Source organism: Pseudoliparis swirei, chromosome 8, assembly GCF_029220125.1.
Source record: "Pseudoliparis swirei isolate HS2019 ecotype Mariana Trench chromosome 8, NWPU_hadal_v1, whole genome shotgun sequence".
Lineage (NCBI taxonomy): Eukaryota > Metazoa > Chordata > Actinopteri > Perciformes > Liparidae > Pseudoliparis > Pseudoliparis swirei.
Genome location: NC_079395.1, coordinates 13,987,733 through 14,202,837, shown reverse-complemented (window position 1 = coordinate 14,202,837; position 215,105 = coordinate 13,987,733). Strand labels below are relative to the sequence as shown.

The 215,105-nt window shown below is 44.1% G+C and overlaps 10 protein-coding genes and 2 long non-coding RNA genes across 22 annotated transcripts; 9 read left to right on the top strand and 3 right to left on the bottom strand.

The window, feature by feature from the left end:
- Positions 1-6,377: 6,377 nt before the first annotated feature.
- On the top strand, positions 6,378-41,477 carry kcnab1b (potassium voltage-gated channel subfamily A regulatory beta subunit 1b). Its single transcript, XM_056421730.1, is given in 17 exon segments — positions 6,378-6,474; positions 10,564-10,835; positions 11,617-12,084; positions 12,086-12,115; positions 21,733-21,776; positions 24,051-24,088; positions 24,759-24,838; positions 29,433-29,477; positions 30,727-30,771; positions 32,186-32,229; positions 34,965-35,051; positions 39,220-39,305; positions 39,890-40,010; positions 40,100-40,194; positions 40,356-40,476; positions 40,590-40,678; positions 40,782-41,477. Coding segments are annotated over 15 exon segments (1,170 nt in total). The 5' UTR covers positions 6,378-6,474; positions 10,564-10,835; positions 11,617-11,929; the 3' UTR covers positions 40,872-41,477.
- A 1,445-nt stretch (positions 41,478-42,922) lies between these two features.
- Positions 42,923-54,898, top strand: pask (PAS domain containing serine/threonine kinase). Of its 2 annotated transcripts, none has more exons than XM_056421815.1 (21): positions 42,923-43,208; positions 43,395-43,616; positions 43,925-44,154; positions 45,084-45,254; positions 45,341-45,475; positions 45,574-45,708; positions 45,912-46,146; positions 46,506-46,687; positions 46,778-46,907; positions 47,232-47,403; positions 48,274-48,494; positions 48,749-48,878; positions 49,483-50,051; positions 50,141-50,283; positions 50,381-50,548; positions 50,677-50,802; positions 50,897-51,031; positions 51,128-51,327; positions 51,698-51,831; positions 52,566-52,715; positions 54,241-54,898. In XM_056421815.1, the coding sequence occupies exons 2-21, from the start codon at positions 43,415-43,417 to the stop codon at positions 54,402-54,404; spliced, it is 3,732 nt and encodes a 1,243-aa protein (XP_056277790.1). In that variant the 5' UTR covers positions 42,923-43,208; positions 43,395-43,414; the 3' UTR covers positions 54,405-54,898. The 2 variants fall into 2 exon arrangements, with proteins under 2 accessions (XP_056277790.1, XP_056277791.1); XM_056421816.1 differs by having other exon boundaries at positions 43,189-43,208; positions 43,391-43,616.
- Positions 54,899-55,284: 386 nt separating this feature from the next.
- mterf4 (mitochondrial transcription termination factor 4) lies at positions 55,285-57,649 on the top strand. Its single transcript, XM_056421193.1, has 4 exons — positions 55,285-55,345; positions 55,611-56,022; positions 56,143-56,327; positions 57,142-57,649. Exons 1-4 carry the CDS (start codon positions 55,319-55,321, stop codon positions 57,538-57,540), a joined length of 1,023 nt encoding a protein of 340 aa, XP_056277168.1. The 5' UTR covers positions 55,285-55,318; the 3' UTR covers positions 57,541-57,649.
- Positions 57,650-58,228: 579 nt separating this feature from the next.
- LOC130198186 (probable G-protein coupled receptor 148) lies at positions 58,229-60,965 on the top strand. Of its 3 annotated transcripts, none has more exons than XM_056421322.1 (2): positions 58,229-58,250; positions 58,917-60,965. In XM_056421322.1, exon 2 carries the CDS (start codon positions 58,988-58,990, stop codon positions 59,936-59,938), a length of 951 nt encoding a protein of 316 aa, XP_056277297.1. In that variant the 5' UTR covers positions 58,229-58,250; positions 58,917-58,987; the 3' UTR covers positions 59,939-60,965. The 3 variants fall into 3 exon arrangements, with proteins under 3 accessions (XP_056277297.1, XP_056277295.1, XP_056277296.1); XM_056421320.1 differs by lacking the exon at positions 58,229-58,250 and adding an exon at positions 58,686-58,760; XM_056421321.1 differs by lacking the exon at positions 58,229-58,250 and adding an exon at positions 58,706-58,764.
- A 2,675-nt stretch (positions 60,966-63,640) lies between these two features.
- klhl24a (kelch-like family member 24a) lies at positions 63,641-78,416 on the top strand. 2 transcript variants are annotated; one of them, XM_056421114.1, is made up of 9 exons: positions 63,641-63,843; positions 65,108-65,226; positions 65,306-66,150; positions 67,745-67,929; positions 70,482-70,600; positions 74,084-74,272; positions 74,663-74,737; positions 74,984-75,172; positions 75,271-78,416. In XM_056421114.1, exons 2-9 carry the CDS (start codon positions 65,152-65,154, stop codon positions 75,469-75,471), a joined length of 1,878 nt encoding a protein of 625 aa, XP_056277089.1. In that variant the 5' UTR covers positions 63,641-63,843; positions 65,108-65,151; the 3' UTR covers positions 75,472-78,416. The 2 variants fall into 2 exon arrangements, with proteins under 2 accessions (XP_056277089.1, XP_056277090.1); XM_056421115.1 differs by lacking the exon at positions 74,663-74,737.
- A 1,343-nt stretch (positions 78,417-79,759) lies between these two features.
- On the top strand, positions 79,760-106,448 carry yeats2 (YEATS domain containing 2). 4 transcript variants are annotated; one of them, XM_056421037.1, is made up of 30 exons: positions 79,760-80,098; positions 80,370-80,475; positions 80,575-80,672; positions 80,829-80,921; positions 81,012-81,245; positions 81,357-81,475; positions 87,312-87,473; positions 89,280-89,391; positions 89,873-89,917; positions 90,007-90,160; positions 91,022-91,264; positions 91,704-91,868; positions 92,880-92,971; positions 93,460-93,645; positions 93,766-93,994; positions 94,441-94,599; positions 95,645-95,766; positions 96,488-96,634; positions 96,825-97,007; positions 99,258-99,633; positions 99,726-99,863; positions 100,353-100,475; positions 100,770-100,920; positions 101,956-102,032; positions 102,111-102,190; positions 102,945-103,149; positions 103,706-103,941; positions 104,087-104,161; positions 104,258-104,331; positions 104,985-106,448. In XM_056421037.1, the coding sequence occupies exons 2-30, from the start codon at positions 80,376-80,378 to the stop codon at positions 105,091-105,093; spliced, it is 4,287 nt and encodes a 1,428-aa protein (XP_056277012.1). In that variant the 5' UTR covers positions 79,760-80,098; positions 80,370-80,375; the 3' UTR covers positions 105,094-106,448. The 4 variants fall into 4 exon arrangements, with proteins under 4 accessions (XP_056277012.1, XP_056277015.1, XP_056277011.1 ...); XM_056421040.1 differs by having other exon boundaries at positions 79,760-80,295; positions 93,871-93,994; XM_056421036.1 differs by having other exon boundaries at positions 79,760-80,295.
- A 1,397-nt stretch (positions 106,449-107,845) lies between these two features.
- On the bottom strand, positions 107,846-114,331 carry map6d1 (MAP6 domain containing 1). The gene is made up of 4 exons (XM_056421828.1): positions 113,276-114,331; positions 112,625-113,151; positions 111,722-112,046; positions 107,846-108,506 (listed from the first exon to the last, which is right to left on the bottom strand). Exons 2-4 carry the CDS (start codon positions 113,128-113,130, stop codon positions 108,429-108,431), a joined length of 909 nt encoding a protein of 302 aa, XP_056277803.1. The 5' UTR covers positions 113,131-113,151; positions 113,276-114,331; the 3' UTR covers positions 107,846-108,428.
- A 4,303-nt stretch (positions 114,332-118,634) lies between these two features.
- Positions 118,635-151,185, top strand: LOC130198588 (EEF1A lysine methyltransferase 4-like). 2 transcript variants are annotated; one of them, XM_056421811.1, is made up of 3 exons: positions 118,635-118,878; positions 121,327-121,491; positions 150,435-151,185. In XM_056421811.1, the coding sequence occupies exons 2-3, from the start codon at positions 121,332-121,334 to the stop codon at positions 150,725-150,727; spliced, it is 453 nt and encodes a 150-aa protein (XP_056277786.1). In that variant the 5' UTR covers positions 118,635-118,878; positions 121,327-121,331; the 3' UTR covers positions 150,728-151,185. The 2 variants fall into 2 exon arrangements, with proteins under 2 accessions (XP_056277786.1, XP_056277787.1); XM_056421812.1 differs by lacking the exon at positions 118,635-118,878 and adding an exon at positions 121,204-121,255.
- LOC130198592 (uncharacterized) lies at positions 125,477-131,686 on the bottom strand. Its single transcript, XR_008832645.1, has 4 exons — positions 131,220-131,686; positions 126,061-126,141; positions 125,796-125,938; positions 125,477-125,709 (listed from the first exon to the last, which is right to left on the bottom strand). It is a non-coding gene; the product is annotated as an uncharacterized LOC130198592 (long non-coding RNA).
- A 1,007-nt stretch (positions 151,186-152,192) lies between the features above and the next one.
- Positions 152,193-195,113, top strand: ece2a (endothelin converting enzyme 2a). Its single transcript, XM_056421810.1, has 2 exons — positions 152,193-152,529; positions 193,574-195,113. Exons 1-2 carry the CDS (start codon positions 152,263-152,265, stop codon positions 193,862-193,864), a joined length of 558 nt encoding a protein of 185 aa, XP_056277785.1. The 5' UTR covers positions 152,193-152,262; the 3' UTR covers positions 193,865-195,113.
- LOC130198591 (uncharacterized) lies at positions 156,808-162,610 on the top strand. 3 transcript variants are annotated; one of them, XR_008832643.1, is made up of 8 exons: positions 156,808-157,293; positions 158,144-158,276; positions 158,543-158,575; positions 158,678-158,807; positions 160,712-160,959; positions 161,809-161,941; positions 162,209-162,241; positions 162,345-162,610. It is a non-coding gene; the product is annotated as an uncharacterized LOC130198591 (long non-coding RNA). The 3 variants fall into 3 exon arrangements; XR_008832642.1 differs by having other exon boundaries at positions 156,809-157,293; positions 160,738-160,959; XR_008832644.1 differs by lacking the exon at positions 156,808-157,293 and adding an exon at positions 157,321-157,567 and having other exon boundaries at positions 160,738-160,959.
- Positions 195,114-201,086: 5,973 nt separating the features above from the next.
- On the bottom strand, positions 201,087-204,021 carry camk2n1a (calcium/calmodulin-dependent protein kinase II inhibitor 1a). The gene is made up of 2 exons (XM_056421813.1): positions 203,570-204,021; positions 201,087-202,919 (listed from the first exon to the last, which is right to left on the bottom strand). Exons 1-2 carry the CDS (start codon positions 203,742-203,744, stop codon positions 202,849-202,851), a joined length of 246 nt encoding a protein of 81 aa, XP_056277788.1. The 5' UTR covers positions 203,745-204,021; the 3' UTR covers positions 201,087-202,848.
- Between the last annotated feature and the right edge of the window lie 11,084 nt (positions 204,022-215,105).

Below are 215,105 nucleotides of genomic sequence, written 5' to 3'. Positions count from 1 at the left end.
AAGGAGAGGGACACGATGGAGAAAGGATGAATAGATTCCACTTGTGTGCGTGGCATGCAATGGCTGCATGTGATTGGAGTTGAGAAAAAAAGCCAACGGGATCATATGACACTAATTTACAGTAGGCCTAGTTCTCACGGCGGGATGTCTTTGAGCTTTTTGGACTCGCAGCCTGAGAAAGAAATTGTGACATAGTCGCAAAGACGTCATCCTCATCCTAAAACCCTTCTCACTTACGGGTGGATATGAAAAGCTTTCACGCCTTGATTGTTGTGAAACTTCAGAACCACATGAACTCAAACTAACTCTGTGACCCCAGCAGGAGGAATGGGTTCACCATGGGAGGAAAAGAAGTGGAAGTAGGAAAGACTTCTTTCCTCATATGTCTGTAAAGCTTGACTTGGGTTTTGCAATAGAAGCCACGCACGCAACTGAGGAGGAGGGTCCACAGTAAGACGGCTAAAAAGTAAAGACTGAAAACGTGCCGCTCGACCAAGACGGCATATTGTGGTCTTCTTGTCGATAGTTCCTGGTAGTTTATACTCATAGTGACGCAGACACACAGCTGGTGAACACATAGAAGGTCAAGTGAGGTCAGGTGTGGGCCCATACTCCTCCACTCTATGTTTTCCCCAACTTTTTTTTAAAGAGGTTAGCATCTGTCTGCTACATATAAAGCTATAGCCAGCATTAGGTTACCTTAGCTTAGCTTAGCACAAAGACTGTAAACAGGGGGAACAGCTAGCCTGGCTCTGTGAGAAGACCACGCAGTCTGCCTCCACCTCTAAAGCGCAATAACTAACAGGTTGTGTCTCTTTTGTTTCATTTGGACTTGTGAACATTACGTTGTCGCTTTAGAAAAAGTTAAGTGCGATAAATATTTATTGTTGGCGAGCTGGTTTTTAATTTTTTTTGTAAAGAGTCAAGCTAATTGTTTCCCCTAAACTTTTAATGCAGATATAGAGCCATGCTTTCAGAGACTAACATTTCACATTGACTACATGTTCAGAGCTGCCAGTTATTAGTTATTATTAGTTAGAAATAACCATTTGTGTGATTAGCATGGATGTATTACAATGTGTGCTCAATAAAAATCAGTTTAATCTGAAGTACAGTATGGTTTCAAATTCGTAGGTAATAATGTCAATGTTTGAATTGAAAAAGAAATGTCAGTGTGCTTTTTTGTTCTACATTAAAAGATGATTAAAAGCATTTTATTTACACTCACTTTTTTAATAAAAAACACCATAAAAAGGCAAAGATAATATCAACGAATGTACCGTTTTCAATGTACACACTTATTACAGGGAGTGAACTGATTATTTTCTTGAATTGTAGGAATTAAAATGAAAGAGAATATTGGGGTTACTTTCATCAGGTTAGATGGCAACCACTACACTCCCCTTTTCAATTACAGAGGGAACAACAAATGACCAATGAAGGTGCTTTGGTTATTGTCGTTATCATAAATCCAGGTCATATCTGGAGTCTCATGTACACCTGGTCTCCCACTTCAAGCTGTAGACGTATGCCTTTGGTTGTTGTCTCGTAGTGGTTTCCAGCTGCATGATTGAACAAAGTAACCGTCTGCTCTCCGTTCTTCATCAGCCCCGTTGGTCTGGATGAGAAGTTATGGCCCGAGAAGCTGAAGTAGTAGACGCCTCTCACTGGAGCAGTGAACATACCTGGGGATGAGCAACAGAGGCTTACAGCTGTTGTGCTTTCCATCTCAGCCAGAGTCAAAGACAGTATGTATTAACCAAATCAACATTTACATCTATGAATACACATTTTTTGGTATTTGTTGTATGAGCCGGTGTTTGAGTGGACGTTCTTAGAGGTCATGGTGATCTCACTGTTAAAAGGTCCAATATGTCCACGGTTGCCGATAGATGCTCCAAACGCCACACGTTTACCTTGAGAGGGTACAGGAAGTTATTTTAATGGTTATTTTATTTGAAGAAAATTAAACCTGAACCAACCTGAAAACAATCAAAACAATACATACAGTAAAACAAATGTTCTTACGTTGGACCTCTGCCCTCAGATCCTCTAATTGTCTCTCAATGTTTTTCAGTTTGGACTCGAGGTCCCTTAAGATGAGCAGTTGTCCTTGGCTGGCTCCCGGTTATGTCACATGAACAAGGACCAGATGGCTCGATGTTGGTTATCTCTGTGTCATTGCTCTCTCCTGCTCCGGGATCCAGCTGCTGCACCGCAGCTACACTAAGGTAGAGGAGGGATACAGTCAACACAGCTATGGAGGTCTTCATCTTTCTTCATCAGCTCTAACCACTATGCTTTAGACACACAAGGAAGGAAATACCCTTGAATTTTCCAGAACAAACTCTTATCAAGCGTATGATACTGCAATTAAGAAGCTGGCCATAGGTATCTTTGATTGTTGTTGTATCACCCTTGGTCAAAACAAATATATATTTGTATTGATAGTCTTCTTTTTACTTCCCTTTAAAGATTAGGCTTCAAGTGATTCACCTCTGGCTCTAGATTTGTACTGAACTCATAGTTTATTCACCAAATTAACCCATATCAATATGGTGATTCAGCCTGTTGCAGGGATGTATATGCCTGTGTTTGAGTAGGCGTTCTTGCAGGTCCGTGTGATTTAAAAGGTCCAATATCTTCCAACATGGCCAAACGCTACCTGTTTACCTTGAGAGGTTACATGAAAATTGGGAGTTAGAATTCAATTACTTCTCTTTGTCTTGATCACCTATATATACGAGAAATAAATGTTTCCTCTGAACTTTGGCAATTACCCTTTATAGCTGTAATAATGGCACTTTATAGTAGCCCTTAGATAAGGTAGAACACAACAAAACAACAAATATATAAAACAATATAAGAGGGTACAAGACATATACAACAGTAAATGATCCAGTGGGGTATGTGCTACTAACAAACAGTAAATGTGATGATCTTTGAGAGGAAGGGAAGGCATTTGCTCGTGATGGATCACAGTGGCTTCCACTTGGAAGGCCTGAGTTTTTCGAGCACTGTTGCCTCGCTGCCTGCAGGAGTCAGATTGTGTAAGTGTGAGTGAGTCATATGGTCTTGGAGGGAACAGTGAAGAAAAGACCTCACATATCCAGGCACTGAAATAGACTAAACGCTCTGCGTCTGCCTCTGCCACTGAGTGGGAGGACACCGCAGACACACAGAGGTGCTCTCAGCTCCCCCACATTCATCCAACATGTTCTTTTTCAGCGCGCTTACCTGGACACGCAGGCCTGTGAATGAATGATGTGTGTGCATCCACTTCCAGCCTCGGGATTATTTTCTGAAAGGCTGTGTGTTTTTTCTTTCTTTTCTTCGGCCTAAAAGGCTGACGGGAAACCGAATGTTTTCTCGGATACCGCTGCTGTATCGTCTATGTCCACAAGAGGGCGACTCAGAAAGAAAAAAGCCGGGATGGAACCTGTACCATTATGCTAACACATCGATCAGGGTTGTTCCAAAGTGTAGATCTAAAGAGATGACATGTGCATCACAGTAAATTAACCTCCTTAATTTTAAATCAAAGGGATAAATGATTCATTATTTTAGTCATCAAACAATAGAGTTAAGTGTAAGCTCAATGTATGTTTTTGATTGTTGTATTATATGACTGATAAAAACCGGATGACCTAGTTCTAGGCTGGTTACAAGGTTATTTGTAAAGTTATTAACAAAGTAAGTATTTTGTGGCAGGACTTTGAAAAGAATCCAACTAAAATATGAATAAAATAAATCAACAATGTGGTTGGTTATTATCCATAAATAACACGATTCCTCCTAGTCAGTATACTTTAACGATATGCAAATGATCCTATTTTCTAATTGTCAGGCTTAACCAAGAATCAGATTCAGTTTCAGTCGGCCTATGATGCTTTCTAATTATAACATCTTAATCATAGACTTGTTTGAAATGCAAACAAGACCAAGTGCATGGCGTTGTCCTCTATAGTGTTTCAGATGATCCTGCCTTTCAACAAATGGTCCCAATATTACTCTTGCTGAGCAATACTTGAAGCAAGTTACATTATTCAAGATTCATACTGTTACGTGTCAGTGTTGTGTGTTCTCCCCTCCCCCCCTTGTGTTCTCTTCAGGTGGCATCAATCACCACCTCAACAGGCCAATCCGACTGCACCTGGGTGCAAGAAGGCGAGCTGGCCAATCGGCTGAGAGGGCCCTGTTTAAAGGAGAGAAGACGGAAGACTTTGGGGGTGGTGGTTTTTTTGAGAGTGTTAATGTGGACACTGCCACTGAGAGAGGTGAAGGTTTGTGGTGAGAGGTTGTGGACAGTAGGTAAGTTTGGGGTACCCTGTACATTTACAGGTACTGTGTGTCTAGAAACACGAGGCTAATGGTTGTTGCTGCCTCTGTTTTGTTTTGACGCAAACTTTGTTAGAGAAGCTAGTGGAGTCTTTTTGTTTGTTTCCTTTCAGAGAGGTAGATAGCCAGGCCTAGTTCTGTTATCTTGAGTTCATTTGTTTGGCACAACCGCAACTGTCCCGATCTCTCCCACGTTATTGAACCTTTGTCTTTTGTGTTATAAATAAATATTATTTGACCACGTTACTCCTACTTTTGAGTGCTTTCACTTATTCTTTGACTGTCCTGTGTTCGTTCCCCCCGCTTATCCCTTAGACCAAAAGGGGAAGTAACACATACTTAACATTATACTCAAAAAGGTCAAATCAAACGTGGCTGTACTGAAAGTGTCTGGCTTTGTGTTGGTTTTGTAAGATGTGTGTGTGGATGTCTGCAACATGTATTGCATAAATAAGCAGTTGATGACAACACTGTGTTTAAACCTGAAATGAGGTGAAAAAAGTCAGTGTTCTTACCTGCGGTCTCTTGCTTCAAATGCTCCAACAGTTTTTGTATTTCTCTCACTCTCTGGTCTCAGGGCGAACACTGACGGCATCGATTACGGGCAGACGAGGCATGAAGCCAACGCAACCACCGAGGTCGTCATCTTCTCTCCTGTCCTATACTTTCTCAGCTTTGCTTTGTAAACCATCCTGAAATAACCTTGAACTTGTTTCTCCGGGTCTTGTCGGCCGTGTGTTTTTGGTGGATTTATTTGTGTGACAACTGTTATTTTAATAACCCTTATGGAAACAATGTGACGATATCATTTAAAGGTCTAAGCCTTTACATTTTAACCAATTTACTCGTGATTTATATGAAAGCTTCAAGACAAGATTGAGCCAAAAAAACAAAAAGCAGAACGAGAAAAAAAGTCAAATTAGAGATGGACACAGGGACGTAGACCAAAGGTCAAACGGTGACAATCCCCATTTTTGAGGCATTTGCACGCGATGGACTGCAGTGGCTCCCAGCACGAGGGCCCGTCGAGCAACGTTGCCTGCAGGAGTCAGATTGCGTAAGTGTGAGTGAGTCATGTGATCTTGGAGGGAACAGTGAAGAAAAGACCTCACATATCCAGGCGCTCAAATAGACTAAACGCTGTGTGTCTGCCTCTCATACTGAGTGGGAGGACACAGACACACAGAGGTGCTCTCAGCTCCCCACATTCATCCAACATATGCAGCCGATAAACCTGTACGCCTGAGAATGAGTGTGCGTGTGTTTATTCCCTTACATGTTCATGATTGTTTTTGCATCGCTGTCTTTTATGTTTTCTGAGCCAAGAACAAAATGAAACTGTGAGAGAATAGAGCAGGTTGTTCCTGGGCTGCTGTCTGCTCTCTGTTCACAAGGGGGCAGGCGGGTACAACCGACGATGAGACCAGAAGGCACTCACATGAAGCTTCAAATGTAAGGTGGACTATGTGTGCATGCTCTTTATGCATGTGATCCCTCTAGATGACCTCTACTACTCCCTCACCCCCCAAATCATGCATACAAATAATGCATTCACAGTACAAATAAGTCATTTTATTTAGTGAACTGATCAAGTAATGTCAGTTACTCAGCAATATGTATCCAAAGTGGCTCACATTCGCCACCTTACACAACCAGACCAAACAAAACCCTTGAGCTTATTGAACTATTGACTACTTGTATTTAACTATTGAGCATTGATAAGAAAGGAATGTGTCATTTCTTTATCAAAAAGAGACACAGTCTTAATTTAATGTCTATACCTTGAAAAGTACAGATACAATTATTTAACTAGGGATATTTACAACTCCCAACAAGATATGTTACATTAACACATGGAACATAAATGTGGTTGCATTTCTGTTTATGTCCTCATTTAAATGTTTGCCAGGAGGAGAGTAGACTCGTTGGACCGGAGTTGGCTGTAGGCCACACACAACAGATATGTCAAGAACACATTTCTGACAAGTGCAAGTTGACAGAAATATCCCCGTGGCTTTGTACGGCTTGGCTAACAGAGAAGCAGGCTTCTCTCGCTGGAACCATCGGGAGGAAAAACAACGACCGGCTATTGTCTTTTAATCTGTCAATCATCTAAGAATAAAGTTGACATCACAGGTAAGGAGAGACGTCTCTGCCCTTCTCTCTGCTATCTCCTCAGAAACTATTAGCATACTTATTTTCTTTGTGTACGTATTGTCTGGCTGTCTTTGCTTTGTGTGTACTTTGTTTATAATACTTAATATTTGTTTTATATATATACTTTATTGATAATGCACACTATGATATTCAGGGATCAAATAAGTATTTAAATTGGTTTGTGTATGTTTCAATCAGATTACAATTGTAAAGAAGAACACAGGAACGCAATTTAAAAAATAACAAAGGCAAAATAAAATAACAAATAATTATAATAATGAATAATAAAACACCCACCCATAGACAATTAATCATACATCTGTGGAAATTGTGGCACGTTATTGCTCTAAATCACTCTAAAAACTCTGATATTAGTGGTCCCCTGTGAACAGCATTGCGTACTAATATATTGAGATGTTTTTAGGTCACATTCTCTCCACAGGATGACTAAATATATTGTAAAAGAGTTGCTAACTAAAGAAAGTGTCTCATCTGTCTGTGGAAGACAAGATTGATCCCAACATGTATGTGGAGGCAGCCTGCAGTGAGCTCCCCGTGGCTGCCACGCTTCCGTCAGTCTGCCCCAGGGCAGCTGTGGCTACTGATGTAGCTTACCACCACCGGGATGACTGTGTGTGTGTGACTACTGGACTCTGCACTCTGTAAAGCGACTTCGGGTGCCTTGAGAAGCGCTATATAAAATAAATGATTATTATTATTATTATTATTATAAATGACATTTTAGAAGGTTTTCTTTTGACATTCAGCCCAATTTATCTTGGCCAGAGTTTACGGCCTCAGTGGAGAGAGGCTGTGGCTGCATTATCCATTTCAAGAAAAAAAGGCCTGTGTGGTGCTAGAAGCTATGCAACAATGCATCCTGGTACATATAAGCACTGCCGGCATGGCATGAGAACTCACCTTTCTCTTTTCAAAATACCAGACTTTGGAACTTTTTCAAAAAAGCTTATTCCCTTTAAGTGTGATTCCCCTGATGTATTTTATGAAGTGTTTTATTGTTAAATCAATAATCTCCCCATTGCATTTAGGATGCTGGAGACAACAACAAATAGATAGAAAAATAGTTTATGTTATTGGGAAAGTGGGTAAAGTAATATTCTCCAATCCTACGGTGTCTCTGAACGATCTCTTTAACTAAATCACACACTTTAAGGCGGTTCTATGTGATCTTCTTTTGATAAGGTAATGTAATATTTCTTCCCTTCACTGAGCCTCCCCGGAAACAGTTAGGAGTCCCCATGAGGAGGCTCGCCACTTTGAAATATTCTGCCCCTTGCCAAATTTTGTTTCAATAACACCCGATGCATAAAAGCTAAAACTCAAAAGTGACCTTGAGAGCCATTGGTCCTGAGGTTGAAACTGTGCATGAACAGCCTTTCATCAACACTATGAACCAATGAAGTGCCTCACCATTATATATTAAATAACTCTGCATCCACTTCCCTCTATCATTCAACATATCCCAGTATGAGGCCCTATATGCCTGCTGGGCAGACGCATAAGGTCACTGGGCTTCTGTCTGGGCTGTTTCAATAAAGATGTCAGCAGTCATCAGGCTCATCGAATGCAGTGGTTTCAAACTGAGATGAGATCGCGGCAAAAGTTGATGATGAGAATGGGAAATGTCATAATGGTGTTGGTGGAAATGATAATAATCATAATGGAAATACTAATTATGGGGGTGATGATAAATATGACATGATTATTAAAAATAGATGACAGAATTGATGCTTTCGGTGCTGTTGGTGAAGGATGGCGATAATGATGATGATCAAGATGACGATGACCTTGCATTTTCAATCAAATCCTTCACATACTTTCAAGCTTCATCGTCAATATTTCATGCATGTTTGCTGGCCCAGAAAGAAATTTGCAGCGCTTAATAAATGTGACCATTGTGTCGGCACCCTTCTCTGAAGGCAGATTAAACGGACAATTCTTCCCCAGAGGTTTTGTACGCGCAGTGAAACCCAATCACAAGCGCCGACATGTAATCTGCAGCGTAGGGCAAAGACTATGGACTCGGAGTGAGGGAGCCGGACTGCGTTTGATTGGTATTTGGAGGGGAGAGATGGAAGAGGGGGATGAGAAAAAAAAGAGGTAAGAAGATGTGAGTGAAAAAAGGGGGAATGCGGAGGAAAAGTAGCGAGAGGTTGTGACTGCTGCAGCCGTGACGTCACAGACAGCATGGGAAGGTTCTCCCCCTTACTCATCTCGCACCCACGCAACAGGAGGCTGCTGCCTGGAAAGGACAATCTATCAGTTATTGAAGAGCAATTTGAGCACGAGGGTGAAATGTGCAACACAAAAATCTTTCATCTGTCCACCAACAGAGCGTTGAGAGAGCAGTCATTGTGTGACGTGGAGTGTGGTGTTGCAGAGAGTGGCTGTTGTCGGTCAAGAAAATCACCTTTTCTCTCTGCATAGATAGATGCAGCGTTTTGGGATGATATCAAGTTGACAGATGTTCAGTGCAGTGTCATGGCTCGTCTCTTTCAACATGTGTACGCGGTTAGGTTTGTGTCTTAGCAACAGAGTTTTCTAACTTTATTAGACGTTCTTACTGGAGAAATTCAAGTTTAAAGTTTAAAGGCGCGCTCCATGGACTTTACACATCAAGATCAGTTTATTCGTCAAAGCGTGAGCTTCTGGTTCTGTGAAAACTGCTATTTAGTTGTATAATGACAGGTTGGGCTTTAAAAACCTTGCCTGTTATTCAAGACGTGAGTTTAAAAGATAATTCACAGGCGGGTCTTACAAATTACTCAATTAAGTTGCCATTTGGGAAGATCTATGATTTTATTCTATCCAGGATTTTTGGATCTTGACCATACACCTCCGGTTGCGTAAACACATCTCGAGTACTTTTCTCTTCCGGCAACTCACAGGGATTTAATATTTTCTAGTCATCATTTACCAATTCACACCCATTCGTACACTGATGACAAGGGATACCATGCAAGGAGCCACCTGAGTAACATTCATACAATATCCATTACATGTCATTGAGCTGACACTTTTATCCAAAGCATCGTACACAGCTAGAGGGAGCAATTCAGGGTTAAGAGTCTTGCTCAAGGACACATCGACGGGGATTGAACCGCCAACCCCCTGATTGAAAGACAGACCTGCAAACCACTGACCCACAGTCGCTCCTATTCACACACCGCAGGCACACATCGACATGGGCTAGTGGAGGCGTGAATCGAACCGCTGATCAAAGGACGACCCCGCTCTACCGCTGAGCCACAGTCGTAAAAATCTTCCCCCAACGGATTTTTCGCTGTTATCAAATGCAATCAACAAGGATATAAATAAAACTGTGCTGGCCTGGAGGTTTGTGGATGTTCAATGAACCATGACATCCTGCATTGTCACATTACTGCTCAGTGGCGGAGGAAAGTAAGACGCATGCTGCCTTAACACAGATCCTGTTTTATTTCCGTGTGCCCCTCAACATCTGCTCGGAGACGTCCGTGTCGGTCTCCCTGTGTTCTTCTTTGAGAAAATAATGAACTACAGCCTCTAATTTCCCCCGGTACAAATCATGGATGGATGTTATGCTCTTTGTACAGGGGTCTTAAATTGGTTTGTACTTGGCACCTGAGTGTGAATGTTACTGCACGTGTAACTGCTGTAATGGCAGTCAACAAAAAGAGGGTGTCGCTAGTAAAATGCCACAAAAACCGTCACCAGCAAAAGGAAACGAAGTTGTGACATTCACACGTAGGTAACTGCTATCAACCTCCATGCCACTTCGACATTCTGCCTGAAGTAAACGAACTCGCACATAAACTCTCTCTCTCTCTCTGTGAGTGTGTGGCGCCATGGTGAATAAACACTGCAGTTCTTTCAGCCAGTCAGTCTGAGCCACTGTTTCTCCCTCATTCAGCGCATGGCTCACTCTCTCTACACCCAGCACGCTGCTACTCGCCTCCTCACTGCATCTGTCCTCTCCTCCCTGAAGTGAGGTACCATGCGTCCTGCTTCCTCCTCCTCCTCCTCCTTCTCCTCCTCCTCATCTCCGCTTGTCTGTTTCCATTCCAGGGTCCCTTAATCAAACAGAGCATTCTTGCTGCCAAGCCGGGGACCTTAAAGCCTGTGTGACTTGCTCGGGGACTTTGGAGACGGGACGAGGCTGTTCTCCGGATCTGAGGAGCTGCTGGAAACGCGGCTGCTGTTGCCGCTGTGTGTGTTGGGACGCAGATCTTTACGTGGTCTCTGCCCGCCGTGTAACACCGCTCGATTCCTCTCAAAGTTGCAGGAGGGCACACGTCAATCAAGATTCTCTTCTGTTTCTCGGAGTCAACTCACTGTGTGTAAGAGCAGAAACGATTTGATTGTGTGTGTGTGTCGTAAGTGGAATCATATGCGGTTGTTTGCCAGAGAAGATTTGCAAGTGGTAATTAGCTGGCATTTGCTTTGTCTGTGAAAGCATGACATTATTTCTGAGATGTATGACAGGAGTTTGAGGGTGTCTGTAATGATGCCTGATTTTCTGCATATGTGTACAGCGTCGAAGGGCCAGTGTGGTGGTCCAGCGTTGCCCTCCTCACTTCAGGTGTTTGACTAAAAGGCTGAGCCAGGGTTGGAGGCTGAGAAACTCTCCCCAGACACCAACAACTCCTGGCTGCATGACAAATCCTCCCAGACACCCAGAAGAGAAACGCATTAAAAGAGGAATGAGAGGCAGCTTCTGTAAACAAATGGACTGATCCATAATAGGCAATAAATCAAATTTGAGTTGGAAAGGAAAAGTGCCGTTTAAATGGTGAGGGAAATAAAACGGGACGGACGCAGAAAAACAAACGAGACAGAAAGCCAAGGATAAACTCGGGCAGGATTGCTCTCATTCTTCATATTCTCTCATCAAAGCAGATTAGGTGTGGGAAGAAAACACTACAGAGGAGAAAACAGCCTACAGAGAGGTTTCACAGGTTTTTCTCTTCTTTCATGGTTTAGCAGATCGTTTTCCTCGTCTCCTCACACCTTTCACCCTCACGCCTCTCAAGAGCTCTTCTGAATTGGGTGACTCTCAGCGACTCATTCAGTGCCTCTTCTCCTTCACCCCTCTCCCTCCATCCTCTCTCATATATTCAGGTGGAGTCAGACCGGCACAGGATTCCCGTCTCAACTGACCAGGACTGCACTGCCGCCAAATCGGACAGCTTGAGATTCTTATCCCGAAAGAAACTGGACAATCTCATGCTCCCATCATTCCTGCCTGTGACTTCCATGAGATTCAGCAGCGCCAGGCAGAACTGGCCTGGACCGCTGACTTTCAACTTCACATAAGAACAACAAGGACACGATCCAAGTTCCACGGACAGAAACAAAGACTGTCACCTCCTTCAAGGACCCAGACGAAGCCTTGTTGGTCTTGGAGTAGCGGTCGTGGCCCTCGCCAACAGCCATGCAGGTGTCCTTTGCGTGTACGGACCACGGGCTGAAGGCGCCGCGTAATGGCGAGCACAGCAAGCAGAACGCCACCAGCCCCAACACAGCCAGCAAGGCCCACGCACGCTTCCGCACCGTGGCCCTGATCGCTCGCAGCCTGGGCTCCTTCACCCACCGCCAAGCTCACCGGCATGAAGTACCGGTACGTAGACTGATGTCCCTGGTTTTAGTTTGTTTCGTTTTCTTTCACCTGCCCAGCATGGAAAATCTACATAATGTCAGATCCTTGTGACAGGGTGAGGCTCAGGCGCAGAGAGACAGGCTGGACGCAATATAAATAACAAAAAGCACTCTTTAATGAGGCAAAACAGTTGCAAAATAAACAAGGTCCAAAAGGGGCAGGCAGAGGATCGTCGGTCAGGGCAGGCAGGCAGGCAGGGTCGAAGCAGGCAGGATCAGGAACACGGACAGGACGACAGGAAAAGGACACGGAACCATAGACGACAATCCGACAGCAGACAAGGGAAAGACTGACAATATATAGGGGGGGAAACACAGGTGTACGACATCAGACAGTAACGAGACAAGAGTGGCTGAGGGCAGGTGCAGGGAATTAAACAATTAAGACAGAGAAGACACAGGAGACAGGAGACATGAAACACAGGAGAAACGGAACAGGGTGTTACACATAATAATCTATTGAATATGGATGACAACACAATATAATATGCTAGAAATGGTAGAAAAACAAGATACCTGAAATGAGTGAGGCTAGATGAATGAAAAGAGCCCCGATGGAGACAATGAAGATGTATGAGCAATGACAGGTGCTCTGTGGGATGGTGTGTGTTCGTGTGTGTCAAGATAAAATACATGTAATAAGATGCAGATTTATTGGCAACTCTTAATGATTATACCATAAATAACAGTGCTACAGCAAACTAGGATCTGGGACCTGAGAGGTTGTTTGGAGTTTTACTGAATGGCTTTAATTGTAGTTTGAGTAGGGACGACTTATTTTGGTGTGTCAAAGACAGAACATTTGTTTTTCAAAGACATAAAAAGTTGGTTTAAAAACTTTTTTAGAAGGGCATATTACACAAATTAAACATTTTACAGCATGTAGATATACTGGAAATAAATCTCATTACATTACATGAAAGGACCAACAAATATATACCATGCTTATATCATGAAAACCATTTATGAACCATAAGAATCATACAGTGTGGTGCAGTCACATCGACATGGACATTTAAGAGAAAAATAAAAAGGTTAAATTCTCACAATGAAGCTGACATATTGGTGCTGAGCTGTTTGCTAAAACAATCTGTCGATAGCGGGTTTGAGGGGATTTGTGGCGAACGTGGGAGTAAAGCTGCTGCTGCGGTACAGAATGGATACCATAAGGTTCAGGATGAGAAGATGTGACTAAATGGTGATGCTTTACAGACATGATATTATTGGCAGGAGCAGCAGGAGTAAAACAATCTGAATGTGTCGGAGAAATAGAGATAATAAAATAATAATAATAATAGTAATACATTACATTTCTATCGCGCTTTTCAGAATACTCAAAGACGCTTTGATATTACCAATAAAACTGATTAAAAATCAAACAGCACACCACCAAACTGAGTTTGATGTTGAATGTTTCTCGTGATATAATTAAATATCACCAGCATCAGTACAAGACTCCGACCATGCCGCAAATAGCTCATTATAACCACACAGTTAATGTGTTTGTGTGAGTAGTAACACAGGTGGACATTGTTCTCCCATCTCAATGCGTGGGCTCTTAACCCAGACCTCAGGAGCAAGATGGAAGTGTCCAGAGAGACTGAGGGGGGATGATGGGAAGGGATTGAGTTAGAAAGAAGAAATGGACCACCGAAAGAAGAGAAAAGGCAAAATTAGAGAGTGAATGGAAGAGAAAATTGGGGCACACGGGTCAGTTCACAGAGAAGAGGCAATTAGCAGAAAAGCAGCAGATTGAATGCGGAGCAGCTAAATGTGTAAGTGTCTGCTTGTCACACACTCTCATCTCGTTTCCATAACAACATTGAAATAGTCAACTTCAATCTGTTCCCCAGCACCAAACAAGCTGGATGACTCTATTGTGCTAACTGTTTCAGCATTTACATCTATCTTTCTAATATCCAAGAAGATTCATTTTGAAATTGTATTTTTTTGTATCCATCATTTAAACCTTTTTTTGGGATTTAAAGTCACAGATGAAACCAAAGCAGGAACCACATTTCCCCATGCGTGTTTCACTATTGCTTCTATTTTCCTAAGAGAGGACTAGACACAACAATGTTGCCGTACTGACTAAAGTCCACGGCCTCTAAAATGTGTTTGTTTTGGTTAAACAGGAGGATTTGCTACTTCTAAAACCAGGTGGAGGATGTTAGCTGTGAAGCTTCCTGTAAGCCTTCAGCAAATTCCCTATTTTCACCACAGAGAAGCAAATGTTGGATGAAATATCTCATTCATCATATTCTTTGTCTGCTCCCTGCATGCATGCTTGTCTTATAAACGCTCGGCCTCGCTCTTCCAGTACGGTATCGCTGTCTCCCTTTCTTTTCAAACCACTGACTCAGAGCTGGTTGAAGTATAGATGCTTTTATTGTATCGGACGCCATATCTTTCTCTAGAGTTGAAACCGGGTGTGCAACTAGATTTGTGTTGAACACACACTTTCAATTTCTCTCTGCATGTTAACGAAATGAAAACACATTTTTGCAAGACGCGCGTGTGTGTGTGTGTGTGCGCGCGCATTTGCATTCGGCACATTGCATTACATGCACGAGTACATCTGAAGGCGTTCAGGAAGTTGAAGCAGGAGATGCCGTGTGCGGAGCCAGCGAGCGTCAACTAATAATACCACCATCCGCAGCATTTTAGTTGTCATGGCAATATATAGTGTGATTGTAATTGCTCTATGAAACCTCACAATGCCGTTGGACGTCTTTCCCGCTCTTAAAATAACGTAGAAACCCACAAACGAGGATGTGTGAAGTAACAAAACATGCGCGTGAGAATTAGGGCATGGCAAGATACTGTAGTGCTGTTCGGCAATTGTTTTTTTCATTATTGTAATCAAGATTTTATAATTTCATTATACGATACCCTCCATAATCATCTAAAACCCTTGACATTGAGCCAGAACACACTTCAGTTTGGTTTCTTCATTTTGATGCAACACAAACATAAAAAGATGTAACTGCTGAGCAGAGACATACGTGGGTCCTGCCGGTCTTTACAAGGTATGTGTGCTGTGCCTTTAAGAGCTTGATCCTTTAAAGTCAACATCTCCATGGAATAAACCAATGCAATTTCAAACTTCAAAGTAAAAATACTGGGGCAAGTGACTTTGGTATGCCACTATCATTTTGCATCAGTCACTAAAACCATTGATAGCGGAGAACAGATTCCTTCTGCTCAGATCTTGTCAAGTTCTTTGTTGCAGTTCGACGTCGAGGCCTTTCACTCGTTTGGCGGGAACACCCTGCAGGTTCTTTTTTTAGCATGAAGTCTGCAAAAAATCTGCGTTTCTCTTTGTACCACAGACCTTTCAGTGGGTTTAGACAGGATGTGTGAAGATTACACCGAGGGCTGACATTGATTAATAGCTGTGTTTTGAGGTCTGATGCAACCCGTCTGTCTGTCCACAGAACGATATCAGATATTCTGCAGCTGTGGCTCTTTTCCGGCTACACCGCGAAATCATGAATGGCTTTGTCGTTGCACTCCGCGTGCTGATGTTTGTTGTTGGAGTGAACTGTGGGCACGTGTGTGCATGTGCAGATGTCTGTGTGCGTACATGCGTGAGCGTTTGCATGACTTCATGCGCGTCTGCGCTCACGGAGCCCATCATGCTGCTGTTGCTCAGAGACACACTGTTTTGGTGTGTGTGTGTGTGGGGGGGGTGGTCTTCAATACATTAGATGTATTTTAGGTTCTAACATCATTCACTTCAGCTCATGTCACGGCCGTTCCTCTGTGACGTGTAGTTCTAATGATGTGAGCCAGCTGTTCAAACAGGAGCCCTCAGAGCGGAGCTGCCAGCTAAACAGACAGGATGTTTTGCATAGATTTTGCATTTTAATTAAAGGTCACAATTTAAATGGTTTTCTGTGAGCATAATAGTTTTATAAAAGCAAATAAAGTGTTTGCTTTTTTTTTTTTTACTTAAGTGGCCTCTATAAACCGTCTGTTATCACAGAGTTAATTGGAAGTGATGAAAGTGAAAGAAAACACTGCTGCATGTGTATAAGTTGTAAACCATGCTTGTTGGCAAAGGTACATTATTAAATAATCTGATAAACGTGAACCCGCGAAATCTATTTGATGCATTTACATCTCTCTTTATTATATTATTAGGGCTGTGAAACGATTAAAAATTTTAATCGGGTTAATCACAGGTGTTTGTGGATTAATCATGATTAATCACATATTACCGATATTCTCGGTATATTTTGTGAGAACATAGAGATTTATGACAAAAGACGGATATATACATTTATACATTATTCTATACAATGGTGCTGCAACTCAGCAGTTATTTAGCAGTTTTCTTCCATATGGAACATTAATACATCTTCATCCTAAACAGAATGTTTAACCCTCCTGTTACCTTTCGGGTCAATTTGACCCCATTCAATGTTTAATGTCGGTGTTCTTTGGGGTCAATTTGACCCCAGGCTGTTTTTCACTGTGCCAAACATATAAGAAATATCAACTTTTTTATTTATTTAAAGGGCTATTTAGGTAGTCAACAAACAAACATAAGGTACCTCACACTTAAACTTGGGAAGCAATTTTAATTCTAATAATTTTCTGGAGGTTTTAATTGCTGGGGTCAAATTGACCCCGAGGGTAAAATATGTTAGTAAATGTAAAGGTAACAGGAGGGTTAAACAGAACATTTTTCTCTTGTTTGTCAACCATTAACTCCACCATGATACAATCTAAAGGCCTCTAGTCTTCCTCTAGCAGCTGCTGAGGCAAACTGACTGTGTGGGTTTTCTTCATGAACTGGGCCGTGATGAAAGGGACGGCGGGGACACCGCTGCAAAGCTGAAACCTCACCGGCCCGGACACGGACAGGTGGACAGATTGACAAGTGGCTTTTTTTTTGCTCGGTCCCGATGCGCGCGCACGGAGCTCTGTGGCGCGCGAGACGGAGATCGATAAGTGTTAACGCAACGCGAAGAGACAGAAATGACATGCTGCTGTGGAGATACGATCAACAACAGACGTTTAGTTTAATCAAAGAACAAAGACGTGCTGTAGAGAACATGTCAGGGGGCGGGCCAATCTCTTTAATGTCATGCGATCTACCAACACTACGCCGCGATCGACTGGCAGGTCGCGATCGACGTGTTGAGACCCTGATCTACAGGAAGTAAAAGTCGTAACAAGGTTTCCGGAGGTGAACCTGCGGAAGGATCATTACCGATGAACAGGCCGTCTGCATGAGAGCGGACAGAGTTCAGATTGAAGTGGTGTATTGGAAGCTCATTTTGCAAGTGACTTTTTTTTCGTCCCGACGACCAACAACAGACGGATTGGAAGCTCATTCTGCGCATGCGTTAAATGCGTTTTTTTAAAAAAACTAGTTAAACCTGGAATTGAATTAACTGAGTTAACGCGTTATTTTTCACAGCACTATATATTATATATTGTGAGTTTGTCAAATTTCAAAGAAAACACCCAATATATTTTATAATATCATAATTGCTGGTAGGATAGCACTACTAAGCATGGATTTCATCTAATTTTCTCACAATGCAGATAAACAAAAAGTTTCAGTTTAGCTTTTTTCATTTTCTCTCTCTTTAGGTGTTTTTAAAAATAGATTAAAAGAGTTGGAGGTTCATCTGCTTGTAGATGTTTTCTTTGACTGAGGTATGTGCACCTGTGTGAACTTGGTTATGATGACTTGAGTCTTAGTTTTGGTTTTGTTCATGCTGTGATCTAAAACAATATATTTATTTTTGTTATATTGTCTGTCACTGTTTTATGTTGTATTGTCTGAAACTTTGGTTAATGTCCTACTGCTGCTGTCTTGGCCAGGACTCTTTTAAAGGAGATTTTTAATCTCAATTAGGCTTTTCCTGGTTAAATAAATGTAAAATCAAGATGTTTTTTGTTTTCCGATGATGCACGGTGAACAGACACCAAACCTACAAAGATACCGTGACATACCTTCTATCAGTACTGTATGCAAGTTTTCCAGTTACCATGACATGATCGCTTCCCCACATTGGTAAGCTCTCCACAATGTTCTGAATCAACCACTTCGGATCTGTCCACATGTTTTTTAAAACAGTATCAGCCCACTGGCCCGTAGCTTCAATCATGCGTGTCTGTTAAAACTGTTATTCTGTGAGAGATTCTTTGACCATTGAGCATTTTGAATAGCTGTGTGTGTGTGTGTGTGTGTGTGTGTGTGTGTGTGTGTGTGTGTGTGTGTGTGTGTGTGTGTGTGTGTGTGTGTGTGTGTGTGTGTGTGTGTGTGTGTGTGTGTGTGTGTGCATATGATGTTCTGTGGAATGCATAAGAATGAAAAAGTTAAAACAATGTTGACTTTGGCCCTGTGGAAAAAACAAGCAGAAAGTCATGTCCAGCACACACACACATATATATATAAACACACACACACACACACACTATTCAAACATGCACATTGTGCAAGGCCCTGTACGGAGCTGGCTGTCATTTCCTATTTCCCACTCTGTGTCATATAGGATGTTTTATCTGTGGAGGGCGTTTGATCGGCTTAGACTTGGGGCTTGGGTCTTGCAACAATGCATCCGTAGTATGTTTCTAGTGTCTCTTGTTTAACTGTCTCTCAGTATAGCAATGTTTCTCCTTCTCTTCCCCATTCATTTCCTGTCTTCATTGGTGAGAATTCAGCCATGAGGCCTGGAGGCTTCATTGGTGATTTCATTTCCCAGCAATTCTGCTGGAGCTTTTCTCTTCAGTCATTTTTCCCCCTTAAAGTGCTTGATTTATTTTCCCTTCTTTCATCAAACCCACATAGACCCCCGGCTTTGATATATTTAGAATATGACCCGCCTTTCTTTCCTGCAAAGAATTATGTTTGATAAGAACATTATGGTGTCCGTCAGGAGAGCGGTGGGAACCGAGAAGGCGGGCGCTGGCTAATCCCTCCACCCATCAAGGTTGGCCAGAGGGTTTTTTCTCAGTCTGCAATAATGCCTATAGCGAGTGAGGAGTTTGATCTGTTTACTCACAACCTTGAAGAAAGTGTCAGCTTACAAATATTGATGTAAAGAAATCCAACACCAGGAAACAAAACATCCAGGGTGTGACTTGAAATATGTTATTTCTTTCTAAGAAGAGAAGAAAAAAACACCTCCGACAATATGAGGTCATACCTCCAAAGATTTAAGCAGAATAAATAAAGCCAGATGTTGCCATTTGTTTTAATTTTATTTCAACTGTGCATCCACTAAGAATAGAACGTACTGTATACTGTGTCAGCTCACAGGATGTTCATACGCTGTGATAGGTTTGTGTGAGGGGGCGTCTTTAAAACACACAGTTGTCATTTATTTGTTCTCATTATTTTACTTCAAGGCTTCTTTGTAGCCCCGTCCAAGCATGAGGAACCAAGACACACTCACTGACTTGCAAAAGTATTGATGTGCAGTTTAGTATCATCCTTTTATCATTAACAATATAATAGACAAAGAACGTGTGCTTCTACAGCCCTTTATTTCTCTCCCACGTGCACACAAGAACCCATCTCCTCTTGAACACAAAGTTATTCTTTGTCTTTCCTTTGTTGCTCATGACATGCCATAACCCCCTGAATCATTAGCTTCTGTAGCAACCTGCCTCTGCTGGCACCCACTTACCCGACCTGGACGCATCTATTAATGTGCTGCAGCCGGCTGTGTGGTTAATGATCAGGTACGGCCGATGCTGTTGCTCCACCGGGGACAAGAATACAGCAGCGAGGCCGCTTCTCCGCCAGTTGAACGTCAGCTCTGTTCTTCTGCTATCATTAAGGCATCTTAAATGCATTTAAAACATCACACACACACACTGTAAACACAGCTTATCTCCGAAAACAAAGTGAGCTATTTTCCGTGGACAACCACCTATCTGGAGATGAAACATTCTTGCAAGCGTGTTCATCGTGTGGATACTGTGCATCAACTTGTCAGTGCATGTAAAACATGGAAACACTATCAATGAAGAATGTATTTACAGTTTGCAAACTATTGCACACGCGTTAACCTGAGCGACTTGCAATAAATACAGCCGCAAACATCCCGCATCGTCCGCGCGGTTTGCCCTCAAAAACACCCCGACAACACACACATAGACTCAGTCTAACCTGCTGTACAGCCCCTCCCCCACACGTTCATCTGAGCTCCCACTCGATAATACATCAGGAGGACGGGGGACACCATATCCAAACTCCTCCGCCGCATCAGAGACAAGAACGCATCTAACGATGTGTGAGATACGCACAGTGCATCCAAGAGGCCATGCATGTATCAAGAATGTGCTGATGTGTAAACACCTCACCTTGTGTCTGTCATCCTTTTCATCTTGGCGCTCGTCTGAACTATTGACAAGGTGCTTCCCCATGTTGAACATTTAATTTAATTGTATGAGGGCACGGTTAAATACGGCTCGGATTAGTCCGCCTTCAGCTGGCCGTGCACAGGCCATTAGGTGCCAGGAAGAACCAAGCGGAAGGTGCAATCCTCTAAACTGGGAGGTCTTGTTTGTGTCAGGAAAATAAGCATTTGGACAAATTCTCCTCTCGAGATGAAGCGTGCGCGCTTGTGGCGGCGTCTCAGCGTGTGGCTCCGCTGAATGTGTCCCAATGTCACCGCGTTTGGCTTCATGTCACCTTCCTCTTTCAGACGTTTTCCTTCCCCGGGATGTGAATCCTCTTCACATACATCCCTCTGTGGGAAGACGCATGCGTTGGCTCTCGCTGTTATCGCTGTTGTTAAGTCATCAAACACACGCGTGCCACGTGAGTTCCCCTCTCCGTTGGACATGATGTGGCACAGAAATGGAGCGCTGAGACTTTGAGTGGATGGTGGCAAGAACCCTGCCTTAGTTTATCTTTCTTTGTGCTGTGTACCGTGGCACAGTAAGGTTGATGGGAATATGTAGAGGAAGAAAGAGCGGGAAGAGCTCTCTTAAGAAATGCTGATATAAAACAACCTCAGTGCGTGAGAGCGAGCACGGTCGTCTGCATTTTGTGGGTTCGACAAAAACAATAGAGGCTGAAGTGCTTCCTGCAGCAGGAGGAGGTGAACGGTCCTGAGTGGAAGAAGAGGCGATTGAATAAGGGATTAGAAACAAAGAGAAACACACTCTCAAGTGCAGTTTTGGGAATTCTTTTAATTATGAGGATAGTTTTCAGGGTCTTTAGAGGACCACAATCTTCTTCCAGAGAAAGTGGTAGCATTCAATCAACTGTCCTCCCTCCTGTAATCTCCCAATTCTGATTAATCATTGCAGGTGTGATAAAGGTGACCGTCACATTCAGGGATTCTCCTCTCGATCACCCATGACAAGCTAGATCGTTATAATTAATGCACTACATACTGCAAGTACAGGGATGTTTTGCATGTATTGTAAGCTCCACAATAATGCTGTCGTCTCATTTCAGTCTCTTGAGTTATGATTTGGAAACAAGATATATTTGGTCTTTGTTTCAGCAGAAAATGTGCGCTCAGAGCAAAATACAGCAGCACAGTAATTGCAATCACATTTATATGATAACACTTTTTTTTATCATGTGTTTCTTCATAGGAACCTGGGGAAATCTGGGTTGCGCGTCTCCTGTCTGGGGCTTGGTGAGTACATAAGCATTCAAGTGAAAACTCAACTTATCTGTGTGTGTGTGTGTGTTTGTAGATATAATATAGCGCCATTGAAAGTGACGCGCAGAAGTGGATAGTGTTTTAAATCTCATTATAATATTTTACCCTGTTCTAAACTTCATGCGTTTTTCATTCGTATGCAGAGTCGTGAGAAACGACACAAAGCTGTGTTCATATTTTTCTTGTCAATTGTGGCAGCTGTCTCCAATTTGGCCTCGGCTGCTGGTGATTGGCAATCAGTCAGCAGCCGAGGCCACCCTCATAAAAGCTCTCAGGTGAGAGTGGAGCAGGAGAGTTTGCAGAGGCGCAGGTTTGCGGTCTGCTGTGTGTGGGTTGGTAATAAATATGTTCGCGAACAGAACCTTGATCTCGTCATTCATGGCTGATCCTTGGAGTTTTTGGGGGAAACCCACGGGTAGCCGCATGAGAGTTGCTACATCAATATTTAATCAATAGCTGGTGTTAGCAATGTACACTAGAGGGTAAACACATTCATCTTGATAGGGCTGATTCATTGAGTAATTGTGTGTGTGTGTGTGTGGTCACATGACCTGAGACTAAATCGGAACCGTTATTGAGGGGATTTTGTTGAATGCTTGAATACTGCTCTTACCTATAAAGCCTCTTGTAGCTTCAGGTTTTGTCTGTAAGTCCGTACCAACCCTTTTGAGCCCAAGAGCGAAGAATGAGGAAGAGAAAAGTTAAGCCAAATAATATGACAAGTTCCCTTGAGGGGTATTTCTGAAGCTGTCCTTTGAGAAATGATGAGAAGAAAATTAGTAAGAAAAGTATTTGAAAAAAGAAATAAAATTCAAGAACTGTGAACTGCAAAGAGAACAAAGTCTTATTTGGTTACTCCAGTATTACGATGTTTTCCTCCCCACCCGTCTTCTCCATATAATCGTGTGGAGCAAGGAAACACAATTTCACATAAAAAATTTACATTTTTAATAAAAGTTTTTTTTTATGTGACCATTACCGGAGCCTCCACCGATCTGCTGCTACCCTTCTGGTGCAGCTGTCTACAGATTTAAGACCAGCCTCTGCGTTATTTCGTATCAATGGGGGATGAAATAAAGCCGCTTGTGACAGGATCAGAACAGAAGGTGAACATGAAAATTCTCACAAGAACTTGAGCCTATGATGGTTGAAGAGAGGCCTCACATATCTATATACTGTACATCTATGCTTATATCTATAAGGAAGGACAGCCTGAAGTCGGTCAGAGCAGTCTGTTTCTTTATTTTATTTACCACGGACAGTAGTCATTCTATAACAGAAACAAACATGTAAAGGAGCCAGAGTTCACCTAAAAGGTTATTACCTTCGCATTGAAAATGCGGAAAGTTATGTTTTGATCGCCGTGTATTTATTTATTTATTTGTATGCGTGTTACTCGCATAACAAAAAAAGTTTTAAACCGAATCGCATGAAATTTGGTGGTATGATTGGTTATTATCCGGGGACCATTTGATTAGATTTTGGGATCGATCGGGTGAAAGGTCAAGGTCAAGGTCATGAAAAGGTCAACATCTTCTGGAATCACATGTAATTTGGTGGGATGATTGGTTATTATCCGGGGACCATTTGATTAGATTTTGGGATCAATCGGGTCAAAGGTCAAGGTCAAGGTCATGGATAGGTCACAATCTTCTTTTTACCATAGCACGGTCAATTGTTATCCAATTGGCATGCAACTAATGCCAACATGTTCATAATGCAATGCCCAATCTTCAGATATGCGAAGGTATGCTTTCATTTGTTTTCATCACTTGCAGTGATCAGCACTTTACTACAACCCTTCGTGTTTGTGACTTCTCTTGAATGTATAGCTTTATCTGTTTAAAATCTACAATGTGCTGAAAAAGTGTAAAACATGAAAAATATCAACAACATCTTGAATTAATCTACCGGCGTCCCATAGGGATCTATACTGGGAACCCTTTTTTTTCTCATATTAATGAGAAATATGTTGACTTTAGATCCAGGAATCTTTAATTAGCTTCACACATTGTGCTCACTCACAATAAACTCATACGGCAGTGAACATTTCTTTCTTTCAACTTATCAAGACTGAACATTTGGCTGTGATGGTTTCAGGGCGAGGCCATGTTGTCATGTATCCACGCCAAAATGTCAAAATGATAATTAATGCATGACTAAAATGACTGTGACTGTGGTTTTACACAAGGTCTCGCATGCTTTCAGTTCGTTCCATAACTTTGACTGTGATGTTTCCTTCAACAGGCACATGGGTAACATTTGGAGGTCAAATCTCCGATGAGGTAAGACGTTTTGTCAAATCCATCAGTCAGCTGTTTCATTATTTTAGACCCTGCAAATACAACTAGTGAGCACTTGCGACAGTCTACAACCACCAGTTGTTTTCGCCCTCGAGGGAGAGATTTAGTTAGTCATCATTCCATTACGAATTCCCTGCTACAGTATCACAGCAGGCTGTTAAGTCCCTGTTAGCTCTTCCAAACCCAAGTGGTGAAGTCTTACTGCTCCCTGTCACAAGTTACGAAGCAGAAGACCACTTCCAGTGCCTTGATCCGGCCTTGAAGCGGGGACGCCACTGAATTGAAGGCAGCTCACCACTGCCTGATGACCACTGGGGCTGACACACAGAGAAACAAACAAACTGACGAAAAACAAAACCTGGGTACGGAAAGATAACGTCATCATGACAAAGTTGGCCTTCCCATGTATGGCTCTGAATAAACTGCAGGCACAGAAACTAGGTCAGAATAGTCTGGGAAATATATTGAACAGTAAACAACTTTAATCAACAAGCAGTTTTCCTGGTTATGTGTATCTCACTGGGAAAGAGATTCACTCTCCTTGGAATGTTCCCAGCCCACCCTTTGCGAAGAGTCATTTTGGGTCATATTTATAGTTTTACATTATACCACACTGAAGCTCGTGAGGGGTATTTCTTCTTGTCTGTATCAGGTGGCAGAGCAGCTGATGACGATTGCCTATGAGAGCGGCGTCAACCTGTTCGACACGGCTGAAGTCTACTCTGGTGGGAAGTGAGTCGTCTCAGAATATTAACAAGGTTCAGCCCCAGACCAGGAATTATACACATGAGACCTACAAGGATGAAACGTAGCTTGACTCTAAAGGGATCTATATAATCTCGTTCATCACTGGAGTCTCACCATTATGTTCTCAGCTCAATCTAACGTTGTCGGCCTGGACATTGTCTCACCGAAAGCCTGTAGGTCAGGGGTGGCCAACCAGTCAGAGACTAAGAGCCACATTTTTTACTGTGTCACCGCAAAGAGCCACATCATACACATATGTGTGCGCGCGCACACGCACACACACACCTCTGATCAGCCAGATTTGTTGTAAATGTCACACACCAACATGATAATGACAGAAATGGACTCCTACAGTACTAAGACAACAGGTCTGTCATGTTCAACAATGAACATTGTGTACACTGTCTCACACACACACACACACACAAACACACATTATCTCAGTTCAACCAAGTCCACAAACAAAAATAGAATAATTTACAATAGCGTTTTTCTTTTACTATGCATGTTGCTTAGTGGGACTTATGGGATTCCTTGCCTTGAACAATCCTCTTCAAATCTGGCTTAATTCCGTTGTTGCCACTCGATGCAATTCCTTCACATGGTGTCAATCAGAACAGGTGTCCGAAAATCGAACGGTGCACTTGCGCCATGAATGCCGCATTATGGGGGGCTGGAGTAATCAAACGCCCACCAATAAACCACTTTAGCCGAAGAGAGTGTTCGACATTCGGATGCGGTTCTCCCGCAACGCTGCTCTTACACCGTGTCCGCTGAATTGAGGGCGGCTGGAGAAAGCATCACCGTAAACTACTTTAGCCATAGTCATGGACGGATTAAGAAACCACGGGCCCCTGGGCCTGGACGTGTCAAGGGCCCCCCCCACCCGCAAAAAAAAAAAAAAGTCAAAAAAAAATATTTAAATATAATTGTTTTTTTTTACATCGCTAACAAAACAGTCCGTATGGAACACCGATACCGGAGCTGAGCAGACAACATAACGCGAATTATATGACCATGACATGAATGACTTAAGCCTAGCATATACCGGCTATGGCGCATCGTGTCATATCATCATATCAATACAAAGTTAATAACAGCTACTTCACGCAGAGGCTCTGGATTAGGGGCCCCCTGAGCTCATGGGCCCCTGGTGCCGGTAGGCTCGTTCGGTAATCCATCCCTCAGTAGGACTATTGGGGCCCTGTTACTGACATGAATGACTTAAGCCCAGCATATACCAGCTACGGCGCATCGTGTCATATCATCATATTCATATCAATACAATGTTAATCACAGCGACGTCACGCGAGGAGGCTCAGGCCCAGGGGCCCCCTGAGCTCATGGGCCCCTGAGCTCACGGGCCCCCTGAGCTCACGGGCCCCTGTCACGGGCCCCTGAGCCCAGGGGCCCCTGAGCTCACGGGCCCCTGGTGCCGTAGGGCTCTCGGTAATCCATCCCTCAGTAGGACTATTGGGGCCTTGTTACTGACATGAATGACTTAAGCCCAGCATATACCGGCATACGGCGCATCGTGTCATATCATCATATTCATATCAATACAATGTTAATCACAGCGACGTCACGCGGAGGCTCAGGCCCAGGGGCCCCTGAGCTCATGGGCCCCTGGGCCTGGGCCCGGTAGGCCCGTTGGTTAATCCATCCCTGCTCACACCCCTCCCCTGGGAAGGGAGGTTTGGCCGATTCACAGAATGGCTTAATTCTAAAATGAAAAAAAGAAATAATATAAAACAAATGAAATGAATAAAAAAGGAATTAAATACAGTATATATATATATATATATATATATATATATATACATATGGGGGGGGGGCAGCGAGACGCCGGCCGGGGACGCCGGCGAGACGCGATGCCGGCGAGACGCGACGTCGGCGAGACGCCCCCGGCCGGCGCAGATGAGCGAGGACCGAACCAGCGGACAAAAAATTCAACCCGCGGCAACACTTCAAAAGTAGCCCAATTCCGCGGGGAAACCGCGGACCTGGCAACACTGGTCGTCTCTCACTCAAAGGGGAACATACGGGTCTCTTTGCCTCGTGTCCAGGGGGGAAACAGCGCCCCCAAAGACTTGTGGCCAAAGATATATCGCATCGGAACTACCATAGAGACGTCTTTGAAGCGAGCATTGTGACATCACTCAACCCACCAGTTCTAACTGGTTCTGTGCTTTGAAGTCGCCTGTGACGTCACGGAGCAGCGAATCAGACTATGTAATACTAGTGATTTCTAGCAGGCGGCACGGATCTGTGAGTCCGTAGGAGGCAGTAGGAGAAAGTTCTAGGGATTTGCCTGCCCTCCCCTGAGTGTCGGCCATTGCCCACACACGTGGGGGGGTTTGTAGGCAAATTTCCTAAACTTTCCCGGGTGTAGAATCGCCTACACCTTCTGCAGGTGTGGGGGGGGTTCGGTTTGATTCACCTCGTGTGTCTCTGCCATAAGAATCCCTCACACCCCCCCCTGGGAAGGGAGGTTTGGCCGATTCACAGAATGGCTTAATTCTAAAATGAAAAAAAGAAATAATATAAAACAAATGAAATGAATAAAAAAGGAATTAAATACAGTATATATATATATATATATATACATATGGGGGGGGCAGCGAGACGCCGGCGAGACGCGATGCCGGCGAGACGCGACGTCGGCGAGACGCCCGGCCGGCGCAGATGAGCGAGGACCGAACCAGCGGACAAAAAATTCAACCCGCGGCAACACTTCAAAAGTAGCCCAATTCCGCGGGAAAACCGCGGACCTGGCAACACTGGTCGTCTCTCACTCAAAGGGAACATACGGGTCTCTTTGCCTCGTGTCCAGGGAAACAGCGCCCCAAAGACTTGTGGCCAAAGATATATCGCATCGGAACTACCATAGAGACGTCTTTGAAGCGAGCATTGTGACGTCACTCAACCCACCAGTTCTAACTGGTTCTGTGCTTTGAAGTCGCCTGTGACGTCACGGAGCAGCGAATCAGACTATGTAATACTAGTGATTTCTAGCAGACGGCACGGATCTGTGAGTCCGTAGGAGGCAGTAGGAGAAAGTTCTAGGATTTGCCTGCCCTCCCTGAGTGTCGGCCATTGCCCACACACGTGGGGGGGTTTGTAGGCAAATTTCCTAAACTTTCCCGGGTGTAGAATCGCCTACACCTTCTGCAAGTGTGGGGGGGGGGGGGTCGGTTTGATTCACCTCGTGTGTCTCTGCCATAAGAATCCCTCACACCCCCCCCTGGGAAGGGAGGTTTGGCCGATTCATAGAATGGCTTAATTCTAAAGTGAAAAAAAGAAATAATATAAAACAAATGAAATGAATAAAAAAGGAATTAAATACAGTATATATATATACACATGGGGGGCAGCGAGACGCGATGCCGGCGAGACGCGATGCCGGCGAGACGCGATGCCGGCGAGACGCGACGCCGGCGAGATGCCCCCGGCCGGACTTGACTCGGGCCGTGACTTGTGACGTGTCAAGCCCCCCCCCCGCAACAAAACAAAAAAAGACCAACAAATGTAAAAAAGAAAAAAATATTTTTTAAACATCGCTAACAAAACAGTCCGTATGGAACAACGATACCGGAGCTGAGCAGACAACATAACGCGAATTATATGACCATGACATGAATGACTTAAGCCTAGCATATAGGCCTACCGGCTATGGCGCATCGTGTCATATCATCATATCAATAGTAATACAAAGTTAATAAAAGCGACTTCATGCAGAGGCTCTGGCTTAGGGGCCCCCTGAGCTCATGGGCCCCTGGTGCCGGTAGGCTCGTTCGGTAATCCATCCCTGAGTAGGACTATTGGGGCCCTGTTACTGACATGAATGACTTAAGCCTAGCATATACCGGCTACGGCGCATCGTGTCATATCATCATATTCATATCAATACAATGTTAATCACAGCGACGTCACGCGCGGAGGCTCAGGCCCAGGGGCCCCCTGAGCTCATGGGCCCCTGGGCCTGGGCCCGGTAGGCCTGTTGGTTAATCCATCCCTGGCCATAGTGCGGGACATCCAGCTGCCCATAATGCGGCGTTCATGGCGTAAGTGCAGTGTTTGATTTTCGGACACTTTCGGACACCCATCGTAGAACGGCCCGCTCGACATTCGGATGTGGTCTTTCCGTGTTTGGCCCACGAGTTTGAGACCCGTGCCCTACTGGGAAACTTTGCGTTTTTTTCATCTCACGCATGCGCGTTTGACGAAAAATACCGTATTGAACTCAAGCGAAGCGAACACGCACATACAAAAAAACACAAACTTAGATATGAACGTAAGAGCCGCATGACACCAGGCAAAGAGCCGCATGCTGCTCGCGAGCCGCGGGTTGGCCACCCCTGCTGTAGGTGTATGGGGATGAATATTCATTTCAAGGTTGCGGATGAAATCCAGGCATACAATACAGGCGTTTATCCTTTATCTGGTACTCCTGCAGATTTTTGATAAACTATTCATGCTGTAGATGTGTGGCTGATACCAGTCACGCTTACAGGCTCTTAGAGAACTGGCAGCCTGAGATATAATCTCATCATCTTCTTGTGTATTTTTTTCTTTGCAGAGCGGAGATAATCGTGGGAAACATCATCAAGAAAAAGTGCTGGAGGTAAAAACATTCTCTTAAGATTCTAAATATGTTCCATGAGGAGGTTTTACGATTATGTAAGTGTGTACACACTACTTGGCCAAAAGTGTGTGGACAAACCAACAACATCCATATCTAAATGTTTGATCTATGGCTGACTTTGTGATGACATCAGTGGTGGAATGAGCTCCTCACTGACATCAGGACAGCAGAAAGTCTCTACATCTTCCGCCGGAGACTGAAAACACACCTTTTCTGACTATATCTGGATTAAAACACAGATTTGCACTTCAGTGGCACTTAAATAGCTCTTACTTATGGTACTTTAGTAGTTCGACTATGTTGAGGAAATGTTACTTCCTGTATTCTTGTTGTTCTTAGTTTGTACTCTAGGTTGAAATGCACTTATTGTAAGTCGCTTTGGATAAAAGCGTCTGCTAAATGACATGTAATGTAATGTAATGGTGATGTCATGTGAGCGAAGGCCCTTCAGGAAACAATGACCACAAAGGTTGAGACATTATTTTGTCTATAACAGTTGTCCCTATTCTTTTAGGGGAGTCATTTCAAATGATGTAATCTCTGTGAAGCTTTGGACGATGCTGACATGTTGATGTTTAGCAGGTATTATTGTTTAATGAGGAAAATTAGCATGACTGTGAAACATATATTTCTCATTACCTCGATTATCTTGTAATCCAGAATTTTAGATTCATGTTAGACATCTGTATTTGCAGCACAGAAAATATCAGTTTCTTTTTTTAACTTACTTTTTTTATTTAGTTTTCAACAACATAACCATATGTATTTTCATGCAGTCATTTTCAGTTGGATGTCTTGGTACACATGGTATTCAGGTACAGTGTACAACACACAAAGAACAACAAACATCAAATATCACAGACACAAACATCAAATATCAGTTTCATAATCTACACTGCATGCACTGCCACACTGCAGTGACATAACTTGGTTGTGTCTATCTTCCTTCTCAACAACTCTTGGCAACACTCTGCCTTAACTCTGGATATGTTTCAATTATTGATCATTTAAACATGAGGGATTTTATGGTACGGCCGCTATCCTGGTGTAGTTAAGAGAAAAAAGGGTCCTTCTGTAATTTTTCAAACAAGATTGCAGGATTAAAGGTCACTGGAGAACACTTGGATGTCCATGCACACATGCAGCATGGGACATGCATCTTTTCCCCAACATCTTTCAAGTCCTTTTCAAGCACTTTCGATGTGTCTGTCTGTCTGTCTTCCCTCAGGAGATCCAGCTTGGTGATCACCACGAAGCTTTACTGGGGTGGAAAGTAAGTGTGTGTATGGCGTCCAGCATGTGTGTCTTTCTCCTCAGATGTTGGGGCTATCTCACCAACAACAGGCTGCACATTACAACATTAGCCACGCAGCGTCACATGGCATCGACCATTTTGGAAAACCCACAGGTGCACGTGGAGGACACGCTCGGAATATGAGTGACACATACGCACATTCCAACACGGCCATGTTCTCACCCCCTCTTCAGAGAAGAGAAAGTGTGAAATGAAGTGAGAACAAGAGAAACTGAGCAAAGAGAGAAACACTGGAACAGAAAGAAAAATGAATGAATCAAATGGAAAAGGAAAAAGCAGACGGACATGTGCAAATGATGACTGACAAACGTACAGTTTTGAAGATTTGCAGGTGTTTCAGTTTTATAGCTTCACATTGTCAATGTTTTGACACCTATACAGATTTATAAGGAGAGTGAGCATTGGATCATAGTTAGCATCAGCATTGGATCACATTTAGCATCCAAACGGTTGCTAATTTAGCTTCTTATTGTCTGGATGTGTAAACAGGCGGTCGCATGCTAACATATTCGCCTTAACAACTTCATACGGTGCTGTTTTTGTGTTTATGACATGTTACACATTCTCAAAGTGGCCACAAAATGAATAAAGCATGAAAACAGATGCGCAAAAACAGTCAAGTTAAAGTCTTTTAACTCTTTAAAGACTTTAAGCTAAATATCCAATCTGTATATATGAATCAAAAGTACTGGATGGCTTCTGCCAGAGAGCTAGACGTCATCAACCTGTAAGAGGCAGTTTTATGTCGTCACACAAAGTCACTCGGTCTCTATGCGGTGCTACATACTATAGCACCGCTATACAAACTATATGTCAGTGAAGTCATCACTAGATCACTTTCTTAGAACAGAAGCATGTACTTTACTCAGTACTTACTTTGTTTTCCCCCTGTATATTTAGGATTAGTATTAGTATTTAGTTTTTTGTATTTAGTTTTGTGTTTTATATTTATTTTCATTGATGCTCTGATGTGCACCACTGCTGTGATTTTTTAAATTTCCCCACTGTGGGACGAATAAAGGAATATCATATCATATCATATAAAGTTGACATTGTAATGAACCTGTAATATATTTTATATTATACTTTCAACCAAGTGATTGTCCAGTCCTTTGCCCCTGCGTATGTTGACCTGCGTCTCACCGAAGCCGGGACTGGCGACCACAAGCCTTGTGTGCACAGACACACTGCACACTTTGTGCTCTAGCCGTGGGCTCCCTGCTGAGCGTTGAGTCTGTGTAGTTCTCCTCAGTGGTGTGTTTCAGGCTCTTGTTTGGCTTGATGATCTGCTTACATTCGTGAGAGTTGTGTCTTTGTGCATGAATGTGTGGATGCATGCGTGGGAGCTGACATTGTTTCCCTCCTGTTGCAGAGCAGAGACAGAAAGAGGCCTCAACAGAAAACACATCATTGAAGGTAACAAGTCGATTTCCTCTCCCCTGCGTTGTCCTTCCCGTCACCCCATCACGAGGAGTCCCGCTGCACTCCTGTAGTCTCACGCCATCCATTAGAGAAGGGTGCAGTGCCCCTCCACTACTTGTGTGGCACATTTCACCACAGGGTAATACATTAAAACATCTGCCGCCACCATCATCCTCACTCCTGGTTGTGCATCCCACCACAGGCCAGTCAATGACATTTACTGGGAATGATGGGGTGCCACTCTGTAATGATCAATATCAAAGATCAGCACTGATGAACTGTGGGGTGCAGGGAAAAGTCAAATTCTCTCTAGCCACCAGCTTGTGTGTTTAACATTTTACTCTCAGGACAAAGACATTCTTTGATCGTTTCAAAGAGACTTTCGCAAAACACAAAATGTAATGCATTCATTGCAGATGCAAGTAGAATAGCTTTGTGGTTCATTATCTCCAAAAAAAACATCAGCTCCAATAATAGACTTTCTCAGCCAATAAATTCCAGCTAATCCAGTCGACAGCAGACACTGCTCGTGATGGCGTTGCAGACTCCGATTAGGACCCATGTATCGGCTAATGGGCGTTTCTGGGAATGCAGGAGTGCAGTTGACAGAGGAAGGAAGACGTGGTTGGAACGTCGGTAAGGAGAGCAAAACTCTCAGCTGGGATTAGCAGGCGATGATGAAGCCTCTGGCACTAATCTGCCATGCACGCTCACACATGTTCAAAAGAGCAAGAGTGTCTTTTTCCTTGGCTCTCTACCACTCTGCTTTCCTCCTTTGTGGCGGTCTCCCGTGTTCACTTTTCATCTTTCATCTAGTCTTCTCTGTGTGCGACTGGCGGCTGATCTGCTCACAATACTTTGGTGCCATCTCTTCTCCTCTCCTCGGCGTACAGCGTTTCCCTTCAAACGCTGAGCGAGAGAGAAAGAAACGAGCACAACCTTTTCTCTGATCCCTCGTCTTTTTTATCATCCTCTCAGCTTTGAGTTTGTTGTTTCCTCCACCACCTGTGAAATCTGAATTCATTTACACTGATCTTCTTGCCGGGAGATAGTGGTGTGAACTCTGCTTTACACCGATTCATCTTCTAAAACTCTAATTGTCATTCAGACGTGTCGTCCCATAACCATGACCACAGTAAACCAGATGGACAGTGGCCAGTAAGATTCATGTGCGAGCTGGAATCAAAAGATGTGCGAGGCCAGATGCAGCTGGCAGGCCTTAAGGTCAACTGTCCCTTTGCCATGTTTATGAACATGTTGACTTTAAATCCCCCAGGGTCTCACCCTGTTTTTACTTGTACCTGTTGCTTTGGTTGGAATGAAAACATGCAGGCACGTGCACAGATAGAGCCCTAGTGGTGCTCAAGCACCGGCCCTTTTGCCCTGGATGAGAAAAGTGCCCTTTTTGCTGGAGCCCACTTTTTTTTCATTCATCAGGATTTAAGAGTAAAAGCTTCTCTCTCTGTCATCAATTCCCCCCAAATGTGTTTTGATATCCAACGGGGCATTTATTTGAGTTATTGTGAGAATTTCTCTGGATACACACACCCGTCATCTTCTTTGTGTTGTATAAATGCCGTTTAGACAATTTCGAAAGTATGTTGAAAGTGTGTGTATAAATGTCACGAGAATTCACAGCTAGAAAGTAGCAGCTAGACTATGCTAACAATGCGAGCTCTCGGTGTCACGCTATCCTTGTGCCTCATTGTTTTATGTGTTATGTATCTCTTTGTTATGTCTGGTCCAGTCTTACAACGACCAATCTTGTAGAAAACGGACAACACGGCTTAGCTAAAATACATTTTAATTAACAGTAAAGTAACAACACAAGTGATCCAAACTATAGTTTTTAGTCTTTATTACTTTCAATAACACATTTTCGCTGCTTCTGAATTTCCTCTTGGCTGTTGATGACGATCAATATCGTTCATTTTGAAAATGACGTCAGAGGGCAATACGGATCTGTATCAGACCGGCGAGGAGGGCGATCCTGGCTGGCATGACGACCCATCAGCCAATCAGAACGCTTGTACTGTTGTTGCCATATAATAATTCATCTTTATTCATAAAGAAAATGTAAGCTAGCGGTCTAATCCTGCCCAGAGGAAATGCAGGTCGAGGACAGCTTCATCGGTGTATTGCTGCTTATGCTTCAACTCTTTTTTTGGCAATGGATGCCCTTTTTGGGGGTTTGAGCACCTGCCCCGCAAAATGTCTGTGCACGTGCCTGAAAACATGTAACTTTCACTCTTGTTTTTTGGGGGGGTATATTGTTGCTCTGCACTAGAAACCATCACAATTACTTAAAAACAGCAATAATCAGTTATTATATGAACATAATAATATAACATGGTGACTTTATTCCTATTTCTTATCTACATAAGGAGAATTGGAGGGTGAAACATGCACAAATGTGATTATCACTCTTCATCTGGAGGTCAAGGACAAAGTGTCCCTGTCCAAAGGTGTCAAGGAACAAATTCTACAGTAATAAGTCGGCTTGGTCCACGGGTAGGGGGAGTATTAATTCAAGGCTTTTTTGGGCTGTGTTGTAGCCTTATTTCTAAGGGTTTCAAATCCCCATTTCTAAATATGTGTTGATGTGTCAACGCTGTGGTTGGTAACACATGTATTGTATATAGGCTCATGCACATGACTCCTTTTGACTGTGTTCTTCTTTCTTTGACTCGCTTACATCTTTCTAAACATCTTCTTCCCTCTCATTTCAGGTTTAAAGGGTTCCCTCCAGAGGATGCAACTGGAGTATGTGGATGTGGTTTTTGCCAACCGGCCAGACAGCAACACTCCCATGGAGGGTGAGTGAAGGCTGTCCAGCCCCCGTGGGCTGGTTGGGACAATGCATGTTGTTCTGTAACATGAGAAGGTGAGACATACAGACAAAGTCCCCAGCCTCACCGGACCGGTGACCTTTGACTTTGACCAATAGGGTTTGTCTTTGTTGTTGTGTGTGTGTCTACCACTGACACACACACATTTAAAGTAATGTGACAATCTTGCCTGATCTCTCATCCTCTATTTTGGTCGGGCCTCTCCCTCTCTTTCTCTTTCCGTCTCTGTGGGATCACTAGTTTCCACAGGGCCTCTGAGCTACACCCACTCCCAGCCCTCCCTGTTCTTCAGAAGCAGGATTATCTGCCCCCCTAGGGGGAAGCTGGTGTATTTTTGTGCCGGTCTCACTAGATACAAGCTCTACTGTGCACTCCAACATGCTAATGATGCCTTTCCCACACATCCACATTATGTGGCCATTTTTTTTCTTTGACACACTTCCAGCTTCTTCTTCATTACTTGTCCATTATTTGTGGCCATCACAGATACTTGGGCCCTTCTTCGATCCAGTCCTAACCCTCGTCCCCAGGTTGTATGTGGCTGAAAGGATGTAGTCCCACTGGGCTCACAAACATATTTCCCTGTGATCCAGCTGACCGTGGGAGGTCAATCTGTCATACTTATTGTTCCCGGGGCCTTGCTGTCGCTGGTCGTTCTGTGGACAGGCAGGCAGACCCTGCAGCCTGCTCCATCAAACCTTCTAGTAACCTGTCTCTGCAGATAATGTCAATTCACCATTGACAACTGATGTAGAAAAGTCTAATAGGATGGATGGATTGATTGAGAGTCTGTCGGAATGATCAAAACTGCACAGGAAGGGATGATGGATGAAAACGCTCCGACAAATATAAAGATAAATAGGCTGTTTTGCTTTCAGCAGCTGTGCCACACAGTCGCTCCATGAATCAATACAAAACATTGTGCACCTTTTCTTCATCCTTCATTACAGGCAAGGTCACTGTCATACATCACTGTGTAGAGGGTCAGACACTTTTAACGAGAGGCAGCGGGAGAGAGGCATTGCATGAACAAACGCACAAAGAAAAGATTTTCTCAATAGCTTCTCTTGGAAACTACTTGAAGTTATCGTGCTCACATGCAAAGACACGGGACATTTGCAGTTCAGAGGACTTGTTATGTACATGTCTGAGATATTGATTCACACGCCCAAATGTTCCTGAAACTTAATAAAGGATTAATAGATTAGATCATTAATAAAAATCACTTGCTCCAAATGTAGTATTAAGATAGGAGTAGGAACAGGTGTGTGTGTGTGTATTTGTGTGGAAGCAGTATTTGTATGTTGTTCTTGTGACTTTAACTGCTTTCGACTCTGTGAGACAATGTGTGTCCCCTTGGGGACAAAAAACGTGATGTCATGGCTGCAGAGTCTCACTTTGTTCCCATCACCGCTTCCTTGTGCCGTCCACTTATCCTTCTTGTTGTGTTTCTCTTTCTCTTCCCCCTATTTGTTCTTGACTTTGTCTTTTGGATTACATCCAGTCTAACAAGCCCAACCTGTGTCACAAATATCCAACGTCCATCTTCCGTTCCTGGATTGAAGCCCCCTCTTATTTCCTCTCCGGCTGTTGCAGCTGTCCCTTAAAGTGATGAAACGGTATAGAAGTTTTTCCCCAAGTGGTTAAAGGCCTCGCTGGAATTTCATGTCACATGTCATAGCTCTCATGCTATAGCCCATATGAAGAGAATGTTCCTCAAGGAGAAGCATCTGTACCTTTGTCAGCTCGTTGTTTTACTCTGCATATCGTAGACTGCAGAGTGAATTGTCCAAATCTCAGCACAATATTGCTTTCAGCATTTTTTTTTGACAGAGCAATATGTAGGGAATGTTATATATTCAATCAACTTCATATGAAAATCCTGTGGACAGAGTAAATAAAGAATGGTAAACACAGGCGGAGGAAAAGACCAGACACGGCATCAATAAATATGCTTTGTACCGAGCCCTCCAGCCAAAAGCAAATGAAATGCTCCGGCCACAGCATACTAAACACAAACCCAAAGTCACCCGGTCATCCGGACCGGAAGGCTTTGGGTTTCCTTCAAGGGCCAGGATGTTTCAGCAATAAAGAGCAGCATGCAGAATCATTCACCCACTCAGTACCTCAATAATTATCTTCATTTTGGATCCATATTTAAAACCTTATTTTCCATGTTTATAGTACTAAGCTGGGCTCTTATTGATCACCACCCTGTAAACATTTGCTTCAAAATGGTAAAGCATCTCATAGACTCATAAACATCCACTACTAAGACACCAGTCCAGACAAACACGGACATCTGATTGTGTTGCTGAATTATGTATTCCACACTCCTCGCTTCACTAGAAGATCACTGTGATACTGCTGGCTGAAGTTAGGAGGAGTCAGGAACATGTGACTCAGTGAGAATCCTAGAGGACGAGCAGATTAATGGCAGTTTGTACATTTGTATTTAAAACACAAACAGAATGCATGTCATGCGTGTGCTCACACAGAAATTGAACACCTAACCTATTGAGTACATTATACCAATACCAAACATTAAGTAATTAGTCTCAAATATTTAAAAAAATGTGGTTGCGTTACAACACAAGTTGTACATTGTTGTGCCAGTAAATTGAGAATTAAAGGAATCGTTGGCTATTTAGAAAAATAAGTTCATTCATATTATTGCCAAGAGTTACCTTTATATCGGTTGGTAAATAAATAAAACAATAGTTATCTTACCTTACCTTAGTTTAATATAAAGACTGGAGACAGGGGAAATAGCTCCCTGTTTTATCTAAAGATCACAAATTGGCTTTACAGCACCAGCAAAGTTCACTAATAAACATGTCATGTCTTGTTTGTTTAATCCGTATAAATATCACCGTCTATTTCTTAGTCAGGGCAGTAATTTATCGGAGTCCTGTCTGACTCCAGGGGATATGGCATTTTGATTTGTGAGCTCTAGAGGTTCTGGCAGGCAGCTGTAAGACATACCTGGCCGCGGGCTGTGTCTGCTTATTGGCCGTACAGGTGTGGGAGTGGTAGTTCATATTCATAATAATACAGTGCATGTTTTTCATACCCACAACTTGCCCCACTTCATCCTCCTTGAACCTACACGTGGGTGAGGTGTTGTTGTTGATGGTGTACGCTGGATATCTCACTTGAGCACTTTGCTCAGTGTGTGAGCGTCTGGTGCTGGAGTCGATGACGCGGACTCGTGAATATAAAATGTATCTTCAGAATGGCCAGTAGGTATGTGCACAGATGTTGTCACTGAGGTGGATTAGTGAGTACTCACAAACTCTTGTGAACTGTATGCGCCGCTGAGGTTTCTAATTTGGTTCCCTAATCTGCCCTCTGTCCTTAGATTACTCAAATTCCCTCCCTTCCCCGCTTCTTCTTTTGCATTCACAATTGATATTGATTTAATGTTGCAGTTGTTTCATTAATGCATTTTAAGTATAACTGCAGACCAAAACCAGCAATTATAAACTAATCATTACAAACTAAAGTAATCACATTATACTGTATCTCCTTGTGGTTCTCTTCAGTTATTGGAGAGTGTGTGCACACATCAACAGGCACACTTTCAAAATAATAGCAGCATTTCTTCCTGAGATGGGAGATACCCCTGGTTAAAGACTCCTTTGAGATATAAATATCACAGCAGCTTTTATTAAATATGATTTTGGTTATTCACTTTTCCACCCACCATTCCTTACCCGGGCACACACAGCCTACACAATCCACTAAAGGGCTCTGGAGCTGATTTCAGCCCGTACAGCTGTAGCTATGATTTGTTTAACTGCACAAGCAACATTCTGCCAAGGTTGGCTGAGTCTCTCCCTGCAGCGTTTGGCCATATGAAGTCCCAGCATGATCCCAGCAAAGAAGATATCGGTTTATACATGAGATCACAAGAGGCTGAATACATTTCAAGGAGCATCTTTGTTGTTGCAGTTCTGGAGGTGCCCGTTTTCCATAAAAGCTTTTCTGGATGTCGTGCAGTCTTCTTTAAACCTTGTCCAAGTCTTCTGGGCACGGTATTAAAACGGTTTTCCTGTAGGTTGTATAAAGGTTGTGATTGTGTCGCCACCCACTGTTTGATTATTGACATTGTTCATATCTGCTCTTTCTACAGAGATAGTGAGATCGATGACACATGTGATCAACCAGGGGATGTCCATGTACTGGGGGACATCCCGGTGGTCTGCACTGGAGATTATGGTGAGCGATAAAAAAAGAAGGTATTTGTGTATCTCCTTGCAAGCAACACGATCTAAAGAAATAAAATAGCCTGTAAAAAACAAAGAGCCCAGGTTCTATTTAAGGCAATATATTGATACTATTGCTTTTTGTGTATCCCTGCAATCATACCTTTTTCTTATTATGAAAACACTTTGAAATGTTCTGTCTAAATTACCACGACATGTAATTACAAAGGCAGATATCTTCCAGAATGTTTTTTAGAAAATGGCGTTAAAGATGACATCATCTCTATACAGCCTATATGTGATTTATGATTGCTCAACAACACAGAGAATACATCTGTAATGATACAGAGCACCGTGGATATCTGCTATTGTATCTAGATATCTATTTTGTTCACACTAATGAAGCAATCAGCACTTCTGTGTACTTTAGAAGGGGGCAAGGAAGTAAAATCATCTGATATGTTGAAGCACATGCCAAACAAAGAGTAGCAGGAGAACCACAACCAAAATAATAGTCTTCAAACACAACAGATGCACATGTTCTTTAACTCATTAAAGTTTCCCCTTTGCTTTTTATTCCCTTTTCATTTCAATTAGGAAGCATATTCTGTGGCCAGACAGTTTAATCTCATTCCACCAGTGTGTGAGCAGGCAGAGTATCACTTCTTCCAGAGGGACAAAGTGGAAACTCAGCTGCCAGAGCTCTACCATAAGATAGGTAGGTCTCTCGTAAGTTTCTGAAGTTAAGCTTTGGTGAACAGATTTAGTGCTGTATAGTGTTGCTCAGTGGCTCTGCTTCTGTCTTAGGTGTGGGTGTGGTATCCTGGTCCCCTTTGGCCTGTGGAATCATCACTGGGAAGTACGAGAATGGTGTCCCAGAATGCTCCAGGGCCTCAATGAAGGTACAGCTTCAATTTATTTCGACCACCTGCCTCGTTGTCTACATGTTGTATAATATATTCTTTTGACATATATACAAAACAGAAGTTAAACTGGTTTTGCGTGATTTCTTCCTCATTTTGAGAAAATAATTCAAAATCTCATTCTGGTTCTGCTCCTCCAGCCATACCAGTGGTTGAGAGAGAAAATAATGAGTGAAGATGGGAGGAAACAACAAGCCAAGCTAAAGGAACTGACTCATATCGCGAAGAAGCTCGGGTGTACTTTGCCGCAGATAGCCATCGGTAAGAACATCCTCGGACCCTCGACTAAACAATCCTGTGTTTCTCTTCGTACAGTCTGAAATCATGACACTATATTAACAGCTGTACAATCTCCTCCTATCCCCGATCGTTAGCCTGGTGCCTGAGGAACGAGGGAGTGAGCTCAGTGTTGCTTGGATCCTCCAATCCAAGCCAGCTAACAGAGAACCTGGGAGCCATGCAGGTATAACGATGTTTCCTGAGCCTGAATAATACTGAATTACTGTACTGTTATTTGGTCCAATCCAACAGCATTGATCGTGTGCTGCGTGTTGTGCACCGTGCAGGTGATTCCAAAGATGACAGCAGGCATTGCCTCAGAAGTGGACCATATACTGGGAAATCGTCCTCACAGCAAAAAGGACTACCAACATTAGGATGGACACTGTTTTCGTGAACTATGCTCCAAAAGCTTATCCGAGCTCACTTCTCACAGCCATGGCACCAGAAGTGTGTGCCCAACTTGTGCTTGTGTACGCCGTATGACTGTATGTGTGACTGCATAAGGTGTTCTGCTTGGCTCCTTGTCTGTATGAGGATCAGTACTCATTGTTGTAAAGTGAGCTACTTGACGACACATGCATGCTACAGCGACAGCAGCCGGCCACTGGACTGAACAACAGTTAGAAGATCCAAGGAGATTATTTCAGCAGAGGAAATTATCTTCTGCTCCAACAAACTGCTGAACCACAAATTCAAAGGATCATAAGATTAGATTAATGGTGAAATAGATTACTGCTAATGCTCAAGCTGATTGAGAGCTTGCATGTGCCAGTTACCGAGCAGTCATGATATTCTGAATGAGGGTGTTGTTAAACCAAGAAAAGAAAATGTAAAAGGCATTTATTGTCCACAGAGTATCACACAAACTCATGGTCGTGCAGTAAATACATGAAAAATAGATGGTGTATCAAAATGTACCCAATGTTACAGAAATCTACTTAACTAGATGTTTGTGATGTGAAGTAAAAAACAAAATCAATGATGAGTGTGTAAATGGGTCCCAGCAGATTGGATTACATGCTTACATTTCCCATGGCAGCTAGAGTTGACCTGTCAACAAGTTACATTATTTTAGTAATGGATTAACTATAATTCTGCTCACAATGTCGCTAAAACAAAGAGAGCTAAGTTAAACTAAAATATGTTTCAATGCATCTGTAGGGACTGTTATGTAAATTTTTTATTATTCAGCACCTATGTCAGAATGAGCTTTTCAACTCATGTTGTAATTATCTTCTTTTTCACTTATGCAAAAGTACAGCACAGTGTACTTCTCCATGGTGCCCCTTTGACCAGTTTTTCATTTGGACTACGCCAGACTTTCTGTCAGGAAGGATAGTCAATGTCTGATTCATCAAATTCCAGTCTGTATTGTGGCACAAACTTGGATCTAGTCGAAGTTGGTGAGATCCTCATTAGGGAGAGCGTGTGAATTTAAGAAGTAAAGCCATGTAGCTAATTAAGAGACTAAAAACTAAAACTAAAAAAAGCATATGGACCCCTGCAATCATTGCACCTGGAATTCTTGCCCAACTTGTCTCAGATGCCAGTTTAAGCCTACGTAATGGGAGGATCTTTGTAATGCCTGTTCAAACATGTATTGTAACGTCTCGGACGTTAAGGCACTGATGACACGGAGACGGGTCGACGTTATTAATCCTCACTTTATTAGGCATCCACCAACACAGACAGCGTGCTCCTCTCAGCTCAGCAGCTCGAACGTCAACAACAACAGTTCCCGTCAACCACCCTTAACTCCCGTTTTCCGACAGGTTAACCCCGCCTCCCCTCTGCTCCGCCAATCACAGGCACGCCCCTCGACCAGCATGCACGGTGCCACACTGTGATCGACAGCCACTTCACAGGGTCGCTACAGTATTTTGGTGTCCTTAATCAGATGTGTACATACAAATAAAGAAGATATAATTATCATATAGTATGTTTTAGAATATCTATAGTCATTTTCTTATGGATGCCTTCCAATTTGCCCCTTACGAATAAAAAAACCCAACTAAACTAGATGTATTGTTTGATTAAATGCAGTAAAAAAATAGAAGAGACTTGAAGCAGTCATTGTTACTGCTGTTGGGGTTTGTCTGTATCCAGTTGTTTTATAATAACAAATAGTATTTGAATTATTTATTTGACTTTTTAATTCACGTTTTATGGCTATCTTATATATTTATTAATTGTGTGTGGAGGGGGCGGGGCTGTTTTGTGACATGGTTCCCATGGAAACAATGCCGGGCGTTTTCGGTGAATCGTCCAATGAGGTGTGGTTGTTTAGTAACGTGGTCTTTGATTGGCTCCAAAAGAGCTGAGAGGCCTTCCTTGAATCTCCTCGGCTGCCGCTAGAAGCCCGCGGTTTACAAAAGCTTCTGCTGGACGAAGTGAAAACAGTTTACATACAATCGCATTAGTTTCTTCACTAACCTGCTGGAATGGTGTAAAAGTTCTGCTCACGCCACAGGGACGTAATCTCGGACTAAAGTAGTTGAAATTGCAACACTGCAAATTTACCAACCAAACGCCGCGCGACTTGGTTGTGTTTGTTGTGGCAGTCGCGTTTACGATAACAGATGGCTAGTTAGCCGGAAGGCGCAGTGGAGGTGACGTTACCTTGCTACCTTGCTACCTTGTCAACGAGCGTCAACAGAAACTGCTGTTCCCTCGTAGGAAACACGCCTCGCAGTTTCTTTCTACGGCTCGGGGTGAGTGTCGATTCGCGCTTAATCTTCACATCGGAGGCTAATAACCGAGCATCTAAATATGTTTTTAATGCAAAATGTTATCTGTCAGCTGAACCTGCCGTAATCTGGCAACCTGTAAACACACACTATTGTTCAACGTTGCAACCATTAATTATCTCTATATGGGTCAATAATTGTCAAAGCCAGCTGGATAATCAACAACAACAATGTCGCTGTCGACTGAGGCTTTTCTGCGGGGCAGCCAAAGCAACAGAGGTAAAGGAGACACTATCTGCGTGGTGCCTGACCTCAGCTCCGACCTGGAGGATGACTTTGCCCTGAGTCAGTCCTACCCGTGTACTCGCAGAACGTTGTACAAGAAAGGCCTCAGGGCCGTGCCGCGTCGGTATTATGCTGGTTCCTTGAGCGGTGAGTGTGACATAATTAGTTGTAATTGAGAGAAGAGGTGACAGATTAAACAGTCGACACACAAATAATCTGCAACAGTTTTGACAATCGATTAACATTAAACAATTGACCAACATTTTATATTTGCTCCTTTTCTTTGATGCAATTAAGTTGACTAATGGCCATATTTGAGTTTGGACAAAAAAGTCAAATTGAGCTAATATGAAAATACATTTTAGTTTTCTAATTGTGAGAATAAGAGTGCGAGAAATAGTTTGTTATTGATGATAATATTACAAAAGTGATGTCCCTGTTTTTTTTTCTTCCAGATGAAAGTTTAGATATTTGCACTTCTGTCGCAGCAAGAAACCTTCAAATCTCAAGCTTACATCGTGGCTCCAAAGTCCCCGTTGTTTCCCTGCCACATCCATCCACTAAGTCAGAGATGGAGGAAAGCTTGTTCAATCAGCTAATCTCTGAAGATTTTGGCCTGTCCGGATCTCCGTCTACCCTCAACCCAAACAAAGTTATTCTTACGGTCGACCATAAAACTAGAGAGGTACTGTGTCCACTTTCGGGTTTTCTATGGTTTTGAGTCTTAAGTGACGAATGGGACATAATGTTGTCACCGCTGTAAAACTAGATGCAAGAGCAATCGTGCAGCACCAATGTAATGTTATGTTCCCTAAAAGTGCTTGTTTTGCCACCGACCGGCTCGGATTGTTATTATAAGTGTCTAACAACATGATGGAAAGCACCCTACAGATCCACTCCCGTTGGTATGGTGTCCGAGTCCCGCTCAAGGAGATCTCCAGTTCTGAAATCCAAATATCGGGCAGCAGCAGCGCTCACTTCTTGCAGCATTCTTCCTCCTGCAGCAGCTGGGTCTCCATGCTCCGCTCCCACTCTCTCTCTTTGTCCACCCTTACATTGGTAGTAGCTATTCATCCTCAAACCCTGGCTCAAATAAATATGGCTAGTAATTGAATTCAAAGACCTCATCCACACGTCAAAGTCGTCTAAATATTCAGCCGTGACATTGAAAGTCTTACAGATAACACCAAGCCCCTCTTTCTGGACTCTAACTCAACAAACTCTGCCTGCCATTGCCACGGTTGTCTTTACGCAACACGTCACCTTAGGAAAAGGCCACTCCCAGAGCGAAACTCTTTTCATTATGTCAGACACTGGCAAAAACAAGGACTTTTAGTGGACGTAAATTGACGGTGCCAAATTGCCCCGACTATAATCGCATTGCAGGCTGTGAGCCGCTGCCGTCTGCTCTTTCTCAATAATGGACCAATTTGAGAAATTGCTGTCCGTATTCGTCAGTTAGACACAAATAATTGGAAAATAGGTTTAATATCCAAGTTGGGGGAAAAAAACATTGTCCTTTAATTACAGCTGTGACGACTGAACAAAAATTGGTCAACCAGTATTGCAACTAGAGCATGTGCTGTAAATGTCTTTCTTATCTTAATCTTTCAGATTGTGTCAGCTAATGAACAGGCCGGCCAACTGCTCGAGTGCACCACTAATGAGCTGATTGGAAAAAAGCTGCTCTCTATCTTGAAGAAAACCAGTCAGGTCCTGGAAGAAGCATTGGAAGAAGATTTTCCCATGATGGATGGAGCTGTTGTGTCTGTGTCTGGAAAAGTGGTAAACACATGCGAGTTAATCTTGACCAAACCTTTTTCTTTGTTAAAGTGTTTTTTTGGATGTTTAACGTGCCATTTATTCCGTAGGTGGATGTTGTGACATTATCTGGAGAGATGCCAGTGTCGGTGTGTACCCACAGACAGTCACCAAAGGAAGATCACTGGCTCGTCATGATGGAAAGTGTGCAACGGGTTTCAGCCTTTCTGTCCTTTACACAAGACGTGAGTATGTGAGCCGTGTGGTTTTTCTTTTCTTTTTTGCATTTTTCTTAAGAATTCCTGCATTCATTTACATTCTTCTGGCTACATTTCCTTTCTAGGGGAGTATCCTAACCTGTGACTTGGCATTTGCCCATCTTCATGGATACCAACATCCCGACGAGTTGAAAGGGCTGTCTGTGAAGGAGCTAATCCCCTCTTTACAAATCCCCCTGCACAGTAATGCGTTGCCCAAAGTAAGCACACTTTACAGCGCAAACTTTACCACTCAGCGAAGGAAAGCTCCCTTCCTTAAGCTTTGCTTCAAGTTTCTGTTCATCAATATGCTTCTTAGACAGTTCAGGAACACACAGAAAAGAATATAATCCCACACGGTTTTAAGCTCAGGTATTTCTGTAAATCCGTCATCCTTGACTTTGCATTTCTTTCCTTCTTTCAGATGCTGAGGATTCAGAAAGTGTGTGGTAAAAGCAGAGGGGGTGCATCCGTCCCACTGTGTGTCAAACTTCAGGGGGCAGTGGTATGTGGGAAGCCCCAACATCAAAGCAATGGGACCGGTTGCACCTGCCCAGCCGAGTACCTTGAAAGATCAGGTGCAGAGGAAAACCGGCCATGTTGTCCACTCACCTCTGTGTGCAAGTCAAATGGCTTAAACCCTGAAAAGCCATCCTCTGGTAAGGTGTTTTATTTTTTTATAATGCTAGGTCAGAGAGGGATTAAAAACACTCAATATTGATAAATTGGTGCAGTATCCACAGCAGATGTAATGCTGCTGAAGCCCTGAACGTCCTGCAGTGTATATACTCCTCAGCCTTTTATAATAGGAAACGTATACACACACGAGAGGTTTTCACAGCGCTGGCTGATACTGACTCAATTAGCTGGATCCAATATTGGTGACAATGTTTAACCAATCAATTATGCAAAATAGTCACTATTGTGTAAAACTATGCACCCCAATAGACGCCACTCATCTTGTCCCGTAATGTAACGACGAATTGTGCTTTTTCAATGCGTGTCTGGACTCTTCCAGAAGTGACCGTGGACAGAATCGTCCTCTCCCCCAGCCCTGCACTGGAGTTCTCCGGAACAGTTTGGGTGTTTGCTCCTCTGAGCGGTCTCCTCCTGCTCCGCTCCGATGGCTCGATCTGCAGCATCCACGACCACCTGGCTCTCAGTCTGTTTGGCTATGATAAAGACGAGTTGCTGAGCAAGGTGAGCCGACATGAGCCGCCGGACAAGGTTGCTTCTGATTGACTGCCTCGCCAACTCTCACTTCTGTCTCTGCCGCTTGTCCACCAACAGAACGTCACTTTTCTGATGCCCGGTTTCTTCGGCTGGACGTCTGACGCAGACAAAAAGACCAGCTCCTTCTTTGCTTCTCAAGCAGAGGTTAATAAAAGTAGAGCCTCGTCCAAAATGTCAGGGAAACATGGTGAGCATGTGTGAAGTGTACAAGATGACGGCTCTTTCCCAACCCACATGTAGTGATTAGTCTAAACTTGTAATTAAGGTGGGCACAGTGTCAGACTTTCAAAACCTCCAGGTCTAACGACATGCTCAGGCTTCTGTGATGTAAACAGTAGATGTGTCATATACGACCAAACAGGCATGTTGGCCATATGCACCTCACAAAGGGGTCCCTTAATGTCAGTGCTGCCACTCCGTTCTTTCACTCTCTTGATTTTTTCCTGTTCTTTTTGTACTAGTGATACAGTCCTATTTGTTTCTATGGTGTTCTATAATGTTTGCTCCTTAGACCCTTCCTCACTGGTGGCTGGTGATATGGCCATGGTGCATCAGGCTGTCCTGGGAAGAACCTCCACAGGGAGAGGCCGAATCTTCACTGGAACCGACACCAGGCTGGAGAAACCAGGCAGCGTGTTGTCCACCCTTTCTCCTCCTGCTGTCACCTCCACAAGAGAGTTTACGTAAGTATGGCCAGCAATTGAATTTTAAAGACAAAACTTTTCTCCCAAGGTTCTGAGTCCTGAGAAAGAATATGAGCCCTCGTTCCACTGTGCAGATTATCTAAAAATAGGTAGTATTCATCAATCCCATCCTTCACACGATACACATGCGGTATGATTATAGTAGGACAATATTATTCATAATAGCCAAGCGGGTATTGTGACATTTTGGGAGCGAAGAGTACAACTTACCAAAATGATGCAAATGGGAGATATTATTGACGTATAAAAAAATGGTGTATATATAGATATGTCCTCTTCATTAACTACCTAAATGTGTTTAATCAAAAACTCAACTACTTCGTACAACCAACGAGTTACAAACGTCATGACTGTGACCGTGTTAAACCTGTTCACAAAGTTATGTGCCAGCAGACATTAATATTAAACCGAATCCTTGTCTGTTCTTATATTTTCTTTGACTAATCGACTTCACACAAGCTGCTGTACCAACATCCGCAAATCTAAAAGCAGCCGACTGCATAAATATTTAATGTGCCTGTCAGTAAATATGAAAACACAACTTAAAGCCAATATTCAATAAGATTAAATTCATTGTGAATATAAGAAGTGATGATTAAATGTTACATTTACAATAGATTATCTTTGTCATATATGGAAAAATAAATCTTGAGGGATTTATGGATGAGTCTGAAATCTATGAACGCACTGAATATAAGCAACATCTAGCAGAGATTTAAATTGCTCTTTATGTGCACACGTCTGACAAAATATATTTTCAAAACATATCTAAGACTAGATACCGCTTATAATATGATCATTACATTGTTTTTTACCCCGACTGGCATTACAATGCTTCTTTTCCCTCAGGACTGATGACACTACAGAGCTGATGGAGGAAGCAGCCCGGGCGGCTCTCGGCACCAACCAGCTGGACGGTGCTGATAGCACTCAGGCACTCCTCCAGACATTTGCCTTGGTGGAACCTCCAGAAGACGAGACCTACTGCCTGGTAACCACCGGACCACCACACCATAATAAAGACCGGAGGCATGGCGGTGAAGTTCAACCTGCCATCGGGATCATCTCGGGTATGATGTGACTTGTAGTTTTAGTTCACAGTAATTTACTTGTAGTTCTTCCTTCAAACCACAAAACTAAACTGAGCTTTATATTGGCATGGGTACAGAAACTCTCACCTCAGAAACCCAACACAACATTCTGTATACATGTTATGTGTAATTATTTCATGTTGTGTGAAGTCATTTCATATTTACAGCGAGCAATGATATTAAAATAGCACTCTTTGAACATTGTTCGGTGTTTTTTGTAATTTCTATTTCAGACACTCCTGTTCAGAATGGCCATGCTGTTGTCAGGGTGGGTGGCACCTCTCCTGACAGAGGCAAAGCCCGTCACTTATGTAGCTCCGTCCTCCAGGACTCCAGCTTTGAGGTCATCTCACTGGAGAGCAGGTGGGGTTTGTTACAAGTTTCTCTTCCGTGTCTCAAGAGACCATTCTTTCCAATTTTAACACCAAAATATGTACCTTGCTTTAATTTTATTTGCATGTAATCACTAAATCTCAAATTATATTGTTAAGACAGCCCATTAGTTATTTCCATTACTACGGCTAAAGATATTGATAAATCAGCATTGACTTGCATTCTACATCACGAAAGAAATGGATCTTTTTTTAAATTTTTCAGCGCCTTCAAATTGGTTAGATGACTGCATATGTGTGGAATTCTTCTCAATCTCAATTTAGTCAATAGAAATAGGGAATTGTATCTATCCGGCCATGGCAACCTAAAAATAATTAAATAGCTTCTATTTGGAGTGAATAACTGTTCACTTGCGTCACAGACAAGTAGCTAGTAGCCACTAAAATATGCCAGAGTTTTCAGTGACACGGCAGCTTGAGATTGGAAAGAAAACCGTTAACATTCGTCAGAATGTTCTTTTGATCAAATCGCGCCATCTGGATTTGTTTTTGTTCTTGAAAGATTTGCCATTTGATGTTTTGCCATCAGTTGTTGCTGTTCTTCGTCATCAGTTTATTGAAACTCAATTTCCCAGGTCGTCCTCTGGCTTCTGTGAAAAGTTTGCTGGCCATGGTGGTTCTGAGCCAGGCCCGGCAGAGGAGTCTCGCTCAGCACACATAGTGGACTCAGCCAGCTGTTTTCTGGACATCAACAGCAATGGAGATGTGGTGACCCGGGCCCTAGCCGACCTAGATCTGAGCAGTAGTATAGAGCTGCTCAGTTGCGGAGGGTACAATGATGATAAGGAACACTCCATGACATCCTGTGATACAGATGAGCTGCTGCGTACCCCCTCCCCCTGCGTGGTCGGGTCCGACCTGGAAGCTGAGATTGGTGTCGAGGCCAAAAGCTCAAGTGAAGAGCGAGTCGAAAACAACCAGGGCGAGAAGGATCAGTGGGCAGCTCTTTCTACAATTCACAAAGAAAAGAGTCAAGAGTTCCGCATGACAGTGAACGACGGTAATCAGTCACTGGCGGACATTCCTGCCACATCGACTCCGAAGAAACAGAAGGGGAATGGACACAACGGCGCCTCAGACACCTCACGGATACTAGAGGGCCGATACGAAGGAACCGCGTACCACAGAGATGGCACCAGAGTAGGTCGGTACGACTGCCACTGTTAATCTTCCCTCAAACATTCTACACATGGTGTGAAAAAGCCTTGAACCAGTACCCTATGTTCTCTCCAGATGTGACGTGTGACGTGTGCAGGACTAACCTCCCTGACGGAAGCTCCATGTTCTGTGTGTGGATGAGTCGGCCCGGCCAGCAGGGGGCACTACTGCATTCAGATCGACCGCTGGACAACCAGTCCGGAGCCAGTCTAGGAGAGGTCAGTGTCCACATGGCACAAACTATCTCCTCTATCCAAATGTGAAATATGTTGTTCTGCTTTCAAGTCATGTATCTGTACTCTTCTCCTCCTGTAGAGGATTGGTGATGCCAGTCATGGGGAGGTGTTACGCTCCACCATGGATCTCGAGCAGTCCCAAGCCTGTGACGGGCAGTTTGAAGAAGAGTACGAGCCTCTCAGAGCTGTGGGGAAAGGAGCCTTTGGGTTTGTCTGGAAAGCAAATCGTCGCTCTGATGGAACAGAAGTAAGGAACTATTTTCATTAATGCCAAAACATAACCCTTTCTTCATGTATATACAACATGTGTACTTAGAAATATGTGTTAAATATATCTCAAGATTTGCATAAGTGTCTGTGTGTGTGTGTGTGCAGGTGGTAGTGAAGTTCATTAGCAAGGCGAGGATTGTAAGTGACTGCTGGGTAGAAGATCCCATGCTGGGACCAGTCAGCCAGGAGATTGCCATACTGACGCGAGTACAGCACCACAACATCGTCAGGGTAACTGGACTTTAAGGCTTCAAGGCTATCATTTTGTTATGCTAAATTATTTAGCTCATCCTGTGTGTGTGTGTGTGTGCTTGTGTGCCACTAGGTGCTGGAGGTGTTTGAGAATGGGAGTTACTTCCAGATGGTGATGGAGAAACATGGAGACGGCTTAGACCTGTTTGAGTTCATAGACATGCAGCCCAGGCTGGATGAGCCCCTGGCCAGCTACCTCTTTCGACAGGTATGTCCATGGGCAATGAAGTGGACACGGCGGGAGCATCGGCTCCGACGCGAGACGCGTTCATCAGTCTGAACTGGGTGTTCTGTCTCTCCCCAGCTGGTGGCCGCTGTCTTCTATTTGCGGTCGAAAAACATCCTTCACCGGGACATAAAAGACGAGAACATCATCATTGACAAATGTTTCCACATTCGACTGATAGACTTTGGCTCTGCTGTCATGATGGCTCCCAGGAAGCTCTTCTACAATTTCTGTGGCACGCTGGAATACTGCTCCCCGGAGGTGCTTCAGGGACATCCGTATGTACATAAGACCTGGGAGCGACAAGTGATATTTGTTCCAACAAATAAGGACATTTCATATTGGTTTGCTCCTTTTTTATAGCGTGTTTAGTTTAATGGTGTCCTTGTGATTACACAGTTCTCCCAAAGCCGCCTTAAAGCAGAATCTAGGTCAAGGCACTGTTTTCCAGTCCTGTATGACTTGCATGACTCATTAACCTTTACGATGTACAATGAAACTATATGGAGCTTTAAGGATATACCGACTGTAAAGTAACAAAGCCGTACACAGACACTAAATTAACTGGGGAATACAATGTTGCTATGTTTTCCATATTGCTTAATATCTGCTTATTTAAATGTTTTTGTTTTCCTTGTTTGGTTGTAGCTATGAGGGTCCGGAGCTGGAGATGTGGTCTCTTGGTGTGTTGCTCTACACTCTGCTATTCAGTGAGAACCCTTTCTGTGGCGTTGGGGAGATCCTGGACGCCAAACTAAAGCCCCCGTTCCCCGTCTCTCCAGGTATGCTGCTCTGCTCGTGGCGTGGTTTTCAATAACTGTCACGTAGTAAACTTTACAACAGTTGGTTAGGACCCCTGAAGGCAAATAAATATGGAGGTGTGAAAAATATACATACTAAACTAATTTAATTTCTGAGATTAAGTATACATTTATGAAGAAAAACAAGAAAAAAATTGTTCTTTCTGTGTTCGTTTAGAAACATAAATAAATACTAATATTGTACAAGTCCCAGGAAAGTGGAGACAAACAACTTTTGGCATATTTAACGACACAAGAGTGTCTTAATTCAGCAGAGCAGAATGACACGTTACTACAAACGCACTGCGTTTCCGTAGTTACACACGGATGCTCTCACGGGGCCGTGCCCAGCTGCCACCGTCGGTGTGAAGGGGAAAAGCCACAGGACATGACCGCTTGTGCTGAAGCACAGATCCTGATGAACTATGTCCTGACAGTTTGTGGGGAGAGGGATGTCTGGAAGAGGATGGATGGAGAATCTGATGCAATATCATATGTGTTGCACTCGCGGCTCGCCTTCAACGGTGGCATCTGTGGTGTGATGAGGTTGATACGACATTGAGAAATGAAACAATGAGACGACATTAACAAACTCAACTTTTATTGTGACCAGGGTTTTGCACTCTGACAGCCCTAATACGTTGTCATACAAATGACCCGTTCCAATCTCCAAACATGTTTCTTCTGCGCTGACATTTCTCTCTGTTCCCTCTCAGACCTGCATGGTGTGTTACGTGGGCTGCTGCACCCTGATCCCCCTCAGAGAATGACTCTGGACCAGCTGCTGCTGCAGTTCTGGGTCAGTCAGCCCATTTCACTGGTAGAGTACAGCTGGACAGAGGTGGTCGCTGCAACTCAGAGCTACTGTAAGTACTCTAACACAAGAGCTAGCTTTTTCACTTCAGATACTATTGGACTCAACCTCTATTTAAATATCACCTTCTTTGGACATTTTTGAAATATTTGTAAATTAATCTCTTTGCATCCTAATTGGTATAGAATGATATATTAATCCTTAATTTCCCCCCCTTGCTTTAACAAGCTCCTAACTCCCCTGAAATGATTGAGTAAACTCTCTCTGGACAACTGCTCGTGGCTTTCTTAATGTTCTTGAACTGGACTTCAAATACCTATAGAGCGTATTCACGTGACGTCAGAATCTCAATCGCGCCATCTTGGGGTCCCACTTATTAAATGTCAGAAGAAGTTGACCTGGCTATCGTGTCCGCTGTTTGATTATGCGAGAGCCCAGCAACCTCATGTCCTTCTGCATTACCAAAGAAAGATTTCAGCGGTTGGAATTGAATATTCGCAACGCTTTTTTACCTGATTTTACTCGCTCAACACTTTGTGGTTAATTCGCTAGTTACCCCTAGTTACCAGCACATAGCCCGGTCACATTCCTGTAAAACAGTTTTCATTTCCGCTATCGACCATGGGACATTAACAACTATTTCTGCGTTATACTTGTTGTGGAAATACCACAAATGTCGGAACATCAAGCGCCCCGTGTCTGGGTTCATATATGATCCGTAGTCGCAGCTCCGCCTCCAGGACGAGTGTCTGGATGAAGCCGCTTCCAGCTCCTTCAGGACCAGCAGTGACTGTTTGGTGGCCGTGCTGAGTGCTGTTCCCATGGAGCCAGTGTTTTATTTTACCTTGAAATGAATCACAAAGTAAAGGCAGACATCGCCCGACGGAGTTGCCATGTTCATGGCTTCCTCCCAAGTTTCCATCCACAGTTCCTTTTGCGCAAGTGAAAGACATTGATTTTCGCTCGGCGAAAAAAGCAAAAAGAGATTATTGACGAGTGTGTCAATGGAAACGTGCCCACAACCCGATGCATCAACAGAAACACATGAGAACAGTCCTAACGCTCATACGCCGAGTGAAGCCCAAGTAGATGCATGACAAGTTGAAGTAATAGCCTGTATTGTTGCGCTGATAAACCCATATTCTGAATCATTAGTCCCACATCCAACAATGAGGCACAGAACTATAATCACAAGGCACACCGCTTTGAACTGACATCGTGTCTCCTTCAGGATATAATGGTCATTTCTAAGGGAAGAGCGGCATACAAACAAGCAAAACAATGCCGTGGTGGGACCCCAACATAGCCGCCAGAGTTTGTTGTGGTCACGTGAGTGAATACGCTCTATACCACCAAATGTTTTAAAGTAGTAGGAAATAGCACCTGGCCTGGCTTGTTGATTTTTTTGTTTCATTTTAAAGGTTTGTGAATGCACACGTCATTGGTGGATGTTTTGTGATGCCACACCGTTTGTTTGCACCGACGTCGCCATCCAGAATCGTACATCTGTTGTCTCCGTTGTTCAAGTTGAAGTCAGTCTCAGCTCATGTACTCTGGACCCTCTCTTCTTTTCACAGATTCACCAAACCCCCTGGAGCCCATTTCGAAAGTGTTTATCGGGCATCACTTGTTCCCAGATGAACATGACGAGACTCTTCCTGATGATGAGGTGGAAGATGACGATCACATGTTGTCAATGGCCCTGGAAACAGAGCTTCAGAAGTACCTCCATTCAGACTAAAGACTGAATGTGTGTTCAACCATCCGTCCGACATTTAGTATGAAGTGCAAAGTAAGAAAAGGGAAGCTTGTCTTAGTCCAAGCCCATAATCAAACACTACCGAATCGAGAGTAGTCTTTCAGAGACAAATTGAGTTTATACAGCTGGATACCAATGAATGAATATAATTTTCACGCTGTTGTTCAAAATGTTTGTAATTAGTGGTTTTATTCTTATATTATCCATTAATTTATTCTTTTAAATTAAATATAAATTACAATCATAGTAATTGTTAGAGGGACCCAGAAGTGACCACAACCTTGAGTTGTTCACCTCAGAAAGCTGACCGAGAATGTAGTTTAATTGAATTTAAAGGAACTGTTTTATTATATTAATCCATCTTTTCTGTTTTGTGTTCATGATTTTAATTTTGAGGGTTTTAAATAAAAATTTTAAGTATATTTACAATATTTCATCTATTTATTTGTATACGTGAATAAATATTTGACCACAAATTTCTTGCTCTTTGTTTTATTAAGGAACTGTCTTGATCAAAACTGCAGAAAGTTTGTCACGTAAACATTGTAAATGTACTATATAATGGCCGTCAGCACCCAGGCCCCCAGCAGTGTGTGCATAATGTAATTATATATATATATATATATATTCTAATGGCAGCACAGTAAAAGTCACATTGCAGATTCTACCATGGGGATGAATCAGCTGAGTGACACCTGCAGATACACAAAATATAAGCTCTAAATTGGATTTAGTATTTAATATAATTGCAAATATGTTATGTTAGCTGAAGCTACGGTTAAAACAATTAATAAGCCCACCTTGCTTGTGCATAAAGTCGTCACTCGAAACAAAGCGGAACCCTTGTTCTCAGCCTCTGAGGCTGAACGACGGAAGTATATGTGCGACGGACAAGCATGGGTACCCGAGTTGCTGCACGTCAGGTGATTACATTTTAAAAGACATGACCCTGTTAATATTTCTCCAACTTAAAGTTATTACATAGTCAAACGGATGACCCGCGTAATTTAAGAGATGTCGAAGAAACGACTGACAGCCCTCATACTTCCGCTGTAACCTTCATGTACGCTAACTTATGCTAACAACATCACAGCGTACCTTCTACACAACAGCGGCCATTGTCCCGTCCTGACTGTGTACCAAAATCCATGGTCCCCCTAATAAAGCGATGACTTGTTGTCCCACCAGGTTCTTCGGTGGGCCGAGATAAATGCCACCTCCTCTGTGTTCAGTCCCCTGCAGCCTCTGTGCACCGGGTGCAGATTGCTCTGCACCTCCAGCAGCCAGAATACTCTGCAGCAACTCAGCCATGAAGTCGCTCCTCAACCCAGGAAGCCAGTCGCGGATCTGTCCCTCCGCTCTCTGGTTGATATGGGGTTCACAGACTCCCAGGCAGAGCGGCTCTGCCAAGCCACGTCCGATCTCAGAGGAGGAAGTGTGGCCCGACATGCTCTGTCAACCCTCACGGCTCTGTTTGTCCTGGGCCTCAACCCTTCCAGTGTGCTGAAAGTGCTGGAGAAATGTCCTGAACTTTACACAATCAATGAGTCGCAGCTCCAGCAGCGCATAGGCAACCTGCGAAAATTAGGTTTGGTTGAAGGTGAGCTGATGATCTTTGTGCGGCGCAGTTTATCATAACGTTCTGGAAAGCATTGCTGTCGGTGCTGTCGTCCTGATTAAACCTGTATGTTTACTTCTATCCCCCCCCCCCCCCCCGTAGGTAGTCTGCAGAGAGTGGTGTGCTATCACCCCCAGATCCTGAGTGTGCCTGTGAAGACCATAAAGAGTGTGGTGTTGTTCCTCAGAGAGAAGTGCCAGTTTACCGTCCAGCAGGTCACCGACATCCTCAGAGATAGTCCAGCCGTGTTCCAGGAAGAGAGGGTTCAGCTGGAGTACAAATTTCAGGTTGGCATGTTTGGTCATTCCCTGATTCCAGCTTCTCAGCTGTAGATTTTTGGATTGGACAAAACAAGAAAGGCATAACAATTGACAGATGTGCCTTTTATTCAAAACATATTGAACAAATGATCGTACACTGAAGCGAAATCTGAAATAATTATTGGTTGCAGGCCTAAAAAAGGTTGACTGAAGATGTTTTGACTTCCTCAAAACCCACCCAAACATCACATAAGGGGTCACAGTCGTGAAAGACAAGACTCTTGTTGTTCACGTAGCTTTTGTTAAAATACAAACGAGACACAAATAAAAGATGCAACACGCACTATCTACTTTTCCACCATACAAGAAATCAACATACTTTATTGTTTTGCTCTACAAACCCTGTAGCATTGTCATTGCCATCCACAGTTTGATTAGCTTTTTTGCCCCAGGTGTGAGCAGCACATCCATTCCCTTTCAATGTGGGACGATGGTGCACACTCAAAGCCAAGACTTTTTTTCAGTTTGGACACTACATTTGCTAAACCTGCTTAGATTGTAATGTGGGCGCTGGTATCGTACCCCCTCTGGTGGCCATAAATGAACTCATCTGTCTGGCTGAAGTGGCTCTGAATAGATCACACTGTTGTTATTACGTAACATATGACTTGGCTGTCTACAGAATGGAGAATGCTTTATTTCAGTTTTTGTTCTGCTTTAAACCCGAGAACAGAACATTAGGCCTCTAATAATCTGACGTATCCCATGTAGCCTTGATTTTTTTTGAGATTCCAAAGTGATGGTTGTTTGTAACGGCATGCACTGACTCATCTCTCCACAGTACGCCTACTTCCGGATGGGTGTCAAACAGGCGTGGATGGTGAAGTCCCGGTATTTTCGTTTCCCTCTGGACGAGGTGCGCGGTCGACACGGTTTTCTGGAGCGCAGGGGCCTGTATCAAACCCCGGACAAGAAGGGCCAGACGCTCATCATCAACCCCAAACTGGACGACATCTTCAACGTCGACGAGGACGGCTTCCTCACACATGTTGCCAACGCGTCGGCAGAGGAGTACCAAGTATTTTGTAAAATGCTGGCAAGAGAGTGGCAGGAAGAACAGCGTCAGCATGGCAGCGTTGAAGCCGATGGCGACGATGATGAGATCGAGGAGGATGAAGAGGACGAAGAGGATGAGGAGACTTCAGGGAGAGGTGGCTACATGAAGAGGAGAAAGAAATGACAGCGCGTTGTGGGAAGGGCTGAGAGAACTTGTTCAAAGAGGAAGTTGCTTGATTTAGAAAATGACATATATGATGGTGATGAATGAACTAATAAAACATTTTAATGTATTTGCTGGTTGAACCCAAGTGTGTCATTAGGTGCTATAGAACATTCTTATCTATAATACACATGGAAACAATGTCCATGTTATTGGTACCACAGCGCGTTCTCTTTTGTACCCGAGCCACTCACAGATGGGACTGAGTGAAGCCTCCAGTGCTCAGGATGTGATGATGTCAGCGTGGAGCTGATAGAGGAAGGACTCCACATGGATGACATGCAACTGAGGCGTGAACATTTCTCCCATGTATTCTTTCACGGCCAAAATAGGTTTGATTCTTTGGTTAAATGACCCCCACAAGTTAAAGCAATATCACAGAACATGTGAATCTTAATAATTTAATCTCGATGGTTTTCAATGACTTAAAACCCCAATAAGCTAGTGGGTAGGAGTGGCACCATGAGCTAAGTGGATGATGCCCCACCCCGTTACTATGTGACTGCCAAGTGGCCGTAGCTTTCTCCATCCTAATACTATCTATGTGAGTCAACAAAGAGTGGATCAGATAAGGCCAGCGGGGGTAACGAGTCAAACGAGACATCCATTGATTTTTAGAAGCACAAAGCCGAATGGAAGTGCAACACAGGTTTTTTTGTTCTGGACGTGAGGTAAGAAAACGTACCTTTAGTCAATCAATAGTTTGTCAATAAGTATGTCAACAAAAAGTTTGAACAGAACAAACCGATTTACTGTTTTTGTCTCAAGTGTTAAGATTATTTGTAAGCATTTAATTGGTAAGCAGGGGCATTACTATCAGGTTTTTATTAAATATATATATAAACCATACAGAAGTCTAGAGAAATTTATGTTTTAATAGAGTTCACCAAAAGATTGTTTCATCTAAACTTCAGTCTAACTGTGGTCAATTGTAATTATATTTTATATATTATATTAAATTGAATACGTTAAATGTACATATTGTAATGTTACATTGAGTAATTCTTAACAACTTTGCTTTCTTCTTTTGCATTATTTTTGTATTTCCAACATAATCCACATAATCAATATCTGTGTATTTGCATCGTTGGCCTCTCATTTCCCACGATGCCTCGACCTTTAGACCATAAATAACCAACAGGAGCACTACACAAGTTTCACCAGCGTATGAGTCAGCCAAGGCAGGTGAAAAGAGTGATACATTACATGATGAAATTGCCCAGCCTGCAATCCTGAGGTCTAGAATCTAAAATATGTGTATGAAAAAGTCTCTATACACCTTACTGCTTATTTGTATATACTCTGTTGATATAAATTGATGGTCTCTTCATTAACAGAAAGCTGCTGGAGGAAGTAGTCAACGCATCATAGAACACCCCTCATCTGCCTCCACAGCTCAAAAGACAAAATGCCGTCATCAACGCTCATTTCAAACCTCACGCAGGAATGGGTCGAGAGCCTTCTGAGGTGGAAACTCCATTATTTTGTCATCCCGACCACCGTCGTCACTCTGGCCACCTTGGTAGCCAACCCCGTTCTCCTGTCGTGCATTTTCCTGTCCCGTTCCCTGCGCCAGGAAACGCGTTACCTGCTGGTGGCCAACACCCTGGCGGCTGACATACTCTTCCTCGTCTTCAACCTGGCCGTAGTGATCTGTAACGCCGTGAGAGCTCAAATACCCTGGCTGCTCTGCGAGCTGATCACGGCCGTGATAGTGACCGCCTACACCTGTGCCATATTCACCATCACCCTCATGGTGGTCGACACCTATGCTGCGGTCCGCTGGCCTCTCCGTTACCATGAGGTTCTTCCCCCGGAACGCACACACTGCATACTGCTGGGGGCCTGGGTGCTGGCGGCCATGTACCCTCTCGTCCTGGTGATCATAAGGGTGGTGAAGGGAGAACATTCGCAGAACAATGGGGCTGTGTGTCTGGCCCTCATCTCCCTAGGCTTTTTCCAGGTCAAGAACATCCGGGGTGTCCGCAGCCACTTCATCGTGTGGGCACTCATCTGTGCTGCGCTCATCTTTTTCTGCTACATTCGGCTCTACATGGTGACAAGGACCCAGGGCATCTGGCATAGCCGCTTCTCGAGGGCCCGGGTCACACTGCTGGCTCACGGGGTTCTCCTCCTGCTCTACTTCACCCCCGGCTTGGTTTTCATCCTGGAGCTCTTCCTGTTCCAGGCTGAAGAAATTAGTCAGGACCTGCGAGTGTGGATCAACACGGTCAACATGTGTGTCTTCATGTTGCTGCCCAGGGCGGTTGCTCCATACCTGTATGGGCTGAGGTACAGGGAGATCTCTGTCACACTGATGATGCTGCTGCACCAGCACAGTAGACACACAGTTTCATGAAGACACTCACAAACCGTCTGTTATTCAGATTTCGGTTGTGGAATTGATTGATTGTGATATACACTACCGTTCAAAAGTTTGGGCTCACTTTGAAAACAACAAAAAAACTTAGAAATGTCCTTATTTTTCAAAGAAAACCCATTTTTTCAATAAAGATAACATAAAAATAATCAGAAATACACTCTATACATTGTTAATGTGGTAAATGATTAGTCTAGGTGGAAACGTCTGGTTTTTAATGAAATATCCATTTCCAGTGTTCTAATGGTAAATTGTGTTATCACCTTAGAAGACTAATGGAGGGATAGAAACCCCTTTTTTATGTTAGCACAGCTGAAAACAGTTATGCTGGTGAGAGAAGCTACAACACTGGCCTTCTTTTGAGCTAGAAGTTTGAAGAACAACATTTATATTTCAAATACAAATCATTACTTCTAACCTTATCGATGTCTTGACTATATTTCCTATTCATTTTGAAATTCATTTGATAGATAAAAGTTTGAGTTTTAAATAAAATGTAAAATTAAATATACACTTTTATTAATCCCCAAGGGGAAATTAGTTCTCTGCATTTAACCCATCCTTAGTTATTAAGGAGCAGTGGGCTGCAGTGATGCGCCCGGGAAGCAACTGGGGGTTCAGTGCCTTGCTCAAGGACACTTCGACTTGCAACTAATGGGGAGAGCGGGGATCAAACCCACAACCTTGCGGTTGCAGGACGGCCCTCTTACCCCACTGAGCAACAGCCGCCCCAAAATGAAAAACACGAAATTTACTGGGTGACCCCCAAACTTTTGAACGGAAGTGTAGATCATATAATTCAGTTTTCTCAGTTGCCCTCCAAAAATACAAAAATGTAAATGAAAATGTATATTTAAAATGTAGTGTTTGTGGGTGTATATTGTCTAAATCATACGTGTCAAACTCAAGGCCTGCGGGCCAAATGTGGCCCGCCAGGTCATTTTATGTGGCCCGCAACTGCATGAAATAAATATGATGCCTTTTCTTAAAAAAGGGAGGAAAAAAATATTGTGCTTTTATTTTGAAGGTCTTTTTTTCTTCTTCAGCGGACTGCGGTCTGTTCACTCTCCTTCATGCTGCGTTCACGCCAGAGGAGAGGCGAACCCTTGCGTTGCTTTACTAAATGTACTCGCGTGAGTTCAGTCGCCGGACTGTTTGTGATCGTTTTCTTCACTCGCGCCATACTATTTAGACATATTTTATCATACTATACTATGACTTTTATTTTGACATATTTTGGCATACTATACTATGACTTTTATTTTGACATATTTTGGCATACTATACTATGACTTTTATTTTGACATATTTTGGCATACTATACTATGACCTTTATTTTGACATACTATTTAGACATATTTTGGCATACTATACTATGACTTTTATTTTTGACATATTTTGGCATACTATACTATGACTTTTATGTTTACATATTTTGGCATACTATACTATGACCTTTATTTTGACATATTTTGGCATACTATACTATGACTTTTATTTTTACATATTTTGGCATACTAAACTATGACTTTTATTTTTACATATTTTGGCATACTATACTATGACCTTTATTTTGACATATTTTGGCATACTATACTATGACCTTTATTTTGACATATTTTGTATAGTATAGTTTTCCAAAATATCTCAAAATAAAAGTCATAGTTTAGTTTGACAAAATCTGTCAAATATGTCAAAAATAAAAGTCATAGTTTGTAATGAAGTAAAGTAATGGAAAAAGTACAAAAGTAATAAAAAGTACAAAAGTAATAAATAAATAAAAGTACAAAAGTAATAAAAAGTACAAAAGTAAAATTTGAAAAGATAAAAAATATTTGAACATATACAGTAATAGGTGAAGGCTATCTGAACATTAAACAAATTAAATTGCTGAATTTGCTGAAAATATGAAGATACTGTAAGCTTTTAAAAGTTGACGATTTTCTGCATAGGTGCTGATGAATTAAAAATAACATAAAAGTATTTAAAAAATACAAACATTTAAAATATGAAAAGTCCTTCCCCTCTATTCCTGAAGAAGTTGCATTTTTTTAAATATTTGAATGGTTTAAATAGCTGAATATATGAAGGACTAGAAGAGGGACAACAAAGGTACGGAAAAAATAGAATAATACATTTATTAAAGATTACAAGAACAATAGTTGGACTGCTGAAGCATTCCATCTCATAATAATAACAAGTTTATTTAAGAAGACAAGAACAACAGTTGGACTGCTGAAGCATTCCAACTAAATATGAACGTTATCATCATTATATAATATAAAGGCCACTCAGCCTCAGTTGTATAACGCCACTGTGATAACAAAGCACTTCCCTCCATTTGCCTTCTAAGCCGTGTTTGTCTAAAACTGGATGTCCATTAACCAATGGCTGACTGACTTAGTAATTTAAGGCACCAGACAAAAGAAAAGAGCACCTTCCCTGAGTGTGATGAGTCAGACACCTGGCTCTGGGGACTTTTCTCTCTCTGCTGTCTAACCGGTACAACACATTAACCGCAGAGGGACACGTGTGTCTGTCCACTGAGCTGCGTCACAGCTCTCAGTGTTGCCTGGCACATCTGCTATATCACATTTTCTAATCTGTGCCCTTTACTGTGTAATGTTGTGTTAAACACAGCTCTACACATACACCATGCCTGATTTTTTATTTATTGGCAGATACATCGTGCTTTCCCTGGACATGATAGCACTTGGCAGTACTTGCCCTGCTTATCTTCCTCGTGGTCTTCTCTGATTACATGTTTTTGTTCTGTGGAGCATGTGCAGCAGCATCTCCTCGGGGGCCATAATAACCTGGCTGATGCAGTATTTTCTCCTGTGCTCGGCTGTGGCCACCCATTTCCTGAAGTGGGTCATTGAGTTGACCTTTGACTGTCGCCTACCTGTGTGACTTCAGGGACAGAGTGGTCTTGCTCCACATGTATGGTCTGAAGAGGCCCCTACGATGGCGGTCACCCAGTGAGGGAAAGGATGTGTGTACATCACGAACAGTAACTTTCATTGACATACAGTATGATGTGTAGCGGGTACAGCCCCCCACCCACAAATATGTTGCAACAGGGTGAAGAAGTTGTGACATATCCTTCGAACTAAATTCCTCCTCCCCCCTGAGATAAACGTTGCGTGCCTCCTTTCATCCTGTGTTTTCACCGGGATCACATGACAGCTGTTTTTTATTTGGCACATATAACTTGTGTTTTTGTCGTTTTTCCTTTTGCTGTTGTGTCGATGTAAAATACGCATATAAATCTTGGCGAGACTTTTGTACATCTATATGTTACTACTGTGTATTTAATGTTGTGTATCTATACAACGCGTGGTTATTATTCTCGCACTATCTGTCGTCGATATCTGAGTTACGCCATAACGCTGGTATTGTTTTGGAGTCTATTGCTCAACACGCTGGTACTTCTTGTTATGAACTTTTCCTCCACCAGAAGTTTGTTTGCAAACAAAGAACAGCCACGTGGAGGACCGGTGGCGCTCGGGAAGGGGAGTTCCTCATCGGTTGCGAACCGTATGCGACAACGGCCATCTCAACTCCATTACCCATGATGCACTAGCAGCTCCAGCTGAGTGGGTGCAGTGGGATGTTTTGTTTTTTTCCTCCTGACTGGTATAAAGTGCTTCTGTGTTTACTGTTAGCTAGTTCGTTTTTTGCCTTCACCTAACAGTCACAATGTCCCGGCTGTGTCGCAGCCTTCTTTGCTTTCCATAACTAAATGAGAGCAGACATCATCAAAAATATCGATAAACTTCAGGATACTGATTTATTTCCACCCATACTTTTTTTTCTTCTTCTTCTTTGTTTTGTCCACTGTCCGTGAAGAGGAAGCTTTTGTCTGGAGACGTCTGCGTCAGGTAACCGTTCTATTTATAGCTAACGGTGTTGTTATTGGGTTTATGAGGTCTGAATTTACATTTATTTCTAGTTTCCCTGTTGAATTTGTCTAAATATGATGAGTTAAGCAACGACTGATCTGGTGTGTGTGTGCAGTGGAGGGCTAACGGTCGAGACCGTCTCCTTTGTCTAGTGAACCGAGATGACGGTGTTTTCTGTCGGTTAGTGACCTGGTAACACACACACACACACACACACACACACACAGACACACAGATGCTTCACGTCGGTGTATGTCATTAATACTAAAAAGTGGGATATTATACCATTTAATTTTGTTCATATAGCAACAACAACAAAACTATGTACATTACTTATAAGTCTCTGGTCATTTCAAAGTCACTGTATTTTTTTTTACAGTGATAACAGAAAACAAGTACAATAATTGAAACATAAACCAACAAAATCTGCTTTTGTTCATTTATCGTTTTTGTTTTTCGAGTTTTTATTTTTTCTATATTGTTTTTATTTTGCTCCTAGTCAGCGCGTATTTGTCATAAAGTAAATCCATCTGTGTCCGATATCTCCGGCTAAACCTGTCTTTCGGTCTATATGTCTCCAAAGAAGTGCTGCTGCAGGCAAATAACACTCGGGAATAGTTTTTGTCTGTGGCTGAGCCACAGTTAACAAAACATGATCTCACAGGAGGAAACGAATGTAGGAAAACCAGAGATACAAAAGTGTTATATTATATATCTTCAAGAACTCCTTAATACACGCACAGTCTTTGTGGACGTGAACACAGAATACCTCAATGGGAGAACCAGAGTTGTTTACCTTAAATACCTAAATGTTGTCAGACTACAGGTTCAAAGACAACATAACATGACTCAAGATTATTAGCACAACTAACTTTGCACTTGCTGTTCAAACAATGATCATGTGACGTCACTTTTCCTCATTCTCGTTGTCATCTTCCACCTCGTGTGTTCCAGTGTGCTGCAGGGCACGGCGAGGGAGATAAACTGCCACGCAGGTTTCATTCCTTCTAGCTACTTTTCTTAAGCTGTGAAACAATACATTTTAGCTCTAACACACACACACACACACTTCTGCACACATGCTTTGGGGCTTTGTGTGTGTTGTTGTTCTCAATTTGTGCAACAGTGATCTAATTAGGTCTCTGGCTTTCTCATAAGATGCCATGATAATGTGGTCTATAATGAAAAAGTTAAAAACACTTTTTATTGTAATGATACTGAACTGCCTGTCCTCCAACCTCAGGTCACCTTGAGGTTTAGAGAAGGCCTACGTTGAAGGTCGCAGCCATGGTGTTGATTCTGGGCAGACGGATGAACAGGGAGGAATCTACGATCAGAAACTCGCCGGCCGTCAAGCGCAAGGTGCTCTCAAAGCTTTCTGTCTCTCTGCTGATTTAAATCTAAAAAGAAAAAAACGTCATACAAGTTGTCGTCTCCTCAGGTGTTGGAGGTGGACTCCAAAACGTCAGCCGGCCAGGATGTCTTGGACTTCTGCTCCGGGGCATCCCACTCAGAGGGCATCCTGCAGGTGTTCAACGAGTTCCGCGACTGTCGCCTGTTCACCGACGTTGTCATCAGCGTGCAGGGCCGCGAGTTCCCCTGCCACCGCGCTGTGCTTTCTGCCTGCTCCTCCTACTTCAGAGCCATGTTCTGCAACGACCACCGGGAGAGCCGCGAGATGCTGGTCGAGATCAACGGCATCCTGGCCGAGGCCATGGACTCTTTCCTCAGCTATGTGTACACCGGCCGCGCCAAGATCACCACAGAGAATGTCCAGTTCCTCATCGAGACCTCCAGCCTCTTCCAGATCTACACACTGCGTGACGCCTGCGCCAAGTTCCTGGAGGACCAGCTGGACCCTTGCAACTGCCTGGGCATCCAGCACTTCGCAGAATCCCACGCCCTGAAGCAGCTCGCCAGCCGCTGCCGCAGCTACACCCTGGCCACCTTCTCAGAGGTGGCTCAGCATGAGGAGTTCCTCTGCCTGCGCAAAGAGGAGCTGGAAGAGTACACCGGCAGCGATGAGCTGGCCATCAGTAAGGAGGAGGTGGTGTTTGAGGCGGTGATGAGATGGGTGTACCACAGTGTGGAGCACAGAAAGCCCATGCTCAAGGCCCTGCTGCACAATGTGCGCCTGCCCCTTCTGCACCCCAACTACTTCGTCCAGACGGTGGAGGGAGACCAGCTCATCCAGAACGCCCCGGAGTGCTACCAGCTCCTCCACGAGGCCAGGCGCTACCACGTGCTCGGAAATGAGATGATGTCCCCCAGAACTCGTCCACGCAGGTAAGTACAACGATGACTGATAGTTGTGAGGACGGCGGCAGACAATAATAGATGTTATCTACAAAAGGAGAACGGACACTGATTATTAGACGACATTTTTGGGGCTTTTTTTGAAGTACTACGACTTATAATTCCGATTTTATTTCAGCCGATTGGTCTTGTTGCGTTCACAACACCTTTTAACCGAGATGTGAGTGAGATACAAAAATTAACAAACGTGTCTTTCAAGCATGTTATTAATCTTAATCCGACATTATACAGCTAAAGGTTACAGCTCACGCATGTGCCTGGTGTAGTGTTGTTGTTGTGTAAGAGGGAGACAGGGAGTGTTATGTACTGTACAGTGTGTGTCATTATGTGGCCTATTTTAAAATGTAGTTGATAATGACGGCCACAGGGCATGTTTCTACACAGACCGGTTGGCCGTAAAAAAAACCAACCGTCTGCACCTGTTCACCTTTTTTTACCTGCTTTCCAAATGTTTTTTTATTTCCCGTGTTATTTTAGTTTGAAGAGTGTCATCTTGGATAGGACGATGTCGTGTTTGATTAAGGACAAAAGTTGGCTCCGACTGAAAGCGTAAAAATTAGATTAAAAAACGAACCATATGGCAGCCCGCTGTACATCAAACAGCCGTGCAGCTGCCTTTGTGTGTCAGACAACAGTGCCAACGTCAGTTATTCAGGCTGTGCGGCGCGTTTTTCAGATGTATTGTGTCAGTATCCAGGCAGATCTCTCAGCAAGTCAATCAGGCTGTTCCTGCAAAGTCAGCTTTGTTTGCCAGATGCCTGGTTCTTCTCTCACCCCATATGCCCTTTTTTTCTATCTTGGTTAACCTCTAGAATGTAATTAATCACACACACACACACACACACACATATAAAGCTAGAATGCTCCTGGGCTTGAATGTATCGTGTACACAAAGACATGAAAGAGCTTGAATCTCCCACCTGCATCTGACCTATATCACATATTTGGTAAACAGAAACCTGGGGGAGGGGGGGGGGGGTGCAAAGTGCAAAAAGGCAAATTTGTTTTTACATTGGAATTCAGAATGTCCTGTATTTACAGATAAACCACTCGCAGTGTTTATGCTGCGTCAGTATTTTTAGAGTGTCACAATAAGAAGAGAAGCTGTAGTTTATTAGCTTCCCCATGGAAATGCAGTCATACCCACGGCATGTGTTGAACGGCCAAGTAGGAAAAGCTTTGCGATCATGTAACTTCAGCTTTGGCTGTGTGTTTTGGTTGTATTGATTAATAGTTTCATTGTGAAGGGAACTTTGCCTTTAAGATAACTGATGCAATTCCTGTGGAAACCACCTCTCTGTTCCAGCCCTGGCACACATGTCGGCCATCTGCAATTAGAAATCCCTCAACGTGTTGACATATATGTTTATATGTCTCCATAACCCATTTGTTTAGGCCTGTAGACATATTGTGTTTTAATAAGACACCATGCCTGTAATCGTGTTAATGTGTTCTTTTAATAGCTTCAGCTGTGTAGTTATTTCCACTCCGTCTCTACGTTCTTTTAATGTCTTTCCCTCCGCCTTATTTTGTCTGCCCCCCCCCCCCCCCTTTTTTTTTCCAGGTCGACTGGATATTCTGAGGTGATTGTGGTGGTGGGGGGCTGTGAGAGAGTGGGGGGCTTCAACCTGCCCTACACTGAATGCTATGAACCGGTCACAGGAGAGTGGAAGTCCCTGGCCAAGCTACCTGAGTTCACCAAGTCCGAGTACGCAGTCTGCGCCCTCCGCAATGACATCCTGGTGTCAGGTAAGACCCCGCAAAATATTATTTTCCCGAACATGTCCTTTTTTATTTTTTTACTTTTTTTAATGAATCAATGTAATTGGCACACATTCTATGACACTAAATTGTTATATGGTTTTACTTTGTGTGATCTTGGTTGTTATAACATTCTGTTTCTCTTAATAACGGAAAGATTGTGCCATACCCTGAAATATATATTCACAAGTACACTCAGGGACATGGTCAGTGTTTTTCTTGGCCTGGCTTGCCATCTAATCCCCTAAAGGAGGGGCAGGAAAAGGCCATCATGGCGATTTGCCCATTATTATTTTTACAGCGACAGCCTGTTTGAGTTGAGCAACATCTGGATGGACCCTCCAGCCTCAGTGCTGAGTAAGGCTTTCATTGGAAAGCTCAGTCCTTCTCTATTGACCAATCACCACCTTTTACAATGGTAGCTTTCTAGAATGTTCTGTATGCAACAATCTAACCTCCCATTTAGATTAGAATCCAACAATATGCTGTGATGTGATTAACTTGGACTCGACCTAAATCTGAGATATCATTATGCTCATACGCCTTCTTTGGTGTCAACAAAGATCCAGATAAAACAGGACATTAGTATTACATCTTTCATCCTAATTGATGAGGTCAGGGTGAAGGTAAACATTGATATAAACATGTCTGTTGCAGTTCTTATATGGCTGTCATATGGAGAGGTGAAGAGTTTTCATATTTCTTTTAGGAAATTCTTTTCAATAATATGAATTGACAGAAGTCTAAAAGTGCCCGCGGGAGACTGCTTGTGCTAACACACATTGTTGAGCTGCAAAACGGCAGTTGAAAGATATAGAGAAGAAAAAAGGAAGAAGGAGATTGAGAGAAACGTTCCCCTGCTTCAGTAAAGAGTGTGCAGTGTTTTGTGTTCTCACTGTGCCAAGTCCTCACATGTTCTCTATCATTCTCCCCTCACACGCTGCCTGGAAAAGTCAACATACCCCCCCCCCCCCTCCTAGCATATTCATAGCATGTTATGATCTTCATTGCCCTACTTGGTCTTTTTGTCTCCCCACCTGACTTGATACATTTAATCCCCTGTCAGCCTGCCTGTCTGTCTGGGTCTCTTTGCTATTCGTGTTGTCACAATACTAAAATATCTAACTTCGAAAATATGGATATTCAATTTAGGGCATACAAATAAATAAAAAAGTCAGAGGGAAGAGAGAGCAGAGAGCTCAGCTGGTACCCGTCGATCAATACTGCGGAACATTTTTTTTATTGATAAAATATTAATTATCGTTCGATTGCTATTTTTGACAGCGTGATTTGCGACACATTTGGATAATGTCGTGTCAGTGAGTAAGCAGAGAACACATGAGGTTGCCTCACACATTACGGAGGCGTACACGTCATCCTTTAACAAGTAGGCCGACTCCTCTCGCTGCCTCCTCAGACAATAGGAATGTTGTAACACACTGAGCTAGATAGTTTGCATATAACTTCAGGCAATGCATAACTGTCATAAAGCTGTCATATCAGGACGTCCCAAACACACCGTTTGTTCCTTCGAGCCCTGATTAGCTCCTCCCCCTCTGAGACAGTTTGGCTGTTTGGCTGTTTGAAGACTTTCAAGTGGTTTGTCCTCCGTTGACGTGTTTCGTGCAGACTCTCCGGCTCGTTCGCTCTCCAGAGGATTATCGAGTAGACACCAGTCTATGTGCTACGCTACAATTAAAAAACGACTAAACATGAATTACATTATTATATGACCCATGTATTGACACTGTTTAAAAAAAAATAGATGGCCTTCCAAGGAGGTGATTAATTTTTTTATAAGGATGAAACTCGAGCTTTATAGCTCTCTCCAGTACCACCTGTCTCGTCTGGGTTTTGGCGAGCTAACAATAGTCCTGCTTTGTTTGCATGTGAATAAAGAGGAGGCCTGTAGACCTTGGTTTACACTAGCACGTTTTCTTTCTAGATTTATCATTCATGCTTCATATAACCACCCACAAAGATAGCAGCCAACAGCTAACTGCGGTCACCACCACGGCACATTGTAATGTAATAAGAAATGTACTTCAGGTTGTCTGAAGACACCTGCTTCTGAAGGCAGGAGTGTTCTTATTAGTTTTCATGGTTTTGGTAGTGAGGTTATTGAGAGCGGGGTGGAGACATGTCAGGGCTTGTTAAACATGTGCCTGGACCACACGCTAACCTGGTCAGGTTACTGTTATTATTATTCCCTCCAACTTTGTACAGTGCCATGTTTGCTCAGAGACGACAGCGTAGACACTTTTTTAGTAGTATACTGCAGGAGGAGGAGTCATGCTGTCTGCTGCTAAATATACTTGATTATGGTGTGTTTGCCATAGAAATAATTAGAATGTGTGTGTGTGTGTGTGCAGAAGGTAAAGCATTACTTTGACATAAACACACAAAGTTGGCTGTACATTTTAACTTTTCTTCTGTAACGGATCAACTCAATGACAGCAAACACAATCTGAGTTTCCCAAAACACCTTTTGTCTTGAATGTGAACCGTTGTCCGTCATGTTTGTCCCTTGGCGCCTTCAGGTGGCCGTATCAACAGCAGGGACGTGTGGATGTATAACTCCCAGCTCAACCTGTGGATCAGAGTGGCTTCTCTCAACAAAGGCCGCTGGAGACACAAGATGGGCATCCTTCTAGGCAAGGTAAGGAGGGAGCATCAAGCCACATGTATGTCTTTGAATTCATATCTGCGTTAGGGTGCATGGTTACCGCTGCCTGATCGCACCCTCACAACTCCAGATCCATATCGTACATTATCAAGCCCTCTCGTATGCCCCAAAGTCATCATGTTAACGTTTTTCAATATGGAGCTGGAGCTCCAATTGATTTTCCTAGATCACTAAATATGAGAATGAAACCATGTGACAAGGAGCAATATCATATGAACACATGGAAAATACTTCACTCCCCGATCACTGCCAACACCTGAGCTGTTGCTATTGACAGTCTCCAGTGCGGCCAGGTGGACGTTCTTGTGTGAGGGCAATAGGAGTTAATGGAGCACCTGACACACAAGGACTAGCTGAGTCCACTTGCCCATCATGTCACATGAGCCTGGAGTGGCCCTACATAGTGAGAACCCCTGATAAGCCTGTACACACACACACACACACACACACACACACACACACACACACACACACACACACACACACACACACACACACACACACACACACACACACACACACACACACACACACACACACACACACACACACACACACACAGGGTTTGCAAACGTAGGCAACATTATAAACACTCACTCTGTAAATATATACAGTACATTAAAAAAAACATTGGATTGAGTAATTAAAGTCTAACTTTTTCTAAGTTTTTTTTACCACAAAGTTTGCTTGGAAATGTTCCTAAACTAGATAGTGTAGTCTGTCTTCATTGCAGAGCATTTACTTGTTTTGCATTTGTGGTTGTAAAAGTCGTTGATCGCTTGTGTGCCGATGACGTGTGGCTCACCGAAAGGTTCCTGAACGGTAATGATCTGTTAAGAGAGGCGTGTGAAGAAAAGCGACCACAAAATTGTCTTTGCTGAAGCAGGCCGAGCTTGTGCGTGTGCTTTCGACATCGTGTGTATAAATACCCACGTGTGTTTGCACACATAAAGAACATGGAGCAAGGACATGTTTTCTTTGGAAAGCTTTGAGCTAGAACAGTGCTTTATTTACTTAGTCAGGGAGGTGGTGACTCATTCTGATTGTAGCCGCAATGTGTATTGGATTCTCTCTGACTTTCAAACATCAACCGAAACGCTTGGTTGCCTTGCCACAGAAACAACAAACACACATGCATTCAGTCAAACTACACATGGGTCCTCCACAACAGTGAGGTAATCAGCTGGAGAGTCTCATGCTGAGCTGTAATTAACTCCAGTGACTCATGTATCAAGTTCTGGTGAAAACAAGATGGTCATTTAATTCGACTCGAGAGGTTTTGGAACAATACAACTACATATGCATCCAAGACCTGCTAACTTGGACGTTTAAATGGTCAGGCATCACACCAACACCATATATAGAGCTACGTGGTATTCGCAGAAACACAGGTGTAGTCCTTTCTTAAAAAAACACTTTCCTCTGAGATATTAAATACCAGGAGAGGCTATTGTCTGCAACCACCTTCTCATATGTTCTTCTTTCTGTCTTTGTTTGTTTTACAGAGATGTTATCTTACTTTATGTTGTGTCTCTTATCTCTGGTGCTTCTTTGTCTTATCATTTCTTCTCAGAACTGTGCTCTTTTAAAATCCATCTCTCTGTGTTGTTGTTTTTAACTTGACCTCAGTTGCCCCTCCTCCTCAGCCATTTCCTCATTCTGCCTTCCCTCTGATGAGCGGCCCGGCTGAGTTTAGGAAGCAGGCCTGAGTATTAGGCATGCACGTTCTAGCTTACATGCAAATAACACTGACTTCCACTAACTCACTATTTCAACAATTTACATATTCAGTTGAAAAGAATCAAATATCTTTTCACTTGCACGCCCACATTTGTGTTATTTAACTTCTGCAGGCCTTCAATTAACTGACACTCAAGTGATGCAACAACGTAAAGTTTGAACTTCTCAAGCTGGATCTCGCAGGGTCAGAAGTTCAAGAACACACACACACACACACACTTCTCTTTGTCCTGGCTGCTGTGATGTCCTGTTGGACTGGTTGCGTTTCCTCAGATTAGAATACGTCACCAGTTGTTATCCTCTGTGTTATGGCTGCACTTGGTGAAAGCTGTTCTCATCTATCACAATGTTTCTCACTCTCTTTCTCTCTCTCTATTTCTATTCTCCTGTGCTTGTATATTATATTTTCCCCTAAAAGTCTTCTGTGTTTCTCTCATGCTCAATGCTTCTCACCTATGTGCATGTAGAGGACAGATAATCATTCAGCCTGTTGCCAGCGGTCCTCAGATAGTCATGAATCATGTTTGACTTCTGGTTTATGTGATTGCCACATACCCTGAGTGGGTATAGAGCACGCGCTAACATCATCGACCTCGTGTGGAATGCTCCTATATTGATGCACTTCCACCGCGTATCCACACCGCGTGGGGGGTTTAGTGAGTGCCTCCAGAGGGCGATTATATTCTGTGCGCCACAATGTTTTTCAGATATATCTTTTGTTTTATGCAACAAACATCAAACATCTTGCATTTAACATTTGTTATCAGCTGAATCAACATTATAGTGTGAAAATAAACACATTTCAGTTAGTCTATGTGCCCATCGTCTTATTCTAGGCTCCTTTTGCCTGTTGTTGTCATTAAAAACCAAGATATTAAATAACAATATTTTTAAACCGCCACTTGAGATGTTCGAGACAGAGTGGACTGTTTCAACTTGTCAGTTAAAAATATGGTAGTGCTATCAATTAGCCCAGGTGTTCAATGCAAATACATGCTTCCACTTCCATCTTTATGTTCCCCATTTTCCTGCCAGCTTTCTTTGTGTCTCTCTTTTCTCTCTCTAGCTCTCTCTCTCTTCCTCACTCCCTCTCTCTCTCCTCTGTGCTTTGTTTATGCTTCACGTTTTGTGGAGAGACAGGAACAGCCTGAAGGTTTTTGTTGCATAAGCCTGTAGATGAAACATGCTGTGTTCCCGTACCAGTAAAGCATTCTTGACACGCGATCGCCTGATTGAGGAAATAGAAGTTTACCATAAATCTGTACCAGCTTTTTAACACTTCATCTCTCACATTCCCATTCTGTTTCCTTATTATTTTGACATGCATTGCGCTGTAGGAGGGTAGTATGAGTAACGAGAGTGGATATCTTATGTCAACAACATTATACAGTTGGTAATGCTTTAGCTTCCAGTAAGGTTTGTGCGATTTAATTATCAAGAACTTTGTGTAGGACAGCATGTAATCCACCAACTAGGAAAGCAAATGTATTAACTGATAATAGTATTTAGAATTGTAAATGTAAACAGATTTTAATCAACTATTAATCCCCAATAAGGAAATTTATTTTTCCGCCAAACCAACTCCTACAGTCAACATACACCAGGTTTGCTGGAAGCATCTCTCATAGTGATTGTGTTTCTGTGTAAAACGTGTGCTCCAAGGTGCTAATCCCAACTCCTCCTCTCATCCAAATATGTGTGTGTGTCTTCCTTAAGGTCTACGCTGTTGGTGGCTATGATGGTCAGAGCCGCCTGAGCAGCGCGGAGTGCTACGACTCCTTCTCCAACCGCTGGACAGAGGTGGCTCCCATGAAAGAGGCCGTCAGCTCTCCGGCCGTGGCCAGCTGTGCCGGCAAGCTCTTTGTCATCGGAGGAGGGCCTGACGACGACAGCTGTTCAGACAAGGTGTGCACCCCGAACCACACACCTAGCACCTAGTGATGAAAGCTGAGGGGCGTTTCTTCACGAGTCTTCAGTAATTATACCTTTTTCAAAGCAGACTTTACAGTAGGATGTCTGAACAATAGCTCGACATATCAGTTTCAACAGAGGTAGATATTTCAATTAATCTGTGCTTAGATAGGCTTATAAATGTCTAAAAGATTAAATGTTCCTTTATAAAATGCTAAAAAGCGTCCTGGGTCACCAAGAATAGAGGACTAGACATATTATCTTGGCGATCAGGACATGACAGGCTACCCTGTAACTTGTGTTGTAACTGGTTATTGCTGCTAGTAAACAAGGAAACACGGTCTGTCGCTGGAACTCAAACTTCAAAAGCAGTTTTGGTCTTAGAGCTACTTGGAGTCTCCTAGAAGCAGAATCCACACAGATCCTCCAGGTCCTTGTCTGACGGAGCGTGTTGTTCATGTAAGCTGTGTGCAGTCGAGAGGAAACACTGTTTGGAAGGAGGCTATTTTAAATAGATGTGGGTGAGAGAATGCTTGGATTGTATGCAGCACCACAGAGTGAAGCTGAAGTCAGCCCACAGAGCATTCATTCAAGAGAGCTTCATAGTTATTCTATTCAACAACTATCTTCCCACAACATGGTGTCTATTATCTTCTTTCCTCCACCACAATAACACAGAACTAACTACGTGCAACTGTATGTCAGGTCCAGTGCTATGATCCGGAGACGGACACCTGGTTGCTGCGGGCCAACATCCCCATCGCCAAGCGCTGCATCACAGCAGTGTCCCTCAACAACATGATCTATGTGTGCGGCGGTCTCACCAAGTCCATCTTCTGCTACGACCCCACAGAGGACTACTGGATACACGTGGTTCACACCTTCAACAAGCAGGTATGGGGTTACATGCAGATCCCTTGAGGAGAAGGCCGTTTGAATACACCTGCAGGAATCTTCTGAAGCAGCAATCTCTGGTGTCTCTCTCCCTGCAGGAGAGCTCTGGCATGTCGGTGTGCAACGGCAAGATTTTCATTCTTGGCGGCAGAGGGGAAAACGGAGAAGCAACCGACACCATCCTGTGCTACGACCCGTCGACCGGCATCATCACAGGAGTGGCAGCCATGCCGCGGCCGATCTCCTACCATGGCTGTGTAACCATCCACCGCTTCAATGACAAATACCACAAGCCCTGAACAGAAACGAGCTCACACACACACACGCACTAAATAACTTCAGCTTTCTTTGAAACGCCAGCGCTTCAAGTTCACCTCATGCACAACACCAACACAATCACACGCGTCTTTATAACACGCACATTATCTGAGCTAATTTATTTCCTCACAGCATCGTGTAGCGATACTCGCCGCGGTGCCGTGAATCATTTGCTGTTGTGCACCGTTCTGTGGGAATGTGGTGGATCATGCTTCATGAGTGTCTCAAATCAGATTAAAGGGGCAGATGTGCCTTGTTGGAAAGTTAGAGATCACGTATGACAGACGTAAACAAAACTGATCATGATGATGGTCAAATAAATGAACGATAGAAATATACTCCATATTTTATTGAAACGATTGTGGGAGTAAAAATAGTAATTGAAGGTGTATTCCTTATATTAGGATCACATAATCTTGGAAACAATATTATAAACTCATGGTTCACTTCAACTTCAACCATATGCCATTAAGTTAACTGAAAGAAACCAAGGTATATGGTCAATGAAAAGCTAATTACGCAAACACTTTGAATATTTTTCCACATAAACTTTCTAAACAGTTAGTTCATTGTTTGTATCCCTAACTGCATATTAAATAGAGTTAATACAACAGAGAAGGTCTAAAACTCTTAACATTATTGAGTTTTAATAATAAAGTACGATAGTGGTAATCAGTTGTTAAGTGAACTTGTGCTTTTATTGCTGTGAAAGTAACCTCATCTCGCTCGGTTGCTGAGGAGCTTAATCCTCCTGTTACTTTAGGGTCAATTTGACCCCATTCAATGTTTAATGTCGGTGTTCTTTCGGGTCAATTTGACCCCAGGCTGTTTTTCACTTTGTCAAACAAATAAGAAATATCAACTTTTTTAAATATTTAAAGGGCTATTTAGATAGTCAACAAACAAACATAAAGTACCTCACACTTAAACTTGGAAAACAATATTAATTCTAATAATTTTCTGGAGGTTTTAATTGCTGGGGTCAAATTGACCCCAAGGGTAAAATATGTCAGTAAATATAAACGGTAACAGGAGAGTTAAACATTGAATGGGGTCAAATTGACCCTAAGGCAACAGGAGGGTTAAATGAACTCAGAATGCCATAAGACCAGCGCATGTTTAAACCACAGGTACAACAATGAGCCAGGAAGGAGGTGATAATATAACCTTAAACCCAAAGCACTCCATGCTGATACATGCATGCCACATTGGTAAAGAACATTACTAAAGTACTGTCCTCCGTTTTTTAAACTCTTTTCCTTCAGACTATAAATGACCTGAAAAAATGTGGTAAACAGTCAGCCAGCTGTTCTTCCACAGTATCAGTGGTTCTCAGTTGCTTTGTTGACCTTGTGCCGGGTTAAAGAGATAAAAAGCGGAGGCTGTGCCACAATATTAGAATATAGCCTTTTTGCTCTGCCCTTGTTTTCTTTTTTTCCACATCTCTCCTCAAATCACCTAGTTCCACTTCCTCTGTGCGTTTCCCTTTTCCATCCTCCAGCTGCACCTCACATTACCATGTCTCCTTTTAAGCTTTGTTTTTGCTCCATTTAATTATAATTATTAAGATCATTTTCCATTACTGTCATATTTTTTTTAAAGTTATATTTTTCCCCTTTTTTTCAAACCTATGTTTACTGTATTATAAGTAGCTTCAGTTTGTGTCTTTCATATCGATGTCAGATCCTTGGTGTATCAGATGTGTATGTGAATATAACTTTTATTATGTGTTCTTTGTTTAACTTGTATTTAAATATATCTCTTCCTTGGTTGAATATTGATTTTCTATGTAACTGAGCGCTCCAATTGAGCACTTAGACCGAATCCTGTTAAATGTAAAATGATGTGTTGAGATCTTCTTCTTTTGTTTTTTTACTGTATCAGTAAATGTTCTTTGCTTTCATGTGACGTATGAAAGAGACAGCTCCTCCTGTTGGCCACCACATGCTATGGCTTTGATATTATAACAAAAACAACCAAAACTGCAGGAAGGGAACAATGTCCAAAATGAACATTATCTGCTTTCCTTTTTCGGCAAAAAGAAAAGAAAAAAGGTGGGGGTTGGTGCATGTGTATGTTTGTTTCTGGCTAACAATGTGTACCTTCATAATACACAGCATAAAAACATCAGGTGGGGGTGTTTTGGCTTAAACCAACCCCCAGGCGTTTTCTCAGAAGGATGAGTTCTTAGTACAGGCTGAAGAGAACCACTTCCTAAGGGCCACTTCGGGGTTACTCAGGAGGCCAACAAGAGGAGGCTGAGGCCCAAGAATGTGCTCAAGCAAAAGAATTGGAGAGAGTTAGATAAATACAGAGAGAGAGAGAAGAGAGTTAGATAAATAGAGAGAGAGAGAGAGAATTTGAGTGTGTGTGCGTCTGTGATTTCACTGAGTATTTACACATAACACATTATGTTGATTTAAAGATTTTTATAATTAGCTATGATGTTTTGTTTTGATACGATTTATTCATGATTTTGGCTTTATTTTTTATTTTGACAGGTGCCGTGAGTTGTGGGACCCTTTGCAATTTCACCTGGCAGGCTCTGAATTAAACCCTGAAGAGTTGAGCATTAAAAAATGGATTTGTATGTGAATGCAGATATAATCCAAAATGGATTGGATTGAATCTCAAAGGGGACTGTGTTAAATGCCGATGGGTATTTTGCAGTTGCATGCAAGAATGGGGGGGGGGGGGGCTTTAATGTTAAGGAAGGCTGCCCGATGTGCCTAAGTAAAAGAATGATGAGTGGGGAATTAAATCGTACCATTTTTATATACACTTTTCTTATCGTCTGTATGATGTGATATGTTAACACCACTTTCTCCTCAGGTGCGAGAAAACTTTGGATGTTTGTAAACTGCAGGATGTTGACATGTGGTTGACTTTTGTAAGAGAAACATCAATAAAGTTTTCTTTCCATTCACACATGTGTAGCCTGTCAATAAAAAATGGTTAAAGAATAAAGCAATATGAAATATATTATAGGATATTTGGTGAACATAGTTCAGAGATTGTACATACAATCTTTATTTTGACACAAGTTATACAGTATATATCTAATAATAATACAACTAGGCTTTAAATCTAGATTATATACAAACAAAATCTGATAAGAAAAGCAGTTCTTAAACGTATACTTCACTGACTGATAGAAATATGAAAGATAGAAGAAAAGTGATTATATTAAATGAGTGAATCTACAGCACCACCCACCTCACTGCACATTTTGATCGGACATATTGATAACCACCAAATACAGTAAAAACAAAAGTAGGTCTTATCAAACTTTCTGCAATCTGCTACGTATGGCTGGTGATACTTTGATTTGTTTAGGGGATGAACCAGTCATATCGGTGATGTTTTAATGAGCCGTTCTGCAATACACATTCAAAAGGCTTTTTGGCTTTGTCTTAAATGGTGATTTATAGACTCCATATTATGAACAGGCTTAATTAAAACCACAAATAGTCTTCTCACAGATTATATGTGTCTCTTTAGTTTGTGTCAGTTCATTAATCTTTTTTAGAACACATTTGGCATTAAGATGTCAACTCCACCCATGCATCCCAAGGCTAATAACAGGCACAAAGTAATGAGTGGGGTACAGTAGAAGGCGTCATTGTTTTGGTCTCAATAAAAAGGGTAGATTCACTAAACATGACAAACTAACCTACTTTTGAAAGCTATAGAACTCCCATGCTACCATACAGTACATCAGGATGTACATTGACAGTCATCAGACATGAACACTATGTGTGGTTAGGTATCTCTTGGAATTTTTTAATATAAATTTGGCCAAATAACAAAAACATTGTGTACTTCATTGAAGCAACGGTTGAGAGGACTGAGGCAACTGAGATTCCCATTCCTGACCATCTAAAATGTGCTCATCAGAAACGTGTTTCACTTGTTGATTTACTAGTTCATGGCATATGAACATTAAACATGTAATAATAATAATAATAATAATAATAATAATTCAGACTTCTATAGCGCTTTTCTAAATACCCAAAGACGCTTTACAGGGAACAAGAGACAAACAGAACAAAACAAAAAGAAAGCAGACAAGACGAACAAACAGGAACAGGAACATAAAGAAAGGGAAACAAACTGGGGAAGCTGTATGAGTCGTATCGGGGTCAGGGATTAGCAGGTGAAAGCGAGTTGGAAGAGGTGTGTTTGAGGGCTTGCTTAAATAATGGTAGGGTGGTGTAATGAAAACAATGATAATAGCATTACTGCCTATCGGTCTCCAGCTACGATTCTGGCTCAGTCGGGATGAGTTCTCCTGCGTTGTGACATCTTTGTAAAACAGCGCTCCCTGGTGGCGACTCGGGTGAATTGCAACGCTAGCTGTCCCACTTCTTAGCTTACTTGTCCACCTCGAGATTTAGCATTTTACTACACACACAAGTGTATGAGGTGAACGCAGCGTAACGCAAAGGACATGCTGCCGCTGAATTAAAACACACGCCTCCCAGAGAGACGCTGCTCCCCAGCACACGACGCTGCAGGGAGTTCACATTTCAGACGGATTGAGTCGGTGGATACAACTGTGTGCTAACGTTAGCCACACTCGCAAACAAGGATAGCAGTTGGCTAACGGTACGACTGCCGGCTACACGACCGCTGGACACCGTCCGGTGGCGTAACGTGTCATGCGTTTGTTATAAGCTGCTTCGTTGGAGGCTCTGGTTCCTCCTGTGTCCGTATAATTAACCACCCACTCCGTGCTCGTTGTCTGTGGGTAGTAGCTTCCTTGCTAGCTGGCTAACTCGCTGCTAAGTGGGGACCATAACAAGGTTAGCGAGGTGTGAGGAGCTACCCTTTCGAGCTGTTTTCACATGCATTTATCTTCATCTGCTCTTCTTCGCAGGCGGTCATGTCAGGAATTAAAAGGAAAATAGAAGGCAATGATCCCGACTATGATGACATTTCGCTGTTTCAGAATAGTAAGAGAAACAAAGCGGCTGAACATAATGGTAAGTGTGTGTTTAGAAGCCTGAGACGGTATATCTGCTTTAGTTACATTATCGTGATTCGGGATTTTTTTTTAACGTGTCTTCCTCCTGTTTTGTCAGCCCGAGAAGCAGCAGTACAGAAGATTGAGACCATCATCAGGGAGCAGTTTTCTCTGGAGATGAAGAACAAAGAGCACGAGATCGATGTGATCAGTCAGGTAACGTCCTCTCAGGATGACACGCATGTCTTTTCTTTGTTTCATCTTGTATCAGTCGTGCAGAGATTCAAAAAGTAACTTGCATGACTTGTTTTTGTATTTTTGCAGCATAATAAAGCAGAGCCTTAATTGTGTGTCCCCCATTATTTTTTGCAGAGACTCAATGAAGCCAGGAGGATGATGGACAAGCTCAGGGCATGCATAGTGGCTAATTACTATGCCAATGCAGGAATAATAAAGCTCCCAGAGGTAGAGTCCCACGCACTCCTACTCAGACTGTCGGCGGCTCTAAAGTTGTGGGGCGTTACAGTAACAGCAACCGTCATTTCATCTGTTCAGCATGTTTCCAAGAGTGACCCTGCCGCGCTGAACCATCCAGCCATCCGGCGGTTCCTGGAGTCCCCATCCCGGTCCTCTTCCCCTCTCAACCAGGGCTCTGAGACTCCCTCTCTGGCCCACTCAGAGTCCGAGTCCCTCTCCCAGCAAGGAGAGGGAGCTGAGAGGGATGGAGAGGGGGCGTGGAGAGACGACGGCGGCGGGCCGGAGCGCAGACCAGGGCGCAATACGGGCACGGTGAGTTCAAGTGACGAAGACGACAGGGTCATTTGATGAATGCAATGTGGTATCAGCATTAAGCTTGCATCTTTTCTTTCTTTCATTACTGTTCTCCTTTATTTGTTGTAGGACACATTTGGTGTGCCATTGTCCTTAGGAGCAGAGCAGAGGGTGACTTATCAAACCTCTGGAAATGAATCCTCTCGACTCTATGCAAAGAAGACCATTGTAGTGGGGAACGTGTCCAGGTATGTAACCAAAGGAGTCTAAGAGCATTTAAGCAAGTCATGAGACTGATAACATGTTCGAGGAGAAGAGAAAAAAAAAGACATTTGTCTATTTTCTTTGCTTCATTTATATGAACTGTTGAATAGTTTTCACCAACCACAAACAAAACATCAACGTTTGGATTTTCAGCAATCTCTTTGAAAACCGTCGACATGGTATTTGGCAAATATGTAGAAATTTAAAATGTACTCTTGTTGAGAAGAATAACATTTCATAACAACGAGGGGCTGTTAGTCATAGATACAAATAATTACTTCGAGCTTCAGTTGGAAACTTTTTTTAAACTATTTTCTATCATATTCTTCTCAAACTGTCACTATATTCTGACAGAAGTGCGGTAACAGAATCTTGATTCATATTTTAATCAGTGCTGCCTAGTTTGATCAGAGTTCATTGACAGCCGTGTTGGAGACTCTTTGGCTCTGATTTTTTGTTTTTTCCACGATGCTGGTGGAATCTTACAAATGCCTTTAGGAATACAAAGAAGAGGGAGAGGAAGCAGATCTTTGCACACATTATGTCTCATGCACTACTACAGGATATAGTGACAGGTTGAGCTAAATAATACCATTTTATTTGTTATACACATTTCCTACTGAACCTTTTCAAGTAGAGAGAAGCCAGATGTTGAGTTTGAAGCCACACATTGGCTTTGGGGCAGGTAGTTAGTTACCCGAGAGATGTTGGAAAAAAGAGAGGCAACTCACTCACCCAAATTAATTTAAACATCACCACCAAATAGTTTGTAGTATCAAATTAAGTTTAAAGTTGACCAAACAACAAGGAAAAAGTAACGGAAAAATGTGATTGTGACACGCGTGTTGCCGTCACCAGTAGGTTCCCCCCCCCTAAGCACCAAGAAGGACTGAGCAGCCAGAGGGATAGTTGGTAATCATGTTTATTTCCATGGCAGACTGTGTTTCTGCTCTCCCCCCTGACTCTCGATCTGCTGTCCAGCCAGCTCCTTTATGGAGACAGCCTCAGATACACCAACACACGTCATCAGCTGGACTGATTACCACTCTGATTAGCAATTAGTCCAGCTGATGACAATCAGACACCGTTCCCTGAACCACACCCCGCTCCACCCACTCAGCAGCCGAGCCTACACCCCCACTGCCACATACCTCCACCGCCCGACTTAGGCGGGGCAACATCCGGCCTAACCTACTCCCCTCCCCCATGAGGCGGGAGAAAGTCGGCCACGACCATCTGTGTACCCGGCCTATGGATCACCTTGAAATTAAAGGCTGTAAAGCCAGATACCACCAGTGATTCGGGCGTTGGTATCTTTCATGCGGTGGAGCCATTGGGCGGGCGTGGTCCGACCAGAGGGTGAATGAGCGTCCCAGGAGGTAGTAGCGCGGGAGTCGACCGCCCACCGGATGGCGAGGCACTCCTTCTCCACCGTGCTGTACCTGCCCTCCCTCTCCGACAGCTTGCGGCTGATGTACAGCACGGGGCGGTCAAACCCCTCTACCTGCTGGGACAAAACGGCCCCCAGCCCTCTGTTCGACGCATCGGTCTGCAGAGTAAAAGGGAGAGAGAAGTTAGGTGTGTGAAGGAGTGGTTCCCCACAGAGAGCTTGCTTTACCTCCTCAAACGCCAACTGGCACCGCTCCGTCCACTGGACCGGATCTGAGGCACCTTTCCGGGTCAGGTCAGTCATGGGGCTGGTCAGCTCCACAAAGTTCGGGATGAACCGCCTGTAATAGCCCGCCAGCCCCAAAAACTGCCTCACCTCTTTTTTAGTCTTGGGCCGCGGACAGGCTGCGATGGCGGCGGTCTTGTCCACCTGAGGGCGCACCTGCCCGGCGCCCAAGTGGTACCCCAGATACCGTACCTCCCTCCGTCCAACTGCACACTTCCCCGGGTTGGCCGTAAGCCCCGCCTGCCTCAGGGACTCCAGCACCGCGCCGACCCGCTGCACATGCTCCGCCCAGGTGGTGCTGTGTATGATCACATCATCCAGGTAGGCGGCAGCATATGCAGCGTGCGGACGCAGCACCCGGTCCATGAGGCGCTGAAAGGTGGCTGGGGCCCCGAACAACCCAAAGGCGTGGTGAATTGGTACAACCCAAACGGAGTGGAGAAGGCCGTTTTTCCTTAGACTCTGGCGACAGAGGAATCTGCCAGTAGCCCTTGGTTAAATCCAGTGTCGTAAAGAAACACGCGGTGCCCAGTGGGTCCAGGAGCTCGTCGACCGGGGCATTGGGTAAGCATCGAACCGTGACACCTCGTTCACCCTGCGATAGTCCACGCAGAACCGAATAGACCCATCCTTCTTGACCACAAGAACAATGGGACTACACCAGGCACTGTGGGACTATTCTATTACCCCCATCTCCAGCATTGCAGCCAATTCCCGCTGAACCACCTTTCTCTTGTGTTCAGGTAACCTGTAGGGTCGTAACCGCACTGTCACGCCCGGAGGAGTCTCGATCTCGTGCTCTATGAGGTTGGTGCGTCCTGGAAGGAGAGAGAACACATCAGCAAACTGCTTTTGCAACCGGGCAATGTCTGTTTTCTGGGTCCCGGAGAGACGGTCTTCACAAAGGAGCGAGGGCGGATTGGTGGATTTTGGGACCTCAGGCCCCAGCTCCTCTCTCTCAGATACCGAGGACACCAGAGAAACAGACTCCGCCTCCTCCATGCCTTTAGGAGGTTGAGGTGGTAAATCTGTGTAGCTCCGCCCCTATCAGAACGCACCACCTCATAGTCGACATCCCCCACTCGCCGTGTGACCACAAAGGGCCCTTGCCACTTGGCGAGGAGTTTAGAGCTGGAAGAAGGAAGCAATACAAGTACCTTCTCTCCCGGTGTGAATTGTCTCAGCCTGGCACCTCTGTTGTACAGCCGCTGCTGACGCTCCTGGGCCTGGAGCAAATGCTCACGTGACAGCTGACCCAGGGTGTGGAGCTTTGCTCGCAGGTCCAGGACGTGTTGGATCTCGTTTTTACTGGTGCTCGGCCCCTCCTCCCAGTTTTCTTTAATGAGGTCGAGCACCCCAGTCCTGCCGAACAAAAGTTCAAAGGAGAAAATCCAGTGGAGGCCTGGGGAACCTCCCGTACTGCAAACAACAGAGCGTCAAGCCATTTATCCCAATTACGTTCATCGTCATTAATAAATTTACGGATCATGGACTTCAAAGTCTTATTCAGACGCTCCACCAGACCGTCGGTCTGTGGGTGGTACACGCTGGTCCGAATAGACTTGATGCCCAGTAACCGTAAAGTTCTCTCAGTGTTCTTGACATGAACTGGGTGCCTGGTCAGTCAGAATCTCTTTCGGGATTCCGACTCGGGAGATGACCTGAAACAGCGCCTGTGCGACACTCTTTGCAGAAATGCTGCGCAAGGGCACCGCCTCCGGGTATCGTGTTGCGTAATCCACGAAGACTAACACAAAGCGATATCCGCGTGCACTCCGGTGAAATGGCCCGATGAGGTCCATAGCGATTCGCTCAAATGGAACCTCCATTAATGGCAGAGGGCGCAAAGGTGCCCTCGGAATGGCCAAGGGTTTACCAATTGACAGTCCGGGCAGGACGCGCACCAACGGCGCACATCCGCCCGGATGCCCGCCAATAGAATCGGGTCATTATCCGGTCCAGAGTTTTATCATATCCCATGTGACCAGCCATCGGGTTATAATGAGCCGCCTGGAAAACCATTTCCCGGCGGCTCTTGCACCAACAACTGGGTGCTTTCCTGCCCTGTGTGAGTGTCACGGCTCACTCTGTACAGCCTGTCCCTGATCAATGTGAAGTGCGGATAGGTCTGCGCTGCGTCAGGCGCACCAGCTGACCATCAATTCGTATCACTTGGTCAAAGGCTGAGCGTAGAGTATCATCCCGAGACTGCTCGAGTGGAAAATCTTCCATGGAGTGGAACTCGGGAGCCGGAGGAGTCGCCATAGAGGCTCCCGGTTCCCCTCCCGTCTGCAGAGTCGGACAACCTCGCGACACCGCTGAGCACGGCGCACACACCGCATGACCCTGTCTGCCGTGAACGCCCCCCCGCAGCCTTCCCCATTAACTTGTCAAAGCCCGGCCAATCGATTCCCAAGATTAAGGTGCGTAAGGCGAGCTAACCGCAACCTTCACGTTATGCTTTTCCCCGTATCTAATCTCCGCTGACACTATGGGATACTCGTGAATGTCCCCATGCACACACCTTATCTTCACCCACAATGCCTCCACCAATGCCCGGGTGAACCAGGCTCTGGTGGATCATAGACTGTGTACAGCGGAATCCACCATTGCCTGATGTATACCCCTGGATTCTTACTGCACGTCGCTCCCGGACCTGGGAGGGTGTTGGAGAGCCGGCAACCCGGATCACCTGGCCCACCTCCATCAGCGGACACTCCCGTCGGATGTGTCCGGGCTGTCTGCACCTCAACACGCCTGCCCTGGTGTTTGAGGACTACCTGTGGGTTGGGAAGGGTGCCGGTGTTTACTGGGGCGGTATGGGTTGCGTCAGGGCCCGCATCGGCCTGGCGGAGCCGTGCGCTGTCCCCCTGGCCGCCGGGGTGCACCGCCAGGTGGTCCTCCGCCCGTGTGATGGCGGCCTCCAGCGACGTGGGGCCGTGACATCGGACCCACTCTGCTGTTCTGGTCGGTAGCCCCTCCATGAACCGCTCCACGACGGCCTTCTCCACCACCGCCTGCGCCCCTTCCGTGCTCCCGGGCTGCAGCCACCTCGTCATGGCGTCCCTCAGCCGCTGCGTCACGCAAGCGGCCGATCGTCGGGCCCCATCGTGGCCTCGCGAAACCTCCGCCGGTGATCCTCGAGTCAGACCCAGCCGATCCATCACCGCCTTCCGCATGTCCACGTAACTTTGGCGTGTTGCTGGGGGAAGCCCCAGGGCCGCAGTCTGCGCCTCCCCGGTGAGCAGGGGCAGGAGGCGAATCGCCCACTCCCCCGCTGGCCAGCCGCATGCCTCCGCCACCGTCTCAAAAGTCTCCAGGAACGACTGCGGGTCGTCCCCTGCCGTCATTGTTTGGAGTTCCACCTCCACCAAGGGGGAAGCTACAGGTGTGGCCGTCGCTGTCTGGGCGGCGAGCCCTTCCACGGCCCCCGTCTGCTCCTCTGCCTGGGCCAGGAGCTTCCCCAGTGTCTGCCGGCCTGCCTCCGCCTGGTCCTGCACCATCGCTGCTATCCTCCCCAGCATCTGCCCCAGCTGAATCCATGGCTGTTCTGGGTGCTGCTGGATGCTCTCCATGTTCTTTGTTGTTGTTGCTTTTTATTTTTTTGTGTGCTCTGCTCTCCCCTGACCTCGATCGTGTGCTGCACAGCTCCTTTATGGAGACAGCCTCAGATGCATGACACCTGAACCACCCACCCCCACCCACTCAGCAGCCGAGCCTACACACCCCCCACTGCCACAGTGATTAAATGCAAACTGTTGATGAACTGTGCACTCGAGTGGTTGCTTTTGATTGAAGTTAGGGGTGAGAAACATACCTGTAGAGGGACACTAACAGTTATTTAATGACTATGGATTGAAGAGCTCTTGTTAAAAGCACAGTCTCGATGCAGTTACATCAAGAAAAATGCATTTTTACGATTACCTATTTATTTCCCCCATGGCATGAGTTGATCGAGATAACTTGCAGTTCCTCAAGACCACTTGTTTCACTGTAATACGGACCACATGCTATTTCTAGGAAGCTTGAATAACCAGTCCCATATTTCTTGTGCACTCTTAACTGTCTTGAAGGGCTAAATGTGAATACGTGTGCATATTAAGAAAGCCCCCTGGTTAGATTTGCTTTTTATCTGTCACCCTCAGGTACATTCCCCCAGATAAGCGTGAAGAAAATGACCAATCTACCCACAAGTGGATGGTGTACGTCAGGGGCTCCAGGAGGGAACCCAGTATCGACCACTTTGTGAAGAAAGTCTGGTTCTTCTTGCATCCCAGCTACAAACCCAACGACCTCGTGGAAGTCAGGTTTGTGTGTCTGTTTTTCTGGTTGTTCGAGACAAAGTGTCTTGGCACTCTTCAGTCGTGCACACACAATGTGCTGATCGAGGCAAAGCTCCTTTCTCGTTGCATAAATTAGCACTTGGGTGCAAATTGAAGAGGAGAAGTCTCTGAGATTGGGACAAATGACAACTCCAATTACATTTTCCGTCACGTGTTTTGCGTTGCCCATAGACACAATGTTTACTTCCAAACTGACATTGTTATTCTAGGTTTGGAGTTAGCCCTGCCTCTTTCCACGTGCCACTTGCCAAACTGAAGGAAGTAAGGAACATTTGTAATAATAGCACCTGGATGCGTGAGAGTCTGACTTCGTCATCCGCGCACATTTAATTAAACAACTTTCAGCCCAGCGTCTCGAGTGCAAAAAACCGTCCGCTGATGTTCACATCGTGTAAGTCGACTCTGTTGTAAACAGACTGTCGTGACGATGATTTAATTAACAGCTCCTGTGGATATTTGATTATACAGCCCATCCAGCCCAGTGCCCGTCAATCATAGCTGAGAGTAAAAAACTATATCTGTGTCTGCGATGTTGAAGAAAAGACATTAATTCTCCAGTGTGTACATGCACACATTAAGGTGGGGTACGTGATGTTGTTTAGCACACAATGAGTCAGACTCCAAGTCAACATGAACATGGATAATAGTGGTCACACCAACACAGTGCAGACTCTCATCACGTGGGTTTTAGGTGTTTGTTAGAGCCCAAAGCCCAGAGGTGTGTCACCTTTGTGTCGCACAGTTAATGTAGGTGTCTAGAAGAGTGAGAGCTTATTTACCCGGGTTGGGTGGTTAAGATGTCTCATTTTAGTTTGTAGCTTCTAAAAGTGGCAATGGATTTAAATTTGCCCATGGCTTTTGAATAAATGATGTATTTCCTCAAGCAGCAGTCCTTATCCTGAGCTGCAGCCTCCGGGCTGGTTCAGCTGACAAGGCACTCGCGTTGCAGAACCGGCCGCTCAGAAGCTCCCAGTGACTCACGTCTTCATCCCAAGTGAACCGCACACAGCTCGGCGCTCTCGACACAGCCGAGTGTCGGCGAAGGGATGAACAAAGTACAATGATGCACCACTCGTATGGTTTTCTTGATCAGACAAACGCATGACATGCTCGCACAGACACGTGCCCTGGTTAAGGGGGGACGGCGACAGCATATGCCATTTAGAAGTGTTATACGTAAAACTGAAGCTGGGAACGTGGAAATGACTTTGAGATGCAGCTCAGCAGTGTGTGTCATGTTGTTGTAGAGTGTAAGGAGGCTGTTATTATCCCAGAAGTCACAACAAATCACTTTATACAGCCATCAAAACATGCTCTGACTCTGTGAAAAGGCTACCATGTGGACTCACGTCATCATAGCTACATACAGTTGAGCTCACTGGATTCAGTCATCCCTAATTTATACTGTTTCAAGACTGTTGAGGGACTTCATGGTGTTTTCACAAAACTTCAAGAGATTAGCATAGTGGGCATCTGTGTAGAGGGGAGACTTGTCGGTGCCCATAGATCCCGTTTTAATTCACATATTTTGAAGTGAGCAGTCAAGGGACCCCTCCAAAAATACAATGCCACTATTCCCTGGCCAAAATGTGAAGCATTATTCATCCCCCGTGCCAACAAGCGTGACGTGGTTGGTACAAATGGATCCATTAGCTTGGTTTGTAGCTTGTTGTATTTCTTTATGTATTCTTTTACAAAGTGATTGATCCTCCGTTTTCCCTCCAGATTCGATGACTTTACATGAAGCTTTTTGAATGTGTTTGTCCTCAGTGAGCCGCCCTTTCATTTAACACGTCGCGGTTGGGGGGAGTTCCCTGTGAGGATCCAGATCCACTTCAAAGACACTCGCAACAAACGCATTGACATCATCCACCAGCTAAAGGTCAGACCGCATCACGGACGTCACTCGGCTTGTTTTCCTCTTCCTCACTTGTAGACGTCCCGGTGTGTCTATGAAGTCCTCTGTGTTTGTGATGACTTCTGTTCTGCCAACCTTATTTACAAGTTGGGTACTGATGGTCAGTTATTGATCCCGGAAGTATACTTTGTATACTTTTACCTACTTAATTGATTTGGGCACATTACCGTGAATTTAATAAGAGTATAGGATTCAGAATTTTGAACTTTGTATATGATTGTGGTTTTGTGGTAAACGGTACATTGCTGTTGGCATATTGTAGTAATGTGTAGTAATTTTATTTAGTTATTATTATGAGCCATCTTCTATAATGTATTGAACTTTATAACCTTTGTATGGTGATTAGAATTAAATAATCCAGTTCACCACCTCTGCTTTAGAACCTAAACCCCATAAAAGTCTTTATTTATTTTCTTATTTATTTGATCTGTTTTTTCCCCGACAGCTGGACAGAACATACACTGGGCTGCAGACACTCGGGGCAGAAACTGTAAGTTATTAATGTTCACTACATGTTTCCTCCGCTGACTTCTTTCTGGCTCAGAGCTTCACGCTGACAAAGAGCTACTCGTGTCCCAGGTGGTTGATGTGGAGCTCTATAGGAACTCTCTCGGGGAGGACTACATCCCTCAGCCCTCTTCCTCCAAGGTGACTCACAGAGCAGCCAGCCCCACGTTGGCCACCTCCCTGGACCAAAGTTCTCCCATCTCACATGATACAAGTGCAGAAAAAGGTATGCACACGGAAACATTGATTATTGAAGCGGGGTAGACAACGGCAGGCTAGTAGACTTATATGTTAATTTAAATTAAATTCAGCTCATTTTGTATAGCACAATATCGCAAATTCACGAATTTGCCTCGGAGGGCTTTACAATCTGTACACATACGACACCCCTATCCTAGGACCTCACATCGGATCAGGAAAAACTCCCCAAAAAAGGGAAGAAACCTGCAGGAGAGCAACGGAGAAGCAATCGATGTCATGTGTACAGAAGGAAGCATTACAGAGTTACATTAACACATTCAATGAATATGACAGAGTGTATGAATAGTTTGTAGTAGGCATGGTCTACGATCCAGAAAGGGAGGGGGTTGGCAGGATGCATCAGCAGGACCATGACAGGAGGCCGGCCCACCAGGGGGCATCAGAGACAACCAGGTCCAATGGACCCGATGAGGCGTGAAGTCACAAAGACTCCTGGGAGGAAGCAGAGTTAGTAATGTGTGATGGAAAGATGTAAATTCATCCATAAGTAAAGAGAGAAGAGGAGATGGGTGCTCAGTGTATCCTAAAACATTGAGACAATTAAAGATTTGGAATGTAAAAATAATATTGATATGAGGAATGTGTTAAATGCGTTAATTAACATGTTTGTTTGGTGGGGAACGGACACAAAGTGCCTTAATGCCACGTCACGCAGTCGGTTGGTGTACATCGTCATTTAAAAAGCACATTGAATTATTAGGTGGGAGTCCTGTCCTGCATTCATTGTATTTTTACATCTGTAACTCTGTCACCAAATACATAAATTAACTCCAGATGAAGTTGAAAGGGAGTTTAAAGGAAATCCACTCTTTCATTCCCATTGGAGGTTTCATCAAAGTGGAGATGGGAAGGTCTGCAGGCGGCCATAGCTCCGGCCTCACCGCTGGTGAACGCACTCCAACCCGACCCAAAGTCAGCGACAGGATCACTCTGGGTTCCCATGGCAACTCGGCCTTCCAGCCCATCACAGCGAGCTGTAAGATTGTCCCAATAGGATTTCCTCCCAGCCCTGCCGAATCGCCCAGTAAATCGTTCCAACCGATCACCATGAGCTGTAAGATTGTTTCAGGTAAATGTCTCCACCCAGTGGCCATTAAACATATTGGTGAAGTTTTGAAAGCTTTGCGTGTCGCTTAACAGCCTACTTTCACATTTTGTTAGAACCCTTTTTAATTCATACAGTTAAAACAGGAACACTTGTAAGAAACGCTGACCACATACACTTTACTGTCAATATTAAACTTTGTCATAGTTCAAAATGTCACACTCTTATTCTGTCTCATGTATTTTGCACATTTTGTTAAAACATTTTTTTTAATGAAACAAGAATTCTCATGATTTTCTCCATTTACTGTTCCATGCAAAAAATGTAGAAATGAGTTTTTGCCTCATCTGACTTCTTCAAATCTGCATCATGGATAGTTTAAGTGCAGTGATGTGAGTGACATCTATTCCAAATTAACATCACAATTATTCATCTCACAGCGTTTGTGCTTTCTTCCCCACAGGGTCTCCCATCTCCACGCCGAGCCACTCGCCGCTGCCTCGCACACCGACCACCTCGACCCCCGTCCACAGCAAGCAGAGCTCCTCAGTCCTCAATAACCCGTACATCATTGTTGACAAGCCTGGCCATGTGATCGGCATGGCTTCCTCATCCGCTGCCTCCACAGGTACACATCTCTTTCTCCGTTTTTTAATTGCGGCTTGAAATCGGAAGTGGACCTGCAGTGAAATCGAGAAGCGGGGTCTGGGCCGCCCACATAGAATATAGAAATGTCTGTGAAGGATTTACTCTGTAGCAGAACAAATGCCCCCTAGGCTCGCTCGCTCTCTCTCTCTTTATTTTGGTACTTTTTTCTTGCTTGTCCTTGTTCAACCACTTGTAATTTCTTATCCAGCTCTTTTGTACTTCATCCCTTTAAAAAAAATGTCTCTATCTGTTCCTGTGTCTGTTCTTTGTTCTTGTGTTGCAATCATAAATATGACGAGTGGTGAGCCAGCAGGATGGTTGCTGGATGAGCGGTTACCATGGTGATTGAGCTGCTCTGTTTTATGGCCAGATTTGGAGGATGTGACCCCACACTTGCGTCAAGTTTGATATGGACCTGTGTGTGTATTTGCTCATGAACAAGGTGTGCAATCACCTGCGTAGATGAGTGCACTGTTCGATGAAGCAATTGTGCACTTTAAGCATGCGTCACCCCATCATGCAGCAGAGTCATCTTCCAGCACCGAGGCTGAAGCATTTACTTCCTCACATCACTAGCGTCGGTTCATATTCCACTTAGAAGCTCTTTCCCTTAGATTGCTCACTCTTTCTCGCCCACTCCGTCACTCCCACTCTTCCTCCACAAATATACAGCTCAACCAGACCTGGCAGCAGGGCCTGAGTGTCAGTAAGTGATGTTTTATCAAGCTGGATGATGTGGGTGTTGTGGCTAATTCACCAATCCTGGAAAAAAACAAATTTAGATGCAGTAGGTGAGGGACGAAATTGTGTTGCTGGGCTTCAACACCCCGCCGAATAACCCTGACGGGGAGCCGTCTCCATGTCGCCCCAGAAACTGGCAAAATGGCCTTGAAGCCTTTTTACAAGATGGCAAGAACTGCTGTGAACCCTCAGCAAGTCACACGGTCATCCATGACTTATCGTGTGTGTTTCTGTGTAAATGATTCCACAGGAATCACCTCAGCCAAACAGTCTGTTGCTCAAGGCACTCGCTCTCCAGCCCCCAAAGTTCACACTGGCACCTTTTTCTCTTCAGGGATGAAGGTGAGTTGGTAAAGTCTGGAATTGATTGGTGTCAGAATTGTTATGAACTAAAACATCTATTTGTACTGATCCCTTCCACTTTGAAGTGTCTGTCCCTATAGTATCTGCCTCTTTAACAAACCATGGTGGTATTAATAGTTGTGAGTCCCTTGGCAAGCTATTTAAATGGGACATCACTCTAAAGATGGGAGGGGGTGTTGTGAGCTTTGCAAAAATCTTGTGCAGAAACCACAATTGCATGAGTCCATTTCACTCGGTGTCCACATCCCGCTGAAATATCCTCCCTTTCCACCCCAAGCTCTGCACTGAGAAGAAGAAGAAAAAAGGAATCTTAATTTTGCAGTCAACATATATCATTACATTGTGCTTTTTTATAAGAGAGTGAAATGTACACTGTGATAACCGCAACACTCTTCACAACCTGTTTTCAAGGTATGGTGGCCTTCCTGTTACAATTCTTCTCCCCATGTGCACTCACCTTTTTGCAGGTTATTATCAAGCAAGAGCCAGGGGAGGTTTCCACACATCAGCAGCAGATGGTTTCCACAGTAACCAGCCAGCAGCAACCTGCCGCTACAGCAGCACACCAGTTTGTCGCAGTGAAGGGAGGTCACATGATCTCCATGTCGGCCCAGAAACAGGCCGGAGGGGCCACGGGGGCAACAACTAACAAGGTCGGTCCTACACGCCCCTATATCCCCACACAGCCTGACACCGAATCACACGGTCATTGACGTGGTGAGAGTGACGCATACGTCATTCAAATCATTCAAAAACTACTCTCTCGTTTCTAGATGTTGGGCATTCCCGTTAGCTCAACGTTCCAGTCTGCAGTCAAACAGGTGGCTATCAGCAGTGGACAGATTCTGGTGACCAAGGGCAACCCTTGTGTCTCCAAGGTGATGGGCGGGAAGCAGGTTTTGGCTCAGGGAGTCGCTAAAGCCATCGTCAGTGGAGCCAGTAGCATCTCTGGTCCGCAGGCCGCCGCCAAGGTGGCTGGTGGTTCAAGTGGCAAGAGCGGAGGTCAGAGTTCACACGCGCGACGCACAGGGTCATGTGACGGCACAAGGATTTGTACAATTATGATAACAACAATTTTTAATTGGATGTGCATATTTTATGTTTTTGTATGTTAAGTCACTTTAGTGTTAAAATAATGCTTTGACTGAAAGATGTAAAGCCTGCAAAATACAAAAAATGTAGTCCTATTGTTACTTCAAGGAAAACAATGATTTGTTACATAGTGCACAATAAGATGAATATTGAAGAGTCTAGTGATTAGACACCATCATGATGTAGAATATTTAATCAGTTAGTGACGCCAAGGTTAGTTCAGCAATACCTCTCCCCCCTCCCCCCCCTCCCTCGATAGCAATGATGTGATTGGATATATTTGCAAGATTACCTTTAAAATGCAATTTCAAATGCGAGTAAATAATAATGTAGTTTTTCTCTGCGTATGTCCCTAGTGATGGCCACTCTTCAGCTGCCAGCCAACAATTTGGCCAATCTGGCCAATTTACCGCCCGGCACCAAGCTCTACCTGACCACCAACAGTAAGAATCCTTCGGGAAAGGGCAAGCTGCTTCTCATCCCACAGGGAGCTATCCTCCGAGCCTCCAGTGCAAGTGAGACATCAATCTTTTTAAATACAGGCATTGGCAAAAATAATAAAATAATAGTTAATCCCTTCTTCATACTGGTTGTAAGTCACATACTTGATGTACTGCTGTCGAGCCATTGACAGTTTTATGTTTAAGGAACAAGAGTTTATTTGACTCTAAACCATTTAAAGACTTACTGAGACTCTGTGACTCTGATTTGTTGTAGGAGCAAAACAAATATGTCAAAGCAGAAAACTAAACTAAAGTAAATTGAGCTTTCTGTAATCGTTCAGGGTCTCAGGTACTCCAGCAGACACACTGACACAATATCAAGCCCTCAAATATATTACAACCTTTAAAAAGTGTTTCACACAAAAAAAACTATTGTCTTTGATCTGGGCCATGATGGTTATTTAATGTCCCAGTCCAATATTTCCACATCTCACTGTGCACAACATAGCAGGAGTATAATGTTGGCTTCAGGTCCCACGGAAACTTCTTCCTCCACGCCTCAAAGTGTAGACGGCTGCATTAACAATGTTATTGCTCTCGGCTCGTTATAAAGTTTGGCAGAAGGAAGAAAGCCACTTCTGAAGTGACTCGAGTATTTGAGGCCCGCTGGTGGCAGATACAGATTGTGGCTGCTCCACTACCTTCTGGACAGTGAGTCAGTCGTAGTCATCTAGTTCTTTCTGCACTTTATTTAAAGTGCACCGCGAGCTGTAATCCCTCACACAGCACACACCCTGTCCAATTGCAATGAGATTAAAGAGATTAGGCATTATTCTGCAGTGTTTCCCCATGGTTTACAGCTTCAGGGGGGCGGGACTAGTGCCCCCCTGTTATAATGGTAGGGGAAACACTGTTCTGTATTTTATCTAAAATACAAATATCACAGCAGTAAACCAACATTACGTTTTATCTCTCTGCTTCAGAATCATTTGTCAAATACAATATGATTTAAATTAAAAGAACCCAAATGGAAGATGAACTGTAATTTGGGATAAGGAATAACGGGATTTTAAAATCAGATTTGAGACTGATGTGTATGTGTCCGTCTGTAATGTAGGTCAGCAGTCCCAGAGCAGCTCATCGGCAGGCGCTGGCGCTTCTCAGACCTCCTCTTCCTCTTCCAGCAGTCTGCCCTCTAACCTCTCCTACACGTCATATATCCTTAAGCAGACCCCACAGGTGGGTAGAAATGCATCTACACTATTCTATTTGGAGACATGCATTGTTGAGCAGAGTTTGAAGTACTTTATCAAAGTATGGAAACTGGAAACTGCATAGCTTGCAAATGTAATATTCATCACCGAAGTTGCAATGATGTTCTTTAGAGTTAATTCCCTGAAGGCATACAGGGACTTGCATGCCCAGTCTGCAAATGGGGTTTCTTTTCCTCGTGCTCTAGTAAAGCGGTGTAGCCTGGTGCGTACTGAATTAGACACGTTCATTACAGCAGCTTTGATGCTGCAGCAGCTTGAGAACATTGCTGTCCGTGCATTTAGCCGACATCATTTAATGAAGTTGTCTGCAGAGGTTTCCGCCTACATTTAAAGGAAGGAATCTGGGCTGTGTTTCCAAATAATGATCAATCTTCAAGGTGTCATCTACAAATGTTCTGAAATATGTTTTATATATCTGCTGAAACAGCTAAAGACACCAAGGATGTAAAAAGCGGATTTAATTTTCTTTAAGCCACTTGGATATTTAAAAGATGAAGCACATGATGTAATGGATGCATGTTGTATCTCTAAATATACTACTCGTCATACTGTAGTTTACAGAATGGACTGCACCTTTCTCCCCCATTTGTTTATGCTGTGTGGTTTACCCAGCTGAATTTAGACAATGACAATTTCCTTTAAAGTAATGTGTTGTTGAATTTCCTCCCTTCCATGCTTGTCTCCAGGGCACGTTCCTGGTCGGCCAGCCAGCCCAGGGTTCAGGGAAGCAGGCAGGTTCCAGCTCGGCAGGCCATGCAGCATCATCTCCAGCAACTGCTACCCAGCAGGCCATCCGGGTGACAGCCGGCCAGAAGGCAGCTATCCTGGCTCAGGTCAGTTTGTGTGCAACGTCTGACTCCAATGGAAGAACACGGTTATCATCACGTATGTTAATATGGAATTGGAAGTAGGACTGGGCCGATTCATTAACGCTATGAATTAGAGAAATATGTTGATTTGCATACGGTGTGCGTCTTAGTTTCAGATTCAAAATGTCAGCATTGGGATTTTTATGATTGACAGGTGGTGGGCGGCTCCCAGGGTGCACAGATGAAGTTGTCTGACGGCTCAGTCAAGACGGTCACGGCGTCTGCAGCGGGCCACTTGTCCAAGCCGGGGACGACCATGTTGAGGATGACAGGCGGAGTCATCACTGCCGCTAGTTCCACTCCCGGCTCCGTCGGGGCTGCAGCCAGTCAACAACAGGCCAGTTTCACAGTTCTCACATTCTTCTGTTTTAATCTGTCGGACAGCCGTTCGTTCAAGTTCCTTCAAACAGTAACTACATTAAGAATGTATTTCATGTATTTCTTTATGCTTTTTAAAAAAATACCGCAGATTGCCTAACTTGTTTAATATCTGCTAAATACAGTTTGATATATTTATTTTCCTATTTTATCACTTACAAAAATAATCAGGTAAAATGTTTTTGGGGAGATTTAAGGATTATTTTCATGGGGAATTTGGAATATAATGATAAAGTGATTTTGTGCAGTCATAAATATAAACTGCAACTTTATATAAAATAAATAGAAACTGCAAACAACTGTAGTTTGAACTTTAGTGCATGTAAGAAGTAAATGTTCTCGTGATTTCCCCCAGACATGAGGAGTGAGCCAGTGAGTAGCACGGACAGCGTTGTGTTGGTCAGAGAGTTTATGTGGCGTGTGAAGAGGCCTCAGCAGTCCATCAGCAGCGCTCGGTGTTTGGGTGATTACAGTCTCAGTCAATGACCACGCCTCATTATGAGAAAAGGAAATGCACGGAAAGACTTCCAAGAGGCTCCAACAAACAAAAACAAACTGTATGTATACAGAATGTAACAGGACAACAGGACAGTTCATTTATTCATGAGGACTCTCCGGGAGAGAAATGGACTCTTTTGTCTTTGAGAATTCCTTAGAGCCGGTGACCTCATCGGCACTTCTCCCTCTGGGACTTTCACAGCACTGGAAAACAAATGTGACCAGAGCAAAGGAACAACCTTTAACACCAACTTTAAAGCCACAGTGAATAGATAGATAGATAGATGTATACTTTATTGATCCCGCAAGCGGGAAATTACAGGCAGATACTGGAAGATTACAGCATAACATGAGGGAAGAGAGGAGAGAAGAAAAAAACCCAGATTATGCCCCTAGAGGGGTACAGTGTGGGAGCAGGAAAAAACACCTCAGCACAAAAGCACATACATTTAAACAAGACGTGCAACAGGGAGGAAGGGCGGAGGGGAGGTAACCAAAGACTGGGTGATCTAAGCCCAGCCATTGGGGGGCAGAAGGTAACCAGCGCAGACAAGCAGCCAGCCATCCGGCAGCCATTTAAGGCGCCAGTTGACCCCGTCCTGTCACACTGGGGGTACGAAGCAGGCGAAGGCGTGGGATGGGGGTGAGGGCAGTGAATGCATATCAGTGTGTGGAAGTTCGTGTGTGAGTGGCCTGGTATGTCGTCCTCTCCCAGGCCACAACCGACAAGAGTTCTCAGTCCGCAAGATGGTCGTTGCCATGGAGATAGCCTTGAAGGGTCCTGGGGAGACAACAACCACAGGTGTCTGTGGATAGGGGGAAGGGAATGAGAGAGATTCTCACTTCAGCGATCTTCCGGGGAGTTGTTGTTCCAGTAACGGCCTTGGCCAAGGCCCGTTCTGGTTGAGGGAGCCGAAAGCAGATAAGATTGGGATTGTTTGGTCTTCCAGTAGCTGCATTCAATTTGCGCACCTACTATTCCTCCATTTTTCTCCCATTTCCCAATAGGATTTCAAATCGATCCAATTTCGTCGGGCAGCCTTAGGGGGCTTTTAACGGCTGTCACCGCTTCCTTAATTTTCCGATAAGCCAGGGCAACGCCAAATCCAAACAGCAGAAATCCTGTAATCATGGTTCCGAATAGGTAGATGTCTTCTACGTCCTCCACGGAAAGGGCTGCTAGGCACACGACACGCCCATCGTGTAACCAGCTGCAAACGTCCCGGCAGGACAGGCAGGTTCCCCCGAACCCGAGCTTCTCGTCGAGAAGACGGTGTCAATTGCGTTGAGAGACCAGTTGATCAGATGATCAGTTGAATTCAATTTCCCAGCACTCTCTCCCGTCTGAACACTAATGTGTATTTTTTTAATGAGTTGGTCGCATCATGTACACTTTATCTGTCATGTAACTGCAGAAGAGATGAGATGCGTCGCCAAGTTGCTTTTCGTCTTCTCCTTGTCTGATGCATATTTGAAAATAAATGTTTTATAATGAAAGTTGTCACACAAATAAACGGCAATTAAAAAAATCTGCCTTTAATTTGAAGTAATTTGCCTTCATGCCGACATGGAAATGCACATAAATACAGTCATCAGAAGAATACCATTACAAACTCAGCCCTCAATGACGATCTCACACATTGAAAGAGTTCAAAATGACAGAGTGTCTGTTTACTTGCTGGTTGACCGCTGTGTGTCTGTGTGTCTGCAGGCTGCCGATGGCGGGAAGTCTGCCTCTCAGCACCACTCGCTCCTGGTGGCAGCCAACCAAGCCGTGGTCATCAGTGCAGCTAAGAGCGCCAGCGCTGCCGCTGCTGGGGGCAGCCTGTCAAAGACGGCGATGGCCAACTTGGTCAAGGGTGCTGGCAACTCCGCCACAATGACGAAGGGTGCTGCAGGCTCGGCGGGAGCCGTGGTAACGGTCGCCAAAGGCGTTGCCAACATGCCCGTCGTCGGCATGTCGAAGGGTGCAGGGGTGGGGCCTGTGGTGGGTGCGCCCAAAAGCAGCGGCACGTCATTGGTCACTGCGGCCTCGTTAGTCAGCGGGATGGTTGCAGGAGGAGGGAAGACGGGCGCTACTCTCTCAGGTATGCAGCGTGCGCGTACAAGTTAAATAGATTGAACAAACATCGTACAGGCCGAGCCACACGCATCATCTCGAATGTATTGGTTGGTCCAGGTATGCTGAAGATCCACTCTGGAGGCTCCAGCTCCCAGCAGACTGTCTTAACCATCCCTGCCAACCAGCTCAAGCAGCTGGGGGTCGGCGCTGGTTCTGGGGGGGTGCAGAACATACTCATCATGCCGCTTGGGAAAGGTAAGCGTGCCTGATACAGCCCTTTGAAACATGTGTCACTCGTTTATATAAAGTCAAAGAGTGCAATCCAGGGAGTGAACCTGTGTACTCCCCAAATCACTTCCTGAAGTAGATAAAAGGTTTGAATTAATCATGAAGCAGCATTGACTTGGATTGCTTTGTTGGTGTGCCACATCTTTTACAAGTTTCTGTGGAGCAAATGTAGAAATAAAGCACTTTGTTCTCTGATGTGATTTTATAAGTGCCAGACAGGAGAAAGCTGAGCTCAGTTTCACTTCGTGAACTGAGTTCATTTTGCCACGACAAGGTGTGATTGATTTGAGACGGACGCTTGAACATCAACTGTCGATTCTCCTCTCTGCAGTACACCGTCTTCCTCCGCTGTCATTTTTCATCGAACTGTTAAGCCCGTTTTCCTAATGGGCCATTGATCCATGCTGTGTGTGTGTGTGTGTGTGTGTGTGTGTGTGTGTGTGTGTGTGTGTGTAGTGTCTAAAGGCCCAGTCTCCAGTACTCCTCTTTCCTCCTCTTCCACCACTCCTGGAGCAGCTGGAGCCTCCCCGAGTCCCGCCAGCCAGGCGTCCCCCTCCCTTGCCCTGCCTCTGGCACAAGGTGAGAGGGTCCGGTCCATCCCCCGCTACACCCACTTACCTCTTCTCAGCCTCTTACTCCCGATCTCCATTTTCCTCCCTTCTGTCATACTTCTAATAGCAATACATTACTGAGTTTTAGTACTGATAACACATTTTTCTACAAAAAAACAGCGCTTGAACAAAATGTGTTCCTCTTCTCCAATGCAGTGTTAATTATAAACCAAAAGACAAAGTTCCGCCTGAAACCAAGAGTGTGGGATTATTGGAATGAATCTTTCCCTCACACTTTCTTCTCTGCTGTCGCTCCCCACAGTGAAGACGGAGCCCGGTGCCAGCACGGCGGTCACAGCCGCTCCGTCTCCCCCGGTGGCTGCTCCCGGAGCCTCTTCTGTCAACGTGGCCTCTGCAGCCACCACAGTCAAGCAGGAGCAAGGGGCAGATAACTCTGCACACGACCTCATCAAGTAAGTGCAAAAACGAGTCCGGATGCTCCTTCGCCTTCCAGCACATTCACTTATTCTGAAAGGCATAGATAATTTATTGTCCGAGGAGGAAAGGTGACAGTGAAGAAGCAGATCTTCTCTGCAACGACACTGTGCAGAGTGCAAGTGTGTTGTTTGATTTATATGTTGAATATATATATATATATATATGTGTATGTGTATAAAATATACATATATATATGTGTATATTTTTTACATACAGGACTGAATATTGTGATAAAGTTCTTTATTTTCTGTAATGCAATTAAAAAAACAAAAATGTCATGCATTCTGGATTCATTACAAATCAACTGAAATATTGCAAGCCTTTTATTCTTTTAATATTGCTGATTATGGCTTACAGCTTAAGAAAACTCTAAAATCCTATCTCATAAAATTTGAATATTTCCTCAGACCAAGTAAAAAAAAAGATTTATAACAGCAAAACAAAATCAAACATTTGAAAATGTGTTTCCAGGTGTTTCGAGTTAATTAGACGATTCAAGTGATTTGTTTAATACCCTACTAGTATACTTTTTCATGATATTCTAATATTTAGAGATAGGATATTTGAGTTTTCTTAAGCTGTAAGCCATAATCAGCAATAAATCAGAATAAAAGGCTTGCAATATTTCAGTTGATTTGTAATGAATCCAGAATGCATGACATTTGTGTTTTTTTAATTGCATTACAGAAAATAAAGAACTTTATCACAATATTCTAATTTTCTGAGACAGTCCTGTATATATGTGTGTATGTGTATAAAATATACATATATATATGTATAAAATATATATATATATGTATTTTTTACATATATATATATATATATCTTTTAAGTGTCAAGTGAACCATATGTAACTCTAACCTCTGAATAATAGTGTAGCTCCATTCTTTGAAGCTATCAAATAGTAACCATTATAGGAATCCATGGTTTTAAAAACAGTTTCTCTTCCCAGTAGCCAAAACAGGGAATCTATTAAGATGGTACAGCTGACACTTGTGATTCCTTCTCAGCACTGAACACATAGAGACCATGATGCAGCTGCTGACTGCCGTGATGAAGAAGTTCCCTCTTATTGTTCCAGATAAAAGTAAGTGTATTAGGGTTAGGGTTTGTGTAATACACTGGGTTACGACAAGCTGATTAATTCTCTGTTTGCTCTGTTTAGCTGAAGACTCCCATCCATTCTGTGCCTCTTCAACTGAACAGTATTATTCCTGGACTATTGGCAAGCGCAGAGCGTCAGAGGTGACTTTCTGTTTTGTTTGTGTGAATGATGAAAATTAAAAAATGCAGGCTGTACATTTCCTTTACCTTTTTGAGTGATCATAACGCCTCGGAGGAGTCAACATGTTGATAGGACAGTGGGGCGGTCTCGGTAAATGTTACAAATGATCTTGCCATACTTCATCAACTCATCCAAATTACAGCTGCAACATGTCGACTGTGTGTCCTGTTATCGACTCGATATTAGAAGGCTCATTAACATCTCAGAGTTACAGCGACGGCTTGCGCTCATGGTTCCAGGGTGAGGGCGTCTGGAATGCTCGTTGTTTTTTTGCTTTGTTTGCACTTTTGTTGTCCGTGTAATCTGTCTTGGCGCTGGCCCCTGACTCAGCAGGCGCTCTGCTCCCCTCGTGTCTTCCTATCTGGATGTGTATCTGCCTGGTGTTCTCATCTCCTCCTAATGGCTCCATCAATAGCTCAAACGGACCAGTTCATGTCGGTTCTCTTTCTCTACGACTATAAAAGGCTCTCAGACGAGCCCAGGCGTGGATATTTATATCTACAGGTCAGTGATTTACTTCAGGGACTCAAAGTACATCGTTGGACGAGGAGAGGCTGCAAAGGAGCCGGTACCGGACCGGAGAGATTGCGTGCGCCCAAATGTCTGCACCCCGGGTCTGAGCAGACTCAGGGTGCTAAACTACGTGACGCTGTCGACTTCAAGGGGTTTGGGGCTTGACGTGCGGTTTCATATAATACGCGTGTCTTTGTGTAGCTTCAGCGAGCGGTGGCAGTGAAGCGGGTGGTCCAGGACGTGTTGGACCGCTCCCCCCGCCTGCAGGCCCTCACCCCCCCAAAGACCAGAGAGGTGGCGCAGTGGTGCCGGCAGAGGGGCTACACGCCACCCGACCTCGAACCCCAACGCAAGAATGACGACGAGTCCATCGAGGACATCCTCACTCAGATTGATAACGAGCCCGGTGAGTGTGTGTGTGTGTGTGTGTGTCTGTGTGTGTGTGTGTTTTAGTCCATAGCTTCTACTTATGTACTCTGCTTTGTTTTTGTGTTTTCTAAGTCCACTCTATTCAAAGTGGATCACTATTCTCCCCTCAGCGTTGCATGTGTGGGTGTAGTGCTTCTGCGGTTCCCAGTAATGTGTTTTCAGTCCAATAGTGTGTGTGTGTGTGTGTGTGCGTGTGTGTGTGTGTGTGTGTGAGGGCGGCCAGTGTGCAGCCTCTGTGTTTCTGTTCATCCGTGGTGTTGTATTCACGGAGAGTTCTCATTAATTCTGTCTTTTGTCTGTAAAGGGTGAGAGACGAGGCCGCTCAGCTCAGTGAGTCACACACTCCGTGAGCCGGACAATATGAGCCTCTGAGTGTGTGTGCGGTGTCCTCGTCCCTCCTCCTTGCACAAAGAACTTCATTTTTAATTGTCGGACAGTTTAAATGAGCCGATATTTAACAAAAATGCTTCCCCGGCTTTGGCTCGGAGGCTGCCGCTCGTCAACTGGGGTGTTAAGTGTTCATCGGTCCGCAGAGTGCCCGACCACCCTGAGTAGCTGTGAGGAGCTGGTGCTGCGGCTGGAGCAGATGCAAGCTCTGCTGAAGACCGAACCGGAGGAGGCCGACGACCAGATAGTCGACATCGTCACGGTGACCCCTCCCTGCCAGAAACTCAAGGTCAAAGAAGAGGCGCAAGAGGCTGATTTGGAGCCTAAGTTCTACCTGGGCCCCTGCCTGTCCGCTCAGTTTGTCAGTGAAGCAGCGCAGCAGGTCAGGAGCCTCCCCGGGGTTTTCACAGGCAAAATACAGGATGTATAAATGAGTGTATCCCTGTAACCAATAACACATGTTATGGTGTTGCCGCTAGTAACTGAATGAGAAGGTACCGAGTTGTCCACTTTTCTGTCTCTTTCAGATCGGGGTAAACTTCCAGCCAGTCGAGGTGGAGAAAAATGTGTTCGCTCCAGTAGTGGAAGCCATGATTCTGAAGGTCGGTCACTTTGGAAGTCAGAACCCAAAACTACAAGTTATCCGCTTGCATTTGCTCATGTGTGTGTGTGTGTGTGTGTGTGTGTGTGCACTGCAGGCTACTGAACAGTTTGCCAGTGACGTCCTGAGAGAAGCTCTGGCGGGGGCCTACACTAAGTCCCCACAGAACAGGTGAGCCTCTCCTCTCTCTCTCCAACAGGCAACCGGCTGAATGCTTCATCTATCACTTCCGTCATTATGTCCAAACCCCCGCCAACTTGTTCACAACAAGAGCAATCTATAAATAATAATCATAATTGCATCGAAATCAAGAATTTACAACGACTTAAATGTAAGATCATGTAAAGAGATCCGGTGGCTGCGGTTAATGTCACCGTTTTGTTTTTCAATTCTATTTTGATTCCCATGTATTATTCGTGGTAAAAACTAAACCGACTGCTCAAAGCATTTCTCCCACACCGCAGTGCGTCTGGTGCTCCAGAATGAATCTGCAAATACTGGTAACATCTGTTATCTTAATGACCTTCAATACCTCACCTGCTGAAAGCAAACCGCTTTTGTTTTGTTGTATCTTTTGTCGTTTCACGCTTCGCGGTTAAAAACATCCGTCAGTTTCACCGTCTTCCCCTGCAGAGTGTTCTGTGTGCTTTGTCATATTTGCGTGATGTAAGACGGCGGGGCGCTGCACTGATGGAAGAGACCGCAAAAGGCTTCGATTCAGAGAATTACAAATCCCATATATATTCAGGAGCCGGCAGACGGACGTACTTCCTGTGTGCCGCGCCGCGCTCAAAGCCCTGACGTTGTGCCTTTGGCTTTCGCAGGGCTCCAAGAGAGATCACGGCCATGAACATCCACCAGGCCGCCAGTAGCATCCCCACCTGTGACTTCATCACCAACACACACATGGGTTACCTGACGAAGGACAATTGAGGCGTCGTGACATCGGCTGTAACCCGACACCCAGATGTGAGGAGGTGCATGTTGACCGCCAGTGGACTCTGAAGGGACGGACCCGTCACACCTGGACGTAGCGCTGCTGCTCTCACTAATGTACTGGTCATTAACGTAGTCATAGAAGGGCTCGGCTCGCTCACACAGCCGTTTCTACTACCCCGAGTATATTTTGGTCCTCGTGTTTCGAGAAGCGGCATCGCGGGGCGTTTGATGTTGAGAAGCCGCCGTGCTCTCGCTTACCTCATAACAAGATTGTCTCGATGATGAAGTGTTTCCTGCTAGACAGCCAGCCAGTCGCCGGGGAAATGAAGCCTGAGTCCGGGACTAGAAGACTCCACCAGACGGCTGTTCCCTCCTCCTCCTCCTCCTCCTTCTTCTTCACCCCACTGTCACAGTGTCGGCTTGTCAACAGGTGGACCACAGATTCAAAACAAGTTGGAAACATTAATGAACATCCGAGTGTTTGAGTTCTCTATCAATCACCTTGGTAGTGATGTCAGGCGGGCGCTTTGGGCAACGAGAGAGATTCTTCCACAAGTGCCATTGCTATGGCAACCAATGATTCGTCACTGCCAACATCCTTTGATGTCGTTCAGTGTAACCTGGCTGAAGTAATTATGGTTCCTACGATGCCGCTGTTTTATGAAGTCTCTTCAGAGGAGGCGACTGATTCATGTTTCTTATTTTTATGTTGCACACAGATTATGAAACATCCCATGTTTGATTTACCAAGAAAGACACAGCGAGTATCTACTTGACAAACAATCCTGTCGTTATGACTTCAAGACGTCACTCTGAATATGTATCTTCTCTCCTGCGTGAACCCGCTCTGATGGCCAGTTGAAAGTGCTTTTAAGTGTTCTGGTTAACAGCCATGATGTGTCGATCATGTGACGTGCACAGTGTTTATGACTAATATGAAATAGATGGTGTTTTCTAATCCTGTTGTATTTTTTAATCTAATAACAATAACTGCGAACAGTAATGCCCTTACAGGTGTGTGTGTCTCTGTGTGTATGAATATGTGTGGCTAGTGATTGTAGTAATCACAAAAGTTAATTAATTTGATGTTAAGTGAGTGCCTGTGTGTGTGTGTGTCGTCAGCCCATCTATAGTTTGGTCGTGTGTCTCATGTGGAGCTTTGCATTATGTTGATGTCTCGAGGATTGGACAGGTGTTTGGCCGAGTGGTTTCGAGGCCCCTTCAACTGAGTCGTAGTGGAAGGTTAGCGAGCGTTGTATTCTCATGTTTCAGTGCAAACCAATAATATAATCAATATTCTTGTAATAAACAAAGAAAAGCTCTAGCTGAGTTATTTCTTGCAAACGAGAGTCGTGTTGAACTTGTTTGCATTGGATTGTTTAGAGAGAGAGAAATAAACCTCATCAGGATAGATTGTGATCAATGAACTGATTCTCTAGATTGTGCTGGAGGCAGCTGTCAGATTTAAAGGGCCAGTTCACCTCTATTACAAAAACACATTTTCTCACTCCGGCTCTGTCAATTTGCCTTAATGAGATGGGTTTTCAAATTAGTTTTTTATATTTCTGCTGCCACCCAAATACAACTGAGGTGGCTCCCTGACTGGTTTCTACCTTCTCAACTAATTCTATGACGGAATACAAATAAGCATATCGATTAAACTCCTCCAAATCAAACTGCAATTATGTTAGCACCACAGATAATATAATATAAGATTCAACTCTATTTCGTTTGTTTAAGGTCTTAATCTTAAACCTAAATCATCCGTGTAGCTGGACACCACGACCACTAGCAGGAAGTGACCACATGGACTCGTGGAAGAACTCACTAGATTTTTGTGGTTGAAGGTCACTGAGACGGAACAGAATAGTTCAGATGCTAATGACTATTTGAAACAAAGGATTAATAGGATGCAAACTGCCATTTGATGGGTTGGTGACGGCATTCAACCTCTAAACCAAGAGAATGTATCTACCATGGTAATCCCACAATGACTTGGCGTGTACCTACAATTATATATATATACAGGACTGTCTCAGAAAATTAGAATATTGTGATAAAGTTCTTTATTTTCTGTAATGCAATTAAAAAAACATGCATTCTGGATTCATTACAAATCAACTGAAATATTGCAAGCCTTTTATTCTTTTAATATTGCTGATTATGGCTTACAGCTTAAGAAAACTCTAAAATCCTATCTCATAAAATTTTAATATTTCCTCAGACCAAGTAAAAAAAAAGATTTATAACAGCTGAGTGTTGTCAAGGCTCAGGATTAATAGCTGAGTGTTTGTCAAGGCTCAGAAACCCTTGCAGGTGTTTCGAGTTAATTAGACAATTCAAGTGATTTGTTTAATACCCTACTAGTATACTTTTTCATGATATTCTAATATTTAGAGATAGGATATTTGAGTTTTCTTAAGCTGTAAGCCATAATCAGCAATATTAAAAGAATAAAAGGCTTGCAATATTTCAGTTGATTTGTAATGAATCCAGAATGCATGACATTTTTGTTTTTTGAATTGCATTACAGAAAATAAAGAACTTCATCACAATATTCTAATTTTCTGAGACAGTCCTGTATATATATTATATTAGTTGTTTTTTCTTAAAATGAAATGCTCCATCCACATTGGTAAATAACGTTTGGTAAAATACAGAACTCTAATAATGCAATATTCTAATGACTCATCACACCCAGAATGGTGAAATAATCCTGATAATTAGAGCCAAGTGACGTCTCATAGAAAGTGTTAAGAACCTAATATTCTTTTATTGTAATCTCACTTACATTATATATTTGATGTATTTTCTTTAACAATAGATTTACAAAATACAGACCGTACAATACTTTTTCAAAATAGTAAACTCATTGAATACTGAGGAAATAAATAACTTATTTTCTAGCAGATTTCGAGCAGAACACCAAAGGGCAAAAGAGTCTAAACTTCTGCATTCGACCAACCATGCCATTCATTATACGAGCGCACTCAATGTTCTGTACAACAAAGGTCAAATCAGCAGAAGCACACACACACACACACACACACACACACACACACAGTCTCAAAGAGCAGCCCGTTTTTTTGTGCATCTATAACGGCAAAAACCCAAAATATCTTGTTTTACATGCAGTTCATTTCTATAGAGCGGGGGCAGGACAGAGTGTAAGTGTGTGTGTGTGGGGGGGGGGGGGTCTCCTGTATCTATCGGCCTCCACGTGGGATCCTGCAGCTCCACAACAACGTACTTCCCCTTGCATAGATTCTCGTGTTCCGTTAATTCCTTAAAACCGATCAAAGTGGGCTGGTTGGAAGTCGGAGCAGCTGTCAGATGTTGAAGACCCTCGGCCCGCTTTGAAAGACGGCAGACGAGTTCGGAGGGAATTTGGTCCGCACCAGATGTTCCTGAGACGAGGTAGAGAGAGAGAGAGAGAGATGCAGGTATAACAGCAGCTTTAAAGGTGATCAGGGAGATTGAACCCAGAGGGCGGCAGCTGTGGTGCTCCCACTGGACCCGTGACACGAGGAGGCGGGTCGTGTCTGAGCCGTCCAGAAGCATCAGCTCTGCTGTCAGAGCCAGCAGTCTGGACCGTGTCGCTATTCCCTGCTCGGTTCTGCTGATGAAAGCCGGACCAGAATCTCTACGCCTGTGGCGGATAATAATAAAAGAAGAAGTCTCCGAGATCATATTCATCGTTGCAATGATCTGACGGGTCAGTGCACGATGGACCGGGCAGCGCTGGAGAGATCGCCCACGTGCTGTCCCAGCACCGTTTGATTGTGACTACACGTGGCAGTGGGGGGGGCAGAGATGGCAGTTCATGTTAGTGTGTGAGTGAATTCACCTCCTCCCCCTCCCTCCCACCCACAGACACACACTCACTCATTCTGGCTTTTCTGTGTGTCGGCCCGGTCGCCCTCTCTCCTGAATTAGATCGGCGCCAAAGAAGAATGCGACATCGCACTTGAACAGATAATCCATCAAATGGTGCTCACTAACCCGTCGCCCGACTTCTCTCTCTCTCTCCCTCCCTCCTTCATTCTCTATCACCCATCTAGCTTCCTCTCTCCTCCTCTTTCCCCCGAGATTTGTCTCTTTTTTCTCTCCCTCAACCGTCTTTTGCCTTTCCCCTCCTCTTAATACAACCCTCTCCTCCCTGCCAGAGTCCTGCCAACTTGGCACAAACTCACCCTCTGTGGTCCTGAGCAGCGTGGGAACAACAGAGTAGTGGTCTGGTTAAATGGAGAGAAAAGGCCGTTACAGGAATGTGCATTGTCTCTGCAGGCTTTCTCCTCCTCATACAGTTTAAAGCCATTGTGAGCAGCATTTCCACACTTTATTGTGAAAACACAGCCCTGTTGAATTGCATTCAGGCATTGAACAGGGCTGCCCGTGTGAAGAGGACAATCTTAAACCTCTTAGCTGACTTTGCAAAAAACAAGAATTTGTGTAAATGGGTTTAGTCTTCTTGCTCATCTCTGACTAACGAACACCTGCTTGTACAGTCCATCCTTGCTAAAGTGTGTGTGTGTGTGTGTGTGTGTGTTACCAGGCCTGATTCCATACGCACACAACTGTGCTGAGAGTCAACAGCTGCACTCGTTTCTGCCGGACTGGTCGGGTTGTTGGTTAAGCGCAGGTTAATTCTCTCGTCTGACAGCCCACAACAACGTCTCGCTGAAATGTTTTTAATGAGGTTTTCCAGTTCAGTGAGTTCAAGAAAACACGTCTCTCATCATTAAAAGCATCGGCGTGTCCGAATCCTTCAATTATTTGCTGCGTGCCGCGACATTGGAGCAGCTTTCATCTGTCGAGATGGATGTTGAGTTATAGGTGGGGGGAACGTGCAATCTGAAAGATTGATTTGCGCAATAATGAGAATTGCACGGCTGCTCAGTTCCTTTATCGACGAGCAGATTAAATGTGATTTCCGCAGTTTATTCAGGACTTAAATGTTTTAATTATAGGAAACAGGCTGTTGTGTTCTCCGCTACAGGAGGAAGCCTCGCCTGCTGGTGAAATCACAGTTTAGTGCAGTCTTTTCCAGGATGGCATCACAATGTGTCCTAAAAGACCAACACCAGCAGAGCGCCGTGACCCCCCGTCGTCATGCCAACTGGGATGTGTGGTGCTCGGTAAGACACCTGCTGGGGGCTGGTGAGTCAATCATGAGTCGGCAGTGAGTGACCGGGGGTGGGGGGGGGATTATCTGAGATCAACTTCAATTGCAGCCAGGCTGGGTTGTGTAGCTCTGGCAGATTGTGGTGGAGCTGATGAGACGGCATGAAAGCTGTGTGTGTGTGTGTGTGTGTGTGTGTGTGTGTGTGTGTGTGTGTGTGTGTGTGTGTGTGTGTGTGTGTGTGTGTGTGTGTGTGTGTGTGTGTGTGTGTGTGTGTGTGTGTGTGTGTGTGTGTGTGTGTGTGTGTGTTTATGTATATATGCCGACTGCAGTGCTCAGTCCCACAGCCGAACACACTGGCACACCCCTTCTTCATGTGCCGTAAACTCTCACTCCAACTGGGCCAGAGTTATTAATAGTCTGTGTCCCGCCATTGACATCTCTCACTTCGACCTCCATCACCACTGCACGGGATATCGAGCCGTTATTTTAAAGTAGTGTCTCTCGGCTGGAAAATAACAATGTCCCTTCAAATTATAAACTCCCAATATAGATTAAGATTGTTTGCATGATTAATTAAATATGATATTGGTCAGATTTCTGTCCCTCGAAATGTTTATTTTTAGGCATTTCAATACATTTAACTCCAGTTTTGTTGTTCTGACCATTGGACCACATTTGAAAGAATTACCCATTTTACGTTTTTGTTCTCATCAAGCCTGCTCTATTCAGGTCAAAAATAATGAGTGTAGCACCAGCTGAGTGTTACATAACACAGAACATGGCCTGTTTTAAACAGCTGGGTCACTTTGAAGCTGCTTCGGGACGGAACGCTGTCTCACTTTCCCAAAACACCCCAAAAGCAAACAGGCAACGAGAGAGAGAGGAGACACGATTACTTCCTGGAGGAGCATGCTGCAATATAAACCTGTAGCTCCTCCAATGAGCTCTTATGTATGCGGTCAGATCCGTCTCAATAATTGCAAATGCTCACAGAGAGACTCACAAATGCAAACAGATTCACAACGCGCACAGAACATTCACAAATATATTAAATTCACAAATGCATTCCAAAGCACATGTAAATAAATTACGATTTATATAAATATAAAAGAAAAATTGCAAGGATTTGTCTATTTGTTTGTGGATTTATATGTATTTATTTGTTGATCGCACTGCATTTGTTTGTGGATCGCTACACATCCTCTTCCGTGGCTTAATCTGTAAATGTGTTTTTTTAAACATAAAACTATCCACACATAAATACATGTGATTTTTCTTTTACATTAAGCGTAATTTATATACGTGTGCATTGGAATGCATTTGTGAATCGTTCTGCGTGGATTTATAAATTGAATATATTTGTGAGTCTTCGTGTTTTATTTGTGAGTCTCTCTCTGTGTGTACATTTGCAACTATTGAGACTGATCTGACCCATATTTATGCTCGAATACATCGAAGAAAATACACCATCTGAGCAACGCTTCTGTCTTTGCCTACCTCTCCGTTGATTGTTCTACTGAACTCGGTCATCTCAGGCGGGACGCTCTGCTGGAGGCTGGAGGGGATGGGTGACCAGCCGGCTGTAGCAGTGGGGGTGGGCTGGGGTCCGGCAGCAGGTTGGATGGAGGAGGCAGCTGATGTGATATCGTTTCCCCCCTGATGCAGTCCTCTGGATCTGTGGCCCTGCCCACTGTAGGCAGCCTGGTAGCTGGTCTCACACAGGATGTGGGTGGCCTCTGTCCCTGGGCTGGGGTATTGAGCTGGAGTATTTTTCCTCGCACCCTTGGCTGGTCTCACCCCCGTCGATGGCCTGTACTCTTGCCTGGAGGAAGAGCGATGCATCAGGTGGCTGATAGACACATGATTGCCATACTGAGCCTCTAAGTGGGACTTAAAAGGACATTTTACTGAGAAGATCACATGAAAAGATCAATTTACTTGTCAAGAGAAGTGCTTTACTATAAGTTGTCTCATAATGTATTCTGAAATATTGGGAGAGCTTCATAAAGGCTGGAAGATGCTATCAATGTACATACCCGTGTAGGATATATATATATGACGTCATTATTTGGTTGCAGTGCTTGTATTTTGAACATATGATTGCAATAAAACTAGACTTTGCTTATTTCTAAAGGGTCACAGGTCAAAGAGGTTGAGAATCACTGCTCTAAAACAACCTAAAATAAAACAATCTAACATTTCATACTTTAGCTCAGTTTTATATGACTATAAAATGATCAAAGAGAATTATTGATGACCCATGTTTCCCAGCAGGTTTGCTGAATCGACCCTGAATTCATCATTAAAACAGATCTAATTAATCAAAGCATGCTACCGTCAGCATGACGCCTGCAGTGAACAGCGACAGGTGCTGAAACCAGCAGAGGACGCCATGCCTACCTGTGTGAGCCGGTTTTGCTCTCCTCCATCACCGGCTGATCTCCCCACCTCTGCCCCCGACCCCGCTCCTCTCGGTCCCCCGGGTGTGCCTGGATGTGGTAACTGTCCGAAACTCCGGCTGCCCTGCTGCCCCCGTTACTAATCCAAGGGAAATTATCCTTCCTGGGAATGGGCCAGGGTTTGAAATCCCGTGCGTACTGCGTAACACTGGGGAAAGGCACTTCTGGAGGGTGGTAATCCTCCCGGGGTTTGTAACTGGGCTCCTTTCGTGCCCTGAAAGAGCCCCGGCTCCCCGGAGGAGGGGCGCCGGCGGCAGGCTGCTCCGGGGTCGAGTAGTTATTCCCGGGCGCGCGCTCCGAGGCGGAGACCTGTTTGGTGACGGACCGCACCTCCTGCTCGATGTCCGAGTAGTTCTGGATGGTGAGCGGGACGGAGAGGTCCGATTTGTCGAACTGGTTCCAGAATCGAGCCAGGCAGCACACTCTGCTGATGCACGGCCAAGCCATAGCGCCCTTTAACTGGGTTAACTTGTGGAGAAGAAGAAGAAGAAAATGAAACAGAAAGAACACGAAGAGAAAGGGGCAACAGATGAAAGGCTACATTCACGCAGAGGGTCGCCCTCCCTCCGCTCGTGGGAAGCTGAGAACACACCGTGTCCAGGAGTCCATGTCAGCAGCGCAGTGCCGGCGGAGATGAGTCGCTCTGCGGGAGAGCCGCGGTGGGTCTGTCTCTCACGTGGTCTGTAGTGCCTCCACGATGCAGAGGAATCTGTGGCACATGATCCTCCGCATCAGTCGGATCCAGAGTGAACCCGTACGGATTGTCTTCTCCAGACACTTGTGCGATAAAAGTCTTGAACAGGAGCAGTTTTATGGCTTCTCCACTTTGCATCACCGGTATTATATACTTAGTATTATATAATTCTGATGCAGCTCCTGATCGAACCCGATGACCCCATTATGAGAGTGTGTGGTGAATCTGTATGTCTCTGGTTACTCTTTGCCATGTCTCGCAAGATCAACCTGCTTCTTGTCCATTGAGGTCATGGGGTTCAAGACAAATAACACAGCTTCAATGCCTTTATATATTTTATTTTCTGCTAAAAGAAGTGTTCCCATGCGATTGCTTGCTTCAAAATTCGACATGTTTACACAGTGCAGCTATCTGAACTAATATATTATTATGAAGGAGAACAACAATAGACCCAAAGAAGACGTGTCACAGAAAATGAGGTGTGAATAATAAAATGAAAGATGGTTAATTTAGCTGCCTTAGTTTCAGGGTCCCGCTATTTATTTTATTTTATTTCATTTATTTATTTGAACAGGGACCGTACACGTCAATCAACCCAGGGGTAAAAGTGTCAGTGGAAATTTCAACGGTAGTCCATGTGGCCAGATATTACAAGCCTTCACTAATGAAGATAAAGGTGACCACAGAAACATCACATTTAGTATGATCAGAATCAGAATCAGAAACAGGTTTATTGCCAAAGAATGTTTTCACAAACAAACGAGGAATTTTTTTTGGTGGAAGGTGCAACATTTGGACATGACAAACAAACAACAATCAATGCGACGGAAAGACAACAAATAATGTGAGAGTGTTTGGGTGTGTGCTTCAAGTGGTGTGTTTTAGTTGAAGTGCATGTTAAAGTGACGTGTGTGGAGGAGGGAAGAAGAAGGAGGAGGGAGGAGGAGTGGGAGGAAGAGGAGGAGGAGGAAGAGGAAGGAGCGGGAAGAAGGAGGAGAGAGGAAGGTGGAAGAAGAGGTGGGAGTCCTGGGAGTGACAGTCAGTCAGTCCGGGGTCCATTCATGAGCCCGACCGCCGACGGAAAAAGCTTTTGTTGTGGCGGGTGGACTTAGTCATGATGGACGCAGCCTCCTCCCGAGGAGGGACTCGAACAGGAGTGTCCAGGGTGGGAGGGTCGGCGACAATCTTTCTGGCCCGCTTCAGTGACCTGGAAGTGAACAGGACCTGGAGGAAGGCAGATTGCAGCCGATAACCCTCTCGGCCGAGCGGATGATGCTCTGCAGCCTGCGCTTGTCTTTGGCTGTGGCTGCAGGGTGCCAGACGGTGATGGAGGAGCAGATGATGGACTCAACGATGGCCGTGTAGAACTGTACCATCATCTTCCCTGGCAGGTTGAATTTCCTCAGCTGCCTCAGGAAGAACATCCTCTGCTGGGCCTTCTTGGAGATGGAGCCGATGTTCAGCTCCCACTTGAGGTCCTGGGAGATGATGGAGCCCAGGAAGCGGTAGGACTCCACAGCGTCGACGGGAGTCACACAGGATGAGAGGGCGGGTGGGGCTGCATTCCTCCTGAAATCCACAACCATCTCCACTGTCTTTAGAGCGTTGAGCTCCAGGTTGTTCTGGCTGCACCAGGTCACCAGGTGGTCAGTCTCCCACCTGTAGGCGGTCTCGTCCCCACCAGAGATGAGTCCAATGAGGGTGGTGTCATCCACGAACTTTAGGTGCTTTATGGACTGGTGACTGGAGGCGCAGCTGTTGGTGTACAGGAGAACAGCAGAGGGGAGAGAACACAGCCTTGGGGAACCCGTGCTGGTGGTCCGGGAGCCTGAGACGTGTTTCCCCAGCCTCACGTGCTGCTTCCTGTCGGTCAGGAAGTCTGTGATCCACCTGCAGGTGGAGTCGGGCACGTGCAGCTGGGAGAGCTTGTCCTGCAGCAGGGACGGGATGATCGTATTGAAGGCAGAGCTGAAGTCCACAAACAGGATCCTGGCGAGGTTCCTCGGGAGTCCAGATGCTGGAGGATGTAGTGAAGGGCCATGTTGACTGCATCGTCTGCAGACCTGTTGGCTCTGTAGGCGAACTGCAGGGGGTCCAGGAGTGGGTCGGTGATGGTCTTGAGGTGTGACAGGACCAAGCGTTCAAAGGACTTCATGACCACAGAGGTCAGGGCGATGGGCCTGTAGTCATTGAGTCCTGTGATCTTGGGTTTTTTGGACGGGATGATGGTGGAGGCCTTGAAGCAGGCTGGAACGTGGCATGTCTCCAGGGAGGTGTTGAAGATGTCGGTGAACACCGGAGACAGCTGGTCAGCACAGTGCTTCAGGGTGGAGGGGGAGACGGAGTCCGGGCCCGCTGCTTTGCGGGGTTCTGCTTTTAAACAGCCTGTTGACGCTCTCTCAAGGATGACGAGGCGTCGCTGAGTTGTTGGAGGGTGCTCCAGAGGTGTGAGCCCTGATGGGCTGGGGGAGGGTGGGCTGATGGTCTGTGGCTTGTTGGTGGGGCTGTGGGGGATTGTCTCAGGACTGCTCCATTGTCTTTCAAAGCGGCAGTAGAACTCATTTAGCTCGTCTGCCAGAAGCACATTGTTCATGGAGTGGGGTGATTTGGGCTTGTAGTTGGTGATCTGCCTGAGCCCTCTCCAGACAGAAGCAGAGTCGTTTGCTGAGAGCTGCTGTTGCAGTTTCTCAGAGTACAGTCGTTTAGCATCTCTCACCGCCTTGCTAAACCTGTATTTGGACTCTGTGTACAGGTCCTTGTCCCCACTCCTGAATGCCTGGTCCTTCTGCAGTCTTAGCTTCCTGAGCTCCGCTGTGAACCAGGGTTTGTCGTTGTTATAACTCACCCTGGAGCTGGATGGAATACAGCTGTCCTCACAGAAGCTGATGTAGGAAGTTACAGCCTCTGTGTACTCATCCAGGCTGTTGGTAGCAGTCCTGAAGACATCCCAGTCAGTACAGTCCAAGCACGCCCGTAGATCCTCCAGAGCCTCACTGGTCCACTTCTTGAACTTCCTCACCACAGGTTTGCAGAGCTTTAGTCTCTGCCTGTATGAGGAATCAGATGAACCATGACGTGGTCAGAGTTTCCCAGTGCAGCTCGAGGGACGGCGTGATAGGCCCTGCTGATTGTTGTGTAGCAGTGGTCCAGAATGCTCTTCTCTCTGGTAGGGCATTTAATTAACTGTCTATATTTAGGAGTTCGTGGCTGAGGTTTCCTTTGTTAAAATCCCGAGTACAATAACTAAAGAGTCCGGGAAGGTCCGCCCACACACCGTATCTGTTCGGCGAGGTCTGTTGTGCCTCGTTCACGTTCCCTGCGGGCATGTAAACTCCGCCAGGATGAATGAAGCGAACTCACGTGGGGAGTAGAAGGGTTTGCAGTGAATGATAAAAGATTCCAGGTCCGGCGAACAGTGCTGTAGAATCACCGTTACGTCGTTGCACCAGCCGTTGTTGAGGTAAAAGCAGATTCCTCCACCCTTTTTTTTTCCGGAGAGCTCCGTGACCCGGTCCGCTCGGAACAGCTGGAAGCCAGCGAGCTGGAGCGCAGAGTCTGGTATCGAGCCACTAAGCCATGATTCCGTGAAGCACAGAACGGAGGATGAGGAGAAGTCTCTGTCTCTTCCCACCATCAGCTCGAGTTCGTCCAGTTTGTTGCATAGTGAGCGGACGTTGAGAGAAATATGCCCGGCAGCGCTGTACGAGATCCCGTTTCCGTAGCCGCAAAGCGCCCTGAGCGTTTCCCTCTCCGCCGGCGTCTCACCGCGTGGGCGAAGGTGAGCACACCTTTTACAAAAATGTCCAGTAACTCCACAGAAGTTAAAAACGTTGGAAGTAAATCCGCTGGAGTTGTTCCCCTGATGTTCAAGAGCTCTTCTCTGGTGAAAGAGCTCTGGGAATCCCAGCAGAAAACAGTATTTAAAACGAACACAACAAAAAACATCGCGCACCAACACACCGAGGCGACACAATGTCACGGCTTCCTGGAACACTTTAATAAAACACAAATATGTTGTTGATGTTATTAGCAACACTTGTCAAAATGTCTGCTAATAAGTTTACATTATTCCCATTTGGGGCTTTGGGAGGGTTAAGGGCCCATCGTGACGTTCCCCCATTAACTATTGCAAGTTATTACATTAAACCTCATGTTGGATGCTGGGAATCAGTTTTCTAAAGTGGGTTGTTCATACTTTAGTATTGAAGGAGGATACAGTATTGTGTGCATCTTTTTAGCACCAGTAAACATACATGTGGCAGGTCGTAGTCTCTCTAATGGATTGTTGTTTGAGGGACTTTTTTTTTACAGGATGCCTTTCATAAAAAAAAAAATAGTGTATAGTCTGCCTTTCACATGGCATTAGAAGTCTTCCGATTCTTCTGAGAAAGATATTTGGCAATAAAAGACAGAAAAAAACTGTTTCTGTGGATAATTACAGTTCAGTGAGCGTGCATTGATTTTAAGGATGATACTTGATGCACTGAAGGCAAAAGAACTCTGTGAGCTTCACAGAGGAACACGAGGAACACACACAGCCACTGGGAGAAGGAGACGAGCATATATGACCTCATCTTCACACCATTGTACTTTCAGAGATAGATTGCATATAGGTTTTATATTGTGATTGTCAAAGTGAGCCAAACATATAAGATAATAAAGATTGCAAAAAAAATGGTTAGGCTATAACTTCATTTCGTATAGCCCTAATAATTATAAATAATAAAAATGCATTTTATTTATAAAGCACCTCATTAAAAAAAGGATATGTGCGATTATTATTCAGTAAACAGTCAAGCAAATAAATATAAAATAAAATGGAATAAACGGTGTTATACTTCCATCTGCAGGAGAATATGTGACATTACTCCGATGAAATTTTGTATTTTTAATATAGATGAACTGTGATTGGATGTATTTATTTTTGTTCCAGCTTGTGTAAAGAAAGAACAAGAAAAGCAAAAAGTATTCAGTTTGAATTTGCTCGGCATCATATGGTCGGGGAATCGTGTGTAATAAAGTAAAAAAATAAATACAAATGTCACATATCATTCCTGTGGCATAATGTGGGGGGAGAGCATGTTTCAGGTGCATTAGAACCGTCATAAGGCGTAACAATGAATAGTACTAATACAAGCTTATAAACACCTCACATCTGTCAACACACCACTGGATGCAGCCTACAACATGTATAACTTACTGACAGCCTGGTTTGTATATGTGGTGTCAGGAATGTGGTTGCTCGCGTTAAATCACCACGCCCCGCCTTCTCTGAATCATGCACTCACATTAACAAGGAAATACATCTCTCTTCAAACTAGTAATTCCTCTGACTCCCGTTAGTTTCTCATCCCGATGTGTTCGTGCGGTTCTTCGGGGGACCAGCGCCTCCTGGGGGCACTTTCGCTGTAACGCGGTGCGACGGCACCACGTGGGTCTATCCACCGCTACCGACCGGCGAGCTGTTCCTGGTGACGACACATCGCGGAGCCCGGGAACACGTGAGTAGCCACATCTAGAATAAGGCACTCAAAGCCCATTCTGTGGGGCCTGTAAGTGTCTGACTTTTAATTTAAAAAAGGAAGTTTTAACCGGCTGCGTCACCGGAACTAGGCAGAGGAGCGACAGCAGCCCTTCCTCCAGGTCCTCCGGTGTTACGGTTTATCAGGCGACCCTGTTAACTGGCGACTTTCGGCCGAACGCGTCTGTTGTCGTAGTTACGGCAGCTGTTGAGGATTCCAATTAGCACGCAGCTCTCCTCGCGAATGCCAAATAGTTTAATTCTTCAATGCAATGCCAAAACTTATCGTACAGTTTGGTCGAAACATACATATGAAACGTCGCTTGTGTCGAAACAGGAAGTTATCAAATTGCACTTCCTTTGAAATAAAATTGGTACAAATAACAATCGATTTTGGAGCTTTTTTTTCTCCAAACACCTGTCACGTAAAAGAACTGTCGTACATCTAAAAACAAATATATATAAGATATCTTCGGGTGGAAAAATAATCGGCAGTTAGCGCCGCTGCCGGCATAGTTTGTGTCCTAGCTTTACCGACAGTCGCTCCTCAAGGCAGACAGCAACCAGATCAACTTGTTACCTTGCTGCCAACTACGGAGCACTGAAGCTTATTCTCACACCAAGAAGAGGCCGTTTCAACCATCCAAGAACACACAGATGACAGTCGAGATTGATATGGAAAGTAAATAATCACATGTCCAATGAATTAATTTTGTATAGCCCAATGAATTCAAACCATCTGTACATACATCAGGAAAAACTCCACCCAAAAACCTTAACAGGGAGAAGAAAGAAGGAAAAAAAGGGAGTGGGTGTGTCAGGCAGGACCTCTAATCAGATATAATCACGATCCATGGACACCTGAAAGAGAAATCACAAAGACGCCAGGTCAGAACACTCAAGGGGAAACAAAGCCAATGTCTGTGTTCAAATTATACAATATACAGTTTCAAAGGTGATCATTCAACCTGGTCAGCAAACTGGACACAAATAGCTTCCGTCCATTTCCGGCCGTGCAACGCACACCCAGTCAAGTGGAACCATCGGCAACACAATGTGCATTCAATCTGAAAGATTGAGAAACTAGTTGTTTGTAAATGCTCTTTACATGTACATCACTTTTAGGCTTCCTACCCAATTATCTACAGATGGCTCTGAGGCGTCCCTCTCCGGAGAGTTATTTTCACCACACACAGCACAGTTCTGTCAGGTTGCCTATGAACAGATATTCCAATTTAGTGGGTAAAGTACAGGAAAATGTTCAGTTGGGTTTATAATATGTGAGAGGCTAATGAGGGGATGGGCTGCAGGTGAGAAGGGCGTGAGGACCAGGTGAAGGGAATGAGGGACTAACGAGGTGATCAGAGGCAGGTGAAGGGAATGAGAGCCAATCAGGTGACGATGATAGGAGAGTTAATTAAGCAGGCAGGTAGGAAGAATACTACTATTAAGGTCGAGAAGTCGTGACAGAGTTGCTTAATGAAATGTAATGTTTGGGTATACTCTATGGACCATATGTCATGATGTGTTTTTCACTTTTACTTGGTTTAAGTGGCATATATCACAGCCTTAAGAGTAAGACTAATAACATGAATGTAACATTAATCTAAAAAACTAAAGCTTGTTAAACTTTTCCCAAACTCTATGTATAAAATGATATTTGTTTCCCTGGAGTGTGCCCACCATAATAATAATAATAACCTTCAATCTTATATAGCGCTTCTCTAAGTACCCAAAGTCACTTTACAGAGTCCAGAGTCCACTAGTCACACACACACAGTCATCCGGGTGGTGGTAAGCTACATCAGTAGCCACAGCTGCCCTGGGGCAGACTGACGGAAGCGTGGCAGCCAATCAGCGCCTACGGCCCCTCCCCCACCACCAACATTCATTCACATCCATACGATGCGGTGCATGTCTTTATGATGGTGGGGGAAACCGGAGTACCCGGAGGAAACCCACGCAGACACGAGGAGAACATGCAAACTCCACACAGAAAGGACCTGGAACGACCAGGACTCGAACCCAGAGCCTTCTTGCTGTGAGGCGACAGTGCTAACCACTGAGCCACCGTGCTAACATATTGTTAACATATTGTGATGCTATTGATGTGATTATTTATTTCCCATATAAAACTCAAGTGAACTCAACTGTTTGCCATCTGTGTGTTCTTGGCTGGTTGAAACAGCCTCTTCTTGGTGTGAGAATCCATCATGTGTCTGCGGGATTGATTCTGCACCACGTCGCGCCGCTCTGCAGGATAATGAATGGGATGGTGCGGCCGCAGAACTAGATCCTAACGTGAATACATCCAGGTTCCTGGATCAAAGCTATTCAAAAAGACGTCCAGACACAATGTAAGCACCTCACTGCCCTCGATGAAATGGATTCAAGATTGATGTTTTTTCTTACATTTGACATATCACAGAGAATATGGAGCACCTGCCAGATGACAACTCCAGATACAAAGACATCGACTATTGGGATGAAAGATACAAGACGGAGCAGTGCTTCGACTGGCTGGGCAGCTTCTCCAAATTCCAGCATCTTCTGGAAAAACATGTCCACAAAGAAGACTCTATTCTGATACTAGGTGCGTAGTTTTATCTTATTTCGATTGTACGGGACACAAAGCCTCTCTCTGAACATATTGTCACCATCTGGGGTGACGATACGTTCGACTCTCGTTTCAAGTCAACCCTCTCTGTGCCTCTCACAAATTTGTGACGTGTCAGCTCCCATCCTCATGGTTGTGAATGCTGTCATTAGCATCACACATACTTATGTTAAATCCTAGCAGCTATTGTTGTTGGAGCCGAGTATTTGTCTGAGGATGTTTAATGCTGTTGTTATGTGGTTTGAGTATTGGTTCACACAATCGTTGACATGAAAACACGAGAAACCTTTAAAATGCTGTCGAATACAAGCAGCCGTGCAAACATCCGAAGGAAGCTTAAAGCCTGATCAGGACGATAACTTTCGTTGCGTGATAGTTTTTGGTCGTCTGCAATATCATTCCAGTCAGTCCCCCAAAAATAAAGTGAAATACTCTGTTTTAGAGACATTTAAGACTGGATTCTGGTGGCTTTACTGAAACATTCTGTTGAGTTGAGTTTTTATTTCCATTACAAAGTCATACATTGATTGAATTGTCTCTGTGAAGGACATAGAGGAGATGAGTCTGACATCACTTTTGAGAGGTAATATAATATACAGTATATTAAGTTGAATAGCCTGGGCTTTGGAGTGAAAGCTCCAAACGTGTCCACTAGATGTCCCTGTTGTCTTAGACCTTAAAGAGGTAGCCTCGTCTCTCGCGTCAGCGCGATGCAGCACTTTGTTTACGTGGCCTGGCGCTCTGACACATGCAACACACACGTTTGAAGCATGAACACAGTGTACATAAAGTACACCTGCATGTGAGTTGGAGATGTGCAAAATATGACTCATTTGACTTGAGGGCCAACGGCGAGTGGAGGCCTTCTCACTCTGTTCACATTCTGCTATTTACTTGCTATTTATTTCCAGCCAGAGAAAGCATGTATCTGCTGAAGAGTGCGGCGCTAGTATGGACCTGTGTATTCAATTGTTCTTTCTGTTTAATCGCGATCAATACAAGCATTTAGTTTTTTACCTGAGGTGAAGCTTTACACTTCGATGTAGTCACCTCTGAAAGCAGGCAATGTGTTATATAATAATGCGTTATTTTTTGGTTTAATCGTAGGAAGGCTTATGCGTAGATGTGTGTGTGTGTGTGTCAGTGTGTGTGTGTGTATGCTGAAATGCCAGTTTTGAAGTCTTTTGTTGTAGCTGTTATACCTCCACAGAAGCATAGAGGGCTATGGTGGTCTACCTTTTACGACGTGAGCACTGTTTATGCATGCTCAGTGTCGTCTGTGTGTGTGTGTGTGTGTGTGTGTGTGTGTGTGTGTGTGTGTGTGTGTGTGTATATATAAAGAGGAGTGGGACTGACGGAACTGTCAGAAGTTCTTTTGCTTGACAAAAATCTCCCTGTGTTTCGCTGCTGTCTAATTCCTGCACAACTACAGTGCCAGTACATTGTTTGATCATAACTCGAGATATTTTCTTCAAATCTGGATGATGAGAGTCTGGAGCCCTGCTTGTTTAAAATCTGCATTGTGAAAACATTTCTCGGTGAGAACAACATCTGACAGAGAGAAACCGATAGTATGCAGCCTCACTTTTTCAATGTGCGTCATAGGAGGCACACCGAGAGCCCATCTTCTCTTGCCTCTCTCCTGCGTTACATTGCAGCAGTCGACAGCAGCTTAGGAACACTTTCTGCATGCTGATTCAAACCCAAAGAAGAGCCATGATATCACTTGAGAGGGCACATGTCTCTCTCTCTCTCTTCTTGCCACATCATGGAAGGGCACGTGTCTGTCACCAGACGTCTTCAGCGATTTTGATGCTCAGATAAGCGGCTGCATAGGGAAGCCTTCTGAAAAACACGGTTGAGCCGCCCTCATGTGCGTTACATGAAAAGTTCTGAGAAGCGCTCGGCCTGCCGCGTTTACACACACTTCCCAGCTATCCTCACTTTACAAGTCTGTGAATCCGGAGGGACTATTGTCTCGTGTACAACGACACAATATATTAACGGCTATGTCGAGGGACCGGGGCATAATTTGGCCGGGAGGAGGGAAGACGTACTGTAAAGGAAGACTCGTCCGTGTGTGTGTGTGAAGAGTGGATGAAGGAAGGATGGAAGGTAGGTAAACTAATCAGGTTTAGGCCACTCAACTGTTTCAAATGGGGGTCATTTCCATTTAGATCACTTGTACATCGCAGAGAGAAAGATGCAAGCTGCATAGGAGAGGAGAGCTGAAGCCCTCTGCTGCATGCTGATGACCGCTGTAATGTCTTCCTCGGGTTATTCATGTATTTAAAGTCTCAGTCGTTGTTCTCTGTTTACCTGACAGGTCGGTGGCAGTTTTAATGTCTTCCACAGTTTCACACTTCACCGTCTCGGCCTTATACTTCACATTGTTTTCTCCCCACCCCTCTTTGTTCTGGAGGCTTCATCATCACACTGCTCCTGCTCCACATCTTCTCTGTGTCTTTCTGTGTTATTCTTTCTTTGTCGTGAACTCCTCCTCAGCAGGATCATAATGGTTTTTGACTTCAAAAAGATGCGTCTGGGCATGTTCGATATCCAGGACACTGCCCCCTTTCTTCTTTGTGCCATTCTATATTTCTGCTGTTGTCAACAGATCCCATGCAGTTGCATTTGGTAATATGTTGATACACGTGGGCATTTTAGTAGTTTTTTTTAGCCAATCCCACGTACATAATTGTCCTGCTTACTCACTCCTAAATGCTCGAGTCTCGTGCATCAAAGCTGCAGCAGAAAATAGTCTTGGACAAATAAAGTATTTATTTTCTGCTGTTTGAGGTATCCCTTTTGTAAATATATATACTTGCTAACGGTGCTTTTTTAGTGGCTACAGTATTGATCCTCTCGTCCTTCATGATTACAGAGGTGGTAAAAGCATCCATAATAGCATATCCTGTTTAGAAGCTGCACTGCCCACTCAGACACCCACTTTACCACAGCGACATTAGATCAGTGTTGTTTCTGCCTCAAAATAATGGAGAAAGTTGCTTTTTTAGAGGACTGTAACAGAACTTGGAATAATGATAAAGAGAATCAGACCTAAAATGCACTTTCACTGAAAATATACATGCATATCAATGTGCGATGGCTTATCAATAGGTCTACAGTCATGAAACAGGACTATGTTAATCCAAAAAGCCACATGGCTCGTTCCAGGTTTTAATTTCAATTTGGAAACTCCAACGTTGATAATAATGGAATACTCTTAACAAAGCACTGTGTGTGTCTCACAGCCTCCGTAATGTGACATAACAATGCTCATTATTAGCTGGGCCGGCTGAAGGCCTTGGGTGGTGTGCGTGTGTGTGTGTGTGTGTGTGTGTCACAGCATTGCGTCAACCCGTTCCTGAACCTCCACCTGACCTGTGTGTCTGTGCAACACCACCGCACATTAGCGCCGATCATCTAACACACGGTCCGGTTCCCGCCTGCCACACAGCCACTGCTCCTTCTTTTATGGCTTGCCCCTGGCTGCTGCCAGTGATGTAATGACCCCACGTCTGCCAGTGGTCAGCGCTCATGCCGCGTTCTCCAAGGAGCGGGGCGGTGATGTAATGGCTGTGTTATCCGGCAGCGAATGGGGTCTGAGATGTGTGTGTGTGCGTGTGAGTTGTTCCCCTAGGAGTGTCTTATTTATGTTCTCGACGTGTTAACGTCAGAGCATCTGGCCTAGAGTCAGACCAAGAGCACCCATCTTTCACGACCACAGGACTAATGAACACAAGTGTGTTTTAACATCAGAGCTGACATTGCAGCATCACATCACGTTTGTCTTGAAGTGCATGGTAACATATGAGGTCATTCAGGGGAATCACTACTTCAGCTTCCTCGGAACAAATCACATGCAGACACACAATTCTCTATACAGTCTGTATTTTAATATGTGTACAACTGATGACCTCACCTGTATCTTATGTTATGGGTTGGCTGCATGGTTACATTACAGGCTGTGTATTTATGGCTGTTGAAATGATGACAACATTCATTGCATGCTATTTTCTAACATTTAATACAAACTATCTGCGAGGGTTCGGTTTCGGCCGGACCCGAGCGCAGACAACAGGGTTGGGTGAAGGTAATGGGTTAATTTACACTGATGAGATGGTACAACAGGAGGGGAATGCAGACTGAACGATGACGGGGCGGCTGAGCAGGCGTGCGGGCACGGGAATCCTAGACATAAGAAACAGAAGTTATTAGGACGTCAAAAACCGCAACAAGAGAGCAATCCAAACACGAGAGGCCGAGAGTCTAAATACCAGTGGAAACGGTGAAATCATCTGGCGACTGGTGAGAGGGACGCCGGGGTGTTTAAACGGGAAGAAATTGATGATTTGATTGAAGACAGCTGTGCAGATGACGTGCAGGTGTGAAGATGAGGCCAGGTGCCGGAAGCCACTCTCTCACACACACGCGTAACAGGGAACAAACAGGGGACACGAGAGAGACATTATCAATCAAGAGTACACCCAGCAGACTAATTGATAATGTAGTGCAGCTGCGTAGCACATGAAATAGACTTACAGGGTATGTCTGACCTTCTCTAAACTGCTCAGCTCACCCCCTGACATCATTGTCCTGTCACTTTGTGGGTTCCTTCAGCTCCTGCGGGTGACGTAAGCGTGTGTTTACTGGCAATGGAATAAAAAAAGACCCCACGTGTTCAGTCAGCTGTTGAGTAACTATGTACGGCCTCGTGCCTCGACTACAATGACATGACGCCTCTTAGAAAGAACATGAGCGCATGCTAACAGCGATGTAAAGTCTACCCTCCGTCAGCCTCTCTGCCTTCAGCGCGCCACATCTTGGCATTCATTCCTTCCTGACACCCGTCCCCTTCTCGCCCTCTTATCACCTCCTTTGCTCCCTCACTTCCCTCCATCTCGTCCTCGCTGTCTCACCTCCTTGTTTTTCCCTCAGCAACAACGGCCTCACTTATACCTCCCCTGCCCTCCCCTTTGCCTGCTTTCTATTTGGTATCAAAGACGTCCGCCTCTGTACAGAGTCAGTCCGGCTGTGTGTATATATGTATATAAATCTTGAGCGGAGGGGTTTACATAATCTTTAAGATCTGTGGGAGCTGCATCTTTCATAGAGAGTCCAAATAACTGTTGGTGGGCTATTATGTTGAGCTACAGCCCCCCCCCCTTCCACCTATTGATGCACCCGCTATGCTGGTGAATAAAATCCTCCCATCTCATGCTGGAAGATTCTGCAGACCAGACAGGCCATTTTCTCTGTGTGTACTTGTGTGTCTGTGTGTACTGGGAAGAAGCTAAAGGTATGTACATGAGAGTACATTGCTTGTTGGTATACATGTGAAGTTTAACTACTGGAACATGGAGGCTGAGCAGGAGGATTTTATTTGAGATCTTATGACAGTCACGTTCCTTTCTTCTGCAGTGTTAGAAATGCACACACACACACATGCAAACACACGCTGAAACAAAATGCTGATGGGATGGAAAATCACTGGCAACACAGAGCAAGGCGGGATAGAGAGAGAGATTTGAAGTCAGGAGTTATGTCTTTCCAGCTGTCAGGAGATCTGGCTGATATCAGATATGCTATTCCTCATGGGAACTTCATCCTTCATTTCTGGAATTGAGATTCTACATTTTTCCATGTGACCTTTTCCTTTTTTTATTTTGTATTATTTGTTTTCTTCTCCTTACTACTCCATAGATTTGTTCATTTATCTCCTCCGTCAGCGCCCCGGTTTCTGACGCCAGTTGCTGTCCAGCTTGTTCATGGTGGTGTTCAATGAATATATTGGTTGTATGTGTTTAACAGTGCTTTTAATGACTTGTTGGGTGAATTAATAATGAGCGGCAATGCGATCAAGCAGGTGGTCAGGAACAAGCAACGAGGAGATACATGAAGCTGCTCACCAACAAAGGCAGTAGAGGTTGTTTATTCTGCAGTGTCCTCTGGCCTCAACCAGTAGGAAAGCCACACATGCACACGCACACACACATAGACACACATACACATACACACTCTCTGTTTTTACCGAGATGTGCTGAAACATCTGCAGCAGAGCTGATACAAAACTGCAGCAGATGAGGTGAGTGTGTGAATGGACGGTGGGTTGATGAATGAATGACAGAAAAAGGAACGGAGGAGGTGGAGGAGGGTGTAGTTCGATGCAGAGGGATTCTTTACCCCCTATCCTCTCTCTCTGCTCCCTACCCTCCCCTTTTCTCAGCTTCCGGATTGGCTGCTTTCAGTTTTCAGGGAGCCCTCACCATGCAGCAGTAAGTCAGTAAGGGTAACCCTCCCTCCATTCCGCCCTCTCCTCCTCCCCCTCCTCCTCTCCCCTTGCCACCTCCCTACTTTTTGCCGCTGTAAGGAGTGGTGCTGTTTATGAATGAGCCTCAGAGCCGCAGAATGTGAATGAAAAATCAGAGAGGGAGTGAACAGATAGGGGTGCATGCTGAATGAAATGCAGCAAAGCAGGGCAGAAAAATGGAAGAAAGAGGCTGAATGAAAATCACAAGGGGTGGGAGGGATTGTAGGAGGGGAGCGGGGGAGATGGTGCGGTGGGCGAGCGAAATAAGGAGAATATGAATAATTGTTGTTGCTATTATCGTGTGTGTGTGTGTGTGTGTGATAGGTAATGTCCTCTCTCAATGATATGCAGATCAGGGAGGATGCTTGGACCCCTGGCTGCTTTGCCTATGAGCCAATGGGAACCTCCACTACCTAACTAGTGTACACACACACACACACACACATGCACACTTGCATACACACACATGAACAGCTTTCTCTGCAAGCTGGTGCACCGTGCTTTGAATAATAAAACGGTTACCCGGGCAACCAGGCTAGGATGATCGATGGGCCTGGCCCTGATAAACAGAGCACAGAGGGTGCTCTGAGTGCTCGTGTGTGTGTGTATGTGTATGTGTGTGTCTGTTACCGCGTGTGTGTGTGTGTGTGTCGGAGAGATTTTTATGTCGCAGTGGGATTTTCTTTGTTCTGGGACAATTACAAGATCTCTTATTAACAAATCTCCTCCGACGTGAGATTATAAGTGTGTCTGTGTGGCTGCGTAGACCGCTCACAGGGACGCCGGCTGAATGCTTTTGTGTATTCTCTCATGGCAGCAGAGGTCGCGGTTTGTGTGGACGTGGAGGTTTATTTCTTTCTTTTTCAATGAATCACTCCGATCTCAGTAACACTGAACAAGTGAAAGAGCTTGTATGGGTGAACACACACACACACACACACACACACACACACACACACACACACACACACACTCTCTCTTCAGGTAATAGTATGGCCATTAGAAGGGGAGAGGCTGTCACTCACCCCCCCACAGAGTGAAAATTATATATAGTTAGTCAATGAGTTGGACTGGCTACTTGATTTAAATTACATTTTGAGCTGTTGTTGCGATGGTAAAGAAACATGTTGGAAACATTTTGTGTTGGGTATTGGTGAGGATGGAAAACAGAAATTTAAAGATTTAAAACCCGCTTATCTGACATGTGTGGCGCTTGCAGCTTTGAAGCATTACTGTAGCAGGCCTGAGGCCGCCACCCGTGGGTTTCCCCCACCAGCACCAAGGATCCGCCAGACAGCAAGAGGTTTTTGCAAAAAAGACATTTTTTATTCGACACACCGACCCAGCAGACAATGGCCTCTGCTCACCTCTCCTCTCTCCCTCTCCACTCTGAGTGGGAGCTTTGATGCCTCGGCTGCTGAGTGAGTGATTGCCAATCACCAGCACCCGAGGCCAAATCAGACACAGCTGCCACAATTACATTTTAAATGTCAACTGTAACATCTCTCTCGAAACAATGTCCCCAGTAAGCTGGAATAACCACCATTGTCAGAAGTCTCTAGAAGGACTTTTTAGGCAGTGGAAAGTAATTCCAGTGAAATAAAAAAAAAAAAAAATCGATACCGAGGGGACACCGTTCCAGTTCGCTCTGTTGTATTGGTTTTGGAGGAACATATCTCTGGGACGGACGTCGTCATGGTTCTTACCACGAGAGTGAGTTACACGTTTTGTTTTTGTTTGTAATTTGGGTGAACTGACTGTCAGTGGGTACAGTCTGACATCCTTTTTGCCCAAACCGAGTCCTCATATAATGCATTTTAATTGCAGCCCAGCTAGCGGGCCTGCAGATGTCTTTATTAAATTGTCTGTTGTGTGTGTGTGTGTCTGTGTATGAACTGAAAGATGCAATCCACCTTCTCACGTCAGCAGCTAAATACAACACACTTCTAAGAGTGTTATTTCATTAAATTTGCCTCTACAGTATTTGTGAATGCATTATCTCAATGTAGGGTTTCATTAACTGTCAGGAAGCCGTCTCTTCCATATCCAGGGGTTTTATGTTGCTGATTGGCATTCAAACAGCCTCCTGTGTCTGCACCGCTCACTGCTGCATCACATTACCCTTGCCGACTCCCCCCCTCCCCTCTCTCTCACCTCTTCTCTTCCCTGCCTCCTCGTCCCCGCTCTGCTCCCCCCGCCCCCCGACAGAGAGGAGGGGGAGGGGCTGCCGAGAAGGTGCATCTGCAGCCAAAGTCGCCTCTCTTGGAGCTCGCTGTGCATTATGTCGACCTCAAAAGAAGGCGGGCTTCCCTCGCTGTGACGAACGGCGTAGAAAAAGTCACTTTCCTTTGACCTTGTACACTTCCGTCTGTGACTACAGCGACAGGCTCTGTCCCACACGATCAACAGACGAGACGTGAGGACAACGCCGAGGACTCTGTTGACAGACGGATGAAGCTTTGAGATAATGGCCCAATGTCCCTGTGCTCATGGAGAGAGGGCTTTACTCATGAGGAAATGAACGGCACTCTGGAGCACATATGGCCCCGCTATTAAGCCGAGAGCGACGCCACATTAATGCTTCTGTAATGTTCTGAATGGACTCCGACGCCAAATGCGCAAAATGTCAAGGGCGCACTTGCGTCTAAGCAGCTCAGACGAGCCTCTGAAGTGTTTGCTGCAGGCGAGGCACCGAACAGCCTCTGCAGCGTCAGCGCCGCTCAACATGTTGCGGTCAGCTGGACCGTGTGGCTGACGGACATCATACACGCACACCGGTTGCACGCCCATGGACACACACACGTACACACCCGTTATTATTTTCCTGTTGGCTACACGGTTGTAGAGCTCAACGGATACCTCACCGTTGCCTCAAGGTTCCCGGTGCCTTTCAGAGCGTCAGGTAACGGTGCTCGCCACTGAGTCTCCGTGGCGTCATTACCTCATCATCACACGGCTCCGAGCCGGGAAAGCCCCGTCGACGCCTGAGTAGCAGCGGTGTGTGTGTGCGTCATCGATGTACCGATGCATTTCAACCTCTGCAGTGACGCACTGCTGTGGTGATGTAGAGTTCTACGCTGTTGTCGCTCGTGAACATGTGGGCGGCGGACGACATGTTGCCACCTGTGAGCCAATCTTCATGAGAGTGAGGATCCACAGCAGGCGGCTTGTGTTGCTCACGCCTCGGAATTAACAGACTATTCTCTGAGATGTTCAGAGTCGACTGTCGAGGGCCCCGTGGGGGTCAACGTTCAATATGTTATTGAGCGTTGGCATCCCAGAAAAGCCACAGATGTTGTGTAATAACATTGTTATCATTAATAACACTGTGAAGCCCACTGCATGGTCCAACCCCCTCAGAATCCGTACTGTATTAACACCAGAACCTTACATTGCAGTATCTTCCACATATGTCTCCAAATCCCCTCGTCGTCCTGCAGCTAAGTCGTTAAAGACACCGTCTCCTTTGTCTTTCTCTGTGCGCGTTTCTCCAATCACATTCGCAGGAGAGCTCTGGTTGTGTGCGACACGGTCCCCGGCTCTCTTACACAACACTGCTTGTCATGCTGCAGGCTAACGGGCTTGCACCTCCACCTCTGCTGCGTCTTCGTGTCCGCCTCTTTCCCTCCGGTCTGCGACGGTGGAGCCGTCCGTCTCGCTCGTCAATCGAGCCGCTCGTCCGTGTGAAGTGCGTAACTAACTATCCATCAACGTAGCCACTAACGATTTGGCCCTGCTCTCGTCGTGCCTTCTAAACAGACAGATTTACTCCTTGAGCCTGTTTCTCTGTTGCTAATTCTCTGTCTGCTCCTTCCCTCTGTGTGAGGACACAACTCAGTGCCAGTCTTCAATCTTTGCTTTCATTATCCTCTGGCTGCCCGTAGATCTTTCCTCTCTTTCTCTCACCTCTTATATGGCGTTCATAACATAACAAAGTTGGCACGGCTCGTGATATTCTTATGTAACTCTCCATTTGCCTTTTGCACTCCCATGTCTCTCTCTCTCACACACACACACACACACGCACACACGGACACATTCTGTAATCTCTGTGTCGAGCAGAGCTTGTCTTGTTAGATATTCTGATGCAGTCAGTTTCGGTTCCTATTTCTCTGATGTTTGTCTGAGATTTCCTGGCTATTTTCTTGTTGCCGTCACCGCTCTGCATGTTGTGCTGTGTGGAAACTCTGAGGTGGTTGAAAACGGGGGTGTTGCTGTGCATTGCAGCAACAATTTCTCTCCATCAAAGGCCGTGTGGTCATTGTGTTCCTGAATGTGTTCATCCTCTGAGGCTCTCTTCCCATAAATCTTCTGTTTTAATAGTTTTAATTCCTGCCGCCTCCGCCGTGCACAGTCCATCACACCGTGTGACGCAGTGCTGTAATTTGCTGATGGTACGCAGGGTAGTTGGGCCACTTTGAACAGATGTCCCTGCTAATTCAGATATGGCAGGATGACATTGGGTTAGTTTATGAATGCCTGGCTGCATGATAATTTGCAATAAAATGTGAATGCAGCAGAAAGTCAGGCAGTAGAGTCACCGAGAAATGTGAGACTTGCTGAATCAAACGCAGCCAATCTTTTGATCAAATTCTTTGTGCCGAGGCTCTGGTGTGTGAAACGGTGTGTATCCCGCCAGTGATGATGCATGCCCGGCGAGCGTCTAATGAGAGGACGTAATCTAATGAACATATCCTGTTTCACAAACACGTGTCAGACAAGACGAAGGTCAAAACAGACCTCATACACCAGGCCCCGGCTGTGGTTACATAAGCAAGTTATTGTTTTCTGAAAACCTCTTTGACGATGATGATGGTGTCCTGTTGCATTTTCCACTTCATCATAAAGGTTACGCTGCTTCAGCTGCTCGACATTTGTTATTGGTATCCTGCTGTGATCTTGAATCATGAAACTGTCTCCTGGAGTTGTTACAGTTGGTCAGCATGCACCAAAAAAGTATAAATGGAACAAAAATCAAGGTAAATAGTGTTTAGTGCAAATGATGTAATCTTTTTTTCCCCTTCATTTGACCTAATATAAATTAATACATTTCCTTCAGTTATGAATGAAAGATTGAACTCTTATTAGCTAGAAGGCACCGTGTAGATGCAGCGGTGCACTGACCCGTGACCCGCACCACACGCAGTGATTAAACTAATATAGATCCCTCTCTTCAGGACAATGGCTCCTCTCATTGTCTGTATGTATTACTGTGTGTATCGGGTGCTCGGATGAACTGACCAGAAAGCAAACGAGGGTGTTCAGTGGGACAAGTTAAGGAGTCCAGCGAGGGCGAGATGAGGTGTGTGTGTGTGTGTGAGGGAGATTGAATTGATTAATGGTGGAAACTGACTCTGGCTCGCTGAAAGCCACCTGTCCCCTCAGTTCCATCACTGCACATCACTGGCTTCAACCGGCCTGGACCTCCTCTGCTCTCTCTCTGCTGCCATGACCGTGCCATTATTTTAAAGGAAGAAAACTAAAAGTATTGTCTTTTTCCAGCCTCGGCAATGCGAATATTTGCTGGTGGTTTGCTTCGATTTTTCGCTGAATACTTTTTTAGTTTAAGACTGTTGGTTGGAGACGGCAAGCTGTTTTTTCAATTCATGTTTTGGGAAATTAAGACGGGGAATTATTTATTAATCAAGTGGTGAAACGGAACAAGGATGAGGATAATCAGTAGTCGCTCTTCATGTAATGTTAAATATATATATCATGACTCTCCTCATCGCTCTATTTTGATTTCGGAGAGAGAGACGGACCACACGTAAACAAAAGTTAGTTGCTAGAGCTCGAGGTATTGATATTTCCCTCTTTAGAGTTGAACACAAGAATCGAAGGGGTCATGAAATGATGTCAACAGGCTGCATTGCTTGTCATGTCAAATAACATTGAACCTCCTCTTGTATGTGCCATTTATTTCCTCCTGTCTCTCAAAAGTTTTAACACAGAAGCATTAAGATAAATCCCTGCTCTCTACTGTCGATCTGTTCAATTTACACGCTTTACTGCGGCGGAATTTAAGCGGGATAATACGAAAGGACAGTGAAGCAGCTGTGAGTGAAAAAGGTCTTTTTAGGAGAAGTCTCACGTTTGGATGGAGGATTATCTCGTCCAGCGGTGCTCGGATTAGCTAGCGTCATTAGAGCATAACAAACGACTGTGTGTTCACATGGCCTATATTCGCCTGGACAGGGGATCAGACAGCAGATGGTCGGCCATGGTTGGTAATGCTGTGTTTGCTTAACCTGAGAAGCGGGGCCTCGCGCGCCCCCTGAGCTCACACACACATGACAGAAGGAGACAGAAAGGAAGAGCGAGAGACTTTGGACGCATTGGAAACACTCCCTCCCACAGTCGTAAGTCATTTTGCATTTTCGGGAGAGGACCGAGAACAAACCCAAACCGCCGATCGCAGTCGGTTTTTCTGCCTGTTGCCATGGCTACCTCCTCCCCGAGATGATATTTAATTAAAGGCACATTGTAATGCATTCATTCGACTGTTGGTCTGCGATGAGGAGGTGGTGGTGCTGTTTCTGCGTGTGAGCCTAATGAGTGGGAGAGCCTTCATGGACAAGGGCTGCATCATATGCTGCATGCTGAGTGTCATATGCTGCGCTGTGTTGATGCCGCTGGGAAACAAAGGACTTCAGGAAGCGCCGCCATGCAATCGACGGTTTGCTCAGCCCGGCCCGCCTCAGTCACCGCTGATACTCCTGTCAAATGTTTTCCTTTTGGCAGGGCACGTGTGCAGTTTACAAAAACAACAGTGGCAGAATAACCACTCAAAATATGTGGTAATGTTTGAAACGAGAGCTTTTTGTCTGACTGAAATGACAACAGCTGCTCGCTCATGAATAAAGCGTTAGCTCCATAAGTGGCAAATGAACTCTGTGTCCGTCTGCTCTTTTAATGTTTGCAGCTGACTTATTTTAAAACAAGATTGTTGTAGAGGGGGTCCTAAATATGTCAACGCTGCATACATGTTATCATGCTAATATACTGAAGGCTGCTTTAAGTATCCATTCACAAATCCCACGACTGGGAGTCTTTCCAGACCTGGTGTTCCCGTGCAGATTAAATCCACTTTCAGAATCTACATATTTACAAACCCAAAGCAGGCTCTCCTCTCTTCAGTTGGCTGTACTTTCCACACAGAGTCCCATCTGAGGAAGTTCCCAAAATATACCTCTTTATTTAAAGAGACACTTTTGCCGCTGTGCATATATGCTTGGATTATAAATGCGGCTCATGTCACGGTGCGCTGCTCATGAAGCTGCGTGAAAGGGCTCGGTCTGTCTATTGGGTGACGACAGATTGTTTATACTGCGCACAGTTACGTTTTTAATGCACACATCCACCACGTCCTCTCTTTTCAACGCTCTTTTTCATCTTTTTTCCTCATGTCTTCTCTAATTATATTCTGGTATTTAGTACTATCGAATTATATATGCACATAAACTATTTGTGTTGCTCGAGTGGCTCCTCAGGGCTCATGACAACTGTTCTCGTACTTGGCCTCCTGTCTCTTTGTTCCTCCTGTGCAGGCTCTGGGTTCTGGTCTGGTTCTACCCCCGTCTACCCATCTGTCTTTCTGTCTCTACCTCTGGCACACGGTCTTTTATTGCTTTTCATCCCTGGCAACCTTTTCTCCTCTGGAGTCTGGAGCTCAGGTTACATAATAAACATAGTGGATGCAGGAATGGTGGAGGTAAGCAAGAGGGGATGGAGGAGGGGGAGAAGACGCCCTGCTGCTCAACTGAGAACCCTGATGTTCTCATCTCTCTGAGCAATTGATGCTTGACACGGCATCCGGGTCTTTATTCTTTGGCACAGTTGTTGTTTGTGTGTTATGACATGTTTTGGGTATGAGCACTGCATTTACTTACTTTAGTTTCATTTCGTTTCATATGTGTTCAAAAGGCTCCCCCCTCCTCATTAGGCATGTTTTTGTCAGCTCGTACCCTCTGCAGCCGTTCTAGCTTATTTTCATCTTCAGGAGCTGACATCTGTTCTGCCTGTTCTCTCCTCCTCATTTTTTCCCTCTCTCATCCATTCATCATCTCATCTCTATCATGATTACACTTTGCCTCGCTGACCTGCGATGATGTAACTAGTTTTTTGGCAGCATGCATTATATCCTCCCATCTTTCTGAGAACCCCCCCGTCGCTGCTTCACACTCTTCACATTTTTATGAGATCTTAATCTTGATGCATTTCTCTGCAATGGCTCAATGTGTGTGTGTGTGTGTGTGTGTTTGGGGGTGGGGGGATGTGCTTGCTGGGGAGAGATCATTTGGGAATGTCATATGATTTGATGCCCTAGTTGTAAGGACAAAAAAAAAGAGGGGAAGCGTTCTGCAGAACACGGATGTCTCTTCTCTTGAGTAATGAGTAGAAGGACGACGGTTAATGGCGCTCAGCAGCCTCCAGCTTTGGCCACTTTGAGGGTTAAATATTGTCTTTCTTCCAGGAATCAGTTATATTTCGGAAATGTTTTCAGGATGCTGGCTGCAGTTGGCTCACTATTTCCAATTGATTGTGCTGCAATGGTTGTTTATCTGTGTGAGAAAAGAAACCCAGTAGGCAAGATCAATAATAGAGACATCATTTTCCTCATAGCTAGCTAGCTTTATTCATAAAAATAGTGACCGAAAAATAACGATTAGCGTGCATGAGATCAACACAGCTGTACAATTTTTGACAAAAGGAAATATCATCCCTTAAATAGTAATTATTCTGGGATCAATGTGACAAATCTTAACTGCTAATTAATGCAGCTTCTGTTGTGACTGAAAATTGGCAGAGCAGATGAATCATTTTCTAAGGACTGGAGAATCCAGCTAAACTATGAAATTACAATGTGTTTCAGTTCTATTGTTTTATTGGCTGTGTTATAATGAAGTTATAAAGTAAATATATCTACAGTAACTAATGACCATCTCAAAAACCTCTTGTGTCTAAATATCCTCTGAAGTGTAAGCGATCATCCTACAAATATCAGATTATCATTTTTGTTTTTTTGTTTGAAAATATTTAGTTTAGTCCAGTGTTATTGATCGAGAGTGAAGCTCAAACGATCGATAGATCAAGTCCCATCAGAGACATTCACTGCCATTGATGTAGACGTGGCATATCACAGCGGACGCAGCAGCATGACATCATTGTCTGATCACACATGGCAGTGGCATCTCATAATCTTTGCACATGTATTCATGCAGAGATAAAAATGGTATGTTATTTCAGATGTTGATTTATTAATCCTGACTTTAATCTGCTTTGAGTGATGTGTGTGTGTGTGTGTGTGTGCATATGCACATGTAAGTATGTTTGTACTACCGTCTGTTGAAGGCAGGGTGGGTGGGTCAGAGGGGGAGGGGCTACTGCTATGCTTTGTTTCAAAGAGGACTGGTTTCATAAAGTAAGGCTGTTTAATCTACAGAAATATGCTACTTGAATTTGCTGTGTGCTCCAGTTTCTTTGTGATAAAAATACACGATAAATACTTCATAAATGCTGATGTGCAAAATACAATGAGGAAAAAATAGAACTATTAGTAATTTAGTTAGTTAGATTTGAGCTGTTTTAGCAGTTTGGCTCCTTGTTAAGATTTTGATTGTGGAAATGCTGATGTGAGCATCAAACACAATGACATGAAGGAACAACTCTGTTCCTGTGTACTCGGGTAGGTCTTTATTCATTGCAGCTTTTTCAAAGTCACTAAATCTAGCTTGAAAGTCACAAAGTTGGCAACGCTGACAGCTCACCGCCTCCGGCCTCCCTCCAAAGCAACTCACCCAAAGTTAGAATTATGAACGTAACCAACGGACATGGCTATTGTTAGTACTCACAGCTGTTCAGCTAGCAGCAGCAGGTAGGTAGACAGGTAGGCCATTCATTTAAATCAGCCTGAATGAAATGGTTGGACAGGTTTATTATAGTCCGGCGACAGCCACAGATTGTTTTTTGTCTGATCGCCATTGGAATATTCAGGGAATTTTAACAAAAAAATGTATTAATGTACAAGCTTTACACAATGTAAGGCGAGGTCATGTAATGTAATATACATAATTATTATCATTTGCTACTACGTTTATTTATCAAAGTTAGCCATCCAACATAACTGACACATACGCCGTGTGAGACAGAAGGGGTTGAAGACGTGAGCTTTTACTTCATGCAACTGTGCCAATTATTAAAAATGTTGAAATAGCAGAGACCTTCTCCAAAGAAGCATGTAGCCTCCATCAGCGGAAAATAATGAAACAATGTCAACACTGTGTGTGAATTAGTTTTAAATTATATGGGATGATTAATAAGCAGCTCTCTGCATCGACAGATGATAACTATGAAACCGCTTCTACTGTTACGGATAGAATGCACAGGAGAGGTGCGGTGGGATCTTCAGTCAACAAAGACAGTGGAATGCCCTCTTGGAACTGTGTGTGTGTGTGTGTCTGTGTGTCAGTGTCTGTGTGTGTGTGTGTCTGTATGTCTGTGTCTGTGTCTGTCTGTGTCTGTGTGTGTGTGTATGTCTGTCTGTGTGTGTCTGTATGTCAGTGTCTGTGTGTGTGTGTCTGTCTGTATGTCTGTGTGTGTGTGTGTGTGTCTGTATGTCTGTGTGTGTGTCTGTATGTCTGTGTGTGTCTGTATGTCAGTGTCTGTGTGTGTCTGTGTGTCTGTGTGTGTGTCTGTGTGTGTCTGTATGTGTGTGTGTCTGTGTGTATGTGTGTCTGTGTGTGTGTCTGTGTGTATGTGTGTCTGTGTGTCTGTGTGTGTGTCTGTGTGTATGTGTCTGTGTGTGTCTGTGTGTCTGTGTGTATGTGTGTGTGTGTGTATGTCTGTGTGTGTGTCTGTATATATGTCTGTGTGTGTCTGTATGTCTGTGTATGTCTGTGTGTATGTCTGTGTATGTCCGTGTGTGTGTATGTCTGTGTGTGTCTGTATGTCTGTGTGTGTCTGTATGTCTGTGTCTGTGTGTATGTGTCTGTGTCTGTGTGTGTCTGTATGTCTGTGTGTGTGTGTCTGTGTGTGTCTGTATGTCTGTGTGTGTGTGTGTCTGTGTGTCTGTGTCTGTGTGTGTGTGTGTCTGTATGTCAGTGTCTGTGTGTGTCTGTATGTCTGTGTGTGTGTGTGTGTGTGTCTGTGTGTGTGTGTGTCTGTGTGTCTGTATGTCAGTGTGTGTGTGTGTGTGTGTCTGTATGTCTGTGTGTGTCTGTCTGTGTATGTGTCTGTGTGTGTGTGTGTGTGTCTGTATGTCAGTGTCTGTGTGTGTATGTGTCTGTGTGTGTGTGTGTGTGTGTGTGTGTGTGTGTGTGTGTCTGTCTGTGTGTGTGTGTGTGTGTGTGTGTGTCTGGATGTCTCTGTGTGTGTGTCTGTGTGTGTGTGTGTGTGTGGAGATTTGGGATGTGTCCTAGCTGTCTCATCAAGTATGCAGTTGGAGTCGACGCTGCAGCAGAGATGCCTCATCGAGAAGCTGGAGAGAGTTTGAGAAAGCCTCTAAATACGTCATGCCCCCCCGCTCACTTCCAGCCTCTCCTCTCTCCTCTTTATCGTCACACTTGCCAATTACTCCTTTTCACACTCTTCTATCTTAGCCTGCTCTTCTTCTGCATCTCTTCCCTTTCACTCCCTTCCCCACCCACTCGAATGCTCCGCTCTTATCCTCCTTCATAGCCCCGGCCATTCACATTCCTCTCCCTCTCGTTTCCACCAAATTGAGTGTCATTCATCCGTCTCTCTCAATCCCCTGCAGCCTTGAACGAGCTGTTGAGAGTTTCAGCAGCCCTCTCCACGCCGCAGGTAGCCTCACAGCACCACAGATATTACGACAGGGACATGTTCCTGTTCCCATGACCATATATGCACTTCCTCTTGGCGGAGCGAGTGACTGATATCCCACTGTTGGTCCGACCTGAGCAGGAGCAGGAAACTCAAGTGAAAGGTCACAGACAGGTGGAATTGGATGGTGTTTAAAGGAAGCCTGTTGGGAGATACCGACCACATAACTTCTGTCTCACACACACACACACACACACGCACACACACACCATAGTCTCCTCACGTCCTTCTTCTCACCTCTTCCAGGACTTGTTTCTTGCTTTTCTCATGAGTGAAGAACACCCAGTTCCTGCCAAACAGGAAGTGGTCATGATTCAGCGAGAGCAGACTGTCTGTGTGTGTTTCCTTGTGTGTATCTCATGTTGAGTCCAGTCCGGTCCAGTTCTCAGTCACTCGGGCGGCACACGGCTGCAGCGCGACCTTCTTTTACCTGTGCTCTTGTACACCTGTGCAGATGACTGACGTAGATGAAGACGGAACTACATTAATGACAGCTTCCTCATAAAGTATCGGACGAGCAGCTGGATCATCAAAGTGTGTCTGCGCGTGTCTGTCGGAGAGCGATGGAGAGTCGAGATGAAGCATTGGCATATTGCGTGTATCAGCACACTGGAGGAGGGGATGAAGCATGCAGCATTAATCACCGTCTTTATCCACCAGCCTGTCTCAGAGGCTGACTCACTTTTCATTAGCGACTTCACTGCTGTCAGCTTGCTCACTGGTGGCTCAAAACCAGACTGCAATGAACACCATCACGTCGGCACGAGCTACAGTCACTATTTTCGAGCACCTGCGGTTCTCTTTTGTTGTTGTTGATCAAATGCAGGACAACGTGGAGTCCGCCCACGGCTACCGTTGTATTTGGAAGTCATCCTCCCGGTAGATGCGGGCACATGATGTGATGTGACTCGTTAAATTGTCAACACCTGCGCCGTTTTCATACGGAGGCAAATGGCAGGTTGGGCCATTTGGTTAACTTGAACAGATCTAAATGGGCTCTCCATGAATGTCACTTTATGACTTTAGTTGATGTGCTGCCGCAATATATTCACAAGAAAGATGGCGTTTAATGGAGTCGCCAGTGGACATTTTAACATAAAATGTTTTCCACAGCGACAATGCTGGGCGTGCTCATCGAAGGAGCCTCCCTGTCAAGGCGTTCGTCGGAAGATTGAACGAGAGCCCAACGACACCTTCATGAATGCAGAATGTGTGAATGCATGAACCCAGTTTGGATTTGGTCTAATGGCTCTTTTTTAGTCGATAAACAAACCCGCTATAGCACATTAATTCAATGAGGATGTGCAGCATATACATCTCGAGTTGCAGCGGCGCCGTAGCGAGTTAAAGCCGGTGCGAACTATGAATAACACACTGAGTGATTTAGGGAGCACAAAGTGTTTCGGGGCTCGGAGTCAGCGGCTGGCTGTTGCAGCGGCTGAAGTTCTGCCAGCAGGCCCGGTTCTGACTTCCGATTGATGTTAGACTGTGACACAATGACACTGCAGAGAGACATGCTATTTCCTCCTGCAGGGATCAATACGCTTGGTCAGCGATAAAGCTCCCACTCTGGGCTGGCTCTCATCTGTAAGACCTGATCCAAATGCATAATCACTCCAAGGTGAGGCAGCGGAGACATTTACATACAGACGCAGCGCCTTGAAACGACAAAACCCGCCTGCCAACCAGGCAGAAAATGCTCATAGTGAGTGTGTGTGTGTTAAACGCTTGAGAATACCTGTGCTTTTTCGGCCATTTTATTCAGTCACAGACGTGGTCTTGGTAGGTGGCTAATTGAAAATGCCTATACTGCTGTTACCCTCTCTTCCTCCTCCGCACAATAATGTGTGTGTGCGTGTCTGTGTGTTTCTTTTTATTCATGCGTTTGTGTTCTTGTTCCCAGCATGTGTCCGACGATCCAGCAACATTACACTCTCTGGGACACTGAAGCTTTTCTCAAGTTTTGGCCTCATTTAAATCTTGAATCGCAACAACTTTGAATAAAAGGCTGACACCAGTAGTTTTTCGACCAGTACAATGTTGTTGTAACATCTATCTTGTGCTAACTGACATGCAGCTGGTCTCCCTCTGTACCTGTCTTATTTCCCTCACTCTATCTCCCTGACTGTTTCACTGTTCCGGGCTTTTCTGCCCTGACTCCTCATTGCATGCAGTTACAAGGAAGTACCTGACAGTGATGTCTCTGTGCGTCTGGCATATGATGCTTCATACAGTATGTTAGTGGAGGACATATGGAGAAACAACGAGAGCTTCGTCTGCATACTGTTTGTAAGTCTCTGTCTGCTGCACTTGTTCCTGTCTGAGTGTGTGTGTAGGTCACCGTGCAGGTGAAGGAGATTAATTTGCAGATTAAAGGGAGCAGAGAAATTATTCCTGTGCACCTGATTGCACCTCCCCCCTATCCCACACACACACACACACACTTGGACACATTTTCTTGCTGAATCATGACCTCCCTCTCTGCGGCAACGCCAATGACTGTACAGTTTGTTCTCTTTGACTGGAAGTGTGTCACTCTATCGTCAGTCTGTGGTGACAGAGACATGCACACAAACGCGTCCTCCCACGGAAAAATAAATATCGGTACCTTTGCGACTGACTCAGCGGGGCTATAATGAATATCAAGGGGCGCGAGAGGGGAAAGCTGTTGACAGAAGCAGCTGCTAACACAACTGTGCAGGCAAACAGTCCTGGACCAGCCGCGACACTTCTCTGGAGGCGGACTTGACAAAGTCTGTGACGATATGAATATTTCCACTCCAGTGATGAGATTGCTCTCTCTGGATATGACAACATATTGAGAGAGCTGGCATTGCTCCAATCCCAGTGTCCACACTCGCAGTCTTAGAAGCGCGGTCTTGAAAAGTGTGTCGGGGCTTCAGGTCTCTCTTGCAGACCTCTTGAGCCCTTTTATGCACACATATTGTCAGTCTCCATTTTGGCTAACTTTGCCCACAATTCATAGCGTTGTGACTTTAGCTGTGCATTCCAAGACCCATACTACAATAATATTTAGTATGCAAGAAAAATATGAATATGTCCCCGTAGATATGTTGAATGCAGTGTGCCAAAAATACCAGGATGTCCCACAGCATCCGGTATCACTTCACAGTATTCAAGCCAGTATGCATTTCTTGCTTTACTGATCCACAATCCAAGGGGCTCTAAATTCAAAGTGCAATGTTATGAGAAAGTAGCAACTGAACACATACTGCATGCAACAGTACGTACTTTGTAAGGGAAGCTGCAGAGTGCACTAAAGCATGAATGTGTTTGAATGTGTTTGAATGTGTTTGATGTCTATGGAATGAAGCCCAGAAGTGTAAAGCAAGGTAAACAAAGAGGACGGCACACAGGTGTTCACACTAGCATACTCACTTTACACAGAAACTTTAACTTTAAATGTTAGATTGTGCAATAATCTGCTGTACACCTGGTTTACAAGTAGAGCTGGATAGATCTATAGATCATTTATAATTGGACAATTAACTCAGGTTTAGTCAGGCAAGAGCCAGTTGTTGTATGCCGTCCCTTTTGTTGCCGTCCCTGAGGGTTCAGTCAATAGATTCCATTGTTTTTCAATTTTCTTTTAACTTGCATTTTTTATTTATTTATGATGTGTGATTATACTGCACAACATGTGTGTTTGAGTTTGTTCCACGGTTCCTTCGAGGTGCAGGGCTGGCAGTGAGGCCACAGAGTTTAAAATGTGACGGGAGCAAAAGACTCTGCGGCACGGCTTGTGGTCCAGAGGTTTCAGCGCCGAGGGACAAAAAGCCAAATCCTACAGGAGTTGCAAAGTGTTGCATTCATTTTTACCGAATAAAAAGTCACAAGCCTAAAGATAAACATTATTTTTTAAAAGACTGATTATGTAATCTGCAACATAAATGTAGTCACATTTATATTTGCGGTCCATGTTGGAAGCAATTTGGCAACTTGTTTTGTTGCCAACTGAAATTATGAAGCATTTTGAATGACACGTCACACATTTTCCATCTTCCATGCCAAACTAAATGGCAAAAAATGGTTTCTCAGAAACAAAACCCAAATAATCCAAACTAAGGGCCGTGTACATCTATCATTACACTGTCTTGTGTCTCCATGTTGGTGAACATTGACGCTATTTAAAGACCAAGGCTAACAGTCTGCAGCCATGTTATTTTAACCCATCCTAAGGCGACCACAACTGTCTGTGCAGAATCTCTAATTTCTAATCCGTCTGTATTTGTGACGAAGGATGTCATGATGTGAGGGGATTGGGCTTTGTTACCGTTACTATGGGGTGTGTTGATAGATCTCATGAGAGTATTGTGGCGTCACTTCAGTGCTATGGAAACTGAGAGGGAGGGCGAGATGGACTCGATAGCGACTATTAAAGCTTCATGGTGCCGTTATTTATTATGAGAAGGGGGGGGCGGGGCATTTGTTGTTGTTGTTTTTTGCAAGTAGGACAGGTCACAACATCATCCTTTACAAGGACCTGACCTGCAGTGTGTGTGTGTGTGTGTGTGTGTGTGTGTGTGTGTGTGTGTGTCTGTGCCCCCACTACTTCTTCGGTGACACAGTGAGATCAAATTGCATCCTTTGGGCTCTCTACCACTCTCTTTCTGTCCGTCGCTCTGTCTTTCCTCCCCTCCCACGCTCAGTCACCCCTGTTGCTCTCGTCTCTCCCACTTTGTCGTCATGTTGGTGCTCATCCATCGGTCCAACGTTCACCGCAGCGCAGTCTTTCTTTCTTTTTCTCTCCATCTGTTGTTTGACCTTGCTGAGGACAGCGAGTGCTCAAAATGCAGACAGTGGTGTTGCAGCTTCCGTGTTGAGTGTCTTTTTTTTAGCAGACAGGGAAGTTGAAAGCGCCGCGGCTTCCAACGTGCAAACGTGTATGTGGTGCGCAGCAAATCCTTGACTGGTGGCGTTTCATGAATTGTTGCCGGGAAAGTAACTCGGCTTAAGTAGTAAAATAAAGGAGGTGGTATAGGCACTCCTCCTCTCCCCTCCCCTCCCCTCTCGTTGCCATTTTCTAAGCCCCCTGTTCCTTGGGCCTGTTGGTGTTTTGGGGATCTGAGAGAGGCTTTAGGCTTCGTGCCACAGCCGAGAGGCATATTCATACAATGGAGTCCTTCCAAGTCCTCCACCGCTCACATACTCACACACGCAGGCTCACACTCCATCAAACCCACTGTCACGGACACACATTTAATTATTCAGTCACTAATTATCTCGTATACCCGGTTACGTAACCGAGGTTGCTTTTGTGAGTGCAGGGAAGAAGAGACTTGTAAGGAGAACTTGCCGGAAGAGCCGAGCTTTTGAGAGAATTTCATCTGCTCCCGCTGCTGATGGAATTTCTCCGTAGCATCTGAAACTGCTGGTAAGACACGGAAGTGAAGAATATCTAAATCTAGCTTGGATTAAAAGATGAGGCTCTGTTCAGATCTTCCCAAAACACACAGCCGCCATGTGTGTATTTAAATATCCCTTCATCACCGTAAATTGATGCTGGCTGGTGCTGTATGCATTTCTTTTTTCGCTTACCTCCTTTTTTCTCTTCAATTATTATTTGTGCTTTTCCTCGCCCTTTCTGTGACTTCTCGGTCACACCCACTGTTCCTTTGTTCTTCTAACTCCTAGTCGCCCCGCTCTCCTCACCTTTTTACCTCCCCTCCTACCTTCTTGAATCCTCTCCACTCACTCCGCTGTCTCAATGTGAGGTGGAACCAGCCGGGAGGCCGTGTCAGTCGGCACGACTAATCGGGAACTCGGTTGAAGTGCAACAGCACACATTACTTCGAGAGGAGAATGTCATAAGGTCTCTCGTTCTGCTGTTCGTCATATGGCACCCCCTCTATCAAACCCCGCCTTCCAGGGTGGCCGTTCAGAGCCCCTCAATACTAAACAACAACTTCATATACTTTGGCCTGGTGGTCGGGTGACATGTCGTTCAAACTACTAAAATAAGAATACCTCAGCCTTAAGAGTCCATATAGGTAAAATAAATTAAAACCACGCGCATGTGTTTGTCTGTAATTGCATGTAAATGTCAACAAGTGCTTGTCTTGGCAAGGCTTATGTTTAATTAACCAGATGAGTGGACCCAAACTTAAAGGGAAGATAACAATAGCTATTCGGTGAAAACAAAGCCCAGTGTGACACTGTCTTCTCTTCTTATTGTCCGGGTGTCACAGGCTGGGCAGGCTCTGAATGACCTGACATCACCGGTCACAGTCAAATATAATCACACATTGTGTGGGAACTGCACCTCTGTGCACATGTTGGAACATTCTTTGTGAAATACAGGTTTACTTTCTGACGGACACCATGGACACACATCTGCCCACGTGATTAATGCTCACGTGCACACACAGAAACAAACAATCCTCTTGGTCTTTTTTTCTTCTTCACATATTGACATTTGCAGCAGTTGCAGCATGTGACCCTTGTGAAGCGTCAGCGTGGCATCGGTTTACCTCGGGCTAGCCCAGGGCCTGCATGGTGTGCGGGGGTGGGGTGGGGACCGTCACCTTTCATCAGCCATGGCCCCAGTGCCCATCCTTAATGTGTCCAAAGCTATCTGGGATGTGACTGAGTGCTCTGCGTGCCTCTGACATCATGGAGTTTCCACTGCTGCGCTCGTCTCACCTCTAAGATAGCAGCTTTGATATTTCACACCGCAATGCTCAGTCGCAGGGGTTCCCCATCCTCCACCCCTCCTGACCGTAGATGGACTCTGTTGATGTGGACAGGGGTCATCTGATAGCCCAAAGGTCAAACCCCCAGCGGTTCATGCTGTATAAAGGTCCAGGATCTTGACTGTTAACTAATGCAATTACTATCCAGGAGCTTAAATCTGAGCTGACAGTTGTGGTGTGCGGACGGGCTGCTGCTATGTTCCAAATAAGGATGTGATTGCGCATATTTTGGCACCTTTTTGAACAAAGTATCAATGTAGAAGGTCTGGCAGAGCAGCACTTTATTGATTGACAACAAGCTTATGCAAACATTATTATGTAATCTGATACGCTAGTGCTATGAATGAGGTGAGCACCCACACAGACAACCAGCTTGATGATCTACTGGAGCAAAGTGTTGAATGGGGTTATTCCTCATGGACAATTTCAGAAATGTCAGCAGGTGTCCGTTCTACTTTTAAACCCTTTTTTCTATTGTAGGAGTTCTAATGTTTGCTATATAATCACGTCCTTTTTCAATTTGTTTGACATGGACTTTAAAGATTAAATGATCGTGAGAAGAATTCATTTTAACAGTATACGATAGAAAAATGCTTGATGGACCGAGCATCTCTGAGTCTGCAGGAAGGAGCCACGTCCATGTTTGGCCAACATTCCTCTCTGCACTAGCTGCTGGTTTGGCTCTTCTATTTTAAGAGAAACCTTGTTTGTGCAGAACTTCCTGTATAAATGCACAAAGAGACATGACCAACAAACATCAAATAAAACGTCACAGCAGACGATGGACGTTCACCACAATTTATTTTTGCAGATTTGTCATGAGCGGTTTGATACTTTATAAGACCAGGACTCACATTTTCCATCACATACACCACACACAGCCAGCAGAACGAGGTGATATGACACCTCTAACTTTAGTCTGCTTCTATGCCGCTCAGGATAATCCAGCTAGGATGTGCTATCAGGAGGCTTTAGCTCCCTTGCTTCCAGCGGGAGGAAAAACAGACTCCTGGCTCTTGTCTAGCATGGACTGGCCCAGCATCCATGGACTGGCCCATTATCCATGGAATGGCCCAGTATCCATGGAATGGCCCAGTATCCATGGACTAGCCCAGTATCCATGGACTAGCCCAGTATCTATGGACTGGCCAAGTATCCATGGACTGGCCCAGTATCCATGGACGAGCCCAGTATCCATGGACTGGCCCAGCATCCATGGACTGGCCCATTATCCATGGAATGGCCCAGTATCCATGGATTGGCCCAGTATCCATGGACTAGCCCAGTATCCATGGACTAGCCCAGTATCCATGGACTAGCCCAGTATCCATGGACTGGCCCAGTATCCATGGACTGGCCCAGTATCCATGGACTAGCCCAGTATCCATGGACTAGCCCAGTATCCATGGACTGGCCCAGTATCCATCGACTGGCCCAGTATCCATGGACTAGCCTAGTATCCATGGACTGGCCCAGCATCCATGGACTGGCCCAGTATCCATGGACTAGCCTAGTATCCATGGACTGGCCCAGCATCCATGGACTGGCCCAGTATCCATGGACTGGCCCAGTATCCATGGACTAGCCCAGTATCCATGGACTAGCCCAGTATCTATGGACTGGCCCAGTATCCATGGACTAGCCCAGTATCCATGGACTAGCCCAGTATCCATGGACTGGCCCAGTATCCATGGACTGGCCCAGCATCCATGGACTGGCCCAGCATCCATGGACTGGCCCAGCATCCATGGACTGGCCCAGTATCCATGGACTAGCCTAGTATCCATGGACAGGCCCAGCATCCATGGACTGGCCCAGTAACCATATCCACCTTTGTTAGATAAGTGCATGTTATACTTCCACCCTGAGATCTCACAGACTGACATAAATGCAGTACATTCTGTCAAACCTCATTCTTGGGATGTGCGTGTGTTGGCGTGCAGGTTAGTTGTCGAGTGTGTCTGTTTGTATGTGTGAAGATCAGAGGTTGCGGGGGGGGGGGGGGGGGCACCAGCTGATATCACTGACCCAAAACGAGAGTAGTGTCCTTGATGACAGCCTGGCAACTATAATTGTCGTGACAACCCTTAGGAATGAGCTGTCATGTGACACTTCTCCCTCAGAACCGAGGGCAATGGAAAAAAAACACATTCACATTCTTTCTCTCACACACACACACACACACACACACACACACACACACACGCATAGCTGTGTCAGCGGGGGAACCCTTCTGATACAATGTCTGGCATGCTTGTGGATTTGAGAGGAGTGCAGGTGGGATTTGTAACCCCCCTCTGGAGAGCAACAGACCCGGGCATGAAACTCATCACCTCACGACTCTAAATGTGTGAACTGATTGTCCTTGGGATGCCAACCAGTTTTGATGCTGTTTCTGACCCTTTGAGAAATGAAATGAATCTTCGGTGTGCCCATAAATCCTGTCTTGTTTGTCACTCTGCCTCGAAACATATTTTCCAAAGCCGTTGCTTGTTTTTGGCATACGTAAAGTGAGATTAAGGTTACCTAAAATAACCTGTTGAGTCCGTGTAATTCTACCCTGAGACATTCCCTCACCGTCCAGCCGTCCATCAAGAAAGCCGGATTTGAGTGTGACAAGCAGCGTTGACGTATTTCCTCCCTTGTTTTGAAGCCAACATCCAGGGATAGCCATCGCGGCACCTCCAGCGCTGTGATGTCTGGAATACACACACACACACACACACACACACACACACACACACACACACACACACACACACACACACAGCTAAAACACTCGATCACTTGTTGAGTGTATTTGGCACAGGCTTGTCATGCTGTACAATGTATTAATTTATTTGAGGCTGGTGTGCTGCTCTCCTCGTCGCCTCAGTTCTGTTTTCATATTCCTGTCTGATGCCTTCATGTGATAGACCATTCGCCGTTATTACAAGAGTACAACATGCATGTAAAGTTTATATATGCTGCACACAGAGACTTCCACTTAAATGTGTCATTCAGGGTGTGAGGCTGCGATCGGTCTCACCGTTCTCTCTCACACGCACACACACCCACGCACACACACACACACACACACACACACACACACACACACACACACCTGAGGCTGGTAATTAGTTGAAGCAGTTAGGTGATAACAAGTGCCAGCCACACGTTTCCAACAGAGGTGTCGGTGCCAACGTGCTGCCGGAAGTCACAGCTCCGCCCCCCTCCCAGGCGGATACCCTCAACCACAGATGTACACGCACGCAGACTTATATAAGTCCAGGATTACGTGAGGATAACAAACATGATCTTCCCCTTTACTAAACATGAAAACATGCATCAATATAGAACGAATGTCTTCTCCATGTCCTCCTCCCACTCAGTCCTTCCCCTTTTTTCTTTTGCCTGTCTTCTCCACTCACCCACTCCTCCTCCTCCTCCTCCTCCTCCTCCTCTGTCTACACAATCTATGAGTCATCTGATCCGAAGGGTGAGATGCAGCATTCAGTAGATTATTTTCATCTTGCGGTGCTACGCGAGAGGCAATCTTCACGTTTCTTTTGTCCTCTTTCATCTCCCTCCTTGGCTTTCATCCACCCGTCACCTAGTGCCAAGCTACGAGTTGAAACCTTGCTGCTTGTGAGAGATTTGGTGCACTCTGATGTCACGTCAGAAAAGGCTGCTCCCCCGCTGAATGCACTTTATATGATATGGTCCTCGGGAGCGGGAAGTTTCCATCTCTGCTCGCTGTTGGTGATTGAGCGGCAGCTTGATGAAATGGAGACTGTGTGTGTGTGTGTGTATCTCATCCATCACAGCAGGTGGTCCCAGTCCGAATGTGCTATGAGGGGAACTTGCTGTTTAATCATATGTTGTTGCTATATTGATCACGCCATCATTTACAAAAAACATATTGGGGATTTGAGTCATCAGAGACATATTGATGTCGATCTCCCACTCTCTGTTATTCCTCTCCTGTTTCCTCACCTATTCTCACAACGTTCTTCCTCTCCCAAATAAGTCTCAGGTTGATTGTTCCTTCTCTCTTATTGATCTTCCCTCAGGTTGTGGAAACAGCAGTATGAGCGGTGACATGTACAGTGCCGGCTACCGCTCCATCACCAACGTGGACTACTCCTCTGTGTGCGTCCAGCACGATGAGGGCCAGGCACAGCGACCGCCCGGCATGACCTGGCATCAGATGGACATGCGCCAGCTCTCCTTCCCCGATGAGTCCTTTGATGTCATCCTAGAGAAGGCCACGCTGGACGCCATCATGGTGGAAGAGAAGACGTCCTGGGAGGTGTCCCCTCAAGCTGCCGTTTTCTTTCACCAAGCACTCACACAGGTATCGTGAAAATTCAAATTCTGTAAAACTTCACAGGAGTTGAATATTTCTGTGTTATTGGAAATCCTTGCCAATAATTAGTTCATTTAGCATAAGCCCTCTCATTGTGTTCTGTATGTCATTGTAGCACATTTTTCAAAGGGGTTTAATGCTAAAAGTTGCACCTTACATTTCAGCTGTGTTTGAGATGTGAGCAGCACTTGGATAAAGTCCTAGAGCAAAGTTATATCCAATTGATTCATTCTTAATCATTAGAAGAAACCAACTAAACATATTGAACATATAGGCCTCCATTTTTCTGCATCATGCCTCTCCCATACTCCCATGTGCTTTAGTGGTTCTTAACAGTATACGGGACAATCTTGTTAAAAAACAAATGCTCAGCTCTTATCAAGTCAGACTCAACAACTCCCAAAGTCTGTTTAACTTCTATGCTTCAAGAGTTGGGGGATGTTTTTCTTTTGGAAGACTGGCCTTTATTTTCATGAGGAAAGCAGCTACTTATATTAGTTTATATTATATTAGAGTATATTCTGTATATTTCACTGTCCTTCAGTTCACACACACACACACACACACACACACACCTGAGGCTGGTAATTAGTTGAAGCAGTTAGGTGATAACAAGTGCCAGCCACACGTTTCCAACAGACAGGTGTCGGTGCTGCCGGAAGTCACAGCTCCGCCCCCCCTCCCAGGCGGATACCCTCAACCACAGATGTACACGCACGCAGACTTATATAAGTCCAGGATTACGTGAGGATAACAAACATGATCTTCCCCTTTACTAAACATGAAAACATGCATCAATATAGAACGAATGTCTTCTCCATGTCCTCCTCCCACTCAGTCCTTCCCCTTTTTTCTTTTGCCTGTCTTCTCCACTCACCCACTCCTCCTCCTCCTCCTCCTCCGTCTACACAATCTATGAGTCATCTGATCCGAAGGGTGAGATGCAGCATTCAGTAGATTATTTTCATCTTGCAATTGCTAGAGAGGCAATCTTCACGTTTCTTTTGTCCTCTTTCATCTCCCTCCTTGGCTTTCATCCACCCGTCACCTAGTGCCAAGCTACGAGTTGAAACCTTGCTGCTTGTGAGAGATTTGGTGCGCTCTGATGTCACGTCAGAAAAGGCTGCTCCCCCGCTGAATGCACTTTATATGATATGGTCCTCGGGAGCGGGAAGTTTCCATCTCTGCTCGCTGTTGGTGATTGAGCGGCAGCTTGATGAAATGGAGACTGTGTGTGTGTGTGTGTGTGTGTATCTCATCCATCACAGCAGGTGGTCCCAGTCCGAATGTGCTATGAGGGGAACTTGCTGTTTAATCATATGTTGTTGCTATATTGATCACGCCATCATTTACAAAAAACATATTGGGGATTTGAGTCATCAGAGACATATTGATGTCGATCTCCCACTCTCTGTTATTCCTCTCCTGTTTCCTCACCTATTCTCACAACGTTCTTTCCTCTCCCAAATAAGTCTCAGGTTGATTGTTCCTTCTCTCTTATTGATCTTCCCTCAGGTTGTGGAAACAGCAGTATGAGCGGTGACATGTACAGTGCCGGCTACCGCTCCATCACCAACGTGGACTACTCCTCTGTGTGCGTCAGTACGATGAGGGCCAGGCACAGCGACCGCCCGGGCATGACCTGGCATCAGATGGACATGCGCCAGCTCTCCTTCCCCGATGAGTCCTTTGATGTCATCCTAGAGAAGGCCACGCTGGACGCCATCATGGTGGAAGAGAAGACGTCCTGGGAGGTGTCCCCTCAAGCTGCCGTTTTCTTTCACCAAGCACTCACACAGGTATCGTTAAAATTCAAATTCTGTAAAACTTCACAGGGGTTGAATATTTCTGTGTTATTGGAAATCCTTGCCAATAATTAGTTCATTTAGCATAAGCCCTCTCATTGTGTTCTGTATGTCATTGTAGCACATTTTTCAAAGGGGTTTAATGCTAAAAGTTGCACCTTACATTTCAGCTGTGTTTGAGATGTGAGCAGCACTTGGATAAAGTCCTAGAGCAAAGTTATATCCAATTGATTCATTCTTAATCATTAGAAGAAACCAACTAAACATATTGAACATATAGGCCTGCATTTTTCTGCATCATGCCTCTCCCATACTCCCATGTGCTTTAGTGGTTCTTAACAGTATACGGGACAATCTTATGAAAAAACAAATGCTCAGCTCTTATCAAGTCAGACTCAACAACTCCCAAAGTCTGTTTAACTTCTATGCTTCAAGAGTTGGGGGATGTTTTTCTTTTACAAGACTGGCCTTTATTTTCATGAGGAAAGCAGCTACTTATATTAGTTTATATTATATTAGAGTATATTCTGTATATTTCACTGTCCTCTACCGGCCATTATTGTACAGACTACAAGCGTCTTTACACGGCCATGATGATTTGAACACTCTGCTGCAGGAAGAGCGTATCTGTAAATTACTTCTCCCTGACAGTCAAATCGGTAATAGTGGCACTTTACATTTCCACTCCTCCACAACCCATCAGTTGACTTTCATGGTGTCCAGTGCCTTTCAGCTGCTGGCTGAAGCACTAACCACCACTGTTCAATGTGACAATCACAATGTTTTGGCCATTAGCCATGCTTGACCTTGACACACTAAGACAAGAGAACACGGCTATCAACTGGAGTAGGTGACTCCCGAGCTCTGAATGTGGAGGAAATACTCATGATGTACTCACTGCACTCACACATTTGGAGCACTGCTAAATGGGTTGTGTTTGTATTTACAGGTGTAGTGTAGGCGCAATACACAGACTGAATACATAATTACAGTAAATGCATCAGTGGGAACGGTCAGATAGTTTGAATCATTTTAATGGAGACAGGGGCTGAAGTGCAAATACTGTTAATGCACATTTAAACGGGGAAAAAAATACAGGCCTTTTTACCTTTAAAATATCAATGAATGAAAATAATGTGGTGATTTTCAGTCAAATATTCTGCTGAAATTAGTTAGAAATTGTTATTAGGCTGCCAGCAAAGAGTTTATGCTGATGGTTTGGCATTAAGTGATGTCATGTATTGGTGCCATAGAGTCTGTCTGTAGGATGTGGACGTTGTCACCATGACCCATAACCTATTGGGTTGTAGACTCTGGTTTTAAGTTAAGCCTTAAGTTAGACATTTCGGCCATTGTTATCTTGGTTTTTGGCAGTTGCCATCTTGTTTTTTTGCCGTCACTATCTTTGCTTAGCAACAAGAAGTGGATCGAGAAGGTGGAGATACGCACAAGCGAGAAGTAAGAAGTAGGGTAATGTTCACATAGACTTCTGTACTTCCTGCTGGCTACTAGAAATAATTCAACTTTAAGGCTTCTCTGCCTTTTCAGAACTTGACTTTGCCTCCTGATTGGTAGCGAGCAACTTAATCGATTAATTGATTAGGATATCAAACCATCCATGATTTACAATATTCAAAGAATCTGATATTTTATTGGGAAGAAAAGCAGTGAAGTCGTGTTTGTCTGCCTCAAGGACACACACAGGGATATTTAGGGGAAACACTGAATCTAAACGTAACTCTGAAGGGCTCCTTGAATAAAAAATAATTGACAGACTAATCAGTAATGCAAATTAATTGTAAAATTAATAATGAAAAAAAAATTCAGACCATAACTAAAGGTGTAAAGAAAATCTGTTTCAATTCACGTGTATAAGCACAAGAGGCTGTGGCTTGTACTGCAGTGGATGCCAATTCCTTAAACGCAATGGACGTCTACAAATGTCACTTCGCAATTCTGTGCTTTGTACAGGGTTCGTACGCTCATGGAAAACCTGGAAAAGTCATGGAATATTAAAATGGTCATTTCCAGGCCTGGAAAAGTCATGGAAAAAACTTAACTCATAAAGGTTTTGGAAAAGTCATGGAAATTTGTTGTAATCACATGTTCATTTACGCCGAGTTTGAAATAATTAAAATGTTTTTTAAAGAAAGACGCTCAAAATATAAGCCGGCGTACGCTCTCAATACGCAATATTTTCTACATTTTTCATGTTTATATCGAGATTTCAGTTTGGTCATGGAAATTTGGTTTAAAGTCCTGGAAAAGTCCTGGAAATCCATTGGGAAAAATGTGTAAGAACCCTGTTTGTAGTCATTTAAGTTTGCACAGTTTGAACGTTACGTTCTCCTGTGCATCACTTCCACTCACCTGCTACAATAAGAGTCCTTTTCAAATACAGAGACATGCATAATGCATGCGTTTATGTCCGGCATCCCTGGGGGAAGATGAGGCCTGAGACATGTGACGCTACTGAAGTATTTAAAGGATCGTTTGGTCACCCCAAATCAACTGAGGATTTAATACTGCAAGCTTAACCAGGGACAAGCCCGACTCGAGTAAACAAACGCATACACTGTGCTGTAGACGGGCCAAGACTTTAGGGATAAAGTCTGACGATCGCAACAGACGCGCACATGCAGAAAGAAGTCGACGGTGTCCTGGGTGTTTTCCTCGAGCAGAAGGAAGTCTTAAAGAAGGATCGCTGAGCGCGTTTGGGGCCCAGATGGGAGGATTTGACATCCCTTCAAAAGAAGTGACGCTGAACTCACGAAGCAGCCCAGTTTGAAAGCCATCACAGAGTCGGGTTCCTTCTCAGCCGTCGTCACCTGCTTCCCTTCACACCATCTCTTCTTCTCGCGCACGCCTCTCACTCTGTTTTACTCTCATTAGGGTCCGAGCGACAGACGAAGTCTGACCGAGAGGAACCTATTGAAATTGTTAGGGGTATTATTAGGGTCCGAGCGACAGACGAAGTCTGACCGAGAGGAACCTATTGAAATTGTTAGGGGTATTATTATTCTTATTCCACTTTTTTATTTTTGAACATTGGGCGCATATTGGGGGTATGTATCATATCCCAAAACTCACCAAATTTGGCAAGCTTGTCAGGCTTGGTGAAAATAGCCAGATGACATGGACCTCGAAATTCGGCTTTCAAAAATTGCTCTCTAGCGCCACCTGTAAATTTGACCGGCGACGCCCCTCACCCAGTATGTTCAAATGACTAGCTTTTTTTTTCACAAGTCCACTTGGACCTGCTCTACAAAAAAGCCTCTCAGTACCCTAAGCTCCGCCTACTTAAATTTTCCACCATATTTTTTTGGTGAAAAACACATCAGAGGCGTTTGCTCCGACATACGGGGTCCAATTCAAACCAAACCTATTGGAGATAATGATCATGGAAGCTATATCATCTAAGATCTATCATCCTTTTCCAAATATATCATTGTGGTAAGGATCTATGGCCCAACGAACATTTTAGGGGCGTGTCCTGTTTTGTAATGCTCATAACTTCAACACTATTGGGAGAAAAAAAATAACAGACTTTCAGGATATGTGCAGAAGGGAGCCTGGAACATTCACAGCAAATTTCGTGCAATTTAAACCGTAGGGGGCGCTACAATAATTCACCAAAGTTGGCCGTTTTGGCGTTTTTGGCGTTTTTTGCTTGATTTGGCCCTTTTCCACTTTTTCCCCATCGATTATTTCTCCCACAAAACGCCAACAGAATCGGCTAAAAATCAGTTTTATAGAATCTCAAGACTTGAATAATGAACACTGTGAAAAAAAACGGACTTTTCGTCGGTAGGAAATTTTCGTTTTTTTACTGCCAATAATTTTTTACTTTCTGTGATTTCTTTATGTTAAAAACTATTACTTAAACTCATCCAATACTAACGCAAAAAATCATGTGTGATGCCAGTCAAGGCCTGAACACATTCACACGAAGAAACAAGCACATTTCTTCCAGGAACACCTATTGATCACCTATTGAGAAGTAAAATAACCATAATTTATTCACTTTCACGATAGGCTTGCTTCTCTTAGTCGGTCAATCAGATCGGCTTCAAATTTGTAACACACAATCCAAACATTGTCATGATGTCAGCCCACAAAGCATTTTACGTTCGCTGTTACACTATTGCCGTGCCAACCCATTCTTCGCATCAAACAACGAAGGGGCTTTGGAGGGACTAAACATGCTCCCTGTGAAAATACCCTTGGCAAACATATTAAGAATCAAAGATGTAGTTACCAGATAGGATTTTATTCTTCAAAAATGGTAATTTGCTCCATAGCGCCACCTACAATATTCAATTAGGCAGCCCCATTAGGCAGCCCCGGTGCTACGTTTGACCTACATGTATAACGCTGGGTAGGTATATGTAACACAAGTAGACGGAAAGAAAAGTCTCTTGGCACCATGCTCTAAACTGTACCGGATGTCGCCAATATTGATTTCTGTTTCACTATGTTTGTGCAAAGCTCATCTCATTTCCACATACAGGTATTCACCTGCGTTTCATACTCCAGGCCAGCAGGTGGCGGTAATGCACCAAATATATGGATGCAACTCGCTTTTATACATCAAGAAGCAGACGAACAATAACACAGCGTGCTGACGCCGGCTGATACTCCAGGCCAGCAGGTGGCGGTAATGCACCAAATATATTGATGCAAACCGCTGTTTAGAGCAGAAGAAGTATCACACTGCAGCTTTGCCGGCCTGGTCTGCAGTCTGCTCCGTCTGAGACGGTAAGAATTTTAAATGTATTACAATGAACTACAATCCAACGATAATTAGTCATGGCAGTCTCTTGTTCACATGACCGCTGTAAAATCCACCGTGTTTATCCGGTGCTCTTTCTCCGTGTGTGATTGTCACAGGTTACTCAATGCTATGCTACACGAGGAGCTCCATGCTAATGCGACCCTCCATTCAAATATATAATGGTTTCTCCTGTTCGCCAGTCGGCATGAACACATAAATACTGTGGATATTACGTTACATAACCGCAGTGAAAGAACGGTAAACTCTGAACAGAGTCACGGTGTGTCTTTGAATTCACGTCACGTTATAAATGTGTTCTGATGAAGCTTGAAGATGCATGCAGTTAATATTCATGTAGCTATTTAACTGCTCCACATCCATTTGAAAGAATAATTACTGTTTACTTTGCATATTACGGCTGTCATACAACATATACTCAATTCATACATGAAGTGTTATTAGAGATTAAACTACCAGCAGCTTATTAAAACTAGGAGTGATGCTTAAGTTTATTACTTCTTCTTGAGCCATTTATTTTAATTCAGAATTCTAATGAGTATATGGTAAATATTATTTACCTACTCTTTAAGAATATTAATACCATTTGGTGTTATTAACCTGTATATTGTTTACGAGATCTGTATACTTTCATCAGCAATGTTAGAACCAGAGTGTGATGAAGTTTTTAATTACATAGTATAATCATATTCTGACTAGAAGGATCTGACATTGAGATGTAAAGTGTGCTCATCAAAATCACTGCACATAGACACACATCAGATGTTGATTGCTGTACTAACCTCCGGTGTCCTGCTGTTCATCTCTCTATTGCAGACACTATGGAGATGTTTGGACTGCAGTATAATGAGCATGGTTGCCCCCAGTTCCTGTGGACTGGGACCAGCACAGGACCAAGACTGCCCGACCTCCTCCAGAGCAGTGCATCCACTGCACAGTCATCGTAATGGTGCGCAGTATTAATTATTAATATTATGAAAATATTTGAATTTTTTTTTTAGCAAATCTGTAACTTTCTTTAAAAAAATTACACTGCAGTCTTGTTATTGGTGACCTCAGCTAGGCCCAGAATTATTTTCATGAGATATCACCATGCGGATTTCGAATGAATTCAATTTAAAGTTAGCGAAAATAAATATTATTAATATTATGACAATATTTGAATTTTATTTAAAGCAAATCCGTTACTTTCTTGTTTATTCTGTTTCTTTATAGGACGTGGCACTAAGGAGGATTGTCCAGCCGCAGGTTTGTTATGTTATTGTGCTTTGAAGTTTATGAATCATACCAGTATTTGCTTTTGAAGAGACCAATTGACACCATTATTGTTTCTGCAATTTTGTTTTCCAGATGACGCTGAAGAACCGTTACAAGCCGCTAACACCAGTCTGCTTCAGCAGCTTGGTTGAAATGGAGATTGGATGATGCACTGTGCCCAACTAATCATACACGTGATGCCTTGAGAGGTCGGGGTCAGATTGTGAGTACTCCTCTGTTTTCCTGATCCGATGTGAGGTCAAAGGTCAGGGATGTCTGTGTCCAGATTGTAATGCACTCCGAGACAAATTTGTAAATTGTGAAAATGGGCTATACAAATAAACTGAATTGAATTGAGACGTCAGTGCACAACTCAAGACGACAAGCATTTATGCATTTTACATCGAATTTACATGACGCGGTCTATACTTCACGTCGGGATACACGACGCATGAATATGTTCACGTAGTTAAAGCGCCACCTAGTGGCTGAACTGGACTTTTGTCGAATCCGCCCCAAACTTGTCGCGCTCGTTACAAGTCGCGGCCCGAGTCGAGTCCGACCGGCGCGCCCGGGTCCTCGGCGCCGGCTCCCCCGACCGGCGCGGGTGAGCGAGGACCCGTTCGACGCTGCTTGCAGCTTTAATTATTATTCTTATTCCACTTTTTTATTTTTGAACATTGGGCGCATATTGGGGGTATGTATCATATCCCAAAACTCACCAAATTTGGCAAGCTTGTCAGGCTTGGTGAAAATAGCCAGATGACAACGACGTCGAAATTCGGCTTTCAAAAATTGCTCTCTAGCGCCACCTGTAAATTTGACCGGCGACGCCCCTCACCCAGTATGTTCAAATGACTAGCTTTTTTTTTCACAAGTCCACTTGGACCTGCTCTACAAAAAAGCCTCTCAGTACCCTAAGCTCCGCCTACTTAAATTTTCCACCATATTTTTTTTGGTGAAAACACATCAGAGGCGTTTGCTCCGACATACGGGGTCCAATTCAAACCAAACCTATTGGAGATAATGATCATGGAAGCTATATCATCTAAGATCTATCATCTTATTTCAAATATATCATTCTGGTAAGGATCTATGGCCCAGCGAACATTTTAGGGCGTGTCCTGTTTTGTAATGCTCATAACTTCAACACTATTGGGAGAAAAATTAACAGACTTTCAGGATATGTGCAGAAGGGAGCCTGGAACATTCACAGCAAATTTCGTGCAAGTTAAACCGTAGGGGCGCTACAATAATTCACCAAAGTTGGCCGTTTTGGCGTTTTTGCGTTTTTGCTTGATTTGGCCCTTTTCCACTTTTCCCCATCGATTATTTCTCCCACAAAACGCCAACAGAATCGGCTAAAATCAGTTTTATAGAATCTCAAGACTTGAATAATGAACACTGTGAAAAAAACGGACTTTTCGTCGGTAGGAAATTTTCGTTTTTACTGCCAATAATTTTTACTTTCTGTGATTTCTTTATGTTAAAACTATTGCTTAAACTCATCCAATACTAACGCAAAAATCATGTGTGATGCCAGTCAAGGCCTGAACACATTCACACGAAGAAACAAGCACATTTCTTCCAGGAACACCTATTGATCACCTATTGAGAAGTAAAATAACCATAATTTATTCACTTTCACGATAGGCTTGCTTCTCTTAGTCGGTCAATCAGATCGGCTTCAAATTTGTAACACACAATCCAAACATTGTCATGATGTCAGCCCACAAAGCATTTTACGCTCGCTGTTACACTATTGCCGTGCCAACCCATTCTTCGCATCAAACAACGAAGGGGCTTTGGGGGACTAAACATGCTCCCTGTGAAAATACCCTTGGCAAACATATTAAGAATCAAAGATGTAGTTACCAGATAGGATTTTATTCTTCAAAAATGGTAATTTGCTCCATAGCGCCACCTACAATATTCAATTAGGCAGCCCCATTAGGCAGCCCCGGTGCTACGTTTGACCTACATGTATAACGCTGGGTAGGTATATGTAACACAAGTAGACGGAAAGAAAAGTCTCTTGGCACCATGCTCTAAACTGTACCGGATGTCGCCAATATTGATTTCTGTTTCACTATGTTTGTGCAAAGCTCATCTCATTTCCACATACAGGTATTCACCTGCGTTTCATACTCCAGGCCAGCAGGTGGCGGTAATGCACCAAATATATGGATGCAACTCGCTTTTATACATCAAGAAGCAGACGAACAATAACACAGCGTGCTGACGCCGGCTGATACTCCAGGCCAGCAGGTGGCGGTAATGCACCAAATATATTGATGCAAACCGCTGTTTAGAGCAGAAGAAGTATCACACTGCAGCTTTGCCGGCCTGGTCTGCAGTCTGCTCCGTCTGAGACGGTAAGCATTTTAAATGTATTACAATGAACTACAATCCAACGATAATTAGTCATGGCAGTCTCTTGTTCACATGACCGCTGTAAAATCCACCGTGTTTATCCGGTGCTCTTTCTCCGTGTGTGATTGTCACAGGTTACTCAATGCTATGCTACACGAGGAGCTCCATGCTAATGCGACCCTCCATTCAAATATATAATGGTTTCTCCTGTTCGCCAGTCGGCATGAACACATAAATACTGTGGATATTACGTTACATAACCGCAGTGAAAGAACGGTAAACTCTGAACAGAGTCACGATGTGTCTTTGAATTCACGTCCACGTTATAAATGTGTTCTGATGAAGCTTGAAGATGCATGCAGTTAATATTCATGTAGCTATTTAACTGCTCCACATCCATTTGAAAGAATAATTACTGTTTACTTTGCATATTACGGCTGTCATACAACATATACTCAATTCATACATGAAGTGTTATTAGAGATTAAACTACCAGCAGCTTATTAAAACTAGGAGTGATGCTTAAGTTTATTACTTCTTCTTGAGCCATTTATTTTAATTCAGAATTCTAATGAGTATATGGTAAATATTATTTACCTACTCTTTAAGAATATTAATACCATTTGGTGTTATTAACCTGTATATTGTTTACGAGATCTGTATACTTTCATCAGCAATGTTAGAACCAGAGTGTGATGAAGTTTTTAATTACATAGTATAATCATATTCTGACTAGAAGGATCTGACATTGAGATGTAAAGTGTGCTCATCAAAATCACTGCACATAGACACACATCAGATGTTGATTGCTGTACTAACCTCCGGTGTCCTGCTGTTCATCTCTATTGCAGACACTATGGAGATGTTTGGACTGCAGTATAATGAGCATGGTTGCCCCCAGTTCCTGTGGACTGGGACCAGCACAGGACCAAGACTGCCCGACCTCCTCCAGAGCAGTGCATCCACTGCACAGTCATCGTAATGGTGCGCAGTATTAATTATTAATATTATGAAAATATTTGAATTTTTTTTTTAGCAAATCTGTAACTTTCTTTAAAAAAATTACACTGCAGTCTTGTTATTGGTGACCTCAGCTAGGCCCAGAATTATTTTCATGAGATATCACCATGCTGATTTCGAATGAATTCAATTTAAAGTTAGCGATAAATAAATATTATTAATATTATGACAATATTTGAATTTTATTTAAAGCAAATCCGTTACTTTCTTGTTTATTCTGTTTCTTTATAGGACGTGGCACTAAGGAGGATTGTCCAGCCGCAGGTTTGTTATGTTATTGTGCTTTGAAGTTTATGAATCATACCAGTATTTGCTTTTTGAAGAGACCAATTGACACCATTATTGTTTCTGCAATTTTGTTTTCCAGATGACGCTGAAGAACCGTTACAAGCCGCTAACACCAGTCTGCTTCAGCAGCTTGGTTGAAATGGAGATTGGATGATGCACTGTGCCCAACTAATCATACACGTGATGCCTTGAGAGGTCGGGGTCAGATTGTGAGTACTCCTCTGTTTTCCTGATCCGATGTGAGGTCAAAGGTCAGGGATGTCTATGTGTCCAGATTGTAATGCACTCCGAGACAAATTTGTAAATTGTGAAAATGGGCTATACAAATAAACTGAATTGAATTGAGACGTCAGTGCACAACTCAAGACGACAAGCATTTATGCATTTTACATCGAATTTACATGACATGGTCTATACTTCACGTCGGGATACACGACGCATGAATATGTTCACGTAGTTAAAGCGCCACCTAGTGGCTGAACTGGACTTTTGTCGAATCCGCCCCAAACTTGTCGCGCTCGTTACAAGTCGCGGCCCGAGTCGAGTCCGACCGGCGCCCGGGTCCTCGGCGCCGGGTCTCGGCGCTCCCCGACCGGCGTGGGTGAGCGAGGACCCGTTCGACGCTGCTTGCAGCTTTAATTAGGGTCCTCGTCGACTTCGTCGTAGAGGAACCTATTGTTTTTCAAAGGATTATTATTATTCTCGGTCCGCAAGAAACGTCGACTGTCCGCACCTGCGCGCCCAGCAGACTTAAATTCCACATGCAGAAGCAGACTGGTGAAAATTTTCATATTATTGAGTTTTCGTATTAGTACATAAAGAAATGGCTCTATAGCGCCCCCTACAAACTTTCTTTAGTAGTTTTCTTCCCCCGATGACCGATTGACTTGAGATTTGGTCCAGAGGTCAGAATTGACCAGCTCTACAAAAAAGCCTCTGACCCCTAAGCTCCGCCTACTTAGATTTTCCGCCATTTTGAATTTCTTTAAAAACTTTTTTTCCAACTTCTCCTAAACGCTTCGTCCGAATCATACACAACTTGTTGTGGTTCATTATTGATTCAATGCCATCATAAATCTTCGAAAGATAGTTAATATGTCATTGCGTTCCGAAGATATGGACCAATGAACATCCAAGGGGTGTGGCCTTATTTGTAAAGACACCTAACTTCCAAATCACTTGGACTATCCTCACCAAATTGGTAGCCTATGTCCACAAGGACACCTTTAACCTACCTTACATTTTTCATAACGTTTGAACATTAGGGGGCGCTATAATCAATCCCTCAAAATATGCCTTTTTGGCCTTTTTTCATGTTTTTAGGGGTTGTAAAACAGTTAACTCCTCCTAGAGCTTACACCCGATTCATTCAAAACTTGGCCAGTATGGTCTTGAGACCTTTGTCTTGAAAAATCTTTGAAAGATTTCAAAAATATTAAACTATGTGCGTTTGCCGGACCGGCAAAGAAACGCCATTCGCCATGAAAATTGACGTAGTTGTAACTCAGCCATACATAATGGAATCTGCTCCATATTTCTCATACATCATGACATAATGACCCTGAAGACATCCATATGCTAATTTTTCCATATGCTAATTTTTTTTCTGGAAAGAAACGCCATTCGCCATGAAAATTGACGTTGTAACTCAGCCATACATAATGGAATCTGCTCCATATTTCTCATACATCATGACATAATGACCCTGAAGACATCCATATGCTAATTTTTCCATATGCTAATTTTTTTTGCGGAAAGAAACGCCATTCGCCATGAAAATTGACGTTGTTGTAACTCAGCCATACATAATGGAATCTGCTCCATATTTCTCATACATCATGACATAATGACCCTGAAGACATCCATATGCTAATTTTTTTTTCTGGACTTGGCGCCAACTAGTGGCACTAGGAAGTTACATGTTTTTTACTTTTATACACTGCTCCTCGCAGATTATTCAGATCGCTCTCAAAATATACCAGAATAGACCTAAGACCTCGATGATGCTTCCCTGTGGAGCTCGTAGCGCCACGTTGAATCACATTCACATTTAATTTACATGACAAGGTCTAGACTTCACATGGATACACGTGATGCATGTATATGTTCAAATTGTCACAGCGCCCCTGCTGGCAACCCTGGACTCGCTCAAATCTGCTCCAAACTTCTCATGCTTCGTAGAATTCAAGGCCTGAGGATATCAACAAGCCTTTTTTCACTCGGAGTCAAAGCGCCACCGACTAGCAAAGTAAAATCAGTGTCGCGTGATTTAACGGTCAACGCCAACGCCATGCGTGCGCTCGGCCGAGGGGGCCGGCGTCCGGCCAGCACCCCCGACGTGCGAAGCAGGGAGAGGACCCGTTCGACGCTGCTTGCAGCTTTAATTCTTATTCCGCTTCTTATTTTTGAACATTGGGCGCATATTGGGGGTATGTATCATATCCCAAAACTCACCAAATTTGGCAAGCTTGTCAGGCTTGGTGAAAATAGCCAGATGACAACGACGTCGAAATTCGGCTTTAAAAAATTGCTCTCTAGCGCCACCTGTAAATTTGACCGGCGACGCCCCTCACCCAGTATGTTCAAATGACTAGCTTTTTTTCACAAGTCCACTTGGACCTGCTCTACAAAAAAGCCTCTCAGTACCCTAAGCTCCGCCTACTTAAATTTTCCACCATATTTTTTTTGGTGAAAACACATCAGAGGCGTTTGCTCCGACATACGGGGTCCAATTCAAACCAAACCTATTGGAGATAATGATTATGGAAGCTACATCATCTAAGATCTATCATCCTTTTTCAAATATATCATTGTGGTAAGGATCTATGGCCCAGCGAACATTTTAGGGGCGTGTCCTGTTTTGTAATGCTCATAACTTCAACACTATTGGGAAAAAAAAATAACAGACTGTCAGGATATGTGCAGAAGGGAGCCTGGAACATTCACAGCAAATTTCGTGCAATTTAAACCGTAGGGGGCGCTACAATAATTCACCAAAGTTGGCCGTTTTTGGCGTTTTTTGGCGTTTTTTGCTTGAATTGGCCCTTTTCCACTTTTTCCCCATCGATTATTTCTCCCACAAAACGCCAACAGAATCGGCTAAAAATCAGTTTTATAGAATCTCAAGACTTGAATAATGAACACTGTGAAAAAAAACGGACTTTTCGTCGGTAGGAAATTTCGGTTTTTTACTGCCAATAATTTTTTACTTTCTGTGATTTCTTTATGTTAAAAACTATTACTTAAACTCATCCAATACTAACGCAAAAAATCATGTGTGATGCCAGTCAAGGCCTGAACACATTCACACGAAGAAACAAGCACATTTCTTCCAGGAACACCTATTGATCACCTATTGAGAAGTAAAATAACCAAATTTTTCTGCCCAAAATAATGTGAACTCCTACGGCTGCCTGTAAACCAACTGGCTTATAGCTTACCATGATAAGTGTTGGTCTGGACACCTGGAGATGCGTGTTCGATTCCAAGGCAAGGCACCTTTTTTTCATCACTTTTTTTTTTACATTGAATTTACATGACGTGATCTCTACTTCACGTAGGGACACGTGATGCATGAATATGTTCACGTAGTTAAAGCGCCACCTAGTGGCGAAACTGGACTTTGTCGAATCTGCCCCAAACTTGTGCTCGTTATAAGTCGCGGCCCGAGTCGAGTCCGACCGGCGCGCCCGCGTCCCGCCGGCTCCCCCGACCGGCGCGGGTGAGCGAGGACCCGTTCGACGCTGCTTGCAGCTTTAATTTCCACTTGTGTTTCTCTCACCTGCTCTCAGCTCAGGGCTGTGGAGAGACGGTAATGTGCGGCGGTGCCGCGTTCTGATTCTGCTGCACGGCGAGAGTTGTTCATCTCCGTGTGTGCAAATACCGGGGTGAGCGTGTTATCACAGAGAAGTCCATCGCTCTCTCCACTGGGGGTATTTCTGCACATATGGTTACAGAAGTCACGACTATATGTGTGCAGAAATGTAGGAAGCGGGTTCAGAGTCCCCTTTCATTTCTTGCATCAACAACAAGAAATCATTCTTACTGAAGAAGGGCGATAAGCAAGAGAGAGAAAGGTGAGAAGGAAAGAAAGGAACTGAAGAGGCAGGGAAATCGCTCCTGGAGAATCTTTTTGCTGAAAGAAAAGGAGGAATTGAAAGAGAGGAGGAGATTGAGGAAAGGGCGAATCTGCATGACAGCACAGGGAAAAGAGGAAAAGGAGGCCGACAGAAAGCCAAAGAGCGGTGCACCAGTGTGAGACCGATGGGAAGAAGGTAGCAAAGGAGAAGTGGAAAGAGAAAGAGGGAGGGGAGGGGAAAGAGTGGAGCACATTATAGAGCAAATATACAAGAGGCAATCAACAATCTAAACCACTTAACATTAAAAGATTTACATCAGCATTAAAAAAACATGCACAAATACATGTAGGTAACATGGCTCAAAGGCACAGAACAAACAACCCAGATGCACCAGAATATGCAGAACTACAAACATGTCCTCCTCACACAGTCGTCGTGGTGCCTGTCGAGCTCCGGCACGCTGTAAATAGACCCCTGGAACAAAAGGTGCACCAACGAATACGGTTTTATTCCTGCTGCAAACACACAGACAGCATCTCACAGCCGAGGCCTCGGTGCACTGAGGTGTGAAATTTATTTCACAGCCTGACATGCTCTGTGAATCACTTGTACTGTTGCTATGGAGACTCTTTTATTGGATATCATTTCAGACTAACTCTTTTAATTGCTAACCTTTAGTCTTGCTCAACGTGGTAAAGATTAGTCATTCGGCTTGTTCAAAGAGGTACGGGCTAGTTATCCTAACATGTTCTTCAGTTCTGTTTCAAGAAGTAAAATATGAGTAAATAAATAAATAAATTATAAGTGGTTTAACATGATACTTTTTTTCAATGTATGTGAAGATAATAATTTGTTTTCTATCTTTAATAAACGCCCAGTGGCAGTTGTAGAGCAGTGATTCTGGTGTCTGTTTTAAATTTTTTTGCTCAAGGGCAGTGAGGTAGAGTTTATATTGCAAGGTCTAGAATTGTAGCCACGTTTACAAGTTTGGTGATTCTTCATAGTGTCAGTATATTAGTGAGCGATATTGAACGTCGTTATTGTGTGCAACAGATGAGGAAAAAACCTTTAAACTGAGAAAGTAAAAATGTTGGGAAGAGAGTTGTGATCTGTTAAGACCAAAAGTGTCTGTTTTAGTGGCCTTATGAGGAATAAGGTCAGCTGATGCTTGGGCTTTTTGGATGATGTCTTGTATTTCCTGCCACATGGGCTCCTTCACAATGGTTTTCTAGGTTTGTGAACTTGCTAAAGTTATTGATACCTTCTTCTTATTTTTAACCATTGAGCTAGTTTAAATTTTTTTCAGATGCTTATCTGACGGTATAGTCTAGACCAGGGGTCAGGAACCTTAATCCAGGAGCCATAAAAAACAAATATTTCTAAATATATTTCATTGAGAGACATTTAGTATTTTTAAGGTATAATACATTAAATATGTCTTGCTTTTAATGTGACTTCTGGTGCTGCATGATGCTACGGGGGGGGGGGGGGGGGGTGCAGATGACTTTTTCTTTGCTCCGCCCCGATGCGCGCACACGCCGGCATCGGAGCTCTGCCGAGAAGTGTTAACGCGACACGTAGAGACAGAAATGACATGCTGCTGTGTAGAGACGATCAATAACAGACGTTTAGTTTAATAAAAGAACAAAGACGTCTTTAACCCTTGTGTTGCCTTAGGGTCATTTTGACCCGAATCAATATTATACCCTCCCCCCGCCTTTGGGTCATTTTGACCCGATTCAATGTTTCACCCTCCTGTTACCTTTATATTTACTAACATATTTTACCCTTTGGGTTCAATTTGACGCCAGCAATTAAAACCTCCAGAAAATTATTAGAATTAATATTGTTTTCCAAGTTTAAGTCAGTGCGTTTACATGCAATCGAATGATTGGCTTAGTCGGACTGAAATCGAATTATCCGTTTCATGTAAACACCTTCGTCGGACTATGTGCGGTCCGACTTCGGTCCGATTAACACCCCTGGATAGCTCGGTCCGATCCAGTTGATAATTCGACTCTCGCGGCATGTAACGGTGAATTCGATTCGGAACTGGACTTTGCGTCTTTGCGCATGCTCGAGATCCCGCCGCCCTCCTCCTCCCTCCCTCCCTCCCGCCGCCCTCCTCCCTCCCATGTCGTAACCCGGAAGTCGAAAGAGACGATAAATTAAATTCTCCGTGTACCTTCGGCGACGGCGTCTTCTCTCCGTTATCAACTCAGCCAATAGCGCCATTTGCATTCGCTGTACTCCTACGAACACCATGGAAGAATAGTAGAGGGATGTAGCTTCGCCTCGCTCTCTGTTCGCCATCTTTCTCCAAATGTTGTTGTTGGTGGTGGTGAAGAGGTCAAGCGGAAATGGCTGTATCACCACGAGTTGTAATGAAAACAGCGCCGCCTATCGTATCGGATATGACATGCTTTCGGCCAATGATTCGAATTACTCACTGCCTTTGTATTTTGGGATAACAGCAGATCCCCCAAAAGATAGCATAGTCCGACTAAAGCAAGATTCGAATTATACCATCATGGAAACGCACTGAGTGTGAGGCACTTTATGTTTGTTTGTTGACTACCGAAAGAACACCGACATTAAACATGGAATGGGGTCAAATTAATCCTAAAGCGGGGGGAGGGTGTAATATTGATTCGGGTCAAAATGACCCTAAGGCAACACAAGGGTTAAGAAAAGGACCTTAAATTACTCATGCTGTAATCTGGCGCGATAGAGAAAATTACAGGGGGGCGGGCGGAGATTTTTTTTTTTTTCCAACTCAAAATTGTCTGAGAGTCATATGCCGTCACCGGAAGAGCCATATATGGCTCGCGAGCCATAGGTTCCCGACCCCTGGTCTAGACTATTTAGATCATCTCATCTTCTCTTTCGTGGCAAATAGATTGTGGTAACTACAGGTCGACTCACTTGGGGGTGTTCTCTGGTGTTGATGTGGCTTCAGTCTCAAGAGATCTTCAGCTCTGTGGGGGGCTCCCCGGTTGGAGTACCCCTTCACAAACCCCACAATCCTAAAGTATCCCCACTTGCGATGGTCTAATGTATTGGAAACACTGTGTACCCACCTACCCACGGGGAGCTGGTTTCATGCATAAAGGGAGAAACATTCATTGACATTGATTGGTCGTCCCTGTCACCTGCTGTGGAGAGTTCTCCCATGCTCCATTACCGGGAAGCTTGGATGCCTGCCGGGAAGACGGCCCCAAGGGGACATTCATATTAGGACACACACACACACAGACACACACACACACACACATATGCACACACGCCTCTCAAGTCTTTCTTCTAATGCTCACTGTATATTCCTGTGTGTGTGTGTCTGTCTGTGCCTCGATGTTGGCATGTTTTCATTGCTGTTTGAACCTTTTGTTCCAGGATAAAGTGGATTCCACCAATCCCCTTTATCGTCTCTCTCCCTCTTTCACTTTTCACACTCTCCCATTTCTGCCTCTCCCCGTTCCATGTTCTTGTAAAATGTGACGCTTGAGTAGAGAATGGAAAATAAAGTGCAATTTGTGGGCTTAGCTTAGAAGCTGACATTATTCAATACAATCTGGATTCAAGAGATTCTGACAATTTCAGATACCAGGCATACATGTCATTTTTTTACTTGTGGTTTGTGCATTTGCTTCTTGTGGAGCTTCTCTTCCACATGACTGTGTGTGTGTGTGTGTGTGTGTGTGTGTGTGTGTGTGTGTGTGTGTGTGTGTGTGTGTGTGTGTGTGTGTGTGTGTGTGTGTGTGTGTGTGTGTGTGTGTGTGTGTGTGTGTGTGTGTGTGTGGGTTTACAACATTTGTGTGTGTGTGAATGCATAATCGCAACGCTGCATGTATACGTGTCCTTACATGTGTATTTGATCAATCTGTTGTATGCTCCTGTATGGATTGAGTATCAGGGGATGGACCGGTGAGCCGAGGGCCCCCCGGCTCTCCAGAGATGTTCACACAGCTCAGGCATGATTCTCTGCACGTGCTCAGTCATACACACACTCACATTGGCAGATGGACCGCCCCACACGTACAAACACACACCGACACTACCGTCAAAACAATACATACACGCACGATATGATATACATATTCAGTATATGCTATAGTAAGTGCATTTTAATGTCACAGTTCTTCAAGTAGAAACCAGAAATTCTGTCAGTCAGCTTTTCGTTTCTTTCTTTTTTCGTCGTCGCCCTGTTTGAAATATTTCACTGTGTGAAGTGGATTTAAGTGACAAACACAGATGCACTTGTGGTCTGAGGACCATGAGATATATATTTGTTGCAAGTTGTCACGTTCCATAAAAATAGTCCTCATTTACTTCCCTCCCTTTGTACAGATTTGCTTCATACTCCCTCTTGTCTTCTGTCCCAGTTTAATAACAATTTTGTGAATCCAGCATAAAGGTTTGTCCCAGCTGTGAATAGGGAAGCCCCCGGAGCCAGACGCAATCCTTTTGTTCCCTTTCTCATGCACACACACACACACACACACACACACACACACACACACACACACACACACACACACCCTCCCCACCATTCTCTCAAACTCGCACACAAAGTTTCCCGTCTGCGTGGACATAACGTGCCCTGTGATGTGCAGACGTGGGTTGGCAGATGCAACTGTATCAACCATAATAGTCATTATTAATCTCATAAATGTGACTGCATGCTTGAAGGCAAAGAGTTTATGCATTAATACTTACTTGATGCATCATCTACACACACCGTATTATTCCTTCAAATGTATTATTATGTGTCTGATTGCAGTATTACTTTGGAAAACATTGTGTGGCCAGATTTGTAAAAGAACATTGGAGAAAAAAGGGAGCAATATGGCTGGTTGAATATATATATATATATATACTGTATATTATTTAATTTTTTCCTGCGATATTAATTTAACGACAACAAGTAAAGAAAACACATAATACAGAACATACCTGCACCACAGCAAGGAGCCAAGCCAAGTAAACATGGGACAAACACACGCACACACAAACACGCACACACACACATAATGTCCTTTCCAGCCTACTGTTGCCTAGACGACTGGTATCACTACAGAACACTGTTCCTATGGAAACAATAGATGCCTAAAGGAGGGAGATCATTCATTGGAATAAGGGAATATCGGAGAGAGGGATGATAAAGACTAGATACAAGGGACAGAGGACAGGAAAAGAGAGAGAGAGGGCAGGATAGTGAGGGAGAAGGTGTATCTCAGAAGAGTAATAGATTATCACTTTATCTTTTTTTACTTTATTTTTCTGTTCATTTGTTTGTTCATCCAGGTCACACAACATAAGCACAACCTGGTAGGGAGGGGTAAATCCACATTAGAGTAAATGTGTGGAAAAGTGGAGCAAAGAAGGTTAGTAGACCACGCAAATCTCCCAGGAGTGTGTGTGTGTGTGTGTGTGTGTGTGTGTGTGACTGCACGTGTGGGATGTTTTTATATTGCTGAGTTTAATATACCATGTCATTGTTCAGCAGTCCGTATAGTGAAGGATCGAACGTGCCTCCACATCCCTGTCCGATGAGTTCGAGTACCAATTGCCCAACACCACACGTCATTTCCTAAATGTGTTCTTTAAGATCTGATTTTAAGCCGGATGTTATTTTTACACTATTTATGATGTAAAAATAGATATTGTTGCAACATATTTTGTCATGCAACACATAGTCAGTGTTGTCGAAGCTTCGTCTCTTTTTTTCTTTCTGTTTAAATTGTCATTGTTATATTTATCAGCTATCTTTTTCAACTTCTCCGTTTCAAATACGCGGCGTTGACCAGTATCCTCCTCTGGACCGAGCCTCGCTCGCTGTATCCTCATGTCCCCGGTCTCTGTTTAAAGCTCAGCTCACTGGCTGCTGGCTTCAGCCGAACTATTCACCAACTAACGTGAGAGTTAACTCTATTAACTCACCAACTCAGCAACTGTTAACATTACAGCGCTGTTATTCTCCATTTGAGATGTTCCTATTATTTTGTCCAACCCGCTTTAGCTGCTGTTACTTGGTCCTGACTTTAGTTTCATATACTAACACTAGATTATTCTAGGTGTTACAAGATAGTGCATCTCTGTTTGTGTGACCCGTCATAGTATTCCTTTATTTTGTATTATTCCTGAGTTTAAGAAGTGGTTGTGTATTTTATTCAGTCAATCATTGCAATACAATACAATATTATTCTATATAATATACAAAACAAAGACTGAAAAAGGTATAGGTAGAAGAAAAAAATGCTTATATATTCCTAAATTATTATAATCGAATAAATCAGAAAATTAATATATAATAAAGAAAAATAATAAAGAAAAGAAAAAATTATATATATATATATACATACATCTTCAATATACATACGTTTCAATCGCACTTATAACCTTCAAAAAAAGTGGCGCGCATACTGTAAACATGCACAACTGAGTGCGATCACAGAGGGCCATACACATCTCCATCTTCTATTTTACAGCCAGGCCGTTAAACAACACCTTTGTATTATTTACACAGCGTGCGCTATTCCTCAGTCTGGATCTTCTTCAGGAAGCACTCCTCCTCTGCCTCTCTGCCTCCGTCCGTATCTTTGCTCCTTTGTTCTTCGATCACAGTGTTAGAATGCCGGAGAATCGATAGGGACACTTTTCTCTCATTAAGGCCTTTCATAGTCAGAGAGGAGGCAGGGAGGAAAAGGAGGCGCGACTGAAAGGCTTTGTGTTCCCCATTTCTTTCTCCCGTTATTCCGATTGAGGAGAGTTTAGGAGGTTGGGTTTGTTTTTCAATTCGACGCCCCGTCATGATCAAGTTTGTCCCTCGTGACCCATCAGGGAGGATGTGTTCTGTCTTTCCGTTGTTTATGAAGGATCAAGGAATCATGCGAACATGCACTTATGTTCACGAGAGAGCTCTTTCTCCAGAGTTGGAGGTACGGGCAGCGGGGAGGAAACATCGGTCTGACACAACATTTTTGCCTTCACATTGCATGTGTGTTTGGATGAGATAAGATATTCCTTTATTAGTCCCTCAGTGGGGAAATTGCAGGATCACAGCAGTGGGTGCACAGAGCAGTAATAAAAATAAAATACAAAATACATATCTGGTGAATCTGATATATATGTGAGGACTTGTTGTGCAACTGTGTGTGAGTCTGCGCATTGGCACGTGTGTGTGTGTGTGAGGGTTTCTAGATAGATAACTGTGAAAACGGCCTTTCTCCACACAGCAAGTCAATCGAGCCTGCAGTCGAGGCATTTTCTTTCCCCTGCTGCTTTCTATTTTTCCTCTTTCTCCTCAGCCCAAACCTTTCGCTGTCACACAGGCTCGGGTCGATGGCGTGTGATCTTCAATCTGCCCATCCTCCAGTCCCACAGCGGACACACACAGAAGACTCGTAAGAAACATATTTATTCTCTGCAGGCAGAGATCCACACAAGATGATGCTGGTTGCAGCTCAAGTGACCACAATTCCCTCCTCATTGTTCAGCTAATTGAACGGAGCAGACAACTAATCTCACAGCTATTTGCTGCTTGAAGGAGTGGCTGAAGCAGGGAAAGATCGCTGATTTGGACTTCTGAGGCTTGATCCTCTGGCCAGGAATAGACTTGTTTCCTGCAGGTCCAAACGGATCATGTAACTCACCAATTGTCAGCTGTGGAGTCCTTTTAGGCTCCACTTTGTGAGAAAGCTCCTGCAGGCTCTGATCACTTTGTAAAAATGTAAATTGAGTTCCTAGTGTTCCTAGTATTACATATATTCACAGACAACAAGTGTGTTGTTTTTCTCAACATAGTTAAAGGTGCTAAATTCCCAATTCAGAGGACACCTACTGCGTCCATATGGCTCTCAACATGGCGACGGCTGAGCCGGCAGCTCGCAGCTATCGGTGCTGACAAAGCTGACGGAGCTAACACAGTTTATCTGACGGGGACCGGAGGCTGGGGGCGATATTAACGGGCAACATACTGGATTCAGAGCATTAATATTGCAGCACGATTTGCATTGTGAAGATATCGTGGAGTAATGTCTAACTCTCGCTCTGTGTGTGTTGTCATCAGAGCTTTTCCTTGCTTTGTTGACATAGCCGAGCTGCCATGCTTTGAGGCAACTGCACTGCTCTCATACGGCGGTGGAAAGCCGATGACGCCGTCCCGACCAATGGTGGCGTCATGGAAGCTTTTATATATAAATGTGTGTATATATATGTATATATATACATATATATACATATATATGTGTATATATACACTACCGTTCAAAAGTTTGGGATCACCCAGACAATTTCGTGTCTTCCATGAAAAATCACACTTGTATTCATCAAATGAATATAAAATATAGTCAAGACATTGACAAGGTTAGAAATAATGATTAATATTTGAAGTATTAATTTTGTTCTACAAACTTCAAGCTCAAAGGAAGGCCAGTTGTATAGCTTATATCACCAGCATAACTGTTTTCAGCTGTGCTAACATAATTGCACGGGTTTTCTAATCATCCATTAGTCTTCTAAGGCGATTAGCAAACACAATGTACCATTAGAACACTGGAGTGATCGTTGCTGTAAATGGGCCTCTATACACCTATGGAGATATTTCATTAGAAACCAGACACTTCCACCTAGAATAGTCATTTACCACATTAACAATGCAGAGAGTGTATTTCTGATTAATTTAATGTTATTTTTATTGAAAAAACAGTGCTTTTCTTTGAAAAATAAAGTCATTTCGAAGTGATCCCAAACTTTTGAACGGTAGTGTATGTATATACATGTATATTAAATATATATATATATATATATGTGTATATACATGTATATATATGTGTGTGTGTATATATACATGTGTATATATATGTATATACAGTATATATATCTATGTATATATATGTATATATATATGTGTGTATATATATGTATACACACATATATATACACACATATATATATATGTGTGTATATACAGTATATGTATACACACATATCTATACACACATATATATATGTGTGTATACATATATATACACACATATATATACATATATGTGTGTGTGTATATGTATATACATGTATATACAGTATATATATATATGTGTATATGTGTATATATCTATATACATATATGTATATATACCTTTTAAGGGGGAATGGGAATGCGTTATAAAGAGGAAAAAGTAGTAATAAAAGGAAAACAATGATGTTCATATAAGGAATCATATTCCACATTCAAGAAAAAGAAGGATAAAAAACAACTAAACTATTACAACTAAATGAACACAAAAAGAAGAACTTTTCCTCATAAACAGACGAATACATAAAAAGTTTTAATGCAGTAACAAATCTGGAGAATCCTGGCCAACCAAATCGAGCGACCAGCCTCTCTTTAATCTCATCTCCTCCTCTTCCCTCTCTTCCATCCCGCTCATCATTGCTGTATGCCAGGCACCCTCTCCACTCCAGGCCAGTGTGTGCTGCCAGATGTGCAAGGATCTCATTGCTGAACAGCTGGTCACTAGTGCTAAAGACACACACACACACACACACACACACACACACACACACACACACACACACACACACACATGTATACACCGTGGACAAGCATAAAAACATCATGCATGTTTCAGCACACGCATGTAACCCTGAGCTCCAGTGTTACAGCTGCAGACAGATGTATTTACAAGTTTTAGGCTGACAAATGGTTCTTTCCTGCTTCTTGACAACCTCCAGATAATTAGATATTTATTTAACTGACACCTCCCAGGCAGTAGGAAGCAGGACTATCTGACAGTGACTTTTGCATCCGCAACACAGTCGCTGCCAGCAGCTGTCTACCGGCTTCCTGGCAGACACTGAACACACAATATTGCGTATTTGAAAAAAGTCATGATGGTTTGTGTTTGCTAACAGAGTGAAGCGATGAAATCACATGTAAATCAAGTCCCAGAAATGTCCTAATGTCTGCTATTACTCTGGTTGGTGTAAACACCTTGAGCAAATCTAAGGAACAAAAAGTGTATTGTATGCCAATTCATGTTCTTGGATATGAAGCGTCAAATTGCATATTTTAAATGACTTTATTGTCTTGCGAGGCCTCATTAATTCTGAAAGATGGCTGACTTACGTTTGAACCTCATACAATTACATCGGCTTAATGGTCTTGTCACAAGTTCATGAGAAAACGTTCTTCTTCAAAATAATGTTCTTCTGTTGATGCAGATACAACTGTGAAAGCCCATTGTCATCACATCACAAACAAAGGTCTTTAACATCGGCCGATGACGGAGCAGGTAGATGGAAAGATGACATTTTGTCACAGAGACTTTCAGTATTGTTTTTGTCGGAGGTAGTTTAATGTTTCATTGGTCAGAAGGGGAGTTATGTAATCCTCCCAGTAAGTTAATGTAATCGCCTCCTTCAGTTTCCTCAGACTGAAGTCATTGCAAACCTTTTATCCAGTCGTCCAAAGAAACAGTCATGCCGGAGGCAACAGCCTCATGTCTTCCTCTCTTGTTTTGACCATCAGATGTTCTCTGTGCTCATTCCTCCTCACCTGTTTAACTCCTTTCTCCCTGCCGGGTGTTGTGCTGTGCAACGTGTATTTCCAGGACAGTGAAATGTGCGTCTTGATTGTAAGGTGGGAATGAAACCTTTCACTGTAAAGTGGAGAAGCAGAGAAAAGAAGCAGACTGTGAATGTTTTGTTGTACTTTAAGCTGGTTTGTCCCATCTTATATTAAAATGTCATTGAGATTTTCTTTGTTATTACCAAAGAGAGCATTGGCAGACATTCAGCTAGCAGACTTCTCAATTAAAATCACTGACTTTGCCAGTTATAGTTACCGAGTCCCGCACATAAATCCCTGTAATATTTTCAAAAATGTCCAAAAACTTTACATTTAAAATATATTTTTTAAAAGTTGTATCTTTTGGAAGTAACATTAATTAGGTTACAACTAAATACTGTATTGTTAGGCAAGATATTCAGATGAATCTGGATTAAATACTGGATTCAGTTTAGTTCAAGTGCCCTCAGACCCATGTGGATCAATACTCATTGGGAGAGCACATGCACGTCTCTACTCTCAGAGTAAATGTATCACAATTCTCCTTGTGTATGAAGTTAATAAATCACTTCCTGTTTCCACATGTAAACAGGAAGTGATTTATTAACTTCATACACATGTAAACAGGAAGCTTTCAGCTTTATTTACACTTGTGTTTGTGTTGCAGCCATAATGTAAACGGTCCGACTGAACTACCCGGTGCAGTGTGTCAGAGCGATTGAGTGAATACGTGTGCATCTGAATGTGTGTGTGTGTGTGTGTGTGTGTGTGTGTGTGTGTGTGTGTGTGTGTGTGTGTGTGTGTGTGTGTGTGTGTGTGTGTGTGTGTGTGTGTGTGTGTGTGTCCATCTGTCCTGTGGTGCTCCCTGCCAGTTGCTGCCCATATTGTCTGTCACTGACTGAAGTACACAACATGCTCCAAGGCTCTCTATGTGACAGCAGTTAAATAGACAAACTCGGCAGGCTGCAGTCCAACTCCAGCCAGGGAGAGATTAGAGAGCGAGATGGAGATGAGGGGGGGGGGAGTCCGCAAGAAGACATTTCAGTCCGAAGGCTGGCCGCTCTGTAATTTCCGTGACACTGCCTTTTATGCGGACATCTGCAAATGTTTGTGTTCGGCTTGTATTAACCTGCCGCCGGCGAGCGCGCTGCTTACATGGTTATTTCCTCAGTAACAAACACATTAAGCTGTTCCCTCTCTTTACTCTTATTATATGTGATCGAGTCTGTTTGTGTTGTTGTCACATGGCCGATGGCTGTTATCTTGAAGCGGTGATTCACATAACTTCCCCCAGTGAGTTGACACACATGCATTCACACACTATTTACATTCCCTCTGTGTCCCTCGATCATCAGCACGCCATGCATGGCGGGAACGGTGACCTCAACTAGAGCTCACCTCGACCCTCGACACGCGAAGATCTTATGTAAACAATGAGGAGAGTTCAAGTGTCCTCATCCTCAGAAGATAAGTGAAGTAGAACAGAGACACAGAGAGAGAAGGAGGGAGAGGGAAAGAGAGAGAGAGACTGTTTGGCTGTAGTGGCAGCCATCAGCCATCCCAGTGGTTATGTAATGTGTGCTGTACAAGGGCAACATCCCAGTGAGGTGAATGTAAATGAAGCTGCTTCCTCCTTTCTGTGGAATCGTGTTCTCTATCCACTCGAACCCCAAAGAAACCCTCGAATGAACCAGCCAGCCGTGATCAGAAGGGATGCAGGTTACCGTGAATTGTGCCTTGAAGTTCTGGTGACTAGCGAGTTGTTTAGACGCTTGGATAATACCGGCACGTCAGCCTCTCCACTTTCGACTTACTTTCTCCCCATTTAGTTTTCTCTCTCTTCTCCCCTGTTTTTCCCCTCTCTCTCTCTCTCTCTCTCTCTCTCCTCACCTCCCTCTGCCTCTCGCGCAACAAAATCTCCACCGCCCGACTCCCGAGTCTGTTCCAGGGCCTGTTTCCATAGCAACAGGTTACCATGGAAACTAGGTGACAGTGCAGTGCTTTCCATCGTGCCAGGCGAGAGTTTTTCGTAAAGGGAAAGTTTGTTTTGTCCTTCTTTTTTACCAAAATCGAGATGAAACTGCGTTTTGTTTTTTTACACTTTTAATTTCCATTTTAAACCAACAGATACATAATTATTACATCAATAAGGGATGTTTACATTCATGCAATTTGAATAAACTGTGTGTATTTAAGTCATTTAAAATCTTATCAGCCTCCAAATATTCAAAGGAAGAGTATCAGGCTACTTTTAAGATTCCTGAATCTCCATTAATACAGTGTTTGAAACAACTAAATCCAGTTTCATTGTGTACCACTTTTTCCCCAGACATCAAATATCTAAATTACATGCTGACCCACCGGCATAATTCCAATGTGCTCATCGATAAACTGTGATATGTCCCCTCCCCCCAGCCCCCTCTCTCTTTCTTCTACCCTATGAAATCTTCAATGGCATGTCTCTCTGAGCCGCTGCGTCGCATATGGAGAGCCATATAAGGGATGGAAATCGGGGCGCACCACTTGCCAAATGATGCAATTATGCAGAAAGGGCAAAAAATGGACTCTGCTCTTATGTCACTTTAAATTTAGAAATGGACGGGAGGAAAGAGATAACAGCAGAGCGTTCAGAAGACAAAACTACTCGCGTGGAAAAGGAGGGGAGGGAGGGGCGGGTGATGTTTGTCTGCCTTACATGTTTAGAACCGTTCTAATGCTCCAGAGTGCCCCCACTCAGTTTGCTCTGACATGTACAGTATGGATATGAAAATTAGGATTATGTGGAACAGCCCGGCCGTGTGAACAGCCCGGTCCGCCGTGGGTTCTGTGTGCAGCCAGATTATTGCTCCGATACTTAATTATGAAAAACGACAGCCTGGGGCCACGTCGAATTTTCACAAAACAATCACAGCTTCTCGGAATCCAAATTGCTCATCCAGTCCTCGATCGGACGGAGAGAGAGATGGAGAGACTGACGGAGCGACTGGAGAAAAAAAAGAAAAAAAAAGAGTGACAGATAAGTAGAGCACCAACAAACAGAAGGTGCGACAGAGTGATGGAGAGAGTGTGTTACGCTGGCTGCCGAGGTGGTGTCGGCTCTTGCTACTACCAAAATGTTTGTTTGCGCTATCGTGCAAAACATTAGCTGCACAAATGAGTCAGCTGCATCGGCACGGCAAAGTAGAGCTCGTACAGCACGGACAGTTTGATGATCTCTTCCCCAGTCAAAGCAGGACTTTATATCAGAGGATGCGGGGTCTGAGGGGACCCTCGTGGGCGGGCTTCAGCCCACCCGGCTACGGCTCCCCGGCCGACCCGGGTGGAGGCACGTGAGGAGGCGCTGTCTCCAAACTGCATACTCTGCCACAGAAATAGCTCTGAAAATAATAGCAACAGTTCACCAGCACTTGGCACAATTGAGTGATTGTTGAATTGAATGTGACATTTTAAGGTTGGACAAAGCAGCTCAGTGAGCATTAGATTGTCTGTGGCGGTTACTCACTGGATGGGCCACGAACCGTATGAGGAGAGAGGCGGATTAAAAAAAAAATCCAGGCATTTTTAGTCGCTCAGCTTTGTAGGCTGTTGATGATTTTATTTTATTTTTGGGTTGAGTTGTTTCGAGCTTTGATGTACAGTGTTACTCTCTCCAGCTTTGATGCCGGTGGCAAGATACGAGGGATTTGTTCAGTCCCCTTCGGGATTAGCTCTGCAAAAATCACTCTTGATGTTGATGTCATTACTGAAATCATGCGATGGTAAAAAAATATGCAGTCAGTTATAATAAAGGCCTATTGGCGACATGCTACTGACAGCAGAATCACATTTTAAATTCAATTTGTCTTTTTCCTACATAAAATGGCGTTGCATGTGTTATTAACTGTATTGAATGTACACTAATCATTACTTCCAACCAATTGACATACCCTAATTAATATTTTCAGGATTTTAGCACAAGGCCACACATGACCAGATCCTCTGAAGTACAGAGGGACTAAATGAAAAATCTCCAGTGACTAGACGTATTTATATCACAGTTTTTCTTCTTTTTGAGAGTTTACAAAGCAAATTATCGAAAATGTAGCTCCTGACGTGTCAGGTTCAAGTGCTGTGGAGAGAAAGCACTTAGACACACGCAGCAGAAGCATGCTTGTTTTCTTTTTGAATTGGAAAAAGACAGAAGATACATTATCTATTGTTTTAAAATCTAACACTAAACATGCTGTGACTGTTACAGAGTTAAATCTATGCTGCGTGAATTTCCGTTTAAATTCCAAATATCTGCATTTAGACCTCATGTGCATTTTCAGTGTCAAGTGCGTCAAGTGTGGTTTTCCCACAGTGCTGGTGTGTTCCAAAATGAACCTGATTCATGACCTGGGGATGATACACAGTCAGGTGCAGTATTTAGTTTTGTGATCTCCAAACAACACACAGCCGCCCTTTTATAGCTGAAAGGAAGAAATTACAGGGTTGTTATTGTCGTACGAATAGATGATAATGATTGTTTTGTATTCAGAGAAATGGTTTCGACACTCCTCAGACACACACATCCAGACATTCAGTGGTTGTTGCCCTTGATGGGAACGTGGAGTATTTTTCAAACTGTATGTTATTCTCACCAGTGTGTCCAAATTGACTAATTGGTCATTCTAAGTTTGCATTCATGTGTGTGTGTGTGTGTGTGTGTGTGTGTGTGTGTGTCTGTACTATCGGTCCTGACGCTGCAGTACAACAGTCAGGACATTTTCCTGTGGCTGTTTAATAAGTATTAACGCCTCATTGCCGGTGACTCAGTCCCACTACAGTCACTTCAACATCAACTCCTACAGCGACTGCTGCTTTCCACTCACTGCGGGAGCCCAGTCCAACCAGGTGGAAGTAGGAAAACACCTCAGTCAGCGCGGGGACCCGAGAGTGCCCTCCTCAATGCCTCGCCTCGATTTCATCCATCTTGATCACGGGATGTTATTCCGACACCAATAAGCTGTGGCTGAGCAGACTACTGTGTACTTCTCATCAGAGTCGTCAGAGTAGAGCCAAGTCTCTCTTGGAGCCTTCCAACTTCCAGTCAATGTTGTGTGCCGCGGGCCAGTTGTGATCACACTCCCCATCTGGCCAGATGCCAGGACAGTACATCTTGCTTCAACAGCTTTGTTCACAGAGAGTACCTTTTAATTGGTTTATCTATTAAATGGAGTTGCTGGCTATTGCATTGGGAGTGTTCCTTTGCTGCCACTTTCTATGTTTTGGAGTTTGTGTGTTTTGTTCTGACGTCGGGCAGATTGTGTTAATATGCACCTGCACACCCACACAGATGTCTTTGATTACTCTGAGTGGGAGGAGCTCTGCTGAGAATGACACATAACTCAATGTTGTACTCAACTGTGCGCCAATATGCAAGATAACGGAATAAGTTGTCCTGCTGTAACAGGCAATGAGGTGTCCAGTAAAGAATACATCTCTTCTTCTAGCTTAAAGTCTGAACTTCAGACAACGGGCATGTTCTTCCCCTCTCGTGCTCTGCAGTCCTGGTCGCGTTCATGTGGATCCCGTTCCTCCGCTCACTCCCTCACACACAGGACCGTCGCACGGCACGGGGCTGGAACCCATCACGTGTTCCCTGGAGTCTGAGGTCTGACGGCCTGACTGCGAAGGCTCTAACATTTGCTATATAATGAGACGGTAGAAGCACAGCTAAAGAGCAGTTTGATGATCGAGTATTTGATGAGTCTCGGCCTGGTTTGGTGTGAAGAGCTGCGTTATAATGTTAGCGTTATAACTGGAAAGGACAAGTCGGCTTTCTCACGGTGCAGAGGTGGAAGGTAATTGCAGTGCTGCCCGTATAGAGGGCGATTCTCAGATTTGAACTCACCTTATCATCGGCGTGTCTACGTCAGGGGACATGTCTTGGACACTTGTCTATATTTCCACAGCTGAATTCCCACTTTTCTTTGACTGGGAGATAAACCTTTAATGGGTCAAAACTCTGCTTGTCTTAGCCAAAGTGATTCAGCCCATGTCCACTTCACATCGCTGCTACTGTGTGTTAGGGTGTTGAGTCTACCCCCCCCCCTCCAGACAATCACTGCTTTCCATTCACATCAATGTACACTTGCTTGACTTGTGAAAACCATCCATCAAGTCTGCAATGTTTTTGACAAAAGGAAATTATTGTTTTGAAGGGACACAACAGAAGCTTTTAAAATCAGTTTGCAACCTGTGAAAAAAAACGGCCACCTTGCAAGCGTGATTGACACCGGCGTAGTTTCGGATATACTGTGAATCAGGCCTGCTGTACAGAAGAGACTCCATGCTGACCAATGGAAAGCTTGCATCCTTTGACACTATTTTGGGCTTTTATCAAGGCTGAAGCCCAATAAATTTCCCCGATGGCACAACAGATGTTGGTGTACTGAACTCCTTGGTCCTCATTTTTAAATCTACATATATACAGTAGCTTAGATCCCTTAGATTACTTCTGAATTGAAGAATTGTCAACAGACTAAACCGAAATGACCAAATTCAACACATTTTGTTTCGGAACAATCGACTGAGGCTGCAGTCGTATGTCGTATATATCAAAGGCACAAATAGACGAGCAGACTTTCTTTCTTGCACCCAAACTTCAAGAATAAATTAGCTGAAGTTGGGTTTTTTTAAAATATCTTTCCTTCTTTTTTTTTGTCAGGTTGTTATGGAAACTGGCCCGCCCACGTCTGCAGCAATGCTGTGCTGTACAAAAGTGTTTTCTACCTCTGATTCTCTCCACAGTCACTCAGTAAATAGTTTTACTGTTATTCAGCACAAATGCATACGGCAAAAACCAACTGGCACGGGAAAACCATCTTGGTGATTCATGCCGGGCTCCGGGGCGCCACCGGAGATCGGTCAGAGGAACGGCCTCCAACACCAAAGCGGTTGTATCCTGGTGGCACCATCGTGTGTAGCCAGTACTAAATGTGAACCAGTAAAGGACAGAATAAATGTACCAGTGTCCTCTGGACAATCATGATAAACGGACCTTTTACTGTTATTTTGTCTGACAAGCACCCCCCTCAGATGACTTGGTCTCCCTCAGCGGGGCCACAGTGAACCCTCTCTCACCTCTTCAGAGGGGAACTGAGGAAAGTAATGACAATTTACTTGCTGCACTCAGGAGTAAATGGGCCTCTCGGGGATGATAGGATGCTCGATTTCTTTTTGAGTAGTCAAGCCAGCGAGGGAAAGCAAAAGAGACCCCCTTTTGCTCTGTCGTAGGATGAGTCACGGAGAGGTCTCCTGAGGCTAGAGGCTAGAAGAGAGTCGCAGAGGGACAATGCTCTGCTGCAGTGAATGCAAGTTTAAAAAAAGAAAGGTAATGAGGTCACGGGTTTGATAAGAAGATGAAATAAAACAGTTTTCAACCTGTTGCTTACAACGACGCTACTTTGCTGCCCTTGCCGCAGCTCAGCAGGACAGTATTCCAGGCAAAAGGAATATAAGTTTAGCCGTCATTTAAGGAGTTAAATGTGCGATAGACTTATAGGCAATGATTGGTTCCATTGTAGTCCATGCTAATATTTGTCTTGTAATTAATATGTTATGTATCCTATATTAAAAAGAGAACATTTATGTGATAACAGAGCCAGCATTTCAAATATCTTCCTCCGAGCTACCCTTGGAAGTATCACGGCGTCAACGTGTCGTGTCATGTCGCATTGTGTTGAGTTTCCATGGCGATGCTGGCCCATTGCACACACTGGACTGTGTTAGTGTGCTCCTGGAACCACCACCCAGCTGGTCTGTCCCCCCTTCTCCATCCCACGGGAGACCCCTTCAGCAGCGAGACACACTGGCCCATTTCTCCTCCCCTTCGGCCTCCCTCTTCCTCTGCTTCTCTTCCCGTGTCTCCCTCCGTCTCCGGCTGCTGCCAAACGTTTCATCTCCCAAACGCCAAGCTGAGACTTTATTGAAGTAGTTGTTTGTGTTTTGGCTCTTAAATCCATCCATAATGTCTTATCTACATCGATTTACATTTTCATTTCCGTCCAAGCAGTTAATTATGCATTGTCAGTTTATGGCTAAAAACTAATCACATCAAGTAGCACAACATTAGCTGCGGTATAAGTTGTAAGCGGCAAGTGTTGCTAAATAGAGACGGGCTGCAATAAACTAATTACCCAGCCGCTGCTGATGCCAGCCTACCCGCAAGAACCTAATGGATAATTACATATAAGCGCAAGCAAGGGCTTGATAAGTGTAATACGTGTGCTGGGCTTTAAGAGGATGCCATTTGTTTAAGACATGGAGGAAACCGAGGCGCAGAGGGAGCGAAAGGGAGCGATCCAAAAAGAGGGGAACACCCTCCCTCTTTTTCCTCTTCATGCGTCGAAGCCAAATGTGTCACTGTAACAGCTGCTTACGTTTTGCTCCAGTTTCTCTGCGGGTTTACAAATGTATTCTAAACTGTTCTGAAAGGCAGATGAGTTTATCAATTACACATTCGGGTACTCGGCGCCTTCCCGGCCCGCACAACGTGTTTCACAAAGTCTGCATCATTGTTTCATCATACTGCGCCGAGAACGGCAAACACTGCTGAACTAAACAAAAGTATTTATTCACAGTGAATTGCTGCTCTTCTATCTGTGACTGCTATCAAGTAGTGACTGTGGGTGAGGAAAGTGTTTACAGAAATGCTGAAACGCACACACACACACACACAGGTTTGTGAATACAGGCATTCGAAGCAGTGCAAGGATGCTGGGAGCGTGGCGGTGGGCGGATGTGGGTGTCTGAAGTGTGTCTCTGTCTTTCTCCGCCGGTGTGAAAAGAAGTGCAGTAATTAAAGTCAACCTCTCTTTCTGGTTCCCAATGGAAAGGGAAGGCGGCGAGGGCGAGGAGGCTGTGAGGGGGAGTGGGAGAGATAAAAGCCAGAGACATTTCTTTTTATTTCTTGATGAAAAGGGAAGAAAGGGAGGTTTTAATTTTAGCCTGGCATGCCAGATTGCCATGAGGGGAGAATGTGGCAACTGAACGTGAAGATGCTGATCGGTTAGGTCCACGCGCCAACACAACACAACACACCCACACACACACTGACACTAACATCTCACAGCATGGACACACTGTTGAAAATGTGCCTGAAGACGAGAGTTTCCCCTCATTTGAAAGGAAATGACCGAAACACAACTCACACCCAGTTCACAGCTACATTTATTGTAAAAAAAACGATCGTTTATTGTCTTTATTAAACTCCGGTAATCGCCTAAAGTCAACCCCGCTATTTAGGCCACTGAGCAAGACTCCTCTGAGGAAGCTTGTCTGCAGCCTGAAAGAGCCTCGAGTCCCAGTGAAATGTTGATGTTTACTCCCACTGTAAACACTCAGTGTTGTTTTGTGCTGTTGGAGCTGTGTTCTCTCATCAGCGCCGCTCGTTATCCAAACTTCCTGGCAATCTCCTCGTCTAACGAAGGCGTGAGCTTCACTGTTCTGCTGCCTGGAGTTTCTGTTTGGAGAGGTGTCTCGTCCTGACCTACATACGTTACCATGACCAGCACTAAACATTTGTCTCCATGGCAACGTGAGGTGTGAGAGGGAGGGATGCGCCTACTTGAAAGCCAGGATGTTGTCGTCTTCCTGCGATAGCCCGAGCCTCCACAAGCACACACACACTCATGTATATCAAAACAAATATTCAAAAGGGCGTCAAGCCTCGAAATCTGTATTTGTAATCGACGTCAGCTCGTCTGTCACGTTAACTCCAGCACGGGAAAGCTTTTCTTTTTTTGTCCTGGCAGGGCAAGGGTGGATAGATGATGAGCGAGAGACGAGAAAGGGTCTTTGATGTATAATGTATCTATGCAGTGGGTGGGCGGGGGTGATGGGCTGTGCGCTGGGTGAGGAGAGGGGAGAACAGGAGGGTAGCGGAGAGGGATTTTAGGGTAAAGGTGGGTGGGCAGAGTAGAGGAGGCAGGAAGCTGGATGTTGGAGAGCGGGAATCCAACAGTCACAGTTTCCCTGTGATCCATCACTGTGCCAAGTAAGTCTATGAAAATATGACCTCAATAAAAATAACTCCTCCCCTTTCTCTCGGCCCCAGTTCAAGTATTTGTTCTTCTGTGCATGTTTAAGGTCTGCACAGGGCACAGGCTGCATAGCTGTGTGTGTGTGTGTGTGTGCCTCTCACTAATCACCCCCCCCTGCCCTCCATCATTGGTTCAGAAGGGGAACAAAATATAAAAACAGTAATAACGTTTTAGTGGTCAAACCAGTGTTTTTAAATTCTCCCACGTTTTGGATGAAACCCATATAAATGCCGGAAAAGACTGAACAGTGTTTTTTGTCCTTTGTGACGATGTCATATGAGGTGATCATCGATTGATAAACTGTTATTGTGCATTGGTGGAGAAGCATAGCAGGATACACATTGGACCCGGACCAGTCTGGCGGCGCACTGGACCAACATCACGCCACCATTAATGACACCACTAACATCATTCCTCTTCCCCGTTGCCATGTGCTCGGTTGTGCTCATGAGACGTCCTCTTCTCCTGCGTGGGTCACCGTCACAGATCATGTCGTAGAAGTTGACCCACTGGAGGCAAACAAGGCGACGTCATCATCGAGAGGCGTGTGAGATTCTGACGCGTCACGCCGTTCTTGTGCTGACGTCTTGTGATCTGATCCTGGCAGATGGTTTAATTTGATTTATTTATTTATTGCATTTGTTAAGTTACAGCATCCAGTGTGAGCCTGCAACAGCTTTTGTGGCTTTTTGTAAATTATGGATGGGCAGATAAAGATTAAATAAAGACATTATATTTTTTTAGATAATGAAAGTGCATTTACAGCCATAATAATAAAAACACAATCAGTGACTAGCCTAATACTTATTAACCATTCTCCTTAGTGTGCATCTTCTCCCACATGTAATACTATAACTACATTTGTTCTTTTCTTATATTTCTCTTCAACACTGGTTTAAGAGCTGAGTCGGTCCTGTAAGCCACTCAGCATGTGATTGATTGAATGATTGTAGAGAGAAGAAAAATATAGAAATAGTGAATCACCAAAAATAGGTATAATCTGAGTCTTATCGCATCGTCCACCTTTTTAGTTTTGCAGCATTCAACCTCATCTCATGGTCTTTAAAAGCAAATGGATTTGAAGAGTGACATCACAATAACATCTTTCCTCATCTGACCTTCATACCGGTTATCTCATGTTCAGTATCTTTGGGCAAACCTGAGCTCAATGGGAGGTAAATAGGATGAATAATAATACTGCAGTCCAGTGAGAGCAGGAAGACAAAGCAACGGATAGGAGACTCATCTTCTCTCTGACTAATGTTTGGCAGGACACATACAAAGTTAATATTTCAAAGGTTTGAACAAGTTCATTGGTTTCTCAGTGCAAAGACATTTTCTTCTTAATTTATAATGAGTGATCCCAAAATAGACAATTTTGTGATAATATAGCACTAAAAAGTTGATTCCCACGTGAAGAAATATTTGGAATAGATGGGAATATTATTACAGAATAATTGGTGTTTCAAAAGTGTTGACCATCTTAAAATGGCATTGTGATGACCTGGGATTCCTCGTGGGGATCTGAACTCCGGATCTCAGGTTTCCTCTTTGTTGCAGTGCACTCAAGACGAGTCACTCAGACACAAGCTCCTTCCACCACTCAATAATTCAGGAGAGGCCATGATGCGATGTGTGTGTTTGGGTGAATTAAGTTGGGTCTGTGTGTGTGTGTGTTTGTGTGGAGTGTGTACGTTAAAGAATGGTTTCAGTGGTGTGAAGATGGACGCGACCAGACTGGGGTCCTCGATGCTCTTGGAGGAGCCCTGCGGCCCACTCAGGCTCAGATTACAGATGTCGGACTGAGAGTGGATTTTGAAAACGGACTCATAGTTGTGTGACGCTGTTTCTTCACTCCAATGATCGGGTGGAGCAGCCGATGACCTGTCCATCCAGTTAGTGGCTCTTAACCTGGGTTCGATCGAACCCCAGGGGTTCGGTGAGTCACTCTCAGGAGTTCGGCCATTTTTCTTCTTTCCAATCCTTTTTCGAGGATGGCAGACATGAAAACTAACTTTGTTGCAAAAATGATACGAGAGCGGCACGATGCCGAGGTGACGCCGCGCCTTTCTGAACTCGTATCTGTAAGGCAACAGCAAGAGTCTCATTGATTTGCAGTCAATATTCATTAAGTTATGTTTCCGTGTGAAATTCACGTTTTTGTGCACTAATAAAATACACACCTTTATTTTGAAAAAATCATATTTTACTTTGCGAATTACGAAAGGTTCGGCTGATGCCCTGATGAAGCTTGCCGGGTTCAGTACCTCCAATGCGGTCGAGAACCACTGAGTGAGAGACTCAGGCACATTTAAGACCAACACTTGTTTACCTGCAGCATTCAGAGCACAACAAACCTGCTTGCTGTTGATCCTTCATCACGTAATGCCACCACTCTGATGTGTGGGTGGATGATTTACACAGTGCCGGAGCTGTTGTCGTAGTACACTATATACATAGAGAATTTGTATAAATATGACTCACCGCCCAGCGGGAGGATCTCAGTCAGTGCTCTCTCCTTAGAAACCCATGATGTGGGATGGGGGTAATTTCTGTGTCAGCTGGTTTAAAATGTCCTTAAATATCAGAATGTGGTGTTCAGGCCGACCTCCGGCCGCCAGCCGCCGGCCCGGCTCACGAACAATGACGGTTCTGGCCGAGCTGTTTGCTGTAGTTCAGTGTCGTCTCGAGTTGCAGTGACGCTTGCTCTCCGATCCCCGGTGACGTGCGGCTCTGGAGTTACACTGCACGGGTACAAAGTGTGCAGCCATACATCTCAGTGTCATGCATAATGGCTGAAGGGTGAGGTCAGGGTGATGCACTTTGTTCACTCCCACTTCGGTCCACTAACTCACCAAAGAGTCCAGAGAACTCCACCTGTGCTGCACTGTCCCCGCAGTCTGAGCCGGCATTGTGAGGAAACTGTCATCATGTTTTTTTTAAAGGAAAAGGGAAAGACGTGATTCCCAAAAAGGATTCCCATTTCTGTCGTTCTACTGAGCATTTTGTGCCTCTTTCAGCTAATTACCTTCGCATTGAAAATGCAGAAGGTTATGTTTTGATCGCCGTGTATTTATGTATTTATTTGTATGCGTGTTCCTCGCATAACACAAAAAGTATTAAACCGAATTGCATGAAATTTGGTGGGATGATTGGTTATTATCCGGGGACCATTTGATTAGATTTTGGGATCGATTGGGTCAAAGGTCAAGGTCATGAAAAGGTCAAAATCTTCTTTTTACCATAGTACGGTCAATTTGTATCCAAGTGGCATGCAACTAATGCCAACATGTTCATAATTCAATGCCCAATCTTGTGATATGCGAAGGTATGCGCTCTACCGAGTGCCCGTTCTAGTTGTTTTCTGTTTCTTACACATAAACTGAACGGTTCCACATCAAGACAAGGAGAGGACTCATTGGGGCTATTTTAGCACAAACATTTGAGGTAGGTTCGCAGTTAGCCTAGTGCAAAACAACGTGGCTTTCAACAACTGCTGAGGTGTGCTGTATCTTCTGTACGTTGCACTTGTAGGAACAGAGCAGGGGGCAGTGCGGTCCAGCTGGCAGGAAGCTTATTTCTGTGAGCTCCTTCGTAACGAACGACCCTCACCACGCTCATATTCTGGGCTTGAGGAGCAGTGGTCCGCTTCATTTCTTTGTGATTGTCGTGGTTTCAATTCTGAATTCTGTGAACTCTTTGCCATGTTTTTGTCTGGCTCTCCGTCGTGTGTGGACCACCCGAGGCTTTTCCCTCGCATTGCCGTGCCTCGCATTACTCATTCCGTCCCATATTCAACGACCCCTCCACCCTTCCTCTCGTTGTTCCTCCGTGTCACAGTGGAGAGTGAATAATTCATGTTCGGCCTGCTTGCTGGTGGAAATGAATCATGTGAGGAGAGCAGGATACACGTGCTCATATCTCAGAGCGACTCTCCTCTCCAAGGACCGGGGAGGCACCGTGCTCCTCCACAGCTTCATAGACACAACTACTCCGTCCTACATTACCAACCCATGAAAGTCACCTGTGAGCTGAAGCTCAGCCACAGACCACGTCTCACTATGCTATATGAATATATAACTGTATGAACGTCTCACTATGCTATATGAATATATAACTGTATTGAACGTCTCACTATGCTATATGAATATATAACTGTATTGAACGTCTCACTATGCTATATGAATATATAACTGTATGAATGTCTCACTATACTATATGAATATATAACTGTATTGAACGTCTCACTATGCTATATGAATATATAACTGTATGAACGTCTCACTATGCTATATGAATATATAACTGTATGAACGTCTCACTATGCTATATGAATATATAACTGTATTGAACGTCTCACTATGCTATATGAATATATAACTGTATTGAACGTCTCACTATGCTATATGAATATATAACTGTATGAATGTCTCACTATACTATATGAATATATAACTGTATTGAACGTCTCACTCTACGATATAGTATAGTGAGACGTGTAATAATGCCTGATGCCATAAACTGTAGATCTACAGTCTGGCATCAGGGCCTCATGAATGATAACATGTTCTTATATAGTTCATTCTTCCCTTCAAACAATAAACGCCCATGTCGTGGTGGTTAATTGTATAATATTTAAAATATACAATTAGAAACAATGAGGTCCACTGAGCAGCGATTTTCATCCGCGTGTCACAGAACTTCGTCAGTCGATGGAAGTTGTCATGGAGATAGTTCAGTTGTCATAACTCGATGTACTCAAGTTTTTTAACACTGTAACCCAGTTTCACAATTCACAGGGTCTAAAATGATCCATAATTAATGGAATTTAACAAACATTTTACAAGTCTCAAGTACAGTAAGTCTAAAGAGGCTCAAATCTGTGTTTCATGGTCCTCAACAAGTCCTCAAGGAATCTGAAACAGTAGCAACCGTAGTGGACTTTGCTGCCGGCCTCCGACGTCGGGGAGGAAAGGTAACATAACTGGTCAGAGAACGTTATTATCCTCCACTCACCTGTCCTCAGGTTGTGATGGTCATCGCATCTCTGCTAATGTTCGACCGTTCTCTCCCAAAGCAAACCAATATGTTGAACCGGTCTGCATGTTAGAGGAAAGAACTCAGACTCAGTTCCCTCTCTCACACACACACACACACACACACACACAATCACAATCTTCTCTGGAGAAAATCCCTGCATGAGTCAAACTAAATGTGTCTCTGCATGCATGTGTTTGTGTTCATTTTCACATTGTGTGTGTGTGTGTGTGTGTGTGTGTGCACTCTAATTTGCCTGAGCTCTGAGTTCTCTGAAGCGTGACTGCGTCCTGATGCACACGTGTTTCTCACACGAAGGATCGACACACTGGAGTGTTGATGGACCCAGAACAACAATTATTCATATCTTGGGGCCCTCGCAGTGTTCGTACCGTGTTATCAGATCACGGGGCCACACGGCCATCACTGCGGACTGAAAATCTGCATCCTTAACAACCGAATTGAGGGGCATAAGTGTCCGTCCAGCCAACAAACAACAAGCAGTCAGAGTTTTCTGTGACTCAGTTTTGGGTATCATTTAGAAGATTGCGTTATCCACGGCTCTGCCTGTCCTTAACCCTCCTGTTACCTTTACATTTACTACCATATTTTACCCTTGGTGTCAATTTGACCCCAGCAATTAAAACCTCCAGAAAATTATTAGAATTAATATTGTTTCCCAAGTTTAAGTGTGAGGTACTTTATGTTTGTTTGTTGACTACCTAAATAGCCCTTTAAATATATAAAAAAGTTGATATTTCTTATATGTTTGACACAGTGAAAAACAGCCTGGGGTCAAATTGACCCCAAGGAACACCGACATTAATAATAATAATAATTCATTTCATTTTTATCGCACTCTTCCTTCAAAGAATCTCAGAGTGCCACACATATAGTGAAAACAAATTAAACCGATTTAAACATAGTTAAAGCAACCCATAAAAATAAGAATGAAATAGCTGACAATAAATTAACTCAAGGTAAAAAATGCCTTCCTGAATAAAAAGGTTTTCAGGCCAGTCTTAACCCTTGTGTTGCCTTAGGGTCATTTTGACCCGAATCAATATTACACCCTCCCCCCGCTTTAGGATTAATTTGACCCCATTCAATGTTTAATGTCGGTGTTCTTTCGGTAGTCAACAAACAAACATAAAGTGCCTCACACTTAAACTTGGAAAACAATATTAATTCTAATAATTTTCTGGAGGTTTTAATTGCTGGCGTCAAATTGAACCCAAAGGGTAAAATATGTTAGTAAATATAAAGGTAACAGGAGGGTGAAACATTGAATCGGGTCAAAATGACCCAAAGGCGGGGGGAGGGTGTAATATTGATTCGGGTCAAAATGACCCTAAGGCAACACAAGGGTTAAAAGAGTTCAGTGTCTGAGTTGTCTGAGACATTAAACATTGAATGGGGTCAAATTGACCCGAAAGGTAACAGGAGGGTTAAGATAAAATTAACCGGTGTCTTGTTGTTGATGTGAATTCAATCGGCACAGGTCTGAGTCGTAGGGCTTCTCATACGCTCCCTCTCCCTGTTCTTCTACTTCCAGGTTGGCCGCTGCCTGAAGCCCGCGGGGCGCTTCGTCTCCGTAACCTTCTCCTCGCCCCTCCTCAGGAGACGTCTCTATGCTCGCACCGAGTACAACTGGTCCATTCAGAAGTACAGTTACGGAGACGGCTTTGAGTATTATGTGTACGTAATGACCAAAGGGGAGGAGCTCAGCCCAGAAGATGCAGCTCTGGAGAAAAAGCTACTGGAGGACACCGAATCACCACCTGCCGCCATTGTCTCCATGCAAATGGAAGACGAGGAAGACTTCCTGCTTAATATTGAATTCTAGGAACACGTGAACTCTGAGGGTTATCAGTGAGCTCGGCTACGGTCACTCGTACAACAAGAGCTGCCTGGGTGACCACACATGTCTACCTCTCGTCAGAACTAGCTGCTATGACTTTAGCTGTGGTTTATGTTCGGCACAGATGTTCATATCGACATCTGTGAGGAAAGATTTGAGAGGATTTGTTTTCTACAGGATTTAGACGATGCCCCACCAGGCTCTCTCAACATGTGGTCAAGAGAGCAAATAATGACCAAATATACATCCAAATACACGTGGTGAATGCACGATAATTGGGAGTTGTTGCATTTCCAAAGAAGAATTGGAAACAGTAGCATAATAATCACGTTTGAGACTAACCAAAAGAAACCGTGGAGTTACTATTTACAAAATGTTCAAAATGGTTGTGCCAAATAAATATAATAAATGTATCGGAGTGTACCCTAAATAAACACATCTGTTGTCAAACAGACCTAATTCACTTATTTTTTTAATACATCTTTATTACAGTGGTGCCAGCAAATATACCTCGTGTTTTTGTTTTTGTAAATCACCTATGTGTATGAAAAATACTTAGATTACCCAAACTGACCACTGATGTTTTTAATGTGACGATTACAGATAAGGTAGCTTCACGATCAACTTTACAGGATAAACAATGTCAACACGGAATACATCTTTGGCTTGAACTCTTGGAGTGTCCCTGTGATCCGAACTAAAACATTGTTTTCTATATGTTTTCTGTGATTGTTTTGTTTTTTGAGTCAGTTTGTGATTACTCTAGTCGTCTATACTATGACTCATCATGTTTCTGTCTGTTTCATCATGTTCTAAAGCTGCTAGCATCAGCTTATGTTGTAATGCAGGTCATAATCTACTCCCCTCTACCTCCATCTGCCTCATGGATGTGGAGGTCTGGATCGTGGTCCATGCCGACTCCCAACTATACACTCTGTCATACTCATTGAATGTGTTGGAGCTCTGTAATGACTCCTTCTGGTCACATGACATCTATTGCATGTGTCCATCTGGGGAGAGGGATCCTCCTCTTTTGCTCTCCTGAAGGTTTCTTCCCTTTTTTCCACGTGAACGTTTTTTTTCTTCTATTTATTTGGGAGTTTTTCTTGCTCTGATGTGAGGTCAAAGGTCAGGGATGTCGTATGTGTACAGATTGTAAAGCCCTCTGAGGCACATTTGTAATTTGTGATGTTGGACTATATAAAATAAACTGAATTGAATTGAATAATATAAACTTGTATCTTTTAAAACACAATGGTACATCCCAGTGTTCCTAATTGTTCTATAGGTCCATGGAAAGATAAAGAAGGCAACGGGCTCGTCTAGACACAGCAGCTCCGGCCTGCATGTGCACTCAGTGTTAAAGTCTATTTATATGTCGGTCCAATTCTCCCTTTGTGGGTTGCCTGCATCTGGACGGCACTGGAGAAATGGCGTGTGTGAAACCAGCCAGTACATACAAGTACCAGCCCACCCTGCGTGTTACCCGTTACGGAAACATGAGCCGAGTCTCGGGTCCTGTGCTCTCTGCTGCTTACATTTAGACCTGGAAGAGAAAGCCAGGAAGGCTGGTGACTGGAGGGGGGCACCACATTGATAAAGTAGAAATCATTTATTTTTAATTCTCCACTCAGATCTAATTACTGCCTATTTTTAAGACAGGAAAAAAAAATGGTGCATGATTTTTCAGATGGCTCTTCTTTTACATTACATTACATGTCATTTAGCAGACGCTTTTATCCAAAGCGACTTACAATAAGTGCATTTGTACAAACTAAGAACAACAAGAATACAGAAAGTCACATTTTCTTAACGTAGTCGAACTATACCATAAGTAAGAGCCACTGAAGTGCAAATCTGTGTTTTAATCCAGATATAGTCGGAAATGGTGTGTTTTCAGTCTCCGGCGGAAGATGGAGAGACTTTCTGCTGTCCTGATGTCAGTGGGGAGCTCGTTCCACCACTGAGGAGCCAGGACAGCAAACAGTCTGGATTTCGAGTGGTTAGCGCGAGTTCCTCGACTTCCTGCCGGTGTAATGGTAGTTTGTTTAACTCCAACTTTGCTGTTGACAAAACAGTTTTACCTAAAGGTCTTTAAGCTGTCCTGTAGCTTTTAATCTTATCCCACGATCTTCTTCAGCAAGCCAGTTAGCCCGGTTGCCATGTCAGTAACGGTTGGCTAAGCCCCGCCCCCCTCAGTGCGGTGTGTGTGCGCACATGGCACATTTTGTGGTGCCATTTTTTCATCAAGTACTGTTTTTTCAGTTGTATCTCAATCTGCTGTGCTCTGCAATAACAGGATTATGAACATTTATCTATTATCTGGTTTCCATGGTGACGTGTGGGTCCAGTGCCCAGACTCCCTGAACAGGAGAGTTATGTAAGTTAGAAGGTTTGATCATGACAATAAAGACGTGAAACACATAATGATGGTCAGTGTGGTTGGATGGAGGTTAGAAATGTCCCTGATGATTCTGATGGACTTTCTCTTTAAGTACAAGTTGCCAACGTTTTCCTCAGTTTGCCTGAGTTGAGTTTATTTTTTCTTTAATTTCTGTTCTGCCGATATATGAATACAAGTTGAAAACGGCATATTTTGTTGTTGCAAATAGCGTTTTTCAGACGGAGTGATGCAATGACAGTGAGATTTAAGTTGACTGGACTTAAGTTACATAACCGCAGAGCTGGGGGTGGGGGTGGGGGGGGGGGGCTCTCGCAGGAGAGCTTAAGTCATCACTTTCTCTTGAGCACAAACCTTTTCGTCTTACTTGCAGATTCTTTTGTTTCTTTCGCTGATCACCTGAGTCATCCAGATGTCTTCGGCTATGATTTAATACAGAGCACTGTGTGTCTGTGTGTGTGTGAGAGATAACAGAGCCAGAACTTTCTCTCCCGCTGCTAATTGCCCTCCATGCTCTGTTGCCCAAGGGCAGCAACAACACTAATCTACTGCATGCTCGATGCCTTCCTCCCTCTGTCTTCCTCTGTCACTTATCTCACAGCCAGCCTGCATCGATTGGCCCTGAGTGCATTGGTGTGTGGGCGTTCTGTGAGTTTACTGCATGCTTTAACCAAACATCTGTGGCTTCCATCGGCCTCGCTGTGTGTGTTTGTGTTGAACTGTGTCACGACACCCCGTTGAACTCTGTGCTGACGGCAGCGACACTCAAAGCATCCTCGTGATTCTTGAAGGGAAATCCGACAACAATGGTCCTCTATGTTTGTTGGTTAGTTCTAATGTACTAACACAATTATTTAAGGACATGTGGGACTGCAGGAATAATAAAAATAATGTGTCTAATGAGGCGAGAAATACAAGCGCTCAGACAGTCGAACAGGTTTTTAAAAAAAAAATTTTTTAAAGTTAGTCAAACTTATTTCTCAGCTGTTCTTTCTATTGTTGTCATTGGCGACTGGCTGAGTGGTGGAGGAGGGTCGTCCTTCAATCAGAGGACCGGCGGTCCGCTCCTCAGCCCTGCTAGTCCAATTCCACGTGTCCGTGGGCACACTCAACCCCAAATTGCTCCCGCAGGCTCTTCCTGCAGTGTGTGGATGCTTAGGGAGGCCTGATGGGCATCGGTGTATGAATGGGGGATTGATGACATGAAAGCCCTTTGAGTGGTTGGAAGACGTGCAGTCCATTTCACACGTTCTCCTTGTTCGCTTACTCGATGTTTGTGCCGTTAGCTCCTTTAGCTGCAGGCCGCCGGCCCAGTCGCTGCCCTTTTGAGACCCTTCACAGGCAATGCAAACGCTCCCCTTCTCGTCCTTAGCACCTTAACCCTCCTGTTACCTTTCGGGTCAATTTGACCCCATTCAATGTTTAATGTTGGTGTTCTTTGGGGTCAATTTGACCCCAGGCTGTTTTTCACTGTGTCAAACATATAAGAAATATCAACTTTTTTATATATTTAAAGGGCTATTTAGGTAGTCAACAAACAAACATAAAGTACCTCACACTTAAACTTGGAAAACAATATTAATTCTAATAATTTTCTGGAGGTTTTAATTGCTGGGGTCAAATTGACGCCAAGGGTAAAAGATGTCAGTAAATATAAAGGTAACAGGAGGGTTAAACATTGAATGGGGTCAAATTGACCCTAAGGCAACAGGAGGGTTAAAGGATCTATTCAATCAAACATTATTTTGGAATTTCTTTAATGAAAACACCAAGCTATAACCTATCGCCTATGAAGCACGGGGCTACAAACAAGCAGAGATAAGATGGAGAGAATGACTCACTCTCCTTGTCAGTGGAAAACAATCTGTAATGTCTTTATTGTGGACTTGGAGGAAGAACTGCCACTGCTCTAAACAGACCGGTGTATCTGCCCATCTCCCTCGGGGCAGCAATATGGCATCATATACTGTACGGCTGGCTTATGTAACTGGAGGACGAATATTAATGGATGTCCGCTCAGGATGGGGCGAAAGTGGAATCGGATCAAAGCTCTTTGTTCTCACTGCACACGCTCAGTTTGACCCGAGAGCTGAGAGTGGCTTTGAGCTGTGTGTGTTCATGTATGTGAGGGATGACAGCACAGTGGCCCTCAACATGTACTGCTGTGTGCAATGGCGTGTTGTTTGTTTTGCCCATATATCTGTCACGCGTGCATCGCTCTGTGTTCACACAGCGACTGTCCACTGGGAAGGCGTCACAGCATATCTGTGCTGACCCCAGGACGGCCAGCACTTCAAGCCCATCTGCCAGGTCAGGACACCGGAGCCCTCGGGTTACATCTACAGTCATGTGACCTCTGACCCTGACAGTTCTAATAATAATAATACATTACATTTCTATAGCGCTTTTCAAAATACTCAAGTTATAATGTGATGACTGCATGTATGTGTCAGCAGAGGGTAGTAGCTCATTAGTTGTTGCCTGAGATGTTCAAGTCAGACCTCCTACATAGGAATTTAAAGGATAATTATGCGTTTTTATCTTTGACACATTGTATTGTTGCTGGTGAAGCTTCCTCGGTCTAATTAAACGAGAAGAGCAGTGTGGACTTTGTTTCAGTTGAAACCTTTTATCATTGTATCGTCTGATATGGATGTTAGAGTGTAGGAGGAAGGTAAATCCTCTTCAACCGCCTCACAAGGACTATAAAGCCTCTCCGGTCTCATCAGAGTCCAGAAATCTGATAAAAATATGGATGACTTCTATTTATAATGTATTTTTATTTTTTTAATGAACGCTGGCTCATTGTAATCAGGCAATACATCATCCATTGAAAAGTATCGTTTCGTGTATTTTAATAGTTCGCGGACAACAATGAAGCTTGATGGCACAGAGGCAGTTTTGGGACACCGACAATAATTAATTACTGGTTTTGATCTCTTAATTTGAATGCTTCATAAAGTGGTGGCCAGAGACCAGGTGGTGGCAGGCTGTCCATCCCCTCCATTCTCGTGAACACAATAATTCACACTAATGACTAATAGGATAAAATGATGAAGTGATCACATTTTACAACTTGACTGGTGAGTGGAGGTAAACAACCGTGAGGTGGTAATTCTAGTTTTATAATACTTAAAATATCCCCATTGTTATTCTCTCAGCCTATTGTCTGGACATATTTAACACGAATAACACCGAAGGGAGAGCAATGCTGCAGCTTATTGGTAGTGGGACTTGATTTAATTACTTTTAAAGTCACATGTTTACAGTTACACTCGTGATAGGAGAGAGGCACGGAGCAGAGCCGATACCATTCAACACGTGCCCAAATATGTCAGTCCAGTTCCGGCCTTCCAGAGACGCCCATTACTGTGAAAAGTGTAATTGTCCATGACGGTAGACACACACACACACACACACACACACGGCATCCACAACAACAACATGGTCGATAGCACTATGTGTTCATTCAGGGCAGTTTTCATGTCATCAAGACAGTCAATAATCTCTCTGATGGGAATCTGGTCGGCTACATTGATGACGCTTTGTTGATGTTCTGTTATTAGAGTGAAGTGCAATACAGTGTCCTGTGAGGATCAGTGTTCAAGCTTTGTTGTCAGAGCATGTAGCTTTTTACAGACGCGGTCTGATACTGAACATGTTTTTTTCCAAACGATAAACTGCAGAGACTGAAACTGAAGAGAACTGTGGCATGATTTTCAGGAAAAAGTCATTTATTTCTATTGAGTTATCGATACTGAAGCGGTTAGTGTACCGCAGGGAGAAAAGGGAGATATCAACCGGCACAATGTCCTGAAACTGTTGGCAAACAGTGTAGTACGGTGTTCTAGATCTGGACAACGTCTTCTCTTCCTCCTGAGATCTGTTGATGTGATCAACTCGTTATTCCCTGCCATGGTATTTGTACCTCTGGGGGTTCTGGGAAAGATTGTGAAGTCCCTCAGCTAATATGTCAAACAAATTGAGATTTAAAAAAACAAAAACATTCAAAGATACATCCTCATGTGTTTCGGAGAAAATAGAATAACAAATGGCTGAGATCTCTTTCTATGGTCACAGAAACCAATAGGCACATTGTGTGCTATGGGTGGTGTTCCACCCACCTGAATCTGTTCACCCTCACACCATTTCATGTGGAAACTGACAAGCAGAAAGCGTTAAATGGTTAAAATGTCCAGTTTCTGTCATGGCGTCGGTTGGACAAAGACGTGGATGGGAACACCGTCATAAACCACATGTTCTGGTTTTAGATTTTTTGGTGCATTGTGTTTTTTTCGAGGTTTTCTAGCCAAAGCCCGCGTTAACAGCCCTGTTGAAGCTTTTGTTTGAGAGCGATGAGCACACTGCACATGTAGACTTTGAAAGATGATTATGTGGCTGGTTGTGGACCCCCAGGGGTCTGTGGTTTAATGAATTCACTCGTGTAGGCTGGCACAGAGCTGTTTAACAGCTGATGAATCACTGTTCCTTCCCTGCTCTTTAATTAAGGATCAGTATTTAATGTCATGAGGTCATGACTACTGAGCCCAAAGGCTACAAACAAAAGTAGATGATATTTTCTAATGCTGAAACTACATTTATTAAATAAGCTTATTTATCTTCTTTTTTTTATTGTCTTTGTGCTTTGCTGAGGGGATATGTTCTGCGATGTTTTTTCCCCTTGACTTGTAATCTCAGAACTAGCCCAGACCCGTCTAATGTGGGTCCTATTTGGGTTTTATCTTCCGTTGAATGCTATACTAAAATGTCTTGAGACAAAAGCCATACCAAAGAATCACATTTACATGTTCTTTCACCATTTATTAATTCACCAAGTACAGTGAAAATGGCATCATAATATACAATGACTCATTCTTAGAATGTCATGACATTTGTGTTTCTTTTTTGCTTCATAAAACAATGTTTCATTATTGAAAATATTAAGGTTTCATGCACGATAAACCATATCCAGTTTCTTTTAAATAATGGTACAAAATAATAAAAATAAAAAAACAAAAACTGTAATGTCCAAAATCGGTCAAATAACAACATGTTATTTGAAGATACTCGTAAACAGTGCAATATACTCTAAAACTGCCATTTTCTAACAAATTCATCAACGAAGCTCAAGTCACAGTAAACGATTTCTTAATAATAGTTTAACATTGATGTGTGCAAAAACCCCAGACACATTCAGTTAGTCTTTAAAAAACGCCCGACCTCTGATATCGAATGAGACCAGTCCACCAAAATCTTAGCTTTGCCTCCATGAAGCCGAATCTCATTCTGAATATCCTCTCTGAAGTAGAAATATTTTTGTTGATGAATTGTAAGACGATAGACTAGCATATAATTTAAATGACAAATATTTAGATATAAAAATACAAATATGACTTTTGTTAAAAAGAAGCGTGCCAGGGTAAGAGTAGTGGCACCTACATTGGCACCGGAGTGAAAGTTCATGCAAATAGATGGAGAAAAAACGTATAGAAGACAAAGGACGAATATTTGCAAAATTAAAATAACCAAATTATGGAAAGTATATATATATTTTTCCATCGATTTCATGACTTTTGCTTAAAACATTTACAATATTCCCCACATCGTTGCTGGCCTCTGTAGATATCGGAGTAATTGAAAATCCGGAAAAAAGGAGAGGGGGAAAAAAGATATGTGCAGATGTAAATCAGCTACATGAAAGTGCCACGCCGCACCTTTAACCACAGATGGGTAATGCAAGAAGAAGAAGTAGAAGACGAAGTAGAAGAAGGATGTAGCCTGTGGTTCAGATTTAATCTGTGGCCTAATACTCTTTTAAAGGCCAAGAGCAAACAGGGCTTCTACTACAGAAAATATTAACATTGCACCATCCTCGAATATATGTTTTTACATACAATGGGTCTCCTCTAGTTAGCAGGCTCGAGAGTCTGGTTGGTCTACTTTTAAAAAGCGACAGCAGCAACAGGAATGCATTGGCCCAGTGCTGAAAGGACAGCTCCCTTGAATGCACCGTCGCTGACCGAATCAACAAAGCAAAGCCTAAAGGAGGGGGGAGGAGGGGGGAGGAGGGGGGACGTCTGAGAGCTGAGCCTACCTACTGTACTGTACAACCTATTGAAATGGGGCTGGGATTTAGCATCAGCCTCCAGTTGCAGTATTGTGTTGCTGACAGCGCTGTTGGAAAGGAAAAAGAGATGGTCGTGAAGTAATGACAAGTTCATCCATCATTAAAGTCAGCAGAGGTTGAGCGGTGTCCGCCATCTCAACATCTTGCTGCGCAGCAATAGTTAAAATCGGGATTCGTTTGGAGAATTGCCAGCAAATCCCATGAAAAAAATCTTGGTCTTTTCCAGAGTCTTCCTCCCTCTATCGCTTTTTCTTTCAACATTTCTCCATTTCCCGCCGTCTTTTCCCCCCTTTTTTTTCTCTCTCTCTCTCCATTTCCTCCCGTCACACCATCCTCGCTTCGTGCCGTCGTGTTTCTCCTGCAATCCTCGAACATGCACAGCCGACAAGTGCTTCAAATCGGTGATCAAAAATTAAAAAGTCTGCAAGGCGTCGCTCACGTTTAAACGCCGGGTGAAGACGTGTCTGTCATCCCCTTCAGGACCTCGTCTATTCGGTCGTCCTCGATGACCACTGTGAAAGAGAGAGAGAGAGAAGGGAGGGGGGGGGGTCGGTTATTGAGACCATGAAGGGAGAGATTACATTTCTATAATATCTCATTCAATCGGGAGTTCGTTGTGTTTTATTGAGAGGTCAGTGGATGCTTATGCAGGGGATGCCATATGGCGCATTAAATAACCAAAAAACAAGGAGATGAAACGTGAGTGCTGTATGATTGCAGGTGAATAAATCAATTAATGCATTAAAGCACTTTTGCAAATCCTCGACCTCAGGTATACGCGAACTTGATCAAAACAACTCCGATTATATATATAATGGCGTCGAGCCAGGCATGTTCCCCTTCTGATGTAACCCTATGGTATCGGGCTCAGCATGGGGTGTGTCCTTACACCGACATCACGTCTCGAGCTGCATGTAAACAGCTCGAATGCGGTCGACACACGCACACACCTGAAGAAGTATTTATCCTGTATTGCATTTTAAAATATCAAAAGTATGCTTGATATTGTCGACACAACATTATGAATTAAAATTTATGATATTTATTACAATATCGTGGACCACAAAGGAGTCCCAACATAATGTGCCCATTGTCTATCCCATAATTTATGGTGTCCATCCAGACAGCATGCCTCTAAATCCTGTATTCAACCATCCTTTACCTCGCTTGGCTCTGCCGATCTGTCCCAGCTTCGGGGGTCTTTTCGCCTGCGACGCAGAAAAAAAGGCGCTGGTGTCCTGCAGTCCGCAGCTGTAGGACATCTGGTTGACATCGCTATCCGCCCCGTAGCCGCTCATCTGCCCCTCGTTGTTGTTGTATGGCAGCACCTCGGACATTGTAGCACGACGCAGAAGGATCACCCGCGTAAATAAGAAGTAGACGCAAGTCTTCCTCTGCGACTTTATCTGCTCAAATGAAGATGTAGATTCCCGTTTCTTTGTGTGCAAGCTGCAGCGGTTGTTGTTTTCCTTTCTGAGCGGACCTCGGGTCGCTTGTTGTTGTGGTCTCGTCGGGGTGTCTGGTTGTGCTGCAGCTGCAGGGAGAGGCGGCGTGTGAGTGAGAGAGGGAGAGGTGTGTTCGCCCGTGCTGCTCGCTGGTGTCTGGTGAGGGAAGTGGGAGATCCCGGGATCATAAAGGAAACCCAGGCAGAACGGTGAAGTCATCCATCCGGGTTTGTGCGCTCTCGCGCGCGCGCGTGTATGGCAGGGGACCCCGAGTGGGAGAGGAGCAAGAGGGCCATCAGCAGGCGAGAGATGCAACTGCACGAGGGGCACTGAGGCAGGCTTGGAGACGTTGGCTTGTCTTTAGGATGTCTGAGGGAGATGCATCATGACAGATACGTGTTGTGTGTCTGGTCACATGAGTAGTTAGCATTATGGGTTTAGGGTTCTAGTTTTATACGAAATATTCAAAAATATCGGACACAGTATAATGCTTTGAGAAGTGTTTGTATACCTCGATACTTCACTGTTTTACTTAATGTGTTTTGTGTTCACTTAACTAGCATTAGTTCAGTAAACGGTTTAATTGTTTGACTTTTACTTCTTCCACCAAGGCTATAACAGAGACTTGGACACAGACAATAAAGGGGAACTCTGCGCTACTGATGATGCACGTATAAAGGCCAGTTTGTTCATAGAGTTAGTGTCTGGAGTAAAATAACCCAGATGATGTCATCTTTGAGACACAGACTGTGAAATGGAGCTTAGTTGATGCGGCATTTACCTGGCAGGAAGATTCTTACAAAAAAATGACATTGTTTCATAACAGGAAATGTAGAATCCAATGTTTTTGGAGCTTCACCCGTACGGAGTAAAACTTCTTTTATTCTGCTTCTTTGAGTTTTACTTTTTCTGTTATCTGTCTCTTGTGAGTCTCCCAATTTTTTGAAAGTGAAATACTGATTCATTCGTCTGGCCCTTTAAGGGCTAGAGCAGCAAAAGAAATTCCAAACACTCTGTAACGACTCGTGTGTAGACCCAAATGCACCCTCGACTCCAGGGATCCTTCGAACTTATATTCCACACTCTGGAGACGGCAGGCAGAATATCAACAGGACGAAGGGCTGGTAGGTTCTCGGGGAGTTGGACTAGCGGGTTAACCAGGGACAGGCAGGGTCGGCAACAGGAAAACAGTCTAGAAATAAGTGCTGGAGAGTCTGGCATAGAAAAGGAAGAACAATCTGGCAAGGTGTGTGTGTGTGTGTGTGTGAGGCAGGAGACTATATAGGGATTTGATTAGTGATCAAAGACAGGTGTGTGAACAGGTGAAGGAAGTCAGACTGACGAGGTGGGAGTGACTGAACCACAGAGTGAGGAGCTGAACTGTGACAACAGGTGTGTGAACAGGTGAAGAGAGTTAGACTGACGACGGGGAGTGAGGAGGGTGTGGAGCTGAAACTGTGACACACTCGACTCTAACACAATATCTATACATTATGATCAACTACTATATATATATTTTTAAAGCATGACAAAGAAACGTGATGACATAACATACATTATAGACTTTCTACTAGAAATGCAAAAAACAAAACAACAACGTATGGCCCTGGTTATGTATCAGCAGCGAATATGTGAAGGGCTCTATTCAGCACCATGGACAGAGCCAGTGCAATGTATACAAGAGCTGCATTTGAAATGACGTCATTCTTCCTTGCCTTCTTTTTGTTGCAGTCTGCGTTACAACATTCGTCCTTGTAGCATATGCTGTCTCATAAAAACTAAAATAATGAGCTGAAAGAAAGACTATCTTTGGAGCAAACCTGTTTAAAAACTCTGGGCCGCGCTGACCTATCTATAAACATGTTATAACCTTTTCATTGACGTAATGCTCCCCGGTTTTCACAGCCAGTCTGCACAGCGGCCCTGTTAAAGTGGCCAGCTGACACTCTTTGTGATCAGTGCGGTTGGAAAGGCTCTTGTATCTCCTACGGGGATAAGATGTGTGGCGACTGGAAAGCCGTATGGCTCGCTTTCCACAGAACATTGGACAGACAACCCCCCGTAAAACTACTGATATGAGTCCCGAGAGCATTTACGTTAACCACCACTTTCGAAAACATTGGCTGCATCTTTTCTTTGGAGACAGGTTCAACCCAAAACGTCTATTTTCAGGCATTAAAAACATAACTCATAACTTTTTGGTTTACCCAATTATGTTTCTTTTCTCTCATGGCTCCACTCTCAATGCGTGAGGCTGTGTAGTGCATCAGGGATCATGCATCTGCCAATCTTTCTAAATGTAATTCCCCAAAGCTCCTCCTGCCCAATAAACTGTATACAGCCCCAATCTGTCACAGGCAGAGCAGTTGATTCATGGATGGATTTCACATGATGTCATCAGTCGGCAACCTGCTGCTGCACATGGCACCAGGTGCTGACCCATGGTCATTATTTAGGGAAAAACATGCTGGTGTTAAACCAAGTGGAAGCCCTTTCTTTCACCCCTACCCCTAATATTGCCCCGCCTCGTACATAATGTTGAACCCGGCGCGCTTAAGTGCAGCGACTCCTCGTTCGGTCGTCCTCTCCTTAGTTCCATTGATCTTTCTCAGTCCACATGCTGTGATTACTCCTCCTCTGTCCCCCTCTTTCTCTCTCTCTCCATCTCTGCCTCTTTAGCAGACAGCATTCAGGCTCACTCAATCAATCCCATCATCTCTGATAGGGGCACCCACCCTTAAGAAGTGTGTGTGTGCGTGTGTGGTGTGTGCGTGTGTGGTGTGTGTGTGTGTGTGTGTGTGTGTGTGCGTGTGTGCTCTTGAAGCGCTGCCTCCAATTATAAATGAATGACTCTGCTTAGTCACTCACTCTCCACATCTCCCCCCTCGAGCAGACCATGGCGCCGTTGAACTTACACAACCACACACACACACGCACACACACACACACACAGCAAACTAGCTGAGGAAAAAACCCAATAACAAGCAGAGAGCTAAGAGCCGAGATCCATTCCCTGTGTATCTCTTAGGGTTTGTCCCTGTGTGTGTGTGTGTGTGTGTGTGTGTGTGTGTTTGTCTGCAGGTGTTTATTTTAGGAAAACTAAAAATGTAAGTGAGAGGATAAAGAGAAAGAGGAAAGGCACACGCCATCTGCATCCATGGATCAAATAAAGACTAAAGGTATTACGTGTGTGTGTGTGTGTGTGTGTGTCTGCCTTCCTCATCATGAATATGGATGTGGTTTTGTTCTCAGGCATAACATCCTCCACTATATGGTGGGGAGTGGGGACATTGGCAGAACTCCTTCTGTGGATCAGTTAACACGCTGCTGAGACATAAAAGCTCACAGCTGTAGCGTGCAACATGCTGAAGGTCGTGTCCCCCCCCCCCCCCTCCCGCACATACATAGAGAATGAAGCTGGGATGGAAGGTGAAATTTTGATGTTGTTTGGTAACATGTTGATGTTTACAGTCGTTCTATAGGAGGAGACCTTTGCAGTGACATACAATGTGGTAACACCAACGACTAAGGCATAAAGCAGTGGTTCAAACTTAAAGTATTGATTTCATGTTGAGAGAAAAGAGGATGAATCATGTTGGACCTCATGCACCACAGGCCGTATTTCAACTGCACGTATTAGGCTACTATTACTGCGACTTGGTTGACCCTGAAAACACATAATCTGCAGTACATTGTTATGGGATGTAAATCAATTGATTTGTGTTATTAGAATACAACGTGCAAGTTTTCTAAGAAACCTTTTATAAATTTGTATTATTAGTTATTAGGGTCAGGAACCAAGTAAGAAATGTTTGCATTGCATTGAACATTGCAAACAAATTACAAATATATATAATTTTACTGTTTAAACAGAAAAAGATATTCAATCATTTGTTAAATAATTATTTATTCATTTAAAAAACTAAAACACATGCTGTTCACCAAGTGGACATGTGAACAATTAATGAACTTCATGATTGAAAAATAAAGTGTATTTCTTTGTTTGTGCTTAAAGAGGCTTTACAACCTTATAGACACACCCACATGTCGCTATCACCAGACTTTGTAATTCCCTTCATCTCCATTGAGATGCTCCCATCCCAACTCTATATGGGAGAATCCAATTGTGTTTTAACACCCATGAAAGTGTACTTAAAATATTACCAGTAACACCACTTTAATGTGATGTGCTGTTAATTGTGATAATGTCCTCGTTGGTAATGTCATAACTATCCACAAACCTCACTGTCACTGAAACTACTTGACCTGAGGAAGATGTATTGTGTATTGTGACAGTATGATATATGAGTTAGAGTAAACAACACACTGACTCTGGAAAGATATTTTCCTGTTGGATTCTTCAAAATGTCATTTTTCATGACTCCATCCACCTCCATTGTCCTGGGATGGCAGAAGTAAACTCAGAGAAGGCTTTCCTAGAACCGGAGCAGCCAGAATCAAAACTACCTGCATGGCTAGCAGAGATAAGTGAGGACATCTTTCTTTTTCCAGTTCTGGGGATAAACAATTTCTTTTTCCAATTGTGTCCAGAACTGATGTCCTAATAACTGGTGTTTGGGTGAATGAGCTTTGTAAAAACGATGCACTCTGCTCAAACTCACGGGCCAAATAGAAGAAATCTTTAAAACTGACCAGTGTATATTTCCCTATGACACAATGTCTGCCTCTCCTCGGGGGAAGGAGCGCTTGTTTTGTTTATGAGAGAAGAAGCACTGCAGTCCCACGACTGTCACAAAGTAGGTCACTCGTCCCACGGTTCACTGCACGCTCAAAGCAGATGGGTGACAGCGGTAATTGGCATCAGGCACTGCAGCGCGCTGCGATGGCTCTCTCTCTCTCTCTCTCTCCGGAGATACCGCATCTCTACCTTTCCTCCTGCTGCCTGCTGAGTGGCTGCTAATGCCAAAGTCAAAGAGCCCCCCCCCCTCCTCCACACACACACTCACACACTCACCTCCATCTGATATAGTTTTGCTGAGCTATTTTTAGATGCAAGAATTCAACAAACAAAAATAAATCTTCCTAAATGAACACTAAAACATGATAATACCACATATGTATATGTTGAATTGAACCACAAACATGAATTTGAGTGAAATGAACGACTATTGCAAGAGACCACGATGGAAATAAGTGCTGGACTTTGTTTTGTTATCTCTTTACTGTATTTGGAATTTCAACAACATTTAAAAGAAACTGAGGTAAATTGCTCCATCTGACTACATCATTTAAAACAATACTTAATAGTCTGTGACAGCAGCAGCTCCGTGAGGCTGAGGCCAGAATTACCTTCTTCAGCTAAATGTTCACATTAGTTTGCTGACATTCTCATATTTACATGTTTAGCAGGTGTGTTTACAAATGATTAGCCTTATTAGCCTATTAGCGTTAGAGGTGAAGTCAGTGGATCACCAAAATCCTGAGGCTTTATCGTCGGATATCTGAACCGAGTTTCATGACAATATAAAAAACAATTAATCCAAAACCAAAAAATCATACATCCGGATGACAACATTACAAGTCATGAGAAATACTAGCCGAGCTCAAGCTGCTATTAAAAACCTTTATTTAAAACCGGTACTCCGAATAAATAACGTTTTTCCGAATGTAACCACCCTCTCCCCATGAGGATAAACACCCCTGAAGCTCAGACGATTAGCGAATAATCATCTCATCAGAAGATTTGGTCCGCTATCAGAATGGATTAAACCGGAAATCACAGCGTACATTAATTGAATGTGACTCGGTAATCATCAACTGGAGCCAGTGTCTTCCTTCCCTGTCGGCCAGCTCACTGTGTATCTCACGGCCCGAGAAAGAAAGATGGAGATCAATCTTTTATTAGAACTCAAATATACACAATTATTCACAGCATATGCGTAACAACTGTCAATAGCAAAATAACATCAACATTTATTTTATTCATAATGCAAGAAGAAATGGATGTTTAAAAACATTTTCTTTTTAAATTCCACTTAGTGATACTCCTGTTTGGTTCTTTATTGATTCTTGTGTTGCCTACTTTAATGTGAAAATATTCGGCATAATTTAAAGGCCTATTTTATGATTTGAGCAAAATATTGTAATCTCTTTCTTTCTTTGTTTAGAACCATGGCAACCATCAGCAATCAATAATAATGGTAAACATGAAAAAGTACAGGTAACATATCGGATATGATCAATATTACAGTCCCAGTTATTAAATTGAATAAAGCCAACGCCGCTGGTTTCCCCCGTGCCCTCGGAGGTCGGCTCCAGTAATAGTCTGTTCCCTCGAGAGCCGCAGCTGCCGCTCCTCAGAGAGCTCATGAAGAATGTGTACAAGTCAACCCTCATGACCGCTGAGGTAGATTCACCAGATCCTGTCTCCCACCTGCTTCTATTTCACGCCCACCTAGCCTTATGTCCCCCCCCCACACACACACACACACGCACAAACGCACACACACGCACACGCCTACAAGTTGTTCCCTTTCTGTTCAAAAGAAGAAGATCTGCCATCCTCTCACTGCTTGTTAGAGGTGACAGAAATAGTCAGCGAGATGAGTCACTGCACCCGAGACTTTTCTGACACCAGGTGCTGTCAACAAGCGTTTGTGCCTTTGGAAAAATAAAAAGAATTCACATCATCTTGAGAGTTCGGTGAAACGCATGATGTATCTATTCAGACGCAAACTCATTTCCTCATGTCTGAGGGGAGCAGCAGTCATTTTATGTCCCAGCTGCAGCTCAGATGTTGGAGCATCATGAGGAGGTGACACATCGTGGATCCTTAAAGATCTGCACATACAGGCCGAGTATGACGCTCTTCAGATACATGCACTAAAATACATCAGCCAAAGAGATAAAGAGCAGCATATTCATGTATGTGGTGTACCTGTTGGATGTATGACTCCAGTATTCACTCTCTTGAAGCTCTTTTTTTTTACTTAGTAGTTATTGATCCAGGACGTCTGAATCTGTGAGTATCTTTTCAACTTTACCAAAGTAGGATACTTTAACTTTTATCGTAATTATGAGATCAAGATTTTATAATTACGAGATCTTTTTTTGAAATAGCGAGATGGTACCTAATAATAATAATATTTTATGAAGGCAATGCACTTCGATATCAAAGGACTTTTTAATTATCGCGATATACAGTTTCTAATATTGGAGTGTGGGAGAAGTCCTAACACTCGGATGTGCTTTTTAAATTTTTTAAATTTTATTTCACATGATGAGCTTTTCATACGTTCTCTTCCGCCTTTGTTATTCTCCTCCACCCGACGGAGCTGCTCACAGAACAGAGATACATTCTGTATCTAAATAAAGCGTTTAACTCTATAACAGAAAATTAAACTCCGATCACAAAAATCTGCTTCAGTTTATATACAAATATAAATGAAAATGCCAGTTGTAATACCAGTTCTGGTATATTCAACGATTTGAAAGACGTAAAAAAAGCAATATAAATACATAATTGCTGGTTAGCCATGGACACATTGTTTGAACTTAATGTTTTTACTTTTACAGTATCAAACTAAATTATAAAAATCAAATGAATTAAAGGATTTCAGGGGAATTCAGAATGCGTGGAATATTTTACCCAATTACTCTTTCAGTAAAATTGGTTTTCCTAACCTTTTGCTGTGTTCATACTTTGTTGGAAAAGTCTCTGTATAACTAACTTTCATCAGCAACTCTCAATTATTATTATATTCATTATAAAATGTTCCAGTTTCTCACCAAGAGTTTCATATGTTTATTTAGTAAATAACACTAGTGTCTTTGGTACAGAACATATTCTGCGATGCACTTTAAGTGAATGCCGCCTTATGAATAAAGGGTTTCTTTCACTGATAGAAAGTGCACTAAAACTTTTAGTAAAAATTCTACTGAGCATATTCCCATATGCAAATACTGTATCGGTGGTTATGGAAACATATTCAAAGACACTATCTTTCTGTTGCCTCATGTATGTATAATTTAAAATAGAATCAAGTGTTACAAAAACATAAGAAACTGATTTTAAAACACATTTGACTAAAAATAAAAGAATAACAGAAAACGTTGACATATATTTACTGCCATTTATATAATAATGAACTGGAAAATGTATGCTCCATATAACAACTGGATGGAACTTTCTCAATCAAAAAAGTATAAAAGTAATGAATTCTTCAAGCTTGAAGAGAATTCTGATTTTTTTTTCTGGATGCCAAGGCGTAGTTGAATAGAGGCGCTGCAAGCCAAGCTCAAGAGAAAAGACATCAATGTTGCAATAACAATGGGAAGAACTTCTTGAATATCTTATATTACTCAACCATTTAAGATGCAGATCAATACTGGGTAGCATACAGGAAGCACAGAGGTGAGCATAACTATTGGACACCCTCATTTATGATTTTAACAACAGGAAAGTTAAAGGATGTTCCACAATTCAGCAGATTTAAAATAAAGAAAAACAATGTATGTTCTTTTACTCAGTTCAATCATGAATATAGTTCCATAAACAACAGTAGTCAGAGGTTGATGTGTTTTGGTTTAGTTCACACAGTCATGGGGTTTTGACAGTTATTTGTATGTCATCAAATGCCAAAGTGTAATGTCACCCCCTGCTGGACGGCAGTGGTAGTGCAGCACTGATGTGGATCAGACAGTATCCTCTGCAGGTTGAGGAAAACATTCATTTGGATAAATCACTGCGAATGGAAATGTATTTTAGATGTTTATCTGTTCGTCCTCCACCCTATAGTTTATATATGGGTGTTTATGTGGATTTGAAATTGAGAACCATCTCTGTCTCAAAATTCCACCTTTCATGGGCTATCTGAAATTACCCTTTAACAACATCTTTAGCAAGATGATTTTCAGAATCAGAATCAGAATCAGAAACAGGTTTATTGCCAAAGAATGAATGTTTTCACAAACAAACGAGGAATTTTTTTTGGTGGAAGGTGCAACATTTGGACATGACAAACAACAATCAACGCAAGGAGGGAGGAGGAGTGGGAGGAAGAGGGAGGAGGAGGAAGAGGAAGGAGCGGGAAGAAGGAGGAGAGAGGAAGGTGGAAGAAGAGGTGGTAGTCCTGGGGGTGACAGTCAGTCAGTCCCGGGGTCCATTGATGAGCCCGACCGCCGTCGGGAAAAAGCTATTGGTGTGGCGGGAGGTCGTGGTCATGATGGACCGCAGCCTCCTCCCGAGGAGGGACTCGAACAGGAGTGTCCAGGGTGGGAGGGTCGGCGACAATCTTTCTGGCCGCTTCAGTGACCTGGAAGTGAACAGGACCTGGAGGAAGGCAGATTGCAGCCGATAACCCTCTCGGCCGGCGGATGATGCTCTGCAGCCTGCGCTTGTCTTTGGCTGTGGCTGCAGGGTGCCAGGCGGTGATGGAGGAGCAGATGATGGACTCAGCGATGGCCGTGTAGAACTGTACCATCATCTTCCCTGGCAGGTTGAATTTCCTCAGCTGCCTCAGGAAGAACATCCTCTGCTGGGCCTTCTTGGAGATGGAGCCGATGTTCAGCTCCCACTTGAGGTCCTGGGAGATGATGGAGCCCAGGAAGCGGTAGGACTCCACAGCGTCGGCAGAGTCACACAGGATGAGAGGGCGGGTGGGGCTGCATTCCTCCTGAAATCCACAACCATCTCCACTGTCTTCAGGCGTTGAGCTCCAGGTTGTTCTGGCTGCACCAGGTCACCAGGTGGTCAGTCTCCCACCTGTAGGCGGTCTCGTCCCGCCAGAGATGAGTCAATGAGGGTGGTGTCATCCGCGAACTTTAGGAGCTTGACGGACTGGTGACTGGAGGTGCAGCTGTTGGTGTACAGGGAGAACAGCAGAGGGAGAGAACACAGCCTTGGGGAACCCGTGCTGGTGGTCCGGGAGCCTGAGGCGTGTTTCCCCAGCCTCACGTGCTGCTTCCTGTCGGTCAGGAAGTCTGTGATCCACCTGCAGGTGGAGTCGGGCACGTGCAGCTGGGAGAGCTTGTCCTGCAGCAGGGACGGGATGATTGTATTGAAAGCAGAGCTGAAGTCCACAAACAGGATCCTGGCGTAGGTTCCTGGGGAGTCCAGATGCTGGAGGATGTAGTGAAGGGCCATGTTGACTGCATCGTCTGCAGACCTGTTGGCTCTGTGGGCGAACTGCAGGGGTCCAGGAGTGGGTCGGTGATGGTCTTGAGGTGTGACAGGACCAAGCGTTCAAAGGACTTCATGACCACAGAGGTCAGGGCGACGGGCCTGTAGTCATTGAGTCCTGTGATCTTGGGTTTTTTGGGGACGGGGATGATGGTGGAGGCCTTGAAGCAGGCTGGAGCGTGGCATGTCTCCAGGGAGGTGTTGAAGATGTCGGTGAACACGGAGACAGCTGGTCGCACAGTGCTTCAGGGTGGAGGGGAGGCGGAGTCCGGGCCCGCTGCTGCGGGGGTTCTGCTTTTTAAACAGCCTGTTGCCTGCTCTCTCCAGGATGACGAGGGGCGTCGCTGAGTTGATGGAGGGTGCTCCAGAGGTGTGAGCCCCTGATGGGCTGGGGGAGGGTGGGCTGATGGTCTGTGGCTTGTTGGTGGGGCTGTGGGGGATGGTCTCAGGACTGCTCCATTGTCTTTCAAAGCGGCAGTAGAACTCATTTAGCTGATATTTGTGTTGATAATCTGTATCTTTATCTGGGTCTTTAATTTACAACTCATATATCATACTTTGTACATCAATTAAGTTTTTTCAAAATAATTATTTTTGTGAGTCTACCATAGACTTGTGTTATTCTTGTGAGACTTTTAGCTGTTTCACACAAAATCCACAAATACAGGAAGCATGTCCGCGCTCACCTATAAGACCGCTGTCCTGATGTCAGGCATATGACACAAAGCACATACAGAAATGAAGGGCAAACATACTTATTTACTTAACGACCCATTCCTGCAGCACCCTTCAGATAAACTGATCAGAGCAAATCCAACATCCCCGTTTGTCCTCAGAGATCTGCGAGCGCGACAGTCATAGAAACCTGCAGCTGCTTTTCTGCTGATAGCTCATGAAAAATGTGTAAAGTGAACCCGTATAAGAGGAAGATTTATGGGATCCTCTGTCTCCCACCTGCTCGGTAGTACGGTGGTATGTTAGGAGTCACGACAAGTCTGTTGACACCAGGTGCCGTCAACCGCCATTTGTGTTGCCGGAAAAAAAAGAAGAAAAAAACATCACGGATTTCTACGTCCTGTGAATCCCACGCATGTTTTCAGACACTTTCCTCA

Excerpts from the sequence above, each read along its gene's own strand:
- pask (XM_056421815.1), top strand. The coding sequence starts at position 43,415 with ATGTCGCTGTCGACTGAGGCTTTTCTGCGGGGCAGCCAAAGCAACAGA. Across the intron at positions 47,404-48,273 it reads ACCTCCACAAGAGAGTTTAC|GACTGATGACACTACAGAGC; the intron begins GTAAGTATGGCC and ends CTTTTCCCTCAG. Across the intron at positions 48,879-49,482 it reads GTCATCTCACTGGAGAGCAG|GTCGTCCTCTGGCTTCTGTG; the intron begins GTGGGGTTTGTT and ends TCAATTTCCCAG.
- mterf4 (XM_056421193.1), top strand. The coding sequence starts at position 55,319 with ATGGGTACCCGAGTTGCTGCACGTCAG. Across the intron at positions 55,346-55,610 it reads CCCGAGTTGCTGCACGTCAG|GTTCTTCGGTGGGCCGAGAT; the intron begins GTGATTACATTT and ends TTGTCCCACCAG. Across the intron at positions 56,328-57,141 it reads AGCTGGAGTACAAATTTCAG|TACGCCTACTTCCGGATGGG; the intron begins GTTGGCATGTTT and ends ATCTCTCCACAG.
- LOC130198186 (XM_056421322.1), top strand. The coding sequence starts at position 58,988 with ATGCCGTCATCAACGCTCATTTCAAACCTCACGCAGGAATGGGTCGAG.
- klhl24a (XM_056421114.1), top strand. The coding sequence starts at position 65,152 with ATGGTGTTGATTCTGGGCAGACGGATGAACAGGGAGGAATCTACGATC. Across the intron at positions 67,930-70,481 it reads CAATGACATCCTGGTGTCAG|GTGGCCGTATCAACAGCAGG; the intron begins GTAAGACCCCGC and ends TGGCGCCTTCAG. Across the intron at positions 70,601-74,083 it reads TGGGCATCCTTCTAGGCAAG|GTCTACGCTGTTGGTGGCTA; the intron begins GTAAGGAGGGAG and ends GTCTTCCTTAAG.
- yeats2 (XM_056421037.1), top strand. The coding sequence starts at position 80,376 with ATGTCAGGAATTAAAAGGAAAATAGAAGGCAATGATCCCGACTATGAT. Across the intron at positions 80,922-81,011 it reads GAATAATAAAGCTCCCAGAG|CATGTTTCCAAGAGTGACCC; the intron begins GTAGAGTCCCAC and ends TCATCTGTTCAG. Across the intron at positions 94,600-95,644 it reads CCTCCGAGCCTCCAGTGCAA|GTCAGCAGTCCCAGAGCAGC; the intron begins GTGAGACATCAA and ends TCTGTAATGTAG.
- map6d1 (XM_056421828.1), bottom strand. The coding sequence starts at position 113,130 with ATGGCTTGGCCGTGCATCAGCAGAGTGTGCTGCCTGGCTCGATTCTGG. Across the intron at positions 112,047-112,624 it reads AGCAAAACCGGCTCACACAG|GCAAGAGTACAGGCCATCGA; the intron begins GTAGGCATGGCG and ends CTCTTCCTCCAG. Across the intron at positions 108,507-111,721 it reads GTAGAACAATCAACGGAGAG|GAACATCTGGTGCGGACCAA; the intron begins GTAGGCAAAGAC and ends ACCTCGTCTCAG.
- LOC130198588 (XM_056421811.1), top strand. The coding sequence starts at position 121,332 with ATGGAGCACCTGCCAGATGACAACTCCAGATACAAAGACATCGACTAT. Across the intron at positions 121,492-150,434 it reads AGACTCTATTCTGATACTAG|GTTGTGGAAACAGCAGTATG; the intron begins GTGCGTAGTTTT and ends ATCTTCCCTCAG.
- ece2a (XM_056421810.1), top strand. The coding sequence starts at position 152,263 with ATGAGCGGTGACATGTACAGTGCCGGCTACCGCTCCATCACCAACGTG. Across the intron at positions 152,530-193,573 it reads TTCACCAAGCACTCACACAG|GTTGGCCGCTGCCTGAAGCC; the intron begins GTATCGTTAAAA and ends TTCTACTTCCAG.
- camk2n1a (XM_056421813.1), bottom strand. The coding sequence starts at position 203,744 with ATGTCCGAGGTGCTGCCATACAACAACAACGAGGGGCAGATGAGCGGC. Across the intron at positions 202,920-203,569 it reads GATCGGCAGAGCCAAGCGAG|TGGTCATCGAGGACGACCGA; the intron begins GTAAAGGATGGT and ends TCTCTTTCACAG.